The following is a 288,358-nucleotide window of genomic DNA, read 5'->3' as shown; positions in this document are numbered from 1 at the left end:
TCCCAATTCAAGCATACTTTGGATTTCAGTGGACTCTGCATCTTCCAGATTGCAACCCCTAAGACCCCAAATAAAGACTTTGGTTGCTTCACAGCCTTTTCTTGATTGATCAAAAAAAGGATATGGTACATTTCATTAAAATGTTAATGAAAATAGTTAATTGTTTTGCCATTACCAGGGAGTAGATATTCCTTCAAGGGTCCTTCTAGCTGGATTGAGAATCAAATTGACATGAGACAGATTAACTGGAGAAAATAAAATTTAATAGCATATGTATGTGGATTCCTCAATCCACATAGACATGGAAATTCCAAAAACAGGCAAAATAAGGTACATGTGTTATGCTAAACTAAGGAGAATGGGATAAGGGTCTGGGACTTCATAAGAAAGGAATGTAATTCACAGGGTAATAAGAATAGAGCAGATGTTTGGTAATTAGATATTTGCCCTGCCATACAGATGGCTCACTCAGATAAAATTTATCCTTATTCTGGAAAGATCCTTCAATTTAGATTCTTCTATGTAGTAAAGGGAGGGGCAAAAGTTTCTCCTAAACCTACAAGATCTTGATTGCCTTCAGATCAAAATAGTCCACATGCCAAATTGGCACATTGGATGAGAGGGGCGTAGAACTGTCTTACTGTCTTCAACTCCTTCACCATCCAAATTCATGGTATTACTAAATTCTATCCATGAATGTAGTAGACAAAATTTTGGCCCTTGTAATCTTGACCTCCTGATGTTACTCCATGGTTATGTTACTTACATACAAAAGGGATTTTGCAGATAATTAAGATTTCTAATCAGCTGACCTTAAAATAATCAAATGAATATGGATTATCTGGGTGGATCCAGCCCAGTGTAATCACATGAGGCCTTAAAAGCAGAAAATGGGTGGAGACTAGAGAAATGTGGCAGAGGTGGAGTTCTGAAACTGAAAGTGTGAGAGAGGCTCAACTCATTGGAAGCAGCTATGCTTACTTTTTTACCACCAATGCTGCGCAGCAAGGCTCAACTCATTGTTGCTGGCTTGAATGGAGGGGACTACAAGGAAAACATGAAAAGGAAGTAAATTCTGCCAACAACCTGAATGGGCTTAGAAGTGAACTCTGTGAGATATAATAGTAGGTGTTGTTTAAGCAGCTCAGTTTGTGGTAATTTATTATGGCAATAATAAAGAAGTAATGTAATGGACTCCAGGTTATAACCCCTACCCAAGGCAATATTTAGGGAACAAAGTGGAAGGAAAATAGATACTGAAAGGTCTGTAAAGAACTCGCCACCAGCCTGGAACACCTAGATTATTTAACTGAGAGAGAAGTAAATTTCAAACTTTTAGAAGTTTATTAAAACTCTGGATATAAAGGAATATATTACCTTATATAAAATGAAAAATGAGAAATGAGATGAGGACCAAGCCTCAAAAAACTCTAATGCTTAATGTCAAGAGAGAAGGATAAGCCTTAAAGAGACAAAGGATAGCCAGAAAGAAAGAAAGAAAGAAAGAAAGAAAGAAAGAAAGAAAGAAAGAAAGAAAGAAAAAAAGAAGTTACAACCGGGAGAATGTTGTATTTTTATTCAACAAACCATAGCAATGCCTCCAGATCATGGAAATTGCCATAAGTCATTTTTTAATAATTAGTTAAAATGTATCATTATCCAATTGAGATTTACATTGTTTCCAATTTTTGCTGCAACTCATAAGTATTGGAAGGATTCCCAGGAGGAGGACTATTGGGTTGAATTGTAATTTTAATTTAACAGGTATTGCCAGATTATTTCCTTTTAAGGCTATAAGAATCTCCATTAACATCCAGAAAGTTATCCTTTCCTCATCATTAACAATGGCTATTAACTTCTCAATTTATGTAAAGTGATCTCCTTGTTTTGTTTATTGGAACAGTCAAAAAAAAATCTGGTGCATTGAATTACCAACTAAAAAACAAAATTCAAGGCCAATTTTGAAAACAAAAAGCAAAAAGGGTAGGAAGTGGCCATAGGGCTCAGAGTCAAAAAGGAAAATAGTCCAGCAATTCAGATGCTAAGAGCTTTGAGTCTGGGAGACTGAATGTAAGATGCTAATAGCCAATCACTATTCTGTTCTGATTCATGGTCAAGTGGCATAAATTCCACCACTCTAGGGAACTAGTTTTTAAAGACTGATTTTCAGCCTAGTTTTGTTAGGTCAATTCACTCTCAATAGTGATATCCCGGGATCCCTGGGTGGCGCAGCGGTTTGGCGCCTGCCTTTGGCCCAGGGTGCAATCCTGGAGACCCGGGATCGAGTCCCACGTCGGGCTCCCGGTGCATGGAGCCTGCTTCTCCCTCTGCCTGCGTCTCTGCCTCATTCTCTCTCTCTCTCTCTGTGACTATCACAAATAAATAAAAATTAAAAATTTAAAAAAAAATTAAAAAAATAGTGATATCCCAAGTAACACTGAATATTGTTAGAGACACTGAGGATTGTCAGCAATTGGCCTCCAGCACATTATTAAATGCAGGAGAACACACCTAGTAAAAATACAAAAGGAACTTTTGTATTTGACTTTTGTATTTTGTATTTGTATTTGACTATAAAAGTTCCCTCCCTATTATGGTTACTATAAACCTGGACCCCATAAGACCATTGGCCCCATCCAACTTTTGGATGCATATGGTTCTAAATATTATGAATCAATTTCAATTTTGTGTTTCTCATGGTAACTCCCCACAAAAGTTGCTTTTCGATAGCCTGGTGGGTGTAGGGGCCACCCAGGCCAAAGTTTTACAATTCACTAGTCTTGCCACTCAGTTCAGAAAACTTCCCTACAATTCAGACCCCAATACATCTACAGCATATAATCAGAGCCAACTGCATATGCATAGCCTGTAATGAGCCCACTACTCAATGCAACTTTACCTTACACTTTCCATCCCCAACTAGTAACTTACACCTACCTAGCGATGGGATCTGTTTTGTGCTGGTATGGCCTATTATTACATCATCCCTAAATGATTCTTGGGGCTGTGTTCAATAGGCAAACTAGGATTATTGATCATGTCATATCCAATGACATATTATCAACGAGAGTTGACTCCTCTACCCCCCACCTCCCATTGGGACAATAATGTGGCTCTCATATCAGACAGGGAAACAGCAACCTTGGCCCTGGTGGGACTCCCAGCATTTGGAAAAATCTTACACCATGAGATAAAACAAACTCTCCACCAACATAGTAGAACCTTTTATTTTTTTTTAAAGATTTTATTTCTTTATTCATGAGAGACAGAGAGAGAGAGAGAGAGAGAGAGAGAGAGGCAGAGACACAGGCAGAGAGAGAAGCAGGCTCCATGCAGGGAGCCCAGTGTGGGACTTGATCCCCAGACTTGGAATCATGCTCTGAGCCAAAGGCAGATGCTCAATTGCTGAGCCACCCACGCATCCCAACACAGTAGAACCTTAAATGACATGTCCCAAGAGTTAGATGCTCTAAATCAAGAACTGAGAAAAGTTAGGGCAGGACTTCTGGAGAATCAGGCAACCATTGATTCCTTACTACCTCTACATCACTTAGGTTGTAAAGATTTTCCACACATGTGCTATTTTAATATAACTGACAATTCTCATAAAGTCTCACAATTAATAAATAACATTCAAGCCCAAACGGACAAAGTCAGGATCTCTCCTGGCTTGTTCAATTGGCTCAGAGAATGGGGTCATTATTTCAGGGATGCCATTTTGCTGATGGAAATAATTGTTGGTTTATGTTTTTCTCTCTGTTTGCCAGTGCTTTTGTCTTCTTATGCCTTTCAACATCTTCCTGGAGCCATACTGTGAACCTCTTGACCAATCTCCGGGTAGATCCTGACTGCCCTACCCTCACCTCACACCATCCCTTTCTCGCATGAAGTCAGAGATATCATTGCCCTTACCTCCTACTAACAGTTAGGGATCCTATCCTAGGGGGGAGGAATGAATAGGGAAAGGATAGGACTTCAGGTAGGGAAAGAATAGGTATCCCAACTAGACTCTGTGGGTATTTCAGGTATGCAGACACTGAAACAGAACAAAAACAAAAATCAGGAAGAAAAATCAGACCACCCTGCCCCAACTGCTAGGATTGAAATGTTTGGTGATAATTACATTGTGACCACAGAAAATAGAAAATGACCACAAAAAGAAATGACCAGTCCTCAAAGGAAAAGTTAACCATTAAAGATGTTATCATAAATCCTTGCTCAACAAAAGACGTCATAGGAATTGCAAGGCCACAGGTTTCCTGGTCAGTTTTAAATAAAAGAATGCCAATAAAAGCCTTCATTGGCAACCCAGTCAGGACCCCTTTGCTGTGGAGAGCTTTCTTTGTATCTTTGCTTAATAAAACTATCACTTTGCTCACTCTTATTTGTCCACATGATTCATTCTTAGACTCTGTGAGAGAAGAACTTCACCTCCTGCTTTACTCTCGACCAAACAATGATTACCAATCCACAAGAATTATTCCTCTTTCCCAAGGACTCATTTTTGACATTCTGTTCCCCAAATTAGCCAAACTTCAACAGACCCCTCCTGCTAAGATGCCATCCTTTTACAAGTGAGACTGCTCATTTGGAGCCTTCTCATACCTGGCATTCTCCAATAAATGTTGATTCTATAAGGGCAAGAAATGTTACCTTGGTCACGACCATGTCTATTGGACCATGTCCATTATTGCACAAAATGGAGAGTTTCTTTCTCACAGAGTGGAAGCTTTTCATGACTTTACCTTACTAATCACCAAAGCATAATGTGGAAGACTTCTTGGACTCCTGGGATATTATAGATATCACATTCCTGACTTTTTGTACTGGCTGCCCTTTATATGATCTTTAGTTGACACATGTCAAGGATCAGGAATTTCTTTTTCCCCTTCAGGGTCCTTCTAGCCAGACTAAGAATAAAATTGATATGAAGCAGATTAACAGGAAAAAATCAATTTAATTTTGTATGTACAGGGAACCCATATGGACATGGAAATTCCACAGATGATCAGGCAAAAATGAGGTTATATTGTTCTGAACTAAAGAGAAGGGGGGTAGGGCTCTGGGACCTCAGAATGAAGGAATGCAATTCCCAGGAAGTTGAAAAAAGTAAATGTTTGGTAAACATATGTTTGTTGGGTCACTCAGAAATAACAAGACACAGAGGACTTTGCTCAAACCAGCCTTGCTAGGTTCCTCCCTGGTTACCATACCTAGTTCCTCTCCAAATGTGGTTATAACAACTATCTTCCTGGAACAGGTTGCCTATCTAAATTCTTTTTAGAGAGTTGAGAGGGAAGTAAAGAGCTTTTCCTGAATCTATTGCGTTTTGATTGCATTTTAATTTGAAGTAATCTTCATGCCAAAGTGGTGCATTTTAGGACAGCCAGCGCTTGGCCTCTACACACAGCTGAGTCTTTGCCTTAAATAGACTTACTACCCTTGGGTTCTCTAACTGTCACAACCCTTTCTTCCTATTTGTATATAAAAAATCAGGACATACTCTAGGGGTCTTAACAGCATAATGGACATTGGAGATCCATTGATTATGTCCCCTTATTTGACCCCATTGCAAAAGGACACCCACCTTGTTTGCATGTGATGACAGCAGCTGCCACAGTCTGGTGACTTAGCCTTATTACCTGCATTTAACCTCATGGTCCCTGAGGCTTCTCAGACATTTATTCTTAAATGAAAGTAGCTAGCATTTTTCTTCTTCTAGATTGGCTTCCTAAAAAAATCATCTCCTTTCCCCTATACCTATTTATTCATTGTAGGAACTCTAGAACCCACCACTGTTCTTCCATATTCAAAAGAAGGCAAACCTCATAACTGTCATGGGCTTATTTGGGAATTGTACCTACCACAATCTCATTTCTTTGAAACTCCTTTAGTGATCTATATCTAAAGCCTTCTGTAGGGGTGCCAGGGTGGCTCAGTTGGTTAAGCTTCTGACTTCAACTCAGGTCATGATCTTAGGGTCCTGAGATTGAGCCCCACATTGAGTTCCCTGCTGAGCAGGGAGTCTACTTCTCCCTCTCCCTCTGTCCCCTCCCCGTGCTAGTGCTCTCTCTATAAATAAAATCTCAAATAAATAAAATCTTTTAAATCAATCAATTAATCAATCAATCAGTTCTTCATGGATGGGCACTGTTTGAGAACCAAACAAGAAGGCTATCGTGCTGGATACGCTGTTACAACCTACTCAGATTTCCTTGGATTCAATCCTCTCCCACAGGCCAATTCTGCACAAGACTTTGATAGCCCTTTGCTAAACAAGTTTCTGTATGCTATGATGCATGATTCACCTGAAATTACATGTTCTGAAATAAATGATATTTGTTTTCTTCATTACAGATTCATCAAATAGAATAGAGAAAGTAAATTGTGGTGAATAGAAGTCCTCAAATCTCAAAATACAAGAGTTAGGCTTAAAATATCTGAATGGTATGGTGCTTTTTCAGTTTCAGAGTGAAGTAGATGGGATTACAAACAAGGAGTATCATGACTTTGTACTATGTCAACTTAGCTAACTTCAAACTAACTTTCCCAGAATTTCTTTCCTTGTGTGATTGAGTTACACTTGGCCACAGGAGAAATAGGAGTGTGTTTTAGAAGGCATAAGTGAGTCTACAGCCATACCACCCTGAACATGCCCGATCTCATCTAGAAGGCATAAGTGAAGCAGTTGTCATTTTTTTCCATACTAAAAGTCAAGTAGTGGTGCCAGGTATTGTGGTAGTGAGCACATGTTGATGATGTCCTAGCTCACCTAGTGGTAAATGGAAATATTCAGTTCATAGTTCTCCAAGTACATACCATATACCTCCTTCACCTTTTCCTAATCCTGGGCCAGGTGTGTGGAGAGTTCCATGATGAAGAGCATCAGCTTCTATCACAAATCACCCAACATCACACATCCTTGTGGTATCTAATTTCTCTCTATGGAATCCACTTCTTTCTCTTCCCTACTTAACATTCAGCTCCCTGATTGCCAGCCTGCATGACCTCAGGCTCATTACAACAGCCTCTTAACCAGCTACCATAATTATCTAAGTTCCAACGCCTACAATAAACTCTTTTTTCTATTATTAATAGTTTCTCAAATCTAACACTTTCGGTGCACTTATGAAACAAATATCTTCTAGAGAGAAACATAAAGTGGCATTGGTAGCATTTATTGTTTGCTACGTGCCAGACATTTAGCTAACTATGACTTATCTTGCTTGATCTTTACCACAATAATATCCTATAGGTGAAGAAATTGAGCTTAAAGAGATTAATAATTTTGCTGAATGGTATACTACTAGAATATGAAAAGCTAAGCAATCAAGAGTTTCTGGTCAGGAGTATCTAGCTGGCTCAGTCAGAAGAACATGGGACTCTTGATCTCTGGGTCATGAGTTTGAGCCCCATGTTGGGTGTGGAGATTACTTAAATATATAATTAATTAATTAACTTTAAAAAAATACTTTTTGCTCATAACCATTGTGGCTTCCTGCCTCCCCTAAAAACATAATTCTGCACAGCAATGAATTCTGTACACAGAGGCAGGCTCGGTGGCACAGCGGTTTGGCGCCGCCTGCAGCCCAGGGCGTAATTCTGGAGATCCTGGATGGAGTACCACGTCAGGCTCTCTGTATGATGCCTGCTTCTCCCTCTGCCTGTGTCTTTGCCTCTCTCTCTATCTCTCTGTGTCTCTCATGAATGAATAAATAAAATCTTTAAAAAAATAAAAAAAATAAAAATAAAAAAATTCTGTACACAGAATGGTGAATTAAAAAAAAAAAAAAAAAAAAAGAATGGTGAATTTTTACCCAGTAGGCATTTTGACTTTATTGATTTTTGTTTGAAAAAGATCTAAATATGCCACCTCAAAATATGCCATTTTGGCATAAGGATTATTTTTGTGGTAAAGACATTAAGACTCCTACCTCAACCCGCAAACACCACCACCAAAGACAAAGGTGACTTATTGTCCAAGCCAAGGAACCATCACCAGGATTAGTTTGCATAAACAAAACCTTATTAAAATAGCCCTTATCTTCCATCAGTTTCACTTCCTCAGCATTTATTGTCCTTTGAAGCCCAAACTCCCTTTCTTTTGTTAAAAGAGTATATAAGCAGTGCTTCTTTGAGTTTCACTTCTTTTTTATGAACTCCTATACACAGAGCACTTAAGACAGACACTTAAGCACTAAGACAGAGCACTTAAAAAAAAAAAGTGCCTTTTCTCCTGTTGTTATTTAATTTATATACCCCCAGGCATTAAACCTAAAGAGGTAGAGCTTTTTTCCTCCCCATATATATTAAAAATATTTTTTCCAAATAGGTAAACCATCTAAAGAAGTTCCTTTAACAACACGGTATGGAAATGTTGTCTTCTTAGACAAAACTTGCAAGACTTTAATTCAATCACAGTTTAAAATGTTAACTTGCACTCCTTTAAAAAAAGTCACCTATGGATAATCAAATATCCATTATGTGGGATAAGATTTTTAGTTGTGGGAGGGAACACAAACTATAAGTTTTTGTAAAAGTCACAAAAGATCAAACTATTGCATCACACATCCTCAAAAGAGTCAGGGATGGGCTGAACATGCTGTTTTGTTTGTATCAACATTTTCCTCATTCTTAAAGTAATATGTGCTCATTAGACAATGAGGAAAAATACTGAAAAATAAAATAAAAATATTAATAAAAATTAAAATTATTAAAAATATTAATAGCCCATTACCTAAAGATAACTATCATTAATATATTGGTTTCTTCCTCCCATGATTTCTTTTCTATGCATAGGAGTTTTTTTTTATAATAGTTTTACATATTAAAATGTAATCTTTGGGGGATGCCTGGGTGGCTCAGTGGTTGGGCATCTGGCTTTGGCTGGGGGCGTGATTCCAGAGTCCCAGGATGAAGTCCCATATGGGGCTCCTTGCATGAAGCCTGCTTCTCCTGTCTCTGCCTCTCTCTCTCTGCCTCTCTCTGTGTCTCTCATGAATAAGTAAATAAAATCTTTAAAAAATTAAATAGATAAATAAATAAACAAACAAACAAAATGTAATCTTTGGGGAAACTGGCTAGCTCTAGTAGAGCATGTAACTGACCCCCACGTTGGGTATATCAATTACTTAAAAATAAACACTTTAGGGGCACTTGGGTGGCTCAGTCAGTTAAGTGTCTGCCTTCAGCTCAGGTCATGATCCCAGGGTCCTAGGATAGAGTTGGTGCTCTCTGCTCAGTGGGGAGTCCGCTTCTTCCTCTTCCTTTGCCCCTCCTCCCTATTTGTACTCTCTTGCTCTCAAGGAAATAAATAAAATCTTTTAAAAATAAATAAAAGATAAAATTTTTATTTTTTTATTTTTTTATTTTTTTATTTTTTTTAAATTTTTTTTATAGATAAAATTTTTAAAATAAAATCTTCAGCTAAGTGAAGTAAGTCAGTCGGAGAAGGACAAACATTATATGCTCTCATTCATGTGGGGAATATAAATAATAGTGAAAGGGAATATAAGGGAAGGGAGAAGAAATGTGTGGGAAATATCAGAAAGGGAGACAGAACGTAAAGACTGCTAACTCTGGGAAACGAACAAGGGGTGGTAGAAGGGGAGGAGGGCGGGGAGTGGGAGTGATTGGGTGACGGGCACTGGGGGTTATTCTGTATGTTGGTAAATTGAACACCAATAAAAAAATAAATAAATAAATAAAATAAAATAAAATAAATAAAATCTTCACAAATGTAATTTTAATAGTTTGCTAAATCATTTCTCTAGTGAACACAGAGTTCATGAAAACATTCTGTTTTCTTTGCTTTTACTTAGACACAATAACATTTTTGTGTTTCCCAATTAAGGGATGTTTAAAATACAAAAGTAATAAAGAAATATAAAAATTTCCTACTTGCATCCCCAGAAGTAAAACCACCGTCTAATTTTCTTCTGTGCACTCCTTCTAAAGCTTTGTCTGTGTTGTCTGTGAATATACAATTATATTGTAAGGCAGAATTCTTAGATAAATCTGTAGGGTCATGCAAAGCTTTTTTTTTTTTCTTTTTAAGATTTTTAAAAATTTATTTGAGACAGAGCACAAGCATGAGGGCAGAAGGGCAGAGGGAGAGGGAGAAGCAGACTCTTTGTTGAGCAGGTAGCCTGACATAGGGCCCCATCCCAGGACCCTGGGATCATGACCTGAGCTGAAGGCAGATGTTTAACCAACTGAGACACCAGGTGCCCCAGTACTTGCCAAGCTTTTATTAAATTGTGAAGGAACCAGCATGTAAGAAAAGAGCTAGTGTAAACTTTTGAAGAACAGAGTTTTATTTATATAGTCGGAGGAGAAAAAACATGCCAAGTAAGATTGCAAAATTACTTATAAATGTGGTTAACTTTCTCAAAGCAATAAAGGCCTATCACGTTTGGGGTTAACAGCTCTAGCAGGTAGTAAGTATCCTAACAACTTAATAGGTTTACATGTTGACTTCCAATCTTATAGAGCAGTTGTCTTTCTGCACCTTTATCAGATATTGATTTTTGTCAAATATATAGTGCCATATTCCATATCCCATTAGTGTAGAGTTAGGGGTGGCTCCAGAAAAGAAAGATGAGATATCACTTTCTTGACATAAGAAAAGTCATTGTAGAGCCTGGCCATCTTGTGATCTCTGCTTGATCAACAATGCTTGTCCACAGCACATTTTTTGCAGAACTTCCTGGGATATTAAAATGGCAGAAGAATAGACCTCAGTAGTTAATGATTTTAAGAGAACAAAAGAATGTAAGAACAAACAGCCATTATCAGGCCAGGAGATAGCCTAATCATATCAGAGACAATAAATCAGTAGTAAAACTCCCAGTGCTGGTTCAAAAGTAAAGATTGACCTTATGCACATTCTTGAGTTATCTTTGCAGGATTTAAACCTCTTTGAGCACTCAAATACCAGACCTGCTGGAGCCAGAGAATTGACGATTCTGACCCTTTCGGGCCCTCATAACCTCAATCAACTAAGACCTAGACTCTGTCACCTTAAGATGACTTTTGCCCCAATTCCATGCTAAATTCCTCATTGCACAAGCCCTTTCATGAATATGTATGCACCCTTAGCTTAAAGCTTCCCCAGATTTGTTCATTTGGGAAATAGCTTATGTTCTTCACTTGTTGCAAGCAAAACCCTTCTTTTCTGGTTCTTTGGCTTCATTGTATCTTTTTGGCTCAACAGCCACCAAGAGGTGAATCCAGTTTCAGGTAACATCAGGGCAAGCAGACTGACTGCGTATTAAAAAAATCAACTAATTATCATTTTACCTCTTTCCAAGTTTGAGATTAATTTTCCTTAAATAAATATACAATGTATATACAATGTATATTTAAGGTACACACACACACACACACACATCCCTTGTCATTTCAAAATTATAAAGATATTCTAAAAATGTTTTAATGATAAACTTCTATCTTTGTTTACTTTTGAAGTCTCCCCCTAATATTTATTATTATTTTAAGTTTTAATTGATTTAAGTAATCTCTGCACCCAAAATGGGGCTTGAACTCGCAACCCTGAGATTGAGAGTCTTATGCTCTTTTGACAGAACCGTCTAGGTGCCCCTCAAAACATTTATTATTTTTGACATGATGTATGAATCTTTTTTTCATCAGAACAGACAAAACACCACTTCATGAAGAGTTCATCTTTCCCCACTGGTTTGAGATGAAACTTTAGGTAACTATACAATATAAATATATATCCCTAATGTAACTACATGGTATAAACATATGTCCTTAAGGTAACTACACAATATAAACATATGTCCTTAACTGTTTCTGAAATTTCTACCCTTTCAGTGGTCAATTTGTTTATAATTGCTTCATTATTACAATGTTTTAATAACTTTATATTTTGATTATCTAGGAGAGCATGTCCCCTATGTTTATTCTTCTATTCAAAATATTTATATGAACCTACCCTCCAGAAGATTTTTTTATTAATAAATTATATTCTTTTAAATTGATATCAGTGGAATTTTGGAGTTGTTGGATATGTTTAATGTCAAACTTTCTCAAAATTGTCCCAGTTTACACTCCCAACAGTGGGGCACAAAGGTTTGCATTGCTCACTTTCTCACCAATACATGGTTTTATTAACCTTTTTAAACTCAGTCATTCTGGTGGGTATATAGACATAACTTACTGTGGATATAGATACATCCAATGCTTTTACTGATTATTATGGGACTTAGCACATTTACCTATTTGCCATTTGGAATTTCTGTTTTATGTAATGTCTATTGAAGACTTCAGTATATTTGGGAAAGAGAAGTCTATCTTTTCTTTGTTTCCATTACAGCTTTAAGTTTACATTTTTAATCCACCTGCAATTAATTTTGGTGTATGGTGAGCTGTAGGAGTTCAGCTATCACTTTCTATTTGGCTAATTACTTGTCATAAAACTACTTATTGAATAATCCATTTCAGATTATTGATAATTATAGAATCAGATTTTGTACATGTGTATGTGTGTCTATCTACCTATATTATATATGTATATAAATTCTATAAAGACTTTTCTTTGTATTGCATGGAACGCATAGATAAATTAGAGGAGAACTTTCTTGTGCTTTTGTTGTTTTTTTTTTTTACATTGAGTCCTCCAATCCAGGAGCACAGTATATTTCTCCATTTATCCAGGTGTTCTTTTATGCCTTTTTATATGATGCTATAATTTTCTTCCTAGATAGTCTAGTTTCTTTTACTGTTATAAAGATCTTTGCATTATGTTTTCTAATTTCTTTTTTTATATATACTTTTTTAAATTGTGGTAAGATATATATAACATAAAATTAACCATTTTAACCTTTGTTTTGTTTTGTTTAAAGGTTTATTTATTTATTTGAGAGAGAGAATGAGTGTATGCATGAGTAGGGAGGGGCAAAAGGAGAGCATCTTCAAGCAGACTCCCTGCTGAGCAGGAAGCCCAACATAGGGCTCCATTTCATGACCCATGAAATCATGACCTGAGTCAAAACCAAGAATCAGATGCTTAACTGAATGAGCTCCCCGTTTTAACCATTTTTAAGTATATACTTCAGTGGCATTAAGTGCATTCACAAAGTTACACAACCATCACACTATCCTCTAAGTTATTCCTATATTTATCTTACTTGTGGCTACTTACCAAGTCTGTCCATTCTGAGAGCTCCTGGTTGACAACCTTAATTGCAAAAACACTGGTAACTAAAAGTTTGAAAGCATTCACAAGAAACTGTTATATTTTCCATAAATTAATTTTATAACAGAGAGCTTTCCAAGACTAGACCAAGATAATGGAAGATCTGGTTAATTTAGGAACCTACTAGTTCAATCAAGAAATGACAATGATTCAGGGACACCTGGGTGGCTCAGTTGGTAAAGTGTCCAAGTCTTGGTTTTGTCTCAGGTCATGATCTCAGAGTTGTGAGGCTGAGTCCCATGTCTAGCTCTGCACTTGAAGTCTACTTGGAAATTCTCTCCTCCTCTTTCTCCCTCTTCTTTTGCTCCCCAAGTCCCCCACCCCCACCAGCCCCCAACCACCACTTGCATTCTGTCTCTCTCTACAAAAATAAAATCTTTTAAAAGAAAATAAAATCCTTCAAAAAAGAAAGAAAGAAAGAAAGAAAGAAAGAAAGAAAGAAAGAAAGAAAGAAAGAAAGAAAGAAGAAAAAAGAACAAGTGATTCTATAATTGTTGATTAGGTAAAGGCTGTGACGAGGCCAAACACATACTTTTTCCCTTTGCCTGAACCTGCTTTCTACTTCACCAACTTTCCATTCTTTGTCTCCTGAGATTAGAACTATTTGTCTTCTTGGAACTAGCTAACTAGAGAGAAAAATATTTGTTCCAATAACTGACTGAGACATCCCCTGATTACAAAACAACCTCCACTGTAAATCACCCCAACTGTAGCTTGTTTACCCTTGTTTATAAAAGTCAAAGGCAATACAACCCTGATGAGATACTCTGATCTGAATAAAATAAATCTTCTTATGTGTGTGGTTTTATTACTGCAAAAGAATAGAATGTCCTACCAGGAAAAAATCACACATAACCAAGATAAGGCAATTTTTCCTTAAAAACTTTATTTTTCATACCCATTAATTATTTTGCAAGATGTAGGAAGCAAAGACTATATTTATCAGAGACACCATAAATGACTTCTCTTCCTCACAGGGCCTAACAAACCTAGAACAAGTGAGGTGCATAAGGAATTGAAAAATTGACTTTAAGACTCCTGGGAAATATTAATTACATCCTCAGGAATTCATCCAGAGATATCATCTTATCCAGAATCATTAAAAGGTAGCTAAACTCTTTGTTTAGATGAGTTTGCTCTCTCACCTATTAGCTGCTGAACTAAGAGAGAGGGGTTGGGGTGTATAACAAAGCATCTTACAAACTACACACCATTACTTTATGAATCAGAAGATCTGAATTATACTTATAATCCTGGTACTAGCTAACTTTAGCAAGTAATTTAACCTTTAAGCATTTGATTTTTTTTCTTTAAAAAGTCGAAGAGTTGAACTAGGCTGCTTCTAGATCTCTTTGCATCTCCAAACTATGGCATTATACAATTAGCCCATAACTGGCAGAGCACTTTTTTCCAAGGAAACCTAGACTACAGGCTTTATTCTTTCACATCTGTGAGGACACAGAGTATGGCTTTTCATTTCTTTTTTTTTTTTTTTTTTTTTTAAGATTTATTCATGAGAGACACACAAAGAGAGGCAGAAACATAGGCAGAGGGAGAAGCAGAACCCCGGGATCACGACCTGAGCCAAAGGCAGATGCTCAACCATGAACCACGCAGGTGCCCCTGACTTTTAATTTCTAGGCTACTTGCTTTTTCCTTTTTTATTCTGTTTTCTTTCTTCCCTCATTCTTTCCTCCCTTCATTCCTTCCTTCCCTTTCTTTTCTTCTCTTATCCTTTCCTCTCCTTTCTTTCACCATCATGAGGAAATTCATGATCTCACTTAAGAGGAAGCACAGATGCAGAATGTTCTGTCTTTTAACCTAATACAACAAGTACAAAAATTTTTGAGACTCTTTTGGGAAAACTTGATCTTTATTACCCTTAGGATGGCCTCAGTATGGCTTGGGGATTTAGGCACCTGTAGGGACCACCTGAGGATAAACACACTAATAATGGTTACTCTTGTCCGCTAGGTTTAGAAGTAGCCATTTAAATAAAGATGCCACCTGAGTCCTCAGTCTTCTAATCCTCCTCTGGGATTTATTAAGCTCAGTTGTTAGGGATGCTTTTTACAAGACAAGAATTTATGTTTAACCATCTTACCTTTACTAAGATCCCACAAGAGAACTCCACTATTTCCAGTCCACAGAATTTATAACAAACAAAAAAAGAGTAGAATTATTTTTAAAAATATGATAGAGGGAGGCCTGGGTGGCTCAGCCGTTAAATGCCTGCCTTCCGCCTGGGGCATGATCCTGGAGTCCTGGGATCAAGTCCTGCATTGGGCTCCCTGCATGGAGCCTGCTTCTCCCTCTGCCTGGGTCTTTGCCTCTCTCTCTCTGTGTCTCTCATGAATAAATAAATAAAATCTTAAAAAAAAATAAAAATATGATAGAAATTTTTTCTACCCAAGAAAATTAGTTTTTGTGAAAAATTTAAGTTCTATCAAATTTAGATCCTCATTTACCTCTTATCAAATCTTTTCCCATATCCAACTTGTCTTTGGTTTACATTAATCATTACTAACTCTTATCCCAATAGATAGTCTACAGTGTAATCCTATTCCAATCCAGGCTTCACACTGCCAACCCACATATCATATATACACCATAATATGTGCTGTGGGAGGGAAAAAAAAGATTAACCTTGATTTCATGAAGCTTGGAATTTTAGATAAGGAAACAAATTATATAGATATGAAACTATTATAAATCAGTATAAAGAGTCATCTTGAACATGAAAATTAATGATAAAAAATGGAAATATCCCATCCATCATATACCATGAGCACTGAAAGATTTTAAACTGAAAGGATAGGCAGCATAAAGATAAGGAAATTTGACAAACTGTAGATTTTTACATTTGAAGAATCTCCAAATTGAAAGACAAACTAAAAACAAAAATTTATATGAAAACAGCTTAATATCCTTAATATAAAAACTGAGTATTAGAGTATTAGAGTATTTTTAGGCTCCTTGAAGAAAGATTGACAGTTCTATTGCCATGATAACAAGCAACACTGTTAATCAATTTGCTTTTGTAAAAATGCCTCTGAAAACCAATCAATTAGAGACAGCCCAATATTCCTGAAAGCCAGCTAGTCAGCAAGGTGTTGGGGAGGAAAATTTTTCCCTACCCTTCAAGATTCTCTGGCTGGTCTAAGAATTAAATTGATATGAGACAGAGTAACAGAATAAAAGCAAACAAACAGGGATCCCTGGGTGGTGCAGTGGTTTAGCGCCTGCCTTTGGCCCAGGGCGCGATCCTGGAGACCCAGGATCGAATCCCACATCAGGCTCCCGGTGCATGGAGCCTGCTTCTCACTCTGCCTGTGTCTCTGCCTCTCTCTCTCTCTGTGTGTGACTATCATAAATAAATTTTTAAAAAATTTAAAATAAATAAATAAATAAAAGCAAACAAACAAAGCTTCATTAGGTGCACATGGAGGCCCAATGATCAAGAGAAGCAGTTGTTTTATATATATATATACATTAGTTTTTATATATTTTAGACAAAGACACTGAAATCTGTGAGGAATTGATAGGACAAAGAAAACTGTGACCTTTAATAATTCTAAACAGAATTTGGGCTGAGATAATAAATTAGTAGAAGTAATAAGGTTTGTCTATATAGGTTTCTTCAACCCTGAATTCCCAAATCTTGTGATGTGGATACTTCTCTCAGTCTCCAGGTAAAGGTGGGGGTGCCCTTCCCATGGGAGATTTATTTCCTGCATTTAGAGAGACAAAGGGTCAAGATGCATTCCTTGCACTGGCTGCTTTTCAAGTAATTCAGAATAATCATTATGCCATTGTGGCATATTTTGGGGTGGCATGCCAAAGTAACCCACTCTTTTCTCTGTAACTAGGACAATCCATGATTCTAGGACTGATGTAAACCCACTCTTACCTCTATAATCAATACAACTACTAAACAAATGCTTCCCAAGAACCTCATAAGACAGAGAGTTTGCTTCTTCAAGGACACTATGCTTGATCATACAATTTTCCCTTACTTAAGTAAGCCATACATTTCTCTTTAGTTACAGATGTTGATACTCTCCTTTGATGGAGCTAGATATAAACTATGCAAAAATGCCATTAAATGTGGAAAGGACATAAGAAAATAACTCATAAAGGAGGAAATCCAAATGCCCTTCTCTAAAAAATTCAACTTTACAGATAATCACAGAAATTCTAAATAAAACATTATACTCCCCCTCCCCACCCTGAAAGATTAATGCTGGTAGGGGTTTACTAACCTAACAAATTTATTTTTTTTAAAGTAATCTCTACACACAACCTGAGGCTCAAACTCATGACCCTGAGATCAAGAGTTGGATGCTTCACTAACTGAGCCAGCCAGGTGCCCTTGAAATTAGTTTAACACCTTGAAATCTTTATTTTATCTTAACTCAGGGGCCTTACTTCCAGCCCCCCCCCCCTTCCAGTGAGAGAAAGAAAGGGAAAAAGGAGAGAGGTAGAGGATGTGAGGAGAGAGGAAAGAGGAGGAAGAAGGAGAAGATGGGGTGAAGGAGAGAAAGGAGAAGAAGAAGAAGAAAGTTGAAGGTAGAAAGAAAAACGATATTTTATGAATAAATCTTTGCTGTGACAATAGAAAATATAAGAGATACAACCATGTTTTGATGGTCAAATTATATAATCACAAGGATGAGTGAGGCATGGACAGTCTTATACCTTATCTTTTTTTTAATGATTTATTTGTTGGTGAGAGAGTGAGAGAGGAAGGAGGAAAGGCAGAGGGAGACACAGAATCCTAAGCAGACTCCATGCTGAGTGGAGCTTGATCCTATATGACCCTGAGATCATGAGCAGAGCTGAAATCAAGAGTTAGACTCTTAACTGAGCCACCCAGGTGCCCCTTATATCCTTATGTTGATCACTGCTAGCACCATGCCTTGTTTATTTCTAATAATGGTATTTGTATTGAACTCTATTGTTATTTTCTCTTGATGTAGCTATGCTGGTTTTCTTATTGCCTACATCTTTTCCATCTATTCACTTCTATCTGTTCTATTACCATTTACTTTCAACCCTTCTAAAGTCTTGCATGAAACCTATAAATAAAATTTTTAGATTCAATCTTCTTTTAACTATTGAGGCATCAAGTTTATCTATCTTTACTTTATGAAATTAGTTACATAAAAATCTACCATCCTAGTTTATGCTATCATTTACTTCCTATTCTTTTTTGCCTCCTTTTGGATTAATTTTACTATTTTTTTCTACTACTTTGGAAGTTAGCTGTTCTATTTGGTTTGGGATGTAGTTTTTATTTTTGTTTTTTGTTAGTGGTCACCCTATATGTTGCCATGTGATCATTTAAATTACAATGCCTGAGGTTAATAAATATCCTTATCTCCTCCAAAAGATGAACCTAAACATCTAATTAGATTTTTTCTTTTAATTATACAATCATCAAATATTGTAATTGTTTTATAATTGATATGTGTTTAGATTTATTCAAATATTTACTACTTTTTCTGTACCCTTTGTTTCTTCTTGTATCTTAGACCTTTCATCTGGGATTACTTTCCTTCTGAATAAGTTTTCCCTATCTTGGAGACTCCATTTTATGTGCCTGAAAATGATTTAATTTTGTCCTCATTTTTGAAAGATACTTTCACTGGGTTTAGAATTCCAGGTTGTCAGTTACTTACTCTCATCACATTGAAGAGAACACTTCATTGTTTTGTAGATTATAGTGCCCCTAAACCAGGTGTGACTAACTTGGATTCTTTGAAGATTACTTCTTTTCCCTCCTATTCCCACTGATAGCCTCTTGCCATTGTTGTGAAATTTCACTATTTTGGACATAGGTAGGAATTTCTTTTATAGGTACCTAAAATCAAAGCCTGAAGAATACATAAAGCATAGACTGAAAGAATCACAGAAGAAACAGATAAACCTATAATTATAGTGAAGGAATTTATCATATTTCTGTAGTAACTAACAAAAAATGTTTGACAACATAGAAGATTTGATATACATAACTTACAAAATTTGAAATAATGGAATCATGGAACTCTTGCACTGACAACTGCAAAAAAACTAATTCTCTTTCAACACACATGAAACTTATGGAGTGAATATGTATTTAGCCATAAGGCAAATCTCAACAAAATTCCCAGAATTGAAGTCACATAGCTGATATTTTCTGACTATAATACTATTAAGTTATAAGTAGACAACAAAATGGTAACTAGAAAATCTCCATGTGCTAGGAAATTAAGACACAAACTAAGAATTCAGAATGGAAATTATAATATGTTGAACCAAATGATTTTTTTCTTTTCAAAATTTTATTTAAATTCTAGTTAATATATAGCGTAATATTGATTTCAGGAGTAAAATTTAGTGATTCATCACTTACATATAACACCCAGTGCTCATCATAGCAAGTACCCTCCTTAATACCCATCACCCATTTAACCTATCCCCTACCTACCTACCTCCATCAGCTCACAGTTTATTCTCTATCCTTAACAGTCTCTAATGGTTTGCTTCCCTCTTTCTTTTTTTTTCCCTTCCTCTATGTTTATCTGTTTTGTTTCTTAACTTCCACATATGAGTGAAATCATATGCTATTTGTCTTTGACTGACTTATTTCACTCTGTATAATACACTCTAGCTCCATCCACATCATTTCAAATGACAAGATTTTGTTCTTTCTGATGGCTGAGTAATATTCCATTGTTTATATATACCACACCTTCTTTATCTATTCATCAATCAATGGATATTTGGGCTCTCTCCATAGTTTGGCTATTGTTGATAATGCTGCTATAATCATTGGGGTGCATGTATCCCTGCAAATCAGTATTTTTATATCCCTTGGTTAAATACCTAGTAATAAAATCGCTAGGTCATAGAGTAATTCTATTTGTACCTTTTTGAGGAATCTTCATACTGTTTTCCAGAGTGCCTGCTCCAGTTTGCATTCCCACCAACAGCATAAGAGTGAATATAAAAATGAATATAAAAATATTACAGATGGCAAATGCAGGATGCAGGTAAGAAATAGAAATGTATAAACTTAAAAAGCTTGTATTAGAAAAATAAAAGAAAATAAATAAACATCTACAATCAATCAACGTAGGGGACAATAGTTTTCCTTGATCTTTTTAGAGTCCCCAGTTGGGTCTGAAAATTAAACGAAGATTAACAAACGAAAAGCATACACATTTATTTGCTATATCTTTTTGTGTGACATTGAAACCTCCATTAGGAAATGTAGATCCAAAGAAATAGAGCTGAGTATTTTATGATAGGTTCAGTGAAGAGTGGGTAATCCTTTAGAAATATAATAGTAAATTGGGAGAAACATAGCAAGGCTTGTTTATTGTTATTCCTCTCCCTGTTTCTCTGTCCTTGGAGATAAGGATACTCCTTTCCTTCAGCATAGGGAGGGCACCTCTTTTATGACCTGTTTCAGAGGAAGAGGACAGGTGAAAGGTCAAAGAGACCTTCCTTCTTCTCAAACCCTTTCATGTTAAAATGTTCCATATACCAAGGTGTCATATTTAGGGGTAGGATGTCCTTCTTCTTTTTTTTTTTTTTTTTAAGATTTTATTTATTTATTCACGAGAGACACAGAGAGAGAGAGGCAGAGACCCAGGCAGAGGGAGAAGTAGGCTCCATGCAGGGAGCCCGATGTGGGACTCGATCCCAGGTCTCCAGGATCAGGCCCTGGGCCAAAGGCAGCGCTAAACCACTGAGCCACCCAGGCTGCCTAGGGCAGGATGTCCTGAACCCCATCATCTCAAAAACAAAAATAAATCCAAGTAGAAAAGAACACTTATTTTAAAAGAATACACAAATCTGGCAAGAGTAATAAAAAACAAGACAGAAGTGTGAAAACACACTTTACCAAAAAAGTTATATGAATGGCAAATAACATCATTTAGTCATTGGGGAAATGCAAATTAAAACCATGAAATGCCACTTCACACCCACCTGAGTGTCTCAAATTAAAAAGACTAACAATACCAAGTGTTGTTGAGAATGTGGAGCATTTGGAACTTTAATTAATTACTAATAAAAATTAAAAATGGTACAAATACTTTGAAAATAGTTTGTTAGTTTCTTTTCTTTTTTAAAATGTTGTATTTAAATTCCAGTTACTTCACATACAGTGTAACATTAGTTTCAGGTGCACAAGCAATAGTGCTTCAACACTTCCATACATCACCTGGTGCTCAGCACAAGTGCCCTCTTTCATCCCCATCACCATTTCACCCACCCCCCCATCCAGCTCCCCTGTGGTAACCATCAAATTGACATCTGTTTCTTGGTTTGCCCTCCCCTTTTTTCCCCTTTGCTCATTTGTTTTGTTTCTTAAACTCCACATATGAATGAAATCATATGGTATTTGTCTCTCTCTGATTGACCTATTCACTTAGCATAATACTCTCTAGCTCCCTCCATGTTGGTGCGAATGACAAGATCTCATTCTTTGTTATGGTTGAGTAATATTACATTATATGTACATATACAACCTGTTCTTTATCTCCATCAATCAGTGGATGCTTAGGCTGTTTCCTTAATTGGGCTATTTAAATAATACTATAAACATCGGGGTACATATATCCCTCTGAATTGGTGTTTTGTATCCTTTGGGTAAATTCCTAGTAGTGCAACTGCTGGGTTGGTAGAGTAGTTCTATTTTCAACTTTTTGAGGAACCTCCATACTGTTCTCCAGAGTGAGGGCACCAGTTTGCATTCCCACCAACAGTGCAAAAGGATTCCCCATTCTCAGTTTAGTAGTTCTTTTCTTTTCTTTCTTTTCTTTTCTTTTCTTTTTTTCTTTTCTTTTCTTTTCTTTTCTTTTCTTTTCTTTTCTTTTCTTCTTTTCTTTCTTCTTCTTCTTCTTCTTCTTCTTCTTCTTCTTCTTCTTCTTCTTCTTCTTTCTTCTTCTTCTTCTTTTCTTCTACTTCCTTTTGGTAGTTTTTATAGAGCAAAAATACACTTACCACATGACCCAACAATTTAACTCTCAGATATTTATCCAAAATAAATGAAAATATCCAAATGAACATATATGTCTTTGTGAAAATACTATGACTTGTATACAACTGTTCATTGTCGTTTTATTCATAATATCAAAAAATGGGAAAAACAACCAACTGATGAATAAATTGCAGCACAATACTACTCACCAACAAAAAAGGAACTACCAGTATATATCACTACATATATGAATCTCAAAAGTATTATGCTGGATATGGAGTCAGATAGAAAAGACTATACTTTATGATTCCACTTATATGAGATTCCAGAAAAGGTAAGCTGTATAGTGACAGAAAACAGATCCATAGTTGCCAGAGACAAGAGTAAGACTGACTGCAGGGGTGCCTGGCTGGCTCAGTATGTAGAATGTGACTCTTGATCTTACGGTTGTGAGATTGAGCCCCACACTGGGTGTAGAGATTACTTAAAAATAAAATCTTAAAAAAAAAAAAAAGATGGACTGCAAAGGGGCATGATGAACATTTTGGAGCATAAAAACGTCCTTTCTTATCTAACTGTAACCAAAACAATGTGAATTCACTGCTTGGTGAGTCACAGATACAAACTATACCAGGTTGAGTTGTTGCACAAAGTAATCTTAATTTGTACCAAATAAGGAGCTGTGACTCTTCAAGCAAGGGTGGATAGATTCCTTTTATTTAGGATGAGGATGAAAATTTTAAAAGGAGATCCTTGTCACCTTATGTAGAGGCTGGGCATAAGGTCATACATATGCCTTAAGGAAACATGCCTAGACATACATGGTATGTTATATAAATGAGGCCTGTAGTTCTCTTGAACGTAAAATTTTGTATTATAATGAGGCAAAGGTCATTGTGAGGTACCCTAGAGGTTACTCCAGGTCAGAGGTTATGCTTAAACTGTCTGGGTAGTCTGGGCCACTGGAGGTCTTGTCAGGGCAGTTGCTATTGCTTGAGGAGTGCTTTTGCTTTCCATTTACCTGAGTTAAGAGTAAGATGGGGCACTTGGCTGGCTCATTGAGTAGACATACAACTTGATCTTGAGGTTGTGAGTTTCAGCCCCATGTTGGTGTGGAGATTATTTTGAAAAAAGAGAGAGAGACAAGGTAAAAAGAAGAGCTTAAGGAAAAATGGGCTAGAATATAATAGAAAAAAGTAGAATATGTAATGCCAGAGTGCACTGCAAGATTACTTTCAATTATCCTGTGAAACTTTTGTTTCAATTATATACACATCTATGTCTATACTGGGTGGTGATATAAAATTGAACTTTAATGGGGTTTCAAAACAAAGTTCAAAAAACTTGACTAAACAACAAAACGAAACCTCACACTGACTTAGGGGGTTAATGTAGGAAGAGGTCTTGGCAACACTGATCCTAAAATGAAGAAGGACTTGCTGAGAATATGATCCATCTGTATATTTGGCAGAAGAAACAATAACAAAGGTAAAGTCAAACAGACAATGAGAGAAAAAAATGGGATGAAACATAAAATTGCAAAATTATTAGCAATTATTGGTGTCCTATGCTGGAGTTGGTTAAATCACAAGATCTTCATAAATGATCATTCAAACCAGGTTACCATGAAGAGTGAAAGCAGAAGCTAAGATAACACGTGTAAACTGAGATCTTGCCAGGCATTTGACAATATATGTAAAACTGCATTCTCAACAATTAGCAGCTATTTTTTAACTAGAGTGAATAAGTGTTAAAACTGATCATCTAACTACAACGTTTCATCATCACCAGTGAATTATTAAGGCTTCTGAGTATCTGCCTTCATTACCATAGCCTTGACTGACTGCCTCCACTAAACCTAGCCTTGTTACAATCAGGATGATTCATCTAGTCTAGATTCTAAGCTACAAATCTGATTGTGCCAGTGTGATATTGTAATTTATACAAGAAATACATATACGGTCTCTGTCTACTGTTCCTGTCAAAACCCTTGTAATTTTCAATATTTTGAAAGTTTTAGGGGCATCTTTTATTTACAATAGTGATTTTAATTTCCAGTTCCTGAAGTACCTGCAGAGCAATGAGTGTCTTTTGTTATTCATGTGATAAGCTCCTTTCAGCCACACCTGAGTTTATGTTAATATGGAAACTTTTGGAATGCATCTAAGGATGGGGGCTGATTGCCCTGGAACAAACCATAGGATTAGGGGACTGGAAATTTCAGTCTCTCCTCACTACCTTCCATCTCAGGGGAGTGGGGGGAGAGGGACTGAAGGTCAAATCAAGCACCAATAGCCAATGATTTAACCAGTCATGCTGGTGTGATGAATTCTGAACTGTTGGGATATGTAGAGGTGCTGAGAGAGTGGCACTCCTGGAGAAGACTTAGAAGCTCTGCATACTTTCCCACCTTTTCCACATACTTTGCGCTATGAAGCTCTGCATCTGACTGTTCCTCTGTATCCTTTAATGCCTTTGTAATAAGCTGGTAATCTGTAAATGTTAAAGAACAAAAATTCAACTGAGCAAATTTCAATATCTAATTGGTTTTATTTGATTCATGAATTGGGCAGCAGCCCTTCTAGCAAACAGATAGACTTTTTGAGAAATTGTACCAAACAAAAGTTTTTTATAGGCAAAAGGAGAGTGGGGTTATGGGACCCAAGAAATTCAGAAAATGTCCCCCACCCCTGGCCCCTAGATGAGTAACAACTGTGGCCTCTAGCCCTAGTCCCTGAAAAACCCGCAGAGCACGCCCCATATGGGAATGAGGAACTAAGAATTTGAGAAACTCCTCCACCCCTTCTGGAAATCCCCTAGACCAGCCCATAAAAGCCCAGCTGTAACCCACCTCGGGCCCAAGTCCCTGCTCCGCTGTGTCGGGTATACTTGGACCCAAGCTGGAGCTTGCTAATAAACCCTCGTGTGCTTGCATAGGTGTCAGCTCCTTGGTGGTTTCTCGGATTTGCCATCTTGGGCACTACAGGGTGAGGAAGTTATTAGCAAAAGGAAAGACAAGTTGTTTCAGGCCAGGTCCTCTCCTTTTGGGGGGAGAGGAATATAGGGAACTTATGATGGAGATTATCTCACAAGTGCTGATCAGGAAATTTCAGATCCACCGTTTAAAGGTCAAATTTCTGGGAGAGGTTGAAATAGCAGTTAAGTCTTAGTTTGCTGCGGTGGGGGCAAGTGACCCCATTTTGGGCCCGTTGTTTCTTGATCAACATAAATAGTTTTCCTGAGTTCTATGAGCTGCTCTAGAAAATTAATTGGAGGATGGGGTAAACCTCCAATTTATAGCCTGTTGTAAGAAGCACAGGTGACAACCTGCACTTGAGACTGGAGCCTGGGGACACCTGGATGGCTCCGCGGTTTAGCGCCACCTTCAGCCCAGGGTGTGACCCTGGAGTCCCGGGATGGGGTCCCACATCGGGCTCCCTCCGTGGAGCCTGCTTCTCCCTCTGCCTGTGTCCCTGTCTCTCTGTTTCTCTCTCTCTCTCTCAGTGTTTCTCATGAATAAATCAATTAAAATCTTAAAAAAAGAGACAGAGATTAGAGTCTGAAATGGAAATGAGGGAATAGTCTTAAGGGCCTGAGCTCAACCTGTGGGACCTGATGCTATCTCCAGGTAGATACCGTCAGAATTGAGTCAGTGGTACTGAGGTGGTTCCGTTGCTTAAGCATCCAACTTTTGATTTTGGCTCAGGTTCTGATCTCAGGTTCCAGCCTGCTTGAATTATATCTCACCCTTTCCCTCCACCCCACCCCCTGCACTCTTCCACCCACCCTCAAATAAATAAATAAATAAATAAGTAAATAAATCTTAAAAAACAACAGAAAAAGAATAAAAGAATTGAGTTAAATTGTAGGTGTGAAATTGCATGATGCGTGAAAAACCCACATCTGGTGTTCTAAGTGATATAAAGTAGAGTGATCTGAATACTCAGGTTAGCTTGTGTAAAATGAAGACAGTACTTTTCCTTTACAACCAGACACAGCTTTAAACCTTTTCATCACAAACAGGTTGGATATTCTTTTTTTAAAAATAAATTTTATTTATTAATTCATGAGAGACACACACAGAGAGAGGCAGAGAGCCCGACATGGGACTCGATCCCCCATCTCCAGAATCAGGCCCCAGCGAGCCACCGGGGCTTGCCCAAGGATTGGATATTCTTTCCTGCTTTGTCAAAGATTAGTTGACCATATAGTTGCAGGCCCATTTTGGGTCTTCTATTCCGTTCCATTAATCTATATGTCTGTTTTTGTGCCAGTACCATACTAGCTTGCTGACTACCGCTTTGTAATATAGCTTGAAGGATGGAATTGTGATGCCTCCAGCTTTGCCTTTCTTTGTTTTGTTTTTTTAAGTTGTGGTTGCACCACTTAACTTGTGGTTCCATTTCTCTCTCTGCTGCTTCGTTATTGGTGTACAGAAATGTAACAGATTTCTGTATACTGATTTTGTATCCTGAAACTTTGCTGAATTCATATATCAGTTCTAGGAATATTTTGGTGGAGTCTTCCAGGTTTCCTACTGAGAGTATCATGTCATTTAGGAACAATGGAACGTTTGACTTCTTCCTTGTTGATTTGGATGTCCTTTATTTCTTTTTCTTGTCTGACTGCTGAGGCTGGGACTTCCAGTACTAGGTTGAACAGCCGGGGAGAGTGAACATCCCTGTCCTGTTCCTGACCTTAGGGGAAAAGCTCTGACTTTTTCCCCATTCTGGATGATCTTAGCTGTGGGTCTTTCAGACATGGCCTTTATGATGTTGAGGTATGTTCCATCTATCCCTACTTTGTTGAGAGTTTTTTTTTTATCAAGAATGGATGCTGTACTTTGTCAAATGCTTTTTCTGCATCTATTGAGAGGATCAGATGGTTCTTATCCTTTCTTTTATTAATGTGGTGGATCATCACCTTGATTGATTTGTGAATACTGAACCACCTGCACAGTCCAGGGAAAAATCCACTCGATCATGGCAAATAATGTTCTTAGTATACTGTTGGATTTGATTTGCTAGTGTCTTCTTCTTTTTTTTAAAATATTTATTTATTTATTCATGATAGACATAGAGAGAAAGAGAAGCAGAGACACAGGAGGAGGGAGAAGCAGGCTCCATGCCGGGAGCCTGACGTGGGACTCGATCCCGGGACTCCAGGATCGCACCCTGGGCCAAAGGCAGGTGCTAAACCGCTGAGCCACCTAGGGATTCCTGCTAGTGTCTTCTTGAGAATTTCTTTGCATCCATGTTCATCAGGGATATTGGTCTGTAATTCTTCTTTTTAATGGGGTCTTTGTCTAGTTTTAGAATCAAGGTAATGCTGGCCTGGTAGAATGACTTTGAAGTTTTTCTTCCATTTCTAGTTTTTGGAACTGTTTGAGAAGAAGAAGTTTTAACTCTTTCTTAAATGTCTGGTAGGATTCCCCTGGGAAGCCATCTGGTCTTGAACTTATGTTTGTGGGGAGATTTTTGATTACTGATTCAATTGCTTTGCTGGTTATCAGTTTGTTCAAGTTTCCTATTTCTTCCTGTTTCAGTTTCAGTAGATTGTATGTTTCTAGGAATTTGTCTATTTCTTCCAGATTTCCCAGTTTGTTGGTGTGTAATTTTTCAGAATATTCTCTTATAATTGTTTATATTTCTGTGGTGTTGGTTGTGATCTCTCCTTCTTCATTCATGATTTAATTTATTTGGGTCCTTTCTCTTTTCTTTTTAATTAGTCTGGATAGGGGTTTGTCAATATTATTAATTCTTTCAAAGGACCAGCTTTGAAAGAATCATTTTCAATGATCTCTTCAACTATTTTTTTTGTGTTTATTTGTTTCTCTATTATTTATTTCTGCTCTAATCTTTATTATTTCCCTTCTTCTGCTGACTTTGGTTTCATTTTTGTTCTTGTTCTAGCTGCTTCGGGTATAACATTAGATTGTTTATTTGAGATTGTTCTTGTCTCTTGAAGTAGGTCTGTATTGCTATATACTTCCATATTCTGACTGCTTTGCTGCATCCCAAAGGTTTTGGACCACCATGTTTTCATTTTCATTTGTTTCCATGTATTTTTAAATTTCTTCCCTAATTTTCTGGTAACCCATTTATTTTTTTCATAGGATGTTCTTTAGCCTCCATGTATTTGTGGTCTTTCCAAGGTTTTTCTTGTGGTTGACTTCAAGTTTCATAGCACTGTGGTGTGAAAATATCTGTGGTATGATCTCTATCTTTTCATACATGTTGAGGGCTTGAGGGCTGATGTGATCTATTCTGGAGAATGTCCCATGTGCACTTGAAAAGGATGTGTATTCTGTTGCTTTAGGATAAAATGTTCTGAATATATCTATTAAGTCCATTTAGTCCAGTGTGTCATTGAAACCCAGTGTTTCCTTGTTGATTTTCTGCTGAAATAATCTGTCCATTGCTGTAAGTGGGGTGTTGAAGTCCTCTGCTATCACTGAATTGTTATTCAGTGAGTTACTTTATGTTTGTTATTAACTGATTTATACATTAACTGCTCCCAAATGGGAGCATAAATATTTACAGTTGAGGGGTGCCTGGGTGGCTCAGTTGGTTAAGCATCTGACTCTTGATTTCAGTTCAGATCATGGTCTCAGGGTCATGAAATCAAGCTCTGAGTCTTGTTCCATGCTTAGTGGGGAGTCTGCTTGAAAGTCTCTCCCTCTGCCCCTTTCCCCGCTTGGGCTCTCTCTCTCTCTCTTAAATGAATAAATAAAGTAATTTTTAAAATATTTGCAGTTGTTAGATCTTTTTGGATAATCCCCTTTTCTATGCTTTGTGGCCCTTCATCTCTTGTTACAGTCTGGTTTAAAATCTATTTGTCTGACAGTATAGTTATCAGTATGACTGATATGGCTACTCCAGTTTTCTTTTGATCTATTAGCATGATAAATGGTTCTCCATTCTCTCACTTTCTCTCACTTTAGGTGTCTTTAGGTAAAAAATGAGTCTCCTGTAGGCAACATATAGATGGATCTTGTTTTTTCATCCATTCTGTTACACTATGTGCTTTGATTAGAGCATTTAGTCTATTTATGTTCAGAGTGACTATTATTAGATATCAATTTAGTGCCATTTTATTATCTGTAAAGTTGTTTCTGGAGATTTTCTCTGTGCTTTTCTAGTCTTTGATGATTTGGTTCTTTCTTTCCCACTCAATGAATACCCTTTAATATTTCTTGCAGAGCTGATTTAGTGGTCATGAACTCCTTTAGTTTCTCTTTGTCTGGGAAACTCTTTTTATCTCCTTCTATTCTAAATAACAGCCTTGCTGGATAGAGTATTCTTGGCTGCATATTTTTCCCATTCAGTATGTTGATATCATGGCATTCTATTCTGGCCTGTCAGGTTTCTGAGGATAAGTCTGCTACCAACCTTATTTGTCTTCTAAGTTAGGAATTTCTTTTCCCTTGCAGCTCTCAGGATTTTCCTTATCTTTGTAATTCACAAATTTTACTAAGATATGTCTTGGTATTGGTCTGCTTTTGTTGTATTGAATGGGAATTCTCTGTGCCTCCTGAATATTTGATGTTTGTTTCCTTCCCCATATTAGGGAACTCTTACGTTGTAATTTGCTGAAATAAACCTTTTGCCCCCTTTTTTCTCTCTCCTTCTCCTGGGATTCCTATGATATGAATGTTATTATGCTTCATGGAGTTGCTGAATTTCCTGTCTACTCTTTTGATCCAGTATTTTTCTTTCTCTCTTCTCTTCAGTTTCATTATTTTTGATAATTTTATCTTCTATGCACTTATTCATTTCTCTGCTTCTTCCATCCTTGTGGTCATTACATCCAGTTGGTTTCACATCTCAGTTATAGAATTTTTCATTTGGGCCTGACTAGTTTTTAGGTATTTTATCTCTGCAGTAAGAGACTCCCTGATGTCTTCTATGCTTTTCTCAAGCCCAGCTAGAATCGTTATGATTGCTGTTTTAAATTCTGGTTCAGGCATATTACTTATATCTGTTTCAATTAGATCCCCAGCCATGACCCTTTCTTGTTCTTTCTTTTGGTATGAATTCTTCCAACTTGGTATTTTGTCTAGGTCTCCGTTTTCTTCTCTGTGTTAGGAAAGCCTATTATATTTCCTGCTTCTGAGAGTAAATGTCTTTATTAAGAGGTCATACGCTTTCCAGTGCCTGTAGCTTCAGGAAGTGTTTCTGGTGTATGTTGTGTCTACCCTGCTGTTGTGTTTTGGATGCTCTTTCCCTTAGTAAGTCCTATGCAGTTTTTTTCTTGCCTACAGTAGGTAGTGTTTGTTGCTTTCTCAGTGTGTGGCAAGTTTCGATTAGGATCACTTTAGTCTGCTTGTTAAAATAAGCCCAACCCTATTTCCACTAGAGCTGAACCTTTTCAACATTATATGGTCAGTAGACTTGATGTGTGTGTTGGGTGGGGGGGATTGTGCTGGTCTTCTGGGGGAGGGCCTACTGCTGCTCTGGTTCTCAGGCACACTTGCCCTAGTAAAAAGCACCTTCAGAGTGCAGGGAGTGGGGCTTAGTGTAAGCACCTCAAGCCTCCACTGTGGACACTGCTTCTTATTGAAGTTCATCTGTACTGATAGGTGGGGGATACAAAAAAAATGTCATTAGCCCATGTTTCATCCCAAGATAGAGTAGTTCTCACCCACTGATATCCAGGAAGCCCTCAGAAAAGAGCAAAAAAACTCCTATCCTTTGTCTCAGGCATCCCTCAAATCCCTGCCTTCACCCTGTCTGTGTCCAGGTCATCTGCCCACCCATGGTGTAGTGCTCTTGTATTTTATCTCAAGCACACTGGCTGAGTTTCAAAACTCCAAATTTTAAAGGCCTGGCACAGTATAAAGCTGTAATGATCCTCTGGGGGCAGGACTCACCACATTGTGGCTGGTTTGTCCCAGGAGGGCAGTCACACAAACATGCAGGGGCTTAGAGTTTAGAGTTAAAAAGCCAGTGTCCAGGTTTGCTACCCTCAGCAGGTATCTCTGCCCCTCCACTAATGAATGGGACAGTGCAATGTTGCCCACCAGCTCTTTTGTCCCCTGAGAGGCTGGAACCCCTCCCAAATGTATTCCAAGAAGGGGCACTATCTCTCCTAGTGCAATCCAGGGGATCCTCAGACCATGCTGTTCCATTTGCAGGTCTCTGTCCTCCTTCTCCACAGAAGGACTTCTACACCCATTAGCCTCCACACCTGCCATGGTGTGGGGTTCTAAGACTTCCATCTTTGAGCTCTACTGCTTGTAAAAACTCACAGTAAGTAGCACCCCCCCCCCTTTTTTTTCCTGGTTAGTGGTTTTGGGGAAATGGTGTTCTTGTGCAATCCCCTGTGTACTGTTCTCTCTTTCTCTCTCTCTTTCCTCTTTCTGTGATCAGGGCTCCCTCCTTTCCACAGCACCCGATGATTCTTCTCTCCTAAATCATGCCTCTGCACCTCCTACCTTCCACAATGTGGCCTCTTCTCTCCCTCTAGTTGTGCATTTGTTCTCTCAGTCCTCAGATAAATTTATTGGGGAAAAAATGAAAATAAACATTATTTTATTGCAGAATCACCCACAGACTCAAATCCTCTTCCCTTGTTTCTCCCTAAATCCATAGTATTGGATGACTACTTCATAACTCCAGTGGAAAGTGGGAATCTCTGGAAAGGACAAAAATGAGTCTCTGTACTGAGGAATGTAGGCAAAATTGAGGTCACTGGTGCCATGCAAAGATAGAGGTTTACATTGTAGAGGCCAAAGGCAGGCTGCCTCAAGATGGCCCACTTTGGTATAAAGATTATTTCAAGTTAACTGTAATCCAAACCTGGCAGATGCAGGAAAACTGTCAACTGCCTTAATTTATAAGGGAAAGAAGAGCCTACAAGAGAAAGAGAGCTATTAACAGAGATTCCCCTTTACCTAAGGAACTTATCTGTTTTTTTGTTTGTTTGTTTTTGTTTTACTGTTTCAATGCTTTATTAACAGTTGGAAACAAACCCAATATACTGGAAGTGATGACATCCCAGAAGCCCAAAAGGCAAGGGGAATAGGTTTGCATTTTGTTTTTTGTGTATTTTTTTTAAATGCACTTTAGCAAAAGTAGATTTAAAAAGAAAGAGTCAAAGCCCCAGATGTCAGCAAGGAGGAGGAGCAGATTCAGGGAGGTAGCCTCCCCCCACCCCCACCCTCCAGGGAAGAGCTCAAGGGAGCTGCTGTTGGGCCTTCACACACAGGCCTGAAGGCCAAGCCATCACCCAGGTTCCCGACCTGAAGGCCTCCCTGCAGGAATGCTTAGTCGCCTAAGTTCCCCCTTTGCTCCACAGACATTTCCTTTCACCTTCCTGCTAATGACTTTCCTCCCCTTTGTATCCTATGCCCCTACTTCTTTCCATAACTTATATAAGCTTCATGTTGCTGCCTTGTCTCTAGCATTTTGTGTCTGTGTGGATTCCCCTATGTATACCTATTAAATTTTATTTTCTCCTGTTAATAGGTCCCTTGTCAATTTGATTCTAAGTCCAGCTAGATAGACCATAGCGCAGAGGGAGATCTTCCTCTCTGGCAACATATTCACATGCATTGTGCATGCTAAGCCTCTACCTTCTGCTCCATAGTCCTTATTAACTATTCAGCCCCCAAACCATGGCAGTTGTATCTTTACCCTCAAGGCAGGATATTGGCACAACTTTCTCTGAAGGAATATGTACAACCTAAAAGAGAAGAAATAAGGTAACTGACATTTGGGATTACCCAACCAAAAAATGGCCCTAGAGTAAATTCAAAGTATATAAGAGCTCTCCATGTACTCAGGGCTTCTAATTAGCTCTTTAGTTTTATTTTCAGCCAGGAGCAGTAAGATAAAGATTACCAGCACTCTAAAGAAAGTCTCTATCATGAAAGATAAAGAGCAAACAAGCAGAAAAAGCACCTGTTAAGGGAACAGAATATGTAGGAGGAAGAGAATGTTACATAATTTCTGTTCAAAGCTTCTCAGAAGAGACCACCAAAGAACTCTATTATGATTACAACAATAAATACCAAGCATAGTTTATTAGAAATGTGCCAGAAAAGAAAAACTATGAATGAAATCAGTCAAATGGACTATGAGAAGCTTTGACACTTGAATTTTATAAAGTTTTGTTGGGGAGGAGTTAGTCAAAGGATAGTTTTAAGCGGAAGTTAGCAAGAATGGGGGAGGAGCAGGAAGGAAGGGTAGGGCTATGACAGGAAAGAATTGGTCAGAATTTGCAAGTCACTTGAGTCTCTGACTGCTTTGATAGGCTAGGCAAGGCTGTTTGTGAAAGAGTCTGTGGTTTTATCTTTCCTGAACACATGAGCTGTTGCTGAAATTGTCTGTCTTGCAAATTGTGGTTTCTCTCCTTTTTTTTGTTTTGTTTTTTAAGTGTGGTTGCAGTAGTTTTCCATTTTTTAGTCCTGAAAGAAGTAAGAGAAGATATTTTATTCTTAAAATAAGAAAAGGACATTATTTTTAAAAAGAGGAACATTCATTGAACAAAGAGAAGCTTTTGGAAGTTAAAAATATGATAAGTGAAAGCTTAATAGAGAATTAAGATATAAAATTGAAAAAAATCACTTAGAACAGCAAAAAAGACAACGGATATAAAATAGGAGAAAAAAGGTAAAAAAATTAAATCAGTCTATGAATTTCAGCAGCTATACAATGGGATTTCCAGGAAAGGAAAAACAGAGGGCAAGGAATCAACAATGAAATAATTCAAGGAAAATTTCCAGAGCTGAAGGACACAAATTTCCAAATTAAAAGAGCCAATTTTAACAGATTAAAATTGTCTTACACCAAAGCATATAATTGTGAAATTTAGAACAAAAGATGAGACTCTCAGGCTTCCAAAAAAGAGACAGAAGGAGATAGGGGACAAAAAGGAGAAAAAGAATCAGAATTGCTTTGGGCTTCTTAGCAGAAATGTGGTGTAGGGGAAGAAAAAGTTTTCTTTAACCCTGTTAAGGTTCCTGGCTGGATCTGAATATTAAACTGACAAAGGCAGATTAACAGAAGAAAGTCACACAAATTTTATAGAATTTTTATATGTGCACAAGAGCTTTCACAAGAGAATGAACACCAGAAGTGACCAGAGCAGGAAGCTTTTAAACCTTTTAGACAATGGGACGATACATTTGTAAGGAATTGATGAGACAAAGAGATTTGGGTTAGGGGCAGTAAATGGTAAACAGGTAACAAGGTTGGTTTACTTTTTTAAAAAGATTTTATTTATTTATTTATGAAAGACACACACACACAGAGAGGCAGAGACACAGGCAGAGGGAGAAGCAGGCTCCATGCAGGGAGCCGGACGTGGGACTCGATCCCAGGTCCCCAGGTTCAGACCCTGGGCCGAAGGCGGCGCTAAACCTCTGAGCCACCCAGGCTGCCGCAAGGTTGGTTTATACAGGCTTCTGGGCTCTAAATTCCCTGTCTCTGGATATAAGAACACCTCTCTTCCTCTTGGTACAGGGAGGTTATCTTTCAGATAGAAGACTTATCTCTTTTTTGGGGAAGAAGAGGGCACAGCAAAGAGTTCAGAGTGACTTTCCTGCTTCTAGTGTTTTCTCAAACTCCAAATTAACATATGTAGTATGCCAAGGTACCATATGCTGGGGTTGTGTATCTGGAGCCCCATCATTGGGATGCTAGAAAATAGTACAGCAATGCTGTAAAAATTCTGAAGGAGGGATCCCTGGGTGGCGCAGCGGTTTAGCGCCTGCCTTTGGCCCAGGGCACGATCCTGGAGACCCGGGATCGAATCCCACGTCGGGCTCCCGGTGCATGGAGCCTGCTTCTCCCTCTGCCTGTGTCTCTGCCTCTCTCTCTCTCTCACTGTGTGCCTATCATAAATAAATAAAAATTAAAAAAACAAAAAGAGGAATATCTTAAAAAAAAAAATTCTGAAGGAAAATTTATTTGAAAACAGAGAACTCTATTCATCCAAATTATCAAACAGTTGCTGGTGTATATGAAAACTTGCACAGACTTTTTTTAAAAAGGAAAAACTTCCAAAGACTATTATCTCCATATATCCTTCCTCAAGAAACTACTGTGGGAGGGGCACCTGGATGGCTCAGCGGTTGAGCATCTGCCTTTGGCTCAGGTTGTGATCCCAGAGTCCTGGGATTGAGTCCTGCATCAGGCTCCCCACGGAAGCCTACTTTTCCCTCTGCCTATGTCTCTGCCTCTCTCTGTATGTCTCTCATGAATAAATAAATTAAAAAAAAAAAAAAAAAAAACTACTGGAGCATATGTGCCACCAAAATGAGAAAACTAAGAAAGAATAAGGGTATGAAATATAGGAAATGGGCAAAAGGAATGGTTGAGATGACAGTGAAAGGAAATCACAAATAAATAGCAGGCACCAAGGGTAGACAACAACTGGTCCAGATTGGGTAGATATAACTGTAGGCACATTAGAATGTTATCCCCAAGATGCCCACTGCCATGTTTAACCTGAGGTTAGAATCTTGTCTGCGTTTGCCTTATTTGTATTGCTACCCCTTCTCCCTTGCTGCCTGGATTATCTGAGAATCTTCATTTTACCTCACACAAGTGTTCTTGATCTACTCCTGAGACTTAGGATGTAGGCCACAGTTAGCAGAAATTCCCCACTCCTTGACCATATTCCTTCTGGATATTTATTCCTAGGCTTCCCCACTACAACCCTATGTATGTTTTACAGGACCCTGATGTCAGATGAGGTTCTTAGAAACTCTCAGAAGACAGTTCTACTTTGTAAGCTGTCACTAAACAGTGGCAATGTTGCATTTTTCTTAGACAGTTTTTGTTCTTGCTGTACTCAGTGTTTCATAACTAAAAATGACACAGTAAATTATTTCTTAATGTATGACAAATGGTACCCCAAAATTGAGTTGCATAAGATTTGAGGTCTTGTTATTGCCAGAAAAATGAAATGACCAGATGAATCTCTAGTTAACTTGCTGAGAATTCTGGGGAGCAGGGAATCTATTCCAGTTACTTTATGGCATGATTCCCAATAAAATTTTTTTTTTCCTTCTCTATTTGTTGAGAGATAGGAAGAAAGTAAGTTGTAAAAGTTGTAAAGAAAGGCAAGGGCATGATTAACATGAAAATCAGGAGAGTGTTTCCTTTGGGAGGAAGTGAGGGAGATTAGGCAAATTACCTTGGTAAAATCAGGACCTTTAATTTGTAAATCTACTTCATAAAAGCTCAGCTAAAAGCCCCATAGATCAAGCAGAACTAAGTTTGTTAGGTTTATTGCAATAAGGAAAAACATCACATTGACAGAATCTTAAGAGCATCCTGAAAGGGAAAAGTCAGGAGACAATATTTATAAGGTTTTAGGCCAGGACAGGGAGATTTTTATGGTGGGTCTGGCAAAGCAGGAATTTGAGTGATTAGACAAAGTGTACCCCCTTATAGTTTTGAATTGTATAAGAGAGGGAGATAAGGCTCTTGAAAAAGTACTGACAAGTAAACTTGATGAATAAGCCTTTTTAGTTGGTTCATAGTTTTATTTTCTATGAATAAGTATTTCTTAAGAGAGAAGTAGCTAAGGTATTGTTGCTTGATCCTAGTATTGATAACACAAAAGCAGGAAAGAGTTATTTCTTCCAGAATTGTTTTACATACAGACAGAAATGTATGTTGGTTTCAGTTATCAGAACTACTATCTAAGATCCAAATAAGATAGAAACTGGACAATATTAGAATATTTTTATTGGGGATCCCTGGGTGGCTCAGTGGTTTAGCACCTGCCTATGGCCCAAGGCATGATCCTGGATACCCATGATCGAGTCTCATGTTGGGCTCCCTGCATGGAGCCTGCTTCTTCCTCTGCCTGTGTCTCTGTCTCTGTCTCTCTCTCTCTCTGTGTCTCTCATGAATAAATAAATAAAATCTTTTTTTAAAAAAAGAATATTTTTATTAAAGTGTAAATCCCACTGGCATCATGGGAAGGGACTCAAGTCTGACTTAAAGTTGGGAACACTTACAAATATTTTTCTAGATGAGTCTCTGAATATATTACATTAACTTCTACAATATCCTCGGTTCCAATTTAGGCAAACCTCTCCTTGATCTTAATAGCCAGCATACAATGACAGACTTTGTCCAGGGTCTTAGAGTAAGACAGTAAGAATATAGGTGAGAAAAGAGAACACTGAATTTGCTGGAAAACTAGAAGGTGAAGGGGCATGCACCGCTTTGGCGTGTGGATTTCTTTGAGCTGAAATCAATCAAGGCCCAAAAGACTGTTTTTGGGGGCCTTTTCTGTGTGTGTGTGTGTGTGTGGGTGGGTGGGTTTAAGAAACCTGCATATTTATTTGGATTTACAGTAATTGGCAAAATTCAGTCTTCTTGGAAGCAAAAGTACCTCTCCCAGTTATGGGCAAACTGAAGAAAGGGCCTCACCTAGAAACTGCAGGAATTTCACATCGTGGATGCTGTCTGCTAAATGAGCACCATTATAAACTATGTCTAGCTTCAGCTTTCCTGGAGAAACAGCAGATCTCGGGCGGCTCCTCAGCTGACAAGCCCATGCAGTGCTCCCAAAGGAGGTTCAGGCCAGCAAGGTGGTATCTCCCCCCTTACCTGCTTAAAAGAATTTAGATAGGGGATCCTTGGGTGGCTCAGTGGTTTAGCGTCTGCCTTTGACCCACGGCGCGATCCTGGAGTTCCAGGATCGAGTTCTGCGTTGGGCTTCTGGTATGGAGCCTGCTTCTCCCTCTGCCTGTGTCTCTGTCTCTGTCTCTCTGTCTCTCTGTCTCTCTCTCTCTCTATATATATATATTTGTCATGAATAAATAGATAAAATCTTAAAAAAAAAAAGAATTTAGATAGAGGTCATGGTCCAGGAAGACAATTATCAACAGAGATAACTCTAAAAAATATGGGCTAAATGTGGTAAGGGGGGGAGAAGGGGAATTAGATTCCTCTCTGTGTCCATTATCTGTGTGGCAAGGCAAACATTTGTTTCTCCCATCTTCCTGTGAATTTTTTTCCTTCCTTTTGAAGCCTCAGAGCCTGACCTCCTTCTTCCTAGCTCAAGATGGCATATAAATCTCAAATGCCTGACTGTCTGTGGGTCTCACATTCTTATGGGGCCCCATACTACATAATTAAACTTGTTTCTCTCCTGTTAATCTCTTATGTTAATTTAATTAATAGACCAGCCGAAAGAATCTAGAAGGGTAGAGGAAAAGTTTTCCTCCCCTACAAAGGTCAGTTATAAATTGACTCCCCTCCCTCCCCTTTCTGGTGGTAATTAGCAGAAATTTAATGGGTCATAAAGGAAAAAAATGTAATGTGTAAGGTGAGGCAGATGTTCTGTTTCTAATTATCCAAGGTAGATGGTTTAAGAGTTAATTAGGTTCGAGTTTAGCAAGGAACCTACAATTTAAACTAGTCTAGGAGAATATATTCTTTGGTTTCCATACTACCTAGAAAAATGAGTACTTTAATCTGAGGCCTGCAATCCTGCTAGATGAAAGCTGTAAGAGATTTTAACACAAGCTGAAGAGCAGCAAGAATAGTAACAAAAATACATTTTACTCTTTGTTCTGGAAGCCCATATTCTCGCCATTTGGTGATCTTACACAGAGTCAAGCTTCTGAGTGTCCGTTAGGACATCCTAGGACATGCAGGAGTCTTGCATTGTTTATCCTGATTTGATACTAGAAAAAGACATGGACATTAACTCCCTGAAGTTTATGCTTTTGATCTAAGAGTTAATTCTGGACTTTGAGACCAGCCTGCTCTCTTAAAAATCCAAAATTATGACCCAGAAGAATTGCGAATTGCTTAAAGGAATTTATGATGAATTTTTCACACTTAGGAATGTTAATCTAAAGATTTCAAGTGTCTACTGTACTTTAAATAAATATTCTCCCAGAAAGAATCCTAGAAGAGGAATTTATGGGAGTAAACTTGGAGCTACCCAGTCCTTTATACTGAAGATTGACCCTTGAAGTCACTTAAAACACTAATGTTTATTTCCCTTCTATTTTGAAGTCCTCAAACCTTGACTATTTAAAAGTGGAACTCTTTTGGATAGGGCTTGATGAAGGAGTAAGTGAAATGCAAAAACTAGATGGGATATTTACCATCTTTGAAATTATCTTTAAAGGGCAGGATGGAAACAAATTTTGTGAAATATAATTTGCCCATATTTGGCATTTGTATTTTTCTTCACATATGTTTCCTCAAGTAGATTCAATTCAAATGCAAAGGGTTTTGTGTGTTGTTTTCAAGAGGAGGTCGGGTTCAGAATGACTCTTCCAAGTCTAACTTGAAAATCAAAGCAGTCTCAAAAAAAAAAGAAGAAGAAGAAGAAGAAAATCAAAGCAGAAAGAATCAGTGACTGCTGTTTGGATGACTTTCCTTCAAAATATATGGGCTTGGTATTATTACACAGTGCTTCTATTGAATATCTATGAGGTTAGAAAGACTTTAGTTCAAATCCTTGTTCTGCCATTTGTTGCTCCATGGTCTAGGAACAATTACTTAACCACTCTAAGCCTTAGTTTTTGCATCTGACAAATGCGGTTAATAATAGTGTCTATTTACTGTGTCACTGAATACATTAAATGACTTAAAGAATGTAAAACAGTACCCTGCTCAATAAATGTTAGTGGTCATTTCAATGACTCCCCGGCATTATCCTAAAAATGTTAAAGATGAAACCTTATTCTGGCTCATGCTTACCACCCCAGTGTACCATACATTCCACCATAAACTATAATGTTCTTTGGTCTCTGCCTTGTTCATGTCTTCACCTCCTCTACTCCCAGGAGTCTTTATTTTCTCAGATTTGTTATCCATTTCTTGAAGCTTAGCCCTGGCAGTCCATTTCTGAAGTCTCCATTGATTAGGTTAAGGCACTCCTCGTGTGTCCTTGTCATAAGTCCTATCTATATCTTTGTATTCACAACTTTGTTTGAGTGTTGTGTGCTTCCTAAGGGCAGAGATTATGTCTTATTCATATTTGAACCCCAGAAGCCAGTGCAGTGATTTGCATATGGTAAATATTCAGTAAGCACTGGGTAAATAAATAATAAATAATACTCAGACAAATTATTTCCAGGTTCTAATCCTTTGTTTTGCAGGGCCAGGACCTCAAGTTTCTTTGAACATTTAGGAAAAAGCAAGCTTAAGGGAACTGATTCACACTGAATAGACTAATTGTAGTGTATAAACTGGTATGCAATTCATTGAAAAATATCTCCTATCAATTCATTATCTCCACTAGAGGTAAGTCTTTAGTAATAATCAATATAATTTCTTAGGAACCTGGTATATTCCAGATACTGCCATGAGTTCACCAAGAGTGAGTCCATCTCTTGAAAATGAACCAGTGTTAAGTGGGCTATTGAGCTGGCCTTGAAAATTTGGAAAGTCAGTGTATTAATTTACAATTACATTGAGATTAGAATGCTCAATTCTGCATGAGGAGCACATTCTCTTCCAGCCCTCAAGCTCTTGAGGAAGCCAATTGCAATCAAGGGCCCAATCTAATTTGTAAGGTAAAAAATCACTGGCAGAGAGGGGGAAATGTGAATGTTGTCTCTACAGACTGACCTACCTTGAAGTCAAATCACAATTAGAATAAAGGAAGCTAGATGATCAAATATTTACTGGTATCAGGCTGAAATAGAGATTTGTTAAAGGGAACTGAACACCTATAGTCTGTTATTTAAAGCCTCCTCATTGTAAGATCACCAAAGAAAACTTGTCAACTTATTGTTTACACCACTTACCTGGCTAATCTACCACTTTCACAATGACTTTTACATGCATGAGTTAATCTGGTTGGCAACTATTTTTTCTTAAAGAGCCAGGAAAAAAATATTTTCAGCTTTGTAGGACATTTATGTCTGTTGCAAGCACTCAACTATGCCATTGTAGTGTAAAAACAATCACATATAATACATAAATGAGCATGGCTGTGTTCAAATAAAACTATGGGCACTAAAATGTGATTTTCATATAATTTTCATGGGTCATTAAACATTATTATTCTTTTGATTTTTTTTCCCAACCATTTAAAAAACCACTCTTAGCCTACAGGCTATACAAAAATAGGTTGCAGGGAATTTGTTAACCCATTATTTAGTCTGTAAAAAAGAGGCAAGCTAGGAGGTGTAGTCTAATATTAATAAAGAATTAAAGGAGTTTCAAAAAGGCAGTTTCCTAAATTCTTTAAAATAGTCCTAGGAAAGTGACAGGTTAATCCAATTATAATGTTGGGTAATCTCATTATAGAACCCCTACACAAATCTAGGATGCCTAGTTTTCCTGAAGTTTGTTTGTTTGTTCAATATTGTATTTATTCATTTGAGACAGAGAGAGAGAAAGAGCATGAGCAGCGGGGAGAAGCAGATGGAGAAGCAGACTCCCCACTCAGCCAGGAGCCCAATGTGGGGCTCGACATGGGACTCAATCCCAGGACCTGGAGATCATGATCTGAGCTGAAGGCAGATGCTTAACCATGTGAGCCACTTAGGTGCCCCTATCCTATAGTTTTTGGGGGAAGATTGGTAAACCTTTCACTGATTTGGACCTCCCTCATTTTAGCTCCTCTTCTCAGGATTTCTACAGCAGCTGACATTGTCTAAGCATCATTCAGAATTCAACACTGGTCATTTTCCCTCTGCCTGAACAGTGTGTTTCTCTACTGCTATCCCCCTATTAAGGTCAAACTTTATTGGATATCTGCTGAAGAAACAAATGTAAGACAGAAAGCTAAATTAGGGGCAGCCCCGGTGGCGCAGCGGTTTAGCGCCGCCTGCAGCCCAGGGTGTGATCCTGGAGACCCTGGATCCCATGTCAGGCTCTCTGCATGGAGCCTGCTTCTCCCTCTGCCTGTCTCTCTCTCTCTCTGTGTGTGTGTCTCTACGAATAAATAAATAAAATCTTAAAAAAAAAAAAAAGAAAGCTAAATTAGAAGCTATCTTTATTGATATACACTGACTTTTGTTTAGCTTAATTTATATTCTTGTCATTACATTATGTGACCCTTCAGGACATAAATCAGTTAGAGGATTAACAAAGTATTTCACATTAATATAAAGAGGTTTTAGAATATTAAACGGATAGTCATTTCATATTTTCATACTTATATGCTTCGGTCACCAAGTGTGCCTTACATGAATACTTACCTCATTGGTTCCATCAATGTTCTTCTTTCATGGTGGATTACTTTGTATTTTAGCTGACTTAACTGTGAGATCCCATTGTAGAATAACTGGAGTCGTTTCTATTTTATTTTTAGTAACTGTTATTGAATTACTATTTTAGAGTGAGATTTTAATAAATTGATTTTGAAACTGAGGGGTAAATCAATGTGTGAGGTTGTGGGTGAGGGAGTGGATCTGTCTGTATTGAGAATATCAAAGTGGTGCCTTTTAGCTGAGTAGTACAGCTGGGGTGTGTGTGCAGGAAAAAAACCATGAATGCCTGGTGATGAGTTTAAACCTCACACAGGATAAACACATCAGCATTCTATGATTTCATTTTACATCTGTTTCATTTCATTCTGCATTCCAACGCAGTATCAAATGGAAAATGATGTCTTCCATTTTCCTACAGAATTCAAATTTGTTCCTTAATATCAAGATTGCTCCCATTTCAGAAATCTCACATTCACTGTTCCTTCTACTAAATTCAGGGCACCTGGCTGGCTCAATTGGAAGAGTATACAACTCTTGATCTCTAGGTCATGAATTTGAGCCCACTGTTGGGTATAGAGATTACTTAAGTGAATAAATAAATAAAAACTTTTTAAAAACAAAAATAAAAAACAAAATTCAATTGAGTAAATTGGAAGATCCAGCTGACTTTATTAAATGATTCAGGAATTTGGCAGCCTCTCTAGCAAGTAGAAGGGAATTCCACTGAACTAGAGAAAAGAAAGGTTTTTAAAGGCAGAGAGAAGGCATTAAAAAAAGAAGTAATTTATTAGCAAGAAATGCATTGTTTAGGCAAGGTTACCCTCCTAAGAGGAGTATGTAGAGAGCAATATGGAGTCACTCATGTCAAGCAGTGATGTAAGCATACACTGGTATTGAAGCTAAGATCAAATATCACCAAAAACAGCACAGAGCATCAGTACAAAGGACTGATAGTAGAGCCACTCGAACCTGGAAGAACCAGGAGCTGAGAATCACTAGAACCAGAAGGGGCCTTCAAGGCCTAACACTTATTAAACTCCTTTGAAAAGGGAGAACAACTGCATCAAACTTTCAGGCTCTTCAGACCTTGACTCTTCTATCTTTGACCACATTTGAAAGGTAACTGCAGCTGAAGGCTCTGCTCAGTTGATCTCTGAACAATATAGAGCCCTCCACTGCTAGAACATATTTTTTTTTATTTTTTTTAAATTTATTTTTTATTGGTGTTCAATTTACCAACATACAGAATAACCCCCAGTGCCCATCACCCATTCACTCCCACCCCCCGCCCTCCTCCCCTTCTACCACCCCTAGTTCGTTTCCCAGAATTAGCAGTCTTTATGTTCTGTCTCCCTTTCTGATATTTCCCACACATTTCTTCTCCCTTCCCTTATATTCCCTTTCACTATTATTTATATTCCCCAAATGAATGAGAACATATAATGTTTGTCCTTCTCTGACTGACTTACTTCACTCAGCATAATACCCTCCAGTTCCATCCACGTTGAAGCAAATGGTGGGTATTTGTCATTTCTTGCTAGAACATATTAAGCAGTACACACCAAAGCTGACCTGGACTGGACAGAGGCTTCACTTCAATTTTGTACTCAGACTGACTTCATTCTATATGGTTCGTTAACTTTTTACAACTTAATGTATCTTGTCTGTTGTGTGACTTTGTGTTTTCCTTTGTGTGATGTGTATGAATCCAAGTTAAATGTATAGTGAAATGCCAGTAAATTTGGAATTCTGAACCTACTTTACAATTACGTTAACCTTGCTTTGTGATTGAATAAAGCTGACATTGTGGAAAGACACAAGTCAAGTGTGTGTCATCATAGTGTGACTGAACCAACATGAGTTCATTCCTTGATGACTGATAGAAACTACACCAGGTTAAGTTGTTGTGCAAAGTAAACTTTATTTTCAGCAAATAAGAAGATCACAGGGAATAACTTCCAAAGCTGTGACCCTACAAGCAAGGGTGAATGGGTTTGTTTCATTGAGGGTTAGGATGAATATTTAAAAAGGGGAATCTTCTTTTTCACAATGGGTTTGCCACCAGAACTCAGGTATCATGAAAACCACCGCTAAACCTTAACCAAAATGGGAAAGGGAAAGACTCACATCAACATCGTCGTCATTGGACACGTAGATTCGGGCAAGTCTACCACTACTGGCCATCTGATCTACAAATGTTGTGGGATTGACAAAAGAACTATCAAAAAATTTGCGAAGGAGGCTGCTGAGATGGGAAAAGGCTCCTTCAAGTATGCCTGGGTTTTGGATAAACTGAAAGCTGAATGTGAACATGGTATCACCATTGATATCTCCCTGTGGAAATTCAAGACCAGCAAGTATTATGTGACCATCATTGATGCCCCAGGAGACAGAGACTTTATCAAAAACATGATTACAGGCACATCTCAGGCTGACTGTGCTGTCCTGATTGTTGCTGCTGGTGTTGGTGAATTTGAAGCAAGTATCTCCAAGAATGGGCAGATCCGTGCACATGCTCTTCTGGCTTACCCACTGGGTGTAAAACAACTAACTGTTAGTGTTAACAAAATGGATTCCACTGAACCACCCTACAGCCAGAAGAGATATGAGGAAATCGTTAAGGAAGTCAGCATCTACATTAAAAAAATTGGCTACAACCCTGTCACAGTAGCATTTGTGCCAATTTCTGGTTGGAATGGTGTCAACATGCTGGAGCCAAGTGCTAACATGCCTTGGTTCAAGGGATGGAAAGTCACCCATAAAGATGGGAATGCCAGTGGAACCACATTGCTTGGAGCTCTGGATTGCTTTCTGCCACCAACTCATCCAACTGATAAGCCCCTGTGTCTGCCTCTCCAGAACGTCTACGGAATTGGTGGTATTGGTATTGTCCCAGTGGGTCGAGTGGAGACTGGTGTTCTTAAGCATGGCACGGTGGTGACCTTTGCTCCGGTCAATGTTACAACAATGTTACAATGTTACAAAGTCTGTTGAAACTGGTGCACCATGAAGCTTTGAGTGAGGCTCTTCCTGGGGACAATGTGGGCTTCAATGTCAAGAACTATCTGTCAAAGATGTTCATCATGGCAATGTGGCTGGGGACAGCAAAAATGACCCACCAATGGAAGCAGCTGGCTTCATGGCTCAGGTGATTATCCTGAACCATCTGGGCCAAATCAATGCTAGATATGCACCTGTGCTAGATTGTCACACAGCTCACATTGCTGGCAAGTTTGCTGAGCTGAAGGAGAAGATAGATCATCGTTCTGGAAAAAAGCTGGAAGATGGTCCCAAGTTCTTGAAATCTGGGGATGCTGCCACTGTTGATATTGTTCCTGGCAAACCTATGTGTGTTGAGAGCTTCTCTAACTATCCTCCTTTGGGCCATTTTGCTGTTCATGACATGAGACAGACAGTTGCTGTGGGTGTCATCAAAGCAGTGGACAAGAAGGCAGCTGGAGCTGGCAAAGTCACCAAGCCTGCTCAGAAAGCTCAGAAGGCTAAATGAATATTATCCCCAATACCTGCCACCTCAATCTTAATCAGTGGTGGAAGAATGGTCAGAACTGTTCGTGTCAATTGGCCATTTAAGTTTAATAGTAAAAGACTGGTTAATGATAACAATGCATCATAAAACCTTTAGAAGGAAAGGAGAATGTTTTGTGAACCATTTTTTGTGTGTGTGCGTGTGTGGAAGTTTTAAGTTATTAGTTTTTAAAATCAGTACTTTTTAATGGAAACAACTTGATCAGAAATCTGTCACAGAATTTTGAGACTCATTAAAACAAGAGTTTAATGACAAATAAATAAATAAATAAATAAATCTTTCATGAATGTAGACTTAGGGAACTCAGTGACTCCTTAAAGTGTAATAACATTCATATCACAGGAGTCCCAGAAGAAGATAAAGAAAAAGGAGCAGAGCAAATTATAACTAAAAGCTTCCCTAATCTGGGGAAGGAAATAGATTTTGAAATCCAAGGACAGAGAAATCCCATTAAATCCAATAAAAGTTAGGCATCACCAAGACATATCATAGTCAAATTCACAAAATACACAGACAAGGAAAGAATCCTGAAAGCAGCAAGGGAAAGAAACCTACAAGGGAAGCCAACAATGTTTGCAGCAGATCTGTCCACAGAAACTTGGTAGGCCAAAAGAGAGTGTCATGATATGTTCAATGTGCTAAATGGGAAAAATCTGCAGCCAAGAATACTGTACCCAGCAAAGCTGTCATACAAAATGGGAGGGAGATTCCCAAATAAACAAAAACTAAAGTTTTTCACTAAACCAGCCTGCAAGAAATATTAGAGGGGATTCTGAATGGAAAAAAAAAGAACAACAACAACAAAAAGAACAAAAAAAAAAAAAAGAAAGAAAAAGAAAAAAGAACAAAAGAACAAAAGCAATAAAGACTAGAAAGGAGAACAAAACACCATGAGAAACACCAACATTACAGGTAATACAATGGCACTGAATTTATGTCTATCAATAATCATTCTGAATATAAATGGAAAATGTTCAAATCAAAACATATGGGGAGAGGGACCTGGGTGGCTCGGTTGGTAAAGCATCTGACTCTTGGTTTTGGCTCAGACCATGATCTCGGGGTTATGAGATTGAGCCCCATATTGGGCGCTGCACTGAGTATGGAGCCAGCATGATATTCTCTCTGCTTTTCCCTCTGCCCACAACCCCCGCCACATCACACTCATTCTTTCTTGCAAAACAAAAACAGATAAAAAAAAACACACATAGGGTATCAGAATGGATTTTTTAATAAGGACCTATATATATGCTGCCTAGAAGAGACTCATTTTAGACCTAAAGGCATCTTCAGATTGAAAGTGAGGGGCTGAAAGACCATCTATCATGCTAAAAAAAATGTCAAAGGAAAGCAGGAGTAGCCATACTTATATCAGACAAACTCAAATTTTTAAAAAAAGATTTTATTTATTTATTCATGAGAGACACAGAGAAAGGCAGAGACATAGGCAGAGGGAGAAACAGGCTCCTTGAGGGGAGCCCTATGTGGGACTTGATACCAAGACTCTGGGACCATTCCCTGAGCTGAACGCAAATCCTCAACTGCTGAGCCACCCAGGCTTCCCAGACAAACTAGATTTTAAACCAAAAACTATAGCAAGAGATGAAGAAGGGCATTATATCATAATTAAATGATTTAGCCATCAAGAAGATCTAACAATTGTAAATATTTGTGCCCCTAAATTGGGAGCACCTAAACATATAAATCAACTAATAACATAAAAAAAACTCACTGACAATAATACAATAATAGAAGGGAATTTTAACACTCCACTCACAGCAATGAACAGATCATCTCAGCAGAAAATCAGCAAGGAAACAATGGCTTTGAATGACATATTGGACCAAATGGACTTAACAGATGTATTTAGAATATTTCATCCTAAAGCAACAGAATACACATTTTTTTTTGGGTACATGCTGGACACTCTCCAGAATAGATCACATACTGGGTCATATATCAGGCCTCAATAAATACAAAAAGACTGAGATCATGCCATGCATAGTTTCAGACCACAATACTATGAAACTTGAAGTCAACCACAAGAAAAAATTTGGAAAGACCACAAATACATGGAGGTTAAAGAGCATACTATAAAAAAAAAAAAAAAAAGAATGGGTTACCAGAAAATTAAAAAGGAAATGAAAAAGGGTATGGAAGCAGATGAAATAAAAACATAATGGTCCAAAACCTTTGGGGTGCAGCAAAAGCAGTCATAAGAGAGAAATATATAAAAATGCAGGCCTACCTCAAAAAGGAAGAAAAGTCTCACATATTCAACCTACCCCTATACCTGAAGGAATAACAAATAAGGCCTAAAGTCAGCAGAAGAAAGGAAATAATTAGAGCAGAAAAAAATAATATAGAAAAACAAACAAACAAAAAACAGTAGAAGAGATCAACGAAAATGATTCTTTCAGAGTTGGTTCTTTGAACAAAAGCATGAATGAAGAAGGAGAGATCACAGCCAACATCACAGAAATATAAACAATTATAAGAGAATATTACGAAAAATTACATGCCAACAAACTGGGCAATCTGGAAGAAATAGACAAATTCCTAGAAACCTACAATCTACTGAAACTGAAACAGGAAGAAATAGGAAACTTGAGCAAACTGATAACCAGCAAAGAAATTGAATTAGTAATCAAAAATCTCCCCACAAACATAAGTTCAAGACCAGATGGCTTCCCAGGGGAATCCTACCAGACATTTAAGAAAGAGTTAATACCTCTTCTTCTCAAACTGTTCCAAAAACTAGAAATGGAAGGAAAACATCAAACTCATTCTACCAGGCCAGCATTACCTTGATTCCAAAACTAGACAAAGACCCCATTAAAAAGAAGAATTACAGACCAATATCCCTGATGAACAGGTATGCACAGAAATTCTCAAAAAGACACTAACAAATCAAATCCAACAGTGTACAAAGAACATTATTTGCCACAATCAAGTGGATTTTTCCCTGGGCTGCGCAGGTGGTTCAGTATTCACAAATCAATCAAGGTGATAATCCACAATGTTAAGAAAAGAAAAGATAAGAATAAGAACCATCTGATCCTCTCAATAGATGCAGAAAAAGCATTTGACAAAGTACAGCATCCATTCTTGATTAAAAAAACTCTCAAACAAAGTAGGGATAGATGGCACATACCTCAACATCATAAAGGTGTCTGAAAGACTCACAGCTAAGATCATCCAGAATGGGGAAAAATAGAGCCTTTCCCCTAAATCCAGGAACAAGACAGGGATGTTCACTCTCCCTGGTTGTTCAACCTAGTACTGGAAGTCCCAGCCTCAGCAGTCAGACAACAGAAAGAAATAAAGGCCATCCAAATCAGCAAGGAAGAAGTCAAACGTTTCACTGTTCCTAAATGACATGATACTCTTGGTAGGAAACCTGGAAGACTCCACCAAAATATTCCTAGAACTGATATATGAATTCAGCAAACTTTCGGAATACAAAATCAGTATACAGAAATCTGTTGCATTTCTGTACACCAATAACGAAGCAGCAGAGAGAGAAAGCAAGGAATCTATCCCAGTTACAATTGTACCAAAAACCATAAGATACCTGGGAATAAACCTAACTAAAGAGGTAAAATATCATACTCTGAAAACTATAAAACACCAAAGAATTTGAAGAGGACATAAAGAAATGAAAAAACATCCCATGCTCAGGGATCAAAAGAACCAAAATTGTTAAAATGTCTATATTGCCCAAATTTATCTACACATTTAATGCAATCCCTATCAAAATGACACCAGCATTATTCACAGAGCTCACACAAACAATCCTAAAATTTATGGAATCGCAAAAGACCCTGAGTAGCCAAAGCAATCTTGAAAAAGAAAGGCAAATCTGGAGGCACCACAATTCCAGACTTCAAGCTATATTACAAAGCTGTAGTCAGCAAGCCAGTATGGTACTGGCACAAAAACAGACGTATAGATCAATGGAACAGATTAGAAGACCCAAAATGGGCCTACAACTATATGGCCAACTAATCTTTGACAAAGCAGGAAAGAATATCCTATGGAAAAAAGTCTCTTCAACAAATGGTTTTGGGGAAACTGGACAGCCACATGCAGAAGAATTGAAACTGGACCAGTTTCTTAAACCACACACAAAAAGTAAATTCAAAATGGTTGAAAGGCCTAAATGTGAGATAGGAAAACATCAAAATCCTAGAGAACACAGGCAGTAACATTTTGGCCTCAGCTGTAGTAACGTGCTACTAGACCTGTCACTGCAGGCAAGAGAAACAAAAATAAAAATGAACTATTGAGACTTCATCATGATAACAAGCTTCTGCACAGTGAGCAAAACAGTCAGCAAATCTAAAAGCAACCTATGGAATGGGAGAAGATGTTTTCCAATGACATATGTGACAAAGGATTAATAAACAATATCTATAAAGAACTTATCAAGAGTTACCTGGGTGGCTCAGTCAGTTAAGTGTCTGACTCTTGATCTCAGCCCAGGTCTTGATCTCAGGGTCATGAGTTCAAGCCAACTTTTGGGCCCTACACCCAATCTGGAACCTACAAAAAAAACAAACAAACAAACAAAAAAAACCAAAAAAAAAAAAAAAAAAGAAAAAAAAGAAAGAAAGAAAAAGAAAAGAAAAGAAAAGAAAAGAAAAAGAACTTATGAAACTTAACACCCAAAAACCAAATAATTCAGTTAAGAAATGGGCAGAAGACAGAATAGACATTTTTCCAAAGAAGATATACAAATGGCCAACAGACACATGAAAAGATGCTCAACATCACTCATCACCAGTGAAATACAAATCAAAACCATGATGACATGTCACTTCACACCTATCAGAACAGCTAAAATTAATGACACAGGAAACAACAGATGTTGGCAAGGATGTGGAGAGAGGGGAACCCTCCTCCCACTGTTGGTGGGAATACTAACTTGTACAGCCACTCTGAAAACAGTAGGGAGGTTCCCCCGAAAAGTTACAAATAGAACTACACTATGACCCAGCAATTACACTGCTAGGTATTTACCCAATGGATACAAAAACACTGATTTGAAGAGACACATGCACCCTGATGTTTATAGCAGCAGCATCCACAATAGCCAAATTATGGAAAGAGCCCAAATGCTTATCAGGTAATGAATGCATAAAGAAGAGATAGTATGTATAAACAATGGAATATTACCAACCAGCCATTTAAGAGAATGAAATCTTGCCATTTGCAACAATGTAGATAGAGCTAGAGTGTGTTATTTTGAGTGAAAGAAGTTAGAGAAAGCAAAATACCATATGATTTGGAATTTATGTGAAATTTAATTAAAAAAAAAACAGATGAACATAGGGAAAGGAAGAAAAAAAAAAGGAGGCAATCCATAAGAGATTCTTAACACACTAAGAGAGAACACACTAAGGGTTGTTGGAAGGTGGGTGGGCAGGGTATGGGCTAAATGGGTGATGGGCACTTGTAATGAGTACGGGATGTTATATATGAGTGATGAATCACTAAATTCTCCTCCTGTAACCACTATCACAGTATATGTTAACTAAGTAGAAGTTAAATAAAAACTTGAAAAAAAAAAGGAACTTAAAATGGTAAATATATCGAAAGTTGATCGAATCACAAACTCAAGAGGTTAAGGAATTATGTGTCAACCTTCATACAAAGGTGATAAAGACATTATCCTAGTTCTTATGGTGCATATGATTTATATGTAGAGATATCTGCTTTTATATTTGTTATTTTGTAGTGATAATATTAACATATTATAACCATATTATAACCAGATGTTATTTTGAAAGCACATTATCTGATTCTCAGTCAAGTCAAACAGGTATAAAATCCTCTCCTTTGCATTTCTTCCAGATTCAATGAGCATTTCTTGTTCTTTAGCTTCCCCTTTACTGGTGCCCTACAAAACAGCTCAGTGCCCTACAAAAAAGACTGCCAATATATGACTTCTGTAGAGATAATGAAATAACAACATTCATTAGATCTCTGCTTTCTAGTTAAAATAACATTCCAATCATGTCTTTCTGGGATTACCTCTTGCTGGTCTTGATTGGAATTGAGGCATTCCCATTTTTTTTTTCAATATTTAAGACAAGCAAAACTATATAAAGACTATCTCAGCAGGCACAGGAATATCACTATCTAGCTGAAAGAAATAGTTGCCAATGTATTTAAATCCTTTGTTCATACGCCTTCCCACTTTTCCCTCTTGAATGAAGCACTACCTCTAAGGCAGTGCTATCATTCCATTAAGCATATGTATAATTTCATAGTATACATATGTATCCTTAAGCAAAACATATAATTGTTTTGTGTGGTTTTTACTTTATGCAGTGATATCATACTATCCTTATTCCATTATAGCTTATTATTTTGGATGAATATTATATACCTAGAGATGAAAATTCTGATAGACTGCAAGCACATCTTCAAATTTACTGTATATTTTCAAAATTCCCTTCAAATTACTTTAGCAATTAGCAATCCCCATCGCCCCACCACCCTGTAGTAGTATGAGTTCCTGTCGCTTCAAAACTTACTCCACATTTGATATTGTCTAACTTTAAAATTTTTGTGACAATGGGTTTAAAAGTGAATCTGATTGCTGCTCTGACTTGTATCTCCTTGATAATAAATGAAAATCTTTTCATGTGTCTATTGGCTATTTGCATTCTCCACTTTTGTGAGTTGCATATCTGCAAGAATATAAGTTTCATGAGTACAGAATTTATATCCTTAGCACCATGAGTAATGCCTAATGTATTGCAGATATTCAGTGTATATATTTTGAATATTTGTCAGCAAGAATATGTAAATTGATTAAATATTGTAGGGAAGGAAAAAGTTTTCCTTGAACCTCTTACTCTCTCTGTGTCTGAAAATTAACCTGACAAAAAAAAAGATTAACAGGAGAAAAGCATACAAACTTACTTAATGTAAGTTTTATGTGACATGAGAGCCTTGGTAAGAAAATGAAGACCTGAAGAAGCAGTTAGAGCTGAGTACTTTTACTCTAGGTTTGATTGAAGAATGGACAATGGAAGAACATAATAGGTTGTGGATGAATATGACAGGTTAAGGAGTATGAGGTAACTGCAATAAACTGGGGGACACTTAGCAGGCCCCGTTATTTAGCATTTTTCTTGGCATCCATTTGCCTTTGGAAATAAGTATGCTTCTTTCCTCTGGATCAAATTCCTTCAGCTTAAAATATTCAATATGCCAAATTGCTATATTTTCGGATAGCATGTTCTAAACCCATCAGCACAAATGAGTATATATTTATGTATATAGCATACATTTCTAAAAATTGTCTTTTTCTTAATGATTTGTTAGATATTTTAACATGTCTTGAATACCAACCTTTTGTGGGTTACATGTGTAGCACATATCTTCTTTCAACTTATGCCTTGCCTTTTCCATATTTTAAATTTTTTTTTACATTTTGGGCAGCACAGGTGGCTCCAGTGGATCCTGGAGACCCGGGATCAAGTCCCATGTCGGGCTCCTTGCATGGAGCCTGCTTCTCCCTCTGCCTGTGTCTCTACCTCTCTCTCTCTCTGTGTTTCTCATGAATGAATAAATAAAATCTTTTTTTTTAATTCTTTTTTACATTTTTTAAAAAGATTTTATTTATTCATTCATGAGAGACACACAGAGAGATTGGCAGAGACATAGGCAGAGGAGGAGGCAGGCTTGCCACCTGGATCCTGATGCGGGACTCAATCCCCAGATTCTGGGGATCATGACCTGGTCAACCACTGAGCCACCCAGGCACCCTCCTTTTTTTTTTTTTTTTTTAAGTGACTCCATGCACAGAAGTCTTCGTAGTAATACAGTTTTCCACTTAATATGTAAAAGTCAAGGATGGATGTTCCAACTTGCCAAGTGGCTCTAATCCTTGAGGTCATTCAAGAACCCAGGTTTCCTGCAATTTGCATCTAAGCCATTTTTCAGGACTTTGTTTCTAACTACAAAAAAGGGAAAAACATAGTTTCCCTCTTAGATAGGCAACCACATGTTGTCTTCCCTTTTGAAAAAAGGGGGAAAATATTTTATTTATTTATTGACTCATTTATTTATTTACTTACTTAGGTATGTATCATGTATGATTATATGTATGTATGTATTTTTAAGTAGACTCCATATGCAATGTGGGGCTCAAATTCATGACCCCGAGACCAAGAATTTCATGCTCCACTGAGCCAGCGAGGAGCCTCTTTTTTTTTTTAAGGGGGAAGAATTTTTAAATGTACATTTGACAGATTTACCACAGGGAGCTTTCCCTCATTTTCTATTATTTGGAAGAGTTTGTATAGTTACAATAGCAGAGACACAGGCAGAGGGAGAAGCAGGCTCCATGCAGGGAGCCAGACATGGGACTCGATCCTGGGTCTCCAAGATCACAACCTGGGCTGAAGACGGCACTAAACTGCGAGCCACCCAGGCTGCCCCAATAATCTCTTCTTTAAAGGTTTAATATAATTCACACCTAAAATCTTAGGATCTAATTCTTTATCATGGGAATATTTTAAATTCATGATTAGAAGTACTTTACTGGTGATAGAACTACTTAGGCTTTTTATGTCTTCTTGAGTAAGTCTTGCTAAGTTATATCCCCTCCCCCACAAAAAAATAACTTTTAATCTAAATTTTCTAATATATTGGCATAAATTTGTATAATTGCTATTTATGCATTATTTAAATCATTTTCTTTTTTATGCATTATTTAAATATTTGCTAAATCTGCTATTACATTTTCCTTTTTTCTGATCCTACCGTTTTTATTTATTTATTTATTTATTTTAATTTATTTTTATTTTTTTTATTGGTGTTCAATTTACCAACATACAGAATAACCCCCAGTGCCTGTCACCAGTTCACTCCCACCCCCCGCCCTCCTCCCCTTCTACCACCCCTAGTTCGTTTCCCAGAGTTAGCAGTCTTTACGTTCTGTCTCCCTTTCTGATATTTCCCACACATTTCTTCTCCCTTCCCTTATATTCCCTTTCACTATTATTTATATTCCCCACATGAATGAGAGCATATAATGTTTGTCCTTCTCCGACTGACTTACTTCACTCAGCATCATACCCTCCAGTTCCATCCACGTTGAAGCAAATGGTGGGTATTTGTCATTTCTAATAGCTGAGGAACAAGACAGGGATGTCCACTCTCACCCCGTTTTTTTTTTTTTTTTAAGATTTTATTTATTTATTCATGAGAATACACAGAGAGGAGAGAGAGAGAGGCAGAGACACAGGCAGAGGGAGAAGCAGGCTCCATGCAGGGAGCCTGAGGTGGGACTCGATCCTGGGTCTCCAGGATCACGCCCTGAGCTGTAGGCGGCGCTAAATCGCTGAGCCACCGGGGCTGCCCTGATCCTAACATTAATTATGTGTGGCCTTCCTCTATTTTTTTTTTTTTTTAAGTCTTAAGAGAAGTTTGTTTTATCAGTCTTTTCAAATAACCAACTTTTGGCTGGCTCTTCAGATCCTTATTGTGTTTTTGCTTTCTAGTTTCTTATTTTCTGCTCTTTCCTTTTTAACTTTCTTCTGTTTATTCAATTGTTCTTTTGTTTAACCTCTTAAGCTCTTAATTTCCAGCCTTTCTTGTTTCCTAAAAATATCTAAAACTAAAAAATTTTCTGTATAAGCTGCTTCAGATGCATTCCAGAAGAATTGATATTTAGTATTTTCATTATCACTCAGTTTAGGATTTCTTAATTTCTGTCATGATTTCTGCTTCCTTCCTTAGGTTGTTTAATGTTACAGTTTTAAATTAACAAATAAAATGTATGTGATCTTTTTATTAATTTTTAATTTAATTGCATTAAAGTCAGAGGCTGTGGCTAGTAGAATATTTTGAGCATCAGGCATTGTTATTCTCATTTCTTACTCTAGCACCTTTTCTTTGAAAGAAATATGGCCTTTTTAACTTTCTCTTCCTTTAGGAGAGGCTTCCAGAGGTTCCTCTCTTCTTCTTACACCTGGCTACTAGCCCAACTGCCACATAACATTTGCTTGAATCCTGGAGTGAGAGGAGCATTATAAAATTTAAAAATCTCAAAACAACAACAACAGCTCAATACTTGTTGAACACATTTAGAATTTTGTAATCATCCCCCTTTTGAACTATTTCAAGTCATCTATGAAGCAACAATATGAAGAATTACAAGACACCTGCTATCTATCTTTTAATATCAGCTGTTTCGGAGTTACATTTTTTTGACAAACCAATAGACACCTTCTCACCACATCCTTCTTCAAAATGCTCCCCCGTTAGTTCTGTTAAGTTCAGGAAATTGCAAATTTTCTAAATTGCTTAAGATAATTTGCAATCTTCCTCAAAAGTTACTTTTTGTCATTTCTTGTCACATAATTTGTCTTTTTCCTCATTATATAAATTATTTCCAAAATTAAATATATATTTTTAAAATTTTATTGCATATATATTCATATGTATAAAATTTTAAAACAAGAGAAAACAATACATGCTAATGGAATACACTTTATTACTCATTTTTTAAAGTTTGTGGGGTTTCTTTTTTGGTGAATTTAATGACAATAAGAAATAATTGAAATTATTTGATTTTAATTATCTACTTTTTCTATTGTAAAATAGAAATATATGTTAAAATAATAGCACTATAATGATTAATTATCTACATTTTTATTATGATAAGAATACATAATACAAACTTTATCATTTTAGCTATTTTTAAGTGCAAAATTCAGTGGCATTAAGTGCATTCTCAGTGCTATACAACCATCACCACTGTCCATCTCCAGAATTTTTTCATCATCACAAACAGAAACTGTATTCATGTAACAATAGTTCCCCATTCTACTCTCCCCCAGCCCTTGGTAACCTCTATTCTACTTTCTATCTTGATGAATTTGCCTATTCTAGGTGCTTCATATAAGTGGAATCAGACAATATTTGTCTTTTTGTGTCCAGTTTATTTCACTTAGCACAACGTTTTCAAGGTTTATCTGCATTGTAGCATAGATCAAAATTTCATACCTTTTTAGGACCAAATAACATTCCCTGGATATACATCACATTTTATCTGTTCATTGATTGATGAATATTTAGATTGTTTTCACTTCTTAGCTAATGTGAATAATGCTTCCGTGAACACTGGTGTGCAAGTATCTGTTTGAGTAATTGTTTTCAATTCTTTTGGTTGTACACCTAGTAGAAGTTCATATGGCAATTCTATGTTTACCTCTTTGAGAACCACTGAACCGGTTCCACAGCATTAAACCATTTTATATTGCTACCGGCAATGCACGAGGGTTTCAGTTTCTCTCCATCCCTGCAAATACTTGTTATTTTGTTTTTTGTTTTTTGTAGTAATATCTATCCTAGTGGGTATGAAGTGGTATCTATCTCATTGTGGTTTAATTGTCTACATTTAGAGTCTGATTTGAGAGGCAAGACAAATAAACTTAGGAGAAATAAATAGACTTACTCAAATACAGTTAGTAGGTGGTGAAGGAGAAACTAGGGTCAGGGTCTCCTAACTTGAATCAGAGCTTTTTCTTCTTCACAATCTTGCTTTATTGTATCACTATGATATTTTTCTTTTGGCTCTTTACATATTTTGTTCAACTTACATTTAGAGACAAAATAGGGTAGTGCCCATACAGCATTTGGTCTAATTGTATGAGACTATTATTCTTGCAGGCTGACACAATCAAGAATTCAGAATTTTGTATGGTTCAACTTAATATTAAAACATGTTCCTTTTGGCGCCTGAGTGGCCTAGTTGGATGAGTGTCCATCTCTTGATTTTGGCTGGAGTGATGGTCTCAGTTTCATGAGATTGAGCCCCAAATCCTGGTTCATGCTGGGCATGGGACCTGCTTGAGATTCTCTCTCTCCCTTGCCCTCTGCTTGTACAAGCTCTCTCCCTCTCAACTTGTACAAGCTCTCTCCCTCTCTAAAAAAGAGAAGAGGAAAGAGAAACAAAGAAAGAGAGAGAGACAGAGAGAGACAGAGAGAAAGAAAGAAAGAAAGAAAGAAAGAAAGAAAGAAAGAAAGAAAGAAAGAAAGAAAGAAAAGCTCCTTTCATCAGGGTATGTTGGGGGATGAAGTAACATTTCAGAAGACGTCTACAAATGTACTGAAAGAAAAGTTGTTTGATGTACTTTGGAGGGTGAAGGAATAGAAGACTTTCTGTATATACAGAGTAGTTTATAGTTCTTTAAAATTTGGATTGCATTTAAACTCTATGTATATTTTAAAATATGTTCAAGATATTTCCTTCTAAGTTTAAAGACCCTTAAATTTAATTGTATCCTAGGACATACAAATGTCTTTTAGGTTTGTTTTTTTTTTTTAAAGATTTTATTTTATTTTTAAGATTGATTTATTTATTCATGAGAGATACAGAGAGAGAGAGAGAGAGGCAGAGACACAGGCAGAGAGAGAAGCAGGCTCCATGCAGGGAGCCCGACGTGGGACTCGATCCCAGGTCTCCAGGATCAGGCTCTGGGCTGAAGGCAGTGCTAAACCGCTGAGCCACCCGGGCTGCCCTCTTTTAGGGTTTTAAAGACCATTAAGCTTAATATAAGCCAACCAGTTTTTATATTCTCAGAACCACCCAATTCTTATTCATATGTAAATGATATATGGGGAAAAGAAGGACTGTTGTGTAGCAGATTAGCAATTTTTGTTGTTGTTGTTACTGGGAGGCCCTTCAGGCAAAGAAGAAAGGGAGGAGATCTGATCTAATTTTCTTGTGAGCACTCTAAGAAATAGATCTCCTGGCAAAGAAGCTAGTGGTACTTGCTAGGAGTCCTTAGGTATAGAATGCTTTTAGCAGAATGTATCTAGTTGTCTAGGAATGCTATGGTAACCAAACCCAGAACCTATGAATTTATAGAAAAAAGCTTCCTGTAAAATGTCATGTGTCTCCACGCCTCTCTCTCTCTCTGAATGAATAAATAAATAAATAATCTTTAAAAAAAAAATGAAAGAGGGAGAAGTGAAAGTGAAAGAGGAATCAGAGAGAGGGATTTGAAAATGCTGTGTTGCTGACTATGAAGATAGAGGAAGGGGCCATAAACTATGAGCTTTAGAAGCTGGATGAGGCAAAGAAAGAGATTTTCCTCTAAAGCCTCCAGAAGGAATGCAGCCATGCTAACGCCTTGATTTTATCCCAGTGAAACTCATTAGACTTCTGATTTCCAGAACTGTAAAATAACAAATGCGTGTTGTTTTAATTCACTAAATTTGTGGTAATTTTTTATAGCCGTTATAGAAGACCAATACAGAAACCAAGGGCAAGGAAGCCTGTTGGTGTAGTCCATAATGATCCAATCCCATGGACACACAACAGGGTGGAAAGGGACAGGGACTTAAGTCATGGGCAAATAGAAACTACGGCACACTACCCTTTATACTCCTTATCGTGCATTTTGTCCTTGGACAAAATGAGAAATTTGTTCTTCAAAACAAGAAACACATGGGGTGCCTGAGTGGCTCAGTCAGTTAAATGTCTGACTCTTGATTTTGGCTCAGCCACAATCTCAGGGTCATGAAATGGAGCCCCAAGATGGGCTCTGCACTCAGGAGGGAGTCTGCTTGAGATTCTCTCTCTCCCTGTCCCTCTGCCTCTCCTCCTGCTCTCAAATCAATCTTTAAGGCAACAACAAGAGACACACAAAATCTAATCAATCATCAGATTATCTTGGGATGATGTTACTTTAGTCATACTTTCAACCTGAAACCAAAAACATTATGCAATTTCTACAGCTCTTTGTATAAATTGGGGGAAAAAAAAGGGGAGAAAAGTCATTAACACAAAATGTGTTTACTAATTTTTCAAGTGCTGTATTTAGTTATAAAGTTATGATAATAATTATATCTTCTTTCTTCTACCACTCATTCCATAATCTTACCTCTGCTATTGGGTGTAATAGTGAAAAAGGTTACTCACACTTTATCCCATTGGCTCCCAGACTTCTCTGTCACAGTTGTAGAAAAGATGGACCTGAATTGCCACAAATAATTAGATTGTCAAAACAGACTCATATGAATCATAGATCTTACCAACACCAAATTTTGCCAGTGATTCAATTGATAAATACAGGATATAGACACAAGTGTACCATTTATTCCTGGAGGCACACATCTTCCTAATTTCCCCCTTTCTTCCACCCTGGAATGCATTTTGGTTTTGGAGTAATAGATGAGCACTTAACAGTGTATTCTCAGAGAAAGTCATTTGGTAGATAGAAAGGTTTGCATAACTAATTCTCATAAACCAGTTAGTCATGTACACCAATCCATAAATTCCAGGTTTATTAACAGTAAGATATCAAGACAGACAGGTATAGCCTGTTAAAAAGCCATTTTTAGATAATGAACTCCCTATACATTTCCACTAGCAAATGCCATTAGTGTGTTTATAGGGCAGGATGGTTAATGTCAACCATTTCCTCTCATGTCCCTGGTAGGGAGGAAATGAGTCACAGGCCTGATGTTAACTCTTTTCTTCTCAGAAACATTTATTAGTTACTGGCTGAAGGCATAAAGTGCATACTATAGGATGGTGTGCCAACCTCACAAGGTATCCTCTCCTGGTGGGTAACTTCAGCAGCTCTAGGTGATGGGACACATGTTAAGACAGGTGAATATTATGGGCATGAGTACATTGTCAATTTGTTTGCTGTAAAGTTAATGCTCTGATTTGAGTCTGTGTGTGGATACCATACACATAAACTGACAGAAGTACTTTTGTCAGGGCAAGTAAGATTAGACCTGAATGAAATGTATGTCTATCCCTGTGATAAGTTGCTCCATCTCCATGATGGAAGGGATTCCGTGTAATCACTCTGCCACAGGATTGCCTGAATTCTCAGGGAATGATGCCATATTCAGGCTCATCACAGTCCTTTCTTGTTGTTAGTAGTAGTAGCCACAACCTCAATCTGGTGAGGAGAAGATGATGTTGTTAAATCCATGTGTATTAGTTTGCTAGAGCTGCCATAACAATATACCATAGATTGGGTAGCTTAAACAATACAAATATTTTCTCACAGTTCTGGAGGCTAAATGTCTTTTAAGATCAAGGTGTTGGCAATACACCATAAACATCAATGGGACTATATTACATACTGTGAAACTTATTTTTATTTTAAATATAGTCCAATATAGAGCTCCTCAAATTTTTAGTTCATTGTATGGAATTTAATAAAATTATAATTCTGATGCAGGAAAAAAAAAACAAACAAGGGATCCCTGGGTAGCGCAGTGGTTTAGCACCTGCCTTTGGCCCAGGGCGCGATCCTGGAGACCCGGGATCGAATCCCACATCGGGCTCCCGGTGCATGGAGCCTGCTTCTCCCTCTGCCTATGTCTCTCTGCCTCTCTCTCTTTCTCTCTGTGTGACTATCATAAATAAATAAAAAAAAAATTTAAAACAAACAAACAAACAAACAAAAACAAAAACAAAAAAACCTTTCTCCTGAGGTCTCTTCCTTAGCTTGCAGATGGCTACTTTCTCATGGTGTCTTCACAAGGCCTTTTCGTGGGCACTCATCCCTAATATCTCTCTGCATATCTTGATTGCTTCTTCTGTTTTTTAAAGATTGATTGATTGATTGATTGATTGATTGATGAGAGAGACTGTGCATGAGTGAGGGGAAGGGCAGAGGGAGAAGAGAATCTTCCAGCAGACTCTCCGCTGAGCACAGAGCCCAACACGGGCTTGATTTCATGACCCATGAGATCATGACCTGAGCTGAAACCACGAATCAGATGCTTAACTGACTGAGCCGCTCAGGTGCCCCTGATCTCCCTTTCTCATAAGGACATCAGTCAGATCGGATTAGGGCCTACTCTTCTGGATTTATTTTAACTTAATTACCTTTTTAACGGCCTTATCTCTAAATACAGTCACATTCTGAGGCTATGAGGTTTAGAGTTTCAACATATGAATTTTGGTATTCCATTCAGTCCATAACATTCCACCTCCTGGATCCCCCAAATTAATATCTTTCTCATATGTAAAATGCTATCCCAATAGCTCAAAAGTCTTAACCCATTTCAGCACTACCCCTACATCCCAGATCTAATCTATATATTATCTAAGTCAATTGTAGGTGAGATTCAAGCCATGATTCACCTTGAGATGAAAATTCCTCTCCATTGCCTGAAGCTGTGAAGCCAGACAAGCTAGCTATTTCTGATGGGACAGGCATGGGCAGAAATTCCCATTCCAAAAGGGAAAAGTCAGAAAGAAGAAAGGAATCACAAGTCCCAAGCAATTCCATAAATGTAGCAGAGTAAATCCCATTAGATTTTAAGGCTGAAGAATAACCTGTCTTAGTCCTCTGGTCCCACCAAAGTAGTGCCCCTATCTTCTGGGTCATGAGGACACAGTATCATCTAGAGGCCCTGGACAGTAGCTGTGCTCTGAAGGCCCTATATCTATAAATGCAATAATATTCTAAGATACTTGGTTTGGGCTTCAACATTTGAGTTTTTCAGGTGCAGGCACAATTCAATCCATAACACCATGCATAGCTACTTTTCCTGCCACCATGAACAATTGTACATGGGACCATTAAGCAAACACTACGATGACTGGGGAAAGAGGGTTGTACATAGTCAGAGTATAGGCCATCTTGTCTACATTACTGACTCTTCCTCCAGAATGGATGCCCTCTGGTGGCACTTAATGTGACAATAATATCTCCCCATTCTATGCCCATTCTCCAAAGTCTATCCCCACACCTTTTTCTTTTGTTGTCAATCTTCCAATCTTCTTGCTATCAAGTCTCTGTGTAACTAATCAATCATTAGCCATGAATTAGTGTAGATACAGATCTCAGGTTACCTCTCTTTTATTAAGCACACCACCAAATATATGATCCAGATATCTGCCCTAGGGAAGGTTTCTCATCCACTCTCAGAATTACCCTTAAGTGAGGATATAGTGCAGTGGTCTTCCATTTTTGCTGATATCAGCATATCATGAATCTCATCCACAAATCAGGCCTGCATTTTTTCCTATTCCTCTTTCTTGGCATTGAACACTCCATATAAAACCTTAAATGTGAGATGAAGAAAAGGCAGCAAAATAGTAAATGCAGTTACCAAGCAGCTCTGGCTCATCCACTTGTGCAGTTTAATTGTACTTCTTGAATCTACTTGGGCCTAATTTTATTTATAATATTGCCATTATAAATAATAAAATGTTATAGCAAAAATAAAATGTTGTACCCATGTAAAATTCTGATTTGATCATCATGTAATGCTTAGTTTGTGATTGGCAGTTTGGGTGAGCTAAATACGTGGATATTCCACATTTAATGGGTCAGTCTCTACCAGGTCCTAGGAGCAAGTGAAGAGCTACTTTTCAGATGAAGAATAGTTGTCAGAAGAAGAAGGTGTGGTCTTCTTCCAAAACTCTGGGGGTCTCTACTACGACTCTTCTATTCAGGCCTCCTGGAGGCTAAATGCAGCATCTCTGCCTCTCAAAGGTACTTCCAATATCATTGGGACTGCCATTACCTGTACAAGTAACAGGAAAGCTTGCACTGTACCTTAGACTTGCTAGGATAACTTCTAACTCTGGGCTTTACTTAAAACTGGAAGCCTTATGGGTTACCTGATAAATGAGAAGGGGCAATATATCAGTTTAAAGAGGTCCTCCAAGCATGATGCATCTTTCTCCTTGCGGTGCAATGCCATGTGCAGCAATTTCTTACATTTCAGAGGGCAATCCCAACATATCCTCAAGCCACTGGACCCCTAGAAATCCACCAAAGAGGCAGGTCTTGAATTGTGTGCAGTTTATCTACCATTCTCTGGCAAGATTATGTCCATTAAGGTCACTCTTCCAGGAAAGAGCAAGATAGAGAAGAATAAAAACTCTATATGGAAGGGGAATCTATGTGGCTCAGTTTGTTAAATGTCCAACTCTTGGTTTCTGCTTGGGTCATGATCTCAGGTCATCAGATTGAGCTTTGTATCAGGCTCTTACTCAGTGGAGAGTCTGCCTGAGATTCTCTCTCTCTCCCTCTCTCTGCCCCTCCCCTCGCTCACATGTGCTCTCTCTCCCTCTCAAAATAAACAAATAAATCTTAAAATGAAAACTACATATGGAGGAGAAAAAGAGACATAGCCCAGAAGTAAGATGGTGGATGTTTATTTCTACCCCTGACACATGAAGGCAAGCTGCTTTTGATTATCTTGCTAGAAGGAATTAGAAAGAGAGACAGAGAGGGATTATGTACTGGGTCATTAGCTCATACCAAGTTTCAGAGGCTATGTTGATTTGCTCCATAAATATACCACACCCAGGATCATAGCTGTGATTGGCATCACTCTTTGATTAAATTTCCGGTCACCTAGTCATTTTCTAAAATACATGTGGCTTTTGCACCAGTAGAGAATTAAGTGAGACTGTGGCAGAAAGTCCCCTCAAAGATGCACCACTTTGCATCTTTCAAGTGTATGTTGATAATACAAACTTTTAGAATTTTCCCAAGGAAGCAAAATAACTTTTGGAACACTATCTTAGTAGGCTTCTACTTGAACCTTCTTACTGTAATGGCCCTCACTCTATCAATCAAAGAACAGTTACTAAATATTCCTTTTCCGTCATACATTCTGAGAGTAGGGAAGCAACCGTAGAATGGCTCCATTATGGCATTGGACCCACTGTGAAACTGACTCTGGTCAAGATTCTGTTTGTCACCTGGCTTCATAAGGTCAAACCCTGACTAGTGGACTTGGTGGATTTTGTTTGTTGGCTTTTGTTTTGTTTTGCTTTATCTTATTTTGCTTATTTTTTGTCTCTGAGGATTAGCTTCAGTTCAAAACCAATACCAAATAACCCCAAAAGATATTTACCTTTTTCTAGTTTATTCGCACTGGCAAGTGGCCACTTGTCCTTGGGAAAAGTTTTACTAAAGCCTCACAAAACACAACTGTGATCACATTGCAGAGTCCTTTGAGCTCCCAGTGTGTGAACTAGTTTAGTTCTACAAACTGGTTAAGTTTATATTACAATGTAATAACATAAGTTAGGTTTTTACCTACTATACCTAGAATCGCTGTCTGAATATGCAAGAGGCATGTTGGTAGGCTGTTCTTGTATTTAATTCCCAAGGTCTTGTGACCAATTATACATTGTCACATATCCCTATAGGTTATACACTGATTATTGCTTCATCTCTGTGTGTTCTTTTGCTAATTGTGCTCACCTTATTACTGAAGCTTAAGGATTGCCACGTCTCTTCCACTTCTGGATTTTTTCATTCCATTTGAGATGAGGGTTCTTGACAATATTCTTCACTGACATCTTCAGCTGGCAAAGAACAGCCACCACAGAGTTTATAAGGATGTTGGTGTCCCCTTACTAAAGCATTCTATAATACACTGGTATAAGGATTGTCCTCCTTATACCAGAGAGGCATGTGGTTCACAGTGGCAGAGCAAGCAAATCATAATAGATTCATGCTATCATTCTTATTTCTCTGAGCCTTTAGACTCCTTCTTCTACACTATGCTTGGGAAGTTGATGAGCAATGAATTGGACCCAAGATTCAATTAGCCAACTTAGGAGAACATTTATGCTTCTAAGTGTGAGTCAACATATCAAATTCTAATTGATAGAGGAGTACCCAATTGGTAACTTCAGCCCAGTCAAATCTTACATTCATCACCACTGGTCTCACATCTTTGGAATCTAATCACATATCCATTCCCCAGATTCTTCCCAATAAAATTGCTGAAAATTTGCTTTGTTTTTGTTTTTTTCATATATAGGCTGTTTCCTCCTGGATAAGGTCTTATGTTTCCCATCTGGGTTGAACTATGTCTACACAAAATTTGATGTGCTAAGTTCCTAACCCTTGCTATCTCAGGATGTGACTTTATTTAGAGATCAAGTAGAGGTAATCAAGTCAAAAGGAGGTCATTAAGGTGGACTCCAATCCAATATGACTGATGTCCTTCTAAAGGACATAAAAAGGAATATGCAGGGCCCCTGGGTTGCTCAGTCAGTTAAGCATCTGCCTTCAGCTCAGATACTGATTCCAGGGTTCTAGGATGAATCCCCACATTGGACTTCCTGCTCAGGGAGGAGTCTGCTTCTCCATCTCTCTCTGCTCCTCCCATTGCTCCTGCTCTCCCTCTCTCTGTCTTTCAAATAAATAAAATCTTCAAAAAGAGGTTGGCGGGGGGGCAGGGCGTGCAAACAGGGAGAACACCAAATGAACGTGAAGGCAGAGATAAGGGTGATATTTCTACAAGGCATGTGACACCAAAGATTGCCAGAAAATCCCCAGAAGCTAGTTGAGAAGCATAGAACAGATTCTTTCTCATAGGTCTCAGAAGGAACCAACCCTGGCAATATCTTGATTTTGAACTTCTAGCCTGGAACTATAAGGCAATAAATTTCTATCATTTATGCCACCCAGTTTGTTGTACTTTGTATAGTAGCCCTAGCAATCTAAGACATTTGTGTTGGATCTAATTCTCACTATGGGACTAAGAAGAATGAAAGGTGGTAGAGGGGATTCAGAGAATTGTTATCATCTTGGGTATAGTCATTAAAATAATTTAATGACTTTAATAATTTACCATTGCCCAAGCTATAGTCATTAAAATAATTTCATACAGGGGAAGATTGGTTTCTTCAAACAGCTAAGAGGGATCTGCCTTGTGTTAAGAAAAAAGGTTGCATGTGAGTGGGTGTGGGTATTCAGGATTTTAAAGTTCTTGACTTCATTCAACTCTGCCAAAATGAACCAGTCCTCTGTCTCAAGGTCTACTTCTTACCCACAGGTGTCTTTTACAAAAGAGATCATGACAGAGTTGATTGTCAGTTTTGTTATAACTCTGCAACCATTAAATCTGGCCCTTGTGCTTGATTTTTAGCCATACTTAGTCTGCAACGAAGGCTTTCTAATCTTTCATTCAGTTTCTGAATCAAGCATCCAAAGCCTATAATTTGTCCTTTACACTTTCTAGGGCCATCAGAAATTTCCAACAAGCCTAAAATTTTTATAATTTCTATTGTCGTGACAGCAATTAAATGCCATAGTGATTTGATCTCCCTATGCCTTTGACCTGTGCATCATCCCATGCTGCTATTAATAATTTGGGATCAGGCTTTCTGCATGGAGCCTGCTTCTCCCTCTGCCTATGTCTCTGCCTCTCTCTCTGTGTATCTCTCATGAATAAATAAATAAAATAAAAATAAAATAATTTGTAATTATTTTTGTAATTGTGATGCCACTACATTCTATGAGTTATCAATGTTTCACTAAGCAATTTAGTCATTGGTCCTCAAAAATGTTAGCAATCAAATCCTAGAATCCTATTTTTTTTTATTTTATTTGTCTATTTATTCATAAGGGACACACAGAGAGAGGCAGAGACATAGGCAGAGGGAGAAGCAGGCTCCCTGCAGTGAGCTTCATGCAGGACTCAATCCCGGGACACCAGAATCACGCCCTGAGCTAAAGGCAGCTGCTCAACCATTGAGCCACCCAGGCATCTCCCAGAATCCTACTTTAAAGGAACATTTCCTGGAACCGCTTCTGGTACCAGTTACTATATCAGTCAAATTCTGGTAGGAAATACTGCACATTTAAATAGAAACATTGAAGAGTTTAAGAAAAATATAGGTCCATTGATTTTGACAAGAGTGCTAAGACAATTCAATGGGGGAAAGAACAGTGTTTTCAATAAATGGTGTTGGGATCATTCAATAGACATGCAAAAGAATCATGTTTGGACCCTTACTTCCTCCTTCCTCTTTCAGCACTCTATTTCCTTCATACAAAATTGACTGAAAATGGACTGAAGACCTTAGGTCTTTGTTAGAGCTAAAACTCTTAGAACTAGACTCAAGCATAAATCTTCCTCCTTGAGTCAGGCAATGGTTTTTTAGTTATGATGCTAAAAGTGCAAGCAACAGAAGAAATTTTGCCTTCATAAAAATTTTGTATTTTGGGGGATCCCCTCTACTTGCTAGATGGGACGCTGCTCAATTCATGAATCTCTTAATAAAACTAATTAGATCTTCAAAAACTATTTTTTCCTTTCAAAATACTTATAAAGAAAAAAAAAACTTATAAAGAAAGTGAAAAGACAACCCACAGAATATGAGAAAACACTTGCAAATCATATCCAGGGACTAATACTCAGAATGTATAAAAAACTCTTACAACCCAATAATAAAAAGATAAATAGCCCATTTAAAAATGGACAAAGGATCCAAATAGACATTTCTCCAAAGAAATATATAAAGGGCCAATATGCACATGAATATCATTGATGGTGAATGTCATTAACCATCAAGGAATGTAAATCAAAACCACAATGAAATACCACTTCATGCTCATTGTGATGGCTTTAATCAAAAAGATAGACAAGTGTGGTGAAGATGCAGACAAACTGGAAATCTGATACATCGCTGTTGAGAATATAAAATGGTACATCTGCTTTGGATAATAGTCTGGCAGTTCCTCAAAAGGTTATACATAGTTACCACAGGACCCAACAATTTCATTCCTGGGATATATTTTCATTCCTATAGATATGTACCTAAAAGAAATGGAAAACAAATGGAAACATCCTCACAAAAAGTTGTACCAAATGTTCATAGTGGTTGTATTCATTATAACCAAAAAGAGGAAACAATCGGACAATGTACACATGTACTCAATCACAGGCAAAGTCCTAACTTCTGCTGTTCACTTGCCCTTTATTTAGAGGTGGTGAGATTTCCCTTGCACCTTCATTTATCCACGTAAAACACCAAAGTTCCTCATCATCAAATTACAATGACTATAACCATCCACAATTGTTGAATGGTGGATTGCCCTCAGATTATGTGTTTATTTGGGCTGGATGGGATAGGAGTAGACTTCCCCATCCTTCCTGCTCCTCATGATGGCAGGCCCTCTTCTCCATCCTTCCTCCTCCTAGACTCCATTTCCTTTTACTTCTCCATGCAAGCAACCTGCTCTTCTGTCTCCTTCTCCCAATTCCCATCTATAATTCCATCTAGTTTGTATGAAGTAAAGAACTGGTTTTAAGAATTAAATGGCTTTGTACATAGGCATCTTAATCTTTTCAACTCTTCATAAGTTAGCAAATTTTGGGACTCCTCTTTCTGTGACATTGTGGCCTAAAGAAGAGGTAAAAGTAGCTTTTAAGATATCATTAAGAGAGCAAGGTGGTATACATTGAAAATAAATAAATTAATATTATGGTACATCACAGTAGCAGAAACACCATTCCTAAGACCCTTGTAGTCATCACTCCTTAGGGCCTAGATATGTTAGACAAGTAAGAGACCCTTTTGACTTAAAGACTCTTCAAATCAATAAACATGTATTTAAGAGTCTTGTACCATGCCATTTGCTATGTACCTTGCCATGTACCTTGCCAAGTGCTAGGGTAAATTGGTTAAACACAAAACTCACACAGTTCCTGCTTTTGAGGAGCATATTTTTATTAATTTCATGGGATAGTTTCAGTGTGGGATCTTATCTAGCCTTTTGCTGAGAAAACTTTTGCATATATTAGAGAAATGACACTTTACTCCTATTCCAATACTATCTCCAACTCCCTTTTAATTCAAGGCCTTCTTCATTACAACCCACATCCCACAATAAAAATTTAGACTCAAGAGTAGACAAGGCATAGTACAGATCTAGATATAAAATGGGAGGCCAATCAAAGATTCCAATTTGGGGTGCCTGAGTGTCTCAGCGGTTGAGTGTCTTCCTCTGCTCAGGGCATGATCCTGGTCCCGGGATTGAGTCCCACACTGGGCTCCCCATGGGGAGTCTGCTTGTCCCTCTGCCTATGTCTCTGCCTCTCTTTCTGTGTCTCTCATGAATAAATAAATAAAATATTGTTTTAAATTCCAATTTAATCACATTTCATATCTTAGATAGGAAGAGAAGAGTTTCTCTCATTAAGAAATTCCTTTGGAGGGCAGCCCAGGTGGCTTAGTGGTTTGGCGCCTGCCTTCAACATAGGGCCTGATCCTGGGATCGAGTCCCACGTCGGGCTCCCTGCATAGAGCCTGCTTCTCCCTCTGCCTGTGTCTCTGCCTCTCTCTCTGTGTGTCTCTCGTGAATAAATAAATAAATAAATAAATAAATAAATAAATAAATAAATAATCTTAAAAAAGAAATTCCTTTGGAGATTAATGGGGAAGGAATAGGATGTACAAGAGGATATTCTCAATTCTAACCTAGTAGAGACCCAAAGTGTTAGCCATCATGATGGTCTCCAGCTACAGCAGAAAAAAAAAAAAAGGAAGAAAAAATTTTTAGTGTTCTTCTATCCCAATATATTTATAATCTTGCAGGAAGAAAAGCTTCTTATGTAGGAGACAAAATCTTTAATCCAGAGGACATGAAGAAGAAAAAGATTCATGTTTAACTACATGAAAATTAAAACACACGATCAAAATGTTAAAAACACTTATGTTTTATATACATATAGAGAAACAGAGTGAGAGAGAGAGAAAAAGAAGGAAAGGGAGGGAGGGAGAGAGCTCTTACAACGAAAAGTACAACAATTCAATAGAGAAATTGGCAAAGGATGTGAACCTACTATTAACAGAAAAAATAAATATTAATGGTATATAAGCAAATAAAAAGATGTTCAGCTGCATTCATAATTAAGCAAATGCAAATTAAAACACCAAAATACCATTTTAACTTAGATGGAAAAATTCATGGTGCTAGAGAACTTATTGGAAAATAGATATACTAATTGAAACTATGAATCTTTGCAGCTTCTTTGGTAGGCAAATATTGGAAACATATATCAAAATTGAAAGCACAATACTCTGCATCAGCCATGACCTGTTTGCTTTCTGCTCTATTTCCTACTCTTTTGCTCAGCTCTGTCTCACAGAGGCTGAACCCTGCAAACTACAGTCCCCAGGCTCCTTTCCCCGCTAGTTTCCAGATAGATACAGTCAACGGGAAGTAATAGCAGGAGATAGAAGAGCAAAAGTATAGAAGAAGCTAGTATATTTATTTTCCCTTTCTGTTTCCAGGGCATTCCCAACAGTGGCTGCATCTGACTCATGCATGACCCAGTTCTCACCAGGCAGGACAATCCTTCCCTCTATGGTCCCAGCTCCCCAAAAGTGCTTCCAGCTCCAGCCTCTGGTCATACTACCACTTCTTAGTCTCTGCAGCCCCTAATAGCTTTATGCTGTTACCGATATTTAAGTCGCCTATTTGCCCTTTCAGGCTACATTTTACCTCTTTGAAACTGGCTCCCCATATTGAATCCCCTCTATTAAAAGTAACGTGGAGTGGGATTTTGCAATTTTGCTTGTTTTTGTTCTTAAAATTATTCTAACTGATAGACTCTCTGACTTGCACTTGTAGTAATTTTCCCTATATTCTTAGATATGGAGTATCTGTGTGCAAACACTTCAATATGAGGTTATTCAGCAAAGCATTGTTTTAAAAGAAAATGCACAAATATAAGCTAGATATTTACTGATAGATAGGTAATCCAAACAATGGAATATTATACAACTACTTAAAGGTATGAGGTAGATTTATAAATGTGTTGATGTGGAAAGATAGCCAAGATATTAAGAAAAAATAGCATGATGCAAAACAGTATGTAGTACAAAGTTTAAAAAAATGCACATATGTGTGTATACACTTTTTAAAATCATGGCTGAAGAACAGTTCTCTAGAGACAGACTGCCTGGGATTACATCTCATTCCAGAACTTGAACACTGTGTGAACTTGGGCAATTTCCTTGAGCTTTCTTTACTTATCTGTCCCTGTTTCTTTATCTATAAAATGGAGATAATAATTCTCATTTTTTAAAAAATTAAATGAACTATGGGATCCCCTGGGTGGCTCAGTGGTTTAGTGCCTGCCTTCAGCCTGGGACGTGGTCCTGGAGTTCCGGGATGGAGTCCCACGTCAGGCTCCCTGCATGGAGCCTGCTTCTCCCTCTGCCCATGTCTCTGCCTCTCTCTCTCTCTTTCTCGGTCTCTCATGAATAGATAAATAAAATCTTTTTTAAAAAAAATTAAATGAACTAATGCAAGAGTTGGAAAACTATAGCTCATAGGCCAAATCTGGCTGTTGCCTGTTTTTATAAATAAGGTTTTATTAGAACATAGTCACATTTGTTATATACTCTCTATAACTGGCATCCTTGGGAGTGGGGGGGGGGGAGGGTGGACCTAAGATGATGGCATAGTAGGAGGACCCTAGGCTTGCTTCATCCCTTGAACACAGCTAGATAACTATCAAATCATTCTGAATACCCAAAAAAATTGACCTGAGGACTTACAGAAGAAACTGCACAACTAAAAGGAGGGAAGAGGCCACATTGAGGAAGGTAGGAAGTGTGGCCGACTTAAGCAAGATGGAACCCGGGGGTCGTAATATATGTGGACTCGAGGAGGTGCTGTGTGCCCAGAGTAGTGGCCGAATGCCTTAATGGGGCGAGGAGAGCATCCACTGCAAGTCAATCGAGGAGATTGCGACGCTGGTGCAGAAGAAGCTGGCTAACCAGTCGGGCCTGGATGTGATCCGCATCCGCAAGCCTTTCCACACTGACAGTCCTAGCATCCAGGGCCAGTGGCACCCCTTCACCAACAAACTGACAATGTTGGGTGGGCTACGCCCAGGAGAAGTCCAGAATGCTATGCTAGCCCAGGCACAAGTGCCATAAAGAGTTGCTCCACCAACTACAATCTCAGGCTCTGGACTCTTACCTCAGTGGAAGTGGTTCTTCCTCTTTCAGAGGAATTCCAAGCCCACACAGGCAGATGGAGCCCACCAAAAGAGACATTGATGCCAAAGCTTTTGCTTGGGATAAAGAAGAGCTCTTCATTGCTCAGGAGGGGCAGTGACTTTGTTCGTCTCCTAATTCTTTCCTGTTTGACATCCCTGAAATCTGACCGTTCAAGAATATTGCAGGCATTTATTTCTGAAATCCAGATTGATAACAGTGATCTCAAATCCTGGTGAGGAGTTTCAAGATTGGCTTCACAAGAGTCTCCAATGTTCTCTTTCTACAGTCATTGAGCTAGAGAGCTAGCTAGCCCCTTATACTGTGCTGTGAACCTGGCATTAGGATAACCATTTTATATCTGTGTGAATGTTTAGATTAGAAAAGTGAGGTTAATAAACTTGCCCAAGGTTACAAAAAAAAAAAGTGGTTTGGGAGAGAAGCAGATCACAGGTGCTACTGAGGGGAGAGAATCCTAGACACAAGAAAGGCGAGAGAGAGTGGAGTGCATAGAAATGCACAAAAGAATAGTTCCCCAAAGCCATTGGCTGAGAAAACAAATGGGGCTGATTTCCATGAGTTTTTGCAATCAGTGGGGCTCAAAGACTGGAGTCTTAGAGGCATGGGGACTTGGCCGGGATAGAGACCTGAGTGTGCTGCCCTACTCCTGGAAAGAAGACATGAAAGCAACCTCAGGGCAGATAACATGATCTGAGGATCACCTACAGTGCATGGGGGCAGGGGGGATAGAGGGAAGACTATTCCCTCTACTTGCAGTGCAACTATGAGAGGTGCCGTTGCCTCTCCAGGGACAAGAGGGCCAATGGAGGCCATTTTACTCCCCTGCCCCTCAGCATCAGCACAGAAATACGTACTGAGAGTGACTAACAGACATTGACTGTTTAGCCTGCTTTGCTCCAAATTCCAACCCCCTGTGCTTTAGTGTGACTGCCTTTCTGGGTCAAACCTTCATTGATCTTAGCCCAGTGAGACTCTCACATAGAAGACCAGTGTGGGTGCCCACCACACCAGGTTCCTAAAGTTTGGAGTCAGCAGGTTTGTCTGTGATAGAGCCCAAAGTGCACTGCATACTTCAGGCAGGTAAGCAACCCAGAGATGGACAGTGTGAAAACAGCAATTTGAAAAATGCCTAGGATGCACAAGGGGAAATTATTTCCTCTTTGGGAGCCTTGCCTGAGAGGATCAAGCACAGACTCCCATCTATTGAGACAAAGAATCATTTCCATCCCCCATCCCTCATCATAAAACAACTTCAGTAAACAGCACAGGGCAATAATGGCTGCCTAACCTGATTACATCAGGTCCCGCCCACCCCCCACCCCCCCACCCCCCCACCCCCCTACCCCCCCGCTGGTACTGCTTTTCTCCAGCAAGTGTGCCTTAGAACCAGTGCAGCAGACCTCTTAAACAGAAGACCAGTACAATCTCCACCCCCCACCAAATCTATTGACCACAGAGTTCTGCAAAGCTTCAGTTCTAGTGAAAATAGTATCAGGTCTCATTTAACAATCAGACCAGAGCACACCTAGTTAAAACTTGCCACACCCTGGACAAGGTCCAAACACTCCTCACTGTAGGCAAGGAGACCCTCTGCAGATGACTGACCTGAGGGACAGAGCAGCCAAAACATAGCAGCAGAGCACATGCAGCACTTAACAGAGGCACTTCCTAAAGCACTAGGCCCTGGATATTATACAATTGCTTCTTCATAAAAACATTACTCACAGGAACAGGAAACAAAACAGAATTTTCTAACACAGAAAAGAAGACAGAGACCTAGATCAAATGCCAAGACAGAGGAATTCATCCCAAAATAAAGAGTAAGAAAATCACAGCCAGAGATCTAATCAAAACAGATATAAGTAACATGCCTGATGAAGAATTTAAAGCACAGATACAGATACTTGCTGGCCTCGAGAAAAACATGGAAGACATCAGGAAGACCCTTACCAGGGGGATCAAAGAGCTAAAAAACAATCAGGGAAAAATGCAATAATTCAGATTCAAAACTGTCTGAATGTAATGACCACAAGGATGGAAGAAGCAGAATAAGTAATATAAGGGAGAGAATAATGGAAGATAATAAAGCTGGGGAATAAAATAAGGAACTATGGATCGGGTGAATAGACTTCAGAAACTCAGTGGTTCCATCAAATGTAATAACATTCATATTATAGGAGTTCCAGAAGAAGAAAAAGAGATAGAAAAGGGGGAAGAAGGTTTATTTGAGGAAATAAGGACTGAAAACTTCCCTAATCTGGGGAAGGAAACAGACATCCAGATTCAGGAGGCACAGAGAACTCCATTCGAAACCAACAAAAAACAGGCCAACCAAGACATATTGTGATTAAATTTGCAAAATACACTGATAAAGAAAAAATCCTGAAAGCAGCAAGACAAAGGAAGTCCCTAACCTACAAGGGAAGACCCATAAGTTTAGCTACAGTTCTCTCCACAGAAACTTGGCAAGCCAGAAGAAAACGGTATGATATATTCAACATCCTCAATGAGAAAAACATGCAGCAAGGTTGCCATTCAGAATAGAAGGAGAGATAAAGAGTTTCCCAGACAAACAAAAACTAAAGTTCATAACCACTGAGCCCTGCAAAAAATATTAAAGGGGACTCTTTGAGTGGAAGGAAAGACCAAAAGCTACAAAGACTAAAAAGGAACAAAGAAAATCTCCAGAAACAAGTAATGAAGTGGCACTAAATATATATCTATCAATGGACTAAATACTCCAATCAGAAGACATAGGGTATCAGAATGGATTAAAAAACAAAAAACAAAAACCAAGATCCATCTATATGCTGCCTACAACCATTCATTTTAGATCTAAAGATACCTGCAGATTGAAAGTAAGAGGATAGAGAACCACTTATCATGCTAATGGATGTCAAAAGAAAGCCAGAGTAGCAATACTTATATCAGACAAAGTAGATTTTAAACTGTAACAGGAGGGCAGCCCTGGTGGCTCAGTGGTTTAGCGCCACCTTCAGCCAAGGGCCTGGTCCTGAAGACCAGGGATCAAGTCCCGCATCAGGCTCCCGGTGCATGGAGCCTGCTTCTCCCTCTGCCTGTGTTTCTGCCTCTCTCTCTCTCTGTGTGTCTATCATGAATAAATAAATAAAATAAAATAAAAATAATAAACTGTAACAGGAGACAAAGAAGGGTACTATATCAAAATAAAGATGTCTATCTAACAAGAAGTTCTAACAATTATAAATATTTGTGCACCCAACTTGGGAGCACCCAAGTATATAAAACAATTAAAAACAAACTTAAAGGAATGCATTAATAATAATACAATTACAGTGGGAGACTTTAACACCCCACCTCCAGGAATGAACAGATCATCTAAGCAGATAATCAGCAAGAAAACAATGGCTTTGAATGACATATTGGGCCAGATAGCCTTAATAGATAAATTCAGAACATTTTATCCTAAATTAGCAGAATACACATTCTTTTCAAGTGTACATGAGACATTCTCCAGAATAGATCACATACTAGGTCACAAATAAGGCCTCCACAAATACAAGACTGAGATCATACCATGCATAATTTCTGACCACAATGCTATGAAACTTGGAATCAACCACAGGAAAAAATTTGAAAAGAAAACAAATACTTGGAGGTTAAAGAATGTGCTACTAAAGAGGTGCCTGGGTGGCTCAGTCAGTTAAGCACCTGCCTTCTGCTCTGGTTGTGATCTCTGGGTTCTGGGACCAAGCCCTTCATGAGGCTTCCTGCTCAGCAAGGAGTCTGCTTCTCCCTCTCCCTCTGCTGACTGCACCCACATCAGTTCTGCTCAATTTCTCTCTCTCTCAAATAAATAAAATCTTAAAAGAAAAAAGTGCTAATAAAGAATGAATACATCAACCAGAAAATTAAAGAAAAAAATTTAAATTACATGGAAACAAATGAAAATGAAAACATGATGGTCCAAAACTTTGAGATGCAGCAAAAGTGGTCATAAGAGGGGAGTATATGACAATACAGGCTTAAACTCAAGAGGCAAGAGCAATCTCAAATAAATAATCTAATCTTACATCTAAAGAAGCCAGAATAAGAACAACAAATCATACCTAAAGCCAGCAGAAGAGGGGAAATAATAAAGATTACAACAGAAATCAATAATATAGAAACAAAAAAGCAGTAGAACAAACCAACAAAACCAGAAGTTGGTTTTTTGAAAAAAGTAATAATATTGATAAACCCCTGGCTAGACTTATCAAAAAGAAGAGAAAAGACCCAAATAAATTAAATCACAAATGAGAGAGGAGAAATAACAGGCAACACTACAGAAATATAAACAATAATAAGAAAAACTTATGAAAAATTACATGCCAACAAACTGGGCAATCTGGAAGAAATAGACAAATTCCTAGAAACCTACAATCTACTGAAACTGAAACAGGAAGAAATAGAAAACTTGAACAAACTGATAACCAGCAAAGAAATTGAATCAGTAATCAAAAATCTTCCCACAAACAAAAGTCCAGGGCCAGATGGCTTCCCAAGGGAATCCTACCAGACATTTAAAGAAGAGTTAATACCTCTTCTTCTCAAACTGTTCCAAAAACTAGAAATGGAATAAAAATTTCAAACTCATTCTACCAGGCCAGAATTACCTTGATTCCAAAACTAGACAAAGGCCCCATTAAGAATAAGAATTACAGCCCAATATCCCTGATGAACATGGATGCAAATAAATTCTCAAGAAGACACTAACAAATCAAATCCAACAGTGTATGAAGAACATTATTTGCCATGATCAAGTGGGATTTTTTCCCCTGGGCTGCGCAGGTGGTTCAATATTCACAAATCAATCAAGGTGATGATCCACCACATTAAAGAAGAAAGGATAAGAACCATATGATCCTCTCAATAGATAAAGAAAAAGCATCTGAAAAGTACAACACACATTCATGATAAAAACCCTCAACAAAGTAGGGACAGATGGCACATATCTCAACATCATAAAGGCCAGGTATGAAAAACCCACAGTTAATATTGTCCTCAATGGGAACAAACTGAGAGATTTTCCCCTAAGGTCAGGAACAAGACAGGGATGTTCATTCTCCCCACAATTGTTCAACATAGTAGTGGAAATCCTAGCCTCAGCAATTAGACAACAAAAAGAAATAAAAAGCATCCAAACTCAAGGAAGAAGTCAAACTTCTCACTATTTGCATATGACATGATACTCTATACAGAAAACCCAAAAGACTCAACCAAAAAATTGCTAGAGCTGATACACAAATTCAGTAAAGTCACAGGATACAAAACCAATGTACAGAAATCTGTTGCATTCCTATACACTAATAATGAAGCAGCAAAAGAGAAATCAGGGAATCAATCTCATTTACAATTGCATCAAAAACCATAAAGTATCTAGGAATAAACCCAATCAAAGAGGTAAAAGATCTATACTCTGAAAACTATAAAACACTTACGAAAGAAATTGAAGAGGACATAAAGAAATGAAAAAACATGATTCCAAGCTCAGGAATCAAAAGAACCAAAATTGTTAAAATGTCTATACTGCTCAAATCCATCTACACATTTAATGCAATCCCTATAAAAATGACACCAGCATTATTCACAGAGCTCACACAAACAATCCTTAAATTTGTATGGAACCACAAAAGACCCTGAGTAGTCAAAGCAATCTTGAAAAAGAAAGGCAAAGCTAGAGGCATCACAATTCCAGCCTTCAAGCTATATTACAAAGCTGTAGTCAGCAAGCCAGTATGCTACTGGCACAAAAACAGACACATGGATCAATGGAACAGATTAGAAGACCCAAAATGGGCCCACAACTATATGGTCAACTAATCTTTGACAAAGCAGGAAAGAATATCCAATGGAAAAAAGACAGTCTCTTCAACAAATGGTTTTGGGGAAACTGGACAGATACATGCAGAATGAAACTGGACCAGTTTCTTAAACCACATAAAAAAGTAAATTAAAAATGGATGAGAGGCCTAAATTTGAGAAAGGAAACCATCAAAATGCTAGAGGAGAACACAGGCAGTAACCTCTCTGGCTTTGACAGTAGCAACTTTTTATTAGATATTTCTCCTGAGGCAAGGAAAGAAAAGCAAAATAAACTATTGGGAGTACATCAAGATAAAAAGCTTCTGCACCAGTGAAGGAAACAATCAATAAATCTAAAGACAACTTTTGGAATGGGAGAAGATATTTGCAAACTACATATTTGATAAAGGTTTAGTATCCAAAATCTATAAAGAGCTTATCAAACTCCATACCCAAACCCCAAATAATCCAGTTAAGAAATGAGCATAAGACACATATAGACATTTTTTCAAAGAAGACATTCAGATGGCTAACAGACACATGGAAAGATGCTCAACATCACTCATCATCAGTGAAATACAAATCAAAACCACAATGAGGTTCATCTCACACCAATCAGAATAGCTAAAATTAACAACACAAGAAACAACAGCTGTTGGTGAGGATGCAGAGAAAGAGGGTTCCTTTTGCACCATTGGTGGGAATGCCAACTGTGCAGCCACTCTAGGCAACAGTATGGAGGTTCCTCAAAAAGTTAAAAATAGAACTGCCTGACAATCCAGCAATGCACTACTAGGTATTTACCCAAAGGATATAAAAATACTGATTCAAAGAAATACATGCACCCCAATGTTTATAGCAGAAGCATCAACAATAGCCAAATTATGTAAAGAGCCAAAGTATACATGGACTGATGTATATTTTGCCATTCATAATGACATGGATGGAGCCAGAGAGTATTATCCTGAGTGAAATAAGTTAGTCAGAGAAAGACAGATACCATATGATTTCACTCATATATGGAATTTAAGAAACAAAACAGATGAACAGGTAAGAAAAAGAAAGAAAGAAAAGAAAAGAAAGAAAAGAAAAGAAGACAAAAGAAAAGAAAAGAAAAGAAAAGAAAAGAAAAGAAAGAAAAGAAAAGAAAAAAAGAAAAGAAAAGAAAAAAAGAAAAGAAAAGAAAAGAAAGGGAGGGAGGGAGGGAGGGAGGAAGGAAGGAAGGAAGGAAGAAGAAGAAGAAGAAGAAGAAAGAAAGAAAGAAAGAAAGAAAGAAAGAAAGAAAGAAAGAAAGAAAGAAAGAAGAAAGAAAGAAGAAAGAAAGAAAGAAAGAGAAAGAAAGAAAGAAAGAAGAAAGAAGCAAACCAGAAAACAGACTTTTAACTATAGAGAACAAACTGAGGTAACTGGAGGGGAGGTTGGGGGGGGGGGAATGAGTTAAATGGGTGATGGGTATTAAGCAGGCTTTTGTGATAAACAGTAGGTATTGTATGTAAGTGATGAATCACTAAATTGTACACTTTAAACTAATATTACACTGCTTGTTAATAATCTGGAATTTAAATAAAAACTCGACAATGATAAAAATCTATTGATGATAGATAGATATTCTCTATAACTGCTTTCATAGTCCAACAAAAGAGTAGAGTAGTTGCGACAGAGACCAAATGATCCAGAAAGCCTAAAACACTATTTGGCCTTCACAGAAAAATTTTGCTGAGCCCTGCCTGAATCAAATTACAGCCCAGCTGCAAAATGGGCATAATAATAACTGCCTTATATTAATATTAGAGTTCAATGAAATAATTAGTGTCTAGACAGCTAATAATCTACTAATAATCTATTGTTAGCAGAAACCTTACCAGTAAAGTCAAAAACCACATTTTTATATGTTATATGTATTATATTCTATATTCTTTTTTTTTTATATTCTATATTCTTACAATAAAATAAGCTAGAAAAAAGAAAATGTTAAGAAAATCATAAGGAAGAGAAAATATATTTACAGCAATGCACTATATATATATATTTATTTAAAATCCATGTGTAAGTGAACCCACACAGTTCAAACCCATATTATTCAAGGGTCTATTGTAATGTTCTTTTCATGTCAAGATAGGGAGGATTGTTGGAGTCTCTGGGCTTCAGCATGTGGTAAACACTAAAGTGTAGATGTTTTCATACAAGTAGTTGTGAAAGATACAAAGCTCTTGGGGACATACAGAGGCCTCCCTGGGAGGGTTTGCCAAAACCAGAGCTACATCTGAGGGCTGGTTCATTTGTAAGTCCATGGGAAGACTCAGAAAACATGAATCGGCAGTTTTCCACAGAAACTCATCAAGAGTATTCTCTTTTCTCCCATTTGGAGTTTGGATGGGATATGTATAGCTCTATAGATTGATGTTCTTTAAAAGAATGCTACAAGTTATGGGAAAAGAGCCTCGCTTGGAAATCATGCTAAACTCCTCTCTGTAGCTATTTTAGTTACATACTGCTAGATAATAAACTATTCCCAAGTACTCGTGGTTCTGTAGTCTGAACTCCAGGCAGGGTTTGACTACATGGTTCTTCTACTCCATGTGGCCAGAGCCATGGTCACTCACTAGGCTGATTTTAGCTATGGGTCTGGCTAGGCTGGAAGGCCCAAAAAGATGTCACTCACATTTCTTGTGCCTCAGTGCTCCTCCATATGGTCTTCCTTTCTCCACGTGGTCTCTCCCTTCAGTAGTCTTGCCTGGGCTTCTTTACACTGAAGGGGTTTGGTAGAGACCCCCAAAATGTGCCATTTTGACATGTGGACTATTTTGAGCTGAAGGAGTGGAGATGCTGTGGGCTCGAGATCAACTTTGGCCCCTCCCTTAAATACACAGGAGAACCTAAATTGGAGACCTTTCCCAGAATAAGGTTAATTGCCGGAGATAAATATTATCTGAGTGACCTACTTGTACAGCAGGGCAAGCATCTAATTACCAAGCATCTCCTCTTCTTATTGCCCTGTGAATTGGATTTCTTCCCTTCCCTTTGAAATCCCAGAACCCTACTCCCTTCTACTTAGTTCAGGATGGTATATATACCTCATTTTGCCTGTCTTTGGAATTTCCATGTCTGTGTGGATTTCCTGTATCAATGAAATTAAATCTGATTTTCTCCTGACAATCTGTCTCATGTCAAAGTGACTTGCAGTCCAGCTAGAGAGATCTTGAAGAGGACGGGAAATTCTTCCTCTTCGACAACACCATGGAATCTAGCTTCTTGAAACAAAAATGGGAACTTCCAGACTCCTGAAAAGCTAAGCCTAGAACTGGCACAGCATCACTTTGTTGGAAGGGAAACTTTTCCTCTACCAACTTAGGTCTGTTCATTGGGAGCCTGGAAATTAATTAGCAATAGATAAACAGGAAAAAAACAAACAAGTTTTATTCATATGGATGCAGGAATATCCAAAAGAAGAGACTCACTGGACAGTTAGGGATAAAGATTTCTATATTAACAGGAGAATGAGGAGGGGATATTATAGATATAGGACTTCTATGAGAAAGAAATAGCAGAGCAAATGGAAAGTAGTACAATCTGTAATTATGTTTCTTTATGCAATTTCTCATCCTGGAAATCTCTGTATGAAGTCAGGTAAGGGAAGCTCAGAGAAGGCTTCTTTTTGCATCTGCTGTATCTCAAATATCTTCATTTTAAAACAATCTTTATACCATCTTAGTGGGTTGTAAGTCTCTTCAACTTCCACCTCATTCTACTAGTCAAGGCAAGTTACAGGTCAGACCAGATGCACACAAAAAAAACACAAAAAACACACACACACACACACACACACACACACACAAAAAAAAAAAAAAAAAAAAAGACCAGATGCACAAAAAAGAAATAATCTCAACCTCTTTTTTTTTTTTTTCATTTAAAAGAAAAGAAGCCCAACCCAGTGGGAAGCCCAACACTGGGCTTAAACTCATGACCCTGAGATCAAGCATCAGACACTTAACTGACTGAGCCACCCAAGCACCCCAATAATCTCTACCTCTTTTTTTTTTCTTTTTGGATTTTATAATCTCTACCTCTTAGTGGCTGGAGCAGACATGCATGGAGGGAGGAAAGAACTTATGGTGGTCATCTTTAAGGACAATCTGCCACAGAGGTTGAAATTAAAGGATTCGAAAGGAGACTCTTGTCTAGGCTTTCCTTACAATGCTCCAGGGACCATTTTTTTGCATTAGACAGAAAAAGGAAGTTCCCAGGCAAGTAAAATGTCTGCTTCCAGTGTCCTTCAGGTGCCACCCAACCCCACCAGCTACTCCAGATATATCATAAAGAAGCCCAAGACTCTCACAAACCCCAAATCCGAAGTCTCACCTCTGGCTCTTGTTAATGAATCAGGTTATCACGGAATGTGGACTGTTCTGATGATAGAGGCAGCATGAAACAGAACTGGAGAGGATCCAAGAATAATGGGCAGAGATTCATCAGAAAAATCTTTTTGAAAGTGTAATAGGTATGTGTGATATTATTTAAGCTGTTATTCACTTCTATAGAAAACTTGAGAAATAAACGAGTGGCTACACTGAGCTGAGTTGTTTAGAGGCAAGTAGTTTGTGAGACAGGTAGAACCCATAAGATGTTTTCATGAACCTTCATCAACATTGAATATACATGGAGTTTATAAAGCAATAAAAAACTGCAATGCATTAAATACGTACAAGAAATACAAGTGCTCAGTGTTTGTGAAGTATAGCGGGGCTGTCAGTGATCCCTCTTGCTCAGCTAGAGAGTGCAACAGTTAAAACCAGAAATAGACAAGACCGCCTAACTCATGCTTGAACTAAAACTCATTGTTCTTATTTCTTATCACACTTTCTTGAGGGATTGATGAAGATATTTTACAGTGACCAGAATGTTCCAACCACCAAGCCAGAAAGGCCCTGATAGCAAACAGAATGCCTAGAAGACCGCATCCCATACATTCCCTTCTCTGCCCATGATCACATGCTGAGCACACACCAACTTCCACCCTTGATCACGTGCTCCCTGTTTCCTTGCTTGCATGTACCACCCCAATCCTGCAGCCTCTCCTTATAGAGCTTCCGGTGCCCATTTTCCAGACAGGTCAGTTGTGAGCCTAGAGCCTGCTACCTCCCCAGACTGCTACCTCCTGAAATAAATTTCTCCCTTCCTCTTCTCCAAAACCCATCTCTTAAGTTATTGGCTTCTCCTGCAAAGAGTTTATCCGAGTGTGTTGGCAAACCCAGCTGGGAGCCTTGCTTTCAATTTGTCCAGCTCCTCAGGATTCCCTGGAATGGAACAGGAGGCTGTGGCCATGTACCAGAGCTTATGGTTTCATTTCATAAGTTAGTGGCTCTGATAGATGGGTAACAGAGACATTGCCACGCAGATAAAATTCAGTAGGCTAACTAGCAGGTAACACCTGTGGCCAGGTATACTTACCTCTGGGTCTCTCTGATATGAAAAGGTATCATTGGGCCCAAATACCTTTCCTCTAATTGAACCTTCTTGCTCAAACTTCAAGTCTGGTCCCCGAAACCATGTGAGTAGCAGGGAAGGCCTGCTGTAGCAGAGAGAGAGGTAGAACATATGAACATCATGTATCCCAGGATTCAGGTTTCAGGTGATAAGGCCATTATATCCCACTTGCACCCTATCTTTTTCATTTTTATTTTTCACTTGCATTCTATCTTAATTGTGTTAATCTCACTCTCTTTTCCTTTACCACTTGTGGTTTATTTCAGATTTATTCACTGAACCATGCGATTTGTGTACCTTAAGTTGTCTGTGAGCCTTTCTGTACCATAGCTTCTGAGTTAGCTTGTTGGGTTGTGTACTTGGCAAACATAACAGATAATTCCTCATTAGAACAGAAAGTTTTTAAAGTTCAGATTGAAAAATAAAATAAAAATAAAAAATAAAGTTCAGATTGAGATGTTGGATTTCTGCTTCTGTGATGTTAACACACTAACGATTGTTTTTTTTTTAAGATTGTGGGAATCAGTCTGGTCTGCTTTTTCATTTATCCTGGGATCCTAAGGCCCCAGGGTTTAATGAAGAGAATACTTTTAAGTTCTATGTCACATATAAACAAAGAGCAGTGAGAAATACTTTACTTCTGGGGCCTACCCTTTTCATTGCTCTTCTACTGTTTCCTTTTTTCTTTGATAAACTTCTCAAGAGCAATATAAAATATTGTTCTCTTTCTCCCCACCCACTTACCCCATAACCCTCTGCAATCTGACCTCCCACTCACTAGCCACTGAAATTCATTAAATGTCCCAATGACATTGTAATGAACAAATCCAAAAGTTTCTTCCCATTTCTTACTTTGCCCTCAGGTGTCATCTCACTATGAATCACTCCCTACTTGATACATTATCTCTTCCTGGCTTCCCTAGTATTCCAAACCCTATCTCCTTGGGTGGTATAGGGGATCAAAATATGTCACTCCCAAATATGCCACTTTGGCATAAGAATTATTATAAGCTGAAGAAAATTGAGAAACATCAGATACCAAAAAAGTTCTCTGCATCCCCGCACTTGCCTAAAAACATACTTAGATTTTTTTTAAGTTTTAATTTTTTATTATTTATTTATTTTTTAAGTAAAGCTCTATGCCCTATATAGGGCTTGAACTCATGACCCTAGATCAAGAGTTGCATGCTCAAAAAAAAAAAAAAAAAAAAAAAAGAAAGAGTTGCATGCTCTACTGACGGAGCCAAGCAGGTACCTCTAAGTTTTATTTAAATTCCAGTTAGCTAGCATATGGCATAATATTAGTTTCAGGTGTACAATACAGTAATTCAACAATTTCATGCAACACTGAGTGTTCACTCCTTAGTCTCCATTACCTATTTTAACCCATCTCCCACCCTCATCCTCTAATGACCATCAATTTGTTCTCTGTAGCTAAGAGTCTGTTTTCTGGTTTGCCACTTTCTCTTTTTTTTTTTTTAACCCTTTACTTGTTTGTTTTGTTTCTCAAATTCCACATATGAGTGAAATCATATGGTATTTGTCTTTTTCTGATTGACTCATTTTATTTAGCATAATATACTCTAGATCCATCTCTGTTGTTGTAAATGGCAAGATTTCATTATTTTTTTATGACAGAGTAATATTCCATTGTGTGTGTGTGTGTGTGTATATATATATATATATATATATATATATATATATCCTCTTCTTTATCCATTCATCAATTGATGGATACTTGGGCTGTTTCCACAATTTGGCTATTGTAGATAATGCTGCTGTAAACACCAGGGTGCATGTATCCTTTTGAATTGGTATTTTCGTATTCTTTAGGTAAACACCTAGCAGTGGAATTGCTGGATCATAAGGTAGCTCTATTTTCAACTTTTTGATGAAGCTCCTTACTATTTTTCCAGACTGGCTGCACCAGTTTGCATTCCCACCAGCAGTGCAAGAGGCTCCCCTTTCTCCATATCACCAACACCTATTATTTCTTGTATTATTGATTTTAACCATTCTGACGGGTATGAGATCATAACTCATTGTAGTTTTGCTCCATTCCATCCCTCCCATCTCCATTGCATTGTTCCATTAAGTGAACAGAAGTATGCCCAGCAATGTGGGAACTGGAGATCAGAGGCTCTTGGTAAATGGTTTATTTTTCTGATAGCATATGAACCTCAGTGTATGCGATAGGAGACAAACTGCAAAAACCTAGCACCAAGTGCCCTTTGCAATAGACTTGCTACACCACCACCTTTTAAGCAAAATACTACCAGAGATTGTAGTATTTAAGAGAGGTCAGAAAAAAAAAAATAAGAGAGGTCAGTGTTGTGGTAGTATGGTCAATAAAGCACATTCTGTATCTTGGAGAGGTTTGACAATCTTATATAAAGGAGAAACAGACAATAGAATCAGAGATCATAACCTGAGAGCAGAAATTTGAGTGCTGGTATACCACAAGGTTTTATTATTCCTACCAGCTGCTCCTGGTGAATGGCCAAATCAACATGCCAGAGACTTGTCTCACTGTAACCTTGAGAACGTGTGGGGTAGGGTGGGGGGGACAATCTGTGTGGGGTTCCTAAAAGATAGGTGCCTTAAAAAACACAAAATCGAAGAGAGCAAAACCACAAATAGTTCTGGTGACTGGAGGAGACTAATGGGAAGTGATGTAAGAGAGTCATAAAGTCTAAATCACATCTCTGTTACAGATCAATGTTGTTAATGCTAAAGATTTTACCTAATCTCATTAATTAAAAGAGAAAAACCAGGAAAGCTGTTATAACCTATTCAAAGAAGTCAAAGAAGAACAAATTTATGTGGAATAAAGGAATGTTGAAATTAATGTGCAAATGAAAGCAAAACTGGCTTGGGGTGGGGCAAGTGAGTTGTCCTCCATTTGAACAGACATTATTCGCATATCCATAAGCAAGAATAATTTTGCATTGTTTTCAATTCATTGATGTAGCAATCAATTATTTTGCATTGTGAACAAACTTACAGAGGTATAAAATACCTCTCTTAAGCTTAGAATCAGATAACCAAACCAAGTGTGCTATAGACAATGGGGTTTTCCAGGGATGCAAATCTTTCCCTAAATGCAATGTCTTAGAAGGATGCACAATAAACATCTTTGCCCTGCCAAAGGTAGGGAAGTGTTCTGTGTTTTCTTTAGACAGTTGTGCAAAATGGGGCTTTTTAATAAAAATGTCTTCATGTAAAGTCTGTTCCAAAAAAAGGCAAACATTTAAAAGTTGACTTGAATTGAGTGCTGCACAATTTAAAAGACTAACACTCCGCTCTGTAGTCAGTGACTGAGTTTGAATCCCAGATTCACCACTTAATAGCTGTTTAATCTTGAACAAGGTACTTAGCCTCTGTAAGTCAGTTTCTTAGACTACAAAAAGGAATATGTTAATACTACCCTTCATGGAATTATTGTGAAGATTAACTGAGAAAATGTATGTAAGGTACTTAGCACTATGGCACAGAGTAAATATTAATAATATTGCCGATTATTATTGTTATTAATTACTATGAAATTGAAGTAGTGTGGAAGGGCAGGCCCTGAAGGGTATTGCGAAGCTAAAAACTCTGAGTCACTCTTTGAGTACCATCTTCAGAAGGGCCTTCACTTCAGACAATGTAAAGTTCAAATATATATGTTAGTAACTCTGGGAAAAGTTATGACTGGAAGAATTTGAAGTGTCCTATATTAACCAGTTCATAGAATTATAGAAATTTAGAGCTGCAAATAGTCCAGTATTTTTCTTTTCAGGCTAGGAAACTCTTATGGACATATTAATTCCTTTAATGTCATAGAAAAGTGAAAAGGATGGTAGTGGAAGGGCTCTGAGAAATGAAGAAGAATATGCTACCCCAAAATATGCCAAAATATGTATTATTGCAAGCTGAAAGCAACTTAGAATTAACAGATGCAAAAAGAAGTCTTCTTGGAGATTCCTTTATCTGATTAAAAAGTGGACACTTCTGAAAAATGATGACAGCTGTAAATCCCCTTTCCAGCGGAGTTCTATGACCATGAAGATGGAAAGTTGGCACTGAGGTGAGTCTACATAAACAAATCTTACTAAAATAATCTTTAGTTCCATTAGTTTCACCACATTTTTACCTTCTCTAAAAGCCCCCTTTCCTTTATTTAGTACTTTCTATACTTTATCGCCCTTTGTTAAAATGATGTATAAGCCATCAAGCCTAACTACTTTTCAAGCTTTTGCTTCTTTACTGTGAACTCTCATGTATATAAAATTGAAAATATTATGGGATTCCTGCGTGGCCAGTGGTTTAGTTCCGCCTTCAGCCCAGGGTGTGATCCTGGGGTCCTGGGATCAAGTCCCACATCAGGCTCCCCGCATGGGAGCCTGTGTCTGTGTATCTGCCTCTCTCTCTCTCTCTCTGTGTCTCTCATGAATAAATAAATAAATATTAAAAAAAGAAAATATTAGCATAAATAAGCATTTATATGCTTTTCCTTCTGTTTTCTGTCTTTTTGCCAATTTAATTTGCAGGTACCAGCTACAGAACTTAAGAGGGTAGAGGAAAGGTTTTTTTTCCTTTACGGAAATAACTGTCAGGAAGATCAGGTGCCCAGGAATGGGAAAGCTATCTGACTTGAAAAAGCCTGAGCAGCCAAGGTCCCTGTTTACCTCTCAACTACCTCACCTAACACTTCACTCTGATAATCCATTTCCCATCTCTCTTCCCTTCCCCTTCCTCTTTGGCTTCACTTTGGAACAGATTGAAAATCAACCAAAGTTTAATGAGTTTCTAACCAAGACTCTATGTTTTTATGAACATTTACTTCTTTGTCTTCTGATATATAGCACAAATAGAATTCCTCTTTCAAAATCAAGCCAGGAAATAAAAACAAACTGGCTTCAACCAATTTTGGACATACTGAGGAAAACGTTTCCTCTACTGACTGGGTCTTATAGCCAGGGGCCTGAAAATTAATTAACAACAGATAAATTATCAGAAGAAAACACATTTTATTCACACACATATAGGAGCATTCAGATGAAGAAGTTCCTTGAATAGCTAGCGATAAGGGTTTATATACCAATTTAATAGGGGAATGAGAGGAGGGAGAAAGGGCTTCCATGGGAAGAGCAAAGGGGCTTTTAGGGAAACAAATGGAAGGTATGACAGTTTGAGATAATGTTTGTTTATGCAATTTCTCATCCCTGTGTGAATGGTCAGTCTTCTTCCTAGGAGTGAGGCTTTCTTGGAGTGGGAATTTATGGCAGCTTCACTCTCTGCCTATTAGTCAGATAAGAGAAGCTCTGAAAAGGCTTCTTTCTGCATCTGCTATATCTCAAAAAATGTCTTCAACTTAATCTTCATACCAACTCTGGGGATCTAAGTGAGTCTCCACAGAGAACTGTCTGATACAAAGGTAAAGAAAGTCACTTCAAAGGAAATTCCAGAAATTTAACAAATTTCCATATACATATAAAATTCCATGGGATCACATTAAAGCTTATTTTTTAGAAAATAATAATGAAAAATAGTGATAATTATACTGTAAGTTTCTATGAAAAAGGCTGCTGAACTCTGAATATTAAAGTCAGTGGTTCAAGCATTTAAGAAACACAGAGCATATGGAATAATGACTTCTAAACTATTGAATTTCCTACTCTACAGTGTGTAGTAAGTATATAATTCAGTAGGGAACCAAACACTTAACATCATTCAAACTTGTCACCTGTGATCCCTAGAACATGAGAACAATGAGCAACTTGATATCCTGGGATATATTAGAAGTACCTATATTGTGTGAGATTGTTGAGTATTCCATTTTTCCTCCATTGTGGCTGCCATAATGTTTAGAGCTATAATTTCTGCTCTTATATTTTGTGAGTTTGTTCTGGATCTCAATACCATGACATTTTCCAGTCTTGGATACTGGGGCAATCTGATTATTTGGTTGTGTACAGAAGAACACCACCAACCTACTCTCACAATATGATGTTTTTATTTAGCAATCAATTGTGCCAAAACTTGGTGATTTAGATTAAGCCCATAGCTTCATCAAGGCACAGCTTCTGTTCTGATTTGCCCTGAGCTCTCAAAGTCCCAGTGACTTTCCCACAATTCCTTTCAGTAGATCCATATCTATGTATTCACTCACCAAATATGAGTTAAGCATTTTATTTATTTATTTATTTATTTATTTATTTATTTATTTATTTATTTTTTAATGATAGTCACAGAGAGAGAGAGAGAGAGAGAGAGGCAGAGACGTAGGCAGAGGGAGAAGCAGGCTCCATGCACCGGGAGCCCGACGTGGGATTCGATCCCGAGTCTCCAGGATCGTGCCCTGGGCCAAAGGCAGGTGCTAAACCTCTACGCCACCCAGGGATCCCGAGTTAAGCATTTATTATTTGCTAAGCATGTTCCAGACTTTTGGAAACACAAAAAAGAATATCACATATATGGGTTTCTATGAATCTCAGCCTAGCAAAAAAGAAAGACATATAAATAAATTATTGAAATAAAATGTGATACATGTTATAATATAAATGTGCACAATAGAAGCTCCCTTAAGTGACCTTTTCTTAACCTATTCAGTGGATTAACTGATGCTCACGGTTCCTTTAGCAAGACTAAAAGAAGACTTCAACTACCTCCATTTGGACCTCAGTCTGCACTTTCTAATTCTTTAAGTTCTTCTTTCCAGCTCATCTCTAAACTCAGGCCAAAAAAGAAAATTACCTCTAAAGCAATAACTGCCCCAAGCCAGCAATGCCTCTTGTGGTTAACAAGGAACATCAACCTGACCTTTACTGCCCACCTGCATTTACCCACCTACCTTTGTCTCACATTTTCCTTATATAAACCTAGAAGTATTTTCAGGATTTTGGAAACAATTTTTGAGACATTAATCCACTGTCTTCCTGGTGTTAGTCTCACTGAAGTAAGCTTCTTATTTTACTACCACTCTCTCTCTCTGCCTTTGGATTTTGTCAGTGGTGAGTGATGAGTACTGAGACCCAAACCTGGTTTTTGTGGGGCCCCTGGAGCCAGGTACTTTTGTACCCCTTCACCCCAGTTACAAGACATGACTGATAGTCACAGCAATCTTACCATTTTCAACTCGTGGATTTATGCCTATAAATACAATCACTTCTGCTTTTATATAGTGATATTGTATTCTTACTAATAATCAGACATGCAAAAAGAATAAAAAGGAAACTCGCTCAACTTCTATTTATTATAGAGGTATAATAATTAAAAACATCATGTGCTGTGGGAGGGGGAGAATTTTGTTGTATGAAAGTGAACCATGGTAGATCAGTGAAGAAAAAGAGGGACTATTCAATAAATTGAGTTGGAAAAATAATTGTCCATATAAGAAGATGAAATTGGATTCCTAGCTCACACCATTATAAAAATCAACCACAGACAGATTAAGGACTTGAAAATCAAAAGTAAAATTTTAAAACTTTTAGTAGAAAAATATGGAGATACACGTTTCTGGTTTTTGGCTAGTGAAGGAATTCTTAAGACATAGAAAGTACTAAACCTAGAGTATATGAAAAGTCTGCCCATATAAAATCAAGAATGTGTATTCATCAAAAACACCTTAATGAAAATGAATAGTCAAGACACAAACTTGAAGAAGATATATTCAATACACATAACTGATTAAAGGATTAGTGTCAAGACTATAAAAAGAACAACTATAAATGAATGAGAAAAGGACCAACTCATTGGAAATAAAATGGACAAAGATCATGAGCAGGTTTATACTTGAAGAAATACTAAATTCAATAAAGATGAAGAGATATTCAATTTCAGCAGTAATAAGGACCTCAATCAAGACCACAATGACATGCCATTTTCTACTCATCTAATTGGCAAACATAATGTCAAGTATTGGAGAGGATGTGGGTCAACATATGTCTTAAACATCAGTGGAGAGGGTGTAAATCAATTTTTGAGAGCAGTGACTCTACTCCCAGCTAAGAAGTAACTCTTCTCCTACCTACATGAAACTAGTTTATATACACTAGGACCCAAACACAGGAATGCTTATACCCCTTATAAGAGTAAAAACAAACACAACACACAAAACACCTAAATTCTTCAAGAAGAGGGTGACTAGATATAAAATATTGTATAGTGATAAAAATGAATAAATAAAATTGCAAACATCAATATGGAAGCATCCTAGTAATGTTACATTTGAATGAAAAAGCCAAAACTAATAATATTGCAGATAATGTGATATACACTTGATAAAATTTGGGAATTATGAAAGTTAAACAGCGTCTTTTAGGCACACATGTACGTTGAAAAAACAACTTAAACAATAAAGTAATACAATCAAACAAACAAAATGTGGGATACTGTATAAGATGAGTATCCTGTATACTCAAAAGACTAAATTAAGTACTGCAGGGAGTAGGAAGTCATCAAAAGATAAGCAGAGAATAAACATTTTCAAATTTGCATTTAAAAATATGCCAGTCTGGTGGCAGCCTGGAAGATCATTTACTTATAGACAAGAAATAAAATAAAAAATAAAATAAAATAAAATAAACAAGTATATAGACAAAAACCTCACTGTACAGGCATACCTCAGAAATACTGCAGCTTTAGTTTCAGACCACCACAATAAAGTGAGCCAAATGAATTTTTTGGTTTCCTAATGCATATAAAGTTATGTTTATACCATGTTGTAGTCTTTTAAGTATGTAATAGCATTATGTCTAAAAAAATGTACATACCTTAAATAAAAAATATTGCTAAAAGAAAGCTAAGCATCACTAAGCTTTCAGCTAACCATAATCACTTTCACCAATAATCATAGCAATTAGAATAATAATGAAAACGTTTGAAACATTGTAAGAATTACCAAACTGTGACACAGAGATACAACATAAGCAAATGCTATTAGAAAAATGGTACCAATAGATCAACTCAGGGTTGATGCAATCCTTCCATTTGTAAAAAATGCAATATCTGCAAAGCACAATAATGCAAAGTGCAATAAAATGAGGTATGCCTGTATAAAAGTAACATATAAAAAGCACATAAAATTATATTCCTCTTCTTCTTGTAACACAACTAAATAAAGTATACAAATATATATATATATATATATATATGCATAACATTATTGTAGGTTTGATTATGAAATATCAGAAGCAACCTAAATCCCGTACATTGGAGTGGTTGAATCAGCTATGGCACATCCACACAATGGAGGACTATGTAATTACAAAAGAATGAAGAAGATCTCTATAAACCAGAACAGAGTGATGTCCAAAACACATAGTTAAGTGACAAAAAGTCCAAAAGAACATCTATAGTATGTAACCCTTAATGTGAGAAAGAAGGGTATGTATGAAAACACATTCATATCTGCTCTGTGGTTACAGGGGACAAATGGGAAAGAGGTGGAAATAAGTGAGGAAGATGAGATCATGGTAGCAGGGATGAGGAGGAAGTAAGAGAGCTGGGAGCCAGATGGCTAATCTTGGGCTCTAGCACTTACAATAGCAATGCATCAGTCTGGAACAGTGACTGACCCAAAGTTAGTACTCAACTAATGCTACTAATTACTAAATTTATCCTTAAGTATTTTATAGTTTTTGTCAACTATTGTGACTGGACTATTTATTTGCCCATTTTAATTTATAGATACCTATTTCTAGAATTGTGAAAACATCAATTTGTATACCTTTTGTATATTTATATTGAAATCAACTACCATATTAATGCTTTTTATTGATTCTAGTAAGTTTTTTGTTTATTTGCTATTTACTAGAATCTTTGGGATTTCTCCAGGCATAATCTTATAATCAGCCAAAAGGGATCCTTTTATCTTTTCTTTTCCAGCATATATGCCAGGGTTTTTTTTTTTTTCACTTATTAAAAATCTTACCGAATTTATTAGAAGATTTAAGATTATAATAAAACTTACAGTGATAGATGGCACCCCATCTAGTTCCAAGTTTTAACATTTTACCATTTAAAACAGGAAAAAGATGGAAATAATTTAAAGGAAAAGATCAATTTCATTACATTACAATTTAAAAACTCTGTTCATCAACAGATCCCATAAAGAAAATGAAAATTCAAGCTACACACTGGAAGAAAATACCTGGTGCACATATATAACCCTGTCAAAGGACCAGGAGGAACCCAGAATATGTAAATAACTTTTACAGGTAAGTAAGAAATCACAAACAACTCATGAAAAAAATGGGGGAAAGTTGTTGGGGCAGGTTTTGACTTCAAGGGCCAATAAATTGTGGAGAAGTGGCTAGATTTACGGGGAAAACCAGTGAAAGATAAGGGTTATCTTATTTTAGTAAGGTTTGTTTATGTAACCTCATCTTGGTGCAGGCTCTCCATCTCCATTGATAAGAGTTACTTTCCTCTTCCTGGCACAGGAGAAGGGAGGACACTTTCACAAAGGGAAATTTAGGCCATACTTTTAGGTAGTCAAGGGGAGGGCAGAGAACTGATTTTCAATTGCCTTTATTTAGCTCAAAATATCTCTTATGTCAAGTGGCATATTTTAGGGTGGCATATCCTGAACATTTTTGAAGTCATATAAAGGCATGTCATGAATTAACAACTAATGAGAAAATGAAAATAAGTACAACCTCACTAGTAATCTGAGCAAGGTAAATTAAAACCATGATGTGATATAATTTTATACCCACCCTATTCCCCCCAAAAAGAAAGAAGGTTGCCAAGGATGTGGAGCACTAGGCAATCTTACCCATTGTCGACGGGAGTCTGAATTGTCGATGGGAGTCTGAATCAATTAGGCATTATCTGGAAAAGCTGTGATGAATGTGCCCTATGACTCAGCAATTTTACTTCCTGGTCATGTTTCCTGGAAAAACTCTTGCATGTGGGTGCAAGAAGGCTGTAAGAATGTTCACAGCTGGATTGCTTATAATAGCAAAACATTGAAAACTGCCCATATGTCCTCAAATAGAATGAAAAATAAAGTATGATATAATATAATCAAATACTGACATTATTAAAAATAAACTATAGCTATGAGTGAAAACAATCCATACGTTTCATAGACATAATGTTAAGTGAAAAAACAAACCAACAAAAAATATATATGGTATTGATTCCCCTTACAATAAGTTAAAATGCAAAAATAAAACAATATGTTTTAAGGATACATGCATATTTGGTGGACTATGAAGAAAATCAAGGAATGAGAAAAAGCAAAATCAGGATGGAAATACTTTTAGGCAAAATGTGATATGATCAGGAAGGAGCTCACTCTGTATTTCTTAACACTGAGTATTTTTTAAAGTAGGTGGTGGGTGCATTGATGTTCATTTGACTATTAATTCTCTACAATACTGGCTCTGAAACTCAGGTGCACATCGGTATCAAAAATGAGCTTTTAAAAGACACTGATATGGCATGTGGGTGGCTCAGTCAATTAAATGTTCAACTCTTTTTTTTTTTTAAGATTTTTTATTTATTTATTTTGGAGAGAGAGAGCAAGAGGTGGGGAGGAAGAGCAGCAGTAGAGGAAGAGAGAGAATCTCAAGCAGACTTCCCATGAGTGTGGAGCCCATTGTGGGGCTCAATCTCAAAATCCTGAGATCATGACCTGAGCCAAATACTCAAACAACTGACCCACCCAGGAGCCCCAAGCATCTGACTCTTGATTTCAGCTGAGGTCATGATCTCCGGGTTGTGAGATCCAGCCCCATGCTGGGCATGGAGCCTGCTTGAGATTCTGTCTCTCTCTCCTTCTCCTTCTCCTTTTGCCCCTCCTCCCCTTCTAAAATAAGTAGATAGATGATAGATAGATAGATAGATAGATAGATAGATAGATAGATAGATAGATGATAGAAGACACTGATACCTAGTTCCTACCACAGAGATTCTTATTTAAGTGGTATGGGATCTGACAAATATTATCATAATGGAAATCTTGTCTTTCTTAAAATGTGTCACTGAAGATAGTTGGCCACATTCCTGATTCTTTTTAAAAAATGTATTTTGAAGTAACTTGAGATATACCACAAAGCTAAAATTGCAGAGTTCCCATATATTGTTTATTTTTATTCATTTCCCATATATATTTTCCATATATAACTACAGTACAATAATCAAATCCAGGAAATCAACATTGATAAAATACATTTCAATTTATATTTTTTTGCTCAGAAAAATGTCATAGGATGATGAATAAATTACTTTTAAACATATATTACATTAGAATAAAATTTTGTGGGGTAAAGGAATAGAAATATGTGTTCAAGGAGGAAAGAGAAATTACATAAAATGAAATTACTTTAACTTTTTATTTCCTATGATCTTAGAGTCCTAAGTGTCAAATGCTTCTTCTGAGTTAAATTATTATTATAATTATTAGTAGTAAATAACTGATCATAAAAATAAATGTTATGCTTTTTTTTAAGATTTTATTTATTTATTCATGAGAGACAGAGAGAGAGAGAGAGAGAGAGGAGAGACTGAGGCAGAGACGCAGGCAGAAGGAGAAGCAGGCTCCATGCAGGGAGCCCAACGCGGGACTTGATCCCAGGACTCCAGGATCATGCCCTAGGCTGAAGACGGCGCTAAACCGCTGAGCCACCTGGGCTGCCCTGTGTCATGCTTTTTAAGAAATAATTATTAAACATTGTAAGAAAAAAAATTTCAGTAAATTAGAACTTGTTCCAGGCCTAGGGACACCTAGGAAACTGACCCTGAATTTACCTTTTTACAACTCTAATTCCAGGAATGTTAAGATAAACGCGGAATGGGGCACAGACTGGCCTTTCCGCATGAGATGTATCTGGTTGTCCAGATTATTTATCGTACAACCTAACATTGATATGTTTCAGCTGCCCTGAAGAATGTTAGTAAGTTACATACACCCTGAGGAACAATAAGATAAAGAGTATAAAAAGTCAACGAGCAGACGGTGGAATAGCTTCCCCAAATCAGTTATCCATCCTGCTTTACCTTCATCTCATACAATTGAGTATCACCTATGAAATGGAAGGTCTTGGAGGTTGTGTCTGGGATATTGCAAAACCTTTTGCTAAAAGTGGTGCTTGATTGCTGAAATACCTGTCCTATTTCCTTTGAATAAGATAAATAAACTGGTTTCAGAAACACATTATGTTTTGTTAATCTTTCTTTAGTCCATATTTGTATCTAAAGTGAAAAATAAGGTGACCATCCCTAATGCCATATCGCAAACTTTTATGTAAGAAGTAGACAAGGGGGGGCATCTGGGTGGCTCAGTGGTTGAGCATCTGCCTTTGGCTCAGGTTGTGATCACCAGGTCCTGAGATTGAGTCCTATATCAGGCTCCCCGCAGGGAGCCTGCTTCTCCCTCTGCCTATGTCTCTGCCTCTTTCTGTGTGTCTCTCATGAATAAATAAGTAAAATTTTTTTTTTAAAAAAGCAGACAAGGAATGAAGAATTTTGGTTATGTCAGACTAAAATGCTTCTATACAGCAAAGGAAATAATCAACAAAATGTAAAGGCCACCTACAGAAGGGGGAGAAAATATTTGCAAACCATGTATCTGATAAAGGGTAAATATCCAAAATGCAATTCTTTATATCCAAAATATAATCATTTATATTCCTACAGCTTAATAGTTTTAAAAATAGGCAAAAGAATTAAATAGACCCTTCTCCAAAGAAGACATACAAATAGCCAACAGATATATGAAAAGGAGCACACATCATTAATCATCAGAATGTGCAAATTAAAACCACAACGAGATATCATGGCACAACTCTTAGGATGGCTTTATTTTTTTTAAAAAAGGCAATGTTAGAGAAGATATACAGAAGGTGGAATCCAGACTGCACTGTTGGTGGGAATGTAAATTGCTGCAGCTACTAGGGAAACTGTAGGGAAGGTCCTCAAAAAACTAAAACTAAAAATAGAATTACCAAATGACCCAGGAATCCCATGCCTGGGTATGGGGAAAGGAATTTAAATCAGGATCTCAAAAGAAATGTCTGTATTGCCATATTTACTGCATTATTATTCATGATAGCAAAGACATGGAAGCAAACTAAATGCCTATTAAATGATGAACAGATAAAGAAAATGTGGTATATACGCCATAGAATATTATTAAGCTTTAAAAAAGAAGGAAGTCCTGCCATTTGCGGCAACATAAGTGACCCTGGAACACATTATGCTAAATAGAATAAGCCAGACACGGAAAGACAAATACCATATGGTCTACTTACATGAGGAATCTAAAATAGTCAAACTCATGTTAGCAAAGAGTGGAATGGTGGTTCCAGGCAGAAGAGGAAGGGGAACAGGCAAGTATTAAAGGGTAATAAAAAGAAAAAAAGAGACTTCTGAGGCCTGAAATTTGCTGACCCATATCAAACAACATGGATATGGATACCATCCAATTACCATTTTATAATTCTGTCCAGGAATTGATCTGATCAGTGCAATTTTATTTTTTTAAAGATTGATTGATTGATTGATTTATGAGAGAGAGAGAGAGCGAGGCAGAGACACAGGCAGAGGGAGAAGCAGGCTCCACGCAGGGAGCCTGACGTGGGACTCAATCCCCGGTCTCCAGGATCATGCCCTGGGCTAAAGGCAGCACTAAACCACTGAGCCACCCAGGCTGCCCATGATCAGTGCAATTTTAAAAATATTAACCTGAACCAATAAGAATGATGAAATGCCACCTGCTAGTGTTCATGAAGAAAAGCAGCTGAGGGGGAAAGACTAAAAATACCATCCCATGTTTGCTGCTTACAGCATTGTTGGATAGAAAACCACTGACAGAAAGAAACGGAAGAGCCAAGAACTCAAAGACCACTATTTGAAACAAAGGTTGATTCTCATAGCTTCCCTAATGGCTTGTTGAGGGCATGGAAAGATACCATCACTATTTGCTTTGCCACCTCACTGAGATCCCTCATTAATCCAAGGTCCCAGTGGAGGTGTCCAATTCACTACAAAAGTCCAGCATTACAGTATGAAAAAATTGGGGTATTTTGTTTAAAAAAAAAAATACCAGCAGCTGCTATCTTGGATCCTTAGATAGACTATCAGGATGCCAACATTTTAACTGAGATACTCCAGAATGTAGTAGTCTGCATGGAAGAAGCATTTATAATATAGAAACAAATTGTATCTGGAAAGTCTATCAGTCCTGAACCTGACATTCACCAATAGCTGAGATGGTGGTCATTCTAGCACAGAAATAAAATTTTATTGGGTATATATATATATATATTAGCGAGATGAATGATGAATGCTGTTTTGTTTTTTTAGTTCATGCTTCCATGGGTGATTATGACTTAGTAAGAAAATGGTTTAGGGTTCAGCATCAATTCTGTGTGAACCTTTGGCAATGTTGAACTTTACCTAAGTCTTGTCCTAGAAAAAAGCTATCTTTAAAAAACTGCCCCCTCTCCCCCCGCCGCCACTCTTTTGGGTTTCAAGCAGTGGCATACTGCCAAAAGCCATCCTTCTCCATATGACTTAGAAAGACTCATTGATGAGCCTTGTTATCTATGAAAAAGCCAGACATACCCTCCAAAGTCTCATTCTTGGTCTCACAAATGATTAGCTGAATTGTTTACACTGACCAATTTGAACAAAATGCCACTAATCTGTCTTAATCAAACTTTCCTTCTCTCCTTCCCCCAGGACCCTGAACTTAGGCCTACCCTTGAGCTTCAACAAGCATTGCAATGGGGAACAGCCTCATTAATGGCCCTCGCAGAATTGGCTGACCACAAAGAAGAACTATCCAGTCATGCCATCTGCTCAGTCCCATTCCTCTATGCCCTGTTCCTCCTGACCTTGTTTACTACAGTGACCTGTTCTCTCCTTTGCAGTATCTTCCTTACCACACCCCCTCACTTCACAATAGTCTTTTTGGGGAAAAAAAAAATCTCTCCTTTCCTGTCTGGATTTGTTTTTATTTGACAACTGACAGCATAAATAACTAGGTGGGAAGGGGTTTTACTATAGTGGTATTTTCAATTATTTGAACTTTTTCTCAGCTACATGCCCAAAATTGCATAGTTATCAATCATCAAATGCTTATTTTTAATGTAATTTTGGCTATCATCTTCTTTAGATCTTCCTTCAACTTTGTTGAAAGCAAAGAACTGAAAACATTTGATTTGCAAAGGATATGTTACTTCATCATTTGAATCATTCACTTCCTCAATAGCTGATATTGTGTTTCAAAGTGTATCCAAGTCTAGTGCCCTGGAAACTTCCTCTCCTCCAAGCAGTACACTACCCTAAGTTTATATAAGAGGGGAGTAGATGCAAAAGGGGGGCTCGAAAGGTAGGACTTGTATAAAATCCCAAAACCAGCATGATGTCTTCACTAGATAGCCAAGTTCATAGGCAGATTGGGTTTAAGAAAAAGTATCCACAGAAGTTGAAGATCTGGAAGCTTTAAAACTAATTGCCTCCATTCTCTATCTTCACTAAAGTAGTCATTTTGCTATTGCTACCTGCTTTGGCTGACATAGCCTCTTGCTTCAGATTGAACAATAACATGAATCAATAACCAGACTTCAAGGTCAGATGTGGAATGGAGACAGGATACACCTTACCTGGCAGAAAGGTATAGAATAGTAACAGCTGAGGACAAAAAGCCTCAGAAATTTCTTTTTAAAAATAGCTATGAATAGGAGTGCCTGGGTGGCTCAGTCAGTTAAGCAACTGACTCTTGATTTCAGCTCAGGTCGTGAGACTGAACCCTGAGCCAAGCTCTGCACTGGGCACAGAGCCTGCTTGAGATTTTCTCTCCCTCTGCCTACCCCCATCCATGCTCTCACTCTCTCTCTCAAAAAAAAAAAGGCTATAAATAATATTACTGGAGTGGAAAAGATAAACCCAATTAAAGATGAAGGGGAATCCCAGGGCCCAGCCTTTCTTCTCTAAAATCTTTATATAATTACTTGTCATGCAAAAACCAAAGCAGCTTCAGAATCGCTCCCTAGAATATGAAGGCAGCTGGGCACTGACAATATTACATGTTCTAGGATGTCAGCCAAACAGTCTTTCCCAGATCAAGTGTTGAATAGCAAAGGTTGAAAACTAGAAGATATTTCTTTTTTTTTTTTTAGAAGATATTTCTGATGAAGATAGTAACAGTCTTGCAGAAACAAATAATGGTATTGCAGAATTAAAAATGAGAACAAGCTAAAGCTATTTATTCTGAGCTTGTTGTAGCAAGAAAATCACCATCACTTGTGTTTGGCAGAAACTCAAAGGCAGGAAAAGAGGTAGGGAAGCTTCATAGTGGAAAAAGGGGAAGACTGGGTGTGACTTGTTTGGAAGGGTTGATGTGGGGAAGCTATAGGTGGACTAACTACAAGTAGAATATCCTATGTGATTGTTATGTGATTTGGCTTTCTCTATTTAGTCCTACATTGCGTAGGAGCAGCAAAAGTTTTCCGGTGTTATCAAGTCTTAGACATTTCAGGCTGATTGTTACAGGGGTTATTGTATTATTGTTTGGCTTCCAGGACTGTTTCCTGGAGATGGTGATCTGACTTCTACAAGTCTGACTTTACAGATAGTAAGTTGACTTCCTGGGCTGGTTACTGTAGATAATGGGTTAATTTCCTGTGCTAGTTAATACAGATTGTGGGCCAGAGTTCTGTTTTTATGTGTAGTCTGGCTATTGTCTCTCAGTCCAAATACTCTGGACATTTTTTTTTAATTTTTATTTATTTATGATAGTCACACACAGAGAGAGAGAGAGAGGCAGAGACACAGGCAGAGGGAGAAGCAGGCTCCATGCACCGGGAGCCCGACGTGGGATTCGATCCCGGGTCTCCAGGATCTCGCCCTGGGCCAAAGGCAGGCGCCAAACCGCTGCACCACCCAGGGATCCCTACTCTGGACATTTTTGATGTGACATCAAAGAATGACAGTAAAGTCTTTCTGATTCTTGGTGCTCACATGGAGTATATTTAACAATTCAACTCTGTAGTTCCAAAGTTGTAGAGAAGCAGAGAACTTCTGTGGAGGCCGAGAAAATTAAGGCCATTCCACCTCAAGTTTAGCGTTAGCACAAGTACAGCCATCTCAAGCCCCTGTGAACAAGAGCTGAACTTTACCCTACTTCAGTTACAGGAAAAACCGCAGAATGCCCTTGACAGAAAGTCCCATATCAGGATGAGAACAGAGCTTAAGGCCCTTGACAGAAAGTCCCATATCGGAATGAAAACAGAGCTTAAGAAACTCCCCCACCCTTTCCCCCATATGGGAATGAAGAAATTCCTCCACCCCTTCTGGAAATCCGCTAGACCAGCCCATAAAAACCCAGCTGTAACCCACCTCGGGGTCTAAGTCCCTGCTTCACTGTGTCGGGTACACTTGGACCCAAGCTCAAGCTTGCTGATAAACCCTCATGTGCTCGCATCGGTGAGGGCTCCTTGGTGGTTTCTCGGGTTTGCAATCTTGGGCACAACACTTCATCTACTAATACTTATATAATAGGAGAATTGTGTATATTAATAATGCTGTTTGTTCATCATTTTTCTTTCAATTAACTTTACATTTGCATTTACTCCCAGGATCTTCATTTATTTGTTTAAATACAAACTATAAATGTGGTTTGCATGATTATTATTTTTTCTTTTTTTTTCCATTCCCACACGGCTATCCTTGTCATTATTATTTTAATTTTATTTGGGGAGTGAGCATATTTTTGGTTATTGTGAGTTTGTGCAAGTGGGTATGTGTGTGTATGCAGTGAAGAATGGATTAGAAAATATTTCTTTCAATTGTCCTCCTTCCCCAGCAGAAACACATGTTCACATTTATTATGTTTTTGCCTAACAGTGCAGACAATTACTGAAAAGTAAGTGCCTTATGTTTCAAACATGAAGAGATTCAAGATTTACTTTTAGTTCTGTTAATTTTTGTATTTGAGAAAAATATTCTTCTTTAAGGTATCTTGCTATCAGCTTTGGGTCATATGTGAATAGAATATCTTTGGTCTGGGGAGCCCGGGTGGCTCAGCAGTTTAGCACTGCCTTCAGCCCAGGGTGTGATCCTGGAGTCCTGGGATAGAGTCCCACGTCGGGCTCCCTGCATGGAGCCTGCTGCTCCCTCTGCCTGTGTCTCTGCAGTTCTCTCTCTCTCTCTGTCTCTGTGTGTGTGTGTGTCTGTCTCTCATGAATAAATGAACAAAATCTTTTTTAAAATTTTTTTAAAAATATATAAGAAAAAATATCTTTGATCTGATTTCCTTTGATTTGGTTACCCAGTCAGATTCAGAAGAATTTATCTCATTTTCTTTGTTTCAACCTCTTCTTTTTGTTCTTAAATAGCTTGGTCACCCTTTGGTAATATGTTCTCCCATGCAGGAAAGGAGTCAGCAAGCTTTCTTTTTTTATAAAGAGCCAGATAGTAAATATAGCAAGCCATATAGTCTCTGTTGCAACTATTCAGCCCCGAGCTTGTAGCACAAAAGTAGCCATAGACAATATGAATTAGTGTAGTAGTATCCCAATAAACTATTTATGGACATTGAAATTTTTCTTTTAATTTTCATGTGTCACAAAGTAGTATTCTTTTAGTTTTTCCCAACTATTTAAAAATGTAAAGACCATTATTAGCTTTTGGATTGTACAAAAATAGGCAATGGGCCAGATTTGGTTCACAGTCTGTGGTTTGCCAATCGCTGATCTAGACTAAGAAAGAAATAGGGTAGAGTGAAGTCTAGGCTTCCCTCTGTAATGATTGTTCACTCTTCCTGAATAATTGAGACCACCTGCATCAACATAGCTTAACTATTGGAACAGAGAACTTAAATATTTGCCTCAGGAAATCTTATCCAGAAAGATAAGATGATAAATCAATAACTTCACTATCCACTTGGAGAAATTTTTACATATCTAATTTTATCTATGTAAGCAGTTTGTTCATCTAGGCAAACAGCTTTTTCTATTAAGACAAAGGATCAACCACCTGGACATAAAACTTACTTAACAAGTAACTATTTACTTATCATGACTCACTTCAAGGACCTCATCTCACTAAATCCACCAATCCTAAACTACTATATCACAAACTTTCTCCAATCTCCCAATTTCCTTTCTTGACCCATCTAAGCCTCTTGAACTCAAGGCTCTAAAACCCTAAGAATATCTTCCTCTGACTTCATTCTTCTAAAGTATTACTTAGACTCTATCAAGGTGGTATTCTTCCTTATGGCAGTTATTCTAACAAAGTTTTGTCTGATTAATAGGTTTTTCTAGTCGTGTTTTGGAAGAGTTGACAACTCATCTGAGGAACAGCAGCTCTATCCTCAATTACTGGTTTTGTATCTCCTAGTTGTTTTTTTGGATTTCAAGATAGGCTAGCTTTCATGCATTTATTAAATAATTATACATCAACCTTATCTTATGTGCAAACCGTTCTTACTAGTACATGCAGAGTTGTCTCTTTTTCAGCAAGGTTGAAACTGTGACTGTCCTTTGTTTAAAGCAGCTATCTGCATATAATTCATGTGCCATACAATTCACCTATTTATACAATTCAATGGCTTTAGGAATACTATATTATTAATTTTTTAGAACTCTTTTTATTATACCTATAACATAAAATTTGCTATTTTAACCACTTTAAGTATACAGTCCATGGCATCAATCACATTCAGAATACAGTGCTTCTATTATCACTATTTTCCAGAACTTTTTAATCACTTCAAACAGAAATTGTAACCATTAATTAATAACTCCTCATCCCCTCCCTTCAGCCTCTGGTAACTTCTAATCTATTTTCTATGATATGGGACTCCTGGATGGCTCAGTGGTTGAGCATCTGCCTTCAGCTCAGGGTGTGATCCCGGGGTTCCGAGATCAAGTACCGCATTGGGCTCCCTTCAGGCACCATGTTTCCCCCTTTGCCTATGTCTCTGCCCCTCTCTCTCTGTCTCTCATGAATAAATAAATAAGATATTTTTTTAAATCTATGAATTTACCCATTCTAGGTATTTCATATAACTGGAATCATATAATATTTATCTTTTTGTGCTGGCTTATTTCATTTAGATAATGTTTTCAAGGCTCATCCATGTAGCATGTGTCAACACACCATTCCTTTTTAATGGTTGAATAATATCCCCTTGTATGTATATGCCGTATTTGTTGGTCCGTTCATCTGTTGGTGGACATTTGGATTATTTCCACCTTTTGGCTAATGTGAATAATGCTGCAGTGAGAATCAGCTTCCAAGTATCTTGTTAAGTTCCTACTTTCAGTTCCTTTGAGAATAGGTATATTAGTGAAATTGTTAAGTCATATCATAATTCTGCATTTAGCCTTTACAGAAACTGCCAGACTGCTTTTGTATTGGCTGCACTATTTTATATGCCCATCAGCATAAAAATTGTATAGCAATCTCTCCACATTTTCACCAACACTTGTTATTTTCAGGTTTGTTTGTTTGTTTACTCACAGCCATTCTAGCAAGTGTAAAGTGCTGAATGTCATTTTGAATCCAAAAATAAAGTTTTAAACTCATGTGTATCATTAACGGATACAATTAATGAAAATGATTCTCTACCTTCACACTGGATTGATCATTCAGCTAGGTACCAAATTTTATGTTGGAAATTAAAGTCCCTCAGAATTTTGAAATATTGCCAGGATCCTTCAAAAATATCCTTTTCTTTAAAAAAAAAAATCCTTTTCACACTTCCCTTCACTACCATCATCTTGGGTCCAAGAAAAGGAAATGGAAGGACATGGATACAAAGAAATATTCAACAATATGAAGAATACCCTATCTCTGTCTGAATCATTTTAACATATGTGGTTGACAGGATATATTTTTTAAAAAATTAAGTCTATTCATGTGATACAAAATGCAAAAATTACATTAATACCTATCTACAAGAAATTGCATATGTATTCTTTATTCCCTTTTTTATACAAATTATAATATTCAACACAATTCCTGATATCTAATATAATAAGCTCATTACAATAAATTGTGAGGAGAGTCCTGGGTGGCTCAGTTGGTTTAGCATCTCCCTTTGGCTCAGGTGATAATCCTGGGGTCCTGGAATCAAGCCCCACATCAGGCTCTCTGCTCAGTGGGGAGCCTGCTTCTCCTTCTCCCTCTGCTTGCTCCTCCCCCTGCTCATGCACTCTCTCTCTCGGTCAAATAAATAAAATCTATAAAAAAATTAAAATTTAAAATTTAAAAATAATTTTAAAAACAAAATTAAATTATTTTTGTGAGAGATTTGGAGCTTTCCTATCCCTTCATTTGGGTCAAGATTATTGTCCTGTATACCATCTATCATTGTGCTTTTTGCCAAAATATTGTGATTGAACACTTTAAGTTTGTCACCCACAGTGTTTTGGTATTGAGGAAATTAACAAGACTTAATTTGGGACTCCTCAAAATTGAAATAGTTGTAAAAAATAAGATTTGGGGGGCACCTGGGTGGCTTAGTTGGTTAAACATAGGCCTTAGGCTCAGGTCATGATCTCAGGTTCCTGAAATAGAGCCTGCTTCTCCCTCTGCCCCTCCCCCTGTCCATGCTTTCTCTCTGTCTCTCAAAGAAAGAAATAAAATATTCAAAAGAAAAAATAATAGTCTTTTTTTTTTTTAAGGCAAGTATGGTGGAATGTTCAAAACCAGAACTTTGAAGGAGACAATTTAAGAGATGTTAAAAGACAATTTTCTGTAATGTGTACCACTCCTACATGTTTAACCCACGTGACCCAGAACTATCTGTCCAGGAATGCTTGTATAGGCAGACAGTCCTGGGAAAGACAGAGACAGGGACTCCCCCTGGATCAGATGTATTTGCATTCCCAGATAAGTAAAGATCAAAATGGTGACTCCTTCTGTGAAATTTACAGATATCTTTCCCCAGGAACTTTTATTTAAATTCCAGGATAATAAAATAATGTCTTTTTCTAGAAAGTAGGATAAGGTAGCTAGCAACACTATTAAGATCAGAGTCTCTGGGGATCCCTGAGTGGCGCAGCAGTTTAGCGTCTGCCTTTGGCCCAGGGCGCAATCCTGGAGACCCGGGATCGAATCCCACATCGGGCTCCTGGTGCATGGAGCCTGCTTCTCCCTCTGCCTGTGTCTCTGCCTCTCTCTCTCTCTCTCTGTGTGTGACTATCATAAATAAATAAAAATTAAAAAAAAAAAAGATCAGAGTCTCTGAAACTTGGACTTCATCTTCTTTGTTGAATTCCAAAAGCATGCATAGGTACCATCTGGCCCTCATTGTGTTGCCCTGTGAGGACTGGGGTTCAGGAAACAGGAGCTATGATGTTACCTTGGCTGCTGTGTTCATTATGAGTACACAGTTTTTGTCTCTAACACAGACATTTCCTGTTTTCTGCCAGTGTATATATAAAACCCTAAAGCAGCATAATGTGTTAGCTTGCAAGCAGCTTAAAATCTCATACCCTTCCTAGTTTCTGATTTAGCAAGAAGAGGTTAGGAAAAAATGAGTCAGAAAAGAGTGAATATATGAGTGTCATTTAAATAAATGGGGTGTTGGTCCCCTCCTAGAGTAATAGGATTTAAAAATAATAAGATTCATGGTTATTGGTGCTGCTCACTAATATATGATTCTCCCCCCATCTTTCTGACACATAGGATTACACATTGGGTTGGACCAAGTTAATAGTTCTGGCCAATGAATTATGAACAAAAGTGACACGTGTCCCTTTTTTGCAGATGTGCAAAAGCCAATCCTAAAATTTATGTGGAATTTCAAAGGGCTGTGAAGAGTTAAAACAGTATTTAAAAAGAACAAAGTTGGGGACTCATGTTTCTGCATTTAAAAACTTACCACACAAATATATAGTAATCAAAAATGTGTGATACTGTCATAAAGATAGTTGTATTGACCAATGGAATAGAATTGAGAATCCAGAGATAACCTATGCATTTATGGCCAATTGATTTGCAAGGGTGCCAAAGGCATTCAATGGGAAAAGAATAGTTTTTTCAACAAATGTTGCTGGGACAACTGGATATCCACTTGCAAAACAAAGAATGAAGTTGTACCCCTACTTCATACCACATTAGCAACTTAACTTACAATGGATTGATGACAGGGGCCCCCTGGTAGCTCAATTGGTTGAGCATCTGACTCTTGATTTTCACTCAGATCATGATCCCAGGGTCATGAGATTGGTCTTGTGTCAGGCTCTACACTCAGCAGGGAGTCTGCTTGAGATTCTGTCTCTTCCTCTTCCTCTGCCCCTTCCTCTGCGCATGTGCTCTCTCTCCAATAAATAAAATCTTTTTAAAAATGGATCAATGACCTAAATATAAGAGCTAAAACTATAAAATTAGAACAAATTATAGGGATAAATCTTCATGATCTCAAATTTGTCAAGGCATTCTTGGATAAGACACAAAAAGCATAAATAACAAAAGAAAAAAATAGATTGGATTTCATCAAAAGTAAAAAGCTTTTGTGCAGCAAAGGACATTATCAAGAAAGTGAAAAGACAACCCACAGAATGAGAGAAAATGTTTGCCAATCATAAAGGTTTTATTCCCAGAATATATAAATAACTCTTACAACTCAATTATAAGAAGACAAACAGCCTACTTTAAAAATGGACAAAGGAACAGAATAGATATTTCTCCTAATAAGATATATCAAATGGCCAGCAACCACAGTTGAAGACATTCAGCATCATTAGTCATTAGAGAAATGAAAATCAAAACTACAAAGATATCCACTATGTTGGCTATTATTTATTTATTTAGTTAGTTTAATTTAAAGATTTTTTATTTATTTATTCATGAGAGACAGAGAGAGAGAGGCAGGAGACACAGGCAGAGGGAGAAGCAGTTTCCATACGGGGAGGCCGACGTGGGACTCGATCCCGGGTCTCCAGGATCACACCCTGGGCTGCAGGCGGAGCCAAACCGCTGTGCCACCGGGGCTGCCCTATGTTGGCTATAATTTAAAAAGAGAGAGATTGAGAGAAGAAAAATAAGTGTTGGTAAAGATGTGGAGAAATAGCAACCTGTGTATATTATTGGTGAGAATGTAAAATAGTTCAACCATGTGGAAAACAGTTTAGTAGTTCCTGAACAGTTGAACATAGGATTATCATTTGATCCAGAAATTCCAGATATATACTCAACAGAATTGAAGACAGAGATTCAAACAAATACTTGGATACTAATGTTCATTACTATTGTAAGTACTACTTACAATAGCCAAAATATCCAATCCAAATATACATCAACAGATAAATAGATTTTTTTTTTTAGTGGCATGCTACACACTAATGAATCTGAAAACATCACACTAAGTGTAAGTAACCAGACACAAAATGTTACCTACTGCATGACTCCATTTCTATGAAATATCCAGCATAGGTAAATCCATAAAGACAGGAAGCAGATTGGTGGTTGCCAAAGACTAGAAGATACGAGGAATGCAGAGTAACTGCTTAATTGGTACAAGTTTTTATTTTAGGGTGATGAAAACGTTTTGGAACTAGATAGAGTTTGTGGTTATACAACATTGCAAATGTGTTCAATGTCACTGAATTATTCACTCTGAAATGGTTAATTTTATTTACGCGAATTTCACCTCAATTTTTGAGAAAAGTGACACATGTCATAGCTAGGATGAGCATTTAAGTGCCCAATGTGAGAGTTGCCACAGTTAAAGATGGAAACTACTTTGTCAGCCTGAGTGAATGACTAAGTGTCTAAGATGAACAACATATCTTGAAGAAACATGGGGACATGTAATTAGCAAAAACCTTTGTTGTTTTATGCTATTGAGATTTTGGGTTTTTTTTCTGCAACAATCTAGTCTATGATTAATAAAGTGCTAGTGAGAACTATAGCATGCTGTGGGGTTTATATAACAATGAAGCTGGTGTGAAGGATTCCTCAGGGAAGTTGTATTTGAGCTGAGCTGAAGAATCCGTGAAAAAGACAAGGGAAAACATTTCAAAAAGAGAGAACATATGTGCCAAGGCTCTGAAGTGGATAAAAATGTGGCATATTCATAAATGTGGTTTATATTTTGAAAGCAAAGGGAAGAATGGTATGCAGTGAATATAATAAAGTAGAAATGGAGAGACAAAGCAGGATCTTACAGGCCTTATTAACAATTTTGGTTTTTATGATAAGAATAATAGGAAGTCTGAATGGTGTTAATGAAAATAATTACAATAATACTTAATATTTCTTGAAGACTTACTATGTTCCATTTACCATTCTGACAACTTCACAAGTATTGTCATTCAATCCTCTGTAAAAACTCTTTGAACTAAGTATTATGATCATCTCTTAACTTATTGATTGAGATACTGAAACACAGAGAAGTTAATGTGGATTTTTTTTGCCTACTTGCTACGAAAATTTGCAAGTGGTAGAGCCATAATTTAAAATTAGGAAGTCAGGATCCCTGGGTGGCACAGCGGTTTGGCACCTACCTTTGGCCCAGGGCGCGATCCTGGAGACCCGGGATCGAATCCCACATCGGGCTCCCGGTGCATGGAGCCTGCTTCTCCCTCTGCCTATGTCTCTGTCTTTCTCTCTCTCTCTCTCTCTCTCTCTCTGTGACTATCATAAATAAATAAAAATTTAAAAATAAATAAATAAAAAATAATAAAATAAAAAAATAATAAAATTAGGAAGTCTAGGCTCAGGGTCATAACAAGATGTTCTATGCTTACTTTGTATTTTGCTGCCTTAGTCCTGAAATCACCCATTTTTTTCAATTAAAAGTCAATGATTCCTTTTGGGGGGAAGAGTATTTAGAAACTATAATCTGGACAGCCAGTGTGCTCACTGCTACTGGAGTGTCATTGCTTCTGGGCCACTTTAGTGAACAAAAATAGGAAGTGATACAGTTTTATTTATTTATTCATGAGAGACACACAGAGAGAGAGGCAGAGATGTAGGCAGAGAGAGAAGCAGGCTTGCAGGGAGCCCAAGTGATACAGTTTTAAAATCATGAGTTGATATTGACATTGCCAGATCGAATTTAACATTACTGTTTTCTCTCATTTTATTTTTGTACCTTCTTATCCTTTTGTATTTTATTTGTCTTACACTTGACTCTGGACCTTTTCTTATTTGCTTTACTCTATGATATATGTAAAATAGTTATATATCATTTTCCAAAGCCAATGTCATGAAGAAAGAAAGAAGAAAGAAAGAAAGAAAGAAAGAAAGAAAGAAAGAAAGAAAGAAAGAAAGAAAGAAAGAAAGAGGGGCAAATGTTCTAAATTAAAAGTGATCCAAAAGACCAGACAACCAAATATAATGCATGAACCTTGATTGGATTCTAGGTAGAAGAGAAAAACAAACAAACAAAAACCAGCAATAAGGGCAGCTCCGGTGGCGCAGCGGTTTGGCGCCGCCTGCGGCCTGGGGTGTGGTCCTGGAGACCCTGGATCGAGTCCCACGTCGGGCTCCCTGCGTGGAGCCTGCTTCTCCCTCTGCCTGTGTCTCTGCCTCTCTCTGTGTGTGTGTCTATGAATAAATAAATAAAATCTTTAAAAAATATAAAAAATATAAAATAAAAATAAAAAATATAAATAAAAAAACAGCAATAAAAGGCCATGATGACACTGGGGAAATCTGCATATGGATTAGATATCAGATGGCATTGTAGAATTATACTTAATTTTCTTGTGTGGGTAACAGATTGTGATTATGAGGGAGACTCTCCTTATTCCTGAAAGATGTTTGCTGAGATATTAATGGGTGAAGCATCATAATATCTGCAACTTACTTTCAAATGGTTAGATAAAAAAGCCTAAACACACACACACAGACAATAAAAAAGTATACACTAAAAGGAATAATTTCCTTTTAAATGGAAAAAATGGCTGACTCCAGGTCTGAGGCAGGAAAATGTCAAATAAAAACAAACTCAGACTTAGGTAAGGAGAGACTTTAATGAGAAAGAAAGACTATTGTAGTAGCGAGAACACTCATATCAGAAATCCGCAAGCATCTAAAAATCAGACAGAAAATGATTTTTCTTTTATAGGGCAAAAGAAGAAAAGCAGAGTTGTGTAGAATCTTTTATGAAGAAACTGGATAAGCAAGAGGAAGGACTAGTGGGATCTGACAAGAAAAGGGTCTCACTACAGTCAGTCAACTTTAGGAGAAGCTAATAAGGGGGTGCATGTTCCACTTTTTTCACATATGTGCTTGCTGAGTCTTGGGGAGAGCAGAGCTCAGGGGCCTACAGGGAAAATAGAAACCTGACTACAGTTTGGTCAAAACAAAACAGAGGGAAAGAAATAGGCAATTGTGAATACTTAGAAAACACAAAATTAGCTTACAATGTCTTGATATAACCGTAGAATTAGATTTCCCAGTGTTTTGTTTTGTTTTGTTTTTTGAAGAGATTTCCTAGTTTTAAATGATGACTCCACCCTTGCAAATTTTATGGAAATGGCACAACAAAAAATTATACATTACAGATATTAAATATGACAAAATTAACAGTGACTGAATCTAGGTGAAAGATATATAGATATGCATTATTTCAATTTTCTTGTGTGTTTAAAAGTTTTTCACAATAAAAAGTTAGGGGGAAAAACACCCCAAAAAGATTCATTTTATAAAAATTTCAAGTGCTTGGGAATAAATCTAACAATGTGCAAAGTCTTTTGGGAGAAAATTATAAAACTTAGTGAGATACAGTAAAGAAAGCCTAAAAAGTAGTGATATACCATGCTTTTGTACAAGAAGGATCAATATCTCTAAAATCTCTAAGATTAATTTATAACAAACTGATTCTAAAGTTACTATTGAAGAACAAAGGACCAATCACAGTCAAATGCTGCTTTAAAATATATATTAATTATGATATTTTTTTAAAAAATGAATCAGTGGATTAAAAATGAGAGTCTAGAAAAAAGTCCCTTGCATATACAGAATCATGACTTATGACAGAACAGCACTGCAGATCAGCAAAGAAAGTATGGCTCCTGAGTAGAGGGTGTTGAGACAAAAAACAGTTCTAGGCAAATTATAGTCTTAAATATGAAAGACAAAATTATAAAACTTTTGGAAGACAAAATAAGAAAATGTTTTAAGACTTTAAAGTAGGCAAGTGTTTCTTAAACAACACATAAAAAACCTTTATGACCTTGGCCACAGCAATTTCCTACTAGACATGTCTCCAAAGGCAAAGGGAACAAAGGCAAGAAGTATGAAGGTCCTTTGGGTTTGCCAGTCAAGTTTAGAGTTTATGAATTTAGCGTGGTACCAATATACCTCGTTCATTTTCTCCACCGGGGCTTGGAAAAAGGCTACACAAATGTCAAAAAAGAGAAAGCAGAGCATTGGGGTTACCTAGAGTTAGAGCCTGTGAGATGAGGTAAGAGGACAGAGGGTGAGGAATTTGATTCTTCCAAGAAACCATTGCAGTAATTAATCATAGTGTTTAATCTGGACAGGGGTCAAAGAGTTAGGAGAGGATGGATGAATAGGGACAGAATATAGAATATTAGTGTCAGTAGAGTCTGAGGCCCTGTGAGTCAAAAATGATTGAGTGAGAATATTTATGAGCTGAATATTTATCTTTTTGAATTTTTACTATGGTGTAAGTGCTATTGTAGACCCGGGGAAATTGCTGTTGAGTCAAAAACAGATATAGTTTGCTCCCTTAGGCATGTTGCATTTTAGTGGACGACCCAGAGAGTAATAAAATAATTGCACAAATAAACAGAAAATTGCAACTATAATAAGAAATAAGACAGAAAGGACTGAGTGATGATGTTTAAGGAATGCTACAATAGGGCCTGTGACCTATCAAAGAAGTTAAGGAAGGCTTCTCTGAGGAAGTGATTACTGATTTGCCCCTAAACAATGAATAAGAGAGAGTTTATTAAGTGAACTGATGGACTGGGTGTCTCTGTGCATAAGTTGAAGAGCTAAGTAAGACTATTTTAGGCAAAATGCAAAGAAAGAGATTATATTTGGTGAGTGAAATGTTTGAGATTTGAAGGCAAGAAAATTTCAGATAATGATAAGGTACTGAATGAACAGCACTGTCCAGCAGAACTAGAATGTGAGCCTCACATGCAATTTTCCATTTTCTAGTAAGCATTAAAAACAAGAAGAGACAAATTATTGAAATTAATTTTAGTAATATATTTTACTGTCATATGTCAAAATATTGCCATTTCAACATGTAATTATAAGTTTATCTCAGTGATTACAGCATGGACTCTGGAATCTAATAAAGCTGGGTTGAAATCCTTGCTCTACTATTTGTTTTGTTCTATCAAGTGTCAGCCAAAATAAATAATTTAGTCCTTATAACAAACATATGAGGAATATATTATTAACCATATTTCACAAATAAAGAAACTGAGGCACAAAGAAGTTAAGTAATTTGCTAAGTATAGAGCCAGGAATGAATCCAGTCAGTCTGGCTCCTAAGCCCCTACTAATGAACTACCATATATGGTCTTTGTATAGAATCTGGTGAGGTATCCCAGTGGAGATACCCAGGACACCATTGAGAATATGGAAAAGGGGCAGCCCCGGGGGTGCAGCGGTTTAGCGCCGTCTGCAGCCCAGGGCGTGATCCTGGAGACCCTGGATCGAATCCCACGTTAGGTTCTCTGTATGATGCCTGCTTCTCCCTCTGCCTGTGTCTCTGCCTCTCTCTCTCTCTCTGTCTCTACGAATAAATAAAATATTTTTTAAAAAAGAGAGAGAATACGGAAAAGGAGCCAGAGATGTAAATTTTAGAGTCATCAGCTAGTAACTAAGTTACATGAATCTTAATTCAAGGAGGTGCATATATGAAAACAATTTCCCCTCAAATCAGTGTTTTCGATCGTGCTTTGCTGAATTCCATTTTCATGTCCTATAACATCTATGGATAGAGTCCATGATCTCCATTTGGGTTCCTCACTTTCAGTTATGAAGACTCAGTCCAGTCCAGTTAAAAAATACAATCACATGTCTAATTCAAAACTTCTCAACCTTTCATTTCTTACTAGAGTTTTGGCTAGAAACTGAAAGTAGTGGCTGGTGGGGGGTTGAGTCAGTAAGAGTCAGTTCCATTATTTCATTATTTCCTCCACCATACTGACATAAGATCTGGCTTTCACTTGATCTTTTCTTCTTCAAACTACCCCCACCCATTTTCCTCCAGCTTTTTACTGCTAGAATCCCCTCACTTGACCAAAAGTGTTTTGGGCCAACCAAAGGCCCAAGAAAACACATGTATCCCTGCCATGCCAAATAGAATTTTGACCACTCCAAGTCTACCTCTCACTGTCATACTGACTCACTGTCACAACTCTAAGGTTCATCTGAAGAAGACATGCTAATCTCCTTATTGTAAGCATACCAAGCTGTCTCAGTGTTTCTATGGGAGTCTTCCTTCTCAGTTCTGTGAAGGAAGCAAGAACCATGTGGCTGTGGGCAATTCTGACTCCATATCCCTTTCCTCACCACTCCCCAGCCCTCTTCTATAGATGAGAGTTGGGATAGGGTGAAAGTTGGTTTGAATAAAGCCCATCCTGCGTCTGTTGGTAAACCAAAGGGTGAAATCTAACCCCTAAATGGTGACTCTCTGTCAAATGCCATGAAAGTTGACCAAAACCTCAGGAACTCTAAAAATAACAGAGAAGTTCTACTGTGTCCGTTATTAAGAGTCAGCTCTCAATTGGATTGATAAGATTTTTTAAAATGGTATAGTATATTTCAAAGTTGTTAAAAAAATAAATCCTAGAAGTTCTCATCATGGGAAAAAATAATTTTTTTCTTTTTCTTTCTTTTTTTTGGTATCTATGAGATGATGAGTGTTAACTTATTATATTGCTATACATCAGTTATATCTCAATAAAACTTAAAAAAATATGTTAAAATGTTATTATGCATTGGTAGTGATAGTAAAACATTAAGTAGCCACTGTAGAGTCACATCTTGAAATGTCTTGTGTTGGCTGCATTATATCCAGAGTTGCCATGCAAAACACGTATCATGAAGGGTAAGAGGTCCTATGTTGGGTAAATATGTATGAGGAAGAAAGAAACAATTAGAAGATCTACACTAACAAGCATAATAAAACAAAGGAATTCCAGGAAAAAAAAAGTCAGAAACAATCAAGTAAGCTAATATACATCTTCCATCTCTCAGAGAAAGGAGCATCAAAGGCAAGGAGATAGAGCCCATAGAGAGATGTGTTCTATCATCCCAGAAGACCCAACTGACCCCAGACCCTGGCTTATGATGCCATTCTAGGTTGACTATAGCTTGAGAGTCAGCAACCAGGACCCACTGAAATTCTTCTCAAAAGTGTTTATTATATCACATTCACTGTTTCCTGGTACAGAGTATTTCCCAACACAGCACAGTGCCTCCTCTCCAGTGGTCTTCATATTGGGGTATTTTCCCTTAAGGAAACAAAGAATTCCATGATGTGCATGATGAAAAGCTTTAAAAAAAAATTTCTGTCTCTCAGCTTCTATTTGTTCTCTTATGGAACCGACCTACCTGGGAATGTGTATGGGGTCTGCTGGTATTCCAATCACCCTTCTCCCAACATATAAAACAAGGCATACCTCTCATCTATCCCAAAATGTATATAGTGTATAGAATGTTGAGGTGGAAAGATGTAAAAATGCTCTCTGAAGCACAAAATAAAGGAACTATTCACCATATTCAGCTTTATTTCATCTGGATACCCAAATGACCAACTCATGCCTTGACCAAGTAGCTATTTATCTCAGAATTACCTCAAAAATTTAATAGTTTAAAACAATAAACATAAACTCCCCTGAGTCCTTAAACTCATGGGGGGATTGCCTATATCACCAATTTGAACCCTCAAGATATATACAAGGGATCCTGGCCTCAGGAGAGGCTAAAGTAGAAGTTTCCAGCAGGGTTTCTTTCCCTCTGGTGACATAATAAAGCCAGGTTATCTAACTGGTTAGGCTGGTTGAAAACCATCAGTAAAGAAAATGACCTTGGGGTTTGCCAGAGGAGATTCAAATTTTAAACAGCACATCATAAATTCCAATGCCCTTATGTTAACAAAGAGTCAAAATCCAAACTTCCAGGCTTCCCCAAAGCTATAAATCAACCTATTGTCTATCCATGCTTCCCCAGTAAATGGACCTTCCTTTAAGAGCTCTTTGTGCAAATTCAACAAACTGAGGGGTTAAAAGCACATTAGGAAAACATCTAGACACAGAAGACTCAGGCTGATTTGGAAATCACTCGTTCAGGACACATTCTAAGTGCTCTCAGCATCTGTTTTATAGGAACTCTGTAAGTCTGATGAGACAGAAGAAGAAGGAAGAAAAAAGAAGAGAAATAAAAAGCAACACTTTGTGGGCCCATTTCCCTTTCTGTTTCTTCTCTTCCTCTTCTAAGCATTTTCACTTCCTCATCTACACCACAGTTCCCCTCTTAGCTGTATAAACTTCCCCTTCCTAAAAGGGCCAGTGTGACCTAGCTATCTGGTCCAAACTTAACCTTCTAATACCTATAATTTTGCTTTCACCCTTCTGACATTGATTATAAATTCTTTTCTCTTATTCCTGCATGCCTATGTGCTGGGCTCCTACTGGGTCAACATTAAGCTCATCCCAAGATAGAAGTTAGGCTTCCTGCTGTAGAAGATAAAATAGACTTGATATGTCCTCCCAATTAAAAATAAATATCACAGGGCATCTGGGTAGCTCAGTGGTTTAGCAACTGCCTTTGGCTCATGTCGTGATCCTTGGGTCCTGGGATCAAGTTTCACAGGCTTCTGGCAGGGAGCCTACTTCTCCCTCTGCCTATGTCTCTTCCTTGCTCTCTGTATTTCTCATGAATAAATAAATAAAATCTTTAAAAAAAATTTTTTTAAATACCATATGTATACCTGAAACAAATATGACACTGTATGTTAACTAACTGGAATTAAAATATAAACTTTAAAAAATAAATATATACCACAATATTAATATCCAAGTTCTACTTACCACTGTTTTTCCTAAGCAAACAGGTTAAAACCGATTTATAACCCTTAATATTTATGTGATTGATTCCAGTCACTTCTTTATTATTTTTTTTGCAATCTGTTTTCTCCTCAATAAATCTGTTCCCCATTCTTTTGGCTATTGAATTTTAGTGTGAGAATCTTGCTAATAAAGATTCAAGAATGATAAAAACTCCCTTTAAGAGACCATCCATGAGGTAAACCAACATACCAGGTCTAGTCACTGGGTCCTCACATCTCCAAGGCAGCCTTGAACTATAGTTGACCCTTGGCCAGCCCAAAGCAATGTGGTCTCTGAGTGTTCTTTACAATGTCAACTGATGATTTTATTGTGTACATCCAGAGCAATGTACAGGGCCATAGCAGCTTGTCAATTTGCTTTGCACGAAATCCAGATTGATGGTGTACACCTGGTTTCATTGTTGAGGTCCTGAGTTTTGGTTGCTACCTTTGGTAGTACAGTAGGCTATGCCTATGTGACTAGTCCTCCCTTAGAGCCTCATACTCTGAATCCTGAATGAGCTTCTCTGAGCAAATACATTCCACCTATGTTCCTATAGTTTGCTTCTAAAGAGAAAGCATATCCTGTGTGTCTTCAGATTAGGAAGGACTTGTAATATGTCTTAGATTTCTCTATACACCACCTCATGTAGGTCGTTTTTTCTATTGCTTTTGCTCTGAAGCCTATGTTGTACTATAGCTGCAAGTTCGACTTGCTATTGAGTCTTGTAAAAATCACCAAATATATATATATATATATCCCTTGAAATGTCTGTGCTAACCAGTCATCCCATTTCTGTTTAAATATGTTCGGTAATGGTGAATTCATCACTTCTTGGTAGCACATAAATTTAGAAATCATTTGAATTTAATAATCATAAAATGCAATATCCCCAACTAAAAACTGAACAGAAAAATTGAGTGATAAGTAAGAAACTCATCACTTCTTGGTAGCACATAAATTTAGAAATCATTTGAATTTAATAATCATAAAATGCAATATCCCCAACTAAAAACTGAACAGAAAAATTGAGTGATAAGTAAGAAACTATTTTGTCAGAGCACTATCTTTTTTCAGAATCTAGGAGAGCCTCAAGATGGTAATTATTGATTTTTCATCAGAGATTATATCTGGAAGTATGGAAGAAAAAATCCACCTTTACAGCAATCACGAAAAGACAAATAATATCAAGTGTTGGGGAGGATGTGAAAAAATAGGAACCCTTATACAATGCTGGGAGGAAGAGTTTAGAAGTTCCTCAAATGTTAAACGTGGAGCTATCATATGACCCAGCAAATCACTTGTAGCTATACCCAAAAGAAATTAAAACATGTTCAAACAAAAACCTGTAGGGATGCCTGGGTGACTCAGACGGTTAAGTGTCTGCCTTCGGCTAAGGTCATAATCCCAGGGTCCTGGGATCGAGCCCCACATTGAGCTCCCAGCTCAGTGGGGGGCCTGTTCCTCCCTCCTGCTTGTGCTTTTTCTCACTATCTCTTTCTCAAACAAATAAATAAAATCTTCAAAACAAACAAAAACTTGTACATGAGTGTTCAGAGCAGCACTATTCATCATAGCCAAAATGAAGAAACAAATATCCATCAACTGATAAATGGATAAACTAAATGGAGTATTATCCAGCAATAAAAAAAAAATAATAAAGTACTGATGAATGTTATGACCTGGATGAACCTTGAAAGCATGGTAAGTGAAAGAAGTTAGTAACAAAAGACGGCATATTATATAATTATATTATATATGAATTATATGAAATGTCTGAAATAGGTAAACCCATATAGACAAAAAGGAGTTGGTGGTTGCCTAGGGTTTATGATTTGAGTAGAAATGGGGATGACGAGGTGATGAAAATGTTCTAAGATTAATTTTAGTGATGCTGGGCAGCTCTGGTGGCTCAGCGGTTTGGCGCCGCCTTAAGCCCAGGGCATGATCCTGGAGACCCTGGATCAAGTCCCACATCAGGCTCCCTGCATGAAGCCTGCTTCTCCCTCTGCCTGTGTCTCTGCCTCTCTCTCTGTGTGTCTCTCATGAATAAATAAATAAAATTAAAAAAAAAAATTTTAGTGATGTTTGCACAATTTTATGAATACATCAAAATCACTGAATTGTATACTTTTTTATAAAGATTTTATTTATTTATCCACGAGAGACACAGAGACACAGGCAGATGAAGGAGCAGGCTCCATGCAGGGAGTCTGACATGGGACTCTATCCCGGGTCTCCAGGATCAGGCCCTGGGCTAAAGGTGGCGCTAAACCACTGAGCCACCCGGGTTGCCCTGAATTGTACACTTTAAATGGGCAAGTTCTATGGCAATTATTGGAACCTTCAATTCATTATTTCTAGACTAACAAAAACATGCTATTATTATACTGCACTATGTATTATGAATAGTTTACACACATATATTACTTTCATAATAAAATATTTTAAAATTATACACTGCTAGAATACCTTGCTACCTGTTAATTTTTTTTTTTTTTACTTGTTAATTTTAATAGATAGACTCACAGACAGTTTTTTAAGGAAAAAAATCTAGCTAAGTCACAGGGCTTTCCCCCCCATCATACATGGGGGAAAGAAAAGAGGAACAAATGATTTTCTGATTTGCAGAGCAATCTTATTAGAATTTATACTATTTACACATTCAGAGATGTCAGTTGCAACATTACTAGCAGGGCAACAAATTATCAAGTAAAGCAATCAGTCAGAATTATAAACTTCAAGGAAGAAGTTCACACAGCATGTCTGCTTATTTCTGGGAGAGTCTAGAGTAAAGATACCAATCCCTTGACCAACCTCTGGGAGCTAAATCCTTGGAATTAACATAGTTACTTGTCTTCGGAAAGCATTAAGACAAGATGATATCAGACTTTCAGTCTTGTTTGACATACATAACAAAATTTATCATGTGCATCTGCTTCCTAGTGTGAGGTCTGCACCATGAGTGGTCACATAGAAGGAATGTGCCTACATGACCAGATTCCCATAAGAATTTTTGGGCCCTAAGACCTAAGTGGGTTTACCTCAGCAGAGATATCTTATACACATTCCTATAATTTCCTCCTAGACTGAAAGCACTGCAGTGTGACCGACATGCAGGGAAGACCTGGAAGTCTGCATCTAATCTCTGGTCTTCCCCTATACATATATTTTTTCTGCTGATCCTATATTGTATCTTCTGTTGTATAAATTTAAGCCACGATTGTAACCTATTATTTAGTTAAATGAGTCCTACTAAATCTTCAATCTATTATTTTTTTAGGACTCTCAAAGCACAAGAATTTCTCTAAAGTTTATTTTTAAGGACATAGCAACTAAACATCTAAGTTTTAATAGTTTTACAGACTCTTTACAAGACTCTTTTTTAAAAATTATAGGTCTGGGGAGTCTGGGTTGTGCAGTCAGATAAGAGTCTACTCTTGGTTTTGTTTCAGGTGGTAATCTTAGGGTTGTGAACTTAACCCCTGCATCTGGCTCCATGCTCAGCACATTGTCTACTTGGGAGTCTCTCTCCTTCTGCCCCTCTCACTTGTGCCCTCTCTCTCTTAAATAAACCCTAAAAAAAATTACACTTCCCAGGAAGATATTTGCAAATTATATATTTAATAAGGGGTTCATATCCAAAGTATTGCTAATTGTAAATTTTAACTAGATAAGACTCACAGACACTTTGGTGAAATAAGAAATCTAGCAAAATCCCAGCCCTCCCCACCCCCCATGCATGAATAAAAAAAGGAACAAGGAAGGAGTTCACACAGAACATTTAATTATTTCTGGAAGTATCTGGAGTCATGGTACCAACCCTTGACCAAACTCTGGGACTAAATTTATACAAATTCAACACCAAAAAAAAAAAAAAATTAATCTGGTTAAAAATGGGCAGAGGCCCTGAATAGACATTTCTTCAGAGAAGACATCCAGATGGTCAACAAACACTTGAAAATATGTTCATCATCAGGAAATGCAAATCAAAACCCCCAGGAGATATCACCTTTCACCTGTCAGAATGGCTAAAATTAAAAACACAAGAAACCACAAGTGTTGGTGAGGATGTGGAGAAAAAGGAAACCTATACACTTCTGGTGGAAATGTAAATTGGTATAGTAACTGTGGAAAACAGTATGAAGATTCCTCAGAACATCAAAAGTAGGGCAGCCTCAGTGGCTCAGTGGTTTAGCGCCACCTTCAGCCTGGGGTGTGGTCCTGGGGACCCGGGATCGAGTCCCCCCGTCGGGCTCCCTGCATGGAGCCTGCTTCTCTCTCTGCTTGTGTCCCTGCCTCTCTCTGTGTGTCTCTCATGAATAAATAAATAAAATCTCAAAAATAAATAAATTAAAAAAAGAACATCAGAAATAGAAATACTATATGACTAAGTAATACCACTTATGGGCATTTACCCACTAGAAATGAAAACACTAATTTGAAAAGGTATGTGTACCCTCATGTTTATTGCAGCATTATTTATAATAGCCAAGATAGGGAAGCCACCCAAATGTCCATCCATAGATGAATGGATAGGGAAGATGTTGAGGGGGGTGTGTAATGGAATATTGCTCAGCCATAAAGAAGGATGAGATCTTACCATTTGTCACAATATGGGTGGACCCAGAGAATATTATGCTAAGTGAAATAAGGCGGACAGAGAAAGACAAACACCATATGATTTCACTCATATAATTCTACTTCCACGGAATCTAAAAAACAAATCAAACATAAATAAACAAAAAAGCAGAAATAGATCCATAAATACAGAAAACAAACTGATGGTTTCCAAAGGGAAGTGGGGTGCTGGAATAGGCAAAGTGGGTGAAAGAGAGTGGGAGGTTTCCAGTTAGAGAATGAATAAGCCACAGGGATAAAAGGTACAGGTACAGCATAGGGAATATAGTCAGCGATACTGTAATAGTGTGGTATCGTGACAGATAGTTGCTGTACTTGTGGTAAGCATAGCAGAATGGATAAACTTGAGTCACTATGTTGTATACTTGAAACTAATGTAATGTATGTCACCTATACTTCAATAAAAAATAGAGTTTCAGGAAACAGAAAAAATTATACTTTCAAGGGAAGATTTATAACAACAGAAAATAGAACATGCTTAAAATAAAGTTACACTATCTCCATTTTGCACAAAATCAATATTTTTGTGACTATCCACCATTTAACATTTTATAAAATCAAATATTTCAAACAAATTTTACGTCACAGAGAGATATCTCTTCCTCTGTGCTATAAGGAAGAGAAGCATATCCTTTATCTCTTTCTGAAATATCTTTTGTTAATTGGAAAGGCTTGCATTGATAAAGCCAAGCTCTGGATTTTCGTTAGTTAGCATTATAAGCTAAAAGCATACCTATGGAGACCAATTTTACTGGAACAAATACAGTTAAAAATGAAAAAGATCTTACAGTAACAATTAAATAAGGAGTGCATAGCACTACTTTTCCACACTGTTTGGTCACATATTTATAAATGTGACAATAAAGGAAATATCACTAGAATGTTACTCTCTACAAATTTATGGCAATAGGAGCAAATATATCCTAAATGCTGCTTTATGCTTTTTTGTGCAATTGTTTATTTACATAGGCTTTTCTGTCAGGTCAGACAAATTTTACTTGGAATTTTACAAGAAATAATGGATCATTAGGTTAAGACAATAGATTTGGGTCACGGCCAAGGAATATAAACTTAAGTTGATTTGTGTATACTTCCTTTTTTTTTTAAGATTTTATTTATTTATTCATGAGAGACGCAGAGAGAGAGACACAGACACAGGCAGAGGGAGAAGCAGGCTCCATGCAGGGAGCCCAACATGGAACTCGATCCGGGGTCTCCAGGATCATGCCCTGGGTGGAAGGCAAGCACTAAACCACTGAGCCACCCAGGGATCCCCGATTTGTGTATACTTCTAATAAGACAAAAACTTGAGGTTGTTACCCAGAATGCACAGTTATGTAAATTATTTCTGAGATAAAAATTATTTGCTCTTCAAAAATAGAAATTATTTATTTTCCAAGAAATTATTTCCTGTTTAAACACAAATGAATAATAATGAATTAAAATAAGTGGCAGGGATCCCTGGGTGGCGCAGCGGTTTGGCGCCTGCCTTTGGCCCAGGGCGTGATCCCGGAGACCCGGAATCGAATCCCACATCGGGCTCCCGGTGCATGGAGCCTGCTTCTCCCTCTCTCTGCCTGTGTCTCTGCCTCTCTCTCTCTCTCTGTAACTATCATAAATAAATAAAAAAATTAAAATAAATAAAATAAAATAAAATAAGTGGCAGATAAGTAAAATAAGAAGATTCCTGTGTTGTTTTCTTTTGCTTTATGTGTAAAAATAAACCTTTCTGACAATAATATCTCTCTTGTAAGTATACCAGGTATATATCTGAAACCTTATCACACAGATCAGACTAACAATTCCCTGACTTTATGAAAGTAAACAAAACAAAAACTAGTGAGACAATCCTCTGTTATGAATCAGAAAATTGTTTCACAGACCAGGAATGAGGAAGATTGTTTTTCTTCAAGTTCTTATTTTTTATTGTCTTCAAGAGTCCTTCCTATCTATCTGTTCATCCATCTGTCTATCTATCCATCTATCTATATTCCAGGTTTACTGAGATATAATTGACCTGGGTTCTTACTATTTATATCACCAGGTCAACTAGCCCACTCCTAATGATCCTGGGATGAAAGTCGTTTTTGTTTCTCTTGTCCAACAGTAAGAGGTAGATCTCTGAGGACCTTGGCCTTCTAAGTATGAAACAAAATCCAGAAGAGATCTTTTTAAATGACAAACTTTATTACTAAAAAAAACTATTCATGGCATAAGTCAAGAATTTATTAACAAAGTCAAAAGACAAATGAGAAATACCTATCCAATAAGAATCCCTGGAAACACATAAGATCATTCATTACAGTGATTGGGATGTAATATCATTGAGAAAGGACTAGAATGCAATTGTACCCAACATTGCTAAAATATCAACTTTACACTACCCAAAGAAATTTTGTAGTAAAAGCAAATGTTAGAGGAAATAATGAAATGATACTAAGAGAGCAAGGTTTTGGCACTGATTACCGAATTACTATTTTGAGTCCAAAGAAATTGACTATAGTGGACACATATACTCTGATTGTGCGATAGTTCTGACTCCTGAAGGATAAAGTTGGTTTACTCTACTCATCATAGTTTGGATCAAGAATTTCACAGTTTGGATAAACAATATATTTTCCATTGCTCTACTTCTATTCTCCCCTAAAGAAACTGTATAAATGCTTCCCAGTCACCTAAACAGAGGACATGAAAAAATACATAATTTCCACTATAAATTTTTCTGATAGATGTCCTGGCTTATAAATAGAAAGTTTCTTCTGAGTTTAGTTATCAGAGTATTGATCAGAATCTGATCAATTCTGGGTTTATTAACAATTTTAAATTTCACATCTGTGAGCTGAGAACCAGACTGCACATTGATGGCTTTTTTTTTTTTTTTTTAAGATTTTATTTATTTAGTCATGAGAGACACACAGAGAAAGAGAGAAAGAGAGAGAGAGAGAGAGAGACAGGCAGAGGGAGGAGCAGGTTCCATGAGGGAGCCCTACGTGGGACTCAATCCCAGGTCTCCAGGATCACTCCCTGGACTGAAGGCAGCGCTAAACCGCTGAGCCAACAGGGCTGCCCTCAGGTAGCTTTTCTTGCATTACAAATCACCCCCAAAATTAGTAACCTAAAACCTAAAATTTATTTTTCATAATTTCTGTGGATTGCAGTTTGTCATCTGGGTGGTTCTTCTGCTGACTTTTCCTGGAATCACTCATGTGACTACAGTAATCTCTCCAAGAGAGTCTCATTCATGCACCTGACACAAGTGCTGGCTGTCAACTGGCATTCCTAGTTTATGGCCTTATGTTCCAGAGCTTAGATTGAATTTATTTACATGGTAGTCTCAGGGCAGCGTTCTAAGAGAGCAAGAGCAAAAAGCACAAGACCTTTGGAGGTTAAAATTCAAAAATCTGAATACTGTTTCTACATTTTATAGAGCAAAGTAAGTCATTAGTCCAGTCCTAGATTCAAGAGGTAGGCATGACTGTTAATTTCATGTGTCCACTCAACAGGCATAGCTGGTAAAACATTATTAACATTTGAATCAGTAAACTGAATAAAGTAAATCACTCTCACCAGTGTGAGTGGGCATCTTCCAGTTCTTCAAGGGCCTGAATAGAACAAAAAGGAGGGACAAATTCACTCTGTCTGCTTGAGGGGAGACATCCATTTTTTCCTGCTCTCAGACACTGGAAGTCCTGGTTCTCAGGGGTTCAGACTCAGTTCAAGACTCATACCATTGGTCCCCTGGGTCTCAGCAATTCAGACTTGGACTAACTTATACCACTGGCTTTCTTAGTTCTTCAGGTTACAGATGGCAGACTATGGGACCCGTTGGCCTCTGTGATCACCTAAGTCAATTTCTCTTATCTAAATATCTAGATATATTTCTATATCTGTCCTACTGGTTCTGTTTTTCTGGAGATCTCTGACTTATACAATGGGGGAACAGTCTCCACCCCTTTTCAGGGGAAGCTACAAGTAAATCTGTACTATATGTCATCCTCTACTATTTCTAACATAAATTCATCAGTAATCCCAATGATGTCCTTTATAGAAAATATTATTGTAGATAATACCAATTATTTCATAAAGTTGTGAAGATTAAAATAACATATGTACTTAAAGTGATTATCATTTATTTATTTTAACTAGTTTTTACTGGAGTTCTATAATTTTTATTAGTGTTCTAGAAATATATAAGTAAAACAATATCCTTGCCTTAAAAGAGATCATAGTCTAATCTACAACAGATGTTAGCAAACCTTTTCTGTAAAGGACCAGAGTATAAATATTTTAGGAGCCATACAAGAAATACATAAATGAATGGGTGTTGCTGTGTTCTAATAAGCTTTACTTACAAGATATGTTGTAGGCTAGACTTGGCCCATGGGCCATTGCTTGCTGATCTCTATTCTATAGGAAACAGATCAACAAATAAATAGAATTACAAGTTTCCATAAGTGTTATGAAGGAAAAATTCAGATATTGCAAGATTATATAACACTGACCTCATCTTGTCTAGAATGTCAGGGAGAATAATGCTGAGGAAATAACATGTATGCTAAGACCTGGAAAATAGATAGCCGGTAACTAAATATACTGTGGTAGGGAGATTTCCAGGCAAAGCAAATAGGATATGCTAAGGTACTAAGGAATAAAGTTGCAATGTATTTTTTAAGAGCTCAAATAAAGCCAATGTGACCAGAGGGCAAAAACATAAATAATGTGAAAGCCTTTAACAAATGTTTATTAACTTCTTACTACATACCATGCATTGTTCTAGCTAAAAGGAATATATTGGTAATTAAGACTGACATTTGGGATAGAGGTGGATAATAAACTCACAAATAAATAGTTACATATTTAATATGTAACTGTATGTATGTATATGCATGTATAAATGAGTGTAGTAATATATTTTGTTAAGTGTTAAGAAGAAAGTAAATATTTTCTTCTGTGATATAAAACAGGATAAGGGCACTTTAGATTCATGGTTGGAGAAGACTTTTTGAGGAAGTGACACCTGATCTGAGATTTGAACACTGAAAAAAGGCCAAACACAGAAAAGCAGGAAGAATAATGTTAAAAGTGTGAAAACAACAAAAGTAGATGAGACAATAAAGAGCCAGTATTGAGGATAGAACCCTAAGGGAGCCAAAGTGAAAATGCTTTAAAATAAGATTGAAGAGGTAGGCATAGCTCAGACCATGTAGCCCTGAAGCCTTTGGTGAAAATTTTAGATTTTATTTGAAATGCATTGAAAATCCATTGCAAAGTGTTATTGAAGGGAGTTACATTACATTTATACCTTGAAATGATTTTTCTGGGCTTAGTGTGGTGAATGCAATAGAGAAAACCAAGATCAATAAGCAGAAAGGCAAGTTAGATGCTATTTGCACTAATCAAGGTAAGAGCCTACAAAGCATCTATGAGAGGGTGGCAATAGTATAGATGGAAGGAAATGAACAGATTAGAGAAATATTTAAAAGTCAAAATTGATTGGATTTGGTGGTTGATTGGATCTGAGCATTAAATGAGGAAGATGATCCCTAAGCTTCTGAAAGGAGATGTTGGGTGAACGGTGGTGCCATTCACTGGGACATCCCAGTGGAAATTTTGGTAAATATGTAGTTGAAAACAGGAGCTCAGAAGAGATTATGAAACTGGGGATGCACTTGTCCACTGATGGTCACTGAAGCCACAGATGTAGATAGTAACACTTGGGAAGAAAGCATGAAGTAAGAAGGGAAGCCAGCCTAAGACTGAGTCTTGAGAACTTGGACATTTAAAGATGGTAGAAGGGGACAAACTGATCAAGGAAGCTAGGAAGAAATGAATGTAGTGTAGGTGAAAAACCAGGAAGCATACTATCACAGAATGCTGCTGAGAGAACAAAAATGAGAAGTGAAAAACAGCCACTGGATTTAAAGACAAGGAGGTCACCAATAACCTCGGTAAGAGTTATTTTATCAGAGAGGACAGAGCCAGATCACAGTGGTGACAGGCAGTGTAGACGACTTTGAGAAATGTAGATATAAAAGGAATAGACATAGGCCACAGACTAATCTCTCAGTAGATAATAGTTTTTGTTACTACTATTTTATTGTCATTTAATAAATGTTATAGGTAATTGAGAGTTTTCACTTGAGTATCCAATTTGCTTGCTTAGCCCACATTAATTTTTAATTTTGCCTTTTAAAATACACAATACATCCAAATGGTTCCAAATTCAAAAGGAACAAACTGTACAGTGAAATGTTTACTTCTCATCCTGTTCCTCAACCCCCAATTTCTTTCCCAGAGGAACCAATGTTATGAGTTTAGCTGTCTCATCCTTTTTAACAACTGGATGGTAAGTACCTAATTATACATGTTACCATACTTTATTCAACCAGTATGCTAGCAATGGATACTTAGCTTGTTTAAAGTCTTTTCCTATTACAAACAATAAAACAATGGATAATCTTGTATGTGTAATTTCACATATGAGTGAGTATCTTAGGTCTGTCTCTCTAGGAGCAGAGATTCTGGTGGAGGCTCTCATGCAAGTGTTTTTTTAGGAGAACACTCTCAGGAGTAAACCTAGAAAAGTGAGAGAAGCAGGACAAGGAAGCAGAAGTTAAGCAAGAATGTGGTTTCAGAGGAAGACTGGACTAAGTCTATTCCTATAGGAAGCTGGAAAGCATAAATTGCAAGCAACTTTTACCTGCCCTTAGGCTAGGGACCAAAACATTTGCACCCTCACTGTAGGAGTGCTGACAACACTGACTCCATCTTTGGCCGTTCATCGTGTTCATGTCTTCATGATGACCTCCCTCAGAGCTATGCGTTCCAGGCCCCCTGGAAGTTAACGTGTATGTCCTGATGAGAACACAGGAAAGTGTGCTCTGATCTTCCCTAAATAGGTGCGCAGAAGATGCCATTTTAGATAACTACTAGAGATGACTGGCCCAATAGAAGGCACCACTTTAGATAACTACCCTTTGACCTCACCACAATGATCCCTTCACTCTAAAAAAAACCCACAGGTTAAGGTCCAAACTGGGCAGAGAATAGCTGTGTAGTGCCTGGATCCTTGCAGGCCTGATCTCCTCCATCAGTAAGTCACTGTGAATAATATACTCTATACATAGCATGGAGTGGCTTGCTTTGTTTTTTAGTCTCAAAGTACCTTCTCTGTCTGGAGAATAAGTTAGTGTCCCTCCCTCTACCTTCTAACACCCAAATAGTCACTGGCTACTCCAGGATGGGTGTGAGGGTGGGGAGATATGAGAGAAACTCTTTAAAGTTCACGTGGTTCTAATCATCCAAAGGGAATCCTCTGGGGTTGTAGGTGGGAGCCATTCCCAGCAGCTCCCACAGCTGCCAGGGAGGAGTGGTGGAGGAAACAGGCACACCAAAATGGTAGCAGGGAAGCCTGGGGGCACGACAGATTCTACAGTATAACTGTAGGGTAAATTCCTAGAGGTAAAATGACTATATGGGGCTAACGTTGCTAGTTGCCTACTCAAACAAGATCCACCCCAACCCTGCCCAACTCTTCTCCCTAATAGAGCACTGATTTCATTCGAAGTAGCTCTGTGCCCAATTCAAAAAATACTTCCCCATCCTCCTTGGCATTGGGACTGGTTGTGACAGTTTTTGAAATAAGATGAATGTAGTAGTTTCTGAGAAAGTGTCCCTTACAGAACTCACTGTGAGTCATCTCACAGAACTCACTCTTTTCTGAATAAAATGACAAAGCTTATTTTGTCCTCTTCGCCCTTTACTTCTCATCCTTCTTTCTGCTAGGAATGTACAGAAATGTGTCTATAGATGCTGCAGCAACCCTCTTGTGACCATGAGACAGAAAGTAGGAAAATGGAGACCTACGCATGAAAGTGGGGGAAGTTAATACGAGCCATGAATAATAATAATGTCTTCTTGTACCCAGGCCCTAGTGTAGTAGCATTAGTAATAATCATTATACCAACTGACATTCATTTATATGGTATTTTCCAAGTCACAAGTGTGCTTTCACAAAATTCACCTCACCCTCATTCTTTCTTTCAATGCTTCCGCCTCTGTGTGATAGGTATCAGTACCCTGGGGGTACTCCAGTTATCTCCTACAATATTAAGAGCACATAACTCACCAATGGCTAATTTTGAGTTAGTTTGCTCTCCTTCTAGCACCTAGAAGTATGGAACTTTTTAATTTGAAGACAGGACAAAAGTAATCTTGTGGCATAGAGTATTTTGAAAAGCATCCCATACCCCAAAAGTGATAGAGTGGAGTCCCACAAGAGCACCAAAGATCAAAGGAAAGATGTGCTAAATGCGAGAGAAAGAGTGCAGAAAGCATGCCCATACATTACACAACACAAATTTTGCCCATTCTGAAATTTTGCACTGTAGTCTGTGGGAAAATTAATTTTCCCTGTATTCCTGTGTTCCTGCAGGACACTGATCTACTATGAAGATGAGAATGTTTGTTTACTGCCTTGCTTATAAAACTTATCTTACCTGGAGTCAAAGCGTTACATTCCAGGACAAGGAACTTTCCCTCCTTCCCTAAAGATGCCTAAGGAAGGATTTGGGGAACTAGCTGACTGTGTGTTTACACATCAAAAGAACAGAAAATCCAGGTTCTGATTTCAAAGAGGCTGGTTTTATCTTCCCTCAGAGATAATTTAGATAGTTGAGCTTCCAAAGGGTAACAATCCAAGATTCTTCCCTTTCTGTTCCTAAGGAGAATTAGTTTACATTAGAGGCACACTTTTCTCCCTCCTTCAAGAAAGGGAAAGAAGAATGGTTATTCCTCCCTATGTCAACTCCCAAAGGCCCTCTCCCATAGGGTGATCCCTCCCTACATGAAGGCCTCCCCACCTTATTCCCATTGAGTCTCCCTGTGTGGGGCTTGAAGCCTGAGAGACAACACAACTGTGTTAGACCGGGTGTTATTGCTGTGAGTAAATAAAGCTCTGATCTCTCATCCAGACCAGGTGTTTTTGCTAGTACCAACCTTCCTCCCCCTACCTACCTATCTCTATGCAAGCAAGGTAGCATCTAAGACCCATCTCAATTTCTATCTTGACATAATCTTCCTTTAAGTAATTAGTGAATTACTCTCTTTAACAATGATTCAATCAACACTGAGTTTCTAATATGTATACAATATCACTTATGCATTTTCCTGCCTAAAATGGGGGAAATCTAAACATTGGGAAAAAAATCTTAAATGGTGAGCATTCTAAAAACATATTGGCCTGTGTGCTTCAAAATGTCAATGTCAAAAAAAAAAGGTCAATGTCAAAGAAGACAAAGTCTGAGGAACTGGTCCAGATTAAAGGAGGCTAAAGGGACATAGGAACAGAATGAAAAGTATGAAGGAAGAGGAGTGTTACAGAGGGCATTATTGGAACAATTGGCAACATTTGCACATGGACTGTATATTAATAATAACAGTGTATCAATATTAATGTTCCTGAATTTGGTAACTATACTGTGGTTTCATAAGTCATTACCTTTTTCCTTTCTTTTTTTTTTTTTTAAGATTTTATTTATTTATTCATGAGAGACACAGAGAGAGAGGCAGAGACACAGGCAGAGGGAGAAGCAGGTTCCCTGAGAGGAGCCTGATATGGGACTCCATCCCAGGACCCTGGGACCATGACCTGAGCCGAAGGCAGACTCTCAACCACTGAGCCACTCAGGTGCCCCTTTTTCTTAAGGATAGATCCTGAATTATTTAGGTGTGATAGGTCATGATATCTATAACAGTTTCAAAGAGAGAAAGGGGAAAAAAAATTCAAATCTGGAAAAATGTTTACTGAACATTTTTGATCGAGGTGAAGGGAGTTCCAGAGTTCATGGTACTATTCTTATAACTTTTCTTTAATTTAAAATTTTGTTTTTGAAATAGGTAAGAGGAAATGTAGTCCTGACAAGAGAGTCTAATATGTGGCAGGCTCTAAGCCAACCTATATAGCCCCAGAAATAGAGTAATGGATGTGATATATTCCCAGGCCTCAAAAATCTGGCAGCTTCTCGTGAAGGAGATAAACAAGGAAATTGATCTCATGTGATAAAATTAAAAAGCATATTGTTTATGTTTATGTATGCTTATGACTATTTCTTCACATGACTTATGTAACACCCATCTTTCTTGAATCCCCCTCTTGTCACCCTGGCTACTGCTTCTCAGTATCCTCTGCTAATTCCTTTACATCTCACAGAACTCACTCTTTGGACTTCTTCCCTTCTCCGGCTACCCTTGCCCCTCAGGTGGACTTAATTAATTATATGGCTTTAAAGATAGAAGCTGATAACTCCCCAATTTTTTTTTTACATTTTTTAATTTATTTTTTTAATTAATTAATTAATTAATTAATTAATTAATTTATTTATTTAGACAGAGAGAGAGAGAAAGGCAGAGACACAGGCAGAGGGAGAAGCAGGCTCAATGCAGGGAGCCCGACGTGGGACTCGATCCAGGGTCCCCAGGATCACGCCCTGGGCTGCAGGCGGCGCTAAACCGCTGCGCCACCGGGGCTGCCTTACATTTTTTAATTTAAATTCAATTTGCCAACATATAGTATAACAGCCAGTTATACTATATGGCACCTCATCCCATCAGGTGCTCTCATTGCCCATCCCCCAGTTACCCTATCCCTTCCCCCACCTCCCCTTCCACACCCCTTTGTTTCCCAGAGTTAGGAGTCTCTCATGGTTTGTCTCCCTCTCTAATTTTTCCCACTCAGTTCTCCTCCTTTCCCTTATAATCCCTTTCACTCTTTCTTATATTCCACGTATGAGAGAAACCATATGATGATTGTCCTTTTCTGATTGACTTATTTCACTCAGCATAATATCCTCCAGTTCCATCCATGTCAAAGCAAATGGTGGGTATTTGTGTCTTCTGATGGCTAATAATCCATTGTATATAAATACCACATCTTCTTTACCCATTTATCTGTCAAAGGACATCATGGCTCCTTCCGCAGTTTGGTTATTATGGACATTGCTGCTATGAACATTGGGGTGCAGGTGTCATGGTGTTTCAGAGCAGAACTCAATGAAATAGAGACCAGAAGAACTGTAGAACAGATCAACAAAACCAGGAACTGGTTCTTTGAAACAATTAATAAGATAGATAAACCCTTAGCCAGCCTTATTAAAAAGAAAAGAGAAAAGACTCAAATTAATAAAATTACGGATGAAAGAGAAGAGACCACAACCAATATCAAGGAAAAACAAACGATTTTAAAAATGTATTATGAGCAACTATATGCCAACAAATTAGGCAATCAAGAAGAAATGGATGCATTTCTGGAAACTCACAAATTACCAAAACTGGAAAGGAAGAAATAAAAAACCTGAAGAGGACAATAACCAGTGAGGAAATTGAATCAATCAAAAACCTCCCAGGACACAAAAGTCCAGGGCCAGATGGCTTCCCAGGGGAATTCTATCAAACATTTAAAGAAGAAATAATACCTATTCTACTAAAGCTGTTTTGAAGGATAGAAAGGGATGGAATACTTCCAAACTCATTTTTTTGAGGCCTGCATTACCTTGATCTCAAAACCAGACAAAGACCCCACCAAAAAGATTTATAGACCAAACTCCCTGATGAACACAGATGCAAAAATTCTCACCAAGATACTAGCCAATAGAATCCAACAGTACATTAAGAAGATTATTCACCATGACCAACTGGGATTTATCCCCAGGATGCAAGGGTGGTTCAACACTCGTAAAACAATCAATGTGATAGATCACTTCAATAAGAGAAAAAACAAGGACCATATGATCTTCTCAATAGATGCAGAGAAAGCATTTGACAAAATACAGCATCCATTCCTGATTAAAACTCTTCAGAGTGTAGGGATAGAGGGAACATTCCTCAGCATCTTAAAAGCCATCAACGAAAAGCCCACAGCAAATATTCTCAATGGGGAAACACTAGGAGCCTTTCCCCTAAGATCAGGAACATTACAGGGATGTCCACTCTCACCATTGCTATTCAACATAGTACTAGAAGCCCTAGCCTCAGCAATCAGACAACAAAAAGAAATAAAAGGCATTCAGATTGGCAAAGAAGAAGTCAAACTCTCCCTCTTCACAGATGACATGATACTGTACATAGAAAACTCAAAAGACTCCACCCCAAGATTGCTAGAACTCATACAGCAATTCAGCAAGGTGGCAGGACCAAATTTTTTTTTTAAGATTTTATTTATTTATTCATGAGAGACACAAAGAGAGAGGCAGAGACATAGGCAGAGGCAGAGGCAGAAGCAGGCTCCCTTTGGGGAGCCCAATGCAGGACAGTCCTAGGACCCTGGGATCATGACCTGAGCCAAAGGAAGACGCCCAACTGCTGAGCCTCCCAGGTGCCCCTCTCCAGCCTCAGCCTCTCTTCCAAACTCCTGCCTATTCCACATTCCTACCTGGATGTCAAATAGTGATCAAAAACTCAACTTCTCTAAAAACAAACTCCTAATCTCCTTTCAACCTTACCCTTCTGGGAAAATATTTTCAAATTATATATCTGACAAAGGACTTGACTCCAGGGTCAGCCTGGCTGGCTCAGTGGTTTAGCGCCACATTCAGCCCAGGGTGTGATCCTGGGGAGCTGGGATCAAGTCCCATGTTGGACTCCCCGCATAGAGCCTGCTTCCCCTTCTCCCTAAATATTGTAAAATCTTTAAAAAAAAAAAAAAAAAAGGACTTGACTCCAGCATATGGAAAGAACTCCCAAAATGCAGAAGAACATAAACAGTCTTATTTTTTAAATGTTAAAAGATTTAAATAATCACTTTACCAAAAAAGATGTACAGATGGCAAATAAGCATATGAAGTGATGTTCAACATCACTAGTCATAAGGAAATGCAAAACTACAATGAAAATGAAATGCTACATACCTCTTAGCAACACACACACAATTGACAATACCAAGAGCTGGTGAGAACTCACAGTAACTGGAATTCTTTTTTTTTTTTTTTAAGATTATTTATTTATTTATTCATGAGAGACACACAGAGAGAGGCAAAGACACAGGCAGAGGGAGAAGCAGGCTCCTTGCAGGGAGCCCAGTGTGGGACTTAATCCCGGGACTCCAGAATCACACCCTGAGCCAAAGGCAGGCGCTCAACGGAAGAGCCACCCAGGCATCCCAGTAACTGGAATTCTTTTTTTTTTTTTTTTTTTTTAGTAACTGGAATTCTTATACATTGCTGGTGAGAAGGCAGACTAGGACAACCAATTTGGGAAACTCTTTGGCAGTTTCTTTTAAAGTTAAACATATACTTAGCATATTTATCTAAAGGTAATGAAAATCTATGTTCACACAAAAAAACTGTATGTGAATGTTTAAAGCAGCTTTATTCATAATCATCAAAACCATCAAAAACAACCCAAACAGCCCTCAACTGGAAAAAAAAAAAATCCTACCCTCCCTATAGCATTACCCAGCTTAGTAAAGAAAAAATTCTATTCTAGGGATCCCCAGGTGGCTCAGCGGTTTAGCGGCTTGCAGCCTGGGGTGTGATCCTGGAGACCCGGGATCGAGTCCCACATCGGGCTACTTGGGTGGAGCCTGCTTCTCCCTCTGCCTGGGTCTCTGTGTCTCTCATGAATAAATAAACAAAATCTTAAAAAAAAAAAAAAAAAAAAAAGAAGAAAAGAAAAAATTCTATTCTATGTCTAGAGCAAACATCTTGGAGTCATATTTGATGTCTTTCTCTCAAACTCTACATGAATCCTTTAACAAATTATATTAGTTTTAAATTGTAAATGTAATATATCCATAACTGACCATCTCATAGTACATCACTGCTACCACTGTTTCAAACCATCATCATTTCTTGCCCAGATTATTGCAATAACTTTCTAGTTAATCTCTACACTTCTCTGTATCTGTTCTTCATACTATTAAAAATGCAACCCGGATCATGTCAGATTTTGGCTCAAAGCCTGCAATGAAGTCCTAACTCACTTATGATTTTACAACCAACACCTAACTCTAGCCTCCCTGGCCTCGTCTCCTTTTATCTTCCCATTGGTCCCTCAACTCCAGCTACACTGGCTTCCTTTTTTTTTCCTGAATGGAAGCATGCTTCTACCTCAGGACCTTTGTACTTCTTTTTCTTTCTTTTTTTTTTTCTCAAATTGTTATTTAAATTCTAGGTAGTGAATATACAGGGCAATATTGGTTTCAGGAGTGGAATTCAGTGATTTATCACTTACAAACAACACCAAGTGCTCAGCATAACAATGCACTTGCTTTTCCTTCTGTTTGGAATACTTTTTCATCACATAACCATATGGCTTCCTCCCTTACTTCCTTCAGGTCTCTATTTAGATGTCACTTTCATGGTGAAGCTTTCCCTGACCACCCTATATACTATTTTGTATTTCTGCCACCCTTCCCCAGGACTGCCTCACCCGCCTTGCTCTTATTTTTCTCCATAACACCTATTACTATTTGATATATTATCTATTTATTTGTTGGGTTTTTTGTGTTCCCCCATTAAATGTAAACTCCCTGAAAGCAAAAACTGAGTTTTCACCCTGTATTATCTCTATACCTAAATCAATGCCTGTCATATACTAGGTGCTTAATAAACCTTTGTTAAAAACATGAATGAATGAATCATAATAGAATGTAAGAAATACACGTAGATAATACTATCTCCATAGAATTATTATATGTGCTGCCAAGCGAGCACAGAATCTCCATAGAATTATAAAAAATAATTACATTTGGTTAAAAGCTTTGGAAAATGGTGAACAGGGTCCTATAGATACGGGTATTTTGAGGATTTTCAGTTCTATGGGAAAATTATCCTGGTCGTCAATAAAGAGGAATGAAGTTGCATAGCTGGCTCTCAGATAAGAGATAAGAGAATGAAGACCAAATTGTGCTTCAGACTTGAGACTACCAGACCTTACTTACCAAGTAAGTCAAGAGCACATTGGAAACTGGCCAAGGAAATGGGTAAAGGGCTCCACAACACAGGACTCCCCAGGCATGCACTGGTTACCAAGCAGATGCGCCACCTCCTGAGGATAATATTATAATGAGAAATGAAGTAAATCGTCAATAAGAGGTTAGTCTAAATAGTGCCACCTTGGAGGAAGATCTGGGGGAGATGTAACAGTCGATTAAAGGTAAGATAACCTGAACACAGATTTTAGATTGTAAATAAAATATAAGCCAAGACTTGGGCTTAAGAACTCCATGGGTACTAAGTATCTGTGAACCTTTCTGTGATTGGATTAGTGATTGGGGTTTGTGTTTATAAATTTGATGTCTGATTCAACAACATTGATTCATTGTATACTTCAATAAAAACAGAGTTGTTTTTTGTTTTTGGGTTTTTTCTGTGGTGAAACAGAACTCCCTCTCTAGGTAGTTTACGTACCCTGGCAAGGAAGGAATGCCTATGGACTCTTACTGCTTTGTTTGCTTTCTATGCCTCTTACTATAGTAAGAGCAAATAAACTAGGCAAAGAGAGTATCAAAGAGAAGAGCAACATAAATCAATATTTAATATACAGTGGAGTGAACTAGGCTTCTTGTGGTGATTGTTTCCCAACATACATAAATATCAAATCATTCTGTTGTACACTTGAAACTAATATAATATGTCAATTATACCTCTACAAAAATTATATATTCATACACATATGTATTCACACACAGTTTTCATGGTGCAGGTCAGCAATATTAGTAATAATTAGTGATAATCATTATTAAAATGTTATATTTATATGGTACTTTACATTCAAGTGTGCATTATACTCTCATTTCATTCTCACTACTGCCCCCTTCAGTTAGGTGTTAACACTCCCATTTACAGTTCAAGCAGTTAAGAGAACTTCATCATTCAGCTGTGACCTACACCTAGAATGAAGATAGTCCTATTTATGCCTATTGTCCTAGAATAATTATTAAGAACACTCTTTTTCCAAAGTCTCCTAGTCGGAAATAAATTTTATGGTCACTCTACCAAAAGCCTATTTCTTTCATTCACACAATTTCATTATCACTTTGTTTCTTCCATTTATAGCACCTCGTGGTGGTTATAACAGCCTAAAGAGCTGTCTTCTGACCATGAAATCACTTCTCTAAGAAAGGGCATTTTAGTTTGCAAACAAACTCAGCCAGTAACTTTTAAAATGGAAAATTATCAATATAGTATAGCAGTTAAATGATCAGGGTCTCAATCTTAGCTCTACTACTTCCTAGCCATGTGGCTTTGGGGAAATTAATGTGGAAAAAAATCAGCCAGAACACCATTAGCATAAGACTTTATTTTAGGGGCACCAGGGTGGCTCAGTGGTTGAGCATCTGCCTTCGGCTCAGGGCGTGATCCCGGGGTGCTGAGATAGATGCCACATTGTATCTGCCTATGTCTCTGCCTCTTTCTCTGTGTCTCTCATGAAAAAATAAAAAATAAAAAAATTTTTTTAAAAAAAAACCTTATTTTAAAATGTTGGTCCTGGGTGCCTGAGCGGTTCAGTTGGTTAAGCATCTGCCTTCAGCTCCCATCATGATTCCAGGGTCCTTGGATCAGAGCCCTGCATCTGGCTCCCTGCTAAGGGGGAGCCTGCTTCTCCCTCTCCCTCTGCTCCTCCCCAATGCTTCTGCTCTCTCTCTCTCTCTCTCTCTCACTTGCTTGTGCTCTCTCTCTCCAATAAATAAATAAAATCTGGGATCCCTGGGTGGCGCAGCGGTTTGGCGCCTGCCTTTGGCCCAGGGCGCGATCCTGGAGACCCGGGATCGAATCCCACATCGGGCTCCCGGTGCATGGAGCCTGCTTCTCCCTCTGCCTGTGTCTCTGCCTCTCTCTCTCTCTGTGACTATCATGAATAAATAAATAAAAAATCTTTAAAAAAAAATAAAATAAAATTAAAAAAATAAATAAATAAATAAAATCTTTAAAATAAAATAAAATGTTGGTCCTGACATTTCATGTCAGACAATTTTCCAAAGAAAACATCCAGATGAAAAAAATTAAAAAAAAAAAAAAAGAAAGAAAAAAGAAAACATCCAGATGGCCAACAGACACCTGAGAAGATGCTCAACATCACTCATCATCAGGGAAATACAAATCAAAACCACAATGAGATATCACCTCACACCTGTCAGAATGGCTAAAATTAACAACACAAGAAACAGGTGTTAGTGAGGATGTGGAGAAAGAGGAGACTCTTGCACTGTTGGTGGGAATGCAAACTGGTGCAGCCACTCTGGAGAACAAACAGTATAGAGGTTCCTCTGAAACTTAAAAATAGAACTATCCTATGACCCAGAAATTACAGTACTAAGTATTTATCCAAAGCATACAAAAATACTGATTCAAAGAGGTACATGCACCCTGATTTTTATAGCAGCATTATCAACAAGAGCCAAACTGTGGAGAGAGCCCAAATATCCATCGACTACTGAATGGATAAAGAAGATGTGGTATATCTATATTTATATATACATATATATATGATTGGATAAAGAAGATATAAATATATATAATGGAGTATCACTCAGCCATCAAAAAGAATGAAATCTTGCCATTTGCAATGACGTGGATAGAGCTAGAGTGTATTGTGCTAAATGAAATAAGTCAGAGAAAGACAGATATATGATCTCAGTCATATGTGAAATTTAAGAAAGAAAAAAGATGAACATATGGGAAGGGAGAGAGGGAAACAAACCACAGAGACTCTTAACAGAGAACAAACTGAGGGTTGATGAAGGGAGATGGAAGGAGAGATGGAATAGATGGGTGAAGGGAATCAAGGAGGGCACTTTTTGTGATGAGTCACTGAGTTCTACTCCAGAAACCAATATGCACTGTATGTTAACTAGTTAAAATTTAAATAAATAAATATTTAAAAAATAAAATGTTTGTCCTGAGAAGGCTCCTGAAGGAACTAGAAAACAGTTTGTCTTTAGGAAGGAAGGGTCAGGAACTTATAGGATTTTAGCTGGGATCAAGAAGGGGACTGTGGGCCAAAATTCAGTCAGTTCTGGGAATAGCTGGTCAGAAAAGCATCTAAGAATAGGAGGAAATTGTTATTGCAAATTAGTAGCCATTGTTTGGGCAATTTGAATTAATCAGAATGGATGGGAGTGACAGATCAGGATTAAAATCCTGTGCAAGGGGCAGCCCAGGTGGCTCAGCAGTTTAGTGCCTGCCTTTAGCCCAGGGCCTGATCCTGGAGTCCCAGGATCAAGTCCCACATGGGGCTCCCTGCATGGAGCCTGCTTCTCCCTCTGTCTGTGTCTCTGCCTCTCTCTCTCTCTCTCTCTCTGTGTCTCTCATGAATAAATAAATAAAATCATAAAAAAAAATCCTGTGCAAGAAGGAATGGGAGGAATAATTTAGGCCCAGTAGACACACAGGGGCCATGTGGAAAACTTTCAGGATGTCAGGGACTCTCACATAAATTAACCTCTTCAAAGCTCAATTTCCTCATCTGCAAAATAAGAAGATGTACAGTACTACCTTTTAAGTTGTTGAGAGGACTACATATGTTATTAAATATAAGGCAGGCAAAATATTAAGGACTTAATAAATATTATTATTATTTTCTTTCTTTACTTCCCTCTGCCTTCTGAAAGAGGGTAGAATGGGAATAAGGGTGAATATATATTTTCCAGAAAGGTTTAAGGCAGTACCATCTCCAGAATTTTTATGAGTTTGGGCTTAGCGCTCACAATTCTTTTGGAAGGGGGACAGTAACAAAAGGAGGCTTGGATTGGCATTAGTGCCTCCATAATTTTAATAAACTCTCCCACATGTGCCCTTTGATGTGGAAAATGACTTTTTCTCAAAGGACTAGCCCAACACTAATCCCTGTGATACCATATACCATTCGTCATCCTTCTCAACCCAACGAAGCTGCCATCCGTAAACCCCAACGCTCTGGATCTGTATGGAACAGCTAAGGGACTTTCTCAAGGCTTTCTTGTATTTGCATAATAAGTTCACCATTCTCTATTTAGATTACATATTTTAGATAAATATATAATCATTTACATAATATTTACATATTTTAGATAAATATATAATCATTTACATAAATAAGCACAATTTACTAAATGATAAAACACAATTTACTAAAGAAGCTTGATTCACTTTCCAAAAGTTTGAGAAAAAAAATCAGTTCTTTATAATAAAAGACGAAAACTCCAAAAGGCATCTGAAGTGAGGAATAGAAAGCATGCATAGAGATTATGAAGGCAGGGAACTTTCCAAGTGGTACTCAGACTTCATCCACTCAACATATTGAAACACAGACTGGTGATCCATGGTAGTTTGAAAGTGTTTTATATGTTATTCATTACTTAAAGATTTTACTATATTTTTCTTGGAAGAAAAAAACTCCTTCTTTTGGCTTTTTGAAAATAAGGTAGATTTCATCAGATGTCAAAAGTATCAATGACTAGTTCAATAGCTTCTCTTTAACTCTAAGACTAAAAGAATAGTGATTAACTCTGATACTTAGTAGTTTCGTTCCATAAATCACAAATTTTCCATTATTTTCTTGCTGGAACTGTCTAAACTCTATTTAGAACCAAAGGCCCTGATGATACTAACAGTTTCTATTCTAAGTGTCAACACATTACACACTTTTACTCTGTGCAATGGCACAAGTGCTTTATAGAGATACATGATTCTATGAATCAAAGTCTGGAGAGGCTGTCCATTTTTTCTTCTGTTCAAGGAGATCAGTGTCCTCTGAAATCAAAACTCACCTAACAAAAAAGGAACTTGATGTTTTACTCCATGAAACAAGTATCATGTAGAGAGGGGTAACACTTTTATAAAGGCAAATTATTGTTTCTAAATTCAAGTTTTATATTTCTGGCACCAGACTAGATCTAGATGGTCCATCCCCATCACAAGATTACACAAATGTTTGACTAGGGTTTTTTTTTCTCTTCTGTATTTATTGTTTTATGACAAGTGTTTCATTTCATTTTGCTCCTTTATGTTTTCTATATTTTAAATTGAACAAGTCTTACTTTTATCATAAGAAAAAAGAGAAAAAATAAATTTTAAAAATGCACACATACAGTATTCACATTGTGTCAAATAAATGACCAGATAGGCAATAAGGGCAGAAAGAGTTCTGAGAAAAACAGATGGACACTAAGGTGGCACAGCTGGGAGGGCAGTGGGATTAAAATAGCCTTGAAGATGGGCAGCCCTGGTGGTTTAGTGTCGCCTTCAGCCCAGGGCCTTATCTTGGAGACCTGGGATCGATTCTCCCTCTGCCTCTCTCTCTCTCTCTCTCTCTCTCTCTCTCTCTGTGTGTGTGTGTGTGTGTGTGTGTGTGTCTCATGAATAAATAAATAAAATCTTAAAAAAAAATGGCCTTGAAGAGAAGTGACATAGGTTAAGAGGAGAGGAAGAGGGGAACAAAGGATCAGGGGAAGGAAGAAAACAACAAAGCATTGTGAAGTTTATACTTTAGGGGGAAATTGGTCAGTTCCTTTATTAGTTTATTTGAATTTTTTATGCAAAAGAGAAAATTTGGGGGATATAGGACCCACATTGTAAAGAGTTTATTTATTTATTTTTTTTTTTGTAAAGAGTTTAGAATTAGGATTAAAGGAACTTTATTCTGCAAAACTCAGACACAAATTCAAGAACTGAGTAGAGTTTTAACTTGCATTTGCAAAAGAGACAAGTTAGTGCAGAATTGACTCAATCAAGAAAATAGAAGCCTTTGAATTAAAAATCACAAGGTCAGGAGATAACTCTGTTCTATGGTAGTGAGTAATTCCAACTGGATAACTTTTGGGTCCATTTTGATACAAAAGAAAACATATTTCTGTCTTTTGAATAAAAAACAACTTTCTGGCTTATCTTAGAGTTCAAGGCTTTTAGAATGGTTCCTGTTTTTTAAAACTTATCTTAGAGTGCAAAGTTTTAGAAATGTCAGCCTTTTCTAGGCTTTGGTACAGAATGGGCTTGATTAGTAGTTATTGTGGACAGGACTAGACAAGACATCAGTTTTCTTTGACATATTGTATAAACTAGAGTATAGAGCTTCAAACGTCCAGAGGTTTCAGCCAGACCATGGGGTAGAGCTATGATCATACTGGTTGTGCATGGCACAACTGTAGGGGGTGTTATGTACACAGTGCCCTCTGTAGACCTACAATGCCAAATCTGCTCAGCTTTACTTGGAAACCTAGAAGCCAGCCAAGTAATAAATCAGTGAAACATAAAATCCACCTAAAGGATTCCAACTAATTAAAAAAAAAAAAGTTCAAAACACAGTGGAGCAATAAAACAAATTTGCAGTCTATATCCAGCCTTGGAGCTCCACTTTGCAGCCTCTGCCTATAGAACCTAGAAACAGTCAATATTTTTGAGCAGTGTAATGATATATTAAAGAGGTCTGTAAAATGAATTAGAGAGAAAAAAGACTAGAAAGAAGGAAACCAGTAAGAAAACTACTTCAGTAGCCTAAAGTGGGAGAAACAAAGGCCTGTCCTAGGCTTATGGTAATTGGATAAAAAAGGAAGAATTCTTCAGATTCAGTGACAAAATTCAGATCTGATTCAGAATCAAGTTAATTCAGAGGTCTTCCCAGAAGAAAAAGAAGCAAAGGAGTTCAGAGTAATACAAGATTTGGAACATAGGTTCTTACGAAAATACTTGGAGAAGAAAAGATTTACCTTTGAAATAAATTCAGATTTTTTTTAAGATTTTTTTTTTATTTATTCATGAGAGACACAAAGAGACTGAGACATAGGCAGAGGGAGAAGCAGGCTCCCTGCGGGAAGCCCGATGTGGGGTTCACACACTGAGCAGAAGGCAGACGCTCAACCACTGAGCTACCCTGGCATCCCTAGATGTTTTTTTTAAAAAAGATTTTTAGATTTTAGATCTAAAAAACAACTTAAATTTTACATGCAAAAAAAAAAAAATTTTAGACTATGATAGTAAAAATCGTATTTTGAAAGATTATTTAATGCTATAGTACTATGATTCAAAATACGTGGGGAAAAAAAGCCAAAAAAGAGGGAGAAGGAAATTGGAAAAACTATGCAAAAATGTTAACAGTGACTGTTTTTGAGTAATGTGATTATGAGTTCTAATAATTCTCTTCTTTATATTTACATGCAGTTACCAAATTTTCCACAATAAATGTATTATGTTTATAATTAGAAAAATCAAGTGTTTTAATATCCCAAGGTACTTACCTTTCATATAATCTATATATCTATATATATATATATTTTAAAGATTTTATTTATTCATGAGAGACATAGAGAGAGAGACAGAGACCTAGGCAGAGGAAAAAGCAGTCTCCCCAGGAGGAACTCAATGTGGGACTCAGTCCCAGGACCTCAGGATCATGCCCTGAGCCAAAGGCAGACACTCAACCACTGACCCACCCAGGCATCCCTACATAATCAATATATTAAGTCTCCATTGGTTTTCTTGTTTGTTTGTTTCAATTATTTGCAAAAGCAAATGCTAATAGGTTAGCTTTTTTTTTTTTTTTTTTAAGTAGGCTTCATCCGTGGTAGAACCAAATGCAGGGCTTGAACTCAGGATCCTGAGATCAGAAGTCTGATGCATAACTGACTGAGCCAGCCAGAAACCCCTACTTTAGCTTCTTGGTGTTGGGAAAAAAGATCTTGTTCTAGGGTGTGAAATATAAAGTCTTTGCAATCCCAAAGATATATTTGATATTTTCCAGTAATATAGACTTGTTTTAGGCATTATTTTTGACTCAAAAATTAATTTCAAATGTGTTAATAATTTTGTTTAAAAAACAATGGGTTTGTTTTCTTTTTTCAGCATTAGCTATGAGTCTTTCTCACATTGCCCTCAAGACTTAAAGACCATCTGAGCTTTTGCCAAGAACATAAAAGTTCAAGGTAAGACGAAATGATAATAGAAACGGCAATAAAAATAATGTTTATAGCTTTAAAAATAGTTTCACATATATTTGATACAAGGCTCATTTGACTTTTAAGAAAAAAATAGAATGTAATAATGGCAGGGGTTTTTTTTAGCTCTACTTTGTGGAGGAGACATTGAGACTCAGAGAGGTGAGTCTTTTGCTCAGTATCACACACAGCTACTAAATTAGTAAAATCAGAATTCAAAGTCTTCCATTTCTAAGTACTGTAATTTTTCCTACAGAGTGTTAATGGGAAACCATGAAAATTATGTCCATCTCCTTAGACCCTTTTCTGTACTGACAGCGGGGACTATTAATCTTGCCACCTTTGCCCAGGCCCATGACCTCTCACTATGGTCCAGCCTACTCTAACCTAATGAAACCCAAAATACAGCAAAGGAGACGAGATAGTGATTAAACACACACACACACACACACACACACACACAAACACCACCACCACCCTAAAAACAAAACTTGTTAAGTAAAAAAAACAGTCTTTCATTTCTTTGAGACATATTTGGCATTTTAAACTTTGCACAATGGTTTGCATATAAGTCCTTCCTAAATGAATACAAGAGTAAAGTTCTGAGATAAATAATGGAAATGATTGAAAATTCACAAGTTTATTATGCAGTAAGTCACACCCACCAACAGAATAATTTTTTTTATGCATGAATCTTGTACTTATCATAAACGGTTAGAAAGGGGGTACAAGGGATCTCTGGGTGGTGTAGCGGTTTGGCGCCTGCCTTTGGCCCAGGGCGCTGGAGACCCGGGATCGAATCCCACATCGGGCTCCAGGTGCATGGAGCCTGCTTCTCCCTCTGCCTATGTCTCTGCCTCTCTCTCTCTCTCTCTCTCTCTCTCTCTGTGACTATCATAAATAAATAAAAATTAAAAAAAAAAAAGAAAGGGGGTACAACTCTCTTGGATGACCCGAGGCATAACTGCAAGAATCAGCTTCAGTTCCACCTGGTTATATCCCCCAAATTAGCTTTCCCTTCATACGTCTTTTATATGATCCCATTTGGCAGTTACACCTACTTGCTGGAAGAATTTCTCATTGTTCTGTGATCAAGAATATCACTTGTCTTAACTGATACTCTACTGTTCGTCATGCAAACATGATTTTTGCTTTGAACACCACTTTGATTTGATACATTCTCAAATTGTTCTTCATGCATGCATGGGTTCTTTGTGTCATTTTTTTTCTACCTGGATTATTAACTTCTTACATATACTATTTGGACATTTGTTCATGCTTTTATGCTTAACACCCACACTGCTTTGTTCAATATGGGTGGATAATTTGGATATACTAGCAAATAGCTCATCTGTCACTGTACTGATCACTTTAAAAGCAACACTGCTTTTTCTAAAGTTTATTGTCACATAATAAGTAGTTATCAAATGAATCATTAAATGGATATCAGCTAAGAGGTATTATAGACAACTTTGAGTGGGATGTTACAAAAAGTAGATTCATGGGGGTTTTACTGAGCAATAAAAATGATTAAAGCCTGGTTGTAAATTAATATTTGAAAATTTTTAAGAATAAAGAATAAACTTAAAGAACAAGAACTTGTAAAAATGATGACTTGATAACTTCTCAAAGGAAACAGAATATCCTCCTGCCCAAAGGTACTCCCTCCTGTATTATTTATCTATTTATGCTGATGGGGTTCAGAACACACTATCCCAAAATATGAATATTTTAACTGAAGGAGTTTGAGAAAACAAGCAGAAGCAGGAAGATCACTCTGACCTTCCTCCTACACTTCTGCCTTGAATCGGGTCATAAAACCCTCATGGACGAGGTGCCCTCCCTATACATGGTGGAAAGAGCATCATTATCTCCAGGACAAAAGGACATCAAGAAGAATCCAAACAAACGGCCTTGTTGAGTATGTTACTATAATTACCTCATAATCTCTCATACTCCTCCATATCAATCCTCTCTTCAAACCTAGCATAAAAGTACTCAGGTCTAACTGTTTCTTTGGGTCTTCATTACCCTACGAAGGTTCCTGTGTCCCATAAAACTTGTATTAAATTTGTATGTTTCTCTTTTACTAATCTGTCTTTGTCGGTTTAATTTTCAGACTAAGCCAGGGACCTTCACAGGTTTGAGGAACACTTTTCCCTCCCTTACACTACATAGCAAATTACTTGAGACTTGGCAGTTTCAAACAATAAACATTTATTATCTCACACCATTCCAAATGGTGAGGAATCTGGGAGCAGCTTAGCTGAGTGTTTCTGCCTTAGACGGTCTCCTGAGGTTACAGCCAAGATGTCAGCCAGGCTGCAGTCATATGAAGGCTTACCTGAGCTAGAGGATCCCCTTGCCAGTTCGTCACCTGGTTGTTGGCAAGAAGTCTCAGCCTCTCACCAGATGTGCCTCTCCATAAGATTGCTTATGAAGTGACAGCTGGTTTCCCCCAGAATGAATGATGAGAGAGAGAGAGAGAGAGAAGACACCAAGATGAAAGCTACAGTGTCTTTTATAACCTCTTCTCAGAAGCGACATAGTATCACTTTTATTGTATTCAGTCAGTCACGAAGACCACCCTGGTACGACGTGGGAGATGTCCCAAGGGTGTGAATACCCGAAAGCAGGGCTCACTGGGGGACATCTTGGAGCCTGGCTGTCATCCTTCCCTTGTATCCTTTACTATCTTCTTCTGCGCCCATCACCCTTTTGCTCTGTCAACTTAAACTACTTCCTCCTTGCTAGATCCTCCCCTATCTTGGTTCCAGACACTCTGAAATTATACTCTGAAGCTTCACTTCTATATCAACTTGGGGAAAAAAGAAAACACAAAACCCTTCCTGAACTGCTCTTCCTACTTTGGCTCTAGTTACCCACTCTGTCTCCATGGTTGAACTCCTAAAAGAGAAGTCCGTGCACACTTCTGCTTCTTCACCTTCTATTTCTTTGTCCCATAGCAATTTGACCTGCACCCAAACTTTTCCAGGGGAACTGTGATCCCCAGGTCACTGGAACATTGCAAAGAGCTCTTGGTGTAAAATTCCAATACATTTTCAGCACTTACTTAATCTCTGCAGCGTTTGTTTTCATGAATCTCTTATCCCTGGGCCACTGTGACACCATTCTTCCTTGGCTTTTGTCCTAACCTTTTTATGACTATTTCTCAGCTTCCATTGTTGATCTTCTTCCTTTAAGTAAGTATTGGTATTCTTCACAATTCAACCCTCACTTCTTTTTTCTTATTATTCTGAACACTGTCCTTGTATTTTTTTCTATTCCAGAATTTCTAATTGGGAGGGGAAATTAAAAAAAAGAAAAAAGATACTCTAAAGGAAACCTTATCTCCAAAAAGAGTTTTATCCATTTGGTAACAAACTCTAGTGCAAAGGCATAATGAAGTGTGATCTCAGAAGAAGGCTTCCCTCTCTTCCTAGAAGAATCCACCAATATATCCACCAAGTCAATATTCACCATTTTAGTTCAACATTAAGAGCAGACCGCCTACTCTCATCATCAGTTTATGCAGAGAGAGCTACACCCAACCTCATAGTCACCTCCTATCTGTCAGCACCTCTTTCAGATACTTCATGATGGCTGTGCCAAGACTCCCAGAATCGTGCCACATTCTGTTCTCCTAGACAAATTGTTCAACCAACCTCTCCCTGGAATGCTCAGGGTTTCAGACCTACACATCTCCTAAATTATTGTCACGAGACCACGTTCTGAGTCATACCCCACAGTGTGTTCTTAGCACAGACACGGCTATTGCTACTACAGCTAGTCCTGCTGTCTTCGCACTTCCACCATACTATGCACTATGAACAAGAGCTTATGATCAGTAACATCGTGATGCCGAGTAAAGGGCACTGGGCAGCAGCCTGCTGTTCATATACCTACTCAATCAGAAACTTTTAACATTTCCTTGTTGGTATAAGCCCCTTTTCAGGAGCAAAGCTAGAAGTCAGGTAGGCAGGTGTTTCCTTGTATTCAAGCTACAAACCTTATTTTGCCAATGAAATCACTGGCATTGAGAAAAGTTTTCTTTTTCTTTCTTTCTTTCTTTCTTTCTTTCTTTCTTTCTTTCTTTCTTTTTTTTTTTTTTTTAGAAAAGCTTTCAATTAGCAATAATCACGCCTCAGAGAAACCTCATTGGCTACGATACTGCCACTGTGCAAAGCTGAAATCACTGGCATTGAGACTGAGCACCCAGAATTTCTCCATATCTTGGAGTCTCCAGAGCCTCATTCTAAAGCTAATGAAACCATCTCTGTACTTCAAGCCCATTTAGTCAGAGACTGCCAGAAATAGCTACTGCTCTTCTAACATATAAAACTGATTAGGGATCACAAGAAAAACTCATGTTTCATCTAGGGAAAAATATCTAAACATCAGTAGTGTGGGGAGGAAATTGTAAAATAAAATGAAATGTTAAAAGGAGAGAAAATCTGAAACATATGTTCCCAGAAAATGTTATGTCTAACAAATTTAATGCTAGTCCTAGATTATTAATGGAGAGAATGCAAAGAAGAAGAAAGGAAGGAAAGGAAAGGAAGAGAAGGGAAGGGCAAAGTGAGGGGGGAGGTAGGGAAAGAAAAAAATATATAAAAAGAGTCTTTTTAAAAATCAATGAGAAAGGCACGAGGTTTGGTTCTAGATACCCTGAAACCACCTTTGCAAGTTAATCAAGTTTTCTTCATCTCATAGTGCTTTCTATTCATTGGGAATGCATACATTTATGGCTGGTGTTTATACTGATATGCTTGTATTTTTGTCATTTTGAGAATGCTTTATAGACTCATAATTAAGACATAATTTTAGGTGAAATAGACAAAGGGGATTGCAAGTACCACTTAGCTTGATGAGCACTAACAAATGTATGGAATTGTTGAGCCATTATATTGTATACCTGAAGCTAATATAGCACTGAATGGTAATTATACTTCAACGAAAAAAGACATAATTTGCATCCTTTACCACATTAATTATTTGTAGCCACATGTAATCTTGATGTTCTGATGATTGACTAGGAAGAAGGCACACAAAATTTCAAATAGCATCTCTAGTACCGGGACAAACCAGAAGCATTCTGATCCTGACAGTTGTTCAAAGAGCAAATAGTATTGACTTCACATCATACCAGAAGCCTGCAGTAAGAAGTTACCATATATGACCTTCAAGTCCAACATCATCAAATTAGGAGGAAGAATTTCAGCAGCAGAAAAGAATACAACCTCACTCCATCCATCTGCCCAGTCTAACTCTGCATATTACACTGGTACGTATATGCAAGAAGAATCATTGAATTATTCCGACTATTATAAACACTTATATAGGATGTAGGTAATGGTAAAGAGACTCTTACCATTGTTGTAATCAATGTTGCAAATTTAGGATGGCTTTGATTATATACGTTTTTTCAAAAGTTTATTCTCTTGAGCTGGGTTTGAGACATCATGAAACCGGCATGAATCACAAGATCAATAAAACTTTCCAAGGTTCTGCAAACCTGGTACCTCTGTTTCCTTGACATTTTCCTGTTATGCTTAAGACAAGCTGTTGAGATTGAGGGAGAGGTTAAATGGGCAGCTTGAAGAAAATTGTAAATGTTTGTAAAATCTGCTGAGGGAATTTTGGAGAAACAGATGGCCCAGAACAAATAAAAAGATTGTCAAGCTTTGTGGTAGGGTCACCTAGTTTCGAGGTCATGGATTTATTGTAGCTTTTACAGGCCAGAATCACTAAGTTTATTTTCATATTTAATGCATGACATCTATATATGTAAATGTAATTTTTCTTCATTATACAGAATTTAAGTCACTAATATAACCTTCACAGCTAGTTCGTTAGGGTTTTGTGGTTGCAAACAACAGAAAATTACTCTGGCTAATAAGAGATAAAGCGAATTTCATTGGAATGATAGGTGAAAGCTATTAGAACAAAGGGAGGGCTAATCAACCAGTATCTAAAGGACAAAACATTTTCACAGATCTCAGTTGTAGAAAGAGATAGATGCCTATGTAAATCACTTAATGTCTTCGAGTCACTCCATTCCAGAGTCCAGTTCTAGAGAGAAACTGTTTGCCTTAGCAAGGATCATATGTTTAGTTTAGGAGAGCTGCCAACAAGCCTGGAGGGTTGGACAGGTAATTCACTAAAGGAGAACTGTAGTGCTGTTGTCAAAAGAAAAGGGGTTGAATGATGGTGAGCAAAAATTAATAAATGTCCACTGAAGATAAAGGAGCAGAATTGAGATCCGAATCTATATTTGTCCCAAGTAAAATCTAATATGGTATGTTCTTTGTCAAGTTGCTTCCTAATAAGAATGGAGAAGGTATGCTGTTGGTCAGAGGGTTACAGTAAAAGTGAAACAGAAGAGTAAGAATATGAGAGAGTTTTGCAGGCTGCAAATAACAATGGACAGTGGGGCCTCCAAGCTAGGGATGAAAGTGAAACCAGAAGAGGCCTTCAGAACTAGGAGAACTGGAGGGACAGAGCGGTAAACAGGCATTTCTGGGAGTCTTCTGAGATGATGCCAGAAATTTTGTGATGTAAACCAAGTGAGAGACATGTCCTGAGAAGCTGAGGTATGTCATGAGGGTCATGAAAGAACAAATAAAGTTCAGTTGTGTTTTAGTTTCTGAGAGAGTCAGAAGCACGCTAATTATGTGGTTATTGAAAACTTAAGGAGGAAGACTGTTGATTGCCATAGCCATCTTAAAAATAAAATCTGCTCCAGAGACTTTATGGCTTTGTGTTGAACAAAGGAACAATGAAAACTATATTGGCCAATGGTATTTACAAACTAAGTAAAGAATGTCTGAAGAATATTTTATGAATGAATTTATTTTTCTACCCACACCTTTCCCCAAAGAACTATTTTATGAATCCAGGTAATTCTCTCAAACACAGTGTTAAACACAAGCCTAGAGGCAATAGCTTTTAGGTACCTAAAGATAGTCCTACTGATAAAAAGAAATTGAAAGCAGGTGTCTTTGTTTGCTTTGTATTGAACTCACCTGTCCCCAAAGCTAGGAAAGTGCATTTTGTTTGTGCTGCTTTTCTTTTTAATTAAACTTTATTTTGAGGTAATGATAGATACACACACAATTGTAAGAAATAATACAGAGAAATCCCACATAGCCTTTATCTGGCTTTCTCCTGTGATAACATTTTGCAAAACTATAGTACAATATCACAACCAAGGTACTGACACTGATACAGTCAAGGTACAGCTTTGGGGGAAAACGTCACCCCTACCCCTTGTGTTTCCATATGCAGTAATTTAAGCTGGACCAAAATGATTCTCTAACCTGATTGTTCATTTGTTCCCTGGGTGATCTCAAACTTCCTGGAAAGCTAAGAATCACTAAGTCTCTCTCTGCCCTTCATTTACTCCTCCCCAGGGGAATAGGGGAGCCTAGCTGGACAGGTGAGTTGAGGAGAATAAACAGCTCACCCTTCCCCCACCATTTCTAGATCTGTGTTTTGCAGAGAGTGCACCAGCTTTCCCCTCACAGGCCTGTATTCTACAGGGAAGCTGTGTTGTTCAACAGTACCAGTAACTCCTGGACAAATCTCAGGAAAGTACGACAGCGCCCACTTGGCCATGTCTTCTAGTCAGTGTTACTAAGGACAGTTTGACCTTCATTTGTCTGATACTGTATCTCTTTCAACTGGTTCTGACCTCAAGAGGAAGAAAGGGACAATACTTCTTAGGTACCCGTTTCCTACAAGAAAAGGGTTTTCAGAGGGCATGACCTCATACATCAGACGGGGGGACCCTGGGGATATGATCTTAGATTTGCCTTCGTGCCACTCTGCTCTCCAGAATGTAGCAAAGTAAGATAAATGTGGAATGTTGGCAGGTCAGATTGCACCTGGCTTACAGAAGCATTCATTGTGAAATCTCTGACTAATGAGTTACAGCTGCACCGGGAAGCATGCGACTTGGCATTTACTTCTGAAGAGCAAGCATGGGATTATACACAGGTAGGGAATAGAAGGGGGGGCTGCCCCAGCATGAAGTTGTCTGTCCCAGGTTCAACCTCATCTCTTGTGACTGAGCCCTGTTGAGTGGAGGAGAGAAGCTGCACCTAACCTGTCACCAGGTGTCATATAACGTGTGTAGCAAGTGGTCCACTAGAATTCCAGCACCTGGTTCCTGCACTTCAGTAACTAGACAAAGTTCTTTGTTAAGATCACTTAGCTGAAAAAAAAAAAAAAAAAAAAAAAAAAGATCACTTAGCTGTTGTCGTTCTGTAGGTTAGCATGTCTATCACTCATTTCCACACTTATTTCCATTTTCCTTCCCTTTTCAGAGATGCAGGGAAGCTAACTTAAACTTCTCAGACTACCCTGCAGTTAGAGTCAGCCCGGCCCCCAAGATTCAGTTCTGGCAAATGAAATGCCAACTGAATTTTTCCGGTACTGCCTCTTCTACTTCATTTTTCTTGCCTGGAACATGTGCACAATGCTCGAGGCTTAGTCATTGCTAAGGATGCATACAGCAAGACAGAAGGGGTCAGTTGATGGCACTGTTGAGCTAGCATACAAGTCTTGGACCTCCTATCACCAGTTCTGTGGAGTGTCCTGGATTATCCAGCTGCACCCAACATGATCATAAAAGTCCTTATAAGGGAAAGAGGGAGGCAGAGAGAAGGATCAGAGAAAGATGTGACAACAGAACCAGAGTCAGAAGTATGCTGTGTGGCTGGCTTTGAAGGAGAAAGAAGGAGGCTACAAGGCAAGGAATGTAGGCAACCCCTAGAAGCTGGAAAAAGAAACAGATTCTTCTCCAGAGCCTCCAGAAGGAATGCAGCCCTTCCAACACCTTAATTTTAGCCTAGTGAGGCCTGTGTCAGGCTTCTTCTCCTTTTTCTTTTTCTTTTTTTAAAGTTTATGTATGTATGTATGTATGTATGTATTTGAGAGAGAAGCACAAGCAGGGGGAGGGGGTAGGGAGAGGGAGAAGCAGACTCCCTGCCCAGCAGAACCCTGGGATCATGACCTGAGCGAAAGGCCAATGCTTAACCAACTGAGCCACCCAGGCACCCCCTGTCAGATTCTAACCTACCCAAATATAAAACAATACATTTGTGTTGTTTAAATCACTAAATTTATAGTAATCTTTTACAGCAGCAATATAAAATGAATACACTACACTGAGACCTTTTAATAACAAATTATGATTAGTCTAAGGAAATTGTTTCCTTCCAGTGCAAGACACCTCTAGTTTTCAAATCAAGGGCAAGCAAAAAAGAGGCATAACTTATTTTTTTAAGAAGAAGAAAAAAACCAGGAAACTATGAAAAGATTGATGTTTTTATAGCCATGATATTTTCAAGCTGGTTTTATTAAACCTATTTAATTGATCATTGACAACTTATTCCAGTAAACATGCCTCAGGAACAGAAAACACACTTCTATAACCCGTGTTTCTAAGGCTGATTTTTCAACTACTCCTGCCTCAGTAGCCAATATGTCCCAAAATAATACTTTCCATGAAACTTCTATTTGTTCTGCTCAGTGAGGCTGATTTACCTAAGTAAGCAATAAATTTCTAGGTTTCACATTTTGGATGATGACCTTATCCTTTGATACACTGTACTTAGAAGAAACTCATTCTTAATTTTACAAGGATCAAGGAAGACACAAAGTGCCAGGTTTTCCTATCAACTGTTAAGTAAAGGAGTTGGGAAAGCAGTATATGAGAGTTTTTTGATTATGTAAAGAAATAAATTTATATGGTTCCTTAAAATTCTTGATTTGTTCCTATATTTATATTTGAAAAACAAAAACTCTAAATAAAAATCACTCATGATTCCACCATCTTCATTTTTAAAATATTTTTTAAAATACAAGTCCTTGATCTCCTTCCTACCAATCTCACCCAACAGGGGTAATTGCTAATAACAATTTTATGTATATCTTTTCAGATGTAAACTTAGGCACAGAGGTGTTATAATAAGCCTATTTTAACCTGTTACCATGGGGTTGATGGGATCTTTGAAACATATTTTACATGGTTTAGTTTGGTATTTTAGCATGGTGATTTTTAGCATTTTTAGCATCACGAGAATGGTAGCCATGATACATTCATCACTCCAAAACAAATTATGTTACATAATAGGTTTTCAATAAAAATGTATTGAATTTAATTAAGAACTAAATTTCTCTAAATAAGTTCCCATTTGCTTTTTGGTATAAGAATACAATACTTAGTCCTAAGGTGATATGACTCAGATACAAAGTCCAACTGTGGCAGACTCTTTGGGATCTTAATGTTTAGTTCTAGGACAATATTGCTCAGAGAGTGGTCAACTAGTGGTGGTCTACCAAGTATTCAAAAAAGTTTGGCCATTTCAGAGAAAAAGCAAAGAAGTAATTTTGTTCATGCACAGTTCATAAGTGTGAAGTTAAGATTAAGTACTTCTTTTACAGAAATTCTCTTATATTTTTAGTTTATTATTTTATTTCTTTTTTAAGATTTTATTTATTTATTCATGAGAGACACAGAGAGAGACAGAGACAGAGACACAGGCAGAGAGAGAGGCAGAGAGACAGAAGCAGGCTCCATGCAGGGAGCCTGACGTGGGACTCAATCTCAGGTCTCCAGGATCACTCCCTGAGCCGAAGGCAGCCGTCAAACCGCTAGGCCACCCAGGTGTCCCAGTTTATTTTAAAAATAAAAATAGATTTTAAAAAAATAGATATGATTCTTATGACTCAAAACTGAAAAAGGTTGGAGTGCCTAACTATCTGTCAGTAGAGCATGCAACTCTAGATCTCAGGGTTGTGAGTTCAAGCCCCACGTTGGGTGGAGAGATTACTTAAACATTTTTTAAAATGAAAAATAATTGAAAAAGGTCAAAGGATAAACAGTAAAGGGTCTCCCTCCAACCACATCCCCTAGCCAATACTGATCAGGTTTGGGTTCTTCCAGAGATATTTTACAATATGTAAGAAAACATACACATACACATACAAACACATACACACACCTCTAATCTTTTTATTTGTATAAAAATAAATATTTGTATATTTGTATACAAATAACATAAGCCATATACTCTTCTGCACCTTGTCACATGCAACAGTATCTCTAGGACAACCTTCCCTATCAGTACACAAAGAACTAGCCTCATTTTCTTCTTGAATGGACACAAAGACAGTTTTTTTTTAATTACAAAGAATATCTTAATAACCTTGTACAAATGTTACATATTTAAATCTGTCTGTAAGACAAATTCCTAGAAATAGACTTATTGCATCAAAGGTACATGAATTTATAACTTTTAAAGTTAACTGCCAAAATCTCTCTTCATGGAGGCAATTCATCCTCTCATGGAAATTAGAGTGCCTGGTTCCCCATAGTATCAGCCACACAAAACATTATTATCAAACATATTTTCTCTGCTGATCAAACAGCTGAAAAATGATCCCCTAGCAGGACATTAACTTTCATCCTATTGTGAGTGAAGTTGACTTTTTTTTTTTTTTTTGTATGTTTGAGTCATTTGTATTACCTCTTCTGTGAATTGTCTGGTTATATGATTTGTCTATTTTCTATTAGGTTATTTTTTTTCTTTAGTTATAGCAGGTGCTCTTTTATATTAGGGAAATTAGCCCCTTGTGATACAAATATGGAATGGTTTTCCTTAAGTAGCCAATATTATAATTTATGGTAACTCTTCCCATGCAGAATTTTTAAAAATACAACTTGCAAATATTTTATCCCATTCTTTGCTTATCTTTTCACTTACTGGGTAGTTTTTGAAGCACAAAATTTTTAATTTTAATGAAGTCCAATTCATTTTTTTGTCTTTTGTTGCTTGTACTTTTGGTGCCATATGTAAGAAACTTCTGCGTACTGCAAGGCCACAAAGATTTATATCTGTTTTTTTTAAGATTTAGTTCCAGTAAATCTTTTTTACTAGAGCTAAATAAAAGCTTTTTTACTAGAGCTAAATCTAGTATCTAGGTATTGATCCATTTTTAGTTAATTTTTGTATATAGCAAGTGTATTTAACACTTGGGTGTTAAATTTGTTTGTTAGGAACACCTGGGTGAGTCAGCAGTTGAGCGGCTGCCTTTGACTCAGGGCGTGATCCTGGGTTCTGGCATCAAGTCCCCCATCTGGCTCCTGTGGAGAGCCGGCTTCTCCCTCTGCCTGTGTCTCTGCCTCTTCCTCTCTGTTTCTCATGAATAAATAAATAAAATCTTTAAAAAATAAAAAAATAAATTTGTTTGTAAATTCCAATTTCCCCAGAACTATTCATTAGAGACTATTACTCCCACCCTCCCCCCACGTTGAATTGTCTCGACAGCCTTACTGAAAATCATTTTATCATAAGTATTTGGTTTTTTTTCTGGACTCTCAGTTCATTCCATTCATCTACATGTCTATCCTATGCCAGTACCACATAGTCTTGAATACTCTAGCTTTAAAGTAACTTGGAAATGAGGAATTGTGTGTTCTAACTTTAAACTTTTGGGGGTTTTTCCTGTTGATGTACACCTGACATAGTCTTTATTAAAAAATAATTGACATAAAATATTGTATTAGTTTCAAGTATATAACATAACGACTTGATATTTATATACATTATGAAATAGTCTCAATAAGTTTGTCACCATACAAAATTGTAACAGTATTATCAACTATATTCTCTGTGCTGTATATTATATCCTTGAATCTATATATTTTATAACTGGAATATTGTGCTTTTTTTTTTTTTTTAAAGATTGTTTTAGCTCTTCAGGGACCCTTGCAATTCTCTATGAACTTGAGGGCCAGCTTTCCCATTTCCACAAAAAGGCAATTCGAATTTTGACAAGATTTTATGGAATCGGCAGATTAATTTGGGGGAGTATTGTCATCTTAACAATATTAGGTATTCCAATCTATAAGCATGGGTATCTTTCAATTCCAGTCTTCTTTAATTCCTTTTAATGGTGTTTTATTTTTTCACTAGGAGTCATCCACTTCTTTTGTTAAATTTAAGTATTTTATTCTTTCTACTACTATTGTAAATGGAATTGTTTTCTTCAGTTTTGGATTATAATTACTAATGTGTGGAAACACAACTATTTTTGTATATTGATCCTGTATCTTTGCAATATTGCTAAACTGGCTTATTAGCCCCAATTGATTTGTGGGCTTATATATATAGAAAATCCTGGAGATTTTGGAATTATGTCATCTGCAAAGAGAAATAGTTTTACCTGGAGATTTTGGAATTATGTCATCTGCAAAGAGAAATAGTTTTACTTCTTTTTTAATCTAGATGCCTTGTATTTCATTTTCTTGCCTAATTGCCTTGGCTGGAACCTCTAGTACAATGTTGAATGGAAGTAATGGAAGCAAACATATTTATATCCAGTATTTTTTAATTTCTAATTTATCCCCAAATTATAAGATAACTGCATTAGCTAAGAAAATGTTAGTGAAAACAGTAGTGATCATTTTTTTTTAACTTTTGTTAATGAGAATGCTTCTAATATTTTCTTTTTGAACATAAGCTGGCTTGGGAGTTAAAATAGATTTATGTTAAGGTAGCATATTCTATTCTTATTCTTTTATAAACATCTTTGACTCAAAAATAGATTTTAAATTTTCATCAAATTCTGTTTCAAAGTCTGTAGAGTTGATCTTCTTCATATCTATCCATAAAATATATGTCTTAATATTTAATCACCTTTATATTCCTGAAATCCCATTTTGTCATGTTATTCTTTTAAGATATTGCCAGCTTCCTTTTCCTAATATTTTATTTAGTATTATTTCATCAATATTTATAAGTGAAATTAACGGGCATTTCTTTCCCCTACAGTCTTTGTCAGGTTTAGTATCAAAATTATTCTTGCTTTGTATAAAGAATTTAGAAGGTTCTTTCTTTATGTGCTGAAATAGCTTGAATAATTTTGGAATTATCTGTTCCTTAAGTCACAACATAACAACCTATAAAAATTGCTTTTTAATGTGTGGGATAGCTCTTTATATTTTCTTTTACAGTAATTGATTTGTTTAGACTTTCAGTTTCTTTTCAGATCAGTTTTGGTATATTGTAGCTTCTGAAAAATCCATTTTATCTAGAATTTCCAAATTATTGCATCAAGTATATTTGTGCTTTTTTTCTTAATTAACTTACTTAAAACTTTTTCTTTCCTAAGCAACCAGCTCTTGGGTTATTTAATTCTGCCATTTTTAATTCTATAATTAAGTACTTTCTACTTTTATCTTTTTTTTCTAAAAATTTTATTTATTTATTCATGAGAGACACAGAGAGAGAGAGAGAGAGAGGCAGAGACACAGGCATAGAGAGAAGAGAAGCAGGCTCCATATAAGGAGTACGACCACGTGGGAATCCATCCCAGGTCTCTAGGATCACTCCCTGGGCCGAAGGCAGGTGTGGGAATCCATCCCAGGTCTCTAGGATCACTCCCTGGGCCGAAGGCAGGTGCTAAACCACTGAGCCACCTGGGCTGCCCTACTTTTATCTTTTTAATCTCTTCTGTTTCCTTAGTTGTATTTTGATCTTTGTTTAATTTCATTTGGATTTTTACTTCATTTGTTTTCATTCTTTTTTACTAGTTAATGTGAAATTTTCTAGCTGCTTTGTAATTTATTCACCTGTAGGTAAGTCCTAATTTGCAATATTTATAGAGCATTTTATCCCAGGATATGTTTGTGTCAGCATGCCCTGAAATACATGCAATTTATATCTGCTTAAAAACCAAATCATTCAAGTAGGCACTGATAGCCAATGGCAAAACTGGTCAAACTTAATGTTTGACATAACTTTAGTTTGCTAAGGGACGGCTTGACCCTGAACTTTGTGCAAACTTGCTATGCTGTAACTTGTTTGTTCCATCTCAAACCCCAACTCCGCCCATATGCCTAACCACCAACTAAAATTCCATGCCTTGATCTTCTTGCTTTTACAATATTCGACACAGTTCATTAAGTTCAAGACCCCCTCCCCCCGGCCTTGCAATTCTTCCTCTTTGCACAGCCATCTGTCCCATGGTGTCTGCATATAAAAGTTTTGCTTGCCACTTCTTCTCAGAGTTGTTTCTGGCTTAGGTTTTGAGTATTTTCCTATTGCAGTAGTTCCCCTTAATAAACTCGTACCTTGCGAATGTCCAGACTCACATTTTTGTTTTGACACCAGAAGAATTTGAAAGACACTTTGATTTCTAAAATTTTATTGATATTTGGATTATAATTTTGTTGCTAGTGATTTTTGCTTATTAAATAAGCAAAATATAAAAAATATTTTTTTAAAAGTTTTAAGTAAGTTAATTAAGAAAAAAAGCACAAATATACTTGATGCAATAATTTGGAAATTCTAGATAAAATGGATTTTTCAGAAGCTACAAAGATAGGATTATAAGTGCCCTATTCTACGCAATAATTAAATTAGTAGCTTGCTTCATCCTTCTACCTCCCCTTTCTCTTCACAACTTCCTCATTTTAGTTAATTATATTATCTCTTAATATTTAGCTGTTTAGTAAAAATAATGTCCATATTTGTTTTCATTTTAATCCTATTTGTCAGCAGTCCTTAAAGCTATCTACTGGGCAGCCTGGGTGGCTTAGTGGTTTAGCGCTGCCTTCAGGCCAGGGTGTGATCCTGGAGACCCGAGATCGAGTTCCACGTTGGGCTCCCTGCATGGAGCCTGCTTCTCCCTCTGCCTCTGTCTCTGCCTCTCTCTCTCTCTCTCTCTGTCTCTCATGAATAAATAAAATATTTTTAAAAATAAATAAATAAAGCTATCTACCTTATGCTTTCTAGTCCTCTATTGTTTGATAATATTTGTCCACTGGCAAAATCATCAAATAAGTTAATGGAAATATTATCCCTAGGATCTTGTGTTTTCAGAACTCTTTGCCTTTTTACTTACCCAACACTTTGGCTATGCAATTACAGGTCACACCTCTTTCCTTGACTTTGTACTGCTCTAACTACAATGTCTTACAGGAATGAATATTGTGAAGAAATCTGAAATCAGCCTCTTTTTCTCATTATAAGTGATTTATTTTAACTTCCAAAGAATGCCAATTTTTGCGATTTAGTAATTTTATGAGGACATACATGGTGTTGACCATGTGGAACTATTTTGTAAAATAATATTTGCCTTGGGGATCCCTGGGTGGCTCAGCGGTTTGGCGCCTGCCTTTGGCCCAGGGCGCGATCCTGGAGTCCCGGAATCGAGTCCCACGTCGGGCTCTTGTCACAGAGCCTGCTTCTCCCTCCGCCTGTGTCTCTGCCTCTCTCTCTCTCTATGTCTATGATGTTAATTAATTAATCAATTAATTAATTAATTAAAAATAAATAATATTTGCCTTTTTATATTTTCAGATTTGAGTCTCTTTTTATTTCTATGATTTTTTTCTTGAATTATAATTTTTAATTTTTTTTACCTGTCCCATTATTTTTTTCTTCTTTACTTTTAAGATCTATGGATTTAGGGATCCCTGGGTGGCGCAGAGGTTTAGTGCCTGCCTTTGGCCCAGGGCGCAATCCTGGAGACCTGGGATCAAATCCCATGTCGGGCTCCCGGTGCATGGAGCCTGCTTCTCCCTCTGCCTCTCTCTCTCTCTCTCTCTGTGTGACTATCATAAATAAATAAAAATTTTAAAAAATTAAAAAAAAAGATCTATGGATTTACGCTTTTTCATCAGTTCTAGTAAATTCACAGCCATTATCTCTGTATATATTGCTTCTCCTTTCTCATTATTCTTTTTATGTGGAACTCTGTTAGATCTTGTCATTCTATCTTCCATATTTTTTAACCTTTTTTTTCTTATTTTTCATTTTCTTGTTTTTCTTTACTACATTCTAGATCAGTTCTCCAGCTATATCTTCTGGTTTGCAAATTCTAAATTGAGTTATCTAATCTAGTTAATCCCTTCACAGTTGTTTGTCTGTTTGGTTTTGCTATAGCAATTGTTATTTTTTTATTTCTGGTTTCTTTTAGATTGTTCTCAAAATGTTTCTGAAAATTCCTAGATGTTTCTATTAGAATGGTCACTTTTTACATTGCAGGCTTTATTTAAACAGTTCATACACAGCTGTTTTACGTTGTATGTATATAATTATGATTCCAATAATTGAAATTTTTAGGGAATCTAAATCTGTTGTTTGTTTCTGCTGACTCTCACTCATGGTTATTGCCTTCTTGTGTGTTTGGCAATCTTGTTTCTGAGTTCATTGCTTAATCATAATAGGTAGGTAGTCTTCTGAACCAAACTTGGAGAGCTCTCCTCTGGACAATGTTTGTTTCTATTTCTGTCAGTAACTAAGACCTCTTTGTTTTCTTTGTGGCTTTCGCTTTGAGTGTCCCAGGTTCAGCTTGTCCAGATAGCTGCCCTTCCAAGGGTTGGTGTTCACAATAATTGCGTTGCTATAGGAATACTTCCTCAGACCAACACTACTCTTCCTGGCTTCTTGCAGCAAGACGGCTTCCTGTTACTCTGGCTATCTACTGTTTTCCAAGCCAACAGGAATCTTGCTTATGACCCAGTATTCTGTATGTCAGTTTGATTTTTCCCCCAGCCAATGGAGATAGGCCATCACAGGGATGTTGACAATGCAGTCTCTGTTCTCCCCCACTGTTACAGATGCAGACTGTTTTTTGCAACTACAACTCCTCCCTGTGATACATATGTTGCTACACTTTCTCTGCTTCTTGGAACCATGTGGATGTTGGGAAATTCTTGCAGCCTACCTGTGAATTGCATTCCTGCCTTTGAAATGAGATATTTAGGCTCCATGCAAGAGATTTAAGCTATGTCCCTAACTTTTAAGCAATATATTTTGCTGCTTAACCCTAACCCTGACCCCAATCCAATCTGAAACTCTAAATCCATTGAGATCTTTCTAAAGTCTTCACTCTTAACATCCTCTCATTCTCTCACTGCCATCCCCTTATTTTGTAACTTAGGGATTTGTCTCCTGGCTTTTCTTACTTTGCTCTTTACTTTTGGGTGATTTGGCCTTTAAAAGGAAAAACACAAGCATCTGGGTGGCTCAGTCAGGTAAGCATCTGCCTTCAGCTCAGGTCATGATCTCAGGGGTCCTGGGATTGAGTCCTCATCGGGCTCCCTGCTCAGTAGGGAGTCTGCTTCTACCTCTGCCCCTCCCCCCTGCTCATGCTTGTGCATTCTCTCAAAATAAATAAACAAAATGTAAATAAATAAATAGTAGGAAAAATGCTAACTTTACTGTCTTCAAACAGTAAGTCCTGCTACATTCCCTGTGATAATATCATTTTTGAAAATATCACATGAACTATAAAAGTATTTGGAAATCTCTCTCCACTAATATTCAATTACCAGGTATAGTTCATCTTGACTTCAAATAGTTTCACAACACTGTGTCACTCCTATTGTGTGGTCTTATATCTCCAATGTTTAAAGAAATGCTATCAAGAATTTTGGAAGGACTCAGGCAAAAATATAATGATGAAAATTGTAATGTAAATATTAAAATTCAGAATGTCATATATATAAAAAATGAACAGGACCCCCACTTTTATATAAGAGGCAAATGTGATAATTTCAGAGAAACAAGTAAAAATATATATATAAATAGAAGTGTATGGTGAATATCTGAAAATTAGCAATGTAGTTATCTTTTTTCACACTGTGATATCTTCTAAGAAACTGTCAAGTTTTGGCAAAAAATTGATGCTTTGATTTCAATTTCTAACATAACACTGTGGACTCCAGTAAACCAGTTAAAATTTTCATTACTAAAACAAAACAATATAGTACATAATTAAATAATTATTTTTGCTGAAGTCAGAATGAGACCAAAACTACCAATATATTTTTTTTAAAGATTTCATTTATTTATTCCTGAGAAACACACAGAGAGAGGCAGAGACAGAGGCAGAGGAAGAAGCAGGCTCCCTTTGAAGAGCCTGATGCAGGACTTGATCCAAGGACCCTGGGATTACGACCCAAGCCAAAGGCAGATGCTCAACCACTAAGCCACCCAGGTGCCCCCAAAACTACCAGTATTTTATTCAGAGTTGTATTTCTTATATACCAAATGAGGTAGTTCTCACTGCTGTCAAACAGTTTATAAAAACTAGCTGGAAAGTCATTGAAAATATTCTCAGAAAAGAAAGAAAGAAAAAGAAAGAAAGAAAGAAAGAAAGAAAGAAAGAAAGAAAGAAAGAAAGAAAGAAAGAAAAAGAAAGAAAGAAAATATGCTCAGAGAAAGCAAAACAAGCTACTGGCAAAATTCCATTGTCAACTTATTTAACGTTGTATAACATCAATGGCATTTAATGTGGAAGAGGAATTACTGTTCTGTGCTCATGCTAGCAAATATTTTATTTAGAGTTGCATGAAGCCACTGATGGCTAAAATCTAGAAAATCAATCAGTTCTTGCATATGTGTGGTATAAGGAGAAGTACTAGAGGACTTTTTATTACTAAAATCCAGTGTTTCAGAATAAATTTTTTATTTAGACAATCACTTGTAAGCCATAACATGAACTGGAAATGGTACAGTGGATTCAGTTCTGATACTGGCTAGCTACACATAACAAGGAATACATGCATTGCTTTACTTTTTTTTAAAGATTTTATTTATTTATTAGAGAGAGAGTGGACAAGCAGGGGGAGAGGCAGAGGGAAAAGGAGAAGCAGGCCCCCCACTGAGCAGGGAGTCTGATGAGAGGTTCAATCTCAGGATTCTGAGATCATGACCTGAGTCAAAGGCAGATGCTTAACCCAGTGAGCCACCCAGATGCCCCCATACACTGTTTTATAAGGAAAGATTTGTGCCACCTGTTATTTTTTGAAAGAAAATGTAGAAAAGAAGAAAGTGAACAAACTAAATGGTGGCCACTGAGTATTCAATTCCCCAAGTGCACTATGTAAAGCCAATCAGGCTTTGCCTGCTTCCTCCACAAGTATCTCTTATCAAACTTGTATCTTCACTTTGCCAAATCTAATAATTAGTTCTCTAAATCACAGTTGATCTCTGAGCAGTATTTGACAACTCTTTTCTCTTTGAAACACTTTTCTAAGATTTCCTGAAACCACATTCCTCTGCTTCCTTACTGGCCGCTCCTTCTCAGTCTCCTTGGAAGGACCCACCACTTCCTCTGCCCAGCTTCTAATTATTGACACTCTATGCTGCTGAGTCCTTGATGCTCTTCCCCCCTGTATCTATACTGTCTCTCTATGTAATATCAACCAGTTCCATAGCTTTATGACAGCTGTATGCCAGAGACTCACAGATATATACCTGTAGACCCCCTTTTCTCTCTAAACTCCAGATTCATATATCAGATTGCCTTTTTTACTTCTCCACTTAGATGTTGAAAAGTTCCTCAAATTGAACATATCCTTAAGATAATTTTGTTTCTCCCCCCAAAACCTTGCTCCTTCTGCATTCATTGTTGCCTCAGTAAATGGCACATCTACCCTATTACTTCGGCCAAAAATCCATAAGACATTCCAACTAGTGTTCCTGATTTGTCTTTCATTTCACTATAACGTATTCTCCACAAACAGGTACTCTCCACACAGTATCCCAGTAATTCTTTCCTATTTATATTTCTAAATCTATAAAACATATTTTACACATAGAAGAGTATATACAATATATTGTAAAGTAAATTTCCATGTATCTAAACACCGGTTTAGAAATAGGACATTATCTGCAAAAGAATGATGTTGGACTATCTCATACTATATACAAAAAATTAGCTCAGAATGGACTAAAGATCTGAATGTAAGAAGTTAAACTATAAAACTATTTGAAGAAAACATAAGTTATAAATACTTGTGTCTGTGGACCTAGGAAGGATTTCTCTTTTTTAAGATTTTAAAATTTTGTTTATTTGTTTCTTTATTTATTGAGAGAGAGCGTGACTGAGTGAGTGAGCAAGAGTGTGGAGGGGCAGAAGAGAGAATCAGAACCAGTTTCCCCACTGAGTGTAGCTCAATGTGAGGCTTCATCTCAGGACTGTGAGATCATGGCCTGAGCCAAAATCAAGAATGGAACACTTAACCGACTGAGCCATCCAGGTGCCCCAGGAAGGATTTTTTTTTTAAGTATAACACCAAAAGCACAAGCAACCAAAGAAAAAGAAATAGATAAATCGAGCTTCATCGAAATTAGAAACTTTTGTGCTTCATAGAAATGGGACACTTTTAGTACCGTATAAGGCTGCTTCCTGCTCACATCTCCCTTCCTGTTGAGATAAACACAATCCTTTTTTAAAAAAATCACTCTCTTGCCTAACTTCTGTTTCACCACATGATATATACATGCCTAAATAATATAGTTTATTTTATCAATTTGAAATTATATAAATGGAATCCCACTGTATGTATTCTTTTGTGACTTGCTTTGTTTTGTTCAAAATTATGTTCATGAGCTGAATCCTGATGGATATAGCTGGAGCTCTGTATAAAATTCATAATATAATACACTGTAACTAGTATCATTAGATTACACTATTTTGGGACTTTGGATTATTTTCGGTTATTACTAGTGCTACACTGAACATTCTGATATGTGTCTCCTAATGCTAACGTGCAAGACTTTCTCTAAGATCTATATCTTTCTCTTTCTCTTATCTATATCTTTATATATATATATATACAATATATGCATATACATATGTACGTATATTTTGGACTGTCTTAATAAACATGGTGTTACCTAGGTGGCTCAGTCGATTAAGTGTTCAACTCTTGGTTTTGGGTCAGGTCATGATCTTACAGTCCACACTGAGCATGGAATCTACTTGAGGGTCTCTCTCTCTCCTCTCCCTCTGTCCTACCCTTCCCTCTAATGCCTTTCCCATTCCCCCCACTCTCTCTAATTAGTTAAACATGAAGATGTACAACTTCTATTTTCCAAAAATGGTTACATCAATTTAACATTGACCACAAGAGGATGAATTTGCATTACTATTGTCAAAGTTCTTTGGGTTTTTTCTACTTTTACCAATCTAGTGGCTTATATGGGTATTTTATTGTGGTTTTAGCACATATTTCCCTGGTTGATTAATGAGATTGAACATTTTTCACACATTTACTGACCACTTAGATTTCCTCTTTGGGGGAACTGCTAATTCAAGTATTTTGCTGATTTTCCAATTGCATTTTTTGTCTTTTATCATATAGATCTGTAGGAGTACTTTTTATACTATAGATACTAGTCTTCTTTACTTTGTGTTGCAGATATTTTCCCCAAATATATGGTTCCAAATTGATCTGTTAAAAATGCCTATCATACTGTCATGTCCTTGTTTAAAGACTTCCAGGGGCTCCCAAATGCAGTTAGCTGTAAAATCTAATGCCTCATGATCATCAAGGCCCTAAGTGATCTAGTCTCTGCCTACCTCTTTGTCCCATCTCCTTCCTTAAACTTCAGCAACACTGGCCTTCTTTTTGTTCCTCAATTATGTGTATGAAATAGACTTGGGCTCCCTCCCTTGCACAGCTTTGGACAAGTGCCAGTTCTTGACAAATGCTCATTTGCACCTCTGGAGAGTGTTAGAAAGGCCCAGCTGCAAGGTGCATAGCACTAGCTCTGATAAAAATGCTTTCTTGCGATACATAGAATTGTTCAATCAGTATGTGTTACACCTGAAACTAATATAGCATTGTATATTAATTATAATTCAATAACTTTAAAGTGATTTTTTTAAATGCTTTCTTGTCGATCCTGGAGACCCGGGATCAAATCCCACATCGGGCTCCCGGTGCATGGAGCCTGCTTCTCCCTCTGCCTATGTCTCTGCCTCTCTCTCTCTCTCTCTCTGTGACTATCATAAATAAATAAAAAAAAAATAAAAAATAAATGCTTTCTTGTAATTATGGTAAGACCAAAACAAACAAACAAACCAATCCCAAAATAGTAAATCTCAGCCACAAAAGAGAAAGACAGAAACTAAGTAGGGTAGTATCTATTGTTAAAGCTGTATCCAATGGAAAATTACCAGCTTAATAAGTAGACCAGACGTTACACGTAAAGAGAATGCAACATCTCCCTGTAAGTCACAGGAGAAGCCCTTCAGATAAGATCCTACCTACTAGTGGTTGCTGCCCCAGGAGCTCTGATTCTAATAATAATAATAATAGCCAATATTTATGGAGTACTTACGATGCACTAAATCCTTTTCCAAACTCCTTAACACATAGTATTTTCTTCCATCCCCCAGGAACCTCATAAGGTTATACGGTACAAGTCTACAATCCCTTATCTTAATTTGGAAGCCCAAAAGACCGAAAACCAACAGACTTTTCCTCTATTTGCTGCCCAAATTCTTCTGGTGGCAAAATTTCTCTTGAATAGATGTGAGGCTATTTAGATTACTTATAATGCTTTTTATTTATAACTTTTAAAAATCAGGAGGTAAAAAGGTATGAATATCCATACATTTATTAATTTTATTGCTGTGTAACAATAGGACTACAAACTTAGTGACTTAAACCAACACACATTTACTATCTCTAAGTTTCTATTGGTCAGAAGTCCAAGCTCAGTCTTCTGCTTAGGGTCTCACAAGGCTTCAATCAAGGGGTTAGCTGGGGCTGCAGTCTCCCCTGGGTTCAAATGGGGAAAGATCCACTTCCAAGCTCACTCGTGTTATTGGTAGAATTCAGTTCCTTGAGGTGGTAGGATTGGGGGCTTTAGCTTAGTGTGTGTGTGTGTGTGTGTGTGTGTGTGTGTACATGTGTATGTGTGCTTTGTTTGCTGCCTGTCAACCAGAGGCTACCCTCAGCTCCTACAGGCTTCCCACATTCATTGCTGCATGGCATCCCCTACCATGGTCATTTGCTTCCTCGAAGCCAGCAAGGATAAGAGGTAGGGGGGAAAAAGACTGAGACTCCAGCAAGATGGAAACTATAATCTTATGTAACATAAGCACATAATCATGTGCATACAATCACAGACATCCACTTACCTTTACCAAATTTTTCAGTTAGAAGCAAACATAGGTCTTGCCCACACTTGAAGGGATGGGATCCACAAGGGAGTGAACCCCAGGAAATGGGGACTGTGGGGTCACTCTGAGAGTCTGACCAGACTAAGTTTATTTAGAAATGTTGTGTTCAGTGCTTGAATTTATTTTCTAGCGTTCTGGATGGGTGGTCGTCCAGCCTAAAGGAGAACTGAATCCATCCCACGTCCCAGGAGCTTTCTCACATAAAAATAGCTCATAATCCATTCTGGTACTTTAGATGTTGAAAAGCCTATGAAATTCTACAAGGCAGCTGCCAGTGGAATTTAGGGCTTGCAAGCTTGGAGGAATGTTGGTCCTTTATCATTTTAGAAGGTTTAGATGTAGTTGTTAGTTTACTAATTAGCAATGTTATTTTGTAGCAAAACAAAACCAACAGAGCATCAAAAAACATTAATTACCACACGGGGTATTAATTTAAGGAAGATTATGACACTTGAAAAATTATTTGAAAAAATGATTGTGTTATGAACTTTTTTGGTTCTTTTTTTCTCAAGTTAACATCAACATAAAATGGCTGTGTTCATGTAATTTCTTTTCTCAATTTGGTTCAAGACTTGTATAGCTCCCAGTGGTAGATTTTGCAGTTGTATTACATGATTAAAGTGTCCATCAAAACCGTACAGTTGGTAAACAGTATTAAAAATCCATCTCCAGCTTCTGTAAAATGTATAGAGAGCTATGAATACTAGAAGAAATGGAAATATTTTAATTAACTCAAGTAGGACTAATCAAAGCAAAGCAGCCAGTTTATTCAATTGAACATGTAAATGTCTATTCATCCATGACATGGCTGAACATTTATGTCAACTATTAAAAGCTATTCTATTGCTTGAAAAACAACAGAATACCTTTCAATGCAGAAAAATTCATGTTTGATTTGCCCTAGAGCCCCATGGGGTTATCTCATAATGCCTGATATATGCACCATGATAGCACTCTAAAATACTACAATTTAGAAATTCTCAGACATATTGTCCTCATGGATTTTGGATAAGATATGATATTACTATCTTTATTTTACAAGTGAAGAAATTGAACTACCAAGGATTTAAGAGATTCAGTCTAAGGAAAACGCACTTCCATGTGGTTCTCTTCCACTCTCAATATTTATTCCACTACTATATATCTTCCTCAACTTATGATGGGGTTACATCCTGACAAACATGAATTGAAAATGTCCTAAGTTGAAAATACATTTAATACACCTAACTTACCAAACATCATAGCTTAGCCTACCCTGCTTTAAAAATGCTCAGATCACTTACATTAGCCTACAGTAGAGGAAAATCATCTAACACAAAGCCTATTCTATAATAAAGTGTTGAATATCCATGTAATTTATTGAATACTGCACTGAAAGGGTTAGTTGTCTACCTTCGTAATCATGGTTGACTGGGAACTATGGCCTTCACCCTTGCCCGGCAAAAGAAAATGATGCCACATACCATGAGCCTGGGAAAAGAACAAAATTCAAAATGTGAAGTACAGTTCCTACTGAACGCATATTGCTTTCACACCACCATAAAGTTGAAAAATCATAAACTGAACCATTATAAATTGGGGACCATCTGTACACTACTTCATTTCTGCCACCAGATGTGTGGGTTTTCTACACATCAAGCAATTCTGCAGTACCAGCTGAGTGTCCTACAATTTAATTCAATTCTGACACTATCTACCTGGAGATAGTACCAGATCCCACAGGTTAAAGACTCACAAATCCCTCCCCACACTCACACCTGATGCCAATCACAAGTACAAGTTGTCACCTATGTTTCAGACCTACGGGCTATGAACCCCTTCTTGGGTTCAAATACTTTGGTAGAGCAGCTCACAGAACTTAGGAAAACATTTTACTTACTAGATTATCAATTTATTGCAAAAGAATATAACTCAGAACAGCCAGATATAAGGAATATATGGGGAAAGTTTTAGGAGAAGGAGCAGGGAGCTTCCATGTTCTCTCTGGGTGCACCACCCTCCCCAAATCTCCAAGTGTTCACCAACGCAGAAGCTCTCCAAACCTGTTCTTTCGAGTTTTTATGGAGGCTGCATAAACAGGTATGATTGACTAAATCATTGGTCATTGGTGACTGGTTTAACCTCCAGCCCTTCTCCCCTCTCCAGAGATGAAGGATGGTACTGAAAGTTCCAACCTTCTACTCAGGTTAGTTCCCCTGACACCAAGCCTGCATCCTTAGGGGGGCTTTCCAAAAGTCACTGCATTAACATAAATTCAAGTGTGGTTGAAAGGGGGTTGTTATGAATAACAGGACATATTCCTTTCACTTTTTTTTTTCAGAAAGAGAAATTTTTTTTAAGATTTATTTATTTATTTATTTATTTATTTATTTATTTATTTATGATAGACATAGAGAGAGAGAGAGAGAGAGGCAGAGACACAGGAGGAGGGAGAAGCAGGCTCCATGCTGGGAGCCCAACGTGGGACTCAATCCCGGGACTCCAGGATCGCATCCTGGGCCAAAGGGAGGCACTAAACCGCTGAGCCACCCAGGGATCCCCTATTCCTTTCACCTTTAAGGCTTTGGAGCTATTTTAGGAACCAAGGACAAAAGACCAAATACTATAAGCAAAAGATACTTCCATTGCTCTTAGGAAACCCCAATAATTTTAAGAGTCTGTACCAGGAACAACATGAAGGCCAAATATGTATAAATTTTTTATTATTATTATAAATCACACACACACATATATATATACACACATATATATTATAAATCACAACTTACATTCACCTTAGGCAAAAATAAGGGTTCAGATTCCGAGGTTAGAGCCCAAGCACTTAGCCACCCGCAGGTTCCATGGTTCCGAGATTTAAGAATCTCAGATTCTGAGTGCTCTCATCACCACCATGGCAACCCGGAATTGAAACCTTCAGAGTCCCAGGCTTGAAGGTCCTATGGATGCACACGCTGCTTACTACACCATAGTTCTTCTCTTTCCCTGGGGACACCCTCCACCTGCTCCTTTCATCTTTCCAACTTTACCAAGCACAATTCTTGCATCAGAGCCTTTCTCTTCCATCTCTGGATCTCAGAGTGGTTAGCTCCTTTTATCCTTCAAATCTGTTATATTAATTAAACAAGTAGTCCATTAGACTGAGGTGGCTCTAATGCCACACTGGCCTACATGTGCAAACCCAAATCTAAGCCTATAAATGCCTCAATGTTCCAATATCAAAACACTAAGGATAATCAATCACTAAAAGCCAACTAGACTTTAATATATAGCCAAATAACTTCCTTTCTTCGCTTCTGTACTTTATCTAAATAAATAAGTCTTTCCCCTGAATTCTGTTGGCTCGGCACTCATAACTATGGTTTGGCACTGCCTAATTCCAATCAATTTTTGCTCTGATAAACTTTTTAATATCCCTTAGTTTATCTTTTAACAGGTCTCATCAAAAATGTTACAGCCTTAAAGATGCCTTCCTTTGACAACCAAAGCAAAACTAATCCCCCTCTGTCTCTCCCCTTCCTTCTCCCTTTCTCCCCAGTAACCTTTTGCCCCCATCCTAACTTGTTCTTTATAGTCCTTATCTCTACACATTGTTTTCTTCATGTGCTTGCTTTCTTGCTCTCACACTAAAATGTAAACTCCAAGAGGACATGTTTGTTTACTGATATATTCTGCCTGGCACATAATAGGGATCAAATATTTAAATAAATGTCATTAATGGATTTTCTTAAAGTCTATCCAATAGAAATGATAGGCATTTGATTCCATTTGCAAATGACCAATAAATTTGAGTTAGGAATTGCATAACTTTATAAAAATAACCAATGAAGCTAACGAGAAAAAGACAGGGCTTAATCTGTCATTGTCCCGCCTCTCAGCATCTTGATGAGAGACCACAATTGCCATCCCCCTCATTGTTATTAAACACTAACAATTATTACTTTGGCTCAGACTGAGCTCTTATTCTAATTTTCAAACTGTTGTGATATTTTTTATCTAAAAACCAGTAGCTTATAGGGATCCCTGGGTGGCGCAGCGGTTTAGCGCCTGCTTTTGGCCCAGGGCGCGATCCTGGAGACCCGGGATCGAATCCCACGTCGGGCTCCCGGTGCATGGAGCCTGCTTCTCCCTCTGCCTGTGTCTCTGCCTCTCTCTCTCTCTCTCTGTGCGCGTGTGACTATCATAAATAAATAAAAAAAAAAAAAAAAAAACCAGTAGCTTATAAATTGGTTATTTTCCAGTCTCTCCTTCTCTACTCAGGGCTTTAAGAGACTGATTTTTATAGACAGCACAAACTGGGATTTCTTGACCTCTAACTTATAGGTGGGTTGAAACTATAAGCAGAAGCACCGGGAGATCAAAAGGGGGATGGAGAATGGGGTTTGAGTATCTATTCTTCCAGGATCCTTCCCAGCTGGGCACCCCTTCCCTTTTTGGTTCCCAAAAGCCATAGCTCCTTGTAGGTGGCCTTACGTATAGCCACTCTCTTCTAGTTTTGGTAACTGTTCATTCCCTGCTTTCAGGACTAAGAGAGGTAAGGGCTTCCTGCTATTGCTAGTCTAAGGGTATTAAACCACCCTTATCCCTGCTTTCCCTTAATCCTGTCCACACCCTTATAAACAGCCTCTTTATTAATATCTCCTTGCCTAACCTGCTTGAACTTGCCCAGCTGTTTCCTGCAAGGATCCTGAGTCATACATTTTATGCCTCAAATTAAATCAAGGGTTTACTTAATGGAAAATTTTAACAATGCACAAAAATTCATGAGCATGGCATTGTTGTTTCCAATTTGGAGTAAGACATGATATGAGATATAAAAAGAAATTAAATAAAAAGAATATACATTATTTTCACTTTGTCATGGATTAAGGACACTCCCACTTGGAAATAACCTACACTAGTAGAATAATGAAGAAGTCACTCGTTTGGCTTCTCTTTATTCTGTTTGTTTCCAGCCCCCTTCAGAGTTATAACCTAAAGATCAAGTTTAGGAAATGTACTGGACAAGGGATTGGCAAATATACTCTAGTCCCACCTTTGCTCAGAAATCTTGAGAAATCAACTCTTCTGAAACAGTTGCCTAAACTGCAAAATTAAGATGTAGCTAAGATATCCTTTAGTTTTACATCCCTGGTAACTATATTTTATGATTACCAAGAACTATCAAGAGTTTTTATTTTATAGGTGTAGGGACAACCATATAGTATTAAGAACCCAGCTCTGCAGCCTAATTGTTTGGCTTCAAATCCCAGCTCTACCACTAACTAAACACATGAACTTGGTCATGTTTCTTAATCTCTTTAGGCCTCAGTTTCCTTGTCTAGAAAATGGGTATGATAACAGTAAAAATACCTATCAATGAGGGGTTTTTTTAAAGGGTGAAATGAGCTAGAACTTGTAAAATACTCACTGTGTGCAAGGATTATTCTAACCATTCAATAAGTGTTCACAATTATCCTTGATACTGTTAACAGAAAATTTCCCACAATTTGCTGATCTAGGAGGTTTTATTCAGCAATTCATAAATGGGGCAACATCCAGTCTAGCAGATAGAAAGGAGCTCTAATGAACCATGCAAGGCAAGAAATGTTTACAGACAAAAGTGAGAAGGAACAAGGAAGTTATACTTGGCATTTGCTGATTGGTTAACGCAGGATTACTTCCCTTATATTGAGCAAAGGAGAGTCTGGGAGCGAGGTCAGATGACTTGTGCTGGGCAGGCAAGCACTGATTGGTTGGCTGAGGCCACTTTCTCTAGGAGAGCCAAGCATAGAAATTTAGTTCAATTCCAGTTTGCTGATGTGGGCTTAGCATAAGTGGTTCCATCTTGCACCTAGTCTGAACACGAACAATACCCAACTGAAATGATCCAGGGTTAGTAGTAAATGATAATGTATAAGTTACACTGAACTGAAAATTAGTATTAGAAGAGCAATTGCTGGGGTGCCTGGGTGGCTCAGTTGGTTAACCATCCGACTCTTGATTTCAGCTCAGGTCATGATCTTGGATCATGCTCCAAGCTCTCAGACTGAACTCTGTGTTGGGCTCTACGCTCAGCAGGGAGTCTGCTTGGAATTCTCTCTCTCCTCTTCCTCTGCTCCCCCAATGCCCCCCTGACATGTGTTCTCACTCTCTCTCTCAAATAATTAAATCTAAAAAAAAAAAAAAAAAAAAAAAGGAAGAGGAAGAGCAATTGCTATTTTGAATCTAAATATGAGCAGTATGGTTTAAAAGTGAAGAACCTAACTTATTACATACATACATACATACATATACATATGTATACACACATACATACATATACACACACACAGTTGACCCTTAAACAGTGTAAGGGTTAGGGGCCCCAAGATGCCTCACACCAACAGTCAAAAATCCATGTGTAACTTTTGACTCCTCCGAAACTTAATTACTAATATTCTACTATTAAGGAACCTTACCAAAATATAAAGTCAACACATATTTTGTATGTTGTATATATTATATACTATATTCTTACAACAAAGTAAGCTAGAGAGAAGAAAATATTAAGACAATTGTAAGAGAAAATACATTTGCAGTACTGTACTAAAAAAAATCCACATATAAGTAGACCTGTGCAGTTTAAACCCACGTTGTCCAACGTCAACTGTGTGTGTATGTATATACGCATACATATACGGTAATATGCTTAATCATTTTATCTGTATACATTTATTAGATATTTTTCTACACATATAACTAGGAATAAATAGCATGATTTAAGGTAAGTAATGTTGCTTATTATTCTTATATAAGCTGCCTAGAAAATCACACTGTAAGTCTTCTCTAGATGATAGCTAGGGTAGGAAATGGAAGAGGTCCCCAGCTAGAGGAAACCACAATAATGAAGTGGGCACAGCAAGCAAAGAGGGGAGAATGGGAACATAACATCTTGCCCTTAGCCTAGTGCTGTCCACAAATCACTTACTATGCACCAGAAAACTTTTATTCTTAATAACCTTGCATTCCAAGATAAACCATGAATAACAGGAACCTCCTAAAAGCACTAACAGGAAATCCTGAAAGCTTTGCCTCTTGAGATAAGCCACAAAAATAAGAACATCCTGTTTTCCTTACAAAAAGACAGAAACATCTTGTTCTTATCCAATCTGAATTGTCAACTGCCATATTTGAGCTATAAATATCTGCTATATCGTCAGTGCTATAAATTCCTCCTCTTCTATGGGATGAGCCACTATTTCTGAACTGCTAGTGAAAATGTTTTCCTAAATGGCAAATAGGTAAAAGGGGATGAAGAGGTACAAACCTGCAGTTACAAAAGAAGTAAGCCATGAGATGAAAAGTATTGCACAGAGAATATAGTCTATAATATCGTAATAGCTTGGTATGGTGATAGATGGTAACTATACTTACCATGATGAGCATTCGTAATGTATATAACTGTCGAATCACCAGGTTGTACACCTGAAACTAATATACGTCAATTCTACTTCAATTATTATTATTATTTTTTTTAGGTTTCCCTGTGTTAACATTTGTCTCAATCTTATTTTGACAAAGAGTTACAGAATCAGTAGTTGAAACTGATTTTCTTGGGAAGTCCTGGATATACCAAAGCCAACTTCATGGGTGGACCAATGGTGCAGTCGTACAGGGTCCTGCCTTGGTTTAATGCTCTACTATCACCACCTTGAAAAACCTAATAATTTTTTGAAAAGGTGCTTTGCAAGTTCTGATGATCTTGAACATACCATAAGCCTCTCTCCTAGCACCCAAATAAAGTAGAAACAGCATGATCTTTGGAGTCTGACAGACTCGTTTATTTAAGTGAGCCTCAACTTCATCTATAAGATAGCATGCTATCTCAGACTTGATTGACAACTACATGAGATCAGGTAAGTGTTTACCATGATTCATACCTAGAAGGTCCATAAATAATAATTCTGAATTATCCCATTTTACCTTGTTTAGAGCTATATCTTTATACAGTCTCCTTTTCTTCTCAGCATGAGTCTTAATAGAAGCAGCAATTCATTTGAACAAGTATCTATTCTAAGTGAGAGTTGGGCTACTTGTGTGTTCATTTCCTTACTTACCATTCATTTCTCCCATTATAATCACACTGTATCCTCCACCACCCCCCCTCAAAGACCCTTGATGATCTTCTTGTGGCTAAACCATCTTCAAGTATTATATTAGTTGACATCTCTTCAGCATATGACGATTCTGGTCATGTGTATCTTCTGTAGCACCCCACCGTTTTCTTCCCCTACCTCTTTGTTCCTTCTCAGTCTCAATTGCCAGTCAATTGCTGTTCTCAGTTACCTTTCCAAGGACTTGTTGTTCTCATTCTACATACATCTGACGGGTGAGCTCATCATTTCTCATACCTTCAATTTCCATTTATATATATACATATATTTTTTAAGATTTATTTATTTAAGTAATCTCTACACCCAACATGGGGCTTGAACCCACAACCCTGAGACCAAGAGCCATATGCTCTATTGACTGAGCCAGCCAGGCCCCCCCAATTTCCATTTATATGCTGGTGACTCCTGCTATGAATATAATTGTTAGGATGTTTTAGCAGCAAGAAACAGAAAATTCACCACTGATTTTATCAATAACAAAGGGAATTAACTGAATTGTGTGACAGTGAAAGATGAAGCCACTCCTGCCCAGTTTGCCACATCAGCAAACCAGAACTAAGATAACTTTCAGGGCAGCCCGGGCGGCTTAGGGGTTTACTGCTGCCTTCAGCCCAGGGCCTGATCCTGGAGACCTGGGATTGAGTCCCATGTCAGACTCCCTGCATGGAGCCTGCTTCTCCGTCTGCCTCTCTCTCTCCATGACTCTCATGAATAAATAAATACAATCTTAAAAAAAAAAAAAAAAGATAACTTTCACTTTTCTATAAATGCTCTGCTTCACCAGAGTGCAGTATATCCAGCCAGCCAATCCCCAACTGCCAAGACTCTGTAATGATTTACTTGTTTTCAGATCTGCAACTCTAGCCAATCAATTTAAGCCTAATATTCTTCCTTTATTCCCCGATTAACCTGCTAGCCTTATAAGGAAATCCCTGACCCCCTAGCCAATCATTCCTTTTTTTCCTCATTGTTGCTTCAAACACTATAAAACTTCCTCTTGCCCAAACATCCCTCAGGAAGAGTACTCCACTGCTTGTGGGGCACGGCATTTCCCCAATCCATGGATGTTTTCCAAATAAAGAACATCAAACTCGTTGCTAAATTGTTTTGTTTTTGTCTTTTAACAATAGTGAAGAGGGGTGGTGCTCAGGCATGGTTCATCAGGAACCTAGTTGTTATTCTGTGATTCTCTTCCTCTATATAACGTCCTTTAACTTGACAATTCTTAGAATACTGATTCACAAAGCATTGTCATATATTTGAGAAAACTTCTTTCCCAAAAGCCTGCAGCAAATTTTTCCTGCTTTTTACTGGTCTTGAATGGGTCACATGCCCATATGCCCATTCTTGAACTCATCATCCCGGTGGCTGAGGGCATATGGTGACTTCTTGATTGGTTAAAGCCTGCTAACCCTTAAATCAATCACTGCAGTAATCACCGATTAGCTTAAACTAGACCTCTGAAGAGAGGGTCAGTTCTCCAAACTAGATGGCTGCTATTAAAAAAGGTACAGATGATAGGGCACCTGGGTGGCTCAGTGGTTGAGCATCTGCTTTTAGCTCATGTCATGATCCCAGGATCCTGGGATCAAGTCCCAAATTAGGCTCCCCAGAGGGAGCCTGCTTCTAGCTCTGCTTCTTTCTCTATGTCTCTCGTGAATGAATAAATAAATAAATAAATAAATAAATAAATAAATAAATAAATAAATAAAAACTCTTAAGAGAGGGATGAAATAAGAATGTCAAGGCAACCACAGCATACATCAGATTTTATTCGGTAGAAACAGACTCAAAATAAACTTTTGATACAGTTATGCTAAATACCTGAGAGGCTAGTTTGTAGATACCACAGGTCCTAAAATCTCCAGGAAATCATAATCAAAACAGTTATAAGACGGGTGCCTGCATGGCACAATCAGCTGAGCATTTGACTCGTGGTTTCCACTCATGACCTCAGGGTCCTAATCTCAGGATTATGAGATTGAGCCCTTAGTCTGGCTCCATGGTCAGTACGGAGTCTGCTCGGGACTCTCCCTCTCCCTATGCCCCACCCACTCTTGCTGTTACACCCTTGCTCCCTCTCTCTAAAATACGTAAATCAATCTTTGAAGGAAAAAAATAGTTCTAGGAATTGTGATATGATGCACCCATCTTTGACCTTTAAAATAATTGGCTAGAAATAAATAGGGCTTTGTCATTTTACTTCATTATATAATTATTTTCTTAAAAACAAAAGCTCTGATGACTTCCTTTGACTACTGAGAAGAATTCTGGCACCTAAAGCTGAATATCTCATAATAACAGGGCAATGATCTGTATTTTCCTAGTCTTGAAGAATCAAGTAATCAGTGGGAAGACCCCCAAGGTACAGCTGTGCAGCACTCAACAGTAGGAAAGACCATGAAGTCCTACCCTTATCTGTTCTGTCGAACTCTCCTATGGTCTTCCAAGGTCTAACTGGCTCCCAGAACAGCAGATGACTCTTCCCAAAAATGTTACTGTATTAATAAGTAAATGTATGTATCATCATGACTACTCAATCTCTTCTTTCAAAGCAAACCAGCACAATTAGCAGTCTACAGTTCCAGGCCTACATTTTCCATAGATACTTCAAAAGCCACAAGGCTGACATTTAAATACTCTCCTCTTCAAAAAAACTCCTGCAATCCTCTTAGTGCAATAAATGGCACCACCATATGCCACCTAATTCTCTGAACCCAAAGCTTAGAAGTTAGTTTTGACCATTCACTTTCCCTCACCCCCACCAACCTCTGAATCCTATCAGTTCTACTTCCATTACCTCTTGAATTTGTCCATTGCACTGCGATTACTTTAGCTTAAGCTATCATCAAAAGACTCCTCTCTGGTCTTCACCTGTGACATCTACAATTCTTTTAACATGTAACAGCTAGAGTTCTTTTCTAAAACTCATTTTTCCCATGCATGCCCTATCCTTGCTTAAAACCTACCTATGACTCCACCCAGTCCTCCAGACAAAGCCTGAATTGTTTAACACAGGTCCTCAGGCCCCATTTTGGCTTTCTGATCAGAAGAGGACACACCACCAGCCAGCCAAATCCTGCCTCCTGCCTGTTTTAATGTAGTTTGCAATGTAAAGCTTTTACATTTTTAAATGGTTGCAAAACCAAAATATGAATAATATTTCATGACAGTGAACACTACATGAAATCCAAACCTCAATGTCCATAAAAAAAAAAAAAAACTTTATTGGAACACAGCTCCACCCATTCATACTATCTATGGCTTCTTTTGAGCTTCAAGTTGAGTAGCTGTGACCAAGACAGTATGATCCACAAAACCCTATAATCTTTACTCTTTGGCCCTTTATAGAAAAAGTTTGGCAGCCTCTGCTCCAGATTCATCTCCCAGCACTCCCCACTGTAGCCACCACCTTAAACTGTCTGTAGTCCCTGAGACCACAGTTTTCTCTGAACTGCCCCCCCCCCCCTTACTCAGGCATGGGTGTTTGCACAGAACTAACTTTATCTTAGCATTTAACAGTTATTCTCATTGCCCTTCTATTGGTCTGCTGCATGTGTTCACCACTGACCCCTCAGCACCAGCACTATCTCTACCCTCCTTCAGTGCTTGATAAATGTGTATAGACCGAAGAAGGAGTAGCATCCTGAAAAGAGGAACAAAACCGGGTTCCAACTTCCAGGAACTTACAAAAGGCAGACAGACACATAAACAACAAATTAATCCACCAGGAAGAATGCAAAACACTGCAAAGCAGCCGGTACTCTGCAGCATCACTAACCAAAGAGAAATAATTCCACCTGGGGAATAGTGCCCCTTCTTCGGAATCCTTTCTGATTTGAACAGATTCCCCCTCCCCGCCCCGCCCCCCACGATGACGTCCTTACAGAGCCTTGTTTGTTGGCATGCAGTGTCCTCATCTGTAACATGAGGCTAAATAATTCCGACTTCGCAGGATTAAATGAATGTAGTTAAGAACTCAGAGCACGTAGCTCGGAACATGCCTCAGAGAAAGTACTCGGGAAGCCGCGGTCAGTCCTGTTTGCTCTAAAAGTCTCCGTTTCACGTTAATGGAGTCCACGATGCAAGGGGCGGGGGGGGGGGGGTCTCCGGTGCGCGCCGCCAGAAGCACGGAGCCGCAGCAACCCCATCCCTGCAGAGCGAGCAGCGACCTCGGAGCAGAGCGCCGCCGCACGTGGCCCCGCCTAGGCTGCGCGCTGGGCTCCGCCCCTAAACGGAGCCGCGAGGCGGGAGAACTACAACTCCCGTCGTGCCTCACCGAGGTTAGGGCTGCTCTACATTTTATCACCTTCCCTTCTCTCCTTGCCCTCCGTAGTCACGAGCGAGGCTGCGTCCCGGTCGCCGGAAGAAGCCGTGTGACGTCACGAGGGCCTACGCGTCGCGCCGGGGGCCGGAGTTGACGGACGGTCTCTGGCTGCTCCGGGGCGGCCGGGGGACCGCGGAAGAGGCTTCCCGGGGCGGCCGCGATGCCTAGCTCGCGGCGGGTCAGTCAGCTCCTGGATCTGTGAGTCCACCCGGTCCCCGCCTTCTCCTCCGCCCCGCCCCGCCAGAGCCGAGCTCTGGGCTCGCCCTCCCTCCCCGCCCGCTCCCCCTCCCCTGCACCTCTGAGAAAGGCCCGGCTGGTGTTTCTGTGCCTGGGGTCCTGATTTGTCGGTTTCTCTTCGTAGAGGCCCGTTGTGCCAGGTGGGCTGCTGGGCGGGTCGGTCTCGGCAGCGCCGCGCCCAGCAGTCCCGGCAGCGGCCTGTTTGCGACGCGAGCTTGAAAGCCTCGGCGGAACAAAACAAACCCCTACACGTGGCTCTCGGAAGGTTCACCGGTTCGTGTGACGGGGATAGATAGCGATTTTTCGAGGCAGCGCCCCACCTTGCTCGCGGGGTTGCGATGGCTGGCCCTTCGCCAGCTGGGTAACCATGGAGACAGTAACTGGACCCACCGAATCCGCGAAGCGCCAGAGCCTCTCCCGTAGAGTTGCAGTGGGGAATGCGTTTAATCGGTGCAAAGCCCTTAGAGGGATGCCTGGTGTCAAAGGAAATTTCAAGGAAGCTTTACCTGATAAAACTATGACAGTGAGGGAGAAACGAGAATCTCAGAGTTTATGTCGTTGAAGGATGACTTACAAACAGGACGACCAGGTGGTTCAACCTTCACAGTGATTGGTTATCACAAGGCCTGGTTACTACAGTTTAAAGACCTGCAATGGGGTTGGTTAAAAGTGATTATCTGACACTGTTTTAACAGGGAGACGATTTAAGTCTTACGACTATTATCAGATTATGATAATGATCATGATGATTATCAGAGGAGCTTAGCGAGAAATACAACCTGTTAAATTCGCTCATGTTCATGAAATAAAATGTCACCTAACGGGCTGGGGAATTTTCAAGCATGATCTCCCATTTTATTTCACCAAAAAAAAAAAAAAAAAAAAGGACACCCCCCCCCCCCTTTTGGTCATTCCCTCAGCAAGCTGAAAGTGGGAGCCAGTATCCTGTTACCTTCACTCCCACTAGTGATGTAGTCACTGGGTTGCACGGTCGTGTAGTTGCATAGTCATCGTAGACATGGGCAGTGGGATTACGGAGTTCCTTGAGTTGTGCAGTCCTGACGGATGTCGTTTAGTGCGTGAGTGGCTGCTGAAAGGCATTTGAAATTCTCAAGAGGATACCACGCACCAGTGTTAGAAGGTGGAAGAGGTAAAGTACCCTCCAGACCGAGTAGGCGCTTTGAAGCTGAAAAATAAAGCCACTCCATACTGTTTACACAGACCTTTTATTCAGGGTAACTATTGACAAGGGGGAGCCAGTGGATAGATGATCCAGGTGCTATGCACCTGTTCTCCACCCAATCCAAACCTTAGGCTATACTTTTATAGTGCAAGGGGCATTGTGGTGAGGTCAAAGGGTGGTTATCTAAAGAGGCCCCATCTATGCACCAGTCATCTATCCTACTTATCTAAAGTGGCGCCTTTTGTGCACCAGTCTGGCCTACTAGTTATCTAAAGTGCGCCTTCTGTGTGCCACTTGAGGGAAGATCAGCACAAGCCTTCCTGCGTTCTGGTCAGGGCACACATTAACGTCCAAGAGGCCTGGAACATGTAGCCCTGAGGAGGTCATTGCATCAGCATAAACAAAACGGAGGGCCAAAGATGGAGTCAGCGTTGTCAGCACTCCTACAACTAGTGAGGTTAATATGATGTCTAAGAGGAAAATAACAGACAAGGATTGAAAAATTATTGGGAGCAGAGTCCCTGGGTGGCTCAGCAGTTTAACGCCTGCCTTTGGCCTGGGGGGTGATCCTGGAGTTCCCGGATCGAGTCCTGCATCAGGCTCCATGCCTCTACCTGTGTCTCTGCCTCTCTCTCTCTCTCTCTCTCTCTGTCTCTCATGAATAAATAAAATCTGAGACACCTGGCTGGCTCAGCGGTTGGGCTTCTGCTTTTGGCTCAGGGCATGATCTCACATCGGGATTGAGTCCCACATCGGGCTCTGTGCTAGGAGCCTGCCTCTCCCTCTGTCTGTGTCTCTGCCTCTCTCTCTCTGTGTCTCTCATGAATAAATAAATAGTTTTTAAAAAAGTGAATAAATAAATAAATAAATGAATAAATAAAAGCCCGATGTGGAACTCAATCCCAAAACTCCAGGATCACACCCTGAGCCACCCAGGCACCCCTGATCTTTAAGATCTTTTAAACTGGGGTAATAACTCCTAATTTATTAACATGGTAATTAAAAAAAAAAAACGAGCATATGCATCTCCTTGTTAAGCGGTTAGGGTATCTAAGGCTGTGCAATTGTCTACTATAACTCTGGCTAGAGAGTTTCTAGATTTTTGTTGTAATTGTAGGTATTTTGCAGAAGAGATCTTTCCTAAAAAGATTTAAAAGCGATCTTTTGTTGGTGTCTTTTCCATTAAGTCTTTAAGTTTTAATGTCTTCTTTGGAATGATCACAGAAAGTTTATTAGACCTGGTGGAAAATAATTTTTAATATTGCGTTAGTGCCTTACATTATTGGATCATGTTACGATTACTTAGGATGAACGTGAGAATGTCTTATTTCATGAGTGTTACATATGAGCTTCCACCTAAGTTGGGCCTCTATAAGGTATGAGCAATCAGGCATTTCTATGGAAACAAAAGAAATATAAAAATTAATCATTGGAGCAAATTACAAACTCAGTTTCTGAGTCTAGAGGGCAGCCAGTAAAGAAAATTCCTAGATTTGAGCTCAAAATACGTATAGATAGTAGAGGGAGGATGGCAGTTTCTATCTGTTAGATTTTCCTGGTTTGCAGTTTGAATGACTTTGATGATGTCATTAGGTGTTCCGGTGAACGCTATGAGTGGCCTGTATAGAAATAGGCAGGAAGATTGTCTGTACATGATCTGTCATGGTGATCTCTCTGAAGTTTATATCAAGTCGTCTGGCTTTAGGTTGTAGGGCTTGGGTTAAAGGGCAATGTTAGTTTTTATTCAGAAGGGTAAGAGACAATTGGAAATGTTAGTTTGGAAAGTTGTAGCCAGATGTTGGAGGAAACTAGAAGAATTCAGGATCCATTACAGTTTACAGATAGATAACAAAATCTCAAAGATAATGAACAGGACTAGAATCTGCTACAGGTATGCTATAGTTTTCTATTGAAACATAATTTTTCTCTCCATAGTCACTTCGTTTTTACTAAAGATGATCACAATAAGACTGTTTGTTTGTAAAAATAAGTCTAGTCTCATTACATTTAGCTTGTTATTTATATAAGTGCAGCAGAATAGTGATTTTATGCACATTTTCAAATATGATATTCCAGTCCAAGCTTTGGTACTTCAAACGGTTTTATTGCCTCTACAAATCAAACCTTAGTTTCCTAAAAACTATCTGGTAATAAATCTCAGATTAGATCTTTAAACACCCCTTCAGGGCAAGAAGCCAAGCCAAGGATTTATCCAATTGCATCCTGTTACGAAGAGAATAAATTTTTACTGAATTTATGCAAATACCTACACTGCCATAAAAATGAGTATACTCAGTAAGGGATTTTGTTGTTGTTGTTTTGTTTTGTCTTTAATTCTGAAAGGATCAGCAGAAAGAAAATGATAAATGTTTAATTTTAGTTTACAAAAGGTTACCAAATTGTGAAAAGCATATATATATATATATACCTCTCTCTATATATATATACATACATATATATACACACACATACATATATACAGGTAAGTTTGGCTATTCTTGTGGCATACAACATTTAAAAATAATTGGTAACATTATATCAGGGCATATCAGATTCCTAGGAGTTCTATGCAATTTCTGGAACATTTATATTAATAATATATCCATTCAAATACAACCTAAGAAGATTAAGCATCCTCTTTACTTGATAATGTTTCCCATGCAATTTAACATTTGAAAAATCTATAGTTTAATGTCTCCCTTTTTATAAAAAGAGAAAAAGAACTTTGAGATCTTCCAGGAAGCCTTGGAAATATCCCAAAGTTAGTTCAAGGTCAAAAAGACTTCATTTAGAATTTGATTTCACAAAGTCTGTAAAAACTGTCAAAAGGTTTAAATCACTTAATTAGGGGTTCTGAGTTGCACAGTGAGTTAAGTGTCTGACTCTTGATTTCAGCTCAGGTCACGAACTCAGGATTGTGAGATCCAGCCCGATATCGAGCTCTGTGCTAGGCATGGAGCCTGCTTAAGATTCTCTCTACCCTGGGTGACGGGCACTGAGGGGGGCACTTAATGGGATGAGCACTGGGTATTATTCTATATGTTGGCAAATTGAACACCAGTAAATAATTTGAAGGCCTCAAAAAAAAAAAAAATTCTCTCTCCCTGTCCCCCTCCCCTACTCTTTGTCTCTGTCTCTCTCTCTCCCCCCCCTTCCTCTCTCAAAAAAACAAAAACAAAAACCTCATTTGATTAAATGGGATCACAAATCATTGTGAAATAATATTTAGTCATCTATTTAACCAAAGTGACAAAAAGATTTCAAAAGCAAATATAAAAAGCACATAGTTGTTTAAAAAAAACCTTAGCTCTTTAAATATTAAAAAGATTGCTTTCCTAAGCAATCAAAAATCTGATAAAAACAAAGTGAAACACAAGTTATTTTCATAAGATATGGAATCTTTGTTTCCTAGACAAAATATACATAAGGTAAAGAAAAACCTTTCATAATCTCTTATTAAAAGCAGACTAACACTCTCAGAAACTTTGTTCTTTTAACAGAGAAAAAAAGTGTGGTTTGTATTAGTATATTATTCAACTCAGTTTTGGAAAACTTTGTAACTATATATGAATATAAATTATACATAATAAATATATTTATATAAAATATAAATTACAATAATATTACATATTATATATTTATAATTTATAAATCCGTTTAATTTTAGCTAACTTTGGCCATCCAACATTAAATTTCTTCACAAGTGTTCTACAACTTTCTGTATCTATTTAGATTTTTTTTTTATTCGTTTTTTTCTTTCTCATTCTGGGATAACCAGTCATTTTACTCCTTTTTTCTTTCCTTAATAAAAACACATCCTACATTCTTTGCATTCTCTTCATATAAAAAACGCATCCCATTCTCCTCTCATACTTTGCATACAAAGTTGTTTTCTTTCATTCTTGTTTCTAATAGGCTTATTTTTATATATGGATTATAAATTTTAACCTTTAGAAACTTTTATTTTCCAGTGAAAACTAGGAAGCAGAAAGTTGTGAACTGTCTGGAATATATCAGCATCTTGTAGTAGATTAGCAGATTTATTAACACATTTTTAAAAATTATATTTTTAGAGACATCTGCATCTTCATAGTATATTTTTAATGCAGCAAAAGACATGTATCCAAATAAAAAAAAAACAAATAAATTGAAGTATCTTTTGTCTCTTTATAAAGTTTAAGCAGCCAAAAAAAAAAAATAAATTTAAACATGTGTTTTAATATATTACCTAATTTGGAAAGCATGTACATTTCATTTCTCTAGATTAGATGAATATCCATTATCTAATCTAATCGAGTTTATTTATTTGTTTTTAATATTTATGCTTGGATTAAACATGAAATACCTAACTAACATCTTAAGTTTTTCTTGCTTACAAATTTTGTAACAGAGATAGATAGCATCAGCTTATTTGACTAGTAAACCCAAGAAGAAAAGATTGTATGTTTGCACTATATTTAATGTTGACTACTGTGAAGGCATCCTGTTTTTATTAAGTCAACACATTTAAATTGTTTGCAAAGCTTTTATGCATTAAAGATTATCCCAGATCTTATGAACTTGAAAAGCATTTGGGTTAGTTTCTATATTTCTGAGAGTTTTAAGAATAATTTGTATGCTGTAAGAATTCTTTAGAGAACCTATTTTTGGAGTCATTTTGTCTTTTAGACACTTGGCATACCAACTAAAGAATACATTTATTGTCTTTAGGAAATATGTGGTCTCCTTTTTTTTAAAAAGGTGCCTAAGGGCTGAGTGAAGTAAGTCAGTCGGAGAAGGACAAACATTATATGTTCTCATTCATTTGGGGAATATAAATAATAGTGAAAGGGAATACAAGGGAAGGGAGAAGAAATGTGTGGGAAATATCAGAAAGGGAGACAGAACGTAAAGACTGCTAACTCTGGGAAACGAACTAGGGGTGGTAGAAGGGAAGGAGGGCGGGGGGTGGGAGTGAATGGGTGACGGGCACTGGGGGTTATTCTGTATGTTAGTAAATTGAACACCAATAAAAAATAAATTAAAAAAAAAAGAAACTCTGAACCATAAAAAAAAAAAAAAGGTGCCTAAGGGGGGGAAAAAAGGTGCCTAAGGTGGGTTATTTTATCTAAGTTAAGGATTTTCCCAGGTGATCACTGCAGTTCCAGTTATTCTTTGTAAAGTTTGCCGATTTTCCAGAAAGGCATAAGATCCTGGTCTGAGTTTTAGACAAAGTAGAAACCATCTTTGTCTTATATTCCCTAAAAAATCTTAATTATCAGGGGTTCTGTTTTTCAACAGCTGTTCCAAAACAGAGGGAATCACACATTTCCCCCTCTTTTGTTTTTGTTTGTTTTTTTTTTAATTTTTTTATTTATGTATGATAGTCACAGAGAGAGAGAGAGAGAGGCAGAGACACAGGCAGAGGGAGAAGTAGGCTCCATGCACCGGGAGCCCGACGTGGGATTCGATCCCGGGTCTCCAGGATCGCGCCGTGGGCCAAAGGCAGGCACCAAACTGCTGCGCCACCCAGTGATCCCCATTTCCCCCTCTTTTGAACAGAATAGCATGACTTACTGAAAAACTTCAACAAAGTTTGCTCAGTAAAAACCAGAGAGGTCAACACAAAGGGAGTAGAGTTTGGATCTGAGAAAGATTTACCCTGGAATTCCATGGTTAATAAGAAAGGAGTGTGCAATGGGTTTCATGGGTGTTGCACCAGCTGGCCTTGGGACTGAACAGGGGTCATCTTTGGATCCCACTTCTGACACCAGAAACTATCAAAAGAAAATTCAGAGTTTTACTTGATATGAATATTTTACTGACTGAGAAACAATTTGTTAGCAAACAGAGAGACTTCAAATGAAAAGTGGTTAGAATCTCAGAGGTATGTCATTAGAGGATGGCTTATAAAGTGAGAACGAGGAAATTGTTTAACCTTTACAATGATTGGTTATTACAAGAGGAAATTACACAGTATAGAGGCTCCTCAGAAAGTTAAAAATAGGATCATTGTATGATCCAGTAATATCACTATTGAGTATTTACCTAAAGAATACAAAAACACTAATTCAAAAAAAAAATATAGGGATCCCTGGGTGGCGCAGCGGTTTGGCGCCTGCCTTTGGCCCAGGGCGCGATCCTGGAGACCCGGGATCGAATCCCACGTTGGGCTCCCGGTGCATGGAGCCTGCTTCTCCCTCTGCCTGTGTCTCTGTGCCTCTCTCTCTCTCTGTGACTATCATAAATAAATAAAAATTAAAAAAAAAATATATATATATATATATACTCCTATGTTTATTGCAGCATTGTTTTCAATAGCCAAATTATGGAAGCAACCCAAGTATCTACTGATAGATTAATGCATAAAGAAAATATGATACACACACACACACACACAGATACTGGAATATTATCCAGCCATAAAAAAAATGAAATCTTGCCATTTGCAAAACATGGATAGAGTTAGAGAATATAATGCTAAGTGAAATAAGGCAGTCAGAGACAAATACCATAATATTTTCGCTCATATGTGGAATTTAAGAAACAAAACAAGTGAGCAAAGGAAAAAAGAGAGACAAACCAAGTCTCAGATTCTGAAATACAGAGAATAGATTGATGGTTACCAGAGGGGTGGTGGGCAGGGGGAGGGGTGAAATAAGTGAGGGGGATTAAAGAGTACACCTATCATGATAAGCATTGAGTAATGTATAGAATTGTTGAATCACAGAGCACCTGGGCGTCTCAGTCAGTTAAGCATCTATCTCTTGATTTCAGCTCAAGTCATGATATCAGAGTTGTGAGATTGAGTCCCACGTTGGGCTCCATGCTTACTGTGGAGTCTGCCTGAGATTCTCTCTCTCCCTCTCTTTGTTCCACTCTCCCTGCTTGCACTCTCTCTCTCTGTCTCTAAAATCAATAAATAGGAGCACCTGGGTGACTCAATCAGTTAAGTATCTGCCATTGGCTTAGATCATGATCCCAGGCTCCTGGAATCAAGCCCCACATTGGGCTCTCCCTGCTTCTCCTTCTCCCTCTGCCTGCTACTCCTCCTGGTTGTACACTCACCCTCTCTCTGTCAAATAAATAAAACCTTTAAAAATGAAAAAGTTAAATAAATAAAAATCTTTAAAAAAAGGAATTGTTGAATCACTATATTGTACACCTGAAACTAATGTAACAACATATGTTAAGTATACTGGAATTAAAAATTTTTTTTAAATGGGAGTTTATAGATGGCAGGGGATTATTTAAAAGTGATTCTCATACCATTTTAGGAAGATGATTTAAGTGTTATCATTATCAGAGATATTTACAAGAAATAACCTAGGTTAAGCTTCTCTTGCATTCATGATATAAGCTAGATTAAGTTTCACTTATGTGACCTAACTGGTTTTGTCTGCTTGAGGAATTTTCAGGCTGATCTCCGTGTTATTTTATTTTAATGCTAGCAAGTAATTAAACACCACTAAGTGTTAGTTACTGTTATTATTTCACATGAGATTTTTGTGTTGGAACTTGCAGTTACAATGGCAATTGCTTCTCTCCAGGAGCTTTCAGTTTGTTAATATTACATTAAAAATATTGCCATGTAAAAATTAAGGCTGAGGAGAACAATTATCGTAATCTGCTGAGTGCTTTTGAAATCACTGAGATGTAACATTTACATTATATCTCATAAACTTTTGGCCCTCAGTCCACAGTCATGTGTTTGTTTGTTTGGGTTTTTATAAGATTTTATTTGTTAGAGTGAGAGAGAGCACAAGCAGGGGGAAGAGCAAACGGAGAGAGAGAAGCAGACTCCCTTCTGAGTAGGCAGCCCCACATGGGGCTTGATCCCAGGACCCAGGGATTGTGATCTCAGCCAAAGGCAGACACTTAACCAACTGAGCCACCCAGGCACCCCCACAGTCATTTTTTATAAGAGAAATTTGTTGATTTTTTATATAACTCAAGCTTGTGTAGAGTCCTGAGAAAAGAATCTTGCTTTCATTCTTGGCTTAAATTTTATACCTAATCCAAATTGGAATTCCTTTCTATGAATACAAACTGTTGGAGAAATAGTTAAGAGTGCAAGTTAGGGGATCCCTGGGTGGCGCAGCAGTTTAGCGCCTGCCTTTGGCCCAGGGCGTGATCCTGGAGACCCTGGATCGAATCCCACGTTGGGCTCCCGGTGCATGGAGCCTGCTTCTCCCTCTGCCTATGTCTCTGCCTCTCTCTCTGTGTGAGTATCATAAATAAATAAAAATTAAAAAAAAAAAAAAAGAGTGCAAGTTAAAAAGACAGACTAAAGCCTAGCTGAATACCTGGCTTTTAATTCCTGTCTTTATCCTGACACTTCCCTGACACATTCATACCAATGATCCTCTGAACTTCTATGGCCAGAAGTCTTTTATCTCTTCATAGCCACAGTTCCTTATTTTTAGGAGATGCTCAATATTCAATTAAGCATGTATTTAAAGTGCATATTTGGCATTTGAAGCACTATGCTGATGATTGTGGGAAGTAACTAGCATTAAAAAGGTACAGTTTTGTGGAACCAATATAAAGCAAATATATAAATAACTATAATATAGTTAGAATAATAGCACAAAAGAGGGATTAACAAAGTTTTGAAATTTCTGATGAGGAAAAGAATATAAAGACTAGGAGAAGGCTTTGTAAAGGGGGTTGTATTTAAAGATTGGTAGCATCTGACAGTTGGAAATGGAAAGAAATACATCCAAGAAGGAGTGGAATAATAAGGGCAAAGCCTTGACAAGCAGGAAAGGTAGAAATATGGGAGAAGGCCAGAAAGTAGCATTTCAATTTGTCTGGGGAATACAATATGAATAGCAGAGTATTGAGACATAAAGCCATATAATTAGGAGTAGAACTTTGGGGACCAGAATGCTATAACAGTGTTTAATTCTGTATGTAGCCATGGGAGCTATAAAAGGTTTTGGAACTATACTGGAGTAGAGAAAGATTTGAATTAGGGAGAAATTGGGAATAAAGAGATACTTAGGAAACTGTTGCAAAATCTTGGAAAGAGGTAAGGAGAGCCTAAACTGGAGACACACATGTATGAAGATGTTCATTGTAGAATTCCACTGTGGTGACAAAGAATTTGCCCATCACTGGGAGAGGTGCCATCGGATATTATGCAGCTGTTAGGAAAATGAAGAGTAGGTGTATATGGATGGAACTTCAAAACATGGTGCTGGGGCACCCTGGTGGCTCAGTTGGTTAAGTGTCAGACTCTTGGTTTCAGCTCAGGCATGATCTCATGGGTGGTGGGATCAAGCCCCGTATCCAGATACATGTGCGCATGTGCTCTCTCTCTCATAAATAAATAAGTAAGTAAGTAAGTTTTTAAAAAATCAAACATAGTGCTTGGTGAGTTAGGAAGAATGTTAGGTTTGAGGTTGGTGTTCAGAATAACGACCATGACTTCCAATGCTTTGACAAAACCTCAGATGTGAGGCTTTCTGGCCAAGCATCTGTGATTTCATATTGTTGGAACATTCACTGTATCCCTGGGGTTGCATCTTTCTGTAATTTTGCTGTGGTCTAATCAATACAGAAGGAGTATGCAGATTTATACAGAAATTATGATTCCTTGAAAGATTTTGAGGAGGTGAAGAAGGCTGGTATCTTTCAGAGTGCAAAGTGATTTTGAAACATAAAGAATTTGTTTGGGTTGAATTCCATGGGAGTTTGTCACTCACCTGTATTCCTGAACTATGAAACATGAATATTGGATTATGGAATAGTTTCTCTTGATGAATAACTAACATATAATTAATAAATAAATAAAACAGTACTTAGTGAAAAAGAGGAAACAATAACACATTAGGAAAATTATCTAGACCTTGGAAATAAAGCAAAAAATGACCATATGACCTTTATTGTCATACTAAAGTGTTCCCCATATGAGAGTCCATATTTGCCTTGAGAATCATATTTCCTAATCCTTTTGGGGAAATGGATGTTCTGGCTGGTGGTTGGTCAGCAAGCTATTTCTAGATTGTAACAAGGTAAGGAGCTTGATCCAGGATAACAGTCAACTCTTACTGAGTGTACTGTTTAGTCCAGAGAATGGAACTTCTCTGTGAAGGAAACTGCTTGGTTTACATCCTTGCATGAGATCCCAGTCTCCTCACTTACTAGCACTTTGAATAGCACTGCCTTAGAGATTCCTTTGGATCTGGGATGTGGTCAATAGTTTTGAATAGAAGGATGAAAGAAAGGGAAAAGGCAAAACAGGGATCCCTGGGTGGCGCAGCGGTTTAGCGCCTGCCTTTGGCCCAGGGCGCGATCCTGGAGACCCGGGATCGAATCCCACGTCAGGCTCCCGGTGCATGGAGCCTGCTTCTCCCTCTGCCTGTGTCTCTGCCTCTCTCTCTCTCTCTCTCTCTCTGTGTGTGACTATCATAAGTAAATAAAAAAAATTAAAAAAAAAAACAAAAGAAAAGGCAAAACATATTCTAAAGTTTTTAGCTTTGTTGACCAGGAGAATTGTGATGTCATTAGATAATCATGGAGAAGTTAAGTGTCTTATGAGGAAAATGAATCAGAACATCCAGTAGAAATATCATACAAGCAGATAAAGATACTATAATTTATAATCTGAAAGCAAGATCAAGGATTGAGTCTAAAATTAGAAGTAATATCTAATAAGTAATAGATGAAGCCATTTTTAAGTTTAAGGGAGAGAATATGGGGAGGAGAAAAGAAGACCAAGACTAAATTTTATGCAATATTCATAATAAAAGTAGGCCATTTTGCCAAAAATCATTTCTTGTTATATTAATTCACCATATAATTAATGGGTTAAATATAAATAAGTTGTTTCTTTTAACTACAAAATTTGGAGCAGTTCATATTGGATATCTATCTCTCCCCACCTCACCCTTTTTTTTTTTTTTTACAGCTTTTGAAGATTTTGCTAAGTTTTAGCTGGCCAGTTTTCATTTTGTCTTGAGAACATAGACCACCTGTGTCAACTGTTAGGCCTGAAAACTGAGATCGCTTATGTCAATATAACTTGCTCCAGAAAATTTTTGCAACCATTTTATCTAAACAAACATTTGGTTGTTAAAGCAAACATTATGTTTATCAGGATAGATTGTTCACCTGCTTTGAGACCCTGTGTCCATCAGTCTTAACACTACTAAGTCACAGATTATGCCTAATATTAACCCATTCTCCATCTTGGAGGGAGAATCCTGATGTACTCTTTATGTAGCTCTTCCCTATTGAGACACTACCAAAATCCTGTCAAATCTGTGCTGTGGTAAATTTAATAAACTTTCTTGGTTTGACCAACAGACTTTTAGATAGTCTTCATGAGCTATGTAACACTTCTCAGGGCAGCATTTTTCAAAATGCTGAATTTGTTTGTGTCCCAGCTCACTGATGTTGCTGCTGGAGGGAACTGGAGCAGAAAGAGGAAACCATTGACTGTGGGAATACATGACACAGGCTAGACAGCTGAGCTCAAAGAGGACCCTAAAGGACTCAGATGAAAAAGACTTAGGGAGAGAGATGGGGCAGAAAAAAAAGGATGGCATTGTGGGGAAAAAGGAAACATTTAAAATATAGCTGCAATCTGCATAAAGGAAAATATAAGGGGAGTGAATATTAGTATAGAATTTGATTTTACCCTTCTTATAAGCTAATACATTTTTTAGCCTGGTCTTGTTTCATGGACGCTGATAGAACAAAGTCTCTTGGGTCAAAGGCACAATGGACTTTATTATTTATTGCACAACAAGCAGCATGAGCATTAGCATGTTTATGTCACTTCCTCTTGACCTCCAAGACACACAGAAGCAACACAGGTGGCTCAGATGGATGCCAACACAAGCAGTGGGTAGCATTCTAGGAGAGAAACCCAGCCCAAATGAATGTCTAATCAAGCCATGAGGTGCGTTACAGAAACGAAATTTGGGGACTTGCCATTGTATAGTAAGCAGTAAGCAACCTCTTTGTCCTGGAGGGAGACATTACTTTATTGGACAGGGTTGATCATTATAAACACAACCCTGAGAATGGACCAGATAAAACATATTAGGACCATGTATTCTTGTCATTCACAGCAAGACAGGCATGATGATGAAAAATCCAGAAAGAACTGCCTTTCCCAACATCCTACCTTTTGGTCCTACCATCTTGGCTCCTGACAAATTATCACATGAGCATGACACTTTTTCAACCTCACTGATTAATTTGATCAGCAAAGGCTAGGACCAAATGTATTCAATTTGTATCATACAGCATTTAACAAAGGCTATTAATAGAGTTTCAAGAAGCAGGATGAGGCCAATATGCAGTGTTGACCTCAGTTCTGCCCCCAAGATCCCAGACTCGGCTAACTGAATAAATCCCAAGGGAGACCAATAGATCTTATTTCAGACAGCCAAGATGTAGAATAAGCCCAGAATAGTATCCATTATGACCTGCACAAGGAAATTTAAGCTCACCCATTAATCTTTGACAATATCATCAGTAATTACGAGGGACAATAGATGGGCCAAAGAGAAATCCTCAATCCAACTGAGAAATATTCCATAGCCTATTCTTCTCTACATATATCCATATACACTAAAGAGACACAAGTCACTCTAGTTTGAATTTATCGTTAAGCTTGATTTGGATCACTTTGACATCGTTTTGCTTATGCCACATGGGCAATGTCACTGCTTAATTGCAGCCTTAATTGTAATACAAGGAAGTTCAGAGCCATCCATATCCATGCAAATTTTTCTGGACAGGGATGAGAAACCCCACAGCAAGTCAGATTAACAGCTGCAGCTGCTGCTTGCGTCAGGTGGATCAAAAAATTGTCTTGCCAGAGTACATTGACTAGAGGTGGTATTTTTTTTTAAATACCATTTTGGGTTGGAGCACAAATTGCTATAAATGAGGAGAGCATTTGCTACCAGGTCTCAATCTCATCATATCCCCAGACCTGGCCCACAGAACCTTTCTTTTCCCTCTTCCATAAAGCTTTGTTTCCATTAGCATCCAGTTCTCATCACAAAAATCATTAGATCTACGACTTGATTTTACTTGAGACTGTTACTGTTTCGTGGATACTAGCAGAAGACACAAGATTTCTGGGCTAGTGACAAAGGACTTTGTTAAGGCATAGCAAGCCACAAGAGCAATTTGCCTCAGTTGCCCTTCTTCCCCAAATCCTATAAGGGTAACAACAGAGGGCTCAGATGGATGCCTGCACAGTGGGTATCTTACAGGAAAAAAACATTGAGCTTGAGTGATAACAGTTTCATAACTAGAAATAAGCAAACCTGTCCTTTCTTGGAGGGAGACAGTGCCTTATCTCTCAGAACTGTTTGCTGCAAACACAATCTACCTGAGAAATGGCCCAAATAAAGAGCAGTCAGGACCTTACCTTCTGTGCATACCAATGGATGTAAAAGACCTAACTGTGACCCCCCAGCCAGAATTTGGAAAACTGTCTCACCTCAATTTTTAAAACAATTTACCAGTTTTATGGATTTTTGAAAATACATGAGTAGGTCTGTCTTTTGGTGAAATGTTTCTCACCATTTCTTTCCAAGAATTCTAGAATCAATTGGGATAGAAAGACCTCATACTGAAAAGTAATCAAACCTAAAATGACCAATTTATTTAAAGAGTCCAAGTACATCTTTGAAAGAAAAGGAGTTACCATGTTTCTTATTAATAGGATACAGGTGTTACATGGATGAGAAGATTGATGGTATTTGGAAGACTTACAAAAAGACAACATGAGGAGCTCCACATTTGCTCCCTCGTTAAGTAAGAATAAAAGTTGAAAATTATAAAAGACAACAAACTGCTTAAAGTCTCTGGAAATCTTCCTAAGGGCATACAGCAAATGAAAAAACATTCATTCAATATAATCCTTTAAAAGTCAATAAGAAAAATAAAATAAAACTCAATAAGAACAACGAGAGTCTACGCCACTCCAGATGTATATGGCTAAGGTGATGGGGCTACCTCTCCCCGCCCAGCTCCTAGTCAAGGACTTCAGTATTTTCCTGAGAAGAACAGAATGCCAGCATTTCTTGTCACATTCCTCCCCCTGATACTTGTTCACAGGCTAAATTATGGGTGAGTATGATCGACAGTTGGGGGATTGCTACCTTCACCTAACCCCTGCTTCTAGGGTAGAGGCTCTATTTCAGCATGGCATGTTGAGAACTGGGATGCTGATCTCCCTTATCCCAGCTCATTCATGGGTAGAGGTTCCATCCTAGGAGAGGCAAGCTAGGGAGACCAGAGGCAGTTCCCAGCACTCTGATCCTAAAGTAGGATTTCACTCAGAAAGATCATCCTTGGGGCACCTGGGTGTCTCACTGGTTGAGCATCTGCCTTTGGCTCAGGTCATGATCCTGGGGTCCTAGGATCCATTCCCACATCAGGCTCTCCCCACAGGGAGCCTTCTTCTCACTCTGCATATGTCTCTGCCTCTGTGTGTGTGTATCTCATGAATAAATAAATAAAACCAGGATGGATGGATGGATGGATGGATGGAAGGAAGGAAGGAAGGAAGGAAGGAAGGAGAGAAAAAGAAAGAAAGGAAAGAAAGAAAGAGAAAGAAAGAAAAGAAAGAAAGAAAAGAAAAGAAAGAAAGAGAAAGAAAAGAAAAAAGAAAAGAAAGAAAGAAATCAGTTGTCCTTGTTTCCAGCTCTGAAATTGTAGCTTTGAGATTTGTCTCAGGAACAAAGATAGGCTGCAAAAAATTCTAAAGCTGTCAAGAAGATTTTATTTGAAACAGAGAGTGGAGGAAATTCAAATCTAAATAAGTATTAACAGTCTGATAGCTTCATGTGAAATGCAAGCTGAACCATAGACCAGGAAATTCACCAGAGAGAACCAGGGAAAGGGACATCCAACAAGAGCCTGCCCTACAGTCAGAGCAAACCTTAACACTGATCTCAGAAATGAATACTACAAAGGAGTCCAAAATGAAGTGGATGACATTGTGGAGCAATTTATACTCCACACATTATTGAAAACATTAGAGCAATTAATCTGTAATGAGCCAAGGTTGACAGCTGTGTGATACTTATACAGACTTAACAGAATAATCAGAAAAAGAGATAGTTGCAGAGAGCCCTACTGAAACCACTGACATCCTAGGAGAATAAGGCTTATGTCCAAGCTGGGCCCACTAAGAAGCAAATCAGAGGTTGCAGACAGTGAGGGAAATGGCCTTCACTAAAATATTCCAACCATGTCACTAAAGTAAATAATCAGAAATGTGTGGGATCAGTATCCAGAGTTACTGCGTTATACTATCTAAACTGTCCTGTTTTCAAAAAAAACTTTTTTGAGACAGAAACTTTGACGCATACATAGGGAAAAAATGGGCAGTAGAAACTGCCTTAGAGAGGACCCAGATGTTGGAGTTAGCAAGACTTCAGAGAAATTATTATAAATGTATTCAAAGAACTAAAGGAAACCATATATTAAGACATAAAGGAGAAAACTGCTTGGCTATTCCTTAAGAAGTTAAACATAGAATTATCATATTACGCAGCAATTCTACTCCCAGGTATATATCCAAAAGAACTGAAACTAGATACTCAAATACTTGTATATATATGTTCATAGCAGAAGTATTCACAATAGCCAAAAAGTGGAAACAACCAAAATGTCCATCACCAATGATCAATAAATAAAATGTGGGGGGTGTCTGGCTGGATCAACCAGTAAAACATACTACTCTTGATCTCAGAAGGATTTTGAGTTCAAGTCCCCTGTTGGGGGTAGAGATTACTTAAAAATAATTTTTTTAATGTGGTATACACATTAATGAAATACCATTCAGCCATTAAAAAGAAATGAAGTAAAAAATAAATTAAAAAAAATAAAAAAGAAATAAAAAGAAATGAAGTACTGATACATGCAACAACATGGATGCACCTTGGAAACTATGCTGAGTGGATGAAGCCAGAAACAAAAGGCCACATATTATATGAATTAATTTATATGAAATATCTGAAATAGATAAATCCATAGCAATGGAAAGCTAGTTGGTAGTTGTCAAATATCCAGTGGAGAGAGGAATGGAGACTGAATCCTTAATAGGTACACATTTTCTTTTGAGCTAGTGCAGCTGTTTTATAACTAGATAAAGGTGGCAGTTGCACAATATTTTGTACATTTGTGAATGTACAAAATGCCACCGAATTGTACACTTTAATTATATTTTATGAATTTCACCTTGATTTCAGGAAAGATGATGACAGTGTCTCATCAAATAGACAATATCAGTAAGGAAATAGCAATTGTATATTCGAAAGAACCTAAAGGAAATTCTGGAATTGAAAAAGTACAGTAATTGAAATGGAAGAACTTAAAAAATGTTATGCTAAGTAAAAGAAGCCAGTAATAAAAAACCATATATGATTCAATTTATGTGGATGTGCAGTATAGGCTAACCTAGAGAGATAAAATAGATTGGTGGGAGATGGGAGAGATTGGCAGCTGATTGCTAATGGGTACAAGATTTATTTTTTTTAAGATCTATTTATTTATTATGAGAGACACAGAGAGAGCAAGAGGCAGAGAGACACAGGCAGAGGGAGAAGCAGGCTCCATGCAGGAAGCCCGATGTGGGACTCGGTCCTGGGTCTCCAGGATCACACCCCGGGCTGCAGGCGGTGCTAAACTGCCGCGCCACCCGGGCTGCCCAAAGATTTATTTTTAGAGTAATGAAAATGTTCTGGAATTAGTGATGACAAATGCACAACTCTGGATATGCTAAAAAAAAACACCAATGTTATGTCAGTTAGATCTTAATAAAGCCATTACAAAATCTGGGAATGTTTTCATTAAGCTTTTAACTTTTAGAATAAATGATATAAATTTCTGTTGATGATGGAGTATCTGATTTCAATATAACAAAGTCAAGGAGAATGAGAATTGGGAAATAAGAACTTACTACCCATTCAGTATGAATTACTTAAAATGTACAAACACCTAAATGAAAGGTAGTTTTGGAAAATGAGAGTGATACACATGGAGATGTGCCACTCAGATCACTCTTCTGGGAAGGACTTGCTGCTCACCCGTGGAGAGAATAGTCAACAGATAGTTTGCATTACTCAGCTCCTTCAGAATATACCCCTGCTGCAGAACCACCTAGCTTGAGGTTAATGCCCCACCCGCCAAGAGAAACCCGTATCCCCTAACAAGGATGTAAAGTCCCAGCCAAAAGTGAAATTCCTGTTGAAAAATTGATCTTTCATATTTATTATGCATAGGTGTATGGTTTGAATTTTCACCATGAATATGTTGCAGAAAGCTCAAGGTGAATAAATGACATTAACTTTGCTTTGGAACTTGTGAATACTCCTGGGATCTGCTATGGGCTAAATGTTTTTGTAAGCCCCAAATTCATATGTTAAAATCCTAAAACCCGCCCCTGGAGATCCCTGGGTGGCTCAGCGTTTTAGCACCTGCTTTCAGCCCAGGGCTGAAAGTGATCCTGGAGTCCCGGGTCAGGCTCTCTGCATGGAGCCTGCTTCTCCCTCTGCCTGTGTCTCTGCCTCTCTCTGTCTCTCATGAATAAATAAATAAAATCTTTAAAAAAATAATAAAAAATAAAAATAAAATAAAATCCTAACCCCCAAAGGTGATGGTATTAGTAGGTGTGGGCTTTTTGGAGGTGTTTAAATCATGAGAGTAGAGACCTCATGATTGGAATTAGTGCCCTTTAAAAATTTCCAGAGAAATCTCCATACCCTTCTACCATGTGAGGACAGAGAGATGGCACTGAATATGAACCAGGAAGAGGGCCCTTATTCAACCATGCTAGCTAGCACTCTGATCTCAGAATTACAGCATCCAGAGCTGTGAGGATTAAATTTGTATTGTTTATGAGTCTGCCAGTCTGTGGTATTTTGTGATTAAAGCCCAACCAGACAAACACAAGATCCTTAATCAGAGAAAACTCAAACCTTCACTATGGGAATGGCTTCACATCACAACACACAGGTCTCTCGTGCAAAACTACTTGAGTAAAAGACTTTAACAATAAAAACTTTTTTTAAAAAAAAGGAGGGTGGGTGGGCACCTGAGTAGAGTAGCTCAGTTGGTTAAGGGACCAACTCTTGATTTTGGCTCAAGTCATGATCTCAGGGTTGTGAGGCTGAGCCCTGCCTAGATCCCTGTGTCCAGCCTCACATCAGGCTCCAGACTCAGCAGGGAGTCTTCCTGAGATTAAAGAATTAAAAAAAAAATCTACAAAAAAATAGCACGAAAGAGACTCAGCAGAAAATATAGAACTGACACTTGAAGAACTACAAATAATAGAATAATTTGAAAGGTATTTTAAAACAAATGTATTGAAAGTATTTAAAAACAAAGGAACAGGGGATCCCTGGGTGGCGCAGCGGTTTGGCGCCTGCCTTTGGCCCAGGGCGCAATCCTGGAGACCCGGGATCGAATCCCACGTTGGGCTCCCGGTGCATGGAGCCTGCTTCTCCCTCTGCCTGTGTCTCAGCCTCTCTCTCTCTCTCCCTGTGACTATCATAAATAAATATAAAAAAATTTTTTAAAAAAACAAAGGAACAGTTATCCTTAAGAGAATACAAATAATAGATTTTTTTTAAAAGATGTTATTTATTTGAGAGAGCAAGAGAGCACAATCAGGGAGGAAAGGCAGAAGGAGAAGCTGACTCCTTACAGAGCAGGGAGCCTGATGTAGGGCTTGACTCCCAGGACCATGGGATCACACCCAAGCCAAAGGTAGACACTTAACTGACTGAGCCACCCAAGCACCCCAATTTTTTTCCTTTTAATTAGAATCCCTAAAAAAAACAATAGAATCCCTACAAAAGAAAAATATAGTCATTGAAACAACAATTTAAATTCCTTTGCATGTTTCATAGTGGATGATAGATTGGACAACATCTTGTCTGTCTAAAATAGACTTATTGTTCCTCCCCCCCTCTTGCATACTTATTCACAGTTACCTGAGTCTGGGACCCTGGGGGTGCTGTCAAGGTCATTACTAAAGATGGGCTTTATCTTGCTACTTGGAATACTATTGATAGTAGCCTTAATTAAATGCTTTAAGAGACAAATTGAACAGATTTGGCTTCTGCCTTTGTTGGTCAAATTAATTAGAGTAGCTGACAGTGGTATACTCATACAAATATTTGAGTTCAGCCAAGAACATCTTGGGTAGATGTTGGGAGAAGCAATCTGCCATGAACCTTATGGGTATGCCAAGAATGTAGGATTTTTTTTTTTAAGATTTTATTTATTTATTCATGAGAAACAGAGAGATAGAGGCAGAGACACAGGCAGAGGGAGAAGCAGGCTCCATGCAGGGAGCCTGATGTGGGACTTAATCCTGGGACTCCGGGATCACGCCCTGAGCCAAAAGCAAACACTCAACTGCTAAGCCACCCAGGCGTCCCAAGAATGTAGGATCTTGACTACTCTTTAGCTGGGGCATTGCTGAAGGTTGTTTGTGCAGCAAATATTGTCTCCTTCCCCCCAAAAAAGCAGACTTGCTTCAGTTTACTATAAAAGTTGTGAATCACCCAAGCTTAGTGTCGTCTTCTACAATATAACCTGCTGTGTGAGCAAGCATTCGTCTGAGCTCTATCTACATTATACTGTAGGACTTAAGACTGCATAGGGGGAAGAAATAAATTCTATTTTTTTAAAAAAAGGAGGGCATGGGAAACTAACATAAATGTGAAGCTCTGGCTACTGCTCTTGTCATGAGTAATAAAGCCCTTTTTCTTTGACCCAAGAATTTTTTGTTTTCTGCCAGCATTCAGAAATTGGTAATAGGCTCACTTGTAAGTTTGTAAGTGGGGTAAAACTCAGACACTGCATAGTTTTTTACACTTGCAACAATCAATTCCAGGTAGTTTTTATTTTTTTATTTCTTTTTTTTTTTAAGATTTTATTTATTTATTCATGAGAACACAGAGAGAGAGAGAGGGGCAGAAACACAAGGCAGAGGGAGAAGCAGGCTCCATGCAGGAAGCCTAATGTGGGAGTCGATCCCGGGACTCCAAGATCATGCCGTGGGTGAAAGGTAGACGCTCAAACACTGAGCCACCCAGCCGTCCCCTCCAGGTAGTGTTTAAGTCGAAAACTAGGGGTGCCTGGCTGGCTCAATCAGTAGAGTATGCAACTCTTGATCTCAGGATTGTGAGTTTGAGCCCCACGTTGGGCATAGAGATCACTTAATTAAAAAATTTGTTTTTTAAGTGAAAGGTAAAACAATTCATGTAATGAATTTTTTTAGAAGAAAGCATAGCAGAATATCTTCATGAACTTAGGACATTGAAAGAGTTCATAAACAGAACACAAAAGAAATTTATCATAAAGAAAATATATTAGGCTGCATTAGATTATACTTCTCTTCAACATAAGACATAATTAAGGAAATGAAAAGACAATCCACAGAATGGGAAATATATTTGCAACATATATAACCAACAGAAAGCTCACATCCAAAATATAAAAGGAACTCTGCATACCACTAAGTAAAACATAGACCCCCCAAAAAACTGGGCAGGATACTTGAACAGATACTCCTCAAGAGACTATCCAAATTACAATAAAAAAATGAAAACATGCTCAAATTAATGAATAAATAAGGGACTACAATTCAAAGTCATATTGTGTTGCCACCATTATATTCATAAATTGGCTAAAATTAAAAAGACTGATAATGCTGAGTGTTGGCAAGGATATGGATTCCAGAAACTCCTATTGAATGAAAGTAGGATCAGTACAGTCATTTCAGAAAACGTTTGGCATTAAGCTAAACATTTGCATACCTTATGAGCCAGCAATTCCACTCCTAGGCATGTACTCGATCAAAACACAGGAACACATGCACCAAAAGACCTGTCCAAGAGTATTCATATGAATATTATTCATAATAGTAAATTATAAACCACCCAATTGTACATCAGCAGTTCAAACAATGGAGTATTATGCAGCATTGAAAATGGACATAAACAAAATTCAAATGGACAAACTACAGCTACCTGCAACAATTACAAGATGGTTCTTGTAATCATGTCAGCAAAGAAAGATGGTAGAACAATATTAAAAGCAGACTGAATACAATCTGATGTGAAAAATAATATGGATAGAGAGATATTACTTAATGATAAAGGGAATATTCCACAAGAAGATGTAATGATCATGAATTTGCCATTAACACCCAAGTCTTATAAAACAGGAAGATTGTCACATACAAGGACAATTGACAAGTTCAGCCATGGTAGGAAACTTAATACACTTCTCTACATTTTACAAGTATAGAAAACAGTGGCAGCCCGGTGGCTCAGCAGTTTAGCACCACCTTCAGCCCAGGGCATGATCCTGGAGACCTGGGATCAAGTCCCACGTTGGGCTCCATGCATGGAGCCTGCTTCTCCCTCTGCCTGTGTCTCTGCCTCTCTTTCTGTCTCTTATGAATAAATAAATAAAAACTTAAAAAATAAAAAAACAAGTATAGAAAACAATATTATTTATGCATATATACTATAGTTAAAATGATAATAAAATCATGGATACAAACTTTTTAAAAATTTCATGGTAGTGGTTACCTCTGCAAAGGGAGATAAAGAATAAACCTATGTGGATGTACACAGGAGGCTTTATTTATACCTGAAATATTTTATTTCTTTTTTTTTAATTTTGTTTTATTTTTATTTATTTATGATAGTTACAGAGAGAGAGAGAGGCAGAGACACAGGCAGAGAGAGGGAGAAGCAGGCTCCATGCACCAGGAGCCCGACGTGGGACTCGATTCCGGGTCTCCGGGAACACGCCCTGGGCCAAAGGCAGGCGCCAAACCGCTGCGCCACCCAGGGATCCCTGAAATATTTTATTTCTTAAGAAAGATCTGACACACTATGATAAAGAATAAATTTTGAATTTATTAAAAATTATTTAGAATTATTAAAAATTTAAAATTCTAGATTTATGCTGCATAGATTTTATGTCATCCTAGTTTATTTTTATGTATTTTTAAATTTTTCATTATAAAACAGTAATGTACAAAAAACAAAAACCAGTAGAAAGGAAAGTAAAATTTGATTTCAAAATATAAGTATTGTCAGGGCATGTGGGTGGCTCAGTCAGTTAAGCATCTGCCTTTGGCTCGGGTCATGATTCTGGGGTACTGGGATTGAGCCCACATCAGGCTCACTTCCCAGTAGAGAACCTGTTTCTCCTTTTCCCTCTGCATGCCCCCCATCCATGCATGGTCCATCTCAAATAAATAAAATCTTTTTTAAAAGTACAAGTATTGTAAATTAGAAATTCTACAAATTTAGGGGCGCCTGGGTGGCACAGTTGGTTAAGCATCCAGTTCTTGATTTCAGGTCAGGTCATGATCTCAGGGTTGTGAGATCAAGCCCTGTGTCCAGATCCATATTCAGTGCAGTCTGCTCTTCCCCTCCACTCACACTTGTTCTGTCTCCCTAAAATAAATAAGATCTTTTTTAAAAAAAGAGTTCTATAAATACTGTAGAAAAAATAACAGAAGAATTAAATAATACTATCATATTCACATAATATATCTGTGTACATATACATATACATGTAGAGATATATTTAGGCATACATGTAAAATACAACATTACATCTCTTCAAGAATATACATTCTCTGAATACTCATAAATACAAATTTAGTCATTTATTTGGCAAATAAAAAACAACTCTTAGGAATTTAAGTCAAAAAATAGCAAAATAGGCAAAGGAAATTAATAGACAATTTAGAGAAAAGCATATCCAGATGGCCAGCAAGTTCATGGAAAGATATCAAATTTACTAGTAATGAGAGAAATAAAAATTAAAGTAATAATGAGATACCACTTTTCACACATGAGACTGTCCAACATTTAAGGATAGGTACATCTTTTTTTTTTCTAATAAATTTATTTTTTATTGGTGTTCAATTTGCCAACTTACAGAATAACACCCAGTGCTCATCCCGTCAAGTGCCCCCCTCAGTGCCCGTCACCCATTCACCCCCACCCCCCAAGGATAGGTAGATCCTAAAAACATTGGTAAGTGAAAAACTAAACAAATCTGGGATCCCTGGGTGGCACAGCGGTTTGGCGCCTGCCTTTGGCCCAGGGCGCGATCCTGGAGACCTGGGATCGAATCCCACGTTGGGCTCCCAGAGCATGGAGCCTGCTTCTCCCTCTGCCTGTGTCTCTGCCTCTCTCTCTCTCAATCTGTGTGACTATCATAAATTAAAAAAAAAAATAAAAAAAAAAAAAAAAAAAAAAAAACTAAACAAATCTATGACAAATACCAGATATGTAAATCAGAAATACAACAAGCATGTTAAAAGGACACATACAATGAAAGGATACACATTAGACATTAGAATGGATTCCTCGAGTGGTGGGAGATGGGATTGGGAAACGGAGAAAACTGAGATAAATGGAAAAATAAAATGAACCTGTTGCTTGAAAGATGTAGAGGAATACAGTACTCTAGTACTGCTGATAAAAATATGAAGTATTACAGACTTTCTAGAAAACAATCTGACAATGTATATTAACATGTCCTAGAAACAGTGGAATGTTTGTAAGTAGGAGAATGACTAAATAAATCCTCCATGCTGTAAAATATATAAAGCCAGTAAAGAAGCATTAGAACTATACTTGATTTGAAGAATTTTGTAAGATATTATTGAATGAAAAAGGGTACAGAAAACTGAGTCTACAGGTGAGGCTATTTTAGGAAACAGTGATCCACCCCCAAAATGCAGGTGTGTGCACACGTACATATATATAAAAAAAGAATATACACTAGCTATTAGTGGGAGGAACTAATCTAACAGAAGGGGAAGGGATAGGGCAGAGAAATTCATGAACGTAAAATTATATATATGTGGAAGTATTTGTCATCAGAGGTTTAAGTAAGATTTATGTTTGTTTTTTGTTTGTTTGTTTATAGTATGAGTTTCTCAGAGAGTTGGAATTTCAGACTACATATGAGATATGTTGGTCATATGGGCCTTGGTTATTGCCTCCTCTGATAACTCTGCTTTATGCATATACATTCCTGGCACCAAGTTTGTTATCTCTATGACTTGTACAATTTGTGCAATCTTTGTGGTTGTAGTTCTCTCATGATTTCATTATATACATAACTTTTAAGAAAAATAGAGAAAATTTTGCTGCATTAATAGATAAAACTTGTCAGTTCGTAGGCCCTAGCTCAATATTTATTTAGGAATATGTAACTGAAATCTTGATAGTAACTATATCTTAGGAATTACAGAGGCTGCCTTAGGAAAAGGTTTTTTTTTTTTTGTAACTTAGAATGCATTTTAGTAAATGAGGTTTGCTGAGAAAAAAATGTAAAGGGAAAAGCCTCAGAGCCTAACCAGGCATGTGCAAGGCTTTTGAATCTTAGCAAGCTTTAGTTGCAAATATTAATAAACCATGTACACCCTGTTTATGAAAAGACTAAGTGCAAGCAAACAGCATAAGTTATTAGAAATCGGTACCAGTACCATGTAATTTATTATATTGTATTTGTATTTCAGATGCCTGTGGTGCTTCATGAAGAATATTTCCAGATATATCACAGACATTAAGCCTTTGCCTCCCAACATAAAAGATAGACTGATTAAAATAATGAGTACCCAGGGGCAGATAACAGATTCAAATATAAGTGAGGTAAGAGTGTACAATTGCAAAGCAAGCATATTATATTTTACTGTTTAGATATGGTTTCAGGGCCGCCCAGGTGGCTCAGCAGTTTGGTGCCACCTTTGGCCCAGGGTGTGATCCTGGAGACCCGGGATTGAGTCCCAGGTCAGGCTCCCTGCATGGAGCCTGCTTCTCCCTCTGCCCGTGTTTGCCTCTCTCTCTGTGTCTCCCATGAATAAATAAATAAAATTTTGAAAAAAAAAAAAAGATATGGTTTCAGACTTTTGGAGCAATGACATATGGTGGGATTAGTAATAATTTTAAAATATAATAAAACATGGGGTTCTTTTTTTCCCCAGATAACCAAAATGTTCATGTGTAATAGTTACTAAAAATATCTTCTCTCACCATTCTTTTAGCTGCTCCCCTTGTCTTCATCATACCAGCACCCTGGATCTCTACATTTTCAAAAAGTTTTCAGCTTTTTGATCAACTTTACCTCAATAAATCTGGAAAAAGTAAAAATAAAAATGCAAAATGAATACACAAATGGCAAAAAGAAAAAAAAACCTACAGTAAGGAATACATGCTATATTATGTCTCTGGTCCACAAACCACATTTACATGTAACCATACTATGTATAGCACACTTGGATATTTTCTACTTTATTCTATCTTATTTCAATTTACAGAAGTATTGATCAGAGTCTACTAAATTGATTTTATCAATCAGCAGTTAGGGACACCTGGGTGGCTCAGTGGTTTAGCATCTGCCTTTGGCCCAGGACGTGATCCTGGAGTCCAGGGATCGGGTCCCACATCGGGCTCCCTGGTGAAGCCTGCTTCTCCCTCTGTCTATGTCTCTGCCTCTCTCTCTCTTTCTGTGTCTCTCATGGATAAATACAATCCTTTAAAAAATTTTTCTTTAAAAAAAAAAAAAAAACAATCAGCAGTTAAAAGCCACTCTTCTAAACTTCCCTAAAGTTAAAATAGCTAAAATTGGCTATTCTATAAGGCAATAAGTATAGTAAGGCCCTCCAGCCTGAATTAAAATCCTGGTTCTGCCACTCTTTCTGACATTGAGTCTCAGTTCTCTTAACTGTAAAATGGGTTTGCAGCCATCATCACTGTCTGCTGAGACTCTGCACTAGACTAGTCTACTACAGAAACTCTGGTTCTAATGACCAAAGCCTATGATCAAAAGAGAACAAACTGATGATAGCACTCCAGTACATGACTGTCCCTGTAACCTCGTATTGTAAATGCACTTAGACGTGCCATTACTGTTTCTTTTAACATTAACCCGATGTACCTCGAATGCTTTGTTTTCTTCATGACAGCTTGCATTGGAACATAGACATTTTAGTGTTGTAGTCTGCTTAGCTCTGTAAAGATAGAATAATATCCCTAGGTTCTTACTGTTGATGGTTCTGTGGATGTATATAGTTTGTGTGTGGCCCAAAGAAGAAATATTATGACACTACCCAAAACTGGTGGTTTTCTTCATTTTCCCATCATCTCCATTTTGTTCTCATCCTTTAGTCTATATTCCAGTGGCTTAAATTTTTGTTTTATGGCAATCCTTAATATTCATTTAAACCTAATTTTAATCTAAATAGAAAAGAGCTAAGGAGTGAATGAGATAGGAAAAAAAAAACTCAGGGTGCCTGGGTAGCTCAGTTGGCTGTTGCCTTCAGCTCAGTCATGATCCCAGAGTCCTGGGACCAAGCCCCTTGTCAGGTTCTCTGCTCAGCAGGGAGTCTGCTTCTCCCCCTTCCTCTGCTCCACCCCCAGCAAGCTATGCTCTCTCTCACACTCTATCTCAAATAAATAAATAAAATATTTTTTAAAGCCCAGAAGTATGATTTCTTTGTTGTTCTCCCTCAAATCTCTATCCGTATGAGTCCTGCTTATGAAATTATTCAAAAAGCCGGATTTAACATCTGTTGCAAAGTTGCATGCATCATTGGATGGCTCTCTTTGAAATATTTCCTAACTCTTTTTATAGTTGGATGGAGGAGGCCTTTCTAAACATGACACCAAAGTTAGAAACCAAGAAGAAAAAAGTTGATGGACTTGATTACGTAACAATATGAACTTATAGCAAGAAGAAAAAACAAGAAGCAGAGTCAAGTAACAAACTAGGAAAAATATTTGCCACACACATGCAACTCCATAAGTTTGTTATCTTGACAATTTAAAGAATCCCTACAAATTGATAAGAAAAATCAAAACAAATACTAAAAAGAATCAGGAAGTACTCAAAGGAAAAATACTAGGGGATCCCTGGGTGGCTCAGCAGTTTAGCGCCTGCCTTTGGCCCAGGGCGCGATCCTGGAGTCCCGGAATCGAGTCCCACATCGGGCTCCCAGCATGGAGCCTGCTTCTCCCTCCTCCTGTGTCTCTGCCTCCCTCTCTCTCTCTCTCTATGTCTATCATAAATAAACAAATCTTTAAAAAAAATACTAAAAAGAATCAGGAAGTACTCAAAGGAAAAAAACCGTATTAGTCATAACAGTCACAGTTTGCCTTTCAGTTTGGCAGACTTAAAAAATAATAATATCCAGTGTTGATAATAGTGTGGGCAATGGTCACTTTTATCTCCTGTTGGTGAGAGTGTAAATTGATTTAAAAAACCTTTTAGAAAACAATTTTTAAAAAAATAAAAAAAAAAAACTTTTAGCTAAAAGGACAGCTTGCCATTAACAGAAGTCCTAAAAATGTGCTTACTATTGTGACTCAACAATTTTAGTTCCAGTATTTTTCCAGTTTTATTGAAATATAATTGACATGTAACATTGTATAAGTTTAAAGCATGCAATATAATGTGATGATTTGACATGCTTATTTTTTAAGTGTTTGTTGTTGTTGTTTTATTTGAGACAGAGAAAGAAAGAAAGCACAAGCGGGGAGGAGAGTCGAGGGAGAAGAAGCAGAATCCTCACTGAGCAGGGGGCCTGATGGGGCCTCAATCCCAGGACCTTAAGATCATGACCTAAACTGAAGGCAGATGCTTAACTAAGCCACCCAGGCACCCCTTGATACATTTATACATTGCAAAATGATTACAATAGGGTTATTTAACATCTCCATCACTTTATATAATTACCATTTACTTCTGAGATTAATCCCCAGAAAATAATTGGGAAAGCACACAAGTATGCCTACCAAAATATCATTTATAATAATAGTTGACAGTTATATATAGCATATATTGTAAGCAAGCCACCTTTATTTCTCACAAAATATTATGCCCATTTTAAGAATGAGGATATTGAGGCGCACACACACACACACACACACACACACAAAGAGCTTGATCATACTTATAGGGTTCAATATCAGGCAGTCTGCCTCCAGAAGACATGTTCTTAACACTACACTATATTGGCTTCTAAATCAGCCTGAATGTTCAATTGAAGTGTTTGTCAAAACAGAGGATCATAGAAGAAGAGAGGAAAATATAAAATAAGGTGAAATCAGAGAGGGAAACAAACCATAAGAAACTCTTAATTATAGGAAGCAAACTGAGGTTCACTGAAAGGGAGGTGGGTGGGGAGATGGGGTAGCTGGGTAATGGGCTTTAAGGAGGGCACTTAATGTAGTGAGCACTGGGTGTTATTTATAAGACTGATGAATCACTGACCTCTACCTCTGAAACCAATAATACATTATGCTAATTGAATTTAAATAAACTTTTAAAAATCATTTCTTTTAAATGAAGTATTGAGATCCCTGGGTGGCTCAGCAGTTTGGCGCCTGCCTTCGGCCCAACGCATGATCCTGGAATCCCAGGATCGAGTTCCGCATCAGGCTCCCTGCGTGGAGCCTGCTTCTCCCTCTGCCTGTGTCTCTGCCTTTCTCTCAGTGTCTCTCATGAATAAATAAATATTTTTAAAATAAGTCCCAGATCGAGTCCCATATCGGGCTCCCTGCATGGAGCCTGCTTCTCCCTCTACCTGTGTCTCTCCCTCTCTCTCTCTCTCATGAATAAATAAATAAAATATTTAAAAAAAAAAGAAAAGAAAGAGAGGCACCTTGGTGGCAGCCAGTAAACCATCCAACTCTTGATTTCAGCTCAAGTCATGATCAGGACTGTGAGATGGAGCCCCACACATCTGGCTCCAGGCTGGATGTGCAACCTGATTAAGATTCTCTCCCTCTTCCTCCGCCCCTCCCTATCCCCTCATTCTCAGAAAGGAGGGAAGGGAGGGAAGGAGGGAGGGAGGGAAGGAGGGAGGGAGGGAGGGAGGGAGGAAGGAAGGAAGGGAGGGAGGGAGGGAGGGAGGGAGGGAAAGAGCAAGACAAGGAAAAGAGCTCAGAACACTTTGAAATAAATTTGCTATTTGTTGCCCTCAAGTAAGCATTCAGTAATACTGAATTTGTTTGTACTCACAATAAGAATGAAGGAGGTAAATGTTCTAGATAAACAATACCAACATACTATAACCATCAATACGTAGCAATTAAAGACTCATACCTGCTGAGTAGAGGCACATAGGGAAAATCTCTAATGAGAGTCAGGAGCTACTAGAAAAAGATAAGCACATGCCACCACCTTGATTCTGCTTCACAGGTCTAGTGGATCCTTACTCTGTACCAGGCATCTCAACAATGCCATGTGTTCCAGTAAAGACTTTGGGGGCGCTAGAAACTGCACCTCCAGTTGAAAGTAGGCTTGTTTTTCCTGCTTAATGTATGTGTCTCCACTCAGATAGGTTTTTATATTCTTTCTTTTTCTTTTCTTTTTTTTTTTTTTTTAAGATTTTATTTATTTATGATAGTCACAGAGAGAGAGAGAGGGGCAGAGACACAGGCAGAGGGAGAAGCAGGCTCCATGCACCGGGAGCCTGACGTGGGATTCGATCCCGGGACTCCAGGATCGCGCCCTGGGCCAAAGGCAGGCGCCAAACCGCTGCGCCACCCAGGGATCCCTGTATTCTTTGTTATATTTTCCATCTACCATCTGTCATGACCACCAAGACACTGAATATGTAATATACATGTATATTTATAAGAAAAATTAATTTTTCAAAATCACGTATTTTTTTTTACAGATTTTACATCCTGAAGTCCAAACACTAGATCTAAGAAGCTGTGACATTTCAGATACTGCTCTCCTACACCTGTGCAACTGCAGAAAATTAAAGAAATTAAATATAAGTTCCTCAAAAGAAAACAGAATTTCCATAACTTCAAAAGGTATGTTTATTCACACTGAATAAATCAGTAGATTACTATTCACCATCTAGTATAATTTTGGAACAAAGGAGTAGTAAATATGTCAAAAGTGAGTATGAAGATGTTAAAGAAATAAAAACTGTATCAATAAAAATATTCAAACTAAGATAAAGACTCCAAATTAGAATTCCTGTTTATAACCATTGCTAAAAGTTAAGAAATACCCTGGATAAGTCACTACTAGTAATTTAAATGTATCTGATATAGGGGCACCTGGGTGGTGCAGTCAGTTAAGCATCCAACTCTTAGTTTTGGCTCAGGATCATGATCTCAGGGTCATGAGATTGAGCCCCACATCCAGCTCCATGCTCAGTGAGGCATCTTCTTAGAGTTCCAATCTCCCTCTGACCCTCCTCCCCAGTCCCTGTGCTCTCTCGTGCATGCTCTCTCTCTCAAATAAATAAGTAAATCTTTAAAAAAAAAAAAAAAAAAGAGAGAGAAACAAATTTAAAGTAAACGTGGATGGACATCTGTGTAAGAGAGCTCAGAACACTTTGAAATTGATTTGCCATTGACCAGTTCATACTTTGTTAGGGCTTTCTCAATGCAAAATTACAAGAGAAAGTTAAATCATCATCAGATTAAATTTACTAGCACTCTTCTATCAGTCTGTACAATGATAGCTTATTTTTTATTGAAAAAAAATTTTATTAGAGTTGACGTACAATGTTACATTAGTTTCAGATGTACAACTTCATGATTAGACAAACTGTATTTCATTATACTGTGTTCACCCCAAGTGTCACTACCATCTGTCACCATACAACACTATTATAATACCATTGACTGTATTCCCTATGCTGTACCTTTTATGCTGTACCTTTTATAACACATAGTTTTTTTATAACCAGTCAAACCACATTTTTTTAGTGAAACTATTACATAAATTAGAGGATTTTTATTCTTTTTTTGACCAAAAAGGATTTTAACTCTTTTCTTTCTAGAAAGTTTTGTGAGTAGTTTGCTATATTTTGCAATCATCTTGGTTAGCAAGTAGGCTACTCATAATATTACAAAAAAACATAAGTTTTTAAATATTTACACAAATGATAGCTCACTAAAAAGAACTTTTATGCTGGACATTGATGAATAAAACAAAAGTTCTTTCAGGGGCATAAAAATTAATTGATTAATTAAAAGTCCTGTCTTAAGATATGGAAAACAGTAAAAATTACCTACACATGAATTCATCATCTTGTTTTTTGTGTATTTTGCTCATAAAGGCATCTTTTAACATTGTTATAATGTGTATGCATGCCCAGGATCCCCAAAGTACTCTTTTATTTTTGTGATACATTATGTACCAGTCTCCAATGTGCATTTACATCAATTTAATTGGATTTAAAAGTCAAAAGGGAAGAGAGAATGGAGAGACATAAATATGATTCTTAAGGATAAGCATGAAAACTGTTACCTAAGACATTGGGCAATTTCCCTTCAGAGTGCACAAGAAAACTAGCCTTATTACTTTATTTATTTTTTCAGTTTATTTTTTTTATTGGAGTTTAATTTGCCAACATATACTTTAACACCCAGTGCTCATCCCATCAAGTGCCCCCCTCAGTGCCCGTCACCCAGTCACCCCCACCCCCCACCCACCTCCCTTTCCACCACCCCTTGTTCGTTTCCCAGAGTTAGGAGTCTCTTATGTTCTGTCTCCCTCTCTGATATTTCCCATTCATTTTCTCTCCTTTCCCTTTCACTAACCTTATTACTTTAAAACTTTTTTTAAGGTGTAAAAAAATTTTTTTATGTATTTGAGAGACAGAGAGAGCACAAGTAAGAGAGAGGGCAGAGGGAGAAGGAGAAGCAGACTCCAAGCTGAGCAGGGAGCCTGACATGGGGCTCGATCCCAGGATCCTGGGATCATGACCTGAGCTGAAGGCAGATGCTTAACTGACTGAGCCATCCAGGTGCCCCTAAAACAAAAAGAAGATTCATCTATTATTTAATTAGCTAATTTGATTCTGAATGACTTTTGGCTATCTCCTAAAGGCAGATTTACTGGTCAACAACACAGTCTGGCCATTCTTTGCAGATATTCTGAATGATATATTACAGACTATGTAGAGAATTCCTGAAATATTCCAAAAAAGTTTTAATAATCACAGCATCACTAGAAAGTAAGTATAACCTCAGAAATGGACTCCTTAGCAAAAGGCTAACATATAGTTGGGCATGTCAATACAGGTGATTGCTAAAAGGAAAACCAGTTGCATTTCTCCTATATATACATATGTACGTGCTTTCCCCCAGGAATAAAAGCTGTGGCTTCCTCTTGTTCATACCTCCATGAAGCTTCTTTGAAAAGATGCTGCAATCTTACTGACGAAGGAGTCCTTGCTCTTGCACTCAACTGTCGGCTGTTAAAGATCATTGATTTAGGTGGCTGTTTAGGAATTACTGATGTGTCCTTACACGCATTGGGAGAAAACTGCCCATTTTTGCAGTGTGTTGATTTTTCAGCTACTCAGGTAAGTGAAATACAGACTTGAGATATAAAGACTGCATATGTTTGCCCAGTGAATTTCAGTGACTCATCAGAAGAACATAATTAATTTTTTGGTTTTTGTTGAAATTGTTGACCACCTCATGCTTCAGTGGTTATACAATTGCAATATAATTTGGCACAGTCCCCTCAATTACTTTAAGTAAAGGCAAAAAAGGTAAGTGTGGCTAAAACACATGTTTACTGAATGGGGAGGCAATAAAACCACATATAAATAATTAGTAATATTTCGAAAATTTTACTTTCAGCTTTCCCATTTATGTGCCATGTTGCATGTTCTCTTTACTTAGGTATCTGATGATGGTGTGGTTGCTCTTGTTAATGGACCTTGTGCCAAGAAATTAGAGGTAATTTTAAAATCTCTATAAAGTTGATGCTAACTAAATTTTTATATTATCCTCAGAAATTGCTTTTTGTATATAGCAAACAACCAGCCCCTTAATAGCATTAGGGGTTCCCATGCCACCTGTTTGGTTTGGTTTGGTTTGGTTTTTGCCTCCATCTCTTTATTCCAGAGTGAGGAAAAACTGTTAAAGTTAGGAGGTAAAGCACACTTTAAATAAAAACCCATTTTAGTTCCAATGAAAGTTCTCATTTTCCAGAAGTTTTAGCTTCTAACACATCTGAGGATAATCTTATTACAGTAAAGATTATGAAAGTTTATCAATGTAAAGAGATATTATTTAGAATTTTCATTACCAGGACTACTTAGTGTCATGCCATCCTATTTTCTTAATATACATGAAGGGATCCAGAATATACCTGTCACATAAAAATTATTTTGAGCTAGATGTTTCAGAATCAACAGATGCTTTTAAAAGAGGCTTTGTCTGAAATACTTTCCTTCCATCTACCTAAAAACAGAGTCAAAAGACTTCAACTTCCATCAAACCCCCTTCAAGGAAGACTACCCAATACCAAAAAGATTACTCCTCTCACTGCAGGAATCAAATGAGAAATTACATAAACATTGTCAGAAGACTATCATACTCCCATCTACTCTCTAAAGGCGCACTTTGTTTTCCCTAAAAGTCATTTGTTTTTCTCTAAGTGTCGTTTCTCCTCCTCCTTTTCTCCTATGAAGATGATATATAAACTCTATATTGTAGCCATTTCTTTGAGCCACTTTCTTTGTGAGCTTGTGTGTGACCAAATTTGCCTTTTCTCTTGCTAGTCTTTGTCATTTTAATCCACAGGCTCCCAAAAATAAAACCCAAGAGAACCTAAGAGGAAAAAGGTTTTCTTCTCCAACAGCCATATTTTACAGCTCCTTAAGAAGATTCTAAATTAGGAATGCCTGGTTGGGGATCCCTGGGTGGCGCAGCGGTTTAGCGCCTGCCTTTGGCCCAGGGCGCGATCCTGGAGACCTAGGATCGAATCCCACGTGGGACTCCCAGTGCATGGAGCCTGCTTCTCCCTCTGCCTGTGTCTCTGCCTCTCTCTCTCTCTGTGTGTGTCTGTCATGAATAAATAAACTAAAAAGAAAAAAAAAAAAAAAGAAGATCCTAAATTAGTGTTCAGCCCTACTATTCAGTGACTCATGTGGCACCTACAACCTGTTTTTAGGTTTCCTCCTTTCCCGATTTATAGTGAGGTTTTTAGTCTTATTTAATATAGATATGCTTTTCAATGATAAGCCACATCAAATTCTTTATGGAAGTAAACAGGCTATACATGAATTATAAATGTTACCAATAACTATCATGAAAGAATAGCAATACCATGTTTTTGCCAAAATATTTCTCCTTGAGTTATTGCCTAGAGACAATTTTTTTGTTTTTATATCTACATCATGTTTTTATGTATGTGTGTGCATGAGTATGTATATAGAGCATATATATAGCATATATTTATAGCACATATATTTTTACAAATCATTTGATTAAGAAATTACCATATTTTCTTATACCAAGTTCCAGATTCCAAATTGATCCTAACTGTAGGAGCAATAAACTCTGCCATAATGTTTACTGTTTAAAATACTAACATTTGGGGGGATCCCTGGGTGGTTCAGTGGTTTAGCGCCTGCCTTTGGCCTCGGGCACGATCCTGGAGTCCCAGGATCGAGTCCCGCATCGGGCTCCCGGCATGGGGCCTGCTTCTCCCTCTGCCTGTGTCTCTGCCTTTCTCTCTCTATGTCTATCATGAATAAATAAATAAATTAAAATCTAAAAATAAATTAATAAATGAATGAATGAATAAATAAATAAATAAATAAATAAATAAATTACTAACATTTATTGAATACTAACTATATTCCAGCCTCCATACTATTGCCTTATATTCATTAGATTTTTAATTCTTACAATAACATTATCTTATAATCATTTTTAATAAAATTCCCAAACAGTTAACCTAGTTTATCATTCCCTAATAAAACCACCAGATTAGTGGTCATGCAGTGATAGAAAACACACCTACATATTTACTTCAGCATTATAAAATTAGGAGCACCAGGATACCTGGGTGGCTTAGTGATTGAGTGTCTGCCTTCAGCTCAAGGCATGATCCCCAGGGTCAAGTCCCCTGTGGGGAGTCTGCTTCTCCCTCTGCCTATGTCTCTGCCTCTCTCTCTGTCTCTCATGAATAAATAAATAAAATCTTAAAAAAAAAATAAACTAAAATAAAATTAGGAGCACCAACCTAAGCAGACTTAAAAAAAGATTCAGTTACCAATAAGTGTTGGCAGTTATACTGCCATATCATTAAGGGTTTTGTTTTTTTTTTTTCAATTTTCCAAATCTTATTTCTGTAAGTGCCAAGACATTTCAGTGGAAATCTTTCTAAACTTTATTAGAACTTAATTCCTTCCTTAAACAAGGTGAATATACTTTAATCTTTGTTTCATAGCATCCAGTATTTTTGTGACCACAATTTCTGACTCAAATTGAAATACAAATTTTTTCATCTTTTTTACTGACTTTTCTCTAGTGGACAATATAATATGGATTCCTGCTTTTTATCACATGCTCTGTTTTAATCTCTCACTTTTCATATATTCTATTCCTGGAAATTATATTATCAATCTTGTTTAATTGCTTATAACTTGAAAATCAATTTGATTTAAAGTCTAAGGACCTCAGGGCACCCCAGCTGGCTCAGTCAGCAGAGCATGTGACTTTTGATCTCAGAGTTATGAGTTCAAGCTCTCTACTCTTGGGGGTAGAGTTTACTTAATAATAATTAAAAAAAAAAAAAAAACCTAAGGACCTCTTCTAAAGATTGACAAACACACAAACATGTTACAACATATATTGAGTGTCATGATTATTTCTGAAATTTCTGTTGATTTGAGCTCCAGTGACCAGAGACCATTTTGTTCATCATTTTATCCTCTTTTTATCCTCATGTTTTACTGCAATTCCAGGCACTTATTCAACAAGTATTTATTAAGTACCTGCTATGTTCTAGGCATTGATATATCAGAGAACAAAATCTATTCATAGGATGTATCATTCTTTCCTTTTGTTGTTGGCAATTCAGGTTATTTCTACTTTTTAGCTATTAGAGCTATTATTAGAGCTATATGTTGGGGTTTATACTTTTTTTCTTCCATTTCTGTAATGAACTCCAAAACCCAGAAAAAGTGGATCAGTAGATATGGATACTTTATGGTCCTAATTCATATTGTAAAATTGGTTCCTGTGAAGGTTACTTTGTGAATTCACAATTTTGCCAAGACTCCAGTTTGCAGCATTTTTTTTTTGTGCCTTGATATATTTTAAATGTTGAACACTATTCCTTCCATCTGTTCTCAAATTGTATTTCTTTGTAGACTTTGCCAATTTACAGCAAGATGCTTTTTTCCTCAAATGTTTTTAAAGATTTTGTTTATTTATTTGAGAGAGACAGAGAAAGATCACAAACAAGGTGGGGAGAAGGAGAGATTAGCAGAGGGAGAGGGTAAAGCAGACTTCCCACTGAGCAGAGAGCCCCATGTGAGGCTTGATCCAGGACCCTGGGATCCTGACCTGAGAGGAAGGCAGATGCTTAACCAACTGAGCCATCTAGGCACCCCTTTTTTCTCAATTTTTATGAGTTTTCAATATACTCACATTTCCTTTATTTATAAGATATGACTGATTATAATATATACACCAACTTAATAACTTTTCAGGAGGAAAAAATATTAATATCATATATGTGTCAACTATTAGATAAATCTTATTTCCAGAATTCTTAAAATGTTTTTTTATTGAGGTCAGATATACACAACACAAAACTTACCACTTTACCTATTTTGGGGGTACAATTCAGTGGAATTAAATACATTCACATTGTTGTGTAGCCATTGCCACAATCCACCTCCAGAACTTTTTCCTCATCCTGCACTGAAACTCGTTACCCATTAATCAGTATCTCCCCATTACCCCTTCCCCTCAGCCTCTAACTACCTCTGTTCCAGTTGTTCTCTATGAATTTGCCTATTCTAGATAACTCATAAGTAGATCATACAATATTTGTCCTTTTGTCTGACATGTCACTTAGCATGTGTTCAAGGTTTTTCTGTGTTGCTACATGTATCAGAATTTCATTACTTTAAAGGCTGCATAATATTTCATTGTATATATATGACATATTCATATATATGCACACATGTATATATGTTTATATATGTATATGTTTATATACATGCTTATGTGTGTTATGTATATATGTAAATGTCTTGTTTATCCATCTATCAATATTTGTTTCCACCTTTCCACCATTGTGACTACTACTGCTAAGAGCATAAGTGTACAAATCCCTGACTTTCAAATCCCTGTTCTAGTTCCTGGCTTTCAATCCTTTGGATTTATACCTAGAAATGAAATAGTTGGATTATATGGTAATGCCACGTTTAATTTTTTAAGACACTGTCATACTGTTATCACAGTGGCTGTACCATTTTACATCCCCACCAGCAGTGCAGAAGGATTCCAAATTAGAACATCAAACAAGGGGTATATGATATTTCAAACATATGAAAAGGACAGAAAGAAATATAACACAAACCTATGGACCAACCACTTAAATTTCAACATTTTCTGTATTTATTTCCGTTCCTTGTTAAAAACAATATATCACGTATAAAGCTCCTCCCACATTTATTCTCCCTTTCTTCCTTCAAAATAACCACTATTCTAAAGACACTTGTATATGTTACCTTGTGTGTTTGTATACTTCCATATATATGGATAGACAAATATAGATATAGATCGATAAACAAGATATAGTATTGACTTATGTTTTAAACTTTCACATGATAGTTTTATAATGTATGTGTTCTATTACAGTTTGCTTTTCATTCAAAACTGTGTTTAATTTTTCATGCTTTATTAAGTTATAATTTGCATTTAAAAAGTTACCCATTTTAAGTGTACAATTTGATGAATTTTGGTAATTGTTGTACAGCCTTTGACCACCCAATTAGGTATAAAACATTTCCACCACCCTAAAACATTTTTTCCATCCCTTTCCAATCAGTTCTCTCCCATGCCTCCATCCCTAGGCAATCAGTGATTTACTTTGTCATTATGCTTTTAAAATTTCTAGAATTTTATATAAATGGAATCATGTAACACACAGTTTGTTTTTTCACTTTTTTCTTTTACCTCTTTAACCTAGCATGTTTTTGAGATTCATCTATGTTGTTGCATTGTTAATATTTCATTCCTTTTACTTATTTATTTATTTTGCTGAGTAATATTCCATAGTGGGGATATGACACAGTTGTTTAGACATTCACCATTTGATGGACATTTGGGTTGTTCAAATTTTGGAGTATTATGAATACTACTATGGAAATTTGCACACAAGTCTTTATAATAGACATACATGTTCATTTTTCTTGTGTAAACAGCTAGGAATGGAATTACTAGGCCATATAATAAGTATACATTTAGCTTTAAAAGATACGACCAGGGGGGAATCCCTGGGTGGCTCAGCGGCTCAGCAGTTTAGCACCTGCCTTTGGCCCAGGGTGTGATCCTGGGGTCCCAGAATCGAGTCCCACATTGGGCTCCCTGCATGGAGCCTGCTTCTCCCTCTGCCTGTGTCTCTGCCTCTCTCTCTCTCTCTCTCTCTCTCTGTCTCTCATAAATAAATAAAATCTTTTTAAAAATTAAAATTAAAAAAAAATAAAAGATACCACCATACTATTTTCCAAAGTGTCTCAACTAACATGTTTGAGATTTATGGCTATGAATACAAGTAGATATTTTTCATTTTAACTGTTTCATCTGTTCCATTAACAAACCACCATGTGTTTACTAATTATCCACCTCTTTACTATTACAAATAATATTAAAATGAACACATTTAGGGATGCCTGCATGGCTCAGTGGTTGAGTGTTTGCCTTCAGCTCAGGGTATGATCCCAGAGTACCGGGATCGAGTCCCACATCAGGATCCCTGCATGGAGCCTGCTTCTCCCTCTACCTATGTCTCTGCCTCTCACTCTCTGTGTCTCCCATGAATAAATAAAATCTTTAAAAATTTTTTTAAATGGGGGTGGCCCTGGGAGGCAGGAGGGGGAGGGCAAATAAAAAAAAAATTTTTTTAAATGAACACATTTATAAATTGTTTCATTGTCCACATATACAGGAGCTACTCTGTATAGTGGACATTTGCAATTAGAACTGCTAGGTTCTGGGGTATACTCACCTTCAGCTTTAATAGATTTTGCCATATTGCTTTATAAAATGGTTGTGCACTTAACTTTTAAATTATCTATACTTTCCAAATTACTGCATACTTACATTAGTCCTTTCTCTAGAATTTTTCTTGCAAGGAGAGATTTGGTTCTTTTTGTTTGTCTTGTTTGTTGCTGTTATTTTTTAAGGATTATTTATTTATTTATTTATTTATTTATTTATTTATTTATTTGAGAGAGAAAGCACATGCAGACAGAGGGAGAGGGAGGAGCAAACTCCCTGCTGAGCAGAGAGCCTGACAATGTGGGGCTTGATCCCAGAACCCTGAGATCATGACCTGAGCCAAAGACAGACTCTTAATGGACTGAGCCATCCAGGCACCCTTGTTTGTTGTTTATTAAGTTTTATTTATTTGAGTAATCTCTACACCCAATATGATGCTTAAACATGACCCTGAGATCAAAAGTCTCCTCCTCCTCCAACTGAGCCAGCTAGGAGCCCCTGGTTCTTTTTGTATCAGAGTATTTCCTAAGTTTTTCATGCTGTAATCATAAATCTGTTTTTTCTTTTGACTATCCTTTCTTTATTTTTAAATAGGAGATTCATATGGGACATTGTGTGAATCTGACTGATGAGGCTGTAGAAGCTGTCCTTACTTGCTGTCCTCAGATACGTATATTACTCTTCCATGGATGCCCCCTAATAACAGGTTAGTATGATAGACTGGTTGGGCTCAAGTTCTGGATTCATCTTTTAACAACTGCATGACCTTAAGTAAACTACTCCACCCATTTCATTATTCGGTTTCCTCATCCGTAAGATGGATATAATAGTTGTACCTACCTCATAGGCTTAGTCATGATAATTATCCTTTATATGGTGGCTGGCACATAGTGAGGGTTCAATAACTGTTAGTGATGATGATGATGATGATGGTAATGGTCTTGATATTAAACATGATGTTTTATGTAGACCAAAAAAAAAAAAATCAAGCTTATTGTATTACATCTATAAAATGTGCCAAATGACCTGTCGATTCTAATCTCATCAAACTATAGCCATTGCGATTCAAACCAATAGGGACTCTTAGACTAAAGTGATAGATAACTTACTGAAGGAGAACAAAATAATCACAGCCCATTTTGGCCTGTATAAGAGCCATGATACCAGAAATAAAAGGTACAGCATAGGGAATATAGCCAATGATGTTGTATGGTAACAGATGGTAGCTACATTTGTGGTGAACATAGCATAACATACTCAGAGCAGTTTGGATGCTTAGGCTAATGTGATCCTTCACTGAAGGAGAATAAATTAGTTACAGCCCATTTGGTCTGTGTAAGAGCCATGATACTGGAAATAAAAGGTACAGCATTGGGAACATAACCAGTGATATTTTTATATGGTGACAGATGGTAGCTACATTTGTGGTGAGCATAGCATAACATATAGAGATGCTGAATCACTGTGTTGTATACCTGAAACTAATATGATATTGTGTGTCAACTATACTCAAATTAAAAAAAAAAAAAAAAACTTTTTTAAAAGAGAAAAGAGGGGTACCTCTTTGGTTAGCCCTCTTTGGTTGGTTAAGTGTCTGACTCTTGATCTCAGGGTATTGAGTTTAAGCCCTATGTTGGGCCCCCACGCTGGGTGTAGAGCCTACTTAAAAAAAGAAAAAGAAAGGACTACTAAAGATAGTAAAATATAAAGATTCTACCTTGGGATCCCTGGGTGGCGCAGCGGTTTGGCGCCTGCCTTTGGACCAGGGCGCGATCCTGGAGACCCAGGATCGAATCCCACATCAGGCTCCCGGTACATGGAGCCTGCTTCTCCCTCTGCCTGTGTCTCTGCCTCTCTCTCTCTCTCTCTCTCTCTGTGACTGTCATAAATAAATAAAAAAATATATATTAAAAAAAAATTAAAAAAAAAAAAAAAAGATTCTACCTTTAAGATTCTGCCCTGAGTCAATCTATTATATCTATAAGTAATCTATAAGTAATAATAGATTTTAAGTAATCTATAAGTAATAATAGATTTTATTGTTTATAAAATCTAGTTGAGCTAATAGTGATATATAAGAACATAAATTTTAAAATTGCAAAAATATCATTTTGGTGTCATAATTTACATAAAATAATTAATAAACTACAATATTATTGTGGTGAAAAAAAGAGCCACGATACTATATATGACCATGTCAGCCCTTTTGCATTATACCTGCAGTGGGCCGCGTACCACAGTATATAACCTGTACCTCACTTGTGGGTTTTTTTTTTTTTAAGATTTATTTATTTATTTTATTCAGAGAGAGAGAGAGACTGAGAGGCAGAGACACAGGCAGAGGGAGAAGCAGGCTCCATGCAGGGAGCCCGACATGGGACTCGATCCCAGGTCCCCAGGATCACACCCCAGGCTGCAGGCGGTGCCAAACCGCTGCGCCACTGGGACTGCCCTGTACCTCACTTGTGAGTCAGCACTGATGCCCAGTCCTTCTAGCTTGTTTCTCTAATTACAGTCTAAACAGTTACTCTCCAGGTTGAGTTATCCTAGAAGTCCTTTTAACCTCTGTTCTTTTTTTTTTTTTTTAAACCTCTGTTCTTTCTTATGTTTGGACTGTCAATGTAAACCAAGCCTACCAAGCCTACAATACAAGTTGTATTTGGTATCAGTGACATCTATAATTTAGACTAAAAAAAAAAAATAATAATAATAATAATAATAATAATAATAATAAAAGACTAAATCTTTTGGGCAGGGACGCCTGGGTGACTCAGCATTTGAGCATCTGCCTTTGACTCAGGGTGTGATCCTGGAGTCCCAGGATCCAGTCCCGTGTCAGGCTCCCTGCATGGAGCCTGCTTCTCCCTCTGCCTGTGTCTCTGCCTCTCTCTCTCTCTGTGTCTCTCATGAGTGGATGGATAAAATTAAAAAAGAAAGAAAGAAACTGTTAACAGTGCTTACCTCCAGAGAAAATTATGGAGGGACAAGTGTAAGAAAAAGCTTGCACTATATAACCTTTGTACCTCTTGAATGTTATATCATGTGGATAGTTTTATCTATTAAAATTAGTAATAATAATTTAAAGAAAATTACTTAGAACAAGAAAAGCTCATAGGACTGAGTGCAGGGGACTGGTACCTGTGAATGTTATCCTGAGGATTGTGAGAAGGCAGAGGTTCTCTGATCATCAAAGAAGGCAAAAAAAAATGTATTCTAACAAGTAGGATCTTATTTTAAGATAGAGGAGACCATAGTACATGGAATGTGATAACAGCAATCTTTGATAATCTTTCCTGAATACCAACCAAAGTGTGTAAATCTGTCCACTGAATTATATGTGCATTTGATCAATATCAAGCAAGGGGTACTCGTAAAGTGACTCTATTTTCTTCACATTACTTTATTACAAATCTGCTCTAAAGAGGCTGATTTTTCCCTACTGCCAGATGAAATCTCAGGTGTGATTGACTTTTCTTATCATTCTCAGATAGTTAAAATGTCTTGCCATTTCATATCACTGAAACTGCTCATTTCAGTAATTAGAATGTCTTAGGTACATGCAGTACTCCAAGCAAGTTCAAATTAAAGATTTTGCTCCTCCAGTCAGTTCATATTTGGCTGCAGTGGGTAAGGGAACATTGTTGTTTCTGCATTTTACCATCCCTCACTTCTCTTCTTTCCCCAGCTTTCCCACCATTCTGATCCCACCAGTGTTAGTACAGGGTGGGATGGAGATAAGCAGGAACAGAGGGAAGGGAAGGAAAAATCTTACCTGACCAGTGCTACTGTGATCAAGTGTCAGCACTCCAAGCCCTATGGGTGAGCTGATCCATATTCTCTCAAAAGTGGGGCACTTGGGGGTTCCAGGACACATCCCCTATCTGCTGTTCTTTTTTATTCAAGCCAGCATGTCTCTTCTGGCTAGTAGCTGCTATTTTCTTCCTCTGTCCCCAGGCATCCAGCAATATACCTTCAGTCGCTTTCTGTTCCGGTTTCCTAACTTAGCTGGGTTGCTTTCATGAGCAAAATATAAGGCAACCCCATCTGTCCACAGGAAACCCATACTTTAGGCAATGAGAGTATAGGTACATCCCAACCTCCATCTTCTCTTTAGCTGCAGAGACTCTCACCATAGCCTTTTGCCCTTTAGTTTTCTCAGTGGTGGGTCAGATATTAGTGCCCTGTGTTTCCCCAAGCTCCAAGGGACATGTCAGACTCTCCAAATGATCTTCTCAGAGTTTCCTTTCACTAGGCTTAAATGGAAAAGCAAGCATCTCCAGCCCTCTTTTGAGAACTCCAATCACAGCTGTCTTCAAAGAAATTCTTTCTTCAATTTCCAATTCTCCATCCCTTGTCACTTTAATACTTTTGTATCTTTGAATGGATGAAGTGCCATGGATTCCAAAATCAGATTTCAACCAAGCATTTGCAAGTCACATATAAGTGATCTGGAATCTCACTGGAGTGAGAGAGTAGCTGGTACCTCTAGTCCTGGAACCTGAGCTGAAATAGTTCTATTTTAATGTTCTGTTATATTCATCTCAGAATAACTTGGCTAGGCAACATATAAAATCAATCTTTGCTAATTTTACTTTCATTATCTTTCTGGTTACCCTGTGGACACTCTTCTTTGATATTACCCCCAAACTCAATAAGTGGTCATTCCTTAAAGGTTAGTTTCAGTGTGGAAAGTGAAAATATATCAATGAAATTTTTATACACTCACATTATAATCCATTGGTCTATCTTGTATTTTGATTGGATCTTTTACCCATACATGATTTTGTAATGTCATGCATTGGCAGTTTGGAAAATATTGATTCTCTTAGTAATATGGATCCTCCAATGTTGACATTTTATTATAGCAAAAAAAATCACATTTGTTAATATCAGTATTAGGTAATTGTCAAGATCATAATGGCAGCTACAAATTTTCCAAAATTCATTTGAAAGCTAAAATTTTATCATTGGCCACAAACTCTGAGATTTGTTTTATTTGAAGTGATAAGCTCATTTTTCTCTTTTCCAAGAAATAATCTGTGCTGGAGCCATAGGGTAACTGATGACATTAAGGAGGGCACCTGATGCAATGAGAATTGGACATTATATGCAACTGAGAAATCACTAAACTCTACCTCTGAAACTAATAATATCTTATATGTTAATTAATTGATTTAAAAAAATTTTTTTAAGATTTTATTTATTTACTCATGAGAGACACAGAGAGAGGCAGAGGCATAGGCAGAGGGAGAAGCAGGCTCCCTGTGGTGGGGAGCCTGATGTAGGACTCGATCCCAGGACTCTGGGATCACAATGTAAGCCAAAGGCAGATGCTCAACCACTGAGCCACCCAGGTACCCCTAATTGATTTTAAATTTAAAAAAGGAAAAAAAATCTTTAATAAAAATAAAAAATAAATTAAAAAAAGAAAAGAAATAGCCTGATGAGTCTGAACGACTTTGGGTTTTCAGCTGTTCTTTCAAGTAGAAAAGATGTTCCATGAATAAAGTGACTGTCTTAATTCATAACCCTAAAAGACTTTCAGACTGTAAGAGCTACAGACCATACTCTGAGAACCACTGCTTTACAATAAAGGACAATCATCAGTTAACTTTAGCAGTTGGAGCAGGAATACAATATCCCTTCCAAATCACTTCTTATATTTTCCATGTGGCTATACTGGAAGTGAAAGTAGACATTAAGGGATCCCTGGGTGGCGCAGCGGTTTGGCGCCTGCCTTTGGCCCAGGGCGTGATCCTGGAGACCCGGGATCGAATCCCACGTCGGGCTCCCGGTGCATGGAGCCTGCTTCTCCCTCTGCCTGTGTCTCTGCCTCTCTCTCTCTCTCTCTGTGACTATCATAAATAAAAATTAAAAAAAAAAAAAAAAAGAAAGTAGACATTAAAATGACAAGAGTTCAAAAAACTTGGAATAGGATAACAGTAGTTTTAACCTAGAAGGTTATCTAGGCCAGCATTTACCAACAAAGATGGTCTTATGTAGTTGTTTCATCACATCAGATTGGGACTATTAGTTCAAAAGCCCACTGGCACCAAATATCTATTCACCCAGTGATTTGATTTTATTTATTTGAGAGAGACAGAGAAAGAACATGAACAGGATGGGGGAAAGGAGAGAGGAGCAGAGAGACAGAGAAAAGCAGACACCTTGCTGAACAGGGAGCCTGAAGCAGAGCTCAATCGCAGGACCTGGGTCATGACCTGAGCTGAAGGCAGACTTCTACTGAGCCACCCAGGTGCCCCATTCAATGATTCTAAACACAACCTAAAGCAGATTTTTAGTCATCTATAGCCTTCCTGCTCTGCGTATCCTGAAAAACTGCACTCAGGCCAGTTTTTGGAACTCTCTGACCCAGAGACTCCTTATCTTGATGCTGAGCGACATTATGACACATAAACCTTCTCTCCAGTCCTCTGGGAGTTCCTTTACCCTCCTTCCTTTCTCAGTAGTGCCCCCACATACATACACACACACATTTTGTCTTAGGAAAATCTCATGTTGTGAGGGACTTCTGAAAGGAAATCTGTCAAAGTGCGGCCCAAATACAACTTGTTGTGTCCTACTGCCACCTTGTGGTCATATCTTTTTCCTTGCTCTGCCCTGAAATCCCTTAACTACAGTGACATGGTATGATGTTCTAGAAAATACCATAGGGATAATTCTAGGGCTTAGGGCAGACCACTCCAAAATATGCCATGGAGTATATTATTTTGAATTAAAGTTACTGAAGAAACAGCCAGTGCAAGAAGAACACTCTGACCTTCTTTTGTCTCCAAAAACCGGGAAACAAATCTTACATGTGAAAGGTACCATCCCTGCACCAGGAGCTAGAAAGACATCCTTATCGTCAGAGATGGGGAATTCAGGGCCTAAGAAGACTATATAAACAAACCTTGTTACTTTTAATAATTTACTTTCCCAGCCTCAATTCTGTTTAGATTTCTGTTCAAAGCTCTCAAACATAAGTTTTCTTTGTCTTGTCAGTTCCTCACAAAGTTATTGTTTCTCTGTCTAAGAAGTATAAAAGCTTGAGACTCCTGGGTGGCTCAGTGGTTGAGCACCTGCCTTAAGCCCAGGTCATGATCCCAGTCCAGGGATCGAGTCCCATATCACATCCCTGTGAGGAGCCCGCTTCTCCCTCTACCTATGTTTCTGCCTCTCTCTGTGTGTCTCTCATGAATAAATAAATGAAATCTTTTTTTTTTTTTTAATGAAATCTTTTTTAAAAAAAGAAGAAGTATAAAGCTGTCTGTCTTGGTCATATCTTATGTCCCATATCTTTGAGAACTGCATACATGCAAATTTAATTTAATTTTCTCCTCTTAATCTGTCTCCTGTTAATTTAATTCAGTGACCAGCCAGAAGAATCTTGAAGGGTAGAGGAAAATTTTTCTTCCACAACAATAGCGTAGAACTAAAAGTGGTTTTTGGTGGGGGGGGGGGGGTGTTAGATTTTATTTATTTATTTATTTATTTTAGAGAGAAAGCATGCAAGACCAGAGGGAGGGGCAGTGGGAGGAGATGGAGAGAATCTCAAGCCTACTCCATACTGAATGCAGAGCCCAATGTAGGGCTTGATCTCATGACCCTGAGATTATGACCTTGGCTGAAACCATGAGTCAGATGCTTATCTAACTGAGCCACCCAGACACCCCAGACCTAGAAGTGTTCATGCATCCAAAAAAGTTTGAGAAACGCAACATACCACTATAATGAATGTGATACAGGAAAGGTTGGTTCTTGTCTCACAGAGTCAAAGAATGAATCTGGTGGACAACAGAGAGTGAGTAAAGAGAAGTTTATTAAACAGAGATACAGAGAAAGCTCTCAGAAGTGAGAGGGGTCTTGACAGGGATGACACTAAGGGCTTTTTGATTGGCCTTTTATGAGAACTGACTGGGAAACTTGTGGCCTTGAGACTCTTGTGCTGTTTTGGTTTGAGTTAGAACAGATGATAACATCTTTAATGGCTTACTTCTTCTTTGGGGTCTGATTATTCTTTGTTGGCCATATATGACCGTCATAAAAAGACACCCTCCCCATCCACACCTAGGGCAGGGTGGTCTGGCTTGCCAACATTTTGGGTATTTCTGTGAGCCTGATTCCGTGGCCCCCTACCTAGCCCTAGCCTAGCCCTGTTTGTCCCTAACTCAAATGTTAATTTATCAAAGGCTCTGAGAAATTATAGCTAAGAAACTTGTTTAACTGTCTTTATGCAAGCATTTCCCAAAATTTTTTTAGCATAGAACACTTTTATGGACCTCAATTTGCCCTTACGTATAATTATCAATTATAAAATTGGGAAATTTGATAATAATGCAAAAGAATTCATACACCATGGCTTTATTAATAAAGGCTCATAAAGAGAAAAGCAGTTGAAGTTTTTCAACTACCCAGATCATTTCTACTCTTCCCTTGTATATTATTGCTACCATTAATGAATGAAAATAAAATGGGGTAATATATTCACCTTTTATTTTAATTTTTATTTATTTTTTTCCAAAGAAAATAAATGGTTTTTTATTTATTAGAGTCCCCCTCCCCTTACCTAGGCTGGTAAATGAAAGTTTTTTCTTCTTTCTTGATAACTTATATGACATTTTTCCTCATGCTTATATAGTTTTGTGGTTGTTTGTATATGACGATGTAAAACAATATGATTTATTATCCGTGAAAATATATGTATATAAGTATGTTCAATTATAATGTTATCCTCAAAGCAATCTGACCCCCAAATTGACAGTGTCACCATCATTTCTCCTCAAATTCCTTAAATTAATAGATTTATCTTCTCTACCATAATTCTGTGTACTTTTTTAAGTTTCTTAACCTTAAAAGTCAGACTATAAACAAAACTCGACATTATAAATCAGGTCTTAAACTGTTAGAAACACTCTGACTTGGAGCAGCCCGGGTGGCTCAGAGATTTGGCGCCTGCCTTGGGCCCAGGGCGTGATCCTGGAGACCGGGGATCCGAGTCATGCGTTGGGCGCCCTGCATGGAGTCTGCTTCTCTCTCTCTGCCTCTCGCTCTCTGCCTGTGTCTCTGCCTCTCTCTGTGTGTCTCTCATGAATAAATAAATATAATCTTTAAAATAAATAAATAAAATAAAATACTATAAATTATAATTTTTAGAAAGAAAGCCACAGGCCCAAGGTAGAGTCATTTGCCACAGTACAGCAAACTAAGACTTAATTGCAGTTTCAGCTTTTCCAGAAGTAAAATTTTGAGCCAATCAATGTAAAACTTTCTGGTCAGCACCAATGAGATAATCTGTCACGTGAGCCCTCTTCATCCCCCTCAAAGAAGGGTGAGGTAATCCACTTCATAGGACCCTTTGTCTCTCCTCCTGTGAGAAGGTGAGCTCACTGAAGCCAATCCCTATTTTTCTTTTGATAACAACTTCTTGCCCTACTCTCCTTCCTATAAAAACCCTCTATTTTGTACAAGTTGCTAGAGCTACTCTCTACTTGCTAGATGGGATGCTGATTCATGAGTTGTTTAATAAAACCAGTAATTCACTTGTTCTTTAACATAATGTACTTTTTATAGATGTTATGGAAGCAGGAAAATAATCTTACAAGTTATTAAATTCTTTTTAATTCAATTATGTCTGCAGTGGTAATCAGTAAGTTCAACCCACTCACCTTTACTAATCTACTACAACAGACATGCATTTCAGTTTCTCATAATTCTCTAAACATGTTTCAGAGTGTTTGCAGGCATGGAGGTTTAGATTTTAGAAGGACAATAAAGCAATAAGACAGCACTAAATTAATTTATGTCTTACACTGAAAGGCAGGAAAAAAACAGGAAATCTGCCACTTGTGATTGAACTGACCCAAATTTTAGTAACACGTGAGGATTTGTTTCAGCCTGATTACTATACAAGGAGGTTTTTTACTTAGATTCCTAGATCGCAAATATGTCAAGATTTACCACATAGAGCCCAAAACAAAAAGTATTTTAAGACCCAAGTGGTTTCCTTCAGTTTCCTTTAAGTAAAGTTGATTCCTTGCTTAAAGGACAACTTTTTTGGGATCCTTGGGTGGCGCAGCGGTTTAGCGCCTGCCTTTGGCCCAGGGCAAAGTCCCAGGATCAAGTCCCGCATCGGGCTCCCGACATGGAGCCTGCTTCTCCCTCTGCCTGTGTCTCTGCCTCCCTCTCTCTCTCTCTCTCTCTTTCTGTGTGTGTGTGTGACTATCATAAGTAAATAAAATTTTTTTAAAAAGGACAACTCTTTCATTATTTTATATTTTAATTTTTTCTAAATCCTGTATTATTGTTTCCTCATCATTATTTATTCATTACCGATACTGTGCCACAGAATTTCATTATTCCAGACACTGTAATGAAGCATTATAGCCTTGACCATTATTTGTAAAAATCTGCCAGCCTTACCTTTTTCATTGTATATTCTACAAAAATATCTAAATTACATTTTCCTTGATCAATTGAAAAATCTAATTTATATTTCCCACAGTTTCTTCTTTTTCTTGGTGCTCTAAATCTCCTGCCATACATCTCTTTCAAAAGGTGGTCTCCATCTATATTAATCATATATTTTGAGAGATAGTAAAATCTCCCAGAGACTTCATCTACACAACACCCTTGTTTTAAGGATAAGGGAACAGAGAATGAGCTTAAGTGGAAATACTTGATAGTAGAACTGGAAATAAAAACCTTAAGTGACCTTATCTACAATCTCTAATTCTTTCCCTAGTGGAACAATTTCCTGAGTCATTGATGTCCAGTGGCTTAACTATTACTAGAAAAGGGAGGGAAAAAGGAGCGTGACATCAAGCAACAGCGGTGTGATTCGTATTGATGATGTTTTGAGTCTTTTTCAATCTTGAGAATCTGTGTTTGGAAGGGTGCCACAATATGCCACCCCAAAATATGCTTTCTTCAGGATAAGGACTTTTTTGACCTGATTATTTTTGAGAAACAGCAGACACTAGAGGAGTTCTGAATATGGAGAAGTTACCCTTTTGTAAGAGAAATTTGCATTTATAAAGAAAAATCTCCATTTGTAAGTATCTCCCTCTATATACTAGGAATAAATGGGTGCCTCTAAATCACAAGAGAATCTTATCAATGGCGAAGACACCAACATAAATCTATATAGTAAACCTTACCTTTTACTTTTTACTGTGCTATGTCTAGTTGTCTAGTAACCTCCTGTAATTGGCCTTCCCACCCCTACCCACCCCAATATCTTTCTTTTGTCTTTAGCCGAAGATGGTACTTAAGGTTGTAGCTAGGGCCATCTCTGAGTGTTTCTCATTTTCCCTGGGTATCTCTCATGCATATATGAGGTATACATATTGATAAGGTGTTTGTTTTTCTCTGATTAATCTATCTTTTATTACAGGGTGGTCTCAGCCAAGAACTCAAAGATAGAAGGGAAATTATTTTTCTTCTCCTACAGTTTCTACATTGTTCTGGCAAGGGATCACCAAATCCTTAGAGAACCCAACCCACAGTTTCTCTTTGGAGCATTGATTATTCCTACTACTGAAACTCAGTCCTAACTACTCAGCATTTTCTCAGGAAAAGGGTGCCTGACAAGACTTTGAGTAATGTAATACTGCCACCTAGCAGTATTACATTACAGAATTTTAAAATTACATAAAAATATACTGTATGGAAAAATATATATATACTGTATGGTTTATTGGAGGGAAAAATATCATCCAATTCATGTGCAATAATAGATTTCTACAGAAGGATGACACAAGTAAAGTTGGAAACAAATATGTATTTGTAATGTTTGATAACATGTTCATAATTAGTAAAAATGTCAAAATAATCCTAAAAACACCAATTAAAATGAAATTGGGGGCAGCCCGGGTGGCTCAGCGGTTTAGCACCACCTTCGGCCCAGGGCCAAAGATCCTGGAGACCTGGGATCGAGTCCCACATCGGGCTCCCTGCATGGAGCCTGCTTCTCCCTCTGCCTGTGTCTCTTCCTCTCTCTCTCTCTCTCTCTCTCATGAATAAATAAATAAAATATTAAAAAAATAAAAAAATTAAATAAAATGAAATTGGGAAGTATAAATTTCCAATTGTATTCTTCTTTTTAAAATTGTATTAGTTCTGGATCCCTAGAATCCCACATACATATTAGGATCATCTTGTCAATTTCTGAAAAAAAGAGAGAGACAACTGGGATTCTGAGAGAGATTGAATTGCATCTGCAATCAATTTAGGGAATATTGCCATATTAATATTATCTTCTGACCTATGAACACAGATGTCTTTCCATTTCTTTAGATCTTGAATTTCTTTCAACAATGCTTAATAGTTCTCAGACTAAGTTTTCCAGTTCTTTTATTAAATATATCCCTAAGTATTTTATTATTTTTGATGGTAACATAAACATAATTCTTTTCTTAATTTCATTTTTGGATTTTTCATTGCTAGTGTATAAATACGTTTGACTTTTGTATATTGATTGTGTACTGTGAAGCCTTGTTGAACTCATTTATTCTAATCTTCTAGTGGATCCGTTGGAACATTATATATACAGACATTTTATATGTATGTGCAAATACAGATAGTTTTACTTCTTTCTAACATGAATGCCTTTTATCTCTTTTCCTTCCCTAATTTCCTTGGCTGGAACTTCCAATGCAATGTTGAATAGAAGGGGAAAAAGCGGGGGCGCCTGGGTGGCTCAGCAAGTTTAGCGGCTGCCATTGGCTTGGGTTATGATCCCAGGGTCCTGGGATTGAGCCCTGAATCAGACTTTCTGCTCAGGGTGGAATCTCTTTCTAGTGCTCTCACACTTGCTCTTTCATAAATAAATAAATAAATAAATAAATCAATCAATCAATCAATCAATCATTAAAAAGAAAAGAAAAGATGAAGTGGAAAGAGCAGACATTCTTGCCTTATTTCTCATCCTAGGGGGAAAACATTAATCTTTCAATATTAAGTATAATCTTAAAACTTTAGTTCTTTCATAGATACTCTTTATTAAGTTGAGGAACTTCCCTTCTACTCCTCGTTTGCTGAATGTTTTAATCATGAGTATTGTCAAATGCTTTTTCTGTGTCTATTGAGATGATTATGTGGTTTTTGTCCTTTATTCTATTGATATGGTATATGTCATAGGCAGAATAATGCCCCCACCCAAAAGTGTTTAGAACCTGAATATGTTATATAGGATTGCATATGGAACTAAAGTTGCTAATCAGTTGACCTTAAAACAGGGAGATTATCCTGAATTATCCAGGTGGGCCCAGGGTAATCATAAGGGTCTTTTTTTTTTTTTTAAGATTTTATTTATTTATTCATGAGAGACACAGGAAGAGAGGCAGAGACACAGGCAGAGGGAGGAGAAGTAGGCTCCATGCAAGGAGCCCGATGTGGGACTCCATCCTGGGAATTAGGGATCAGGCCCTGAGTCAAAGGCAGATGCTTAACCACTGAGCCACCCACGGGTCCCCATGAGGGTCTTTATAAGGGAAGGAGGCAGGCAAAAGGAAAATCCTAGAGAAGGCAGTCTGAGAAGGACTCTAGCTACTGTTGTTCATTTTGAACGTGGAGGAATGCCAGGAATGTGGTAGCCTCTAGAAGCTGCAAAAGTCAGGGAGGTGAATTCTCTTCCTTGAGCCTCCAAAAAGGAATGCTGATTTATTTTAGCCCAATGAGACCTAATTTGGAATTCTGACCTCCAAACTATATAATAATAAATTTGTGTTGCTTTAAGCCAATAAGGCTGTAGTAATTTATTAAAGTAGCAATGGGAAAGAAATACAGTGTATTACATTAATTGATTTTCAGATGTTAAACCAACCTTTCATTCCTGGGATAAATCTCAGTTGATCATGGCATAGGAGCTTTTCTATATGTTGCTAGATTTGACTTGCTAATGTATTGTTGAGGATTTTTGAGTACATATTCCTAAGAGATACTGGTCTGTTGCTTTGTATGTGTATGACGTCTTTATTTGGCTTTAGCATCAGGGTAATACTTGTCTCATAGAATGAGTTAGGAAGTACTCCCCATATCTGCTATTAGTAAAGCCATTCTAGCTTTGTTATAGTTACGGTTTTCATGATATATCTTTGTGCTTTTACTTTCAACCTAATTGAAACCTCTCTTTGATTTAGAAATCAAAAAAAAAAATTGAAATCCTATATAATGGATTTCTTCTATAATAAAGGATATATTATCACAAAACTACATTTGTTCTCTTATGAGCTGTTTTTGAAAATTAGTTGTTGATGTAAACCTTTGTTTTTTTAATTGTAATTACTTCTCATTTCCATACATTCTGTTTCTCTTGCTTGCACTGCGTCTTGGTATTTGGCTTATTTTTGTTTAGTTTAAAACAAAATTTAGGAACCATATGTAGGGCCCACTTTTTTTTCTATTGGTTTGTGAAATCCATAACTAACAACCACTAAACTAGAAAATTTCCAAGACTGGTTTGGAGCTCTGATGTCTATGCAACATAGGCTGTATCTATTAAAAAAGCTTGGTAAACTTATGAATAATTTGTAAAGTAGTAACATTTTATTGGTATTTTTGCTTTAATTCATGTTCTTAAAAGACATTATAAAATTGACTTTGCAAAAGAAATGTAAACCAGGGCAGCCCCGGTGGCTCAGTGGTTTAGCGCCACCTTCAGCCCGGGTTATGATCCTGGAGACCTGGGATCGAGTCCCATGTCGGGCTCCCTGCATGGAGCCTGCTTCTCCCTCTGCCTGTGTCTCTGCCTCTCTCTCTCTCTCTCTCTCTCTCTCTCTGGTCTCTCATGAATAAATAAATAAAATCTTAAAAAAAAAAGAATTAAAAAAAATGTAAACCATATTAAAATCACTACTATACATTGTGAATAACAGAGAATCTAAATGCCCTAATTATTAAAGTATATTGAATTCATATAAGTTATCTATTAAAAAATCATGCTTTATAATACTATTGCACGATGTGGAAGATGTTTACCTACAGGTCAGATTACCCTCTTCTAGTAACTGCTCCTTCCCCTAACCATTTTGGGCAAGTTGTATCTTACCACCCCTATAGGCTTTTTTTAATCCTGCTCACTCCTTTGTAAATAATTGCTTTGTTAAACTCTGTTCAAGCTCTTCATGTTAGTGTGTCTGTTGCTTCCCAGAACCCTGAGAAAGTTTATTTACAGGTTAATGGTGAAATTATACCTTTACTCTCTAGTTGATGAAATTAAGACAAAATTACAGAGAAAACAATGAATGCCTATTTTTTTACAAGTATTACTATGGTATGCGCACAGCAGCTAATAAGGAGGGTTACCACTAATTGTTTTTAGTTGTATGTGATTCTTTATATATCATCCCCTTTAATCTTTTCAACAACTCTATGAGATATAGTAATCGTCATTCCTACTTTATACCTGAAGACGTATTAAGTATCTTTGATTATTGCGGATTAACAGACTGTCATTGTTTTCTTCTGTAGATCATTCACGAGAAGTCCTGGAGCAATTAGTAGGCCCAAACAAACTAAAGCAAGTGACGTGGACTGTTTATTGATGCTTATTGAAGCTTATCAAAGCAATGATCTTCATACTACATTCCCAGGAAACAATGGTTTTAAGAGATTGGCTTTCCAATAATGTGGTTTTTGCTTTGAAGTTAACAGACTCTTAAACATTTTAATAGCGCATTATCCTGTTTGTTTGCGGAGTCATTGTTTTTGACGTGGTAAGCCTAGCATGCCCGCTAAAGTATTGGGGGGGGGGGTGGGCAGGGACTATTGTGTTTGTTCCTTAAATAACGAACTTTTAAATTACCGGTTTTCCCTGAAGATTTCCTTCTCCTACCTACATATTTGAGCTGTTGTAAGAGAAATTTACCGTTATGAATAACCATTAGGCAAATTCTCTCTAAAAGCATAATTATCTTCCTTGCTATTTTCTGGCCCCTACCTTCCATAAGCATTTAAATGTTCATTGGCCAAAAGCAAAGCTGAACATCAGGCCCGTAAATCCTCACAGAATTTATTATTTCAATTAAAAAATAATAATAAAATAAAATATAATAGTTTAATGTCATAAACCCACATCATCCACCTTAACCGTTCTGAGAGGCCTTTGCCCAGATACTTATTTGATTTCTATGGCTACTTTTCCCAAATAGTTGCTATTCACCTATGAAATTTCTTCCTTAAATACTGCATTCAGGAACATGTAAGAATGAGTAAATACAAAATATCATTGGACAGTCCGGGTGGCTCAGCAGTTTGGCGCCGCCTTTAGCCCAGGGCATGATCCTGGAGACCCAGGATTGAGTCCCACATCGAATCCCACATCAGGTTCCTTTCATGGAACCTGCTTTTCCCTCTGCCTGTGTCTCTGCCTGTCTCTCTCATGAATAAATAAATAAAATTTAAAAAGAAAAATACATGGGGCAGCCCTAGTGGCTCAGTGGTTTAGCGCCACCTTTGGCCCAGGGCCTGATCCTGGAGACCAGGGATGGAGTCCCACATTGGGCTCCCTGCATGGAGCCTGCTTCTCCCTCTGCCTATGTCTCTGCCTCTCTCTCTCTCTGTCATTTTCATAAATAAATAAATAAATAAATAAATAAATAAATAAATAAATAAATAAATAAAATAGGGACGCCTGGGTGGCTCCTTGGTTGAGCATCTGCCTTTGGCTCAGAGCATAAGCCCAGGGTCCTGGGATCGGTCCTGCATCAGGCTCCCAAAGGGAGCCTGCTTCTCCCTCTGCCTGGGTCTCTGCCTCTCTCCCTGTGTTTCTCATGAGTAAATAAACAAACAAACAAACAAATAAATAACAGAGAAGAAAAGAAAAGAGTGAAACACCAAAAAACAAACAAGGAACTAGGGCAACAAATAGGAAACAGTTATAAATATGGTAGAAATTAATCCAGCTATATCAATAACCACTTTAAACATGAATGGTCTTAATACAAACCTGGTTGTTAAACTATGAAGTCATTCAAGGCTCACCATTATATCCATGGGAGATTTTAAAATAAGTAACACTTGGATTATCTCAAAGACCTTCTTGTGCCCTCCTGAAAAGTCATTAAGTTAACAGAAATAGATATTTAAACTTAAATCTTCTCTTTGTTCCATCAAGTTGATTTCCACAGTGCTCCAGAATATAATTTTCTCTTTATCTTGCTGAGAAGGGCAATAACCAACAGAGTACTCTGAATTTTCAAAGGACGTGGTCAACAAAACCCTTTCCTCTCAAATATCACCAGTGTAGCCTGTAATTTCTATTAATTTTAACCCAAAGCTGAATCAAAATTCAGAGCTGATAACGTTTAAGACCCAGTAGACCAATGGGAATTAGATGCACAAGAGTTGTTTCCCTGGACTGGAATAAACTCTGGCTTCCAAGTTCAAGAATCACAAGATCCTCTGCAGCCTCAGCTCTAAAACTCCCATCCAATTATCCTCTTTTCCTATCTAAGCAACAACTTGCTCTTCACTGTTTTCTCCACATTTCTGCTATATCTGTAACTGTGATCACATCTCCCTGGTACCCAAATCCCAGTGGTGTGCATGCATTATTAGAAAGTTTATATATGATGCACATGTTGTAAACCATTCCTATGCAGTGTGTAAGAACATGAGAGGACATTAGCAAGGCTGCATTTTATATTTTTCTCCCAACACATATAATGCTCGTATTCAGTTTTAAATTAGAGATTAGAAAATTTACAGTACATAATTAGTACAAAATCATAAGTAAGACCCAAAGGTAAAACCTAAGTCTCTCTCTCACCCCAGTCTACCAGCTACTCTGTACCCTCCCAAAAGGCAACCACTGTTCAGTTACTTATTTATCTTTTCAGGGACATTCTATGTATGTTGCAAGCAACTCATGTATTTTATATGTATATTCATATGTAGCTATATATGTATATCTTTCCTATACAAATAGCAGGGTCCTATACCTATTTTTCACATTCTCATTTATGTCCTAGAGTTTTTATTGATATAGAAGATCCTGACAAGTTGGTACATGTCGAGATAGCATAACCAATTTCTAGCTAACCTTGGTGAGCCATAAAGAGGCATGAATCATAAGGTAACAGTATATAGGATATTCTAAAATCTTTATTTTTATCCAGGACTGCCAGTTGAGGTCCTATTATGTACTAAATACTGTATGAGGCAATTTGATGCCTCTTTGATCTTTACAGGTAACTTTTTTGACATACAGTATTCTTCTATATTTTTTATTGTATCCAATTCAAAGATACAACCTACAGTTGTCCTCAACTACTGAAACAGACTTCGCTACACTTTCTCATTCCTCTCCACTACTTGAATCACATGTTGCTACCATTTCGGTATTGTCCTCTAGGATCTATTCCTACAGCAGTAAAACTAGAAAACTGCAGACAGAGATTTGTATATTTGATGTAATGCAGAACAAAATTACATGACAAAGGCTGACAAAACTTTAAGACTTCATATTTTAGAAACAAGATTTGCCATTTTACAAGAACTACATGCTTTAAACTGGAGAGTCTTTTAGGGTTAAACCCAAACATAATATATTCATACTTGGATAACTCAAGGCTGAAAATCCCATACTGTGCTTGTTGTCAATCCATTGTTTTCCCTCCTAGTGGGCTCTGGAAGTGAATATTCTATCAGTTTGTGTAGCTGATGTTGAATGCTATGTCCACTGAATTGGGGTCGTCCAGGGTCACCAATCAGTACTCGAGTTCTGTGGGTCCAAAAGCAATTCTTCAGCCATTGATGAAGACTGTCTGCAAGGTCCTCATCATAAAACATATCTCCAAGCACAACAAGGTCCCACTTATCTTGTTCCAAATCCAAAATGTTTTTGGTTAAAATGGGAAAAGGATTCAGTTGGTTCAATTCACAATTCAGTCTGATAGCCATTCCTGCAACTTTAAAAAGCATATAATGAATTGGTATATGCTAGGCAGTTTTAATCCCCTATTAAGTAATTTAGAAAATCTCCTAATAATATTTTTTTCCCTTTTGTTGAAAGTGGTTTTTTAGGTAAAGAAGTTTCTACCAATACAAACTATTTACTACAATTTTCAAATGCATGAGTGGACATCCTGAAAACAAAACAAACAATACAAAACACCTAGAAACGTGGAGGCTTTCAGGAACATTTGCTGATCTAATAACCAAGAGGTTTGGTTTGTTATAGCTGTCCAGGAGACAGGGAATCAAGCCTTGAGCTTGAGCAATGTGGCAAGTTAGAACTGAGACCCCTGGGTGGCTCAGTCTATTAAGCATCAACCATCAGACTCTTGATATCGGCGCAGATCATGATCTCAGAGTTGTGAGATCAAGCCCTGTGTCAAGCTCATGCACTGGGCGTGGAGCCTGCTCAAGATTCTGTCTCTCCTCTTCCCCAACCCCTTTGAAAAATAAAATAAAATAAGGATAATCAAGAGCTAGATCCTCAGTAAAACTGTAAAGTAAAAGAAAATCAGATAAGATTAAAACTGACCTGTCTCAACTTGGGGTTTAATGGAATAAAATCTCCCTCAAAACACAAGGCCCATCCTTACTTGGGTTTTGGGTCAAATACACACAACCTACATATTTCAAGAAATCTCTAGCCCAGAAATTAACAGTAAGCACTCCCAGGTTGGTACACACATCAATACAAATCCTCTTAAGAAATATGCACTTCAATTCAGGCCTCATAGGAGCCTCACAGTAATAAGTTCACAATATCAGATTACAAAATACACATGGAAACAAGCTATCACGTTGAGGCATCTATAGATAATTATCCCAAAAGAGAATAAAGATAAGCTTTAAATATTTTTAAGTAGTGGGACACCCAGGTGATTCAGTTGGTTAAGTGTCTGCCATGATCCTGGGGTCCTGGGATTGAGCCCCAAGTTGAGCCCCAGGTTGGGCTCCTTGCTCAGCAGGGAGCCTGCTTCTCCCTCTTCCTCTTAGTCCCATCGCTCATGCCCCCTTGCTCTCTATCTGAGGTAAATAAATAAAACCTTTAAAAAATATATTTTTAAATATGAAATCCTTACTAGGGTCTATGTCGTTGGCCAAGATCCTTGATGCCCCACTCATCTTAGCAGCAATAGCTGTAGCTCCACATCCACTCCCAAGATCTAACACAGACTTTCCTCTAACAACATCAGGATTATCCAAAAGGTACCTAATTTGGAAAGAAAGCAAAAAACACTGAGATGGGAGAAGGTCAGTAAGAGGTTTAAATAAAAGTCTTTTTTAAGCTCTATACCCAACATGGAGGTTGAACTCCTGACCCTAAGATCAAAAGTCTGCAAGCTCTAATGACTAAGCCAGCACCCTCCCCCCAAAAATCTTTTTTTCAAAAATGTCTTTTTAAAATATTGAGCACTTCCTATGATCCACAAACTGTCAAGCCCCAAGAATACAGACTAACAGAATGCTGCTATAATGTGGACTCAGTAAGCTAGATCCAAAATTCACTGTCCTCTTGATTATTCATCATGAGTGTTTTTCCTACTGCTTATTTTGTGTTACAATAACCTCTGGTAAGGCACAAAGTCCAGTTCAACCAAAGAATTTGGACAAGGGCAAAATAGTTATCAAACAATGCAGATGGATGAAAAACCCTGAAATAAAGTGTCAACTGACACTTGAGCAAAACCACTGGAAAATAAAGAATATCTGGGATTATGGCAAAGTAGGGGTGTATATGGCCTGTCTAAAGGGAAAGCTGCTACCCATCTTCACCTCACTACTGCCATGTAGAAATTCTATGTTATCAGATACTCCTGTTCCTCAAATCAGAGATTTTTACATTTAAAACTTCCCAAGTTTTAAATGCTAGAAACTGATTTTTTTGTTTTAAGTTTACAAGTAAAAGCCAAACAAAACACATCTGTGAGTGCACCAACTTGTGACCTCTGATTCAGTCTGTTAAGGAGTTTGATTGTATTTATATTTAAAGTTGATAAACAATCACTTTAATAGACGTCACTGAAAATGTCAGTATTTTTGAGGTATGATGTAAGTAATAAAGCTTGAAACTTTGGCAACAACAACCAGAAAATCAGAATTGTTTGAAAATACCTACAAGGGATCCCTGGGTGGCGCAGCGGTTTAGCGCCTGCCTTTGGCCCAGGGCGCGATCCTGGAGACCCGGGATCGAGTCCCACATCGGGCTCCCGGTGCATGGAGCCTGCTTCTTCCTCTGCCTGTGTCTCTGCCTCTCTCTCTCTCTCTCTGTGTGTGACTATCATAAATAAATAAAAATTTAAAAAAAAAAGAAATTACCTACAAAGCTCCCATCTCCAGGGTTCCCCGAAAAACTATAATATGCATTTATTTATTTTGCATTTAAAACTACATACAACATTAATTTTGTTAGGCCATACCCTTGCTGCAACTCCTTATCCTTTTCAAAGCTCTATAACCTCAAGGTATAAGCACGTTTAATCATTTACCAATATAAGAGCAAAAAACCAGATTGAAATGCTGAAAACTCTTGCCTTTGTCTCAGCAGCTGTGTTTTAATAAAAAGCATAGTGCGAATGTGTGAGAGAATGTCCTAAAGCACACTTCTGCAGGATGGGGGCTGAGGAGGTGGAAGAGACCTCATGCAGATTCAGGGACACCTGGCTGGCTCAGTAGGCAGAGCATGCAACTCTTGATCTTGGGGTTGTGAGTTCAAGCCCCAAGATGGGCATAAAGCTTAATTTAGAAAAAAAAAATTTTTTTTTTAAATGCAGATTCAAGTCCAGAGTTCACCTGAGATGTCAGTAAGCCACTAAAGAGGGAATCCTTGCGGGGCCCACTCACATCTCTTGTTCTTTGGGATTGAGAAGAGGCTCAAGGGTGGGAGTATAAGACTCAAGGAGCAACATTTATGAGATTAAACTAGGAGAACTAAAGGGTTGGGGCTTTGGGGTCCATCTTGAAACTGCACTGGCCATACCTTATGAACCATGAACCAGACAATACTGTGAATTTAGATTACTTACAGCTATCTAGGGTCTTGACAGTTAATCCTAGGGTTTCTCTTAAAGAACTGTATTTGAGGAAATAGCTTGATAAATCTGGAGTATGCTTAAACTGCTCCGTATGTGACAAGACTTTGAGGTTTTACTGTTTGGTTATTTTTGTGTGAGGAGAAAGGAGAATATAGAGTTGGAAGGGGCTGAAAAAAGAATCTGCAGAAAACAGAAAGGATCTGGAAGGGCCTTAAGGCTTCCCATTTCAGTCAGGAGAGTACCTAGACAGGGCTTGGCCTCCAGGCCAGTAGATTGCCCAGTATGGTTCGCTATAGGGCCACAGGTCAGCTCTCTGCCACCAGAACTTGCATCTGGGTGTCAAAAGCCGCAACTGGATTTCAGGGGTGAGGCTGCCACTGCTGGTGACTTCAGTGTTCTCCTCCAGGAAAGCTTTCATCTCAGGGTCCAAAAAGCTTCCAGTTCGTCTCCAAGGGCAGCGGCCCCAGGGAAACAAGGAAAGACCACTACTCCTCACTGCTTTCAGAAAGACACTACAGTGATTCGTGGCAAATGGTGCAAATGTTCTCCGGCCTAGGTTCAAAGCCATGAGTCCTTTTCCAAACCACAGGTTCTGTCACTGTTGCTGTTGATAAGAGCTGCTGCTTCTTGTGAGGAAGGAAAGGTCTGGCTGCCACGGTGATCTCAACTGGAATTGGTGGGTCTCTAAAAACAGAAAGAATACTGAAAATCCCAAGGCTGATGGACACTTCCACATCCCATTGTGTAGTAAGAAAATAGTGCAGTGTAAAAATCTGTAGCAGAGGATTCACAAGTGCAAGTCCATTTCAGATGGAAGTGTTGGTACATCAACTCAGGAAAATCCAACCGTTTTAAAGGAAGCCTTTTGGGGTGCCTGGGTGGCTCAGTCAGTTAAGTGGCTGCCTTCAGCTCAGGTCATGGTCTCAGGGTCCTGGGATGGAGCCCCGGCATCAGGCTCCCCACTCAGTGGAAAATGTGCTTCTCCCTCTCCCCCTACTCATGCGTGCTCGCTCGCTCTCCCCCTCTCTCAAATAAATAAAATCTTTAAAAAAAAAAAAAAAACACACACACACATACACAAGCCTTTTTCACAACAAAAGCCTTTTAATACTTTAGAACAAATATACAAGCGTTTGATTTTGAGAGAAATCCTCGGAAATATGCCTGTTACATAAAATAAGGTTTACCTTTAAAATCCTTTCTCACATACACACAAGATACATTTAATAAACCACTTACTTTTAAGCAGGCACTGTGAATAAAAGAAGTCTCCGACTTCAGGAACCTTAGACTAGAGGTGAGGTAGAGCTATTACCAGGGCAAACACGCTTCTTGCCTATATGAAGTCTTGCCAAGAGTTGTGGAGGTTACCAAACCATAATTGTGGACAAAGATAATACAAATTATCCTCAGTACCCTCTATTTCAATAACGGTTGTTGTAGCATAAAACATCAAGGTAATCAAGCTTCAAATTTTTTTCTTTAAAGAAATTTTTACAGATTTGTCATTACAGAATATCAATTCACAAACATCTTCCCGTAAATATCTCCTGATTCATGTTAACCAAGCCTGGGCCAAAAAGTCTTGTTCCAATAGGAAAAACACCTTGATGAGAGTAAGAATAGGGCAGCCCGGGTGGCTCAGTGCTTGAGCATCTGCCTTCAGCCCAGGGCGTGATCCTGGAGACCGAGATTGAGTTCTGCTCTGCGTTGGGCTCCCTGAATGGAGCCTGCTTCTCCCTCTGCCTGTGTCTCTGCCTCTCTCTGTGTGTCTCTAATGAATAAATAAATAAAATCTTTAAAAAAGATTTAAAAAAACAAAAAGAATAAGAAACAGCAGTTTGAACTATATGCCCAGTTATCTGGGACCTCTGACCAAATCCGCATAAATGTTCTAAATATCCCTACATCCATCCACCCAAATATTTAGAGGCCCCAAACGCAAATGCCTCGCAGGGGCCAGAGGGCTGACCCACAACTGATGCCGCTGGTTGTAACAGAGCGGCTCTGGCGACCTGAGCCTGCTGCTGAGCAGACCAAAGAGGCCAGCAAACTGCTTCCCGGTTAAGCACACGGCCGCCACATCTTGCAAGCTCTCAAGATAATCCAGATATTTGCATCTACAAACCACATGGTAGATGCAAGCGGTCAATTAAAATATCAGAACACACAGGGCAGCCCGGGTGGCTCAGCGGTTTAGCGACGCCTTCAGTCCAGGGCGTGATCCTGGAGACTCCGGATCAAGTCCCACGTCGGGCTCCCTGCGTGGAGCCTGCTTTTCCCTCTGCCTGCGTCTCTGTGTGTCTCTCATGAATAAATAGATAAAATCTTTAAATATGTATTATAATTATATATTGTGTCAATATATATTATCACATATTATATAATTATATAATTAAATTATATGATTATATAATATATACATTATAATACATTATATGTATTATAGTATATTATACAATATATTTAATTTAAATTAATATATATTTGATGTATTAATATAGTATATATATGATTAAATTACATGTTAATATATATTTAATATTTAATATATATTTAAATTAAATGTGACATAAAGATTATGTATTATATATTTAGTATATTAATACATTTAATTCATATATATAAATATATCAGAACACAAGGCAGGCGAAATGCCCGTCAGGCCACCTGTGTGTGAGCTCGGGCTAGATTCTCAGTGGGTGTCACCCCCCACCACGCCCCGGGACCCCAGGGTCTCCGACAGCCTCGCTTCTCTCACTGGACTGATCCCGTTAGGAAGTGCTGGGTCTGCCCTTCAGGGCCGAGGCCTAAGCTTAAAAACACAGCGGAGCGGGTGCCTGGGCGGCTCAGGCTGTTGAGCGTTTGCGTCTGGCTCAGGTTATGACCCCGGGGTCCCGGGGTCCCGGGATCAAGTCCCATAGGGGTTCCCTATGCAGTGGGGACTCGGCTGCTCCCTCCATCTCTGCCCCTCCCCACACAGTGCTCGCTCTCAAATAAAACCCTTATTTTTTTTCTAAAGATTTTATGTATTTATTCATGAGAGGCGCAGGCATAAATAAAATCCGTAAAACCAAAACCAAAACCACAGCAGGGACGCCCGGGTGGCCCAGGGCGGGATCCCGGGTCGCGGGATCGAGGCCCACGTCGGGCTCCCCGCATGGAGCCTGCTTCTCCCTCTGCCTCTCTCTCTCTCTCTCATGAATAAGTAAAAATAAATAATTAATTGAAATGTTTTTTTAAAACACAGCAAAGAGGATTGTGGTTCGGGACACCCCGCGGGCTAGCGCGGCGCCTCCCCGCCCCCGTGAAGCATCCTCTGGGAACCCGGGACTGGGCGCGGCACACTCGGTCGGTACCTGCGTTCCTTGTTGAGGAGAGAGGACGGGTTAAAAGGGGGAAGCTCCAAACGCGTCCGTGACCACGTTATTTCCCTCCGAGAACGGGAGTCCGCCTTAAAGGCGCAGGCGCAGTCCTTTTGTCCTTCCCAGGCTGGGCTATGAGCGCGCGGGGAAGCTAAGCCCTCGCCTTTGAGCGTCTTTCCCGGCATGCTTTAGAGCCGCACCCGGCGCGCGGCGGCCCCGCGGGGAGGCGGACGCTGGGCTCCCAGTGCGGAGCGCGGAGCGCGGGTCCCGCCCCCCTTCCCAGCAGCCTCTCCGCCTTTGCCAACCTTTCTTAAAGGGGCCGGGCCTCCCGAGGAGGAGCGGGGCACCTGAGGTCGCTCAGCGAGGGAGGGACCCCGAGCTCCGGTTCCTGCGAAATCCAGTCAAACTGTGGAGCGTCTGCTCTGTGCCAGCCACGCCTTGGAGACGGGGCAGCGTTGCTCTTCCCTTCCTCCACCCTACAAAGCTGCTTCCAGCTGCTCGCAGAATTACATTGGCCTTAAACACATCCGCAGAACAACCCCGAGTTGCATGTTGTGCCTGGGGGGACGCCAGTGCGGAGACAGAAGGGGCGAGGAGCTCTGGGTGTCATCCTGAGCTAAGGTGAAGGGAGTTGGGCTCTTCAAAGGGAAGGAGAGTAATTCACAGAAGACGACAAGGAGTAAATGTGTGCTGGGCCGCACAGAAGCAAGGGGATGGCGAGAGCGATCGTCAGACTTTGCTAAACTCCTACCTGTCTCACCTGCGTCCCACGGTACTGCAGTTACCTATGGTGAGAGATCTCTTCTGGAGCAGGTCCTCTGTTGAAATTTTTTATTTTTTTTATTTTTATTAAGAGACACAGAGAGAGGCAGAGACACAGGCAGAGGGAGAAGCAGGCTCCATGCAGGGAGCCCGACGTGGGACTCGATCCCGGGACCCCAGGATCACGCCCTGGGCCGAGGGCAGGTGCTCCTCCGCTGAGCCACCCAGGCGTCCCATGTTTAAATTCTTTTAAGCAGTTGGAGGAGGCCAGTTTCTCCCTGAGTCTTTTATACCTTGATGGTTTTCAGCTCAGAAATAATCCACAAAAAACAAAACAAAAAAAAAAAAAAAAAGAAAGAAAGAAAAGAAAAAAGAAAAAGAAAAAGAAAAAGAAAGAAAAGAAATGATCCACAAGCCAAATAATCCACACACACACATATGAAAAAAAAAAAAAAGATCCACAAGCCAAAGTGGCACCTCTCGGGGCAATTCCTCCACAGCCCCTACGCACACCTGGGCACCAGGCATGCAGCGCGGAGCAACCCAGACGCACCGTAAGCCCTCCGTGACAGCTTAAATCCCGAAGGACGTCCTCTCTTTTCTAATTTTCATAGATATACACTATAAATCTGTTTGCAACCTTTATCACTCAAGTTCTGGACCCACGTGTCCATCTTGCAACCCTCCACCTATTCCAAACTCCACTCGCCTCCGTACCTGACCCTGAAAACCCTCTCTGGGGTGTCAAAGGAGAAAGAAAATTGACCTCCAGTAAGGAACAGGCAAATCGGGTTTCTGCACCTGAATCTGCAATTGGGGGAATGGTTTGGCAGCCACCTGTTCAAAATTAGAGGCTGTTGCTTCTGTTCTCCATCTCGGCCCTCTGTTCGAGGGGTTTCCCACTTTCCCTACAAACTGGAACCTCTAGGAACTACTTAGAAGGAGATGAAACCTTGTTCCAGGTAACAACCCCAGAGGCATCCTTCTCATTTGCTTTTGCAGGAATGGCTGTGCTTCTTTTAGAAGGAAGGATAGGCACCTAGCCTCTCTGAGTCCCTCTGCCCTACATTTCCTCTATAAAAACTAATATTGATAAGGGAGAGCTTGGTTCTTGTCTCACAGAGTCGAAGACTGAATCTCATGGACAACAAAGTGAGCAAAGAAGTAGAAGTTTATTAAGCAGAGGTACGGAGAAAGCTCTTAAAGGTAAAAGGGGTCCTGAGAGGGTTGCCCCCTGAGGCCTTTTATGGTCTTTTATAGGAAACTGACCAGGGAACTTGGTAGATTTCTCATCAATATCAGGGTGGATTTGTAAATATCATGTCTATATTTAGAAACAACATGGTGAATTTGTAACTATCACAATAACAAACAAGATGTTCTTATAAATATCATGAGCCCAAACAAGGTGTTCCCTTCTCTCTGATTAGTATCTCCTGCATAACATTTCTCTACATCTGGGATTTCTCTGAGCCTAGTCAGGTAGCCCTTGGCCTTGAGATGCCATCTTATGCCATCTTGGTTTGAGCAGGGACTATCAATAACACCTTAATGACATTTCTTTGTAGTCTGGTGAGTTTCTGCGATTACTCAGTAGCCATTAAAGGGGGATACTCCTAACATGTTGGAGCTAGGGAGCCAGGTTTATTTTTTTTCTGTTTTTACTGTCTTGTGTCCCTTTTCTTGAGATGGGTAAGAGCCTGACTCTGGGGCCTTTCCCTTATCTTTCCCTGCCTAGCACCATCTGCCCCTAACTCATGACTATGAATAAAATTGTATTTATTAACTAGCTATTTAAAAAAAAAAAAAAAGCTGCTGATGTATACCTTTGTTTTCTCAACCAGAATTTCTCATTTCCGCACTCCGATTATCTTACTAGCAATAAACCTTAATACATGTTCAAGATCAATTGGTCAAAGAATTGTTTTCAACTCGCTTCTGTATTCTATCCCTGTGAATAGCAAGGACCTCCCAATTATTCCCCAAGACACCAGGGAGAGGAGACAGACCTAACATTTCTACAAAAGAGGGTTTCCAGTAAAAATCTTAAGTGCTCATCATTGAAGATGCATTTAATAATGTGAAGAAAAAAAAAAGTGAAGACACCTTAACTAAAACTTGGAACTAGGCTAAAGGGACTGCTAAATGTCCTTTCCCCACTTTAGTAATTTTAAAATTGATCCATTTTCTTTTCCTTCTGCTATTGCCTTAGTTCAGTCTTATGATCCGTTGCCTGAATTCCTAGAACTGGTCTCTTTCCAATCCTACCTTCCTTTCTCTCTCATTCTCTACAGTACAACTTAAATGTTTTTGTTTTGGGTTTTTCTTTTTTTCTGGACTATTCTATAGTTCAGAAAAGCCCTTATATTCCTATAAAATAAACCAGATAAGCCATGAAAAATACACCTGGATTTTCTTTTCTATTGTTCCGGGGTATTGATGTATTGTTGTTTAATTAAAAGAAAGAGCTGTCATGCTTTTATTAAAATGGACCCAAGTGCTACCAAGCAGATTTGTCAACTGATAACAACTGAGCTATCATGTGGCTTTATGATTTTTGGCGCAGGGCCTTGTTCTCTCTGTAGGCTCTCTCTCCTTGGTTAAGACAGCAAGCTGTGAACACTGCCCCATAAACAACCCATCTTCACTGTTCCATCCACCTTCTCAACCTTCAGAGCTCAGGTCCGGATCAAGGCCCTCTGAAAAGCCTTCTGCAACATACACACACTAATCTCGACATTTTCTTAGCTTCCTATGGGTACATCCAATGAGAATATCAAGCAGAACTACCATTGCCTGGCTTCTCTACTAGACTTAGAGAAAGTCTATGTCTTTCCTCTTTTATCTTCTGGCACAGTTGAGACAATTCTGTTAAATGAAAGACAAGCAAACAAATGAATAAATTAGCAAACATTACATATCAGTGTCTCATTATTAAATTTTATTTTTAACAGTTTTATTGTATAACTGACAGGCAATAAATTTCACATAAAGTATATACAATCTGATGTTTCGATATACATATACACTCATAAAACCATTACCAAAATCAAGATAGTGAGCATATTCAGTGCCCCCCTGTCTTTGCCCACATCCCCCCTATCCCATCCCCAGGCAGTCACTGATCTGCTTTCTGTCACTATGGATTAGTTCGCATTTTCTAGATTTTTATATAAATGCAATCATACAATATGTTCTCTTTTTTGTCTTTGTTTTCACTCAACATGTTTATTGTGAGATTCATCCATGTTGTTTGAGCATCTTTCTATGCTTCTTTGCCATCCATTCATCTTCTATTCAAATTGTGTCTCATTTTAAGTCCAACTTTTTGCATTGTTTTTCTTTGTGTGTGTGTGTGTGTGTGTGTGTGTGTTTCTGTTCTTACACAATTCAGGTACATTAAAAATAAGTGCTTTGTATTTTTGTTTTTCCTCAATGCTGGGAGAACAATTCAACAAAGCTAATGGAATTATCTGGAATGATGAGAAAAACATAACTTCTTTTGCCACTTTGGGAGACTAGTGTTTATAAATATAACAGTTTTTAACTGTTTATAAATATAAATGACAAACATAAATATATTCATTTATTTTTTTGGTAAATATATTTCTAGTAAAATATTGACATTTCAGTCTTGTTTTCAAATCAACACTGAGGGCAGCCTGGGTGGCTCAGCGGTTTAGCACTGCCTTTAGTCCAGGGCGTGATCCTGGGGTCGTGGGATCAAGTCCCACATCGGGCTCCCTGCATGGAGCCTGCTTCTCCCTCTGCCTGTGTCTCTGCCTCTCTCTCTCCCTCTGTGTCTCTCATGAATAAATAAATTTTTAAAAATCTTAAAATAAAATCAGCCCTGAGATGCAGAAAACACATAAATTGCCCCCAAGAAGGGGTGCCTGTTTGGCTGTCTGTAAAACATGCAACTCTTGATATTGGAGTCTTGAGTTCAAGTCCTTGACTGAGTGTAAAGCTTACTTTAAAAAAAAATAACACACACGCAAGGAAGCGTGAATTTGCCTCTGCCATCTCAGAATGTGTTTCTCCCCAAACTTGTCAAGTGTGAAGTTTGGGGTTTTCTAAGAGCTTAAACTTCCTCCTAACTTCTCTCCACAAAACTATCCTTGCAACCGTTCTGTAACACCATGTCTGTGTGAATGTGCAAGTTTCCTCTTTTCAGTTCCTCATCTGAGGTTTGCACTTGCTGCTCCTTCAGGAGGCACACTTATAAACCCAGAGTTAAGTCACACCTAAAAATCCTGACTGCGGGTCCCTTAAGACCTGTTTGCTATAAAAAGGATAGAGAAGTTGCAGAGCTGCTCAGTCATCAGCCAACTAAAGCTATAGTGCCATCTAGTGAAAATTTAGTTTAACATCTGACAGGTGTGTCAGTTAAAATGGTGAAAGCAAAAAACTAAAAACAACAACAAAAAAAAAAAAACAGCAAAACTGAAACTGTGAAATAGACTTAATTCTGTATAAAGAGCAGATTCTCACCCACAATGTTACCACACTGGTACACTTGTTCAGTTGTAAAATACAGTGGAAATACTTATCACTGGTAATAGTTAAAGCCTAAAGTTTAAAGAAAGACTGTGTTGGGGTGCCTGGGTGGCTCAGTTGGTTAAGCATTGGACTCTTGATCTTAGGACCTTTTTTTTTTTTTTTTTTTTTTGTTAGGATCTTGAGTTCAAGCCTTATGTGGGGTTCCACACTGAGTATGGAGCCTACTTTATTTTTCTTTTAAGGGATCCCTGGGTGGTGCAGCGGTTTGGCGCCTGCCTTTGGCCCAGGGCGCGATCCTGGAGACCCGGGATCGAATCCCACGTCGGGCTCCCGGTGCATAGAGCCTGCTTCTCCCTCTGCCTGTGTCTCTGCCTCTCTCTCTCTCACTGTGTGCCTATCATAAATAAATAAAAATTTAAAAAAATAAAAATAAAAGATTGTGTTTATTTATTCATGAGACACACACACACACAGAGGCAGAGACACAAGCAGAGGGAGAAGCAGGCTCCGTGCAGGGAGCCCGATGCAGGACTCACAACCTGAGCCAAAGGCAGACGGTCAGCCACTGAGCCAGCCGGGCACCCCTGGAGCCTACTTAAAAAAATATTGGTGACACAATGTGTCATGGATTGTGTTTCCCAGCTTGCTATACCACCAGCCTGGAATGGTCTTCCCTCGGAAAATGAACACCACTAAATCCCTCATTTCGCTTGATTTTGTCAAATGCTTTTTCTGCATCAATTAAGAAGATCAAGTGGTTTTCCTGCTTCATTCTGTTAATCTGGTATATGACAGTGATCAATTTTTGTATGTTGAATCATCCCTGCATTCCAGGGATCAATCCCACTTAGTCATCATGTGTAATCCTCTTACTAGGCTGCTGAATTCGGTTCTCTGGTATTTTGTTGCAGATTTTTACCCCTCCTCTCTTCTAAGTCCGCTCAGATGCTAACATCTCCACAAGGTCTGACCACCGTACTTGAAATTGCAATGCTTTCTTTCCCTGCTCTGCTTTTCTCCACAGGCATTCATCACTTATTTTGCTTATTGAACTAAAATGAGCAGAAGGACTCTCCATGAGGACAGGGATTTGTCTCCTTTTCTTTTTCCCACTAATTGAGGCCTAATTCACATGCACTGAAATGCACAAATCTCAAGCAAACAGTCTGATGAGAGGTGTTGGGTTTGGGGGTGGTTTTTTTTTTTTTTTTTTTAAGATTTAATTTTTAAGGAATCTCCACACCCAACATGGGCCTGGAACTTACAACCCCGAGATCAAGATTCAAATGCTGTACCAACTGAGCCAGTCAGGTGCCTCTGATAGAGTTTTGACAAATGTATGCATGCATGTACCCACACCTGTCAAGATGCAGAACATTCCCTTTGCCCCCAGAAAGTCCCTCCTGCCCCTTCTCAGCCAATCTCATCCATCCATCCACCCATCTCTCAGCAACCACTGTTTGGATGTCTGTTCACCATTTGTTTGTATTATTTGTTCTAGAGTTTCTCATAAATGGAATTACACAGTGTGTACTCTTTTGTATCTGGCTTCTTTTGCTTAGCATTATGTTTTGGAGATTCACCATGTTATTGCTGATAGTGGTACCTTACTCTTTGCTGTCTTTCCGTAGCCTTCCATTGTGTGAACAGACTTTACCTCTTTTTCTGCTTATTGAAATTTCTGTTGTTTCCAGTTTGGGGTTATTACAGATAAAGCCATGAAGCAGCTTAAACATTCTTGTAGGACTTTTCTTGTGGTTATATGTTTTCATTTCTCACCTAGGAAATACCTAGTAAATACCTAGGAGTGGAATTGCTGGACTATAGGGTAGGTGATGGGGTTCAGGGCAAACTGCCCCAGGACATTCCACTTTGGCATGTAGATTATTTCCAGCTGAAGACAACAAAGCCCAACAGACTCAAAAAGAGTTTCTGACCTCCCCCTTAACTGACTAAAAGAATTTAGATAGGGAGCCTGTACCAGAAAGAGAGCTATTCCCAGAGAGAAATTTTTACATCAGAAAGACTTATCTGCTGAGGCACCTGGGTTGCTGGGTGGTTAAGCATCTACCTTTTGCTCAGGTCATGATCTCAGGATCCTGGGATCCAGTCCCACATCGGGCTCCCCACAGGCAGCCTGCTTCTCCCTCTCCTATATCTCTGCCTCTCTGAATGAATAAATAAATGAAATCTTAAAAAAAAAAAAAAAAAAAAAAAAGGAAAGAAAGAAAGATTTATCTGCATAGCATGGCAAACATTTATTTATCAAACATTTGCTCTTCCCATCCCCCTGTGAATTGTCTTCCTTCCCCTTGAAACCCTAGACCCCAGACTGATATGAAATCATACAGAAAAGTTTTGGGACAGCAAACAAGTGTTGAATTCTACGGCCAGTCACGACCTAAGCTTAAAGTAGATGCTTAACTGACTGAGCCATGCAGGTGCCCCTAAACCAAGTTGAGTTTTTTTTTTTTTTTTTTTTTTTTTTTTTTTTTTTTTTATATGATAGTCACATAGAGAGAGAGAGAGAGAGAGAGAGAGAGAGGCAGAGACACAGGCAGAGGGAGAAGCAGGCTCCATGCAGGGAGCCTGACGCGGGACCCGATCCGGGGTCTCCAGGATCGCGCCCTGGGCCAAAGGCAGGCGCCAAACCGCTGCGCCACCCAGGGATCCCGATTTTTTTTTTTTTTTTAAGAAAGTTTTTTTTTTTTTTTTAAGATTTTATTTATTTATTCCTGAGAGACAGAGAGAGAGAGGCAGAGACACAGGCATTGGGAGAAGAAGGCTCCATGCAGGGAGCCCGACGTGGGACTCGATCCCGGGATCCCAGGATCACACCCTGGGCGGAAGGCAGGCGCTTAAACTGCTGAGCCACCCAGGTTGCCCCCAAGCTGATTTTTAATGTTTCATTTGTTTAAAACAAAAAATGGCCCTGCAGCAGCACTGAGCCTTTGCCAATTTTCTCATCAGCAAAATCTTTTTTCAAATGAAATATACCCCAGAACCTAAAAAGGTGTGGTGGGCCCCTTCTCCCAGCTGACTTGGTGCCTCCCCCCTGGAAGGAGACCTGTGCTTGTCCCACATAAAATTGGGAATCAAAATACTTGCAGTTCCAAGTACCCCATGGCAGTGCTTCTCAAACCAGGACATGCATACCAACCAAACTAGGAATCTTGTTAAACATCCGATTCTGGTTCAGGTCAAGGAGGTACCTATTTCTTTCTTTGCTCCTTTCTTTCAAGATTTTATTTGAGAGAGAGAGAGAGCACAAGTGGGGTGGGAGGGGCAGAAGGAGAGAGAGAAGCAGACTCTCCACTGAGCAAATTGCTCAATGCGGGGCTCAATCCCAGGACCCCGAGATCATGACCTCAACTGAAGGCAGACTCTCAACGACTGAGCCACCCAGGTGCCCCTGAGAGTCTGCATTTCTCACAGGTCCTCCAGGAAGGCAGTGCCATCAGTGGGTATCACCGAAAAAGAGTTTTAAATTACACACGCACTCTCCTCAACACATGTTTAGGTACAGAATCCTCAGAATGGAATCTGGGAGCTATAATTTTTAAAGCTCCCAATGCCAGTTCTATTTACAAACACAATTCCAGAACCATGTGTTCCAAACTCCCTTGGTGATAAGACCCATCTGAGACACTTGATTAAATTCCAGTTCCCAGACTCTGGCCTAGAGATGACGACCTAAAATGGTGTGTGGGACGCAACCCAGGAATCTGTCTATTTTATAAAAGACACAGCTGCGTAGGAGGCCAAAAGTTTGACAGACAGTGGACATCAAACATAATTTTAAAGCCACTCTATTCTGCGTTCCAGCTCTCAGATTTCTTCATTCTTTCATTCATGTGAAATCCCTGTTAACTTCTGAATGATCTCCTCCAGGTCTTGATAAGCTGCTCTGTTTCTTTATCTTGACCTTAATCAGACTTTCCAGGGGTGTTTCTAAAAGGAACTCAAGCATTCCCCCAGAGGGCAGTTTAGAAAGTTTAATTATTGTTTACATAGGAAAAAAAAAAATAACCCAAGAATTTTAGCATGACCTTTTATTAGAGAATGCCTGGCATGAGAACTCTCAAGAGGAGCAGTCAGTTTAGAAGAAGAGTGGAATGCTTTATAGGACGTTAGCAAGGGGAGTCTGCCAAAATTCAGGTGGCTTTGGAAATAGAGAGGAATTGTTCTGGAGGCTCAGCAGCCATACCTTGAGCAATCTGGATTTTACCTAGAGTGATGATGGGCAGGATCAGATGGGGCTAAAGTCCTGTACAGGAGGGATGGAGCAGAAAGCTACTGGACAGACACCTGCCAGGTCCTCGGAGGAAAATGTCCAGCCTTTCAGGGTCTTGAAATCTCTCATCTTGGTCAACAGGGATCTCTAATTTCATATCTTGGTTTGACCATCTTAGCTTGTTTAGTTCACGAGATCTACATGACTCCTGAAGATTGCTATCCCGGACTCTGGTAGGAATGAGCATCAAGGCTCCCTGTGCCTTTTACCTTTGTGGTTAAATTCCAGTCATTTGTCAAGTGAGTGGTAGCACAAAGGGGACAATAGGGAATGACTATGGAGACAAGTATTAGCATGAGATTTATCTGAAGGTCTTGAACAGTGCCTCTAAGTCCTGTTCATAACGGCTCTTAGGGTCTGTGTGTTTATACCCCCCTCCAAATCCATATGTTCAAACCTTAATTCCCTGTGTTGATGGTATTTGGAGATGAGGCCTTTGGGAATCAATTATGGCATCAGTGTGGAGCCCTCATGATGGGATTTGTGCCCTTATAAGAAGAGACAGAAGAGAGTTTGCTTCTCTCTGCTCACCACCATGTGAAGGTGGCCATGCGTAAAACAGGAAGAGGAACTTGACCAAGAGCCTAACCATGTGGCACCCTAATCTTAGACTTCCACTCTCCAGAACTGTGAGAAACACGTGTTTGCTATTTAAGCCACCCAGCCTATGGTATTTTATTAATTCTGAACTGGACCACCTGGGGTTAGGAGGGAAAACCAATCTCATCCTCATCCTAAGCCTATAGAGAAATGAAATTTGATATTAACGGTTTTGTGTAACATTTTCTTTGTTCATCCTCCTTCGTTACCCAAAGTATCAAATATTAGAGAAGGAAACTTTATTTATTTTTAGCAATAAAAGCTTTAAACTAGGGGCAACTGAGTGGCTCAGTCAGTTAAGCATCTGACTCTTGACCTCAGCTCAGTCTCGGCCTCAGGGTTGTGAATTCAAGCCTAGATTGGGCTCCATGCTAGGCATGGAGCTGGGCATTGTTTCCAAGGTCTTGGGTAGAAGCTATTCATGGCTAGCCACCTACTGGGTACATTGAGGCCCTTGAAAAAATGATCTTCACAATGTCCTCTGTTTCTTTCTTTTTTTTTTTTTTTTAAGATTTTATTTATTTACTCATGAGAGACACAGAGAGAGACACAGAGACACAGGCAGAGGGAGAAGCAGGCTCCCTGCAGGGAGCCCGATGCGAGACTCCATCCCAGGACCCCGGGATCACACCCTGAGCTAAAGGCAGATGCTCTACCACTGAGCCACCCGGCCATCCCAATGTCTTCTCTTTCTGATAGAGTTCTTCTTGATACTGTTGGAGAACAGTCTTACATTGATATGATTTTCAATATGCCAAGTCTCTAAGATGAAGGTTATGAAGGGATTCTTGTGGTTTATCTTTTTTTTTTTTTTTAAGGTTTGATTTATTTATTTATTTAGAGAGAGCTTGAGAGCATGAGTGGGGAGAGGGGCAGAGGGAGGAGAGAGAATCTCCAGTAGACTCCCTGATGAGTGTAGAGCCCAGCATAGGGCCCAACCTTCTGACCCTGAGATTACAACCTGAGCCGAAATCAGGAGCTGGGCACTCAACCAACTTAGCCCCAGGTGCCCCAGCTTATCTTTTGGATTTGATTGGAGAACATACTTTGTATGATTTTAATACTTTTAAACCTATTGAGACTTGTTTTTTCACTTAATATATTATCTATCCTGGAGAATGTTCCTGTGTACTTGAGAAGCACATGTATTCTGCTCTCATTGGATGTAGGGTTCTATCAATGTCTGTTAAATCTAGTTGATTTGCAGTTTCTCTTCTGTTTCCTTGTTGATCTTCCACCTAGTTCTAATTATTGAAAGTGGGGCATTAAAGTCTCCACTTTTTTTTTAAGATTTTATTTATCTATTCATGAGAGACAGAGACAGAGAAAGGCAGAGACATAGGCAGAGGGAGAAGCAGGCTCCATGCAGGGAGCTGATGTGGGACTTGATCCCAGGACACCCTGAGCCGAAGGCAGACACTTAACTGCTGAGCCACCCAGGTGTCCCAGAGTCTCCACTTATTAAATTTTCTACACCTCCTTTCAGTTCTGTCGGTTTTTGCTTGATGTATTTTGTGGCTTCATTATTAAGTGTGTATATAATTATAATACATTCTTGATGGATTGGCCCTTTTGTCATCATATAATGTCCTTTGTTTCTCATAACTATTTTTGTCTTAATTGTCCGTTTTGTCTAATATTGTTTTAGCCACTCCAGCTATCTTCTGTTTACTCTTTTCATGGAATATAGTTTTCCATTCTTTACTTTCAAGTGATTTATGTCTTTGAATCTAAAGTGAGTCTCGTGGAGACAGGATATACTTAGATCATGTGGGATTTTTTTAGTTCACTCTGCTCATCTCTGCCTTCTAATTGGAGTTTTAATCCATTTATACTGTGCATATACTGATAAGGAAGGATTTCTCCCAATTTGCTACTTGTGTTCTGTCTCGTGTCTCTTTTGTTCTTTCATCCTTCTATCACTGCCTTCCTTTGTGTAAAGTAAATATTTTCTTGTGTACCATTTTAATCCCCTTGTTATTTGTTGTAATATATATTTTTTGAATAACAGTAGTCCCCCTCTTATCCAGGATTTCATTTTCCATGATTTCAGTTACCTGTGGTCAATCTTGGCACATGTTTTTTATTGTTGTTGTTGCTTTTTAAGATTTTATTTATTTATTCACGAGAGACAGGGAGAGAGAGGCAGAGACACAGGCAGAGGGAGAAGCAGGTTCCATGCAGAGACCCCGATGTGGGACTTGATCCCAGGACTTCAGGATCAGGCCCTGAGCCAAAGGCAGATGCTCAACCACTGAGCCACCCAGGCGCACCTTGGCACATGTTTTGAAGACAAAATCCTTGTCCTAATGGAGTCCTCTTTCTCATGGAGGAGACAGGTAATGAAGACATAAAGGCATATGTCAACTATTGATAGTTTCTAAGAAAAAAGGATGTCTAGGTGGCTCAATTAAGCATCTGCCTTCAGCTCAAGTCCTGGGATGGAGCCCTTTGTTGGGCTTCTTGTTCAGTGGGGAGCCTGCTTCTCCCTCTCCCTCTGCCCTTCTCTCTACTCATGCTTATTCTCTCTGTCCACTCTCTCTCTCTCTCAAATAAATAAGATCTTTAAATTTTTCTTTTTTCTTTTTTTTTAAAGATTTTTATTTATTCATTTGACAGAGGGGGGGTGGCACAAAGGGGGAGAGTCAGGCATAGGGAAAGGGAGAAGCAGACTCCCCACCAGGAAGAAAGCTTGATGCAGGGCTCCATCCCAGGACCCTGGCATCATGACCTGAGCCAAAGGCAGCTACTCTACCAGTTGAGCCACCCAAGTACCTCTAAAAAAATTTTCTAAGAAAAAAGCAGAATAAAAGGATTAGAGAAAAATGTGTTAAAGTGTAATATGCAATAATGTTTCCTTTTTTTAAGATTTATTTATTTATTCATGAGAGACACAGACTGAGAGAGAGAGGCAGAGACATAGGCAGATGGAGAAGCAGGCTCCTCGCAGGGAGCCTGATGCAGGACTCGAACCCAGATCCCAGGCTCACAACCTGAGCAGAAGGCAGGCACCCAACCACTGAGCCACCCAGGCATTCCACAATAATGTTTCATAGGAAGGGTCAAGGAAGTAAAAAGATGTCAGAACAAATGTTTCATAAGTTACACAGGATGGGGGATGTCTAGGTGGCTCAGTAGTTGGGCACCTGCCTTCAGCCCAGGGTATGATCCTGAAGTTCCGGGATCGAGTCCCACAGGCTCCCTGCATGGAGCCTGCTTCTCTCTCTGCCTGTGTCTCTGCCTCTCTCTATCTGTGTGTCTCTCATGAATAAATAAATAAAATCTTTTAAAAATTAAAAAAAAATAGTTACCTGGGAGAAAAATAAATGTATGTACAAATTGCTTTTCTCCTCAGAACAAAGCCAAAGTCCTTACAATGAGTTTTAAGGCCACCACTGCACCTCTGAGATCACCCCCAACTCTCCTCCCCTGGCCCTGTTGAGGATTTAGTCACCCTGGCCTTCCTCCTGCTCCTCCCATGAGCTAAGCTAGCATTCCCACTGCCCTTTTGCTCCCCACCCAGACAGCTAAGATTCCCCCTTGCTTCCATCAGAGCTCTGCTCTGGGTCACCTTGTCCTAGGGTCTCTTCGACCATCCCATATAAGATGACACTGCCACGCCCACCCCAGCATTCCCCAACCCTCCCCTATTTTTTCCCCCAACATTTTTATTACCATCTGACAAACCATATGGCTTCCTTATCTAATTTTCCAACTGCTTGTGTCCCCGCTAAAATATAAGCTCCACAAAGACAGGGACTTTGTTTTGCTTACAACACTGAGAACGTTGAATGGCACATCACAGGCACCCAGCAAATATTTATGGAATGAGTGAATATGTAGCAAAGAAGTAACAGAGACAGTGTATGAATTTAGAAAAAGGAGCTGTTATTGTGAAAAGGTTCAGGCCAGAGAAGACAACACGAACAGTAACAGCTGAGCGGACGTGCTGTGGTCACACTACCCACCAGATAATGTTCTCAGTCCTTTACTTAAATCGTCTCTTTCAAGCTTCAAGATAAGTCTAGAATGTAGGAACTATTATGACTTCTGTTTTACAGGTAATGAAATGGAGGCCCAGAGAGGTTAGATAACATGCTCGAGGGCTCAGAAATGATTCGCAAGGAAGCTGGGATGGCAAAGTCTGGTTCTGGAGCTGTTCCCTTATAAGCTGTGCACCAGGCTCTATTCCCTTAGCCTTCCAGGATTTAGACTTGGTAATGAGAAAGGAGAAAGATATTTCAAGCACAGAGTGAAAGGCAAGAATTTACATGTTTTTTTCTGGAGTGAATAAAGAGCATTCACGGATGCCAGGGAGTGGGAGATGAAATTAGGATAAGGTGGGGGCCAGTTGGTAGAGGGTCTCAATGGCCTGGCTTAGAAGCTTAGATTCCATTAGTAATTTTAATGGGGAATCAATCATGGCAGGTGGGTGATCAGAGGAGTAACAAAATGAAGATGGCAATTTAGTTCCTGTCAACATGTTAATGGCCTCTGAAAATAAAGTACACAAAATAAGGACCATTGGGAAAGATAAAGGAAAAGCTTTCTCATCACCAAGCTCAAACTACTGTGTTTTAATTATGCGTTGTAAAAAGATGGTAAGACAGCCAGGTATCACCAACTTTCCCTGTCTGCAAAAGACAGATGTACAAGTCAATAATTAGCCATTGTTAGCAGTGATGATACAATCATGACCTAGTATCACCCATGTCCTTCATTTCATGTCCTTTACATAAAGTATTTCATTTAATCTATGCAGAACATGATGCTCAGTTCTAGAATCTTAGGCTGTTATAATAACAGAAAAGAAACTTTCATGTCACCCACATATGTCAATTTTTTTCTACAACATCTGAAGATGACTGGAGTCACTAGACTCTAGTGCCCTGCCTATTGAGCCATGTCTGCCTCTGTAGCAGCATCTCACAGTCTGTCCCCAACCCTCAGCCCACAGTGATCCTTGGGAGCTGAACGTTGGGGACAGCGCCAGTGCTCCTTTGATGAAATCAACACATATGGCACTGACGTTTTTTGAATTTGCTAGTCCATGTCCCTCAGGGGCCTACTGCGAACATAGAAACCTCGTGTATGATGGCTAATGATAACCATTAGAGAGATCGCCCCAACCAGCTCACTCGTCAACAACACTCTGCTGAGAATCTGCTAGGGGCAGACACTGTAGGAGAAATGAAAATGGGTAAGACTTGGTCCTTGCCTTTAACAGTGACCTTGATTAAGTAACTTAGCCTCTCTTTGCTTCAAAGTTCTGTTCTTGCCCATAAAATGAGACAGTGAGAGGTACCTGCATCATAGGGCTGTGGTGAGGATTAAATGAACCAATGCGGGGACGCCTGGGTGGCTGAGTCAGTTAAGCCTCTGACTTCAGCAAACCTCTGACTTCAGCTCACATCATGATTTTGGGGTCCTGGGATGGAGTCCTGAGTCCAGGACTGCCCTGCTTCTCCCTCTCCCTCTGCCCCTCCCTGCTTGTGCTTTCTCTGTCTCTCTCTCAAATAAATAAATAATCCAAAAAATATTATATGAGTCAATGCATACAAGCTTCTTAAAGCCTGACCATAAGAAATACTCAATAAGTGTTTATAGTAATAATAATTATTTAAACTACCAATGAGTATTATATCCCTACATGAATCAATCAGCTAAAATTTTTATAAACTCACCACCTGAAGTCCTTGTCTGTTTGTTATTTCAGGAGTTGGAGTATATCTTTACACAATAACATTGTAATAAATGATTCTTAGTTCCCAGGCCCTCAAACAAAAGGCTCATTATGCCATGCTAGTTTAAAAACAAATTTAAGACTATTCTATTGTAATAACAGAAAATAAATGGAACAATGATTAAAAATATAATCAGTAGCTTTTTATTTATCTTGAAAGTTGGCACCTGAAGAAAAAGAGTAGAGTTTTAAAAGGATCTAAAGGGGGACGCCTGGGTGGCTTAGTGGTTGAGCCTCTGCCTTCCCTCAGGGTGTGATTCTGGAGTCCCAGGATCGAGTCCCACATCGGGCTCCCTGCACAGAGCCTGCTTCTCCCTCTGCCTGTGCGTGTGTCTCTCTCTCTGTGTCTCTCATGAATAAACAAACAAAATCTTAAAAAAAAAAAAAAAGTCATTAAAGAGTGACTTTGTAAGAAAATAAAATAAAAGGATCTAAAGGAAAATAAATAAATATTTTAAAAATAAAAAATAAATAAAAGGATGAAAAGGAATGTGGAAACGTGTGACAAGAGGAAGAGAAGCATCTAGGTACTTAAAAGTTTTTAGGGGTTGACACTTCAGTTTTTTTAGAAACTCTTATTTTATTCACTACTTATATGGCTTTTGTTTTCAGCCACTATTAAAAGTAGTTTTGCAGGGTGCCTGGGGGGCACAGTTAGGCATTGCACTCTTGGTTTCAGCTCAGGTCAGGATCTCAGGGTGGTGAGATGGAGCCCCTCCCCACCCCACCCCCACCCCGACCCTCAGCCTAGGGGCTCAGCGGGGAGCCCACTTGGGATTCTCTCTCCCTCTGCCCCTCCCCCCATGCCCTGTCTCTCTCAAATACATAAATATTAAAAAAAAAAAAAAAGTGGTTTTGCACCTGTACACGGAATTAGGGACAGAAGAGGACCAAAAGAAGCTATATTTTTCTTAAAACTATGTGTATACATGTGGGAGGAAAAAACTGTCTGGAATGGAACTAAGTTCTTCATTAAGAAATAAGGGCAAGCGGGATCCCTGGGTGGCACAGCGGTTTGGCGCCTGCCTTTGGACCAGGGCGCGATCCTGGAGACCCGGGATCGAGTCCCACGTCGGGCTCCCGGTGCATGGAGCCTGCTTCTCCCTCTGCCTGTGTCTCTGCCTCTCTCTCTCTCTCTGTGTGACTATCATAAATAAATTTTTTAAAAAATTAAAAAAAAAAAAAAAGAAAGAAGGGCAAGCTAGTTGGCCCCAAAAAGAAAAAAAAGTATATTGCAGCAGTTCTTGACTTTCATAATTTCAACCCCTGCACGTTTCAAACCTGCACTGCTACACAGTAAATATTGGAACCCACCGAATGAGGAAGTTGAGCCCCTCTGCAGAGGTTTCTAACAGCCAGCAGCACAGTGTGCCGTCTTTGCTTGGTGCTGTTTGCCATGTGATTTAATACCCTGTTTTGTTTTCCATTATTTTAATTTTAAAAATGTGAAAAAAAAAAAAAAGCGGGGCGCCTGGGTGGCTCAGTGGGTTGAATGACTCACTCTTGATTTCTTTGGATCATGATCTCAGGATCCTGGTGCCCCTCGCTCCACCCAGCCCCACGGAGTCGGCTTGAGATCCCCTCCCTCTGCTCGCTCTCTCTCTCAATAAATACGTAAATACATACATACATGCATAAAATCTTTTTTTTTTTTTCAAAAATAAAAAAGAAATGCTGTACATAAGTAGGTACAAGTGGAAAGAGATGGGCAAGCCCAAAGCGAGCAGCACGCGCGCCTGATGGGTCACCCGGGTGGCCACCAGGGGGCGCCCTCGGCCCGTAACTGCCTGGCAAGCGGCGCTGCGAGTGGGGAAGGGCCGTTTCCAGGGCAGTTGCAGTAGGAAAAACCACCAACCTGCTGTTTCATGCATTCATTCAGCTGAGATTTTTACAAACTAGTATTTGTAACCTAGAGACTGCCAGAGATTCAGGGTGTGATTAGGGGTTCACTGTGTCACTAAGATACCTTGTTTATGTGTTTTTAAAATGTAGTCTTGGGAGTAGTTGACTTCTCCATTCTCTCAAGAGCCTGTAGAATTATTCCAGTTCTGGCTTGGCCCTGTAACTTCTATCTGCCCGAGTAGATAATCTTATCTCTTTGAACTCTGAAACACCAAATCTAAGAATCTGACCTTAGATTTTTATCTCTTTAAATGAGATAAATGGGAGACACCAGTGGCTCAGTTGGCTAAGCGGTTACCTTCCGCTCAGGTCATGATGCTGGCATCCTGGGACCAAGCCCCAGGGGGGGATCCTTGCTCAGGGAAGTCTGCTTCTCCCTCTGCCCCTGCCTCTCCCCCCTGCTCCTGCAGCTCTCTGTCAGATAAGTAATTAAATCTTTAAAATAAATAAACGGTTTGCACTTACATTTATTTGCATAAGTAGTGCTATTTATGTCAAGACAAGACTCAGATTCTAGACCAAACCAAACCCCCAGTCAAGGAAATGGCAGTCATCCAACCCCACTCAGTTTCCATGGCTCTGCCTGTCGTGAAGGCATGTACTGTTGCTGCATGATGGGTACGGGGCCCCTTTCTCTTGCATTCGTACAGTTCAGTAGTTTGCTTTTCCCTTTCAGCTATTTCCTCTTGCTGACGATCTGCTTTTTTAAGGCCTCAGTTACTTTAAACCACTTAAAGGACAGCTGAGCTGCGTGAGAGATTGTGGCTGGTAAGCTTAGGTGGCCACTAAGGTAGGGCTTCCTTGGAGCAGAAAGCAGGCGGGGACCTCACATTCCAGAGTCTGGTCCTTCTTGCCACACAGTCCAAAAACCAACTGTGGCAGGGCATGATGGTTGAGTCTTATACTACCACATTCCCAAGCGGTTGTTGCATGAAAAACAATAAGTTGCAATTTATTAAATCATAATGAACAACTAGGGCATAGAAGTAATGGTGGAGGCACACTGTTAAATGGAAAGAGCTCTGGAGTTATTAAAGTTGGGTTACTGAAGTTATTTTAACAGATGGCAGGGGATCCCGGGGTGGCTCAGCAGTTTGGCGCCTGCCTTTGGCTCAGGGTGTGAACCTGGAGACCCGGGATCGAGTCCCACGTCGGGCTCCCAGCGTGGAGCCTGCTTCTCTCTCTGCCTGTGTCTCTGCCTGCCTCTCTCTCTGTCTTTCATGAATGAATAAATTAAAAAAAAAAATCTTAAAAAAAAAAAAAACAGATGGCTGCCTAATCTATTAAGTGTGAGTTTTGTTGGATGATTTCCCAGTGGGTACATTATTTCCAGGTATGGGGAATACCTTTTCCTGTAATATCCCATATATTACAATATGAGTGTGCCTTACTTTGTACTCACCATACTGTATATTCCTGAACTCTCAGGGTCTTAACACTATAAAGGTTCCTTTCTCATGTATTCCTGGTCAGAGGGTTCAGCAGGCAGTTGTTCTCTAAGCAGCAAATTAGGGATGGGTGCTCCTTCTTCTATGTGCTTCTGTCATCCTGGAACCTTACTTTCGAGCCATGCACATGGAAAACAAGCCAGCCTGAAAGATGGTGAGAGGTATTTTATGCAAGTGATGCTGGGAACTGTAGTCTTCTTCAAGAGCTCAAAAGGAAAATGAAATGGAACACATGAAACTGGCTTTGCCACAATTATTAATCATTATTTCTCACCAAAGGAACTTTCTGTAAATATCAATTTCATCTTTCTGTTTCAATTTTACCTTTCGGATTCTGTAAAATTTCTAGGACTTTTTTCTCTTTTTTTTTTTAGTTAATTAGTTTGTTTAATATTGACGTACATAAACACGTCAATATTTACTTTATCTCTATACCCAATATAGGGCTTGAACTCATGACCCCCCACATCAAGAGTCACATGCTCTTCTGATTGAGCCAGCCAGGCATTCCCTCCAATTCTGTAAATTTTTTTTTTTAAGATTGTATTTATTTACTCATGAGAGACACAGAGAGACAGAGAGGCAGAGACACAGGCAGAGGGAGAAGCAGGCTCCATGCAGGGAGCCCAACGTGGGACTCGACCCCGGGACTCCAGGATCATGCCCTGGGCTGAAGGCAGACGCTCAACCGCTGAGCCACCCGGGCTGCCCTAAAATTTCTAATAACAGAGGAGTTAAGTAGAACTTTTGCCTCCTTGTGACATTATCAAAAACATTTTAACCTGCATAAGCATTTTAATCTGTGTAAGATTTTACTTAACCTGGAAGAAATAAACCACTGACCATAGATGAAGATCACTGACCCTACTTCCTCTCACCCCACCATTCTCTCCCTTAGACTTTAAACCATGTTATGGTTAAAACCTAAAAATCACATGTAGGTTCTTGCTTCTCCGCAGTTGCAAAGCCTTAACCCTCCTATACATAACAAAGAACATTAACTAGAATAATGGGGACACCCGGGAGGCTCAGCGGCTGAGCCTTGGCCTTTGGCCCAGGGCTCGATCCTGGAGTTCCAAGATCCAGTCCCAAGATCCAGTCCCAAGATGGAGTCCCACATCAGGCTCCCCTGCAGGGAGCCTGCTTCTCCCTCTGCCTGTGTCTCTGCCTCTCTCATGAATAAATAAATAAAATCTTAAAAAAACTAGAATAATGTTTCCAAATTCCCGACAGATCTTGTCTTTGGGATTTAGGCATGAGAAATCAGAGTTCCCAGGAATTCAGAAATCTTTAGTTTTTAAAACACTCCCAACATTGGTCCTACTCTTTATTCATTGTGATGGATATCTGATACAAATTCTTTTTAACATTTATTTATTTGAGAGAAAGACAGAGGTGGGAAGGGTCAGAGAATCCTGAAGCAGACTCCCTGTTGAGCGTGGAGCCTTGCAATTCAGGCTACATCCCAGGACCCTGAGATCATAACCTGAGCGGAGAAATGAAGAGTCGGCCGCCTAACCAACTGAGCTACCCAGGCACCCCTATATCTGACATAAATTTAATAATCAATTGACATTGAGTCTAGTAGTATTTCAAAAAACTGTAGCCTATAGGCAGTAGTCAAACACTGAAGAACCACAAGTGAACACATTAGTATTTGAATAATGTGACATTGAGATCTCTAATAGCACTACCCAAATCACATTGGAAATTGCCAACTTAAGCATTCATTTTGCTTCCCAAATGTGTTATCTCTATGACACCACTCATATGATTCGAATAACATATACCATGTAGGGATCCCTGGATGGCGCAGCGGTTTGGCGCCTGCCTTTGGCCCAGGGCGCGATCCTGGAGACCCGGTGCATGGAGCCTGCTTCTCCTTCTGCCTATGTCTCTGCCTCTCTCTCTCTCTCTCTCTCTCTGTGTGACTATCATAAATAAATAAAAATTAAAAAAAAAAAACATATACCATGTACATAAACATGTCAATATTTACTTTATTTGCACGGATGACTTCCCATTAGCAGCAGATAGGGCCGTGAATACACACAATAACATGGCAACAACTACAAGCAATGTTGACCATTAAACCGTGACCACCTCTAAGTGCTGACGTCAACCCTCATCTCCATACGTCAGCAAAACCTTCCCAAGAAAAGCTGGAAAGCAATTCTGACTCAGATGCAGTGAATCAGGACAAGCTCTTGCATCAGGGCTCACTGCAGTCACCTGTTTGCCAGCTTGCTCCCATTGACTGCCAGGCTCCTACTCTGAGGTTGACCTTTTTTTTTTTTTTAAGATTTTATTTATTTATTCGTGAGAGACAGAGAGAGAGGCAGAGACACAGGCAGAGGGAGAAGCAGGCTCCATGCAGGAAGCCCGATGTGGGACTCGATCCCGGGACTCCAGGATCACGCCCTGGGTTGAAGGCAGACACTCAACCGCTGAGCCACCCGGGCGTCCCAGGGCTGACCTTTGGAAGAGTCTTTTGCCTCTTATCCTCTTCCCAGTATTTATTGTCTAGTTCCTATTCACTTTTTTAGTCCTCCCAAATCCGAATACTCATCCCCATCAGGACCCTTCCTTCTCACAGTCCCCATTCACGTTTTCCTGCCTACACACTGCTAGGGAGCCTTGTCCCCCTGCTTAACAATTAGATCTGAGGACTGCTAGCGCTTACTGATGTCCAGGTGACACACTCATGGTGATAACTCACCTCACCTGTGGGGGCCTTCATGGGCAATACGTGCATATATATCTTACTTAAATCTGCACACTGAGATAAAATAGTTTATATGTCATCTTCATCTCATGATGTCTCTGAGAGGCTAAGAAAACGGCAGATGTTATTTCTTCTTTCTCTTAAGATGAGAAAAACTAATGCATATGGAAAGTGTGATGAATTTGAATGTCTCAGGACTGCCTGCCTTCGGCCCAGGGTGTGATCCCAGAGTCCCAGGATCGAGTCCCACGTCAGGCTCCCTGCATGGAGCCTGCTTCTCCCTCTACCCATGTCTCTGCCTCTCTCTCTCTCTCTCTCTGTGTGTGTGTGTGTCTCATGTATAAATAGATAAAATATTTTATTTATTTTTTTTTAAAGATTTTATTTATTTATTCATAGAGAGAGAGAGAGGCAGAGACACAGGCAGAGGGAGAAGCAGGCATCATACAGAGAGCCTGACGTGGGACTCGATCCAGGGTCTCCGGGATCACGCCCTGGGCTGCAGGCGGCGCTAAACCCCTGCACCACTGGGGCTGCCCTAGATAAAATATTTTAAAAATTAAATGTCTCAACATGTAATAGGGCTGGACTCGGACTAATGTTTCCTTTTTATTCTTTGAACAGATATTTGAATGCCTACTGTGTGCTAGGCACTTAATGCAACTTTTTTCCCCCATTGCTCTGTACTCCCTAGGAGGGAATGCACTTATAGTAACAGAAAAGAGTAGCTTTCTATCATTACCATATTTCAACCAGATTTTCTTAAATTTTTTTAAAGGTTTTATTTATTTATTGAGAGAGAGACAAAGCATGTGAGCATGAGTGGAGGAGAAGGAGAGGAAGAGTAGAGGGAGAGGGAGAAGCAGAAGAAGCAGACTCTCCACTGAGCAGGGAGCTTGACATGGGGCTCGATCCCAGGACTCCAGGATTGGAACCTGAGCTGAAGGCAGATGCTTAACCAACTGAGCCACATATTAACCCTGAACCACATATTTTTAACAAGAAGTTACAGAGGTAGACTGAGTTGTTTGAATGTTCTGTGGAAAGCACTAATCATGAGGGCACCTGGGTGGCATCTGCCTTCAGCTCAGGTCGTGATCTCAGAGTCCTGGGATTGAGACCCACATCAGGCCCCCTGCAGGGAGCCTGCTTCTCCCTCTGCCTATGTCTCTGCCTCTCTTTCTGGGTCTCTCATGAATAAATAAAATCTTAAAAAAAAAACACTAATCATGTCTGATGACTTTCATTAATTGTTTCTTAATAATTGAAGCACAGGGCAGCCCCAGTGGCACAGCGGTTTAGCGCCGCCTGCAGCCCAGGGCGTGATCCCGGAGACCCTGGATCGAGTCCCACGTCAGGCTCTCTGTATGATGCCTGCTTCTCCCTCTGCCTGTGTCTCTGCCTCTCTCTCTCTCTATGAATAAATAAATAAAATCTTTAAAAAAAATAATTGAAGCACAGAGCTAATTCACCCATCTTCACTTGGAGATCTTTCCAGTTGGTAAAATGCCTTCGGTTAAATGTCCTCTAATATTATCCTCACAATTTTCTGAAGGAAAAGGGCCAGGAATATCCTCATTATATAGATGAAAGATGAAGATGGGAGTATAAAATGTGATTCAAGGACAAATCTACTCTTTGGCTCTTAATAGATTGGAATAGTATCTGAAGAACCCAGCTGGGAGTCAGGAATGTGGCAAGAAAGGGGTTGTGATGAAATATCCCCAAATTTAATTTTATTCAACCAACGAACTATGACAGCTAAATAAACCTTGCAGTTTCATTGAGAAGCTGACCTCAGTTTTTGACGATACATACAGGTTTAGACTGGTTGCATTTGTGGCTTCAAGCTAGCAGCACTTTAGTAGTAGTAATAGTAATAGTAGTATTTTAATTCCAGTATAGTTAACATACAGTGTTATATTAGTTTTAGGTGTACAGTATAGCAATTCAACAATTTCATATATCAAGACAAGTATACTTCCAAGGCACTTGGGTGGCTCAGTCAGTCAGTTAAGTGTCTGCCTTAGGCTCAGGTCATGATCTCAGGATTCTGGGATCAAGCCCTGTATTGGGCTCTCTGATCCTCAAGGAGCCTGCTTCTTTTTTTTCTTTTTTTTAAGATTTTATTTATTTATTCATGATAGTCACACACAGAGAGAGAGAGAGAGAGAGAGAGAGAGAGAGGCAGAGACACAGGCAGAGGGAGAAGCAGGCTCCATGCACCGGGGGCCCGACGTGGGATTCGATCCCGGGTCTCCAGGATCGTGCCCTGGGCCAAAGGCAGGCGCTAAACCGCTGCGCCACCCAGGGATCCAAGGAGCCTGCTTCTCCTTCTCCCTCTGCTTCTCCTCTTTGTCAAGTAAATAAATAGAATCAGGAAAAAAAAAAAAAAAAAAAAGACACGTATACTCCCACTCTCCATCACCTATTTCACCCATCCCTCCACCCACCTCCCCTCAAATAACCCTCTGTTTGTTCTCTATAGTTAAAGTTTGTTTTTGGTTTGTCTTTTTTTTTTTTCTTCTCCTCTGTTAATTTGTTTTGTTTCTTAAATTCTACATATGAGTGAAATCATATGGATTTGTCTTGACTGACTTATTTCTCTTAACATAATATTCTCTAGCTCCATCCACATCATTGCAAATGGCAAGATTTCATTCTTTTTTTTAAATGAATGAATAATATTCACCTTCTTTATTGATAAGTAGTTGGGCTGCTTCCCTAATTTGGCTATTATAAATAATGCTGCTATAAACATAGGAGTGTATCTATCCCATAGAATTAGTGTTTTGTATTCTTTGGTAAATACCCAGTATGTGATTACTGGATCAATGGGTAGTTCTAGTTCTTTTTTTTTTTTTACCAACTTCCTACTGCCCTTTATGGCAACTACACCAGTTTGCATTCCCACCAACAGTGCATGAAGGTTCCTTTTCTCTACATCTTCACTAACCTTTGTTTCTTTTCTGTTTTAGACATTCTGACACGCATGAAGTGGTATCTCATTGTGGTTTTGATTTGCATTTCCCTGACGAATAGTGATGTTGAGCATCTTTTCATGTGTCTGTTGGCCATCTGGAGGTCTTCTTTGGAGAAATGTCTGTTCATGTCTTCTGCCTATCTTTAATTGGATTATTTGTGTTTTTTTTGCTGTTGAGTTCTATGAGTTCTCCATATATTTTGGATACTAACCTTTTATCAGATATGTCATTTGCAAATATTTTCTCCCATTCCATAGGTCGTCTTTTAGTTTTACTGGTTGTTTCTTTTGCTGTGCAAATTTTTAAATTTTTATGTAGTCCCAATAGTTTACTTTTGCTTTTGTTTCCCTCACTTCAGGAGACAGATCTAGAAAACTATCGCTATGGCCAATGTCAGAGAAATTACTGCTTGTACTCTCTTCTGGGATTTTTATGGTTTCAGGTCTCACATCTAAGTTCTTAATCCATGCTGAGTTTATTTTTGTGTATAATATAAGAAAGTGGTCCAGTTTCATTCTTTTGCATGTAGCTGTCCAGTTTGCCCAACACCATTTGTTGAAGAGATTTCTTTTTCCCATTGCATATTCTCGCCTCCTTTGTCAAAGATTAATTGACCATATAGTTGTGAGTTTATTTCTGAACTTTCTATTATGTTCTACTCATCTATGTGTTTATTTTTGTGCCAGTACCATATTGTTTTGATTGCTACAACTTTGTAATATAACTTGAAGCCTTGGGATTGTAATGCTTCCAGTTTTGTTTTACTTTTTCAGGACTGCTTTGGCTATTTGAGGTATTTTGTGGTTCCATATGAATTTTGGGTTTGTTCTAGCTCTGTGAAAAATGCAGTTGGGATTTTGACAGGGATTGCATTAAATGTATAGAGTGCTTTGGGTAGCATAGACATTTTAACAGTATTTCTCCTACCAATCCATGAGCATGGAATGTCTTTCCATTTGTATTCTTCAATTCTTTCATCAAAGTTTTATCATTTTCAGAGTACAGATCTTTCACCTTAACTTAGACTGTTTATTCCTAAGAATGTTATTATTAAAAAAAAAGAATGTTATTATTTTTGATGCAATTTTAGCTAGTAGCACTTTTAACTGTGTTTCTTTTGTATTTATACTACAGGGAAGCATCCCAATAGTTCTGGTTCAGCTGCCCAAAGTTGCCCAGTAATCAGTTGTGATTATCTACACAGAATATGCAGGTAGTTAACTTCTGTGGCTAGCAAACCAAAAAGCAGCTGGGGTGATACTGACTTGCCATTGGGGGGCAGCACAGTGTAGTGGTTGGGAGTTTGTGACACTGAACTGACAGCTTGGGTTCAAAATCTGATTTCATTATTTACAGTGGTATGATTTAAACAATGTAGTTACTGCCCCTGTGATTCCAGCTCCTCACCAGTAAATGGATAATGGCACCAGCCTCAAGGTTGTTGTGAAGATAGAGGGTGTTATGAAGATGAAGGGTGGCATATATGCCACCCCAAAATAGGTGCTTTGGCATAAGGATTACTTTGAGCTAAAGGCACTTAAAAACAAGGTAGGGTCAAGAATAGCACTCTCTCTCCTTTTTCTTCCTAATGGCAGAAGATAAAACCCCCATATTGGAGATTTTCTCCCTATAGCAAAATGAAAGCAACTTTTTTATCATCAAGGGCAGGAAGTTGGAGGCATGAGAATTCAGTACAAACAGACCTCATTCAAATAATTCTTATCTTCATTTAGCCTCCCCATATATTTAGCTGCTTTTCTACAATTGCTTCTTTTTGTTCAACTTGGTATAAAGGCATATTTAGATTTTGCCACTTCTTTGGATCTTCATTTCCTTGTAAGGACTCCCATGTCACATAAATCTTATGTTAAATAACTGTATGCTTTTCTCCTGCTAATCTGTCTTTGTCAAATTAATTTTCAAGCCCAGATGAAAAGTCTTAGAGGAGAGAGGTAAGTTTTTGCCTCCCCTACATGGATTAAATAAGATAACAATGTATCTGAAACATTTCAGTACAGAATAAATGTTTACTATTATCTACCAAATATGTCTATATACAAGGATATAAATGCAAAGCAAATGATCTGGAAGGAAGCACACACAACTGGAAATAGTGGTTATTCTAGGGAAGTGAGATTTTGGGGGAAAGAGTCCAGAATTACGGGTGACTTTTTTATTTACTCTGTATATTTACTCTGTATATTTCTGAATTTTAGTTTTCTACAATGAGAATTTATTTATCAATGAATTATTTGTGGAACTTTAAAAGTGATATGCAGGGGGATCCCTAGGTGGCTCAGCGGTTTAGCACCTGCCTTTGGCCCGGGGCACAATCCTGGAGTCCTGGGATCGAGTCCAGCGTTGGGCTCCCGGCATGGAGCTTGCTTCTCCCTCCTCCTGTGTCTCTGCCTCTCTCTCTCTCTGTCTAAGTCTATAATAAATAAATAAATAAATAAATAAATAAATAAATAAATAAATCTATCTTTAAAAAAAAGTGATATGCAGGTTATGAGTGGTCATTAAAGCACTGTTAGAAAACATCACATCATATACTAAAAATATCCATCATTTCAGTACATAATACATGTTTTGTATTTTCTAAAATAAACCGAAAATATCTAGAAAAAATACAAATGTGATTAAAAATCATATTGATTTTACCATAAGGGATTATTTTTACCATAAGGGATTATTGCTTTAGGAAATACCTAAAGCAGTGTCATAGAGACCTGCATTAATATGCTCAGTCACATCACTTCAAAAATCTCATGTAGTATAATCATAACGGAAGTCAAGCACATGACAATGTTATCCATTTTCACTACCACGTTGCAGAATACAGTGGTTATTGTCTTCATTTTGCCATGGTCACGCCATATATATTTGAATTTCTGCATCATAAACTTATATGCATGTGACACAAAGTGTTCTATACATGTCATTATGTCATTGGGGCCACAGCTATGAGTTGTTATATAGGACATTGTCTACAGATAATAAAAGAAAGTTTCAACAAAAGTAAAACTTTTAAATTTGGAGCCAATGTTCTGCCCATTAAACAAAATTTTTTGTGATTTCTGTGATTAGTGTTTGGGAATAATAGTAAGAATGATAATTTAGCTGTTTGAACAGTTTTCTCCTTCATCCCAAGGGCCCAAATGTAACATAAGAAGTAGACTGGGAAGAAATGCTTCTGGAGTCTCTTATTCAACAGATAGAATCTGAATATACCAACAGAAGTCTCTGTTGACATGTCTCCTCCATTTTTCGGTGTGTCAAGAAACTGCAGGGAGACTTTGGATTCCCGAGCTGGCAAATCTGAGTTGAAGATAACCAAGTTAGACCTCTTCAGTATGGTAAACCATTTACAGTATCCTAAAGGAAATAAAGCCTTTTCCAGAGGAATTTGAAGGGGAAGAAGGCAGGAGTAGGGGTGGAAGAATGGTTAAGAAGAAGAGAAAAAGGAGAGGAAAGTTCTAAGCAGACAGAAGCAAGCAATTTGCTTCTGGAAAGGCAGAAGCAAGACCCAGTAGAAGCTCATGCCATTACAAGATAGAACTACCAGGTGAGGCCTCAGGAAGCATCAAATCCATGCCTTAGGGAACTATAGGCTTGTGCTAAAGCCCACCAGCCCACTAGGTTCACACTTTTAATCATAAAAAGTAGGGTTCAGGGATCCCTGGGTGGCGCAGCGGTTTGGCGCCTGCCTTTGGCCCAGGGCGCGATCCTGGAGACCCAGGATCGAATCCCACATCAGGCTCCCGGTGCATGGAGCCTGCTTCTCCCTCTGCCTGTGTCTCTGCCTCTCTCTCTCTCTCTCTCTGTGACTATCATAAATAAATACAAACTTAAAAAAAAAAAAAAAAAAAAAAAAAAAATAAAAATAAAAATAAAAAAATAAAAAGTAGGGTTCATTACTTGCTGTAGCAAAGATAACTATAAACCTTGGGAACTTGGTAGTATCTAGTAAGAAGGAATTAGAAGGGACTTACATTAGGATTGGGGTTTCTGTTAGATGATTTGGGGAATGGTTCGATAAACTGAAGATTGCTCTGGATTGGGTTCTGTCAGAAAGTGGGGGTATTTTAGTGATTGAGAATCTTGATTTTTATCAAGGAGGTGGCAGGGGTGGGATCAGGCTAATATTGTCATTGATAAAAAAACTACCAGTTGCTCATGTTAGCCAGGAGAGGGAGAGGGAGATGTTTGGTCCTTGCTGTGGTTCATACAAGTATCTTGTTGTTGTTGTTTTTTTAAGATTTTATTTATTTATTCATAGAAACACAGAGAGAGAATGAGAGGCAGAGACATAGGCAGAGGGAGAAGCAGGCTCCATGCAGAGAGCCTGACGTGGGACTTGATCCAGGGTCTCCAGGATCACGCCCTGGGCTGCAGGCGGCGCTAAACCGCTGCACCACCGGGGCTGCCCAAGGATCTTGTTTTTGTGCAAAAGGTACCACTGTGGTATGGGCTCTTTTTCGCATCACTCCAGGTCAGTCACAGAGGGACCTTACTAGACATGCTGCTGTGGGAAATGGTTTATGTTTGCTAAGTGGTAAACCAGTTCCCAGCTGTTGATGCCAGGTCAGTGCCTAGCTTACACTTGCCAGGATTTCTTTTTTCTTTTCACATGCTTCCTATCTATAGAAGGAGCATCCCCACGAAGCCATCCCCAAGGAAAGCCCATGGCATGGTGGTTAAATTCCAAGCTGTGGCCCTGGACCAACCTGACTTCGTGTCCCAACTCTGTCACTCATTGGCTATCTGACCTTGACTAAGTTATTTAACTTCTCTTTGCTTCAGTTTCCATTTTTGTAAAGCAGAACTAAAAATAATATCTAGCTTGTATGGAATTTGGGGAAATTAAATGAGATAACACATAGAAGCACTTAAAACAGTACCCAGCACATGATAAGCATTTAACTTAGATTATTTACCCTTTTCACCATTTGTCAGAGGTCGTCTTTTCTTGGTAAGCTGCAGTCATGCTGGAAACCCATTCAAGGGGCAAAAGAATAAAAGAATTTTTGATTTCTATAAACATCTATAGATAGAAGGAGTTCAGAAAAGGAGCTAATGGGTTGTCGTCCATTTCTGGTTTGACATACACACAAAAAAAATTCCAGACTTAGTAAGAGACTTGTATTCAAAAGGATTATGAAAAAAAAAAAAAAGGATTATGGCAAGAGGGATGGGGGAAGGAATTATAGCAATAGGAGAATGCTGTGACCATAAGGTGTGCAAGCAGTTTGAGGGTCAGGTAAAAAGAGTTTTTCTGTTATAGAGAAGAGTGAACCAGGCAAAGAAGAACCCCTGGTGAAGGAGATGAAAGACTGCATGACTAGATGGTGGGTCAGAGAACGTTTGACCCTGAGCCCTGTCCATTATCACCACGGGCTGTATGCAAGCCTCAAGGGTGGGCCAAAGTTCATAGACCTGGAGGTAGAGAAGCTTAAGCAAAATTTGGTTAACAGCATTTTGTTGCAATTGGTCAATGGAGACAAGCAATTCAGCTAATCATTTATGAGGCTACAAAGGGAATTTTGAGTTTGTGCCCAGGCTTTTCACAGGTAAACAAGGGGACATCAGTGAGTCTTATCTAAATCCTATGGGGAAGGGTGGCTCTTTGCAGTAAGCCCTGTTCCAGAACAGAAAGGGTTGGGGATTTCTTAATTCCCGTTACTCTTTTCCAGGAAAACAGGGCTCAGGTCAAATTCAACATGTTTCCTATTGCTCAAATTGTTCTAGTTCAGATAAAAGACAAAATTTGGGCTTTAGTATGATCTGAGACATTCTAGATCCTTACACAGAGACACAGGTCTGTAAGGCAACAGGGTAGGTGAGAGGGCTCAATTATTTGTAATGCCCTTGGCAAACTGTTTGGAATCTACTCGCTTGTTGCACAGCTCGTGTGGCTCTTGTGTTTCTTCTGATCCACAAGACGATCCATGAGAAATAAAACTTAAAATGAGGCAACATCAGCCCAAATGCTGAAATGCACTTCAGTTCAACCCATACTGAGAGAACAGCTCTCTCCCCCCGGACACTTCGACACTTGGGCCTCGCCTCTGCCTTTAGCTCAGCATCGAAATGCTGCTCACTGGCCAGGCAGTGACTTCCCCTGCAGAGCTCCCCCTGCCTCTCCTAGATAGCTGCCTGTTTTCCTGTGCTGCTTACTTTGCTTCCCTTGGGAATGTAAACATTGCCCTTGCGAACCAGGGCTTTCTCGACCAATTTGCCCCTATAACATCTCCCCTCTCATTCTCCCCTTTTCATAGCCTTCTGTTTGCAGTGACATAGCTCGAGGGCTGATAATCCATTCTGCAGTAGAGCTGGGCCATCCTGCAATTTTCACAACTTGCTGTTATTTTTCTGGAAGCCAGCCTGGATCGAAGTGGACCCTGAGAGATGACAGTGGATCCTCAAGCCTGCTCCCACTCCCCATAAACATCTTTATTAAAGTGTTCCTGCCAGGTTCTGAGCAGTCAAGCTCTGATTTACTTTCCCTTTCAAGAGCCAAGGGAATAAAAGCTGTCAAGTGCCAGCTGATGATTTGAACTAATTCTGAGGATTTGTGGAAATGCTCAAAATCCAGAGTCAGGAGCAGCAGCCGCCTGACAACTACAACTGGAACCTGGCTGAAGCGTGTCTTCCTGTCTCCACTCACCCTTCCCTCTCTCCTGAAGAGACTCCTCCCTCCCCACCAGCCACTTCAGGAGCCAATGCCCTCTCCCCTTCTTAAAAACAGCACCCAAACTGCCTGTCCTGAAAGACAGACTGTGGACCACAGACTACTATACTGAGCAAGAACTGTGGTGGTGTCTAACCCAACTCCGTCCTTCTGTAAAATACTTGTCACCCCACATTTGGAAATCTAGCTCTACCCTCTTCCTTCACATCTTGGAAGATTCTAATTATGCATTTTCCTAGGAGCTGAAGGAAAGAAGTAGCTTTTCATCTGCTGGCTGCCTTCCTTCCCCTGGAGGCTGCTTCTCCTGAGAAAGATGGATGTGTGGTGGCACCTCAAAGGGGAAGTGACTAAACGTTTAGAAATATCCTTGCATCCAGAGCACTGAAACAAAGCCGAGGCAGTGTGAACCGCAGGTGTCTGAGACAACACTCAGACTCTCATTATATGGGGGGGAGGGGCAGGCCCAGTATTTAGTCAAACACCATAGCGTGGTAGGAGAATTCCTGCATGGGAACAGGAGACAGCCAGATGCGGTGTTTGGCAGCTGCATTCGGGACACTGTCCTCCTACTTACCCTCCCCGGATCTCAGTGTCTAACCTCTAGAAGAGGCTGACTCAGAGCTGGGATGGAACGCGGGGCCCAGCCTCAGCCCATCCGTGCATCCTCATCCTTTCCCCAAACACACCCCCACCTCACCCCAGGCCACGTGATTGGTTCAGAGGCTGACTCACCACCAAGATGGACTGTGTGGCCCAGCCTCAGCCCATCGGTGCATCCTCACCCTTCCCACCCCACCCCCGCCCAGGCCACAGGAGTGGTTCAGAAATGGGTGCAAGATCGGGGAGGTTACAGTCCTTGAATGCCAGGGCTTGTGCCTGGCCCCGTGAAAGAATTTCTCTCTTTCATTGAACTGGAACTCAAGAGGCCACAGGGCTGGAGCTACTATTGCCTCAACCAACTATGCAGAGCCTGAGAAAAGAACCAGCGTTCAACCAAGGGTCAGCCCAAGAAACGATAAATCTGTTCCTCCTTTGTCTTGTTTGGCCCTGGCTCGGGCTTCACCTGAAACCAATCCTCGATTCCATGTGCCAGTAAATTCCCCTTAGCCTTAATCTGATTCGACTTAGTGTCTACCACTTAGATACCTGAGTATCTGAGCAAATCAATATGCTTAACACATAGGAGGTGCTCCCGAAGGTTTTGGAATGAATTGATAAATCAAGTGTATGTTTATCTTTGATGTACCTTAGAGGTATCCATACACACTTCAGCCCTTCTCCGTTCCTTTCTTGAAGGAATTTCAAATTGCTTTGTATGTTTCAATTCAAAGTAGGCGAGCGGCCGATATTATTTTTGTTTGAGGATAAGCAGAACCTAAAATGGGGGGTGGGGGTGAGGTGAATGGGGCAAGAAGGAAGGACATATACCAGAGATGGTGAGGGTAAGAAAATCAGAGGTCTCCAAAGTGAGCACTTACCTTCTCAGAATAGAAGCAAAATTAAGAGTTGGATGCTCTGGAGGATCCCTGGATGGCTTGGCGGTTTAGCACTCGCCTTTGGCTCAGGGCATGATCCTGGAGTCCTCAGATCGAGTCCCATATCAGGCTCCCTGCATGGAGCCTGCTTCTCTCTCTGCCTGTGTGTATGTGTGTCTCATGGATAAATGAATAAAATCTTGGATGCTCTTTAAATGAAGTAATTCAGAAACAGCACAGACAATACAATCCTTCTTAGGCTTGCATCTTGAGAAGTGTAGACTTTTTAAGGCACTGCAAATTGTACAAACTGGTTCAGTTCTGTTAGAAATGCTTTTGCCAGCATTTGGGATTTTTTTTTCTTTTAATCTTTTGACCCACGTCAGGGAGAAAGACTTTCCTCTGCCCTTCAAGATCCTTCTAGCTGGACTGAGAATTAAATTGACATGAGACAGATTAATGGGAAAAAATCAAATTTAATTTCATGTGTAGGAGGAATCCACACAGAAGACAGGCAAAATGAGGTATGCGTGTCATTCTGAACTAAGGAGAAGTGGGTAGGAGTCTGGGACTTCAAAAGGAAGGACTACAATTCACAGGAAGATGAAACAAAGTGTTTGGTGAACAAATGTTTGGTGGGCCCCTCAGACACAATGGGATGTAGGGGACTTTGGTCAGGCCCTCCTTCCTAGGTTCCTCCCTGTCTACCATACCTAGTTCCTCTTCAAATGTAATTATCTATGGTGATAGCTCTCTTCCTAGAACAGATTATCTATCTTTTTAGGCAGCTGGGGGGGGAGGTAAAGAGCTTTTCCAGAATCTGCTGGGGTTTGATTGCTTTGTAACTCAATCACACCAAAGTGGTCCATCTTAGGACAGTCTGCCCTTGGCCCCTACACTCATGTTTCAAATACCTATGACCAGGTAACTATCACAAAACTTAGTGGCTTAATACAACCATTTATTTTTTCATGCAGTTCTGTAGGAAGGGCTCTGTTGGGCAGTTCACCTGGCTTCGTGTGGGGTTGCGAGGTCTAAATGATACATTTCCAACGTGGTGTCTTTGTTCATATGTCTGATGTCTCACTGCTGTTGTGCTATTCCTATCGTCCACGTGGCATCTCAGACCCCAGGGCTTCTTCATGTGGCTTAGGTCTTGCACACCATGTAATCTCAGGATAGTTATGCTTTCTAGAAGCAGGAAATAGGTGTTATCAGGCCCATTAAGGGCTACACGCAAAACAGGCATAGTGTCACCATTACCACATTATAAGTCAAAACAGTCACAGAACTCAGCCATGTTCAAAGGGGAGTGTCACGGTCACATTGCAGAAGAGCAATGGGATGGGAAGATATTGTTGTGGTCATCTTTAGAACATAGAGCCTGCCACAATTCATAATCTTAGGAATTCATCACATGGAAATTATGCCAAAGAAGGTATAAAAAGAGATGGTCATTACAACTTTTATGGCCAAATGACGAGTTATTACATAACAACTAACAGGAATATGAAGCCATAATAATTAAGAAGATTATGAAATAACATGAACAAATATTGCTATAAGAGGAGAAAAAATAAAATTGAAAAGCACGTGCACTGTGACACTAATTATATAAAAACCTGCATGCAACTGGGCAAATTCTGGAAGAAAATATGTAGGAATGAATTGCATTGAAGTAAGATTATACATGCCTTCCATTTTCCCCTTTATTGTTATAGCTTCACGAAAAATGAAATTAGAAGAAACGAGAATAGAAGTCGTAATTGTCTGTGCTCAATGTTTGGCAGGTATTGAAGAGGTGCAGAGAAGACAAGGGAACCCACGGACTCCGTATAATTCATTCAGATTCGGACAAACTGCCAGGCCAGTGGATCCACACCTCTTTTTATTTATAATTAACCTTCTGCCTTGACTACTCATCTTTGGAATGCTGATTGTCATGGAAGCAATAATTATTATATTAGTCTTGCTGTGTTCCTGAAGCTGTTCATGAGGTAAGGCTGAAAACACTCTAGGGGCACCTGGGTAGCTTGGTCAGTTGAGCATCCTACTCTTGGTCTTGACTCAGGTCTTGATCTCAGGGTCTTGAGATCAAGCCTCACATCCAACTCTGTGCTCAGTGGGGGGATGTCTGCTTGAGATCTTCCTTCTCCCTCTGCCCCTCCCCTGCTCTATTTCAAATAAATAAATAAATCTTTTTTTTTTTTTTTAAGGCTGAAAACACTTTGAAAAGCTACTATGACATATAAACATAAGATGATAGTTTCATTTTTTTATAAGGAATCCATTTTACCCAGGCTTTCTAAAATCACCAGTGGTGATATGGCCTGCAAATTTACCCTTGAATGCTCCATTGAAAGCTACTTTAACTTTATTCCCCCTTTTTACAGCTCTTGCTTGCCTAGGATTCCATGTTTTATAGAGGAAGAGACTGTGGAGTCTGGAATAGTCTATGCTCATGAAGCTGCAAGCGAACTTCCTGGAGTGGCCCTGAATTAACCTGGGTGTCAGAGACCATGGACCAGCCCTCTTGGGACTATGACACTCATAGCTGTGTGTGACCTCCAACCCTCCATAATCAAACCCAACCTTTGAACAAGCATTGCTTTTTAATATTACTTTAACTTGCTAGTCATTATTGTGTCTTTTTCTGAAGGCTTTTAAAAGGGTTATTAAGGAAGGTGGAAGAAAATGCAATAAAGGTCAAAGTCTTAAAGTCATGTTAAGTAATTGCAAAAATGAATAATAAAAAAAAACCAAACCTATCTGACTAGTTGGCATGACCACTAGTTGTGTTTATATAGTTAATGATTGGAGAAAACTTGGAGGAGAGAAGGGTTTAGATTACATCCTGGTAAATTATTTTGATTTAGTTCAATTGCCTTTTGGCAAGTTAAAAAAAAAGGAGTGGTTATCTACTGTTTGATAAATGTAACTACTGATGTTGTTAGAATTAACATTTCAGTATTTTTTTTCTTGAAATTTGTGTTTCATTTAACAAATGCTTACGTACCAGTTACTGTATGGCATTATCCTGTACTTTACAGATACTAACCAACTTAATTCTCAAAAACCCGTTATGTAGTTATCATTCTTGCTCTTCTCATTTTACAGACGAGGAGACTGAAGTATGAACGGGTTAAGCAATTTGTTCAAGATCACCAGCTAGTGGGGATCCCTGGGTTTAGAACCTGTCTTCGGCCCAGAGCGTGATTCTGGAGTCCCGGGATCGAGTCCTGCACAGGCTCCCTGTATGGAGCCTGCTTCTCCCTCTGCCTGTGTCTCTGCCTCTCGCTCTCTCTGTCTTAAATAAATAAAATTAAAAAAAAAAAAAAAAAAGATCACCAGCTAGTAAGCTGTCTCGCCAGGACTCAAACTCAGGCTGTCAGGCTCCAGTGTCCTGTGCTTAACTACTGTGCTATGCTGCCTGGATAAGGATTTCATTAGAATCCCATTTTAAAAATACAGCTACAGAGTCTATAATAAAACGTGTCCATCTCCAGGTGTATGGTTTCTGATCAAGTTGCAGCAAAGACTGACTTTATTATTTATTTATTTATTTATTTATTTAACAGAGCACACAAGCACGGGGGGGGGGGGGGGCGGGGGGACGCTGAGAGGGAGAAGCAGGCTTCCCGCTGAGCAGAGATTCCCATCACCTGAGCAGCAGGCAAACACTTAACTGAGTCACCCAGGAGCCCCTGCAGTAATGACTCCTATATTCAAAATAATTAATAAGCTTTTTCTTTTTTTTTAAAGATTTTATTTATTTATACATGAGAGACACAGAGAAAGAGGCAGAGACATAGGCAGATTCCCTCGATGCGGGAATCAATCCCGGGTCTCCAGGATCACGCCCTAGGCGGAAGGCAGGCACTAAACCGCTGAGCCACCCAGGGATCCCAAGCTTTTTCTTTATTCTGATTCATACACCTCTGCATTAGAAAAGATGCTCTAATTTGCAATACAGCCAACTCTCTAAGGAATCTCCTCCTCCAGCTATCAGATAGTTGTAATAACAATAAGCAAAATACACTGAGCCTTTGCATGGAGTGCTTGCCAATTTCACTGGTTGCCCCCCACTCCCACCACCATCCCCATGATACACACCCGGTGTTCATGTCCCTGAATAATCCCTTGAATCTGGGCTGGCCTTTTTGACTCTATTAACAACACACTATGGCAGAAGTGATGCTGTGCTAGTTCCTAAGTCTTGAAAGGACAGTAGCTTCCACCATTTCCCTCTTGGGAACCCTGAACTGCTATGTAAGAAATCCGACTACTTTGCTGTGGAGATCCTAAGCAGAAGCCATGTGGTGAGGGAAGGGAAGTCCAGCTGAGCCCAGCCTCAGCTGTCCCTGGCAACTACACAAGTAACTACTGTCAACACCAACAGAAAAATCACCCAGCTGAGCCTAGCCTAAATAAACCACTACGTTTTGGGATAGTTTGTAATGCAGTGATAAATAACTGGAACACCCGCCTTTGGCTTTTATTGCACTCATGACAAAATATTTATTGAATCTCTAGGAACTAGATATAATGATGGAAATTAACAATTAAACATAGGTAAACAATGTAAGTACACTAAATAAAATGTAGTTGGATAAAGTGATTAGAGTGATTGGTGGGAGTGGTTATTTTAGACGGGGAGGCCAAGGAAGGCTCTTCTCAGGACATTACTTTCAAGCACAGATCTGAATGTAAATTAGAAGGACCAATCACAACAAAGATTAGTAGGAAGCAGGCTCCAGATGAAGGGGATGAATTAAAAGGCACTGAGGTGGGAGGAGGGGCTTGGCATGTTTGAAAAGCAGAAGTCCCTGGGCTAGCCCACAGCAAGTGAGGAGGTAAATCAAAGAGGTAAGGAGGGACTAGATCATGTTTGAACCCTGGTAGCGTTTGGATTTTATTCTACCTGTGATGGAAGACCATCAGAATGTTTTTATATAGTAGAGGGATGTGTTCTAATGTGAGTTCTTAGAAAGATGGCAATGGCAGTTGTGTGGAAAAAAAAACTTCAAGGGCACCAGGGTGGGATCAGGGAAATTAGTTAGGCAAGTCTTGGAATAGTCCAGACAGTAAGTGAGAGTGGCTCACACTAGGGATGTGGTTCTCAAAATGTGCTCTCTCCATTCTCCAGTTTCTCAAAAGTTAAGTTTAGAGTTGCTATATGACCTGGCAGCTCTGTTCCCAGGTATGTACCCAAGAGAACTGAAAACCTGCCCACAAAAACAGTTGTACACTACTGTTCATAGCAACATTACCAGTAATAGCCAAAAAGGAGAAGCAAACCAAATGTCCATCAACTGATGAGTAATTAAAATGTGATATACTCATAGAAGGGAGTATTATTCAGCCTCAAAAAGAAATGAAGTATGATACATGCTACAACATGAATGAACTTTGAAAACATGCTAAGTAAAAGAAGCCAAAAAGAAAAGATCACATATTGTATGGATTCAACTTTTATGAAGTGTCTAGAATTAGCAAATTCATAGAAAAAGAAAAAAGATTAGTGGTTATCAACGGTGATACCAGGTGATGATATGAGGGGGAGTGGGTAATGCTTGCTAATGGAATGATGAAAACGTTCTGGAATTAGATAATAGTGATTGTTGCATATCTTTGTTAATATCTTGAAAACTATTAAACTGTATAATTTATGAGGGTGAAGTTTATGGTATGTAACTTTAATGTTAAAAAGAACATTAAAAAGTGTGGCCTGAGGAACCCTAGGAATCCCTAAGACATACTAGTGGATCTGCAAGGTCAAAACTATTTTCATAATACTAAGACATTATTTGCCTTTCCTATTCTCTTTCATGAGTATAGAGTTTTCCAGAGGCTACATGACATGTGATACATTCAAGCAGAAGTTATTGAATGCAGAAGTAGATATGAAAAGCCACACTTTGGACAGCCTGGGTGGCTCAGCGGTTGAGCATCTGCCTTCAGCTCAGGGCGTGATCCTGGAGTCCCAGGTTCAAGTCCCACATCTGACTCCTTGCAGGGAGCCTGCTTCTCCCTCTGCCTATGTCTCTGTTTTTCTCTGTGTGTCTCTCACCAGGCATCTCTGGACTTATTATTTTTTAATGAATAAATGTTTTACATTTGTTGCAGCCCTTAGTTCTAATAATGATGACAGATATTAACATAACCACATAAACAAAGAAAGGCCTTTGGAGTCCACAATAGTTTCCAAGAGAGGAAAGGGATTCTGAGACAGAGAAGTTTGAGGATTACTAAAGCTAAGATAATAGCAATGTAGGTGGTACAGAGTGGTTGGATTTAAGAAATATTTGAAGTTAGACCCCATTGCTGAGAGAATTTTTTTAAAATTGAAATATACTTGGCACACAGTGTTACATTACCTTCAGGACTGACAGTTGATTTTAAGTAATTTAGTGTGGTTGGGGTCAGGGGACAGGAGGGTATTAAACAAGACTGGTCATATGTTGGTAAATGTTGAATGCAGGTAATAGAAACATGAGGACTCATTCTATTCTTTCTACTTTGTGTATGTTTGGAAATTTCCATAACAAAAAGTTTAAGAAAAGAGTTCAATATTTATCCAATGTTTGGAGACTGTGGCTGCTGTTTAAAAAAGAACACACAAGATCCAAGACTGTAAATTGTTCTATATTTTATTCACTTTAGGTTTTTTTTTTCTTGAGAGGATTGTGAGCAATTGTACATTTCAAGATGAGTATAAAAAGTAGTGTGTATTTATCCATAACCTCCTTTATAGTAGCTTCTGGGTACCTCCTATATGCTTCCAATAATAGCAATGAGAGTAAATAACTCCCCCTAATTTGGTCTTAACATTTAACTGCTGTCACATTAATTGCTACTTTTGTGGAGCTACTGCCTGCCTGTAGCCAGTGATAACATTTTAAAATACATCACTAGACAAGACAGACATTTTAGTGTCTAAATTCAGATGCTAAGTTAGCAAGCTTTTCATTTTTCAGTAATTTTTTTTAGGTTAGAATTTTTAAATTCTGTTATTAGTTCTTTATAATAACCCAACCATATTTTTGCCTTAGAGGAGTCTCCAAAACTCACTCTTTTACCCAACAATGCTGAAGAGGTCACTCCACAATATTTTAACATTTCTAGCTGTCAACCATATAACATACACATGTATCACTAACTAAGAGATTCTGAACCCTTTTCACTGCTTCTCCACCCACTTGTGAGGACAAAATGCAAAAATGGCTGTCTGCAAACCAGGAAGAGGGCTCTTTCTGGACACCCAATCTGCTGACACCTTAATCTTAGGCTTCCCAGACTTCAGAACTGTGAGAAATAAATTTCTATTGGTTAAGCCACCCCATCTATGGTAATTTGCTGTAGCAGCCTGAATTAAGACAAAGAGTTTGCTTTCTGGTCGTCTTGCTAGTCAACAACTTTGCATAGTGATAAAGG

At 38.4% G+C, this 288,358-nt stretch overlaps 2 protein-coding genes, 2 long non-coding RNA genes and 2 pseudogenes across 18 annotated transcripts; 3 read left to right on the top strand and 3 right to left on the bottom strand.

Annotated features, from left to right (window-relative positions):
* Window positions 1–44,451: 44,451 nt before the first annotated feature.
* Window positions 44,452–45,887, top strand: LOC106557885 (annotated as a pseudogene).
* A 9,864-nt stretch (window positions 45,888–55,751) lies between these two features.
* LOC111092836 lies at window positions 55,752–173,367 on the bottom strand. Of its 6 annotated transcripts, XR_005380018.1 has the most exons (8): window positions 172,310–173,367; window positions 170,934–171,011; window positions 137,574–137,680; window positions 83,961–84,081; window positions 82,872–82,946; window positions 65,122–65,225; window positions 59,844–59,897; window positions 55,752–55,924 (listed from the first exon to the last, which is right to left on the bottom strand). It is a non-coding gene; the product is annotated as an uncharacterized LOC111092836 (long non-coding RNA). The 6 variants fall into 6 exon arrangements; XR_005380015.1 differs by lacking the exons at window positions 55,752–55,924; window positions 59,844–59,897; window positions 65,122–65,225 and adding exons at window positions 68,276–68,473; window positions 126,206–126,240; XR_005380016.1 differs by lacking the exons at window positions 55,752–55,924; window positions 59,844–59,897; window positions 65,122–65,225 and adding exons at window positions 68,276–68,473; window positions 126,206–126,240 and having other exon boundaries at window positions 83,961–84,078.
* Window positions 149,646–149,729, bottom strand: LOC119866467 (annotated as a pseudogene).
* An 8,681-nt stretch (window positions 173,368–182,048) lies between the features above and the next one.
* AMN1 (antagonist of mitotic exit network 1 homolog) lies at window positions 182,049–238,494 on the top strand. Of its 4 annotated transcripts, XM_038577209.1 has the most exons (8): window positions 182,071–182,198; window positions 197,096–197,502; window positions 207,953–208,085; window positions 213,116–213,260; window positions 215,556–215,773; window positions 216,099–216,155; window positions 223,041–223,152; window positions 233,842–234,326. In XM_038577209.1, the coding sequence occupies exons 2-8, from the start codon at window positions 197,444–197,446 to the stop codon at window positions 233,868–233,870; spliced, it is 753 nt and encodes a 250-aa protein (XP_038433137.1). In that variant the 5' UTR covers window positions 182,071–182,198; window positions 197,096–197,443; the 3' UTR covers window positions 233,871–234,326. The 4 variants fall into 4 exon arrangements, with proteins under 4 accessions (XP_038433136.1, XP_038433138.1, XP_038433137.1 ...); XM_038577208.1 differs by lacking the exons at window positions 197,096–197,502; window positions 233,842–234,326 and adding an exon at window positions 237,918–238,494 and having other exon boundaries at window positions 182,049–182,198; XM_038577210.1 differs by lacking the exons at window positions 197,096–197,502; window positions 233,842–234,326 and adding an exon at window positions 237,918–238,494 and having other exon boundaries at window positions 182,051–182,178.
* A 2,401-nt stretch (window positions 238,495–240,895) lies between these two features.
* ETFBKMT (electron transfer flavoprotein subunit beta lysine methyltransferase) lies at window positions 240,896–248,062 on the bottom strand. Of its 6 annotated transcripts, XM_038577203.1 has the most exons (6): window positions 247,795–248,056; window positions 246,564–246,741; window positions 245,675–246,209; window positions 244,678–245,119; window positions 242,483–242,613; window positions 240,896–241,357 (listed from the first exon to the last, which is right to left on the bottom strand). In XM_038577203.1, the coding sequence occupies exons 4-6, from the start codon at window positions 245,001–245,003 to the stop codon at window positions 241,014–241,016; spliced, it is 801 nt and encodes a 266-aa protein (XP_038433131.1). In that variant the 5' UTR covers window positions 245,004–245,119; window positions 245,675–246,209; window positions 246,564–246,741; window positions 247,795–248,056; the 3' UTR covers window positions 240,896–241,013. The 6 variants fall into 6 exon arrangements, with proteins under 6 accessions (XP_038433131.1, XP_038433133.1, XP_038433128.1 ...); XM_038577205.1 differs by lacking the exon at window positions 245,675–246,209; XM_038577200.1 differs by having other exon boundaries at window positions 245,675–246,739.
* LOC106557923 lies at window positions 247,988–284,501 on the top strand. Of its 2 annotated transcripts, XR_005380012.1 has the most exons (4): window positions 247,988–249,524; window positions 275,910–276,114; window positions 282,715–282,921; window positions 283,318–284,501. It is a non-coding gene; the product is annotated as an uncharacterized LOC106557923 (long non-coding RNA). The 2 variants fall into 2 exon arrangements; XR_005380011.1 differs by lacking the exon at window positions 275,910–276,114 and having other exon boundaries at window positions 247,990–249,524.
* Window positions 284,502–288,358: the final 3,857 nt, after the last annotated feature.

This window comes from Canis lupus, chromosome 27 (genome assembly GCF_011100685.1).
Source record: "Canis lupus familiaris isolate Mischka breed German Shepherd chromosome 27, alternate assembly UU_Cfam_GSD_1.0, whole genome shotgun sequence".
Classification (NCBI taxonomy): Eukaryota; Metazoa; Chordata; class Mammalia; order Carnivora; family Canidae; genus Canis; species Canis lupus.
The sequence above is the reverse complement of the archived record's forward strand: the minus strand, read 5'-3'. Positions and strand labels throughout refer to the sequence as shown.

Excerpts from the sequence above, each read along its gene's own strand:
- AMN1 (XM_038577207.1), top strand. The coding sequence starts at position 197,444 with ATGCCAGCATTTCTTGTCACATTCCTCCCCCTGATACTTGTTCACAGG. Across the intron at positions 197,503-207,952 it reads GTTCACAGGCTAAATTATGG|ATGCCTGTGGTGCTTCATGA; the intron begins GTGAGTATGATC and ends TTTGTATTTCAG. Across the intron at positions 215,774-216,098 it reads TTGATTTTTCAGCTACTCAG|GTATCTGATGATGGTGTGGT; the intron begins GTAAGTGAAATA and ends CTCTTTACTTAG.
- ETFBKMT (XM_038577203.1), bottom strand. The coding sequence starts at position 245,003 with ATGGCTTTGAACCTAGGCCGGAGAACATTTGCACCATTTGCCACGAAT. Across the intron at positions 242,614-244,677 it reads GGAGGCCAAGCCCTGTCTAG|GTACCTTTTGGATAATCCTG; the intron begins GTACTCTCCTGA and ends TTTCCAAATTAG. Across the intron at positions 241,358-242,482 it reads GGCCAACGACATAGACCCTA|TTGCAGGAATGGCTATCAGA; the intron begins GTAAGGATTTCA and ends TGCTTTTTAAAG.